The 288,358-nt window shown below is 33.9% G+C and overlaps 13 protein-coding genes across 19 annotated transcripts in view; 6 read left to right on the plus strand and 7 right to left on the minus strand.

The window, feature by feature from the left end:
• Positions 1–2,774: 2,774 nt before the first annotated feature.
• Positions 2,775–100,557, minus strand: LOC123719483. Its single transcript, XM_045676184.1, has 14 exons — positions 100,140–100,557; positions 71,448–71,825; positions 13,470–13,604; positions 13,073–13,250; positions 12,292–12,543; positions 11,249–11,497; positions 10,163–10,422; positions 9,654–9,795; positions 8,703–8,843; positions 8,385–8,542; positions 7,709–7,779; positions 4,927–7,610; positions 4,343–4,495; positions 2,775–4,016 (listed from the first exon to the last, which is right to left on the minus strand). The coding sequence occupies exons 2-14, from the start codon at positions 71,789–71,791 to the stop codon at positions 3,762–3,764; spliced, it is 5,022 nt and encodes a 1,673-aa protein (XP_045532140.1). The 5' UTR covers positions 71,792–71,825; positions 100,140–100,557; the 3' UTR covers positions 2,775–3,761.
• Positions 100,558–101,390: 833 nt separating this feature from the next.
• On the minus strand, positions 101,391–103,696 carry LOC123720781 (THAP domain-containing protein 1-like). Of its 2 annotated transcripts, none has more exons than XM_045677543.1 (4): positions 103,417–103,696; positions 103,214–103,323; positions 102,607–102,799; positions 101,391–102,243 (listed from the first exon to the last, which is right to left on the minus strand). In XM_045677543.1, the coding sequence occupies exons 1-4, from the start codon at positions 103,441–103,443 to the stop codon at positions 101,503–101,505; spliced, it is 1,071 nt and encodes a 356-aa protein (XP_045533499.1). In that variant the 5' UTR covers positions 103,444–103,696; the 3' UTR covers positions 101,391–101,502. The 2 variants fall into 2 exon arrangements, with proteins under 2 accessions (XP_045533499.1, XP_045533497.1); XM_045677541.1 differs by having other exon boundaries at positions 103,214–103,328.
• A 1,077-nt stretch (positions 103,697–104,773) lies between these two features.
• Positions 104,774–107,325, plus strand: LOC123718634 (ras-related protein Rab-39B). The gene is made up of 3 exons (XM_045675316.1): positions 104,774–104,996; positions 105,065–105,416; positions 105,922–107,325. The coding sequence occupies exons 1-3, from the start codon at positions 104,889–104,891 to the stop codon at positions 106,128–106,130; spliced, it is 669 nt and encodes a 222-aa protein (XP_045531272.1). The 5' UTR covers positions 104,774–104,888; the 3' UTR covers positions 106,131–107,325.
• A 688-nt stretch (positions 107,326–108,013) lies between these two features.
• LOC123718641 (trafficking protein particle complex subunit 5) lies at positions 108,014–110,350 on the plus strand. The gene is made up of 5 exons (XM_045675329.1): positions 108,014–108,312; positions 108,563–108,689; positions 108,959–109,042; positions 109,315–109,413; positions 109,515–110,350. Exons 1-5 carry the CDS (start codon positions 108,161–108,163, stop codon positions 109,611–109,613), a joined length of 561 nt encoding a protein of 186 aa, XP_045531285.1. The 5' UTR covers positions 108,014–108,160; the 3' UTR covers positions 109,614–110,350.
• Positions 110,351–113,393: 3,043 nt separating this feature from the next.
• Positions 113,394–114,396, plus strand: LOC123720035 (40S ribosomal protein S13). Its single transcript, XM_045676465.1, has 3 exons — positions 113,394–113,523; positions 113,674–113,801; positions 114,069–114,396. The coding sequence occupies exons 1-3, from the start codon at positions 113,501–113,503 to the stop codon at positions 114,371–114,373; spliced, it is 456 nt and encodes a 151-aa protein (XP_045532421.1). The 5' UTR covers positions 113,394–113,500; the 3' UTR covers positions 114,374–114,396.
• Positions 114,397–115,201: 805 nt separating this feature from the next.
• On the minus strand, positions 115,202–115,975 carry LOC123720124 (TM2 domain-containing protein CG11103). Its single transcript, XM_045676619.1, has one exon. The coding sequence runs from the start codon at positions 115,853–115,855 to the stop codon at positions 115,316–115,318; it is 540 nt and encodes a 179-aa protein (XP_045532575.1). The 5' UTR covers positions 115,856–115,975; the 3' UTR covers positions 115,202–115,315.
• A 1,326-nt stretch (positions 115,976–117,301) lies between these two features.
• On the plus strand, positions 117,302–124,613 carry LOC123718733 (SCY1-like protein 2). 4 transcript variants are annotated; one of them, XM_045675498.1, is made up of 7 exons: positions 117,302–117,642; positions 119,309–119,460; positions 119,543–120,378; positions 120,559–121,231; positions 121,386–121,605; positions 122,261–122,443; positions 123,026–124,613. In XM_045675498.1, the coding sequence occupies exons 2-7, from the start codon at positions 119,334–119,336 to the stop codon at positions 123,750–123,752; spliced, it is 2,766 nt and encodes a 921-aa protein (XP_045531454.1). In that variant the 5' UTR covers positions 117,302–117,642; positions 119,309–119,333; the 3' UTR covers positions 123,753–124,613. The 4 variants fall into 4 exon arrangements, with proteins under 4 accessions (XP_045531454.1, XP_045531461.1, XP_045531445.1 ...); XM_045675505.1 differs by lacking the exon at positions 117,302–117,642 and adding an exon at positions 119,028–119,067; XM_045675489.1 differs by lacking the exon at positions 117,302–117,642 and having other exon boundaries at positions 119,177–119,460.
• On the minus strand, positions 124,588–128,414 carry LOC123718753. Its single transcript, XM_045675525.1, has 4 exons — positions 127,863–128,414; positions 126,518–127,368; positions 126,279–126,414; positions 124,588–125,821 (listed from the first exon to the last, which is right to left on the minus strand). Exons 1-4 carry the CDS (start codon positions 128,320–128,322, stop codon positions 125,538–125,540), a joined length of 1,731 nt encoding a protein of 576 aa, XP_045531481.1. The 5' UTR covers positions 128,323–128,414; the 3' UTR covers positions 124,588–125,537.
• Positions 128,415–129,058: 644 nt separating this feature from the next.
• LOC123720142 (vang-like protein 1) lies at positions 129,059–138,146 on the plus strand. Of its 2 annotated transcripts, none has more exons than XM_045676654.1 (6): positions 129,059–129,132; positions 129,310–129,445; positions 129,880–130,851; positions 131,403–131,584; positions 133,790–133,902; positions 136,039–138,146. In XM_045676654.1, the coding sequence occupies exons 2-6, from the start codon at positions 129,360–129,362 to the stop codon at positions 136,345–136,347; spliced, it is 1,662 nt and encodes a 553-aa protein (XP_045532610.1). In that variant the 5' UTR covers positions 129,059–129,132; positions 129,310–129,359; the 3' UTR covers positions 136,348–138,146. The 2 variants fall into 2 exon arrangements, with proteins under 2 accessions (XP_045532610.1, XP_045532609.1); XM_045676653.1 differs by having other exon boundaries at positions 129,067–129,192.
• Positions 138,147–140,059: 1,913 nt separating this feature from the next.
• On the minus strand, positions 140,060–142,287 carry LOC123719996 (leucine-rich repeat neuronal protein 3-like). Its single transcript, XM_045676374.1, has 2 exons — positions 140,855–142,287; positions 140,060–140,594 (listed from the first exon to the last, which is right to left on the minus strand). Exons 1-2 carry the CDS (start codon positions 141,961–141,963, stop codon positions 140,336–140,338), a joined length of 1,368 nt encoding a protein of 455 aa, XP_045532330.1. The 5' UTR covers positions 141,964–142,287; the 3' UTR covers positions 140,060–140,335.
• A 1,364-nt stretch (positions 142,288–143,651) lies between these two features.
• On the minus strand, positions 143,652–157,994 carry LOC123719995 (integrator complex subunit 7). The gene is made up of 17 exons (XM_045676373.1): positions 157,836–157,994; positions 157,353–157,767; positions 157,139–157,251; positions 156,609–156,742; positions 155,944–156,132; positions 155,482–155,636; positions 153,909–154,032; positions 153,023–153,216; positions 152,103–152,291; positions 151,274–151,404; positions 149,827–150,065; positions 149,229–149,377; positions 148,302–148,503; positions 147,619–147,827; positions 146,666–146,747; positions 145,236–145,430; positions 143,652–143,798 (listed from the first exon to the last, which is right to left on the minus strand). The coding sequence occupies exons 1-17, from the start codon at positions 157,921–157,923 to the stop codon at positions 143,742–143,744; spliced, it is 2,865 nt and encodes a 954-aa protein (XP_045532329.1). The 5' UTR covers positions 157,924–157,994; the 3' UTR covers positions 143,652–143,741.
• Positions 157,995–182,618: 24,624 nt separating this feature from the next.
• On the plus strand, positions 182,619–184,113 carry LOC123720800 (homeobox protein SIX6-like). The gene has a single exon (XM_045677562.1). The coding sequence runs from the start codon at positions 182,628–182,630 to the stop codon at positions 183,444–183,446; it is 819 nt and encodes a 272-aa protein (XP_045533518.1). The 5' UTR covers positions 182,619–182,627; the 3' UTR covers positions 183,447–184,113.
• Positions 184,114–281,435: 97,322 nt separating this feature from the next.
• LOC123720774 (cytochrome P450 6j1-like) overlaps positions 281,436–288,358 on the minus strand; it is a 6,997-nt gene continuing 74 nt past the window's right edge. Inside the window, exons 1-8 of one of the 2 annotated variants that reach the window (XM_045677536.1) lie at positions 288,034–288,358; positions 287,698–287,853; positions 285,632–285,816; positions 284,180–284,331; positions 283,894–284,012; positions 283,099–283,198; positions 282,098–282,310; positions 281,436–281,640 (exon numbers count right to left, since the gene is read on the minus strand). The exon at positions 288,034–288,358 is cut by the window's right edge and continues 74 nt beyond it. In XM_045677536.1, the coding sequence (XP_045533492.1) occupies positions 281,483–281,640; positions 282,098–282,310; positions 283,099–283,198; positions 283,894–284,012; positions 284,180–284,331; positions 285,632–285,816; positions 287,698–287,853; positions 288,034–288,358 (1,408 nt within the window). In that variant the 3' untranslated portion in view covers positions 281,436–281,482. Of the gene's footprint in view, positions 281,641–282,097; positions 282,347–283,098; positions 283,199–283,893; positions 284,013–284,179; positions 284,332–285,631; positions 285,817–287,697; positions 287,854–288,033 lie in introns of both variants that reach the window. The other variant, XM_045677535.1, reaches the window with a different exon arrangement.

The following is a 288,358-nucleotide window of genomic DNA, read 5'->3' on the forward strand; positions in this document are numbered from 1 at the left end:
GTTGCACTCCGGCCGCTGCCGCCTAACCTATCAATGACTTATTGCAAGCCATGGTATTGCTGGTTGTTTAACAATTTAAAGGATATAACCTTTTAATACTTTAAATAGTTTTTTTTATTCACATATTCGTTATCAATTGATTGAATATTATAGTTTGATTCTAAAATAAAACTAAGCGAGGGACGAAGAATGTATTAAGATAATTTTACAAGTATTTTTAGAAGGGTTTTTGCACTATCAGATTTCCGAACAAAGCCGATTTTTTATATTTATTTATAGGTAACTTATAGTAAGAATTATACTAACTTTTGATTGTAGATAGTAGTAGATATTCATCAAGCCACTACAAGTGTTTGTAATTGACGTTAAATTATTAATTATACGTTAACAATTTAATACTTCTCGATATTTTTCAGTCACATTCATTTCTAATTGACGTTTTTGTTTGTCATCAAAGGTCATCGATCGATCGCAGTTCGAGTCCCGTTCGTGGCATTTGAAAAGTTTAATTAATTAAAGCGCTCGCTGACCTTTTCACAATGAGAAGGTAATTTGTACAGAGTAATTAATTATTAGAGGAATTTGAAAGCAGATTCAATAAGGGCTTCGAAAATGTAATAGTTTTCATAATGCATTTTGATTTACATTCTACGACTTTTGTATTACTATCATCATTCTATATAATGATCTAAATTCCGCTAAATGTAAAAATAAAAATTTACCCTACATTCCCTACGATGTTAGTGCTAAGCGGTGTTGTATAATTTTCAGTAAATTTTAGTGTTTCAGTAACTGTCAAACTATAAACATGTAAATACTCTATACATATCATTGCTCTGTATACAATTGTGAATTAAATATGACGGACCAGTGACACACAAATGGCATGCCATCACCTTATTGTATCGATGACTTTAAGACTTTTTGTAACAATTACAACAATTGTATTACAAAAAATTACTACTATTACTAGAACAACATTCGTTCGTATCTTCTTAAACTTTCAGTAAATTTGTGCAATTATTCACATTATAGCCGTTTCAACGTCAGTCTGATGAATAAAAACAAAATAGTCTGTAATCTATTAATTTCGATTTTCGAATCCCATTGCTACCGCTACTAACCTAGTCACTAGCGTTCACACGTGTTTGATAAAAATGTTACAATTAAACTATATATTATCATGAAACTTCAGTATTTCATAGACGGCATCTACAAATGTAGTAGCAATGGGCGAAGCTCTCATATTAGTAATGGATGGTGTCATGATGTATAATTGAATACTTTGTGTCATGTTATTGACAGCAAACTGGTTTTAAGATATATTATGAGTTCAGCAAACTTTACGCCTTATTTGTAAACATTATTATGATTGTGTATATCATCAGATAAGCTGTGAAAAAATTCTTTGTCAACGAACTATCAGCTCCATATCATCAGCATCCGGTCTACAACCTTAAACCTCTAAGAGTGCATCCCATATCGGATGAAGAGGTTCCTGGGATCGCATTTGCCTTATGCTGCGACAAAAGCATGAATAAGCCATCCTATGGTTAAACTGTTGAGATGTTATTTGAGACTTTTTGCAACATCAACAAAAACAGCAAGCGTCGTCTTTCTTTATCACATATAACGTGAAACATTATATTTATTTGTTGTCACTAATCAGTGACTGTGTAACTTGTGTAAGTATGTGTATTATTGAGGCTAGAGAAGCATATAGATAAACTTTAATTCTAGCCTGGGCTATGATTGCATCATATAATATCTTGAAGTGGAAAATAGCTGAATAACTGAACTATTTCTGATCATCTAGTTATCTTGTAGCGAGTCAGATCCCTTGCAACTTGTTTAGAGTTCTCTGTGAGTAATAAAAAAAATAAAGAGCAAAATGGAAAATTGGCACTTCGTTCGAACGTAAAACGTGAAATCTGTTATAAGTTGTAAAGGTGTCATTTTCATGCATAGGCTTGAGCGTCAAAGTTTAAGAATTTCAACATTTTCAATGTAATGAAATGAGTGTACATAAATTAAAAATTATTTTTTGTTACTAACTTCGAGTTCGCTTTTTAAGAAATTGACACTGGCTGGATTTGTATGACTAATTCAATATAGGTCTGCATCCAAATCTTCGCTTTATTTTTGAATAGTTAGAGCATAGTAGATACATAACTTGTACAGAACCGCATATCTCATGATTAGAGCTAGTTCTATTTTTCTATTTGTGCTAAGACCGGTCCGCGAGCAGGATCGTGTGAATATCCACTCCCGCGCATCCTGATGACAAACGCAATGCAACGTAATAAACTTAGTTTTTATTGCGAGTACAATGTACCGCGCTTGCCTGATTATTCTACATTAATTAAGGATTACGCGTATATGCTGTAGGTAGATTCCTTTTTAGCATTTTTTGTAATTTAGCCGATTTAAAAGTGATGAATTATGATTATTTATATATCGCCTTTTTTAGAAAATATATTTTCGGTATCTCTTGTGCAAGATTAAAATTAGAGGTAAATCTACTAAACTAGAGGACTGAATACTGATCCTAAAAAGATTTTAATAGAATTTCGATGCATCGAAATATACATATAAACAAGGTTTCAAGTTCAACACGGATTTATGGTTATAGGAGTCACCATCTCAATGGAGCGACATGGGACGGACATTTTCGCGGGTCTTAAAGAGGTGAATAAAACTCTAGCATTTTTATTAATTTTTATTACATCAAATGCATAGCATTATGACATTAAACAATAAATAAATTGGTGTATTATATTACGTTACCTTGTAAACTTTACTTAACTGTTATATTATTTAACCTTTATTTTGCGTTAAATACCATTTTTAAAATACAATCAAATAATTATATTTTGAAAAGATTTCGCCCCTAGATGGCGTTGCATTAAAGTAGAGAACTTTAAAATAAACACAAACGTATCGTAAAGAAACCTAATTAAATCAGGTTCTAATTAATTCTATAATACTTAGGTATATTTAACGCAAAATATAATATATAAACCATTGATGTTATTGCATTTTTATAAGGAATACATTAGTACTATTATCATTAACACGATATTCTTATTCGATATTATGTAATCATTGTAATAATACTTTTAATGATAATTAACGAATAAGGAATGAACAAGAAATACATAAAGGTACTCGTAAGGTCTTTGGCTAACTAGTGGTAAAATAAATGTTGCAAGCGTAAAAAAATGTACTTGACAGGTGACCATAAAAAAGATCGGTGAATTCACTGCCAATAACAAAATCTTAAAATAGCACCAATACTTAAACACATCGCATGATGTTATTTCAAAGCAAATGGGATTCAAATAATACGATATAGTCAGAATGATAGTTTGTCACCGTTCGGCGCTAAAAGTTTAGAAAATATACATCATAGATTATATTTAGATATGTTATACAGGTCATAATTCACTATGGTAACACATCTACGATAAATACCGGTGGATCGACGTAATGATGATCGCGGAAGACAGCGTTACTCTACATATTTTACTAAAAACATTTAAACACGTATTGCTGTATCCATTAGGCCAAACAAATTAACGTAAACAATATTAACACATGTTAAAATTTACAATACAACTTAACGAAAATAATGCTTACAATAATACTAATAAACCTATATTATTTGGTCTCATTTTAGTAACGGTAATAAAAAATCTAAATTAATGTTACACGAAGGTATTAATATCTGTGGTCGCAAAATGACGTTTGACAGCTGTCATTTACGGTGAAAATACCCGTAGACTTCTGAGCAATGTGGCCAGGACATTAGCGAGGCATTCGGCGCGTAAGGCCAACTGTCCTTCTAAGGTGGAACTGTTTTCTTGACCGTGACCCTGCGAGGCTTTAGCATTGTGCTCGTGTATTATTTGTGCCATTTCAGCTCCTGCCAGGTCTTTGAAAGCCGCCGTCACATCGTGAACTCGGAGAACTAAGTTACGTGTCTGCAGCGGTGATGATGTATGTCTACCAAGTGCCTAAAATATATCGTAACAAATCAATATATCACTCGAATTTAAAGCTTATTTTCGTATTTAATAATCATTTATACATAACAAAATATGATTGGGACAAAATTAATCTATAGCTAGTAACACACTAAGGAATTCTTCTATAGTTCTTCTGTGGTAAAATTAAGTAAAACATAATAATTTTTGTTATTTGATATATATCATTATATATTTATTTATGACGTTACTGCAAAGATCCATTTTATTTTAATATATTTTTCTTATTCAAACACATACTTTAAATCACTTTCATGACACATAATATATTATATGGTTGTGTATCGTTATCGTACCTGAGCAAGATCAGCCAATCTCCTCAGAGGTGCTAAACAATCCGCCAAGGAAGCAGCTGCAGTGGGTCCGCTGGCAGAACCTAACGCGCCTACTAGTGTACGGGACGTACCGACCAGAGACACAGCGCACGACGTCAGCTCGCTACGAGCACGCTGCCAAAATATTATGATATATATATTACATTTAAGAATTAATTTATATATACCTATACACCTAGTTCTTATAACAAATTTTAATATTATGTTATTAACAAGCTGCTCTTGTGAACTCAGGCAGTGTACAAATAAGTAGGTCCACCTCGATAGAAATTTAAAGAAATTATTATTTTATATAACTATACTTGTTGTGGTCTATTTGCCTTGAACAAATATTTGTATATTTATACAGGCACCAAATTAAAACGGAGTATCCACAATACTGACGGTCTGTTATAGCTATAAAACAATATATCATGAACATATTTTAAATAGAAAACGTTTCCTACTTTATAGTCATAAATAAATCGTAAAACGTATTCAGCACCCAAAAAAGTTATGGTTTACATTTTATTTGGAATAATAAATTATTTAAGTGAATATATTACCTGAAATTTAACTTCATCTATATCCTCGCCGCCACCATGAGCGTGTTGGTGGGAACATTTCTGCGCCACCTGATGCAGCCGTTGCAACAACCCGTCCACTGCAACCTCTGTTTTACACAAGAGATTTTCGATAGACACGTGCCCGTTATTGCCACCGTTGAAGTCCGGAAACTTGACCGTGGGTGGCGATGGAGGGGTCGGAATGTCGTCGGTTACTTCATCTTTAAACCTCACATGATTCTGGGTTTTTGGGGTCGGAGTGGCGCTGTCTTTTCTAAAGGTTTTTCGTTCCGTCAGAGGTGGACTGAACAGTCGCTGATCGCTGCACGGTGCGCCGTTTAGGAGGTCAGGGCGGTTGCTGAATCGCCTATTCAGTTGAGGAGAACAAAGTGATAGCGCCGTCATTTCCTTCTTTTTTAGAATCGTGTTTTTAGTTTCAGAGTTTGAGCGCACGTGACGGTTCTGGAGTGTCAACGAGCTGTAGTTTTGGGTTGACCGGATCGCGGATTCATCGTCTGTCAATCTACTTTCCATTTCGAGGGTTCTGTAAGTGCTGAGGTTCCTTTGAAAGTGCGGCGAGCCGATGCTCGCGTGCCGTTCCACGTTTCGAACCGGCGATAGTTTCTGGGAAGTTTTCATTCGTAAAACTTCTATACTAGGCACGGGGGGTAACGGGGGCTTTTTGGGCGGTAACATTATTGGAGGGGGTGGGGACAACACTTTGTTTTCTAATCTAGGTGGTATTTGGGGCGGACTTTGATGGGGCGCGTTCATATCGCAAACCACTTTATAGTTTAACTTTCTATTATTCAAAGTATTAAAGTGGTTGTTCGGTATCTCTACCGCTGTTAACTCGTTGTTGACACACGTCAAGGAATTGGATCTAGGTCGGGGAGCAGGCGTCGGAGGGGTTTTCGGTGGTCTTTCGGGAGCCTTTTTGATTTCGGTGCTTTTTCTTCTGGGAGGTGGTCTCACTTCACAAACATCAGGCATAGAATCAGAATTAGGGATTTGGCCATCAATTTGTTCAGTTTCATCGCTATCTTCGTTTCTATTTTTATCTTTACTGCAACATGAAAACATACCTTTCCTTTCGACTGTGGGATATTCAATAATGTGTGCGTTCCCATTGGCTTGCTTATCTCCTGAAATACTTTTCCTTTTTCCCTTCGGTGAATCCGACTTCGACTGCTTGCTCTTCTCCTTTAACAATAAACTATTTCTTGCGTCGCTTAATGTTTTTACTGAAAACATACTCCTAATCTCACTAACGCTCAGGGCTCCCTTTGTGACATCACCATTTGACGGTTTGACATCTTTCGGAATTTTATGTTCATTCTTCTCTTCTTTTAGTTCAGTCTGATTAACATAGCTGGCACGCTCCGAAACATTCGTCGGCGGTGGTGGAATGATATACGACATAATTTCTTCAGGAGTTAGTTCTATAGCTGGTGTTATTTTAACAGTCGGCGGCTGAACTGTGACCGTTGCAATAAATTCCTCTAACTCATTTGTCTTTGAAGTACCACCGTCTATACAATCCTTATCGTCAGCAAACGACGCCGGGACTACCGGCAATATTTGAGGCACTTGTGAAGCACAGTCTAATTCGTCGGGAGTTTGGGGTGGAGGTATCAACGTTAAATCTATAAGCTCGGCATCGTTGTCAATTGATTCTTGGTAGAAAAATGGAAGTTGTGAAGCGTTGTCTTCTCTATTGCTTTTTTCTCTAAGCTGTTTTAAATATTCCTTTAAATTAGGTTCTTTATTGTCTTGGGTGCCGCTTACGTCGGGACTCATCAAACCGAAACTAGTTCGTACTGCCTTATTGGTTGGTTTATTGAGATGCTTTCGTACGGGACTACTAGTGGGGGTATACGATGAGTCATTATCGCTTTCTGAATAAGTCATGTCATTATTCAGAGCTAACAAAGCATCAGTTAGACCACAATTATTCAATATGGCGCTGAGACCTTGCGACTGTCTTCTAGTTAAATCGTCAGCATTGTCTTTACTATCGGGTACACTCAGTACGCTTAGCCCCTGATTAATCGTTTCAGTGAGTAACAATAAGGAATCACTATGTTTCAGAATACCGGGAGCGTCCTCGGCAGTGGACATTCTACTATTACACGACTCAGTATCGCTTTCAATTTGATCCACGCTCGTTTCCCTACCTACTAATTCATCTCTTAACGTACCGTTTTCATTATAAACATCACAGTTTTCAGTCAAATACTGTTCTGAATTTTCAACTAGTTTCTGCATTTCTGCTACTCGCCGTAGCACTTCTTCGTTTTTCGCTTCGACCAGTCGAGGGTTGTTGGCGTTTTCCAACAGTTCCATAGACAATACGCTTTGGAGATCGAATCCCATTCCGTCGTCTAGGAAGCAAGTATCGTTCGGATCGAATAATCTAAAACTGTCGCTCGGTTTACACTTTTCGAAATGTAGATCGTTAGGTTTATTACCCATAAGGGGGCTGGAGTTATTGCTACTGTTTCTGTTCGTGATGTTTGTATTCATGTTTGTGTCGAGTGATTTCGATTGGTCCGGAGTGGAATGGTACGGCGGAGGCATTGTGAATATAGCGAAGTGCTTCTTCGTAAGAATAAGAGGATCGTCATGATTGAGGTAATTCCATTTTGTGGGAACAACATTGTGCTGCGATAAATATGGAGGAGCTGAAAAGAAAATAAACCTCGTAAATTGAGATTTAAAAAAATTGTAGCGTGATTAATATTATAATTAAGTTCCCTGTTCTATAAAAAAAAACACTTACCTATATCTTCATTAATTAGTTCTCTTTCCAGTTCTACATTTAGTTCTTTACCAGTTGCAAGTTTGTAGTACCTGTAATGTATTACATACTTATTACCGAGTAACTATGGTGTTTTCTATTATTTTTAATCAAAAATCTTAAGTTTTTTATAAAGATGTTAGATATTGACAAGCACTTTGGATAATTATCGTTTTGAGGTTTCCACAAAACAAAAAAAATGATTTTACCTTAAAAAAATATAACATAAATCAGGTTCAGCAAACGGGCAGGAGGCTCACCTGATGTTAAGTGATACCGCCGCCCATGGACACTCTCAATGCCAGAGGGCTCGCGAGTGCGTTGCCGGCCTTTTAAGAATTTGTACGCTCTTTTCTTGAAGGAGCCTAAGTCGAATTGGTTCGGAAATACTTCAGTGGGCAGCTGGTTCCACATAGCGGTGGTGCGCGGCAAAATTTTTGTATTTTGCCTCGACGTCCGATGATGAAACTCAGCTGCAGGTATTAATCCGAACAACTCCTCTGAACACTCCCCATGGTAAATGCGGTAGAAGATGCAGAGTGACCCCACATCTCTACGCAACGCCAAAGGATCGAGCCGCTCGGAGAGGGATTGGTCAGGGGAAGTGTTAAAACCTAATTACGACCTACCCAAGTTAACAAAGGTACACGACACTTACCCAGCTATAACAAGAGGCATCTCCTCAGCGTCCCTCTCATCCATGAGAAGCGCCAAGACACGGTCCCTTTGCAAGAAGATGCCCACTTCGGCACTTCCAGAATATTCGCTCCTCACCCGGATGCTCTCCACTTCTGGCAGAGACGCTATTGATTGTGGCTGAAATTTTAATTGGAACCCATTCACTTAATTGAACCCTTATTTCATATAAAAATTCTTCCAAAATCCATAGACAATTTTTCATAAAATTTTTCATAGGATTTTTGATAAAACACGTGACGCCATTTATTTTTCTGTGATAGTTTCAACAAATATTTACCACAGAGTTTCCTCTCCCGACAATTTGGCTGAGCCCAAATCTCGGCGAGACCAAGAGCACTCGTTCAGGTCGACTGCTGCTAAAGCATTTGGCGCCGTAACTTGGAAGCCCACCCACTATGTCCAGGTAATGCAATTTCGCCTGGAAACAGACAAAACATTATTTGCAAAACTGTGTCATAGTGAATTATGTAACCATAGAATATATTAACTGTTTTGCTTCTATATTTTTTAAGTCTATTGGGATAGCTCGGCCTTATATGTGTTGTTTTGACTGATTAAGCTGCCACGTGATGTAGTGATTTAGTACGGTACGAGTCTGAACTTATTGATATAATAAATTTTCTATGAATTCAAATTCATAGGCTTTTTTTGAATAAAATAAATTTATTGGTGTATCTAAGTATTGGATTTCATGTTAAAAATAAAGCAATATTGTGTTTTGTTAACATAGCTTTTACACATTAAGAAAACACTTTTTAAACGGATTGAAGCCATGTATTATTATTAAAAACTTATAATTATTTACATAATTTTAATTTTTTTTTCGACGTTTCGCGTGCTTTACAGCGTGCGTGGTCACGGTGACTGAAGACAAAAGGTGTTGAATGTCAAAAGTATCACAGCTTAAGTTTATAATAATAATACATAGCTTCAATCCGTTTAAAAAGTGTCTTATTCATAAAGCAATATTTTATTATTATAGTTTAGTACACATTTCAGATGATAACGTCAACAGTAATTATTAAATTATTTACAAATATTGTCTATGCTTGAAAACGAAATGTATTTTCGAGGATTCCTACAAGAAATTCAAACGTTTATGTACTCTTCTTTTTGAGAGCTTTGTCCGGGGGGGGGGGGGGGGGATTAAATGTAGTAAATCTGCTTACGTAATACTTTAATACTTGTATATATATAATAAAGTTCGTGGCCATAGAAAGGGACATACCTGTAACTGGGTAAGTTGTCTCTGACCACCAGTCATCTGTGAGTTCAGCTTAAGGAAGTGAGCGAGAAGTCGTCGCAACTCCTTCCTTTTCATACTCTCCAAGAGGCTGCACGCCACGAAGCGTTCCAATCCAAATTCCCTTCTGGAAAATAAGTATGTGACGAAATTTGCTTTATTTCATGTTTCATCAATAGAAGTAATATTATTATGGTTTTATATGTCGATTACTAGATGGCGCTTTACTAAAAAAAAAGGATTACAATGAAATAAAGTTTATTTCATTTTATAGTGATTCTCTTGTTTATTTACACTAAAATTGAAAAGAATGAATATTGATATAAAGGAAATCTTGAAGTATTTTCAATATCTTAGTAAATGGATAAATAAATAGATTATAATCTTAAGTTTGATACATTTTATCCCCACATTATAAATCATAAGCAGAATTAAACCATAAATATATTACGCTATTTAAGCAGTGTCTGAAATATATAATAAAATATACGTACTCGACACTCTTCACAGTGAGCTTAGCCGGCGAGAGGTTATGCGCCAGCGCATGTTGATGTATATGTAAAGCCGCCAACCGCAACGCGACTTCAGGCTGTAATTCTGGTGCAAATCTGTCCTGGGCTACGTCGTTGCAGCTCTGCATGTATAGATAGTCAAGTGCTGCAAGATCTTTTTGGGCTAATTCCGCTGCTGAAGTCGGCATAAAGACGATACGGTAGAGGCAACGCATCTTGTGGGAGCCGGGCCGAGCCGCAATCTGAAATTATTGGAAGTAATAATATTATTGAAGTGAAACTTCCTTATAGGCATTGGAAAAAAAATTACGATTTAATATTTATTAAGTCACATTTTTCGGTTACACGCCATCTTTTTCTTATCCCTACCACGGTTGATCCGAAGAGATTCGAAGCCATTAATAACAAAAATATACAATTACGATAACAATGATAGTAATAATTAATGAAATTCTGTAATAATCTTAGTAGTAATAAGGTAAAATGAAATAATTGTATTATTTGTATTCGTGTCTACGATAATAAAAGCCTTTTGTTAAACTTTATCTAATTTTATTTTATTTAACCAATTTCTGTAAAGTTGCACAAAGTAGAAGTTTCCCTTTACACTAGTACACGCACACATTGTTTATATTGTGTTTTAGAGAAGTAAGTGTAAATTTTTGAACAAGTTTTATGTCATTTCTGCACGGCTATGTTAAAATTTATGAATAATTAAAAGTAATACAAAATTATTATACAATTTAAAGCAGACGCATGTTCAAACAGACATTTTTGAATGCTAAGCTCCGTCTTTATGTGAGTCAGTCTAATTATTAAAACTCGTTTATGGGTTAATATTCCATTTAAAATAATTTACATCTTGGAGTCATTTAAACACACTTTTATTTACAGATCGGGCAGCGATATTGGTATTAATTCAATATTTGGTTGTATACTTGTCAAACTGATACGAATAGCATTATTAAAAATAAACATTTGGTTCATATTTTTATTCTAAATACAAAGTTTTATAAGCTTTATACGAGATGGCGCTGATCTTAACAAATCAGCATTTTTAAAATTTACCCTTGCCAACGATTCCTTCGGATCCAACAACGTCAGCTTGTTCCGTCTTAGACTCTTCACGTGTTCCACAACGAGGCTAAAATGTTCTTCGGCGGTGATGCAGAGCTTATCCTTCAAGCTCGTTACCACGTCAGCCACTGAAGTGGTAGCGTCGTACTTAAAGGATTTGGTTTGACCATTCTCTAGGAACACCTTTAGGACATTCGCCATCGGTGGCAAACATAGGTCGCCTAGCGAGAATGCAGATGGCTGAAAAATACATTTGGCTAATTAGTATCGGAACTTTGTTACACAAGATATTCGTTTTATTTGTGAATTGATTTAAAGAAAACACTTTTTTACCGGATCGAAGCTATGTATATAGTTATTATAGTTATTTTACATAATTTTTAATTTTTCCGACGTATCGCGTGCTTTACAGCGTGCGTGGTCACGGTGTCTGAAGACAAAAGGTGTTGAATATCAAAACGTATCACAGCTGTAGAGAAAGGTCCGGTAAAAAATTGTTTTTTTACCAAAAGTATAGTATGTTAAGAAAAGACAATACTTTGTGAATTGATGTTGTCTTTGTGAACAGTGTCAAGTACTTAATAGAAAAATAAGGAACATATTGTTCCCCTTAAAAGAGTCGTACTGTTATTTTAGTTACTTATGGTAAATATTCTTACAAGTAAATTTGGATAGATTGTAATGTCCAATTTAGAAAAATATATTTAGAGATCCATAAATAATATAATATGAGATCACTTAAATGTCTCACGTAAATGTTTTGTTTATATACACATCACTGTTAACTCGACTGGAGTCGACAAATGTTTGGACGAAATATTTTCAAGGCGTTAAGTTAATTAATATAAGTTTGTGTCTTATTTTCATAGTTGATTCAGTGTGTACAGGTGACCGTATACCTTAAAACTATAAATGATGTATTTCATCGATAAATCTTACTACTGCAAAAGATATAGCCCATGACTATTGGTAGGTTAGCCGGCGTCCTACAACCTTTTTGTTTGTCCAGATGGTAAAATTTCTCAGTTACTTACTGGATACATCGGCGCTCCATTTAGTTGTACTGAATCAGCAAAGCGAACTCTCGGTGGCCGGGCTCTTAGTCTGGCTCGTTTAGCTGCTGAAAGAAAAGCTGATCTCCGTGCTGGGTTTCCGCTCCTAGCTGGTTGGCACACCCGTAAAGTGACTTTGTCTGTGCAGGCTCGTACGGCGGATATGACATGCTCTCGGGCAGCCAAGCTGACATCTTCGCCGTTGACGCACAGGATTTGGTCTCCGGGTTCCAACTGAAAAATGTAAAATTCGGAAGATTTATGTTTAACTTAAAAATGTATGACACACAACCACAATGCAGACATAGTCAGAATGTAAAAGCTTCATAGCTTACATCGTTATGGACTGCTTTGTTACTGCTCTATGATTTGACCTTTTAAACTTAGGGAAGCAATGTTTACATTAATAATGTGTACTCTACTTGTTTATTAAGAAAATCGAACAGTTATGGAGGCAGCGCCTGTCCTATACTTACGTGACTACGGTAGGGAGCTTACGTTTTTCTATCTTTCGCCATTTCCAATTACGTTTACCTTTTTATTTTCTAAGACTATAAATACAGGACATACATTAATTGGTAGCAAGGGAATCATCAGCCGATTAACAGGGGTAAACTATGATTTGTACAAAGCAAGTGAAAACTTCCACTAGTCGTAACTTACGACCTACTTATTATTAAAATAAAGCTTATATAGGCTTCAAAAAAACAATAGATTCATGTCTTGTGTGTACGTGTAGTGAACGCCAAGGAGCATAGCTTACCTTTCCAACACTAGGAGAGTGATCAGTAACGAATCTAACAAGCACAGGACGTTCAGACCCAGCAACGAACCCGAAACCAAGATCAGGATCCCTCTCCAGTACCACATCACGTGGAGCAGGTGGTGTTTCATTGGATCTGCTCTCGGGCGCGACATAGGTTGTCGTTTTATTGATGTGACTGCAATGTACAATCATACAATTAACGTATACAAATACGTATACAATTCAAAGCAAGAAAAGACAACTCTTTAATATAACTTTCATTATATATATTCAAGCGAGATAGTTATGTAACAAGTACAAATAAATATGGTTCATTATTGTTACGACTTCTATGTGATTTGGCGAGGCGTGTACGACCTTTATAAAAATGAATTACCCAAATTAATTTACTAACTTTATATAATACGGCTTCCCTCTACTGTCCAAAGCCTGCTCCCATCCGTACGGAAGCTCATCTTCATCGCCACGACTATCTCCGGTGGACCAGCTCTCCAATGGTGGCAGCCAACTCGCTGTTCTTGTGATATGACTGAAAAATAATAGAATGTGTTAGTGACATAAATTCAAGATTTTTTTTTATTTGTATGAATGGTGAAACCTAGCATCTATGTGATAATTTTTATTTTATAGACAAGTAGTCGATCAGCCTTATGTGTCTGGCACATGCTTTTGATTTTTTTTAAATTAATTTATAGACCCGAACATAGTAGTATATTAGGGAGGTGATCAGGCCGATTCGTGACCGAGAAGCTTTGCAGCAGGGGAGTGTAAAATCACCCCTTTCCTAAAACGGCGAGTGAAGAGTCGGACCGCCATAGCTGTTCGGCGTGACCCTCGTTAATCCTTGTGCTATTCATCTTACTATACATATTTGACTATTTTATGCCAGAACTTTTCAGCTGCAATCATCAACATGTGGAATAGCCCATCCCGGGATACCCTCATGCCAATGTCGAGCTCCAGATCCTGGATCTTTCGAAAGTCGGACAGGCGACAAGTAAATGTTTGTTGGTTATTTCGTCATAGTACGTAGTAGTAGTAGAATTTATGTACATAGATGTAACATTACATATTCGCTCTTTGATAATGTCACCATAGGAAGCATTTGATTTAAATTTTAATAAATTCTCAATTAAGATTGATTAAAAAAAATAAGACCATATGTACAATAATATGACAAAAATTATGTAATATACAGAATCGGTCAGGAGTAGTTCCTTGTAATGACTGCAGTTTTTGGCAATATAGGGATTACATATAAGACCTACAAATGACCTACTTTTTATATATCGAATCAAACACGAATTGTTCTTTAGAAAGACGGTTGTAACAAAACTCATCTGTTTTTTTTTTATAGAAGGGTACAAACACGAATTGCACAACGTTTGACCAGTCTAAGTTCTTTAAATATGGACACTTTATCTACTAATTAGTAACTTATAGCAGTAATATCGGATTGTTCGCGGCAGGGGTGTGAGTGGAGCACAAATTTGTTTAGCGAGTTATTATTGTCCGTTCTCTTTCTCTCTCAGCACTAACCGCTAGCGTTTGAAATCTTACTTTACCAAAAAAATTATTTAGGCCCTTTGTAAGGAGCGATATGAAGCTAAATAAAGGACATGACAAAGTTTAAAAATGCTGTTACTTCTAGTAAAAGATTGAAATGGAAATGGACGCATTATGAGAGAAGATAAATGGACGAAGAGAGTGACGGAATGGCTTCCCCGCTATAACAAAAGAAAACGAGGAAGACAAATAACAAGATGGAAAGATGATGTGCGAAAAGTAGCTGGTCCTATGTGGATGCGTAAAGCTAGAATCAGAGAAGAGTGGAAGCCCTTATAGGAGGCCTATGTCCAAGCCAAAGCTGTGTAACAAAAATCAAACGGCTTGCCGATTAATTATTGTATTTTTTTAGTATTTCACATTTTTTAATGTAGTATAAAAATTACAGCAATAAAGGCTTTTATTATTATTAAGGAGCGATATATGTATATGTATAACAACTATCTTTGTTGGTTTAACTGATGAATTCGTTAAAAAGTATAAATTAAGGCTGACAACTAGTAACCGCTTTAATAAATATAAATCACGACATTATTAAAGAATAAAATAAACAATTTGCAGTTACGTAAAACATTTTAATTTAAACGTTAATCTGAATACTCGTTCGTCTCCTTTAAAAAGGTATCAAAGTAAGAAACATAAATGTTAAGAGCCGGTTTAGACCCTTGTTGTCAAGCTTTAGGACACCGAAAATAAATATCAAATTTTATGTTCCGTTATTAAGGGCTAAGGGAGGTAGAGGAACATTTATATATTTTATAGGACTTGTTCAAAACAATGTAGATGTTTCTCGAAAATTATACAGCTGAACAGTGATTACAATTTGGGAGCTCTCGATTAAAAACTTTTTTACAATCCGTAATTATAAATGTAAATCTAAAACAAAACATTTTTTAACCGGATTAAAGCTATTTGTATTATTATAAACTTATAATTATTTACGTAATTTTCACGGTCACGGTGACCACGCACGCTGTAAAGCACGCGAAACGTCGGAAAATTTTAAATTATGTAAATAATTATAAGTTTATAATAATACAAATAGCTTTAATCCGATTAAAAATTTGTTTACTTTCAATGTGTAAAAGCTATGTTAACCAAAGACAATACTAAATGTAAATTTTATTTAATTACGATACTGTTTTGGCAGACTGGTAAGACTATCGGGATTTATTGATATATTTTAAGTACACAAATACCGTCGTACGTCGCAATGTGACCCTTACAAATTTATCAAAATCGAATTACCTCAATGTTAGCACAAATAGAATCGATACAATTGAATAGAGCGCAAATTGATCAGGAAGGGTGTACGTGAAGATTTTCCTTAAGTATTACTCACTTGCGAATATGTTCCAAATAAGGTTCGTATCTATAAAACCTTTTTGGGATCCTAATATAACTAAATCTCTCTCTATTTTATATGAAATCGTTTACTCACATATTTTATTTATTTAATAAGGTATAATTTAATTCAAAGTTTGTATTGTTTATATAATTAAGCGTTTTACTTAAGGTATAGACAATATAGAATTTTATGAAGTAGATAAAAAGTATACAATTTCATCAAATAGATTTTTTGAAATTCGAAGCACGTCACGCTACAATTTTTGTCACCGGTCAGCCTTCTGTGCCCGACATACGGCGAACTTTTAGGGTCTCATTGTGTTTTACGGGAAATGCGTACACAGAAAGTACATTGTTAGACAGGCTTCGAACCTACGACCTCAGTAATAAGGATCACACACTCAAACCAATAGTTGTTAGTTAACATTGCTCAACATAATTATCAACATTAATATTGCACCACCATTATTCCAAACAAACATGTTCGTTGACGTTTTTACAATACTAGCCAAGACTACAAGAAGGCATTTTTTTGTATATGCGTCACAATAATCCATAATAAATTTTGCCATATTGTGGTTTCCAATATAATAGATATAAACGAACCTAAACTGCAGTTTAATGCCCCAAAAACAATTATCGAAGTTAGCGCAACCGCATTGGTCACAATATAACCAAAATCTGTTATTACGGAACTAATTGCCTGCAAATGCTTTTACTATCATTTCAACTGTACCAAAGGGTAAAAAGATAAAATGTCCCAGCTAATAATTTGGTTTAAGATATTAAATACATAATGCACTGAAGAGACAAGTGATATAAAAAATAATAATTTTATTAAAATTCTTATTAAATACAAAAATTGGTTTATGTTTACTCAAAAAAATTATCTTCTCTTTAGAGATTTTCTTTTTTTTATCCGAGGTGGAAATTCATTTGCGCATACGGTATGAGGGACTCGACCCTCGAAAAACGCCTGAATTTCTGCTATTCAGAAACTGGATGAGCAATACTCACTAAAACCACCTTGAGTAGTTCCTACAAAACTGCGTTACAATGGCCGGTGTCGCTCTCGCATTCTACCGGGACCGATATTTTCTGTTTGTCCATCCATCGTCTCTGTAGAGGCTTGAAGAAATATCTTGGAGATACCACATATAAATAATAAATGAATAAAGTCAATGGTACTACAATCTTTTTACGTCTGGGCCTCATGATCATGGTCATGATACAGAAAGATATCATTTGTTAATCTAATAGGCAGGTAGGTGATCAGCCTTCTGTGCCTGACGCACGCCGTCGACATTGTGGGTCTAAGGCAAGCCGGGATTCCTCACGATGTTTTCCATCACCGTTCGAGCGAATGTTAAATGCGCACATAGAAAGAAAGTCCATTGCTGCACAGCCACGTTTTGAACCTACGACCTCAGGGGTGAAAGTCGCACGCTGAAGCCACTACGACAACACTGCTAACCACATAATAACATATATAATATGAATACTGTCATAAATAAACAACAAATATAGGTAAAAATGTTATTTCTAACTCCAAAAGCTTAGTGCGGATTAAATTCAAGCAACAGAAGTGGCAATTACTTAGGAATCCCTTGAAATCTTAAAACCAATTGAAGACCTCTCAGGAGTCCTTAAATTAAATTCAGTCCTTTTCAATTGCCCAGCAGAGAGACTTTTAATATTGCGAAATATTTCCGCATTTTATTTCATACTAGACTTTTAGCAGAAACGCTAAGACTACTTAGGAGAGTGCCGCCTTTTTTTCTCTTTCAACTGTCATACTTTATAAGTCAGTTTCGAAGGAAAACCCTATAAAAATATCGAAAACTGTTGTCTGTGGATTAGTAAACGTGATGAAAAAAACTGAATCTCCATTTTTCAAGAAAACATAATTTTTAAAATAATTATAAGTTTTTAATAATAATACATAGCTTCAATCTGTTTGTTTTTCTTAATTTTTAAATCTGTTATAATGTCGCACATAATATGCTTATGAAACAACTTTTAAAAGCCAAGATTTCAAGAGATTCGGCGCGTTTTTTTTTTTCAATGCATCTAAGAGATTTAAGTGCTGTTAAGAAATGCCCCAGAGAAGGTAATGTCAACATGTACTATGTTAACAAAATGTCTTAACAAATATATTTAAAAAAAAATACTGATTCGAAGTGCAATACGTGAATTAATACGTTGCTTCTAACTAATTATTACTATGAAGGTAATTCAGTAATCCTAAACCTTGTAAACTTACTAGAATCTGTTTTACGTACCATAATACATTACAATGGGTTGATGTTATAATTGAAGATGATATGAATTTTTGTGGTACTTATTATAAAAACAATACAATCATATAACTTGAACGTATCAAAGCTTTATAATTAAAAGTTTTCTTATAAGCTTTACACTAAAATAATATTTAAATTTTCAGTCTTTTAAAGCTACAAAGATTATATAATAATAATCATTTTTAACAATGCTGCTGGGTCAGCCCATTATTAAGTTGGGATAATTCTGCCATTGTTCACGGCGCCCCCGCAAAAGTTGCCAATATAATGGGCCATTGGGCAATATTACGCCTCGAAATTAACTTAAATGATAATTCCGGAAGTGAAACACTACATTGGAATAATTGTGAAATTGGAAAGAATTTTCTAAAGAAACCACAAAATTATAGATGGTTTATATTTCTATCACTCTAAAGTATTAATCATTAATTATGTTGTTTTACAGCTCTTATAAAGAATGAAATGGAGGCATGATAATTGATTAGGTCATTTATTACTATCAAATACAATGGCGTCTCATCGCAGATACTAAAAGAAAATTCATATCATCCTTGTAATCCCAAGTAAACAAGCAACATGGTACGACCCACAATGGTGTATTAAGGTCAGCCCAGACCGTGATCATTTAGCCTGATTTAGCCATTGTTTTGCTACTCGTTCAAGATGAAAACGCTATGTAGGCCAATGGTTAATGTTTCATAAAACCATTCGGGACGGCTGTAATGAAACTGCTGGATTTTATAATACCCTACTTGAGCAGAAAGCTTCAATTCGAAGTCGCATTTCTTATGCATTTTTTTCTTACGTAGGCTATGGAAAAGTGAATATTGAAACACGCGATAATTTTATACTGGTTCGCTTCACAAGACGCTTGATTTTACGAATTAGCGAGCTGTTGAATCGACTCCCAGCGGAGTCTCTGTCCTGGAAGATACGACCTCCAATTATTTAAAGAATGAGGTGGGTTGGGTGTCCCGTAGGCTAATTTGACCCCCTGAAAAATACTGGTATGTATTATGAAATATAAATAATTTTATATCCTATCCTAAAGCAATAAACGTTTGGCGGCGAATCATGTCCTGGATCTCGCGATCTACGCCATGTCCCTTCGAAATCACAGCGTTAGTCAGATAAAAGAAGTACAAACGCCTCGACAGACAATTATGGATGAGGTTTTAAAACTGAGGTTTGTTATTGTATAATAATAAACTAAATTTCAAATATTCAATCTAGATAAATAACAGCGACCTTAATAAATTTTAATATAATTTTAACGTAGAAAGTTTTTTTAATAGAGAACCATCAATAAGCTAGATAATAATTAAGCTAGAAGGAAAGAGGTCATAGGAGAAATAGTGGCAGATAGTTATGAAACGCTGATCTTCCTGATGTTACACCCATATGTATATTTAGCCTGTGCTATCCAGTGGTTGGTCAACAGTCAGAGCCTGCAGATAAATTAATAGCGAACATCCGCTGAGCGGCGACACGGAACGATCCGCTCCATTAAACACGTTAAACTATCAGCTAATACTTATCATTTAACAGATTTATCTACTAGACAGGCGGTCTAGTTGAAACCTAGTCTTCTCTATAAACCGACGATTAAAAATTGAAAAATTATAAAGTTTCACCAATAAATCTATTACAGATTTGATTAATGTAAAGTATTACGTTAAGCGTCCACGAAGCCTTTAACACGATTTGTTATACAGAAACATTAATACATAAATAATAATAATTTATTTAGTACAATCACACAAGGCTAAGTCTATATCTTCATTTTTCAGTCTTAAATAGTGTTTAATATCTGGGATACATTAAGGCTCCATTATTCAATTGATAATCCTGTTTGTTCCTTCTTAAAAGTTTGAACACAATACGACTATTCAAACAGAAATAACTGAAACTAATTACATCTATACCATTTATAAAGATAATGGTACATAGGTCCATATAGGTACATAGGATTCCTTTACATACGATTTCCACAAAGTACAGGTTTTTTACATACAATTCAATTAAAAGCATCATCTACTCTAAGTTAAATACCTGGGCTAACCTACTTTGAGTTACTACCGAGTACTGGCCCGAGGAATGAGGTTAGCACTCCTTATTTGTATTCCACTGGATTTTATGGAAGAGTTAGTGTTTTAAACGATTCTTTTTTTTGCCACTAGATGGCGGTAGTTGTACAGAACATGCAAGTTAGAGACTTTGTCAGGACAATTGTAGCTTAAAGTTATTAGTATTGTTATAACATTTTTATACACTGTCAGTGCCAATAAAACAATTATTGTTTGTAAAAAAAATTACAAAAATTCGAAAGACTATTACAATATAATTATATCTTTGGTTTTATAATTTAAATGTAAATTATTTAAGACACGATTTTAAGATAATAATAAAACTTAATTCAAAAAAAATTTCAATATTAACATTACAATAGAATGGATTTCTAGTAACGTACACATTGTTACGAAAAACTCAAAAATAATAATTATAATATCCTGCCGCGGCGCAACGAAAAAAAATCCATCCACGCGAAAGGATAGACTGTTGGTAAATTTTAAGTGTTCCAATTGTACGTTTACTTGACGGATCACAGTCAACATATCACGATCTTATCAGACGGAACTGTTTCTTGTACGTATTATAACAATCTTACTGATTTCGTCATAGTTCCGATTACGATTAAAACTTTTTCGCTTCAGATCAGATAAAGTATCGGAACTTTCAATTGAATTATTATTCCAAGTTCGATTAATAGTTGAAACGAATACGTGATACTTGGCACAAACATAGGTTCCGATCTGATATAGATAATATATATTAAGTATCTTAGTTCAATGCGGTAATAACTCAGCGTGAATTTCAGTTATTTCCATAACTGTTACAAAGTTTTAAACTAACGTATAGTAACGTTAACGTATTAGTAACTTTGTAGTTTTTAACTATACGCGTTAAATCTGTACAATCTAACATTTTAAAAATGATTTTTTTTCTACAGGTAGGTCTGGGTATATTTTTTTACCCCGTGTGACCCCCCTTTTACCCCCAAAAATGAATATTATTTATAAATTTGAACGTTTTTTTTATGATTCATAAAAAAATAATTTTCAATAGCGCTATTCGTATTTTAATTATCTTCAACTGTATGGCAAAAGAAACTTGCCGGGTCAGTTCATATTTATACAAAATTATTAGTGAAAATATTAGTTTTTAATTACTTTCGTCTAATTTGACGTAAATGTATTTATCGCGCTATACTTTGCCAAATTAATAGATTAACTTTAGCTAGAATCAGAATTAACTTCCTATAAATTCCCAAACAATTCAATAAAATCTTAACCAATTTCTTAAGAAAACCTATCCGATTCCAAACTGTGGTCTAGAAATAAATCGTCTCGCACTCAATTCATTTACCATTCAGCCTCTTTACTCTGTTGATTCGGGGATAAGGTCTGGGCGTGTCCCTAATGTTTGATACCCTTATGTTATCGATAAGATGTCAAAAGACCTTTTAAATTATAGAGGACTAGCTTTTATTGACAGTTTGTGCAGGCCTGATTCAGTTAAAAAAAATATATAAACTTTAGAAGTAAATTGTCAAAATGACAAGTTGTCATACGACACTGACATTTTAAAAGCTTTTTGCCACACGTGCGAAGAGTATCTATAAATTTATAGCAATTGTGCGAAACTGGGTTACAGTTTACCACTTTCGTCGACATTATATTTTAATTTATCTGTAGAAGGAGTTAAGAATAGATGCATGTAGTAAAAAAACTTGGCGATTAATGACAGTGACGGAGATTTCTTGCATTGGTGATAGAATTTGTTTATTACGTCCTAAGTATATTATCTATTTGAATATTTAGATTTGAATTCTACTGATATAACATAGAGTTTAGTAAACATTAAGGTTCGTTTTCCTCCGTTTAAACGATTTTTTTCGTCACAGCTTTGATCAAATTTTACAGTATTGCTACATTTCGAAATGCGAATGCGAAACAATCATGCTTCCATAGCCAATAATAAATAACAGTCTTTCTACAACTAGCCTCCCGCTCCCCTACTGGACATTGTATGTTAAGTGTACTTTTGTTACCATTTAATGCGTAATATAATTTATAGTAATTAACGTCAAACCTATGCAGCTCCATCATATTACCGGTAACGCGGCCGAACATTGAAAATCCATTAACTGACGTCAAAGAGGAGGCCTTATCAAATATTTTACACTCGCCTCCACAACGTAGCCAACTATTTCACAGCTATTTTGTCAACAATGCCACTTCTGATTAAGATTTATTGAATCTGTTGAAAACCGTTTGGAATTTCTACGAATGTTAAAATTTAACTTTGACAATTCCGATATTGTATTTAAATGTGAAACCGAACAGTTGTATACCGTAATGAAGAAACTTAATAACAAAATCTTTATAAAAAAAACAGGGGTGATGCAACCTTTTAAGGTCTGGGCCTCAAAACCGTATTTATTTCCTGACTATTTGTCTTTTGTAAAATGCGTTTTGTAATAAGGTGATCAGCCTTCTGTGTCTGACACACGCCTTAGATTTTTTGGGTCTAAGCCATGCCGGTTTTCTCACGATATTTTCCTCCACAATACGAGAGTGTCGATACAAAAGTCCATTAGTGCACTAATTGGGGTTCAAACCTAACGATTCAGAGATTGAGAGTCACACGAAGAAGCCAATATCTATATGATATTATATAATAAGTTTATAAGTTTATGCGTAAAACCATTTTGCGTGAAACACTAGGTTTACATGATTACTTCCATTTTGTTCACTTTTGCATCGAAAAAACTTATAATATTAGTAACATAGTTTGCTTTATTCAGAAAGTACTCGAAATAAGACAATGGACGCCAACAAACTCATAAAACACCCTAACCAAGCCCACATAGAATTTGTACCTTCAATTCGCTTTGAAAAATAAAGACAATGTCATATAAGTGCCATAGACATAATCAACTCTTCACTATAAGTTCTCAATGAAGTGTCGCGTCGTGCCCCTCCGGGTACAGACTGATTTAACAACGCCTTAGGGACTACGACACCCTGCGAACCTAGTGAAGGAATTAGAAAGATTTAAGCACATAAAAAACATATAATACGGCTATTCTAATTTTCAATCCCTGATGTTTATATACGATTCTTTGAATGGATTGTTCAATATTTTGTCTAATGTCAAATTAGATTTAATGTACTTTCTGCTTCTGCTTGTAAAAAATATGAAATATTCTTTTATTTGTTTACCGTTCATAAGTGTACATTGTGTTACCAATATGAATAGTATTTTTGACTTTGTATTAAGACTTTCGTCACAATTACTTGCTCACTTTTCACGTTTTAGTTTATTTTTTAGCTTGTCCTAGTAATGAACACGAAAATATATCCAATTTGGTTCACAAGTTAGTATTCCCGTCGGCCGCACATAAATAAATTGACTTTCAGTCTACTGACTAAAATATCAGTCACATTCTCAATATTTTTTATAATACGTTGTTATTATTATAACTTGATTCTGGTATTGATGGCTTTCGATTGCGATATGTTATAATATTTTATGTTTAGCGTTCAATTAGGTTATTACAAAAATACAAATAAAGATTGTATTCGTGAGTAGTATCATAGTAACATTTACATATTTTTTACAAGCAGAAGCAGAAAGTATATACATCGCTCATTTCAACTAAAATTTAGCTATTATTACGCCTATAAATAGAAAATAACACTTTTCACATATTTTTAACTTAATAATATCCTATTATTCCGCAAATCTATATCTATATCCGCAAAAACACTGCGGTGTTCCAAATTCTTCATAATACATATACAGTACATAGTAAGTAAATGGGCAAATGCTAGGACTTTTCAGCTGTAATTAAACAACGCCATAGCGAGAATATATATTATACTGTTTTGTTAGACTAGATACTTTTATTATAACCTTAGATATGTTAGAAAAACATGCAGAATATTTTATAAATGACAGGTTTCAAGTAATTACGTACGAAGGCTCAGATTTTCTAGCAACCATTCACAATGCACAACTGAGAATTTAATTCTACCCTCTTTGCTAGTGCCATTGTGTAGGGCCTGGAGACACTGAAAGCAACTTTTGTTTACTATTGACATACCTACTTTTTATTTTTTATTTGTTATGTAATAGAAGGCAAACGGGCAAGAGGCTCACCTGATGTGAAGCGATACCGCCGCCCATAACCACTCACATTGCCAGAAGGCTCGCAAGTGCGTTACCGGCCTTTCAAGAATTGGTACGCTCTTTTCTTGAAGGATGGGGCTGAATTTGCGCTTTATATAGTTGCAAGCGGTGGCCCGGACTGAAGTATCGTCTCGCCTTGCTGAGCACACCAAGCTTTTTGGAGGCTAATTTAGCCTTACCTTCCAAATGACCGCGAAACTGGACGTTATTCGATATGTCAACGCCCAATATTCCGATGTTAGCTGAGGCTTAAAGGAGAGTGCCTTCAAAGAGGGGAGTAGCGACAAAGGGAGTTTTTTTTTTGCGGAAATCGCGCAGACTTGTGTCTTCTTGGGGTTAAATTCCGAGAGGTTAGAGTCCGAGACTCGTAAAAGAGTTTCGACTTCAGACACAAGTTTGTTCCGGCACTCATCGACAACTGCCCGAGAAATACCTGCCCGGCCCGTGTAAAAAGTATCCCCAGTGCTGTCGTCGTCCGCATAGCAATAATGTTGCTAAGTTGCAACATATCATTAATATGCAGAATAAACAGGGTCGGGGATAGGACACAGCCTTGTGGAACACCAGCATTGACGGGTTTAAGGTTATTATTATACGATACGATATACTATTACGATATTTCATAAAACGACCGTTTTAATATGACTTTTTAATAGCCTTCGACAATTTAAGTAATTATGTGTACGTAAATTTCTTTGTGTTTCCGCAGTGTTTAGCTAAAATAATTTTGACTGCGCTATGTTTTACGTGGTTCTAAACACTAAGAATATTTTCACAACATCTACGGGACCTATAGACAGTAGGTAGCCAGTTTTGGATACGTCAACAGCAGAATGAAACGCCTACCACAAAACACTGAGCAATATCAAACTATATACAGATTTATCCTTAAGAACGTGCAAGTTGCAAGTATGTTTGAAAGCTTCACTCTGTGAAATGTCTTTGTGAATGTTATGTTTTCCGCGTAATTTAATGGGATTTTGTCAGACGCGTTGTCAGCGCTCGTTATGTTGCGTTGTGACCTGTTTCAAGTCCTTTGGAGTTCCAAAAAACGGGGTAATAGCGAAATGGGGTAGTTATCTAATTTACATTCTTTGTATAGAGAATTTCTTTTATCCTCGTTTACTTCTTAAAAGAAATTGCGAAAATTTAGATTCATATTAAAGTAGAACAGCACGTATCTAATGGAAATGCCAAACATACGGGTTTTGGTTCTGTTAAAATTTACGATAACTCTAAAAGCCTAATTGCAGTATTGAAGAGATAGAAAATTCTATATATTCCTGTATAAAAATCATTCACATTCGCTGAAATATAACCAAACATGATAACACTACATGGAAGAAGTATATTATAAATATATAAAATGACCCATAACAAACGAGTATGTATGGTGAATGTCATGAAAGCGAAAGAGGTTTGTCAGAACTGTAGGAAGTCTGTGATCCGTGATTTCTTCGGAAAAATGCCGTAAGTGTAGAAATATATTTAAAAAGAACAGATTTTTATGCATTTTAAAGGGTACGGAAACTACCGGCTTAACTTCACTGTCTACATTTTCTATTTTATCTATTCAGAATATAATTTGTCTCTATGGCCATAATATGTACTGTGAACAATAACACAAAGACAAAGCCTTATTGTGGTCTAAGCGTAATAACACGTTGATTGATGCCTTTGGAGATCTATTATTGGGGAAAAGAAACAAAATGTTTGTACCCTAGTATAGTCTTTTTGAAGCAACAAAGGGCGTTACAGTGGATAAGCGGTAAGTCGACTCGGAAATTAAATGTCAATTTGATGACACGCGAGCATGGTCTGGATGGTACAAGGCGGAGGAGCGTAATAAAAATAGGCTCGTTAAAACAACTTATACATATAGGTATGTTAAAATATTCTACATTTGCAATAGCGCAATCAAGTGCATCATAGATTACTAATAAGTAATTTGTAATACATATTTTTTTCATCCTATCATGTACGATAAAGAATTAGAAAAAATACCTGAGGTCGGGGATTCAAAGACAAGGCTGTATATGAGTCTATTTGCTATTGCTGTTGTAATGTTTTTACCTATTAGGTTTTAGTTATAATAAGGCATTAGTTCAAGCGGATGTAATTTAAATACAAACTCAATATAAATACAGACTACAGATTAGTTTATTAAAGGAATGAATAATTATAGTGTAGTGTCATAAAACTAAGTATAAATGTAATAAATATCTTGTTTCACTGAACTTTTTGACATTTTCGTGGGTCGCATATAAATGGTTGACAAACGATGTAATAAGGAATCCGTTTATGAAGAATGTAAGTATTTAATTTTGAAGAATTTGTAAAAAAAACATTAACAATGGAAAAAGACCAATAATATTATAAGCATATTCTCTACTCGCTTATAACTTAACCCGATCCACGCATTTACATCCCCGCGTTATCTAATGACTGCGTCTATTCACAGGAAATAAATTATTTCCGGAACATACGTTTCTTAAAATAAAACGTTATAGTACATAACCATAATAATGCGATATGACTAAGTGTTTTAATGAAGAAAAATTGTCGGTTAAAAAGTGCTTATCTCAGAGGTTACAATATCGTGACGCAGCGTTTTTTGTATAGAACACGTTGCAAATGGGCAGGAGGCTCACCTGATTTTAAGGGATACCCGCCGCTCATGGACACTCTCAATGCCAAAATACGCGGGAGTGCGTTGCGGGCCTTTTAAAAATTAGCACGCTCTTTTCTTGAAGTTCTTGAGGTGGTACGGGTTGAATTATGTATTCTGCCTCGACGTCCGATGATGAATTTCAGCTGCAGGTATTAATCCGAACAAGACCTCTGAACACTCTCCGTCACAGTAAATGCAGTAGACGATGCGGAGTTACTCCACATTTCAACGCAACGCCAAGGGATCAAGCCGCTCGGAGCCGCACGGTCAAGTGGAAGGAACTGGTACTGGGGAGCTCCCGCCCAGAGATGAGAACAAGGGAAGCGTTTAATACATTGACCAATAACTATTAAACCTATATAATCTATGAAACACAACCTAAAGTTACTTACGGAAATATTCTACCTTTACTCTACGAAAAATTCTGGTTCCAATCACACTTTTCACCTGATTCTTGTACGAAAATATCACAAATGTGAAATATTTTTATTATAAATAAGTGATACAGAATGTAATATACACTGGCGCGTTCCTAATATAATTTACTCTTATTGGTGATACGATTTTGTTAAAGGAGGTCAGAGCCAAGATATGTATTGAAGAGGAGATTTTGCCAGCCAAGAATTCTGTCTATATGTTAACTTAAGTTCATAAAAATATTTTCAGTTTGAAAATGTTATTCAAGTTTTATATGGATTTATAATTATGTACGACAATTAAAGAGCAGAATTAAGAACTAATTTTGTGTGACTCCATTGGAGAATATAAAACTCCAGAATGACGCTTCTATTGGTAAGAACAACCAGCTTTTGCTATCAATGATGGTAACGCAGTCACATGACTTTAACAGAGAGAGTTAGTATGCAGTTTTTTGTCGTTTGAGTCTAAGTAATAATAATTTTTATATGGACTTTTCAGGTAGGTCAACTTAAAAAACGATATGAAAAGTACGCGTGAGGTAGTCATATAATAAGTATATGTGAAAATAAATAATATAATAATAACTACAATATAAAAAAATATTGAACATAATTAAATGAAAAGGACTGGCGGTCTTATCGCTTTCGAGCGATCTTTTCCAGGCAACCACTGGGAGTACAGAAAAAAATAAATAAAAATGTAATAAATTACATAAGATAGGCAAGTAGTGCAAAAATACATGTTATACACATACAGTTATTAAGTCAAAACTAAACTAAAAAGATGATACATTAAAAATAGAAAGTAAAAAGACACATAAATCACGATAATTTAAGATAAGTCTCACGTCAATTAGTTAGTAGTAGTTAGTAAGAAAGTTAGGGATACGATGTACACAGGTAATGTTTGTACAGAAGAAATTTAATTCTACCGTCTATTACTTGAGTAAGAGACCAATGCTACAACATTTTAGGTCTTAGCCTTAGATTTGTGTATCTGTTTCGTGTTCATTTGTTTTTTCTAATAGGAAAGTCAGCTCAGCGAGTACGAAATCCGAAAAGTATATTGCAGTATATTCTAAACTACGAACTTAGGGATGAATGTCTCTAGGTCAACACTGCTAATAAAATATTATCTAACAAATTAAAAAATATAAAATCATACCAGTTTAAGACGTTTAAGTTATATACGTCCAGAGTAACTATCCAGTTTTTGAATATCATAAATCGAGTACAGTCTTCGAGTGATTTCGTCAGCAAATTCAAGGGCAAATTCACCAATACCAAGAACCTAAGCAATGCTCCGATAAATATTTGAATGGCTAAACCAAATTCCAAATATGGCGATGTCCAAAAATGGAATGTCAATTTGCTGTCCATAATTGGGATACTTCTTATAAGAATCACTTCTTTTTGCTCACGAATAAGCTTGATGTACTAAGCTAATTGCAACATCGTGCGGTTCAACTTCATTGCTAACGTCTTTCACAGAGTCGTTCTATAAAAAATTAAAACGTTTTATAAATCCGCTGCAATATGCTGGCCCGCAGGTTCTACCGTTGTACCGCACATGTTAAGGTAACCTTGTTCATGGCGTTATATATGCTCTCCGAGTGCAATATAATAATGCTTTCAGGATGTTGTTGGGGCTCCCGTGGTATTCTTGCAGATGCACACGTGGGTGACTTTTCATCAATCATCCGCAAACGCCAGCCTCACTGATGCGTAGGGTTCGAGCGAATACTAACAATTTCCTTATGGTTATAGATAATAAACACGAATGTACTGTTTTGAGACATTGGGTTCATATACATGCCCGTGTACCTGGTGCCTCAAAAGAACGCAGATTTATGAATAAAATAATTTTAAGTTTACTAACATAGTTATAAGTACTCTACTAACAATATATGGACTTATAATAGTCTGAATTAAATGTTTTTATTTTATTTATTTAAATAAGTTCACTAAAATCCAATTAAATTTTGCTGGTCGAACATTAAATTACGCTGCACATTGCCACCGTTCTTCAGATACCAGATATATAACATATAAATAGATAACATATACATGCAAATAGACATATGTAAAATAATAATTCTATTTCATAGAATACAGTCGCAGTTTCAGGATTTAATCATATAAATGGTTTATTTAAATACTTCCACAAACAGTTTACCAAAAGCCTTTCCCGTAAAAGAATTTTTTAATAAAATGTCGCTGCGAATTCCTGAAGCGGTATAAGACGTGCGTGAAAAGACTACCTATAAACGGGACTGCTCCAGTTTTCTGGAACAACGCTTAGTATTTTCCAGGAATAATGTGTTATTTTAATAAACCTTTATTAACAGATTGTGTCTTGCCGAGTACGAAATGGTGTGAAAAGTACCCGATATGTTAAGCATACATGAAATAAAATAATAAAAAGGTATATTTTACTCGTAAGAAATTAACTAGAGGCACTTTAACCCTTTAACTCTGGGCCTCAGGATTCTGTATGTTTCATCATATATTTTTCTTAATCGGCGTGTTGTTGAGCAGTTACACACGCCGTTGAATTTTGGGCGTATGGCATACGGGTTTTCTCACGATGTTTTCCTTCATCGTACCTTTCGTTTAATGCGGAAATACAATCCATTGGTGCAGACCCGTGAAATTACCACCATTTGAAAGTACCACCTGAGGATAGACGCGCACGCTCATCAACACAGCAATTATCACTCAAACCAAAGACATAAACATTATATATATACACAGTCAATACCGTTTACGACATCGTTTAGAACAACATACCGGCTATATTGACCAAAATCAATGGTCAGCCTGTACCATTTATATTGTATTAGGTGGTTACTTAATTACAATAACAACGTCTTCGGCTGTTACGACTATCGGCTTTTACGACCAAATATGAGTAGTCCTTTCGATCTCGACTGTAATTCTTTGATACAAAAAAAAACTTTAACGTTGAGAAAGTCATACAAATTTTCCGCAGGTTTAGTTACATTATGTTGTTTGCGCTTCAGTCCAAGACCTCGGAATGAGACATGGAGCAGGGATGGTTCTACATCGGTTTCATTATATTTCTAAAGAAAACCAGGATTAAGTAATGTCCCTTCAGACCATGTCACCGCAATTAAAGAACTAATAAACATAGTAAAACCTTCGTTAATAAACTGTATATGAACTAGAACTTATTGACAAAATAACATCCATAGATCTCTGGTTACGCTGCCTGTATAAATATTTTGTTAAAGATTTCATTAATAATTCTATCCAGTGTATACCAGTTCGAGGCGGTTATATCCGTGAGTGAATAAAATAGATTTTATAAAGTGCAAAAGTTCAATCGAAACTCGTTGAGTAAGAACTTTTATGCAGTCTATAGAACTTGTTTTTAAGTGAAATATTATTTTTGTATAGAAAACGACGTTACAGTGCATTTTATCTGAACATGCACTGCGTCAATAGTTCCATTATTTATATATTTTATTGAAAACAAACGAAGGAAATTCATAGAAAACCTCATCGTGGTTTCTCTCTAGGTCCCGAATTAACATTTGCGATGAAGAATTATTGACTAGTCTTAGATTCAAAAATCAAACGACCGATTATTTACTATAAACAAAAATGATTATTAAAAACTTAAGTAATGTTATTTTGTCTTAATCACATTGAATAACTGGTATACTTTAGGCAGTACAGTAGTTAAACGAAGCGAATTTCATGAAGTTTACTTCTCCCTCGGGTATCGTTAAGCGTATTTGGAACGAAAGTATTTTATACGACTTTTGAATGTGAATTCTGGAATAATCTTTTAATTCAAACTTCTAATGTACGAAGGTGGATGGAAATTTATGATAACAGACTGAAAAGTCTATATATAGCGTTGGTGGTCGAAAATAGTATTAGTAAATACAGAAACTTCCTTTTTCTTATAAAACGGGGCAAACTGACAGGAGGCTCACATGATGTTCAGTGACGCCACCGCCCATGGACACTCTCAATGCCAGAGGGCTCGCGAGTGCGTTGACGGCGTTTTAACAATTAGTACGCTCTTTTCTTGAAGGACAATATATATAAATAATTATAGACAAATAACTTCGTATTTTATACACCAGGATATACTAAGTTATGAGAGAAAGTTAAGGTTGACTTCATTACTCATCAATAATTATTAGTAATAATAAAAGCCTTTTATTTAAGATGCCTTACTTTTAAATACATTTATATTCCAACATCTAATTCTTTCTAGATACCTTTGTGCCCTTTTTGGCAAATGTCTCCTATAAATAATGATAAAGAAATATAAATGTGCTTAAGTATATAAGTATCTGAAATAAAAGGCTATTATTGTTATTATTAGTATCACCGAAAAAAAAATTACGAAAAAAAGAACATTTTAACTCGATAGACCAAATAAATGAAACAACATGTGGTACATGGCAGAGAGTGGCATAATGCAGACAGAAATGGTGGGATTTCTGTCTGCATTATGCCACTCTCTGCCACGTACCTGCTGTTCCCTTAATCTGGTCTGGTCTATCCACCTTACTATACCATCCAAGTACTAGACACCAGTTAGATAATAATAACTTAGCTGTTAATAATTAACATATAATTTCCAGTAATAAAGATTTTCCCTTTCTTTTGCCTATTTCTCGGATACCTAAACAAATTTACCGTCTAGACGAAATCCCTGCAAACCCTAAACCCAAATATAACCCGCAAAACTAACTGAGAAAGTGTTTACACCTGACACAGATTTTGCAGACCACTACGATATCTAACTTCTATTAATTTAGCGAAAATTGAACTCTAGTTAACAATGATAAAGTTGAAATTTGCTTACCACGTCAAGGGTTAAACGTAATTAAGTTGGGTCTCTAATTACTAGAGGGGAAACGAATTTTCCGTCACGTGAACTTTGGTCCATTACTGAAAGTGATATTTTTTCTGTGTGCGTGATACTTTATATACCTTTATGCACGATCAAAAAGAATATATTATTACATAGTATAAATTAATAAGAGTTTTTAATAAGCATAATGATATTGTTGCTAATATAAGATTGGATTTTAATTGGGAGTCATAGTTTGACGCGAAAGAATCTTTTTCCATCAAAAAATTTTAACCGGCTTCAAAATTCAAAATATATTTTTTTTTAATAAATAACATTTCTGGGTACAGGTGAATTGTTTGTCAGCATCATCAGGGTGAAAGTCACATCGGTCCACAGAAGGCGAATGTAATTATCGAAAACACGTGTCGAATTGTTAGCTTCAGGTTGCGAAAGCGTGAAAAACGTTATAAAATGTCAGCAACGCACTCGCAAGCCAACTGACATGACGATTACCAGGCAGTGTCATCTTTTTCGTCTTTCCTCGTTCAAAACTATAATCTAAATAAATCTAGTAATGTTGCTTTGATTATATTATACTCACCAACTTTTACTGGTTAATAATTATGGTAGTGTTATTGTATCAACTAATTTGCGTTGTTACAAATAAATTATTCACTTTCATCGTTTTTTGCACGAGATTCACATATTGAATTACCAGTTTGCAAATGCAAATATACGCGATTTGTAAATGTGCTGCCAAAATTCACACGCAAAAGTAAATCAAATTTCGATATTATTTGAGTTAAATTTCGCAATTACAATGCGGTTACTTCATTGTAGTTTACCATGCCCATCTCGATGTCAAGTATAAAGTTTTATCAATTTTATGCACAGCTATACGTAGCTTTATTTATTTATCGAATAATCTCAAAAGATACGACATACGGTGTTAACGTCGTTTACACCGTACGTAATTTAAAGTAACTGTAATAGTCTGTGCAAAGAGATTAATTATAGATATACAAATGTTCTGTGTCAAAAAAAAAGTTGTAACAGAAATAAAGATTCTATAGCTATATAATTTATCTTTTGTTATACTTTGTAATTAAAGTTTATTTAAGTATTTTTTTTTGTAATTCTTCATTATATTTATATATGTAAACATATAAATTGCATAATTATGTTTGTACACGCCGTCTTTTGATTCTTTTTTCTTATGTGTGGAGTGCCTCTTATATAAATAAATTGAAATAAAAAAATATTATATTTTTAGTTGATTTATTCTAAATTTAAATTTCTAATCAATTTTATTGTTATCTTTAAAATCATTAATAAAGATAACTCAATAATAATAACGTAATTAACGAGACCAACTTATTGCTTATTTTTGTAATTGCATAGATTGTCATATGATATATATCATAATTAGTGGATATGATGAATGTGTACTCGCTGAAGCGAAGTTTATTAATCGTTTTAATTTACGTTAATAATATCTCACAATACAAATAGAGCAGTTGACACACTGTATACGTGACAGGAGACGGCAATGCGGATCATGATAGGACTGACTGTATGATGAAGTACAAGATGGTAAAGAATTAGACAGAAAACATTGGAAGGAACTGGAACTTGTTAAACTCATCATATACATATCATAAACATCTAACAAAATTATTTAGAAATATGACGATTTATATGGAATACTTAAATGATGTAGTTTTGTTTTCTTAAATCCTTGCATATATACATATAACTCATACATTCCAACTCACCATACCACCAAACGAAACTGCTCAGTTCATTCTACAACCGTCTACAAATAATTAGGGCGGATTGCAGTCGAGTGCACAATATTGACATTATTATAGTCAGACACGCGATTCTAAATTGATTTTACCAGTATTTTTCCATTTTATGAAATGTAGGTTATTGTTTTAATGTCTAAAATTCGTGTGGACTGGACATAGTTTGCAAAATCACATAATAATTGTAAAAACTTTTGAACATATTTATTTTATTTTACGGGTAGGGTTATCGTCACTTATTAGTATAGTTATTATGACAAAAACATCAACGCTAGGTGATTTTTATTATTTAGAAATCGGTATACGGAAAAAATATATGTAATTTAATTCATCAAAACACGATTTAAATACATATATCCCGACCAATGCAATACTAAAACTATTGAGTGTGTGGAGTGGTGGAGTGGGGGGAGGTAGTAGTTTTGAAGATTTAATGGAGTGATGAGTGTCGTTAAAGTCTATACACTATTGACTGTACACCAGTGTTTCCTAGCGTGGGACCCACGCCCGAAAGGGGACAATCCTATTGTTAAGGGGAGCTATTCAAAAATATATTTAGAATTTCAATTTCACTTTTGCATTATGTTTGGAAAATTTACTTACTGTTTTTCATTAACAATTTCCTAGGTTGGGAATCACTGCTACACTATGGACTATATAAATACTAAATCGGTCTTAATCAACTGTTTTAACTAAAACGGTCTTATATATATTTTCATCACAGCGTTATTACGACGACATAGAAACAAATGAAAACTGCGGTTATCAATATAAAATAGTGTTAGTATTCACATAAGTGAAATGGTTGCGGTTAAGTTTCAAGAATAGGTTTTACACACCAAACTCCCGGTTGAAGCTGCACAGTTCCTCACTCGTTATCTATCCTAGGAGTTTCACTTGTCTGTTAGTCTGTTACCTAACACTCTTGAAAGGCGAGCTGAGAAACAATAAACTCCGTAATTAGTGCACTGTCTTCGTTATTTGCTGTTGGTAGTTAGTAATAATTGAACATTTCCCTTTTAGAATTGTTTGGGCTGGGTGTTTTATATATTCAAGCGTTGCGACTGAACTTTTTTGATTTTTTTTTTGTCGCTGATAGTGTATTGTAAACTAAAAGATATGTTTTATATCTCACCTTAATGTATTTAGATGAAATCTGGAGTATATTTATCAAGTGACTCAGCAGTACCTCACTCAACGTCTGTCGATCTAATGTATCATGTATGCCCATCTATCTCCATGAAATCTTATATTGGCAATATACCGCTAGATGGCTGTAAGTACCGAAATACAAAGGATTTTTCATCTCGAGAAAAGCGATCAGCCAAGTATACCTGTAGGTGGCTGGTTCTTAGTGAAAATTTTGTATTATCTTTTGTTCATTGATTAAACATTGAAATACAATCGATAACGTTAATATAAGGCTTCTGTCTGGTTCCATTTTCATAAATGACGGCTAAATAATCTTCCCACTCCAGTGAGGAAAATCGTGATATTTAAATTGTAATAACCGTGACAGGTTTTATAAAAGTAGTCTACGCACTCGAGAGCCTGGTGTTGTCAATGTTCATGTCTGGCTGGTATCACACGACAATATAAACCTATGTTTATATTTGATGAGCAGTGTTGGCCTAGTGGCTTCAGCATGAGACTCTAACATTAGCTCGAACGGTGAAGGAAAACATCGTGAGAAAACCGGCTTGTCTTAGACCAAAAAAGTCGACAGCGTGCATCAGGCACTGAAGGCTGATCACCTACTTGCCTATTAGATTAACAAATGATCATGAAACAGATACACAATCTGAAGCCCAGACCTAAAAAGGTTGTAGCGCCATTGATGTTTATATTTGATCTGAATTTCGAAAAGTCTTGTGTGCCTTTATATAGTTATTTCCTACATAAAACAATAAAGGCGACGAGGGTGCCTAAATTTTACTGGAGAGCATTTTTTCATGAACTCTTAATTAATTAGTAGCAGTCAATTAATCTTGTGTTAATTAAGGCCCAAGTTTCCTTCATGAAAAACATATTAATTACCCCCTTATATTCCCCTTAATATGTATAACAATTTTGTAAAGTAATCCAAATTTGAAATTGCTATCTATATATATATATATAAATGAATCCCTATTTCCCTTGGTCACGGCACGGATTTTGCTAATTCTTTTATTTTGTGTTTGTTATTTTTACTTCATAAGATAAAGAAAAAATTAAGACAATTGAGGGGAAAATTAGAAAATTTAAGAATACTTTTGTTACGATACGATGTTTGTTTCATTTCATTCAAACTCTTTTGATGTAACCTTTACGGCGTTTGACATAACAATAACAGAATGCATGCTGCAAATATCGTCAAAGAGAATGTAAGAAAAATGGATGTCGTGAAACATTATGCTTCAATTGGAGTTATTATATTGATAAAATACATAGAAAATAATTACAGTCGCTAATTGCTTGTGGCATTAATCTTGAAAATCAGTTATATGTCGTCTGTTCCCATGTTGTAACACCAACAGAACTATTCATATACGAGCCAGAAAAACAAACAAATAATGCCGTATATTTTAAAGCATTTTTTATTAATTATACCAATTCGAAATCAATATTCATAGTTAAGACAGGACAACGTGTGTCGGGTCCGCTAATTTTAGATAAATACATATCACTGAAATGCCACTGAAACTAAATTACTATATGTATACACTGATATACAATAGAAAAATAATCAATTTCCTTTACAAACGCCTAAAACAACATGCGATAAAACTCAATAGATTATCGAGTTGTGGAGGTTGCTGCTGTTGACAGCACGGATTTGTGAACGCGAGTGTTAGGTAAAAATTTGATTGGATTAATTCATGCGCCTGGTCAAAACTGGCTTTAAAATGATAATATTTTCATCCGTCATTTATTTAGATAGCTAACAGCTTATATCTCTCTCTTGTGGTGCTTCTCCAATTACTAAAGATCGGCAGTCATTCCCCGAAATTTGTGCTCATTCATTGCCAATCTAAATCTGTTCAACTGACTTGATCCTCGATATACACTCTTAGATATTCGATATACAGGATATATTGCGCCTACCATAGCATAATGTAAAATAGTGTAGTAATAATAAGAATAACGCTAATTATGCGTATTGTAAAACAATATCTTGGAAACCAGGTGTTTTTATTTTTCTCAAACGCATTAAGTAAATAATATGTATCCTTTTTTTAAATTAAGTATAAAAAAAAATTTTAGATCTCAAAGATTTCATATGTATATTTAACCAATTTTAATTATTGTGTAGGTTACACTCTTAACCTACACAATAATTAAAATTGGTTAACGCTAATTAACATCACGTAGGTACTTGAGGTTTCGAGTGCTTTACAGATAGTACAAAGAAACTTTATATCCGTAAAAGATCATTAAGTATGTAATATTTTATGAACTAAAGTTCTATGTTCTACATTTTTGGAAATAAATAACTAACAAAAAACACAATTAGTTAATGTTTTACTTACTGACGTGCTCAATCGATTTTTACTGGATACTTACCTGAAAAATAAAATATATGTTTTAGATTTCCTATAGGGGTTTTAAACACGACTGTAATTGCAAGATAAATTCTGATATAAGTTCACAGTAGGTATGTGTTGTTTACTATATAAATAAATAAATCAATGGCGCTACAACCTTTTTAAGTCTTGGCCTCAGATTTCTGTATCTGTTTCATGATCATTTGTTAAACTAATCGGCAAGTAGGTGATCAGCCTTCTGCCGTCGACTTTTTGGGTCTAAGGCAAGCCGGTTTCCTCACGATGCTTTCCTTCACCGTTCGAGCGAATGTTAAATGCGCACATAGAAAGAAAATCCATTGGTGCACAGCCCGGGATCGAACCTACGTCCTCAGGGATGAGAGTCACACGCTGAAGCCACTAGGCCAACACTGCTCACTACTACTGTTTACTATATATTCGTAAAAAAAATATTGAAAAAGATTCACAGGTTTATCTCTCATTTATTATATTAATATTATTTACAACATTCAGGAGTGACTCCTGGCCTAAGTGCTCATTATTGACATAAGTCCTACTTTGAGTGGTTTGCCAACACCTTTCTTTACGCGAGCCTTTGCTGACAGCATTAGCAGTTAAGCAGCGACGACTGGAATTTATTACTAAAGAAATACATAAGTTTTTACGTATCGATTAAGTTCTAAGCGCATCATCTATTTGCATACATTTAGCTAAGGGACCTATTTTACAATAATTATAAATATATAATCTATAAAACAAAGACTATCCAAACACTACTTTAGTCGGGATAACCTAGTAGAATAAGAGTAGTCACTTATGGTATTACATTAATTACTATGAAACATCAAATGCATTGATTATAACAGATAACAGATGGCGGTATATCTATCAAGGCTAATATATATCTTGCTGGTGGCAGAAACTTAAAGCTCAGTTCCGCCAAGTTTTTGAAGTGAACACATTTTTTTATTCAGTTTGTAAATCATTTTGTGTATATGCTTTAATAAACACAAAAATATTTTTCCATGTTAAGGATGCGAACGTTAATACAATAAAATTTAGATTAAATTTAAAACGTTCGGTAGAAATTAAACTTAATTTTCTGTAAGTTTACGTAAATACCATTTGTTCTACATATTATCATTTATAATCGCTCCCGCTAAAACTTCCGTGCTCGCTTATGACACACAATAATGTAGTTTTCCCGTACGTACTGTTTTAGAGTTACCGTACTGAGTTTAGAGGTTTTGAGATAAAACCAGTTTCAACAGTTTTTTTTTCATTTTGTAGTTTCAGACGTATGATCAAATATGTACACCTAGACAGAGGTTTTGGTCGACTGAATCAGACTTGTTGATTTTTTCCTTTGCTAACTAACAAATATACCTACAGAAGTTCAGCGTCGAGACTTACGGGGAACTTTTGGGACTTAGCGCAAAATTTCGACTGTGAATTATAAAGAATATTATTATTTTAGAATTACATTAAAAAGGTACCTTTTATAACTTCTGAATGTATTGCTTGGACATCTAGTTTAGTTTTTAAACCCTAACACGATATTAACTGTACACCTAGTTTTACGATAAAGCCTAAAGCAGTCCTCGCTAGTACATAATTATTATTCTCAACATATATGGTTAAACCAACTATGAAGGTTTTATGTATTGTTTTAATCGATATCTACAACGAAAATCTTTAGCGATTAATCACGTTACATTTATTAAGTTAAGCTTGAAATGAAATTGGCTATCTGACCGGGATTTACCCGTATTACCGTAGTCGAAGTGGGGCGATAAATTTTTGGCATCTCAACCATTCGTTGGGGCCGATCGCGCGGCGTAATGTGACTTGTAGATTTCAGAGATAACTATGGTAAGTTGGTTTTCGCTATCTATTTTCAACATCGGTTTAGGATTGTGGAAGAATCTGTCTGTAAACTAGTTTTGGACCTCAGCCATGTTCAAAATAATATCTTACGAAACCAAATAATGACAAAGATTAAAAAGGGTTTATGGCAGTTTGAACTTAGGTTATTACTTAAAACACATTTATATGCAAACGTCAATGAATAATAATGATAAATGAATATCACCCCTATTTATGAAGACTTTTTTCTTGGGCTCCACAAACAACGAATAAAAAAGACAAATAAAAACTATAGTTATTTAATTCTATCGATTCTAAGTACTGAAACACATCCACAATATAAAAAAAAAAAAATCAGTTCAATTGCGCCGATGTTACTAAAATACTCTTTCATCACAGCGTTGCCGAAAAGAGAAAGAGTACTTAAGTTAAGAGTGAAATTAGATTTCTTAAGCTTTAGGGGTAAAATTATAACTAAGCAATATACATTAAAAACAGCTGTCCTGATAATCCTTTCATTACGTAAGTATATACTTAAAAAACAAAATTATACATTTCAAAATAACATAAGAAAATAGACAAACAAATGAACCTAATAATACATTCGAGTCAGGCGAGGAGGCTCAACGGAATACGTAAATAACAATTAACAGGTCAAGACCTTCCGGTTTCAGGATGTACGGAGATGACATGGGTATCTATTAATGACGACAGCGGCAAGATTAAAGATTTTCTTTCACTTTGAAAATAAAAACTACTGAATGAAAATCTTTGTCTAAACTTGTGTGAGTCGTATACGTCTTGTATGTCGCCGCATCACCGTGCAACGAACCCATTGTGTAAAACCTGTGCACGCAAACACTTCAGCGAGGGAACAGGGGTTAATGCGTACAAAAGCTGCTGCACATGATGACGCATCCTTGTCAGCTCTACAAATCAGAACGAGGCCCTTGCTTTCCATTCCAGATCATACATGGCCATAGAGGGCCGTGATGTCAACGCCTGATCGCCCAGCGGAGGCTACGCTACTACAGTATCCTGCCTCCAGCTACCGGATTGCTGGTGGCGCCGTGGTTGCTTTTAAGGTTGCATAACCCTCTACCAGAAGGCAGTTGTGCTGCGGAAGGGTATGCGTAGGCGCATCTCCACACGAAAAAAAAGTCTTATACGTGTTGTTCTAGAGATAAGAAGTTAGTAAAAGTTTTCCCCTCGTCTGAGAGCACGTGTCTAATACTGTCGATACGCGATGAACTGGTTCTATTATTCAGAAATTTTGTTGTTTTGCTATTCAAAGTAAGATTAAAGACGATAAAAGAATGTAAAAGATTGATGTGGCAATGTGGATTGATGTGGTTCTCCAATGGCATTTCGAAGAATGAGCTGCCAACATACAAAACTTGGTTAGAGCACTTTAAGACGTTGTCATTGGAGTATAGTAGAAAATTAAAATATTTGTGAATAATATTGATTTCCCCAACCTTTTCACTAAACTTCAATTTCGTGTATAACCTACCCACTTTCAGAAGAACGCATTTTGACCAAAATTCGCCAAGGTCCATTCTAATTAACGAGGTTACTATGGATTAGCTCCCCTTACACTTTGATTGTTTTTTTTTTTCAATTTTCCTTTAGTTTTTATAATTTTATCGTCTATAAATCTCACATTAAATCTTGTATTTCTAGTTCTCTATCTACCAATGTATCCAGTGCGCTGATCGTGAATCGTGAGAGTCAAAAAATCTGACTCCATTTCTTAGTTAATAAACCCTTACGTTTGTTATATAACAACTCTCGGTAACGGATATCGGTTAACCATTAATTACGTATTCGCATCCAAACAGTGATAATTAAAAAATGGAAATTCGCGTCATAAAATGAACGACGCGAATGATCTGATAGTTGGCACGTCATAAATGTGAATGGCGATGGAAATGATTATCGTCGAATGAAGCCACTCCGCGCAATAAGCACTTGAGCGAATGCATGAGTCTCTAGTGCAAGTTGCAAGTTATAAGCTGAAAGTTGGGTAAATGTGGAGCTTATTTTATTAAAATTTAGGAAGTAAAATCTTACTTCCTTCCTCGACTCTGTAGTGTAATTACCATGAGGGCATTTTGAGGTATCTATGCATAATTGTATACGGTATAAATAAATGAATAATCTATGAAAAATACACCTAATAAGTAAGAATTTTCATCGTATCCACGAGTGATCTGCGTTGTATGCAATTTTTGATGTATTCTGAATTCCTAAAGATAAGAGAAAAATAAAACATAAAAACAGTGGTATTGTAACTATATTGAACTATATAAACATGACAAAGGGGAAAAATATTAAATATGTAAGGTAACATAACTATAATCAAATATTTTAATTTGTACTATACGTTTCTAAAAAATATTTAAACTCGCAGCTTAGTCATTGTTGAAAATATTAAAACGCGACCTCCTATAACTTGTAGTATAGAGAAAGTGTTGTATTATGTCAGTATACCTTTGGGAAGAGTCCTTTTCATAACGCGGTTAAAAGGCTTTGCGCCTTATAATGAATGCTTTTCCAACTCTTAGCTAACAACCAATTTTTATAAAAACCATCAAGTGAGTCAGATATTTTTAGTACAATCTGAAGCTAACGCTGTAGCTACAGTGGGTAAAGAGACACAGTGGATCTCTGGGCAATGATGATGCCGAGGAGTGTCTCCGAAATGATGTCAGCTGCCCATATCCGCTTCATACCCTTCTCGCAACTGCTAACCTGGATTCGCCAATGATCTGCAGAACTCCAACATCAACGGTGATCGCGAAGCGCGCATTGCAGACAGTCCAAAATGTCTCTGCCAGCAGTTAACCAGCAACTTATAAACTTAAACAGATCTCAAAACAATTTTAAGGACAATTACGGGCGCCATTGTAATAAACATATATTTATCCTAGCCTCGACAGACAGCCCCATGTACAGATGCTGTTCCAGCGCAGAGGAATTAGTCACCCACGTAGTCCTGGAATGCGAGGCTGTGGCTAACCGACGTGCAGAAATCCTCGGGACAGTGAGGTCACTCCGTTATGCCTGCGAAGTGCCCAGAAGGCTTCTGCGCTTTTGGAAGGAGTTACGCTGGCTTAGTTCGCCAGGACTTAAAGCATAACGAACCTAGTAAGAGTCTAAGTTAACAAACCAATAACCAATAAAAGTAGCGGAGTGTGTACTGCCAGTTTCCTTGTCTAATATACGCCCTTGGTTTTGACAAGCGGCAAAAAAAGCAAAAAAAATACAATTTCTTTGAAGTTTATAAATGATAAACCTCAATGAATAATACATTTTGTTTTTCTTTGTTCTAATTTAATCTTATCTTTTTCCGAATTGTCAACAATCAAATTGTTACTTTTGAACTAAACCTTGTACGCTGATTATTCAATTACATAATATTGATTCTGATTGTAATTATCAAACGAATTAACAATTTGTTTTTACCTATACCAACAGAACTTCTGGGATGCCACAAACTTAGCATATAGAATAAGGGTAACATATGTAAAAATCGTATTGCATTATAGTAATCAAACATTGGCCCAAGTCACGACTCTAAATCTAACCGGAGGCATAGAAAATCATCTCAATATTTTATACAACCTACAACAGTTGTTTTCATATCTTTATGCTTATAGTTTATAGAACTTGGAAAGTTTATGTGTATACTTAAGATAAAAGTTCAGCTTGTTCCTAAAGTCGATATTTCTAAAGTTTCACGAAGGAAAGTTCAAGCCAGATAACAGTTATTAATATTTAAAAGCTTTCTTATGTAATACTTATATATACCAATCTCGATAGCTTTAATATATTCAGGACATAAAGTTTTATTAACACGTTGCCACGAACGCATAGGATGCAGACACAAACTGCGCAAAGGGTGTTCATGGGCTAAACACCTCAGCGTTCAAAACATGCAAAAAATCCCCTTCAACATTTCATTTAAAAATAATTAACGTCCGACGCTTGAGTTAAAAATATAATTAAGATTTTTTATTTAACTCGAGCTTATGCAAAAATGTTGGGTAAAAGCTAGGAGTACGTGAAATTCCAGAAAAACGCCTTTTCTTTTTGCCATTTCCTTTTAATTGTTTCTTCGATACTTATAATCGCTTAAAATAGAGTTTTATTACAAAAAATCATTGATTTTTGTTTATTTTGAACGTTTTCTGATATTTAAGTATTAATTCATTCTGTAATTTAACATACAAAATATTATTCTTATACTATAATTTATATAACTCCTTTGTAACGTCATTATTATTGTTATGGAGTTTCATCATGAGACGTCAGACAGAATACAAAATACCATTCGTATCACCTCGGCGTCTGTCGAGCGTTTCATAAGGCAGTTTTTGCCACGCACCACCACTATGTGGAACCAGCTATCCAATGAACTATTTCCGAATCAATTCGACTTAAGGTCCTTCAAGAAAACGGCGTACCAATTCTTAAAACACGCATGCACGCATGCACGCATGCACGCATGCACGCATGCACGCATGCACTTGCGAGCTTTCAACATCAGGTGAGCCTTCCGCCCGTTTTCCCCGTTATATAAAAAAAAACTATATAGAGTGGCCGGATCGTAAAATTGATTCATGAAATTATATGAACACCGATAGCCGATTACTTTAATCTTAATATTTAATATTTACACATTCCGATTACTGTACAGCCTACGCATATAAAAAAGAAAAATAACATTAAGTGTTTCTAAGAGACAGTGAACAAGACCAATTAGCAGTTGAGAAGTGTAGGGCGCCCTTTGAATTTCTTTGTGAGATATTTCTGGATAACACTCAGCTTCAAAGGGTTGTGCCTATTTATAGATTGTTATTTTTAGTGAATTATGTCACATGTTTGAACTTTGTAAAAGTCATTTTGACAGATTTGAGGTGTAAACACCTCCCACGTAAACGCAATGTTTTAACTAAAACTTAACACATAAGTTAAGAGCAGTGTTGTCCTAGTGGCGTCAGCCTGCGACAGTCATCCGTGATCGTAGGTTCTATCCCCAGGTGTGTACCAATGGATTTCTTTGTAAGTTCACATTTAACATTCGCTCAAATGAAGCATGAAGGTAAATATGGTGAGGAAACCGGCTTTCCTTAGGTCTACAATGTGTCAGCCTAATCGTCTACTTGCCTATTAAATTAACAAATGATCATGAAACAAATACAGAAATCAGAGGCCCAGATCTAAAAGGTTTAGGTTTTTTTCAGTAAATCACTCAAATGACATTAAAACATCACGTGCTGATCTGTGATGTATATATCTAGTATAATCTGTATACAAATTTTCCATTTTAAACTGATTTTATCTTATAATCTTTGACATAATTTGGCAAAATATTACGTCAATAACAAATTTTCCATTTTAAACTGATTTTATCTTATAATCTTTGACATAATTTGGCAAAATATTACGTCAATAACAAATTTTCCATTTTAAACTGATTTTATCTTATAATCTTTGACATAATTTGGCTAAATATTACGTCAATGTGTTTAGGTCAAACGGCATCAGCAAAAGTGATGCCGGCCAGACATTCGCGTGTTCAAGGCACCCGATCTTTGGCAATAAGTATTTGTGTGTGTTTTTTTAATGAAGGTTTTGTGACAGAACTTCATATCATTACACCCGAGTTAGAATTTGCATAGGATTGCAAATTAGAGTAGGTGTATAGAGTTGAGGTTTCTCTAGTTAGTTCAACACATATCGGGTAACATGTTGACATACTTGTGGTTGACGGTTGATTATTTAGACATATTGTTACAGCTCTATTTGTATCGTCATATTAAGTGGTCGATTCCAGGGTCTTATTATGTTTAAGTACCTTGAGTTTGCCTTGACCGAAAAAAAATTTCTTGATGCGAAATTACTTCAATTCTTTAACAATTTATTTAATGAAATAGAGTGATTGGAGGTGAAGTTTTTTCTTACTTCTAGGGTTAGAAAGCAAACCTACAAAATCGTTTTAAACATTCAGTAACATAAACATTTACATTGATCATCGTCATCCAATACAAAAATTAATAGTAGATGGAGTTACTTACAGAGCTACAAAACTTCATATTAAAGCTTTTATGGTTTCTTTTCTATTATAATATACAAAAAAAAGATTTGCATTTAAGTTTTAACAAATAAACTCAAATATCATTTCAGAAGCAAAATATAACTTAATAGCAAAACTGGGTTAACAAGTAACACATTGATTTAATATGACGGCTTCGGTCCATACCAATTTGTTCGTTACGGTTTTGTGAAAATACACGCCGGATTGAATTGAAAACACTTTTAATTGGCTCTCATATTAAAAATAGAATAAAATTCCGATAACCTGGCTCAATAGTAATTATCAACATTTTCACTATATGTAAAAATATTCCATCGTAGTGATATCGTTTAATCAGATAAAACGAATTTACTAAAAGTTTAACCAAATATTCAATCTACCTTCTTCATCAACTTCAAATATATCCCGTATCCCCAATCATTCCGTAGCTTTTTATTATTGAAATCGAAATGTTTTAGCAGAGGTTTAAGTATACCTCAGTCTGAAATACTACTAATAATACAAACGTGTAGTTTAAAAGCTATTTAAAAGCATTTAGGAATTTATAAAATCTAAAATATAATAATAATAATAAATATTTAATATAATAATAAAAATAATATAATAAATAATCTAAAACATATAAATATACAGAACTGTATTGGATATAGACTATATTGAATAAAGTGAAAGCCTTTTATAACATCAGCCACAACCGAATTAAAGCTGGTATAATATCAATGGCGTACTTACTATACGTATATACTAGCATCGTGAGTATAAATATCTGTTAAAAATGTAGTCAAAGCTCAATTTTGTATGGCCAACATCCTAATCACTCACTGTATTTGTTTATTGACTGAGCCCCCAAATGACGTGTTACAAAATGGTGCCAAGGCTTCGGGAAAGGTTGTTTTAAAAAGTTCCGAGCAATTTGCGCTTATAAACGCCCGCTCAGAGGACCCTTGAATATTTTAACGAAGTGTCTTTTGTCCTGGGACAATGTGAGAATTGCTTTGACGTACGACCGAGAAATTCTTAATATACGCTCTAAGCTTTTGATCTTGACGATGGCTCTGTCTTGGGGAATGTTGCTCGGTTTTTGCGGGGTTATTAGGTTGTATCGAATATTTTACTTTGAAAGACTTCAGGTATGTCATGACAATATTCATATGCAATTTTAACTTATATAAGCGCGCAAAATAAATTATCCAGATGTTTAGGTTTCTGTATATATATATATATATATATATGTGTGTGAGTATATATGACTTAATCTTTATATCTCTTAGAATTATGCAGGTAGTAGTAGTAGGTATTATTTTAATAATTTTGTAGAAACATAATAAATAAATTTTAAACCGATTTTTTTCCTTTTTTTCACAAAGCCGGGACTGCTCCCGTTATTGCGGCAGAACTCTCTAAAACGCTCTCCGATATCCTTTGATACTAAATATTATAATCTAACCAATTAGCCGGGAATTAACTTTGGCATATTACACCCTCCATTAAGATAAGTGAACGTGGGAAGGATCTGGGATTCAGTTCCCGACATAATCGACAAATATACAGCTATATAAGTTACAATTATAAAGAAATAAAAATAAATCAAGAGATAAACACAATAAGGAACAAATTTTAATATTATTTAGTGTAGTTAAGTGAATAAATGTAGCGTCGTCGTCATAGAATGTGACGACTGACGTAGCTTAGATGCAGTTGTGTTGTACCGTCAACACACCGAAACAAAGAATTTAAATAATACAAGAATTCCTGCTTCCTTTTGGAAAGGTTTTCTAAAGGTAAGACCAATAGAGCGATGGGCCGACGGGATCGAGAGGTTAGCTGGAAGAAATTGGATGACGATGGCACAAAATAAATTAGGGTGGAAAATATTGGAGGAGGCCTTCTCCCTGATCGGGGCTGCTTCTTAGAGTAGTTAAAATTGTATTTCTATCTACTTTTGTAAAATGTATTTCTAGAAGAGGCGGATGAATAAAGGAACAGACAAAATATATAAATAGAAAACTAAAAAAAGTCGCTATATTGCAATAGTTATTCGTAAAAGAAAGGATGTTTTACATCCATTACAATAGATAACTGATAGAAAGATTATTAAACACGCTTAACTAGAGATAAAATATAAACCAAAATCAATAATTTTAATTTTCTATTTACAGATATTACCAAGATTAATTTAATATTGACACATGCTAACGAACTTCCGCTAGCAATAAACATAACCTCTCATTTAATAGGATTAATTTCTTTATAAACTAATCTAAAATGTTAGGATTACACCAATATGCAAGTCATGATTTCTATTATAACCATTTTAAAATCACTTCCAATTTACTTTAAGTTTTTGTTTACTGACGGTACACAGACTAGCGACAAGTTCCTAGATAACACTATTCAAAAGGAAGTTTAGTTGCTTTCTAGGCTAAACTCGTCCGATAGCAACTATTCAATTTGCAGCGTAATCTTTGTCGCTTGTTTGTGGAAAAGCGAACGAGTTATTGGAATCAGGAAATGAGTTTCTATACGAGCTTGCACTGAAAATTTTATAAGTTCAGGCAGACTAGACTATCGATGTATATATTTATTAATAGCAACGCTATACTCTTTCAAGCCGTTTCATCCGTACAACGCTTTATAACTGAGCTAAAATTACATTATATATAGGTATAAAAATTCGAGTCGCTAGTGCGATATGTTTTCACTCATGAAATTTGTCAAACACAACAAAATTATATGAATTAAATACTAATCTCTCATTAATTAACTCCCTGTGAACCTCGAATTGAATGTTGTAATGTCACTTTGCAAATAAACGTATCTTTCGTCTAATTAAAATTTAATTATGCAAAGAGTTCCTACGAGTATATGACAAGTGTCAAAAATAAAATAGAACATATGAATACTTAGTTAGCACCTGTGGTCACGTGGAGTGAACCCTTGGCCTAGTGCCAGCGGCTTCTTTGATACATCCTTAATGAAGTCAGATAAGTCATCGCTGTCTAGACTTTCTTTTAGTACAAAGCTAAATTATATGTATGATGCGGGAATGTTTTCTAACACCATTTATTTAAACACAAATATTCACACCTGAACATTTACAAGAATTGGGCAAAATATTTTGAAAAATCCAATTGCAATTTTTACGTAATAAAGACTCTATCTTTCACACACAAACTTTCCCTAGGAAATACCCTTCCACACACAGAAGTGATGGCAATCAAAGTTATAAATTACATTTCATTAGATTAAATATTCTAATTATCATTCATATAAGTTATTACGTGTTTTAACAATTTTTCTTCAATAAATCTAAATTTGATTTAAAAATCTATAAACCGATAATATTTGTGAATACGATTTTCTGAAGTGTATTGTCAGCGGAAGCATTGAATTATAGAACAGGTAGGAACAGCCTTTGCTTTCTAGTACTATTAAATTTGCATACGGTCAGGGATTTAGACGAGCCAAAACTGCTGCTACGTGATCGATTGAGGTATAATACAGGGTTGTCGTCTTTTTAACCCCATTTTTTCGATTCATCAGGGAACTGACTTTTTATAAAATCATCAATTAGTTTGTCAGCCTACAAACAACTGATTTTAAGGCTATGTTTGTTTAAATTGTTTTGTCACTAAGTAACTATATGTCTTATGTAGTTTTTCACTTATTGCGTTCTCTTATCTAATTTAGATTTGATTTTTGACAGAGATCGCACGAAAGCGCTAATTGCACTGTACCTCAACCTGCAACGAAGTGTTATTAAAACAAACAATAAATAATTATTATTTTATTATTACTGGTCTAAGCGGCCATAATAATAACGGCTATATAAAATTATTAATCGGCTAAACAATAATGATATAATTGTTTCCCTCAAACAAAAATCGATAACATAAACGATATGAACTAATTTTTACTCATGTTTCGACATCCCTATTGTGCAATGTGACGCGGAAGATTTCTATGTTTCATATTGGTTTCGCAATACCGATTCAAACGTCTAGTTCTAAAACTCAATAAATCTACAGCTTTCCACGATACTGGACTTTAAATTAAGCATAGGAATTGGGTCGATGAAGGAGAAACGAAATTCTTACATTCTACTAAATAAAATCTCCGTATCTGCCGACTGTATGAACGCGATAAACTCCAAAACTATACTAGTATACAAAATACATAACTGTGATTCCCGACGAAGCTTTAGGTAAAAAACTGTTTTACCAGAGAGATTGCCTGTCCTGTTTTCTGTTATTGTGATGTAAATAACGTGTTGTTATTATTATTATGGCTAACTGTTTACCCATAATAATAATAACTCAGGATCCAATCATGATCCACCCAAGCGCACGGGCCATGTAAACAATTTTTAAATAGGTTATTATGTTGTAGAAATTTGAGGTTATTCTTGCCCTATATATATAAATGGCTTCCGAGAGGTCTACCTATTTAATAGATTCGAGTTCTTCGGATGTTTTGGGATTATTCTGGTGGTGATTCTTTTAATGCCATTTTTAAGATCTGTATATTTCGTGATTTTATGAGCTATTGTTTTTTGTTGTGGTTTAAGTGTGGTTAAGTTGTGGGTGTTGGGTATGACGATAAATAATTTATGTGCTGTTAGTTATAATTATATAATTCTTTAATGTAAATTGACTGAAATATAACGATTTTTTATTAAGAGGTCGCAAAAAACCTAGCCACCAAATACACGTAAACCACGCGGGCGACGCTCCAAAAGCTATAGACAATAGAACTAAGCAATTTTGAGCCTTGTCTAATTCATGAAAATGTTACAAATATTACATTATATTGAAGTTATACGCGTAAAAAAAAAATTATTTGAAATTTGTAATATTTTACAACAAAAAAATATTTATGAAGACTCCCATATATATTTTTCACGTTTCAAAGACTATACAATTTATATTCATTAGTCATTTGCTATTTCACATGCGTTGTCAATTGTTTGGTCTAACACGATTCCTGGTTATTATAACAGTACAAGTGTTAATAGAGCACATATCCAGTGGTGAGCCATCGGTCGTCGCTCGACGCAGCTTGTCCCATAAAAATCCCTACAACTTTTATCGTCTTTACAATGAGTAACAGCCCGAAAGCCAGAAACGGCGTTTTAACTTAAACATAGGTGTTAAAGTGAGTAGTTGTCAAAGTGTATAAGCTAGTAGTCGGGCTCAGCGCTGGAAGCGAGCCAAACCCGATATTAATACAATAACTTGCAGATACACTGTTCGTGACTGGTAATATTATTTACGAGTTTATTTGTTATGAACCAAGTATTTTCAGTTTATCTTGGAAAAAAACAAAAGACATCTTAACAAGTTCAAGATAAAAGTTTGGTAAGCTTCTGTAAGAAGAAAAAAAGTATATACGAAGTTGCACTGTGTTACAAATTATCTTCCAGAATATCAGGTAGAGTTATTATTACGATATAGAATTAATCTGCAATTGGAAACATCTTTTTTATGAGCCTTACTACATTACTTTCTTTCTTTTGAGTCCTTCATACACGTCACACTCACTTATTCACTCAAGCATTTGCACGATAATGGGTAAAAAATTTGTTGTAAACATTAAAAAAAAATTATAATTAAATATACATTTCTTTGTTGCGGAAAAGTTGGAAACTTTTACCCAAAAGGGTTCTCAAATCTTACACATTACTTATAATAAATAAACACATTTACATTTACGGTGACGAAAACAATTGTCGGTCGACGGGAAACACAAAAAAATAATTGTCAAAACTTCCTTTAGGTTTTTCAATTCAATAAAAAATGGCCCTTTGAATTTAGTCACACCGTCCAAGATTTATAGAAATCTATCAAGTTTTTAAGTTGGGTATCCACGTATATCTTAAGGGCACATGCATGTATTACGATGCCTTCTGAATAACATTGTAACATCGATTCTGATCTACATATTCGATCCAAGAGTGAATTAGAATTATGAACACGCTAGCAGAACTAATTACTTAACTGAACTCCTCATATTTAATTGGCAATACGGTAAACACATTCGCTTAATTGATCTCAACTGAGCAGCGATACGATTACACTATGTGCAATTCATTAATTATGCAATGAATACTAGATGAATTAATATCGCTAGTACAAAGCTTGTTAGAGATTTTACTGTGAAATAATCAATATCAATGATAAAATATGTATGGCTTTTGTCTACGTTCATCATTGTGTGCATAATCCAAGAAGCTCCCAGCTGTTCATATTATATTAGGTCAATAATAATAATTTAGTGGAGCTTTAATCCTAAATGGATAATTCGTAGATAATTTTTATTTTATAGACGAGTAAGTGCCTTATGTATCTGACATATGCCGATATTTGACATTGAGACTGTAGGTTTAGATAGGATTATTATACATTAGGATTAGCCTTCACCATAGAATAAACTGCTAATTGCGAGCTTAGAAAGACAATTATTTTGGTACACAGCCGTTATTCGAATTTCGCAAGCTTATGCCACTAAGCCAACACTGCAATATATAAATCTAAAATATTGTTACACATATATTTGAGATCATAGAGTATATTTTCATAGAAAGCAACATACATTTTAGTTTATTTAACGTGCGTCGCAATAATTGTTACAATAAACTTTGACCGTGCATAAACATTGCACTATAATCTCAATAAAAAAACCATAGTATAATAATACAAAACAGTATTTTATTATAGAAAGACATCCTTCGTAGCTTACGTGGCAACACTCATATAAATGATTTCGTCATTTAACATAAACAATGTAACCCGTAAATCGGTACAAATAAACAACAAGGGTCTCTTGGAACACAAACAGAGCTGGTTCAGCGGGTGAAGTTTAATATAGATGTCAATTACAACAATATGTCGCGAAGGTTTCTTAATTAAACGTTTGTGAATCGTGAAACAAGCAAAGCTGGCAACACTTTGTTTTACTGCTTTGTACCAAAGTTCGTTTAATTCGTACATATTTAATGCTTTATGCATCAAACATGCATGACACATGGACAATGAATTTCAATTATAAATTCGAAGCAAGTAGACGATTTGCGATAGTGTCAACATATTTACAAAGGTAATTGTTAAATGAAAGTTGTTATATATGATTTTAATAGTGAGGTTTCTGTTACGTCAAAACTATAACATATTTGAAGAGTTTCGGTAGAAACGCATCGAAAAAACATTTCTGAAATCAGAAATCTAACGAGGTTGTTATTTAAAAGATATTTATATAGCTAACTTTGCACAAGTGTAAGGATAATTCAGAATCAGAGTGGCGAAGTCTTGATTATGAGTTTTACCTAAAGATCCGACTCTCTACATCTATCAGCATCCTAGAATGGCAGTAGCATCAGTTCATACGCGGAAAAACTTATATTGCGTTCAGGGTTTCTCATCTATATGTTACATTGAAAAAAAATAATCGTACCATAGAGTAAATCTACAGAGGATTGTCTTTACATTTTAAAGTTATATTAAATACCATAAACAAAACAACATTATACTAATACTACTGCTACTGAAACACTTAGTGAGACACTTATGAAAATTTCGTGGCTGATTTGTGACACATGGCGAGATGGGTGATCAAGACTGAGCTTAAAAAGTAAGATTGTCTTGTTTATACAATACATCATTTAGTACAACTGTTTATTATTATTTTTAATGAACGAATAAGTTCCGTTTGAAGCATAAAAACTATGCTTTTTAAATTCTTATTAAAATTAAATTGATAATGTTTATAGCGGTTTAATCTTAATAAAATATATTCGTGATAAGATATCTTTCTTATTGGCAGTAGCATTTATATAACAAAATGATTAAACTTTTAATAAAATTAAAAGTTGTATAAAAGCGTTTATTATGATTAAAATTTTAAAAGACTGGCGCAATCTAATCTAAAGATATTAAAGAGATCTACAATATTTTATCGGATATTTTTGTCGAGACTATTAAAAGCAACATGGCGATTTTAGTAAGTAAAACTAGTAGTATAATATAAATTATAAATAAATATCGCGTATTTATAATTGTTCTTAATTACATTATTCAATGTTGTTCTGTGGCTTTAGCGTGCGACTCTCATCCCTTAAGTTCGATCTCCGACTGTGCATTAATGGACTTTCTGCCTATGTTTGCTTCTAACACTTGCTTGTACCGTGAAAACTAAACATCTAAGGAACTCAAATTCGAAACTCAATGTCAGACAGAAGGCTGATCACTTACATGTCTGTGAAATAAAAATGACCAGAGAAACGGATACAATCTAAGGCCAAGAGCCATATAGGACTATAGCGCCATGGATTATTATTATATTCAAGTAAACATGATTAAAGTAATTCTTTCAAGGCATTGTTAGCCTAGCTGAATGTGCCAGTCTCAACTACAAATGAACACTATGAGACGAGAGATTAACAAAATAGAAGCAATTATACAAATATGAAGAACAATTTGAGGCAAAGCTCACATTCTACAATAAGTGGAGGCAGCTTGACGGATGGGGCGAACTTTGCACGATTACTAACCAAATCAGACGCTTATTTTAACGCCAAATTGAAGAATTAATCCCGCATTTGCATTTACCGAAGCAACTAGCAAAGTTTGTATGGTTTTTAGGCTCATACTATCTAATATCGCTTTACCCAGGTGCGATTAATTGTATAAGAATATATCGTTAATTAAATTTTACATTTGTACCTATTTATTAGTTAAAAGTTGAGTTAAATATTCCCAGTAAATGTTGGGCTAAATGTTCAATGTCGTCGCACGTTGATTCCCTACGGAATTTACTACCTTCTAATAGAAAAACCAATTATATTAACATCGCTTATATCACCCAGTTATTAACTGCGTAATTATTCAAAGGCCGAGATCCAACGTAATTGTGCAATACAGCGAGGAAATGCCGCTAGCGTTAAAGGTACACACTGCCACAGGGACGAAACTTTTTAAATTTATTTTTTCTTTTTGACTTTTAATTATTTTTTTATTACTATGTAGGTTAAGGAAATTGTAAATACTATATTTGATTGTTATTACAGTCAAAATCTGTTATAATGACATCGAAAGGACTAACTCATATTTGGTCGTAACAGCCGATGACTTTGTTATTCAGTACCTAATTCATAGAATTCAACGGGGACCTTTGATTTTAGTCAATATAAGTGGTATGTTGTTCTAAACGATGTCGTGTTAATCGGTTTTGATTGTATTAGGTTTTAATAAGCAAAATAAACGTCTTATCAAGAGTTTAATTAAAATCAATGAATTATAATTGTTAATTCATATGATTTTAACTTATTACCGAAATCAACCTTATGTATCTATTTTGAAGGCTCGAGTTTTCACAGTAAATAATTATTCCAACTTATCTTCTACATTCTACGCGATAACAACCTTTGTTTAGATTGTATATAATAAATAAGTGTAGTTAATTATCAGCTTTAAAAACCCATACGCTTTTCTTTTTATATAAGCAAATTTCAAGTAACATATGTACAAAGTTTAAACATACTATATAATACAAACCGAAAAATGTTATAGAATATTACTAGATATAATGTTAATAGTTTTGAAACTTTTCAAGTTTTTCTCTTGGCGAATATAAATAGGGAAAGAAAAAGACATTTGTAAGTGGAAACAAAACCAGCAAGTTTTGTCATTTGACCCTTAAAATGAAGTTATCACAATTCTATGTTTCACTAATCGTTTATTTCTTGCCAAATACATTACCAGGTATCTATTTCTTTCTTATTATTTTACGCCTATGACTATGTCTTCCTTATTAGGTCGGACTATTTTTAGTGGGTAGTATCTCGCTACACCTGTGAATACCAGAGGGCTTTGAGTATAGACTTAGCCCCACAATCCCCACTTCAAGCTCGATATCCACTGCGTAAGCGCATTTCCCCCCTTTTTTTTAGAACATTGGGCAAACGGTCTAAAGGCTCTGTTGTTATACCGCCGCCAATGGACACAACGCCGACGGGCTCACGAGTGCGTTGCCTGCCTTTTAATAATTGGTACGCTCTTTTCTTGAAGGACGTTAAGTCGAATTGCTTCGGAAACATACAATCGGCAGCTGGTGCTAGTGCGCAGCAAAAGCCACCTTGCAAAACGCTCAGTTGTGGAACGGCAAACGTCGACGAAGAGGCATTTTTCACTTCACAAACAGGAGTTGCAAATGCTTACAGCATTACACACCCATATTATAACTTCAACTACAAAAACACCTTAGAAAAGGTAACTTACCCTTATATAAAACATAACATAAGCGTGAATTACTTCTCGGTACGACATGGTACATCATATATAAATAGATCTGTTTTACTGGATATTTTCTATAAACAGCTTTTAATTCGAAAAACATATTGTAACACAGTCACGACTAAAACGCACTTAAAACATAAGCCTCGCAATTCATTTATTAAACAGTCCATCCCCTAGTCAGCTCAGCATCCCACAATCGGATTCGTTCGGACCGTTCCAGCGCCACGGCATGAAATTCAATTGATTTCAAACATGAAAACTAGTTAGAGGCTTCAGAGCAGATGCGTATGGTGTATATAGCAGGCGCTTGATATTTAACATGCCTTGTTTGGTTCAAATCTAGTAATTGATTTTTCATCATCTTTCAGAATATGTAGTTCTGATGACAAAATATATTTAATACATTCGGTATTGTAATCTCTATCTTGTAAATCCAAAATGGCCGCACCTACAAAATGGCGGATTACATTTTACCATTACTTTCTCAATATGGAAACTTTTCACAACCCCTTTAATAAGGGTTTCGAATGCATGTCTTGACTAAGTAGAATAGATTACAATAAAAAAAACCAATATGGCCGCCAACGAACTGAATATATATTATAATTGAAAAAACCTTGTAATGAGGCCCTGAGGCCTAATTAAAAACAATGAAAAATATGTAAAAAAGTCAAGAAATTAAATTAAACGATTTTATCAAAAATAAAGAATAAAATAACGTAGGCAATAAAATCCTAAAATAATTCGGTCATATAACACTTACCTTTTTTATTTCCAAATGAATAAATGACGCTTGGATTCCATATATGATAGATAGATAGATAGATATATATATAGCAGTAGCAAAGCCTTCCAAATTGTATAGAACTATACTGAAATTATTAGCAATAATAAATACAATCACAACTGTTAGGATTTCTAATTACAAAGTGCAAATTTTTATCCATATACGAGAGAAGATCTGTAGTCTAGTATTAACCTATTTATACATAAACACTTTCCAAATACAATACTACCAACGGCAAACCCATTTAAATTCCTTCTAAGCTGGTTAAAACTGCATATAAACGAAGAAAATCCTAAGAATAATTCACTCATAAATATTCAAACGCCATCCTCCCATATCATAGACTATTCAAATTACGTTTATTCTAAACTTTGTACAATTTATCCAGTGTTTCACTTGAATAATAATTTTACGAAATATAATAAAATTATTAACCCGCATAGGCTTTGAGACGCAAAAACAATATTCTATTGTAGGTATTTAGGTCGAAAGAACAGCAACTAATATTTTTATTTTTTATATCTTATTTTCTTTCTCTAAATTTCCTAAGTGACTGTATAGTCTAAGTATAGTATAGTATAAGAAATAAAGTGTCTTTGAACCGAAAGAATAATAGTATTATTTTAAATACAAAATAAGATTTTAGTAAACAATATGAATTGTCTAAACTTTAGTCCCTTATACTAATTAGAGTTTAGACTCTTTATATTCTGGTCTGGAGCTTTATATTAATAATAGGTCCAGACCAGAATATAAAGGTCAATATATACAGACCTTTATATTCTGTATTTTAATCAATTTATTGTCTAAGGACCAATACTTTAAGATATTAATTAAAAATTGTTTGTCCTTTCGATTATAACTATACAGTCTTGTTAAAAAAATGTACAAACGTCCTACATGAAGGTATTTAAAGCCGTATACCAAAATGCGTTTATTTATCAAAACCCTACAATGATTTATTTCGAATTGAGCTAAAGCAGTGATGATGCTTATTACTGTGCTATCGCCACGTCATGTGTAACTTTAAAGTACATAGATTTATCTTGAGAAAATATTTTCTTCCATTAATATTGATGAGCATAAGCATTCAAAAACAGAACACTAAAAATATATAAACATTTTCAATTACCTGTTCGTATTAAATTACGAGGCTAAAGAAATTCGCATATAAATTTAAATAAAGTTGTGCGAAAGAAATAAATTAATTAAGTCGGCTTATCCTCAACAAAAAGGACAATTTAAGGCTTAAGATAAATACTTTATCTTGGATCGCATTTTCTTTGTTTTTTCTTTTGCTTTATCAAATGAAATGTAAAAGATACAAACAGTTTTTTTTACCATAGACCAATATAGCCTTTAAACAGAAAACAAAGAAATTACTACAAATTTAAAGTTATTAAATAATGTAAAAAGATGGTTTTATTTGGTGTTTAATGTATGTGTTCTGAGACAGAGAAAAGTCACGGGCTCCGCTTTGTTATCGTAAAATTTACAACTCTCAGCTCCCTTCTGAATATTTATTTTTAATTTTGCATAATACCTTCATAATGAAGGTAAATCGCAATGATCTGCTTAGAATAAACTGATTCAATTTAAAATCAGCAAAGGCAGATGTCGTAATTGAGCAGAGAGCGGATAAGTTCGTTACATCAAGATGGACGGATCTCTTTAAACCTAGAGGTAATTTGTAAGAGAGGGTGCCAACTGATACACACTGCCAACTAGAATAACAAGCATATATTATGGAATTTATTTTCACTTTTTTAGAAATACACAGGTTTTTTATTCAGCTCAATGCTTAAGAATGCATCAAAACAGCAGTCCAAAATGATTGACGCAGAGTAACCGCGTGGAATATCACTCCATGATCTCAACAACAACAAACTACGCCAAGGACAGTGTGGTACTGGATTGGTTGGGTAATCAATACAATCGTATCATATCGAACGATACGACTTGTTACAATAAGTTTATTCAAGAATTGTTAAAATTATATTTACAAAAATATGTTGATAGCAAATATAGATTATTTCCAACATATTAACAGCCATAATAATAATTAAAAATGGATAAATGGAAATCTAAAAGAAAATTCAAAAGTTTAGTCGCTATGTTACTGTACTTTTAATGCTGGTTGTATAGCGATACGGCCCAAGAGTCTACTCCAAAGAAACAAAATCAAAGTCGTAAGACAGATGTACACCGTCTATTATTTTCCGCCTGATCAGCGGCTGCGCCAGCTTTTGTGCGAGTCCGATATAACTAAAATAATAATAACATTATTGAAAAATCAGAATTTTCCTTTAAAGAAAACTAGACTAGGCATTCTTTTAGGCAGTAAATCAGATCTCTCCAGGCGATTTGGTCACTCACTAATGAATACAAACCGCTGTGTACGGCACACGAAACAGATGTAAGTACGGATTAGGATTTAACTTCCAAAAAGTTAAACTAGACATTCGGTTAATTTATTGGATAGTTTTACTTGGCCTGCCTTTTTGATTACTGTTTGAAACAAGATATATGTTTTAACCATACTTAACTAAGCTTTTAATCCAATTAATAAATATAATAAAAGGAGCCACCAACGCGTAATATGGCTAATTATATTTTTCTTACACAACCGAATTTGGGAATTACACTTAATAATTGACTACATTTCTTCTAGAGAATTATATATTTTTTTAAATTCATACAATCGCAGTAAAAGCGCAAGGTTTAGGGCAAATTTGTTTAGATTTTAATGCTATAACCCGACAATTTTGAAACATATCATTTATATAAGATACGAAGTAAGGGTAATTTATCCTAAGTTTACGCTCTTACCAAAAAATAAAGTTTGACAATAAAACATTAATATCGTGAGGTAAAAAGTTCATATGAAAAAAAAACTACAAAAATATACGTCCATATTTTAGCTTCGGGTGTAAATTGGTAAAAAGCTTCCATCGTTGGTACACACCTTTGTTATAAAAATTTAATACTTTTCAAGTTGATTGATTTTAAAAATAAATACCAAACTCCTCCTAATTTCATCGTGGTTATTGAGAACCTAAAAGCTTGCCCCTAAGCTATTGAAGAAAGCTATTTCTTTATTACTGACGAAGAAACCTCTGACATTTATTCTGCCAACTGATTACGCGTACCATCTCATTGTCTGACCTGAACCTAAACGTCAGCAGTCCGTAATTAAAACAGTCATTTGTCCACTTCAGGAAGTAATTAGGAACTTATTTCAATTTACCTATCAAGTTGATTAAAATCTTCATTAGTCACAGAAATAGATCGATAATGATTCATGACTGTTTACTGCATCTCTGATAGCTTGAAGATTGTTGAGATCATTGTTTAAGTTTTTTCTCCCTTTTCAGTTGGTAGCTGATGTCTGAGCGTCGTGGTCAGCAACATCTGGAGCGGACAATCTGTTTCCAGCGCCTCTCCCATAACAGTGTATAGTTTTGAGAACGATGTGTTCGTCACTTGATCGGTCCATCTGGTCACGTGATCTTTTGCCTTCTGTGTTAACAACCACGATCAGTTTCTCCAGTTCTTATCGCCTCGGTATGGGCGAAATAAGATATAATGCAACGTGATGCTCGGTTCACATTATTCCAGTCCAGTAATCCAGTGAGTCATTCCAGTCCAGCACTGGACTGGAATGGAACGTCCACATTATTCCAGTCATTCAAAAGCTGTTAGATCGGTAACACTACAGTGACAATGCTTTCAAGAAAGAAGTTAAGAAATTGTTTTAAAACTGTTCAATTATTATTGTTAGAAGAAGTAGTTGATGAAGTGGAAGTAGAACTCAAAAGAAAAAAACTAATTTGGGTGAGAAATTGGATAAGCGAAAGAAATGAAAAAGGAGGCTCAGCAATGCTTTTGCAACAGCTAAAATCAGAAGATCCCTTGGAATACTGATTTTGATTACATTTTTTACATCCTCTACTGTAAAACCTTCTATTTGCATACCATCACAAATTTTGTGCAGGGCGGATTGGCGCATGCCTTTGTGTTTATAAAATTCCGAAGTGATATCCCACAAACACACATGTTCTCTGTACAAAGAAACAAATTGAAGAGTATGGTTTTCAGTTAACTTCATTGTTCGGAATTACCTAGAAAATTTCATCAAATAACAACAATGTTTGTTCACTGTTAAACGTGTATTCAAGCACTGGATTGGCCGTTCACACTATTCCAGTGGCGCTGGATTGGGTTAGCTGAAATGAAAAATAGACCGTCAATCCAGTTAACTGGACTGGATTGATCACTGGAATGGTACATTCCAGTGCTGGTTCACATTATTCCAGTAGCATTCCAGCGCTAGACTGGAATGCTGGACTGGAATAATGTGAACGGGGCATGAGGCGAGAGTGATTACGACTAATTTACAAGAAGTATTTAAGATTTGTAATAAATTGATTCAATGATTTATAAAATCGTAAATGAACACGCAAACATTTTGCTTTTGACTTTAAGTAGCTTTAAAAAGAGATGTCGTCAGTAATTTCGCGGGGCAACACTTTTATGAGGGCAATTTTAATTTGCAAAGGAAATTCATTTAATGGCATAACGAAGGTTTTATGGGCTGCGGTTAAATCTTTACGAGAGGGGGTTTGTCTCTGTAAGCTGTAAGTCTCTGTAAGTAATGATTATACTTGCTATTTAGTATCGCACACGTAAAGGATAAATAATTATCTATTAAAAAACTTATTTAAAATCTAAATGTGTATTTATTTATACAAAACTGACGTTTCGAGTGATTTAGTACTCTTTTCGTTAGTTTCTTAAGGAAGTTTTTGCCGCGCACCACCCCTCTGTGAAGCCAGCTGCCCACTGAAGTTTTTCCGAACAAATTAGACTTAGGGTCCTTCACGATAAAAGTACCAATTATCAACATGCCGTCAAACTACTTGCGAGCCTTCTGGCATTGAGATTGTCACTAAACATCATAATATGAGCCTTTTTTTCCGGCCTCCAGCCTGTTTGCTTTGCCGTTCTTAAAAAAGACTTTCTTTTTTATAAAACTTATATACTGTTATACTTGGACGTGGACTACATAATAAGCTGTAGATGAGTATAATTATATATATATAATTATAATTCTATTCTAAGGTCCAGCTTACATTATAAACCTATTTATACTCAACGGGTCAGTAGTTGAAGCGTGAAGGCGGTTATCGTAGCTTTTTTATTAATATTGGAATCATTTTCTATGCAGGCTTTATGTTGTAAGTCGTTTTTGACATACGTCATGCTCGGCCCTATCAATACTCTAAACCTGGTATACAATTCGTAAACTTTTTTCTTATGGTATTTTAAAAACCTTGTAATTCAAAGATTATTTGTCTGTAAATATATTGCGACAACAGCATCCTATATCATCGTTATAAGTAAAGTCTAGTGATAATAATAGTCTGCAATCTACCATTAAAGTGTCAAATATTAATGCATATGTCGCAGTAAAGTAGTTAAATCAGAGAGATAATTGAATCTCTAGACAGTCTTTTTTCTTCTTTTCTGTAATTGGTAAAAGAATTTTCAAAATCGTTCCAATAGATACGTAGATTACCTACAAACAACTTTACCTCTTTATAATATTAGTTTGGATAATATTATACTAATACAGCGGCGTTACAAGCCCTATTATCATGTCTATTTATTGGCAAGTAATTGATCATTTTGCACCAATTTCGCGTCTAAAGCATTCCAGCTCACAATATTACAGCGGACGTGTTAATTGCTCACTTAGAAAATTCCATTGATGCACAAAATACACTTTAGGGTTGACAATCGCCTAACCAGTAAGCTTTCACAGCCTCTTCCATAAACTTAAACATGATTAATTTTTAATGCATTTTTGTCGAATAAATTTATCATAGTTTATAAACGTTTAACCAAGATCCATTCACACAGCCCAAAGACAATTCTAGATTCCACAAATTCAATTAATCCTAACTATAGATTACACAAACAGTCCGCGTTAAGTGGGGACATTGATCGATATTCCAGCGTTATGCAGAGGATCCCCAGACTATATACTTGAGACAGGTCCTAAGGGTATTTAAACAAAGACCATTGGGCGAACAATTGTGATGACGAACAAATAATGTAACATTTAGAGATATTTTTTAATGTAAAACTATAGTTTATTGAGGCCATCTCGGAAACGTTTGAGTCTGTAATATAACGGTAGTTAAACTATATAAAACAATATATTAAGATAAGGTAAATAGTAAAAAAAATATATATTTACAACTTCGAACACAAAACAATAATATCGCCAGGATTCGAACCGGCCTGGATGAATTCCGGAAATTCCGTTTCTTGGCACTTCTATTGAATTTGTTATCACTTCAGTCTTTGAGACTTCATTAAAGATAAATAAAAAGTGATAAATAGAAAATTCAAACAAATTTGAAAAGTTTGGTCACTGTGACGGTGTACCTTTAATGCTGGCGGAATTTCCTAGCTGTATTGCGATACTATATCCTATATTAATACAAAACTTTACATCTCCAAGCACCTTTAAAAGGCCTCCAACCGGCTCCACCACTCTCTATGAGTATGTCATCACTTCCACTATATTTTAATATAGTGTGAATTTAATACAAAGTACAAAATAAAGAGGAATGATTTGTATACGTGAGCTGCGAACTCGGAACAAAAGAAGTGAATAGACTTACGTCACTCCATCTACTGTATCCGTTACGACACGCCATATGCGCAACTCCATAGTTACACGGCACGATTTTAAAATCCGTAGATTATTTTAAAATCACTTTATTTACTTTTAAGTAAAACCAGGAAGTGGCCGCACAAATTAAAAATAGACTTGGTGAGGTTTTTTATGGGGTAGACACAAATATTTACAAACCATGTCCTCTACCATTATAATAACTACCTGTTACAATATATTTATGACCTAAAACTATTATTTTGTTCTAAATTCAAAATTTATTCAGAAATAGTAATAAATTAAGTCTCACAAATAGTCCTATAGAGAAGTACTTATACATTTATAAACAAATAATATCATCCAAATATGACGATTTTTACATAATCTATAATTGAGTAGTAAACATTACGGCTGTATTTATAATTGTAATTGCTAATCAATCAATCAATATGATTCTTTTAATACAATATTACATATAAAAATGTATGGTAACAAGTTGTTTTGTATAATATGACAAGGTTTTTATTATTCACACGGTATGGAGACAACTGTGTCCCACTTCTTATTTGATAACAATTTTTGTCCTACAGTCTTCGTTATTTGTGCATAATACTACAAAAGAATAACTATAATATGTTTTTATTAATAACTTGATAATAAATGTCCTATGTACGTTAGGCCTAATGTAAAAAAAGTGTTAAAATTTTAGTATATAGATAAGTTATACAAGTTATACACTGTACTAAAAAAAAAATGATGTAATATACAAAATTTAAATTATTTATATTGGGAATGGAAACAAATCCGCACAAGTAGTAGGATATTTGAATTACGTCGCGCCGTTACTTATATGTTGTTTTAATGCGTAGCGTAGCTCAATAAAGTAATATTTTTAGTATAATGTTTATATACAACAAACCTATTTTTAAAAGATTATATTTCAGCGATATGTAGATAACGTCTAATTAGATTTGCCTATGGCGAAGGCAGTATTGGATGAAAAGATTTTATAGGCTAGGCTTTAAAGTATCGCGTTTGAATATTGTCAGATGATGTGTCGGCCTTTTAAAGATATTTATCCAAAAAAGGTCTTCGGTAAACAGAAATTTGACTATGACTACCATATAACAAATTGAAATACACTTTTGACGTATGGGAGGGGGAGTAAGACTCGGTAAGTCTCGTTTCTGAATCTTACCCTAAGAAAAAATAATTTATTTATTTTTTAAGGAATTTAAATCCGTTCGCCCACACGGTTGAAGACGTTAGCTGAGGCATCGGTTATTGGAATTGTTACCACTGTCTTGGTTTTATGAATGTAGCATCTTTTAAAATTATTTTGGCATTTAAAACTGACCAAAGCAAGCTTCATTAAAATGTGTGAATTATAAAATATACTTTAATTCCAAGCAATAGAGACACCATTACATTACGCGTTTATTTTGTGTATAAAATATAATCCCTATGTATGGATCTCGTACTAATTGACTCAAGAGACGACATTAGTTGTAAAAAAAAATATTATCTATATATAGATATTGTATCGTATTACAAGAGATAGTTTTCCATATCATGAGTGAAATAATTGAACCCAACATACAAATTTGGATTAAACATATTGGACAAAAGAGATAATTTATTGGTGTTTTGGTTGCCAGGTTACTTAGTCGTGAATCTCAATACAAACTGGTATTATTCCATGAACACCCGTTGAACTAGTTAGTAGTTTGCAAGTAAATGAGTAATTGTTCCATAGTTCGGGCAGTATTATGAGCCGACGCAACCTTGCTATTAATATTCTTAACGTGAGGCAGCATGTAGGTGGAAAGCCAAGCATAGCAAAACTTTCATATATCCTAGTATATTAATATAAAAACAGAAGTAATAAAGGACAAAAAGATAAGAAAATATAATTACAATACTATTATTAAATGCGGGCCGCGTTTTTTACGTAAGATATGGTAACCATTATGATGTTTTGTCACTGTTTTATTATTATTATAAAGCAAACACAGTTGTAATACTGATAAAGATACCTTCAATAAATCCTTTAAAAATTATTTATATTTTTAATGTACCAATTATTAGGTTTTAATTCAATTGTATTGATTTTAAACAAAAAAAATATAACTAAATTAAAAATTCACAAAAAGTTATGAAATTTATTATTATTTTATTATTTATTGGCCTTACATAAATAAGATGAGAGTATGAAGAACATATTGGGCCGTGTAAGTCAATATAATAATACTTTAGACAATCCTTGTTCGGTATCAAGCCAGTTTTTATGAAAAGATTTTTTTGAAGTCGAACAAAATCCATTTTTTTTATAGGAACATATTGTTACGAAGACGGGTCGACCACAATGTTTCTAGATTTTTCCACTAGTTAGAGAACTTTTCAGCAGGCTGAAATATGATTTCTGACCGTTTCAGGAGAGGCTCAATCACATATTAGTTAATTGTAATTTCTATAATGTTACCCTAGTTTTCAGGAAGCTGAAACATTTTTTCAGTCAGTTTCAGAACATGTGTAGTCGAGTGGTGCAGTTTTCAGGAGACCCGTTTTCAGGCGTTTTCAGGCCTAGTTATACCCCTTTGATGAAGGAATATTCTAGACCGAACTTTCTAGGTGTGAGACAAGGACGAAATGATACGAGAGAGAGAGAGAGAGAGAAGATCAGAACTTTCTCGAAACTAGACGAGCACTCTAGAACGCCGTACGACAAGGACGGAGCAACGTGCGAAAGAGACAAAGAGTGCGAACGTTCTAGAATTGTGCAATCGCTACTCAGTAGCAAGCGCGCCTAGAAAGTTCTCGAATATTGTTTAGAATTATTCCCAGGGATATATAAGCGAGCCGAAACGCGACTAGTGACTTAGTTTGGAATGCGATAACAAGAGCAAAACACCGAAGCGATAAAGTGCGAACAAAGTGAATACAAGTGATAAATTACAGTGTAAAGTGTGCATAAGTGAAGTAATTAGTGATTGTTTTGTGTGTGTAATTAGTGCATCTCTGCGGTTAATTTGTGCCCATAAATTCCTCATTGATTTACCAAGAAATAAACCCTTGAATAAATCTACGGCATTTTCTATCCGATCCCCTAGCTCGTAACATTTTGGTGTCAGAAGTGGGATAGAAACATGTCAATTACTCCAAGGGAGTATCGTGAGGAGTTTGTGGCAGGGTCTGCAGCAGATGTGGAGATGCAGACTATGAAAACTGAGGCATTGAAAGATAAGTTTAATAACCTGGACAGTAGGTTATCTAAACAGGAGAAACGCTTACTTGAGTTGGAAAAGGAGGTTCAGTGCCTTAAGATGTCAGGTTTTGTGGAATCATCTGGAACGCTGGAAACACCTACCTTTAATGGTTCTTCTTCTTGGGGGGCCTATAAGGTACAGTTTGACGCTCTGTGCAAGATGAACGGTTGGAAAAATGATCAGGCTGTAGCTGCTCTTATGTTGGGACTGCGAGGCGATGCCTTGACCGTTTTAGAAGCCATGAAAGGTGATGTGACACTAACGCGACTGCTGGATGCCCTTGAGTCACGTTATGGGGACTCACATTTGGAGCCAGTCTATAAGGCTCAATTACGGGAGAGAGTGCAGCAACCAAATGAGAGCTTACAAGAATGGGGCCTGGAAATAGAGAAGCTGGTAAGGAAAGCCTTCGCATCCTTACCAGATGTAGCAGACAAGATATTAGTACAAACCTTCATTGATGGAATAAGAGATCGTGAAGTCAGGATAAGTGTAAATCTTGGTCACCCCAAGAACCTGAAGGATGCTCTAGCCCATGCGTTGGAGGTGGAGGCGATTCGGAAAGATCCTCAACCTTACCGCATTAGGGCTGTCACGGAAAAAGCTAAGTGTCAACGAGGGCCAACCTGTTACACCTGTGGGGAAGTAGGGCACATGAGGTTTTCATGCCCTAAGAAAGACTTCCGAGGTGATGTGAAGGTTAGACGTGGGAATACCTTAGTTATCGAAGGAGAAGTCAATGGCACTAAGTGTGATCTGACACTTGATACTGGAGCTTCACGAACAGTGATCAGATACCAGCTTTTGAAGACATTTTATAAAAGCCCTTCTAGAGGAATTGTACAGCTGGCAACAGGTCAGCGCATAACCGATCGGGGAGAAGGTATCGCAACCTTCAAGATTGGTGGAAGTTTATTCAGACACAAGGTTGTTCTTGCCGACATAGTAGATGACTGCATAATCGGATTAGACTTCATGAAGTATTATAAGTGTAAGATAGATCTGGAAAAGGGAATGTTCAAGTGTGGAGAGCAGGAAGTTTGTTTTAAAGGCAACTCTTCAAAAAGTGGTTATGACGCCTGTAGAGTAATCAATGTGGACGGACAGGCTAGTAATCAACAAGAGTGGAACGCAGTTCGAACAGTTCTGGATAACTATAAGGAAGCCCTGTCAATACTTCTATCAAACGCAGAGGTACAATTAAAGAAATTTTCTGACATGTTATCTACTCATGAAAGAGAGCTAAGGAGTTCAGATGATGTGTCTCAAGGACCGTGCGATAAAGTTAACGAAGAGGATGGAAGGGATAATGAACCAGTGAGGATACTAAGAACGGATACGATTAGTCCAGATTGGTGTGGTAAATCAATTCAGGAAGAGCAACATCAAGATTCTGACATTAAACCAATTCTGGACTGGATGAAATCTTTAGCTGTCAAGCCACAATGGTGTAAAGTTGCATCAACAAGTACCACTACTAAGAGTTACTGGGCTCAATGGGATAGTTTGGTTCTACATAATGGAGTGTTATGTCGCAAATTGAAAAATGCTCAAGGCGATCACTTGCAGTTTGTTGTGCCAAGATTCAAGGTTCGCGACATATTAGAAATGTGTCATAGTGACTTGTCTAGTGGACATTTAGGAGTAAAACGGACTCTTATGAAGGTTAAGGAAATGTTTTATTGGATACATTATCGTGAAGATGTAGAAGACTGGATCAAGAAATGTAGAGCTTGTGCAGCTGTTAAGGATCCGCAGACTCGATGGGAAAAGATAATGGCCACCTATAAAGGGAGTAATGATGCTCGGGACGAGCATGTCTAAGGAGGGGGTAGTGTTACGAAGACGGGTCGACCACAATGTTTCTAGATTTTTCCACTAGTTAGAGAACTTTTCAGCAGGCTGAAATATGATTTCTGACCGTTTCAGGAGAGGCTCAATCACATATTAGTTAATTGTAATTTCTATAATGTTACCCTAGTTTTCAGGAAGCTGAAACATTTTTTCAGTCAGTTTCAGAACATGTGTAGTCGAGTGGTGCAGTTTTCAGGAGACCCGTTTTCAGGCGTTTTCAGGCCTAGTTATACCCCTTTGATGAAGGAATATTCTAGACCGAACTTTCTAGGTGTGAGACAAGGACGAAATGATACGAGAGAGAGAGAGAGAGAGAAGATCAGAACTTTCTCGAAACTAGACGAGCACTCTAGAACGCCGTACGACAAGGACGGAGCAACGTGCGAAAGAGACAAAGAGTGCGAACGTTCTAGAATTGTGCAATCGCTACTCAGTAGCAAGCGCGCCTAGAAAGTTCTCGAATATTGTTTAGAATTATTCCCAGGGATATATAAGCGAGCCGAAACGCGACTAGTGACTTAGTTTGGAATGCGATAACAAGAGCAAAACACCGAAGCGATAAAGTGCGAACAAAGTGAATACAAGTGATAAATTACAGTGTAAAGTGTGCATAAGTGAAGTAATTAGTGATTGTTTTGTGTGTGTAATTAGTGCATCTCTGCGGTTAATTTGTGCCCATAAATTCCTCATTGATTTACCAAGAAATAAACCCTTGAATAAATCTACGGCATTTTCTATCCGATCCCCTAGCTCGTAACAATATATCTACTTACATAGTGAACTATGTAAGTAGATATATGTTCCGAAGATGTTTTTTTTTTCTTTAATTTACTTCAAAGGATATTTTTTCCTTTATCTTTTGTGTGATTAAAACGCTTCGCTATTTCCTGTAGTCATTACACCGTATTCTTTAATCTGTGATTACACCCCCAGTGTCTAGTCTGTATCGTTTTTCAAACGCACAAAGGCGTCGTACAATACAGGTTTAACGTTTCAGTCGGCGTAATAAAAGAGCCTTTATTCACAATAGTTCTGCGACTCTTATAACACTAGTATGAAGTCCTGTTATGTTGATACGAAATACATGTATTTTTAAAGGTATTTTTTTTATACGAAGAACCCCTACATAACACACGGGAGTGTCGATTCCCCCCTTTCCTAAAAAGGGACTTTATTTGCTTTTTTCTTAGGTCCGGTGAGTTTGACATCTGCCATCATAGTCATATCCAGAAATATCCTCATGATATTTATGGGCGAGTCAGACGTTACCTAACGGACATATTTGACAGTTCTATAGCTGGACTTTTACATCTGCGACCTGTGCTCGAGCAACATTTCGGATAGCCCATCCCGGGCCACCCTCGTACCACTCTTGAGCTCCTGGTCCCACCTGGCTCTTTCGAAAGTTGGACAGGAAATAAGTAGATGAACCACCGGATCAAACCAACCAATGCGATTGGTTAGGTTTTCACTGATATGCTGATAGATAGGAAGTCCATAGATGTATCTATAGCCAGGATTCGAAAGCACTATTACAGGATCGTCATTTCACAGTGTTACGGTGCATATTATTAATCATATATAACGTCGTAAGCATGGAAAATTAAATCAATTTTAAATCTCAAGAGGAGCTTCAGACAAATCACTTTGCATAAATATATGCTTACTGAGGCACATTTATCAAACCACACTTGAGGCCCGAACTAAACCCAGATTCGCTAACTTTAGCTTTACTTTAACACTTCATAATACCAAAGAATATATATACAGTACGGCGGCAAACGCGTAAGAGGCTCACTTGACGATGAGCATGCATGATTCATGGGCTTTCGGATATATGTATTTAAAATTTAATGGATTTAAACATAAGTTGCTCATTACTTTAAGTTACTGGTTTTCATATTCAACCAACCTTATGTAAGGGTTTAGATATAATACGAAATTCCACCTCGACTTCCGTTTAAAAACTGCCTTAAAAGCGCTCAGTTGTGGAACGGCAGACATTTAGATGATATGGGTGGATATATCTAAACAATGAGAAAAATTAAATAACTAAAAACGTAACAGCTTTGATTGCTAACAGGCACTTCACAATTGCTTTCAGGTAACTCTTTTATCTTATTCAACGGGTAATGTATTGATATACACGAAAACTTAAATATGGGTATATATATATATTTTTTAAACTATTTCATAAGCTGATTGTATACTTTAACACAGTGTTGAAAGTTACACAACAAGTACCGTTGTGAAAACAAAGAGCCGCGCTATCTAAAGTTTTAACACGAACTTCAAGAATTCCGAAATTTTTAAATGAAAAAAAAAACCTCTTAATAAACCACTATAACAGCAATGAACTCTAGTGAAATAAGTTGGTTATGGCCAAATATTATAACACTTCCATTATTACGCATTAAGCTGTATAATGCTAAACAATGGCGGGAAACACACTGGAGCTGTATTGTGTTGCAAGCCTTTGATAAAGCTCTTATTATTGAAAAATTTAATCCACTACAGCGACCTACTTTAACTTATAATTTTCCTGTTTCAAGTTGTCAAATTTCTATAAATTTCGTCATGTAAATAGATATATAAGATGACGTTTTCATAATTTCATGAATATTTTATATAAAATTGAAAAAAGTGTATTTAACCTTAATATTAATTAAATTTTCAGTAACACTTGAACGGTTGACATCTGATAGAACACGCTTGGGCAAGACAAATAACCTAGTCAAAACCTTGAATAAAACAAACACACAAATAATAATATAATATATTTATTAACTTACTTGCAATAATAAAGTCTTCCATCCCTGCCAGTGTGCACAGTCCATCCTTCCTTGAGAACCGTTTGAAGACTCTCTAGCGCCGCCTCGTCTTCCAAAGCCTTTGGACTTCCTCCCAATTTTGGGCTTCCATACTTCGGGCTAGCACCCAAATTAGGGCTGTCTCCCAAATAACCAAACTTTGGACTACTGGTGCCAATACTTGGACTGTTGGAACCCAATCTGAGGCTATCTTTACCATCACTTAGTACTGGACTGTTTAATCGGGGAAAGTTTGGGTTGTGTCTGGTTTTAGGACTCGCCGTGCCGCTGGGACCAGGCGAGGGGGTCGCCTGCTGCAGCAGCATTGCTTTCACATCATTGAACCATGTTTATTGTGATCTGAAACACAAAGTGATTGTTAACAGCTGGTTGGAATGTTACGCTTAAAACTATTAAGAATCTAATATTTAACTATGCCGAAAATATGTCTCATTTATATTCATGTCATGTACAAATTCATCCCAACATTATCCCATAAAAGGCCAGGCTATAAAAGTCCTTGTTTTAGAGACAAAAATGGCAACACAGATTAAAACTGGCCGCATACGTCGAAACAGCGGTGAAATTGCTATAAAAAGAAAACTCTTCCCTCGCAAACCTTAATCGCCACGAGCGTGGAAATATGAATAAAAATGGCCAACAATTTTCGGATAACATTTGTTTGGACAGACACCACTAGGATAGAGTAATCTTATATAATAATTTCAATTATTTTGCTCATAACGAACAAAGTTTTAAGAGTTACGAGAGCGTTATAGTATTAATTTTTTTATAATATAGATAGTTATAATAATTAACATTTATAGTCTGGATTTTCAGAGTTAATTTAATGGACTAGACAAAAGTATTGCGTTTGAACAAGTAATTTTTCGATGATTGGTTATGGGCTTGAAATAGCGCTGCTGAAAAACAGGACGTACAACAAAGAACAGACAATCTTCGGTGTCCTATATTAGTTGTCCAATCTGGAACGTGAAGATGATGACAACTAAGGAATGTTTGTTTAGGCCTGTCGTGTCACAACAGAAGACGGATGTTTTTGAATGATATAAAATATTCATTCAACGTCAATTCATAATACGAGTCTATACCAGAGTACTCATAATTTTTAAATATTATTTATGACATTTTATTTTTTAATTCAATAAATACGAATTCGAAACAATTACATTTATCAACATTAAAATTTTCACAAAATCTTACTTTCAGTTGGAAAAACAGGATAAATCATGAATAATTTAGATATCGACAACAACTCTACGGGAACAATGCGCCCTGAAAAAATATGAGGTTTTTATCGCCCCATATAACAAAGTGCTCGTGGCACCCTTTAATGGGTAGCGATGTTTCTAAAATAAGCTAAAACTCCGTAGGGAACGCGAAATCGATTAACAACAATGTATTAAGTATTATTTTTATTACTATTTATACTGAATTTGATACAACATGAAACCTGTGTTAAAACTTACGGTTAGATAACTTTATTAACAGACTTTTTTTAATATTTATTATGGAAATAGTTTTAACTCTATGCCAATTAACAGACTTATTAACTTTCTTCTGTTATTCAGAGTTCTGTTACACGTCGTAAGGGCGGACCTAACACTCGCTCGTATTGTGAAAGAAAACATCGTGGGGAAACCGGCATGTCTAAAATTCAATCTGAGCAGGCCAAGACCCATATATGATTGTAGCGATTTAATATTATTTTTTAGTAGGAAGATTATGTAACGAAAGTGTTTTTTTTTAAATTTACAGTTTCTGGTTTAGTATAGACGAACTAATAGAATGAGGATTATTATATTTACAAAAAACGTTGTTTTGGTTAAAATCAATATTAAATTCTATTTTCCTAAACAATGGTTTCGCCAACCTATAAATCGTAGCAAATCCACGTCCATTTGTAAATTAAACAGAGATGGTAATACTCAGATTCAGCATTTCGAAAAAGGACAGAAATAGTTATGACAGGTGGGTTGTTGACCTCATTTGTTATTTCGGCGGTAAGACGACGTGCAATCATCGAATGTATGAATTTGTACAACAATGGGAACATTTGGGAAAATTCTTGAGGTCGTTAGAGGAAAACAGCTCTAATATTATTTCTTCAGAACGCGTAATTTTTACGTGCGTATTTCGAAAGGTGAGTAATTGTAATGTTATTTAACCTATGTTTTGATTAATGTGCTATTATATATGATATTTGCTAAATGATCATTTTTCTGAGTGACAATTACGGGCGATTTCCTTCCGTAAAAATGACCACTAAAGCTATTCAATAAACTACAATTTATAAACATTTAACATTAATATCATGGATGAGATTAGATAAGATTTTTTTGTATTTAATAAAAAAAATGCTTTGCAACAAAAATGTTTTCATAAATTTGACTTAAAATATACCCGCAGTTTATACCTATAACATATGTGTATATCGAAACCTTTACTATACACGCAAACTACTTTGTAGATATTTAATATAGAAACATAATAAACAAAGACGTCTTAAAAGAGAAATAAAATAAGCAACTCCAAAATCCTTTAATAAATGTCAGGTTAAATCCACAACAGCACTCGACGACCAAACATAAATTTGAATAATAAGCAGACAGACTGCTGAAATTCAATTTGTTTTATAACAATCCAAATATTTTAATTAAATTTCTAAAATTAGTTATATAATTTTACAAACCGACGAAGGTTTCATAACGTTTTAAATTATACCTAACAATATATTATATTATATAAAGCCGGTGTTTAACTAATCATAATGTTAAATGTTCCAAATATAAATTGTAAATTCAAACAATTATACATAGATACAATGCAGTAGTTAGTAAAAATGCAACTTATGTCATGTGAAGGCTAAAACCTCATAATAATTACAATATTCTTTCACATGACTGGCATCGAACTGTATGCGTCCATACATGAATTAACTTCCTAAAACATCGAATAATACAACATATACAACTATTACTTTACTATACACTTACACACTAATTTGATTATTCATCAAGCATGGAAAAGTAGCTGGAATATAACTGTTTATTATGACATACCTCAAACCACTACACTGCCACTATACCTTTAAATATCCATCCAAGAGTTAAATCTGGTAAAGATAAGCTTTAATTCGATTCGCTATGTCTATTAATCTACATATACATGTATACTATAGCTAGATATACTATCTTCTATGTAATCAGATTACTTATCAAGGCGTGTTTGTCAAACTTGGACCATCATTGTCGGGTCTCGGGATGTTGGGATCACCAGCGGTCTTATAAATAAATAGTTTCTGTAGGGTTGTAAAGTGTGATATTTAATAACACAACCTTATGGGGTATAACTTTGTACTTGTTCAAGATTTGGGCTGTATGTGGCAGCTTATACATAAAGTATATAATGATTTACATAATATATCTTGCATTGCACCTTAACTAAAGCTAAATAATACTCAAATTAAATTAAACAAAACATATAAAAGAGTTAAAAAAACAGTGACGCTGAACTTACGCTAAAACTTTTTAGATCATAGCCTCACATTTCTGTACCTGTATCGTGATCATTTGTCTTTTCTAATGGCCATGTAGGTAAGCTTTTTGTGCCTGAAACACTGGCGTCTTTTTGAGTCTAAAACACGCTGGTCGTCACTATGATTTCCATTATCATACGAGCGAGTGTTAAATGCGTACATAGAAAAAAAATAGTTTTTTGGTGCACAGTCGTGGATCGTAATACCTCTAGGATGATTATCGTACGCTGGAGCCACTAGGTCAAAACAGTTCTACATAAATCAAAGTTATTGCTAAATAAAATAATAGAAAATTATTTATTTATAATAATAATTTTAGTATTTTAGGCTCTGGTTGTGATGTTCTGATTTTTATGTACTACCTGTCGCAGCGAACTTCGTTTCACCCTAATTTAATTGTTTTCTTATCCTTTTTAGTAGCTACATACCAGCATATGGAATTACTAAATATAAATACTATGCTATTCCAAAGTTCGCTTTCATAATTATAGAAAAATACAACTGGTTCTCGGGTTATTCCGGGCCTTTTCTCATACTTTTGTCTCCATAAAAACCTACCTCAAGAGTTAAAATGAATAAAAATTTCTACCCGTCCACAAGATTTGCGTTTACACATTTTGCGATACATTTTATTTATATAGATTTGGAGCATCTATAATTATACTAGAAAATAGCCTTGAGCGTTGAAAATGCTAGTAAACGTTAAAAGAATTTATACCTCAGGGAGTGTGAGCCTCCACACACAGTGAGAGGTGATTTCTAGTTTTTTCTCTAGATCGTTTCAAAAACAAGATCTATAAAGAGAAAAGGTCAAAATACAGATTGAGTAATCACACAACACAAATGTATAAAACTCTAAAGCGTTTATAGCTGAATATTAATGCTTGCTAAAGAACGCTTTAAAACAAAAACTAGTATTGTCAGCACTTGTTTAATTAATTTACGGCGAACTATTTCGAAACTCAATTATGACTGAGCTTTGTCTAACGCCCTGTAATGTACCCATCTACTTAGTAAATTTGATTATCTCTCAAATCCCTTTACTGCCTACAAAATTTACTTTACCGTGAGCTTTAGCACCCAATTTGCCTTTACCGCTATCATTTTACTTTTGTAGGATTTACAATATACGTCAGCGTATAAAAAATCTGTATGTACAATTCTTTCCCTCACATTTGACTGGCTATTTATTAGTATTAAAATTAAAAAAAGTATAATAAAAATACTGATTTTAACACATAAGTCACATGTCAGTTTGTAGAAGATAAAATGAATGCTTGTAAATAAGGTCTGCACCTGTCTAATCCTGACATTTTGGAGTTTAATTACGGACATGTATTTGTAATCTAAATATAATATATGTGCATTTTTGTAATTGTACATAAATCGCAGAAAGAAAATTAACACGTAAAAATCTTGACGTTTGTTTACAAGTGTGGTACCATCTTGCCTGAAGGATACTGGTAGGTTATTTAAAAATTAAACAGAATCAAAAATAACAAATTATCTGGGTTCTATAGTAAGTATACATAATCTGAAATGGTTTTTAAAATCTTGTCAAATAACCTTTTCCTAATATGTATCACGTGTACGAAAGACAAATACAGAGAAAGATCTCAGTTCAAAGAAATATCTTGTCATTAACAAATACAGTTTTATATGCAACGCTGTTTATTTATACATACCGTATAAAGTCATTAAGATTCTTTATAAATGTGTAAAAAGCTTTATTTTTAACTTATTCAATTCACTATTGCTGTCTAAACATATTGAACGTTTCTAAAATGATTGATCTATAAAATTTATTAATTGAATTAAAATGTAAATAAAATATACATATTCATATATATACAATAAAAGCACTTAATCCTAGTGAACCCTCAGACTTACGGACTTCTTAACCATCCGTCTATCAAAAATTAGCATTATGGATTATACTATACATTTAATTAATCCATTTATTACAATAATTTAAGAGTAACCTATAACAGTTATATCATTGATATATTATTACCACATCTAGAAAGTGGAGTCTAGAAAGTGAAAGTTACCAGACCACTGCAGTTGTGGTCTGCATTAAAAGAGCAGTAAAAGGACTATTTAGTATTTATGTATTCCAAGTTTAACTTGTTTGCATAGATTATGTAATTTAAGTAACTAAAATATTTATGTACAAGTATTTTTTCGAAATCTGTATCATCTTATGTGTTGGGCATATATATATATATAAATAAATCCCTATTTCCCTTGGTCATGGCATCTCGCGTGAAAGGCTTGACCGATTTCAATAAAAAAAAATTGTTGTATTTGTTGTCAGAAGGTTTTGTATGAAAGAAAAAATTAAGAAATAAGAAAATTTAAGAATACTTAACCATTACTTTACTTTTTTTTTTCATTTGATTCAATTTTTTTGTTGTAACCTTATGGCGTTGACATAAAATTTACAGAATGCGTGCTGCAAATATCGTCAAAAATAATGTAAGAAAAATGGATATCGTTTAAAACAAATGCTTCGATCGGAGTTATTATATTGATAAAATACATATAAAATAATCAATTTATGATTTCTAACAAAAAATTAATTTCTCAGTGCACATCACCGTTAGTTCCGAGGTATCACTCCTCATATTAAAAGTTCAATTAAATATGGATTTTTGGTAAGTTTGAAATATTTTTTAGTTCGAAATTAATATTCATAGTTAAGACAGGGCAACGTCTGTTGGGTCCGCTAGTTTTAATATAATACCAATTTTACGATATCCGTACGGACCGAAACGTAAAAGAACCGTATTTATTCTTCTAAATTTTATAAAGAGTTGCAAGAGCACGAGGCCTGCGTCAGCCTGCGGCTCTCATCCCTGTCGTAGGTTCGAACCCCCGTGCACCAATGAACTTTCTGTCTTTGTGCACATTTAACACTCCCTCGTACGACAAAGAAAAACATACCGCCACGCCATAGACCAAAAAATCCACGGTGTGCTTCCGGCACAGACTGCTGACCTACTGCAAATGACAAGTGATCACGAAACCGATAAAGAAATCTGAAATGTTGTAGCGCCACTGTTTCTTCCTTATTTGTGTCAATCATGGAGATTAAGTTTCTATTAAAGATGTATTTTTCTTACCGAAATATCATTTAAAAAATCTTACGTCAAGCGTTTTACAAAAACAAAATTGTTTAATACCACAATTTATTGTCTCAATCAAAACATAATAAAATAATCAAGTCGCTTTTCTATTGATATAGAACGTATTATTATAACGTCCCAAAGAAAAGCCGCCCAAATTGAGTAATAAAACACATTTTACTACAGAGAGACATATTTTACTTAAGTGTCGTGTCTACGTCTCGCTTCAAGACAATAAAACTGTTTACGAGGGGCGCGTGGCATTACCCACATACACACCGCGTACATCTCTCATATAACGACAGCACAGATTCTTTACAATATAAATAACGCCGTATTTAAACGAAGAATGTTATAAAAAAGAACTTAGCGAACATCGCTATGCCGTCAAGAAAACTGCGCCAGTACTCTGCTCCCAATTATATGGCGTTCCATACTTCAATGTTGAGGGTTTGTAGCCTGCAATATCAAGGCTACATTTGCAGTTGGAAAAAACTAGATCGAATTTTATCTTTAGAGGACTGGTATTAAATTAATTTTATTATGTCATTAAATATTAACAAAAATCGAAATTGGAATGAAAATGTCTCATGAGGCGACAAATACAACTCCAATTTAAAATACTGAGAAGACAATTAACTCTGACCTGTAGGGCGATTTTATTAATTTAATTAAGCAGCAATTAATGTGCAATGGCGATGCGCTGTAAGCTTTTTTGGTATTATCATTTATTCCGTTTGTATTTACAATTTTAAGAGGATAGCACATCAAACGTTTGTCATAAAATACATTTATCATTAAAAAATAGGTTTTATTAGATTTGGATTTTGGTTACTCCTGTGCTTTTTTTCCCAGTAAAATCGTTTTCGTAGCCGTTATGAGCTTTCAAAACCGTATAACTGTCGTTGTGTTTTTGTTATTCCGGTATTCGAAGCAAATTTATAAGAACTAAACTAGAATTTTTTAATAATTAAATTTAAAAAATATGTCTTTCGTATTTCATATATATAATTGATATCAGAACTGCCTCCTGAAATAAACATATATTGATGTAACATATCCGTTTCAAAGCAAGGAAGGCACGTGAATGAGATTTGAGGTCATTTCGTACAATGAACCCCATTAAAGGTTCACTTGACCCCTCAACCTTGTCGGGTTTCTTAATTCTATGAGTATTAGACGATTAATGTCTGAATTCCCGTGAATGATTAAGTATTCTTTTCGTACTTATCTAAGGTAAGATGATGACGCCCATCACATTGTTGCTTTAACTTACCGTAAGAAGTATCTGTATTTTTTTGCTGCTAAAATTCATATACTGATATGGTTTGTTAAATGTATATATTCGTATTAACAGGCAAATGCGATATATAACATTTTTAATTTTATATTGTATCCAATCAAGCAATTAAACAATTTATTTAATATATAATAAATTTATAAAACATTAGCCAAAGGGGGCAGTGTTTTCAAAATATCTGCCAGTTAGTTATATATATAAATATTATACAGTCGCCTTCGTTACTTAAATTGAATAATTTAGTATAAAATTTTATTGTCCTTTTCTCGTGTTAGTCTCTATGTCACCATTTTTCCGGTCGACAATAAAGTCGCTAGATTTGTGGAATAACGGCCCCACCAAAAAAAAGGCTCAAAATGTTTTCTATATATTTTTTTCATACGGCAATGGTGTACTATGCTATAATTCGGTGGTGCATGGTTTTTAACATCATAGATATTAATTAAAACATCATGATATGTGAAATGAATAAAAGAAGGTACAAATTTTTGGCTTTAACCTAAGTTCTTTACGACTTGTATGTAGTACCCCAAGTAATATTAAGGACACGTAATTGACCACATAAATTACATAACCAAATCTAATGCACAGGAACCATTTTATCTGAGGCAATATCATTTACATCATACATGTAATCTATCAGTTTTTTGGACAAATTTACCGTGAAGTCTTTTTTACGATAAAAGGCAAAAATTCAGCGATGTAAACATACAATATGTAAATATTTCCAAAAACAAAAAGCACACCTAACTTTCGGATCCCACTTGTTAGCAAAAAAGCATTAGTTTCAAACTAAAAAAGGGAACGCAGAAGTTTTTAATTACATTTGTACAAGTTTTCTAGTTGCCACTTCCCACTCCCCTAGCAGTAATTACAGTTTATTTAAACTGGAACATCGTCTGCCTTGGGGACGTTGGACATTTTGTTGCAGTCCGTTTTAAATAAGATATGTTCGAGCAAAGTAATGACTACTGGTCATTAAATGGCAAAATAAAGTAAAAACTTGCCGAAGTATAAATCTCCTGCTTCGGGGTTTATTTGAAGTCGAGTGTTGTGCGGGTAATCCATAAACGTTTTGTATTTATTGTATAAATAGCGATCTGGATTTTAAAAACTAAAATTATTTCTTTGTTACTCATAAATTCTTTAGGTTTTAAAGACAGTTTAAAAATTTATAATTTATTTACAAATTAATAAAAAAAACGTTTATTTACGTCACTAACAAATATTAAAGAGAAATAAAATAAAAGATGGGCGGTCATTCTACTATCAGGAGTTTTGTCCAGACAACCAAAGCGTACAATTTTAAATGATTCCTAACAGAAAATCAAGCCTGTGAAGTCTTTATGGCAACAGGCAGAGCATTTTATAACCAGGCAATGCAAATACTTAACATTAGAAATAAAATTATATTAAGACCAAGCGTACCAGCCACCATCACATGGTTGTCCCATCCACATCTATTATTTATAACACTAGAGTAATAATTTGGACATTTAAGAGCATATAATAAATTAGCTATTTAAAAAATAAGGAAAAGCACCAAAGGATTTTCAAAAAACACACCTTATCCTCCACCTTTCAGCTCAGAAACGAGAGGACCAAAATTTCAAAAACATTAACAGTTCAAACACTCAAAACCCAATCAAAAATAAAATATTTTATATCGCCACGCAAAAATCTTTGAGAACAATGGAAAAAGGAAAAGAGGATTATAGGAGACACACTTGGACAAGAAGAGCTGACATTAGAAAATAATGGAAGCAGCTGGAAGAGGCTTATAAGTCTCAGGACACACTGAACACCAAAACGCGCCCATGTGATGTTATGTATTTAAAACAATGTTTATATTTATTAGAATGGGTGTCAGCAATTAAGGCTTAATAATAATAATTAATTAGCTCAATAACTTTACCGCCAGGCAACGCATTCGCTACTAAAATTATATTATTCGTAATCTTATATTTATAATCCGTTATATACTTACTACGTTTTTACCGAGTGTAAGCAATAAAGCAGAGGTCAATTACAAGCAGGTTTCATGCCGAAAACAATTATTAAACTCCGGCACTTACTTTCAATTAACTGTTTACGGCTTACTGGCAACTCTGGTTAACTGGGTTACTCTATTTCGTTAACTGCGGTCGGGGTAACTGTTGCTCACTATTGACCTATTTTATATAATCTAGTTTTAGCTAAGCGCCTGATTTAATATGCCCTGAACGGAGTCCGAAGCGGTGTTGTTTAAGACAAAGCTATCCTATGCCAATATTATTAAGCTTCTATTTTCTCTTGTTGATCCACAAGACATCTACTTACAATATGCGAGGTGCGATCTCGAGCGAAAAATCTATATAAAGGTAACAACCGAGCATTTACCCAAAGTATTAAGAAGCTTCAGATCGCAACTGGAAGATTTCTGCAGTAAGGTAGTGAGATGTGTCACACACTGCAACAAGAGCGTAGCAAAGGTGAGACGGGCCCCCACTAGCCCATGAATATAAACTAGAAATATGTAGTAAGATACATATTTGTATATATGGATATATATATTAGGAAATTTCTTAATGTATATATATATGGTTGTACAAAATATATGTCTAAAATAATGTCCCGCACCACAAGAGTCGGGGATATTGGGAAATATGTATAATAAAAAAAATGTGTGCGTGTACTAGTGTACACACGTAAGTGAAACTTTTATATAACCTTATTTTTTGATTTTTTTATCATAGACATGAATACAAATAATACAATTATTTCATTTTACATAGCCATAGACATAACATTTATTTCTAACAAAACACACACACAGAAACACATAAAATAACAATAATCAAAAAAAAAATTAAAAAATAATAATATTTTTAAGAAAAAGGTTTAATTGTGTAATGCGTGTGTGCTGTGGTTGTAATTGGCCCTGGCTTAGCATTATGCTGAGGAGCAGAGTTGTTCCACAGCGCTGGTCATTCTGCCAGAGACCACAGCAGCTAGTTTGCGACCTCAGTCGCAAAAAAACAAATAAGAATCTAATAATCAGTAGAAACAAATAACAATAGTAAAAGTTAGCAGTGTAAGCAATGAAGAAAAAAAAACTTTTACCTTATTACTAAGTACTAAGATTACAGAATTTCATTAATTGAAATAGAATTATTACTATCATTGTTATCGTTATTATATATTTTTGTTATTAATGGCTTCGAATCCCTTTGAACCAACTGTGGTAGGGACAAGAAAAAGATAGCGCGTTACGGAAAAATGTGACGCGTAACCGAAAAATGTGACGGTAATTTTTTTTCCAACGACGATAAAGAAGTTTCACTTCAAAAAAAAACATTATGCCAGGTAGTATTAAGTAGGTACAAAGAATTAAATCCATTATCCTAAACTAAGAATTCTACGATACGTTTGGTACGAAAACGTGAACGCCTTAAGTTGGTCGAGGTTTAAACTTAAAAAACCACTATGATAATACGAGGGCTGCTCTTCACATACAAGTACTTCATAATATAGTAAGTATGAATAAATATATCATCTTCACCTAGTGCCGGAAATTATGAGCCTCCTGAATATGGAGCGAGGGTTGCTGACAGATCCCATATATTACCACAACTATCTAAAGTAGGGCTGTGTTCACGATCAACATTAGGGAGTTCTTAGAGGGAAATGGATTTGGTGCAATCCTATTTTAGAAAAGCTTTAGGGAGTTTTGACTTTGAATAACTGTTTTGAAATAATTGCTAACATTTATGTTTAGGATAAGTCATACTAGTGAACAGGTTGAAATAGTAAATTTAAGGCGTATTTAATTACTTTAATTATACAAATACATACACTACCCTTAAAGTTATAAGCCAATACGATAATCCTAGCTTTTTAGTTTTTGTTAATATATTTTTTAATAAACTTTACATTAAGGTTCTATATTTTGTTTTTAGTTTTTCTCTTACTAGGGTTGCCTGGAAGAGATCACTTGTTAGCGATAAGGCCGCCTGCATAAGGCGCATAACCCCTTATAATTTTATATGTCTTGTGTTATTGGTGTATTTTTTTAATGCAACGACGTATGAATAAATAAGTCAATAAAATAATGTCAAAAATAATATACACAATATTAAATACATATGATACACAATGTCAGTATTGTAAACTCACTCTACGAACATATAAAGATGTCGATATTGTCGGAGACAGCATTCAGTAGGCGCGACTTCTTTGTTAAAGTATCTGTGTAACAGACTGGTTCTGACCCTTGGTATCGCTAAAAACCTTGGCCATCGTCGTCGCACACTACCCCTTGGTACAATGAAACCGAGGTCTTGTAGAACACTTGGGTTGCTCACTACCCCCTCAAAACCTTAAAGCCCTATCCCAGCACGAATGTCAGTGTCACGGGGTGGACTGCGCTACGCAACGGAGACCTGGAACACTGAGGCGCGCCGGCCCGTAATAACAATTGCTTATCTAAAACATTAAATTAATATAATTTTATCATTTTTTTTCTGATATGGATTTATTATAAATTATAATATTGTACATTTCAAAATCACTCTACATACAATTTCGTCATAAAATGAATTCAAAGAGTCAAAAATTGGCTATGTTTGGTTTTTTTTTCAATGGAGCGAAGTTATTTAAATCGTGTATCGATCTTTCAAAATGAACACATAAACTACTCAACTCCACCATATATGTTTTCCATTCGCTATACTTCAAGAAACGATAACAAAAAAATGGAAAGAAACAATGTGCTTTTTTGGAGTTTGGCGACCATATAGCCCTCAAGTAGATAGTAAGCCAACTACAAGTCTTGTTCATCACTTATTCTACCCCACCATCCGTAAGAAAAAAATGGTTAAATGTATAATGTGTAATAATAATAAAATCGTGACACGTATCGCGTGCTTTAAGAGTTTCCTACTAGTTCCGTAAATTTAAATTGAATTAATTCAAACTACAAATACGTTTAATTTTTTATAGCATAGTAAATACTGTATCCTGTACTATACTTTTGTAAGGTAAAAAAAATTGTTTTACGCTGTAACTAGAATCAGGGACGGCCGTCTTAAGACAGTGGCCTACCTGCCTACGGAACGTAATTACAATAGCAACTTTAGTATGCGTGCATCGATTTAATTGAAAGGTAAAAATACTGTTCATATAAAGACGTTTAAAATCAGGGATTTCGTAAAACCAATTTGTAGGTTGACATTTCCTGAGTTCACCGAAGTAGATTTATGCAAATAGCGATCGATTAGAACACGGCGTGTAACTTTTAATTCTCTTTGACCTATATTCTTCTTTACTAACGGCTTACCTTCCTTAATATTAGATATAAATTAGTAAATTTAATTTAAGCTTCGGCGAAGATCGTTACGTTCCCAAACAATTGAACATTAGTTGTTTCCGTTGAGAGGCAGTTATCTAGAAAAGACGCAAATGTCTGCCCCGTTCTCTATTAATATTAAAGATTAGTTTTTTGGACAAATTCTAATAGCACGCGTTCAAGAAGGACATGAGTCTTACAGCAAAAATCAATTAGAGCGCTACTGAAACTCGTAAAAACAATTAAACAGTAAAATCTACACAAAGAAATTCGTTCAAACTTTCTAATGCAATTATTCGCACCAAAAAGGTCCTCGCCAAGAACAAATTTTTAATATCTAACGACGGCCGAAAGTAAAACGAAAGTTGCCGCGATCAACATTGAGCTGTTCTTATGAACAAACAAATATTATTTAAAGTTAGGATAACTTTTAGAGAATTTATTTATAATTGTTTTATCTATACATATTGTTACGAAGACGGGTCGACTACAACGTTTCTAGATTTTTCCACTACTTGGAGAACTTTTCAGCAGGCTGAAATATGATTTCTGACCGTTTCAGGAGAGGCTCAATCACATATTAGTTATTTGTAAATTCCATAATGTTACCCTAGTTTTCAGGGAGCTGAAACATTTTTTCAGTCAGTTTCAGAACATGCGTAGTTGAGTGGTGCAGTTTCCAGGAGACCCGTTTTCAGGCGTTTCCAGGCTTAGTTATACCCCTTTGATGAAGGAATATTCTATAACGAATCGACAAGGACGAAATGATACGAGAGAGAGAGAGATCGGAACCTTGTTGAAGCTTTACTGAGCACTCTAGAACGCCGTACGACAAGGACGGAGCAATGTGCGAAAGAGACAAAGAGTGCGGATGTTCTAGAATTGTACAATAGCTACTCAGTAGCTATCCCGCCTAGAGAGTTCTCGAATATTGTTTAGAATTATTCCCAGGGATATATAAGCGAGCCGAAACGCGACTAGTCATCTTTAGTTTTGAATGCGATAACAAGAGAGAAACACCGAAGCGATAAAGTGAATACAAGTGATAAAGTACTGTGTGAAGTGTGCATAAGTGAAGTAATTAGTGACTGTGTTTTTGTGTGTTATTAGTGCATCTCTGCAATTAATTTGTGCCCATAAATTCCTCATTGATTTTTCAAGAAATAAACCCTTGAATAAATCCACGGCATTTTCTATCCGATCCCCTAGCTCGTAACAATATGTTAATGTAAAGGGAATTATCAAATTTTATTATTATGAAAATGAATTCAATAAATAGTTCAAGTTCCCATTAACAAAAGTAGAAAGTGATTTTAAGTGAAGTGATCCCGAATTTGGTCCGGTCTTTGATTTGAGGCAGAATATGAAATTACACCAGTATCACTTTGACATCCGTCGTTCCACAACTTAGCGTTTTTAAGGCACATCTTGTCGTGGACCAGCAGTTCGTGGAGCCAGTATTTCCGAACCAATTCAACTAGGAGTCAGGACAATAGCGTACCTAAAGGCCGGTAACACACTTTCGAGGATGTTACTAACCATGGGCCCATTTGCCCCTGTTTTATAAAAAACACTATTGCTGTATTGCCTTTAAAAGTGATTGTGAAGGCTGTGATTGTATAACTTATCTACGTCTAGGAGGTAAACCTTCGGAACAAGTTAAGCCCGGATTATGAGGGCCAATTCTTGAAGGGATAAAGATTAGAAACTGAGAAATCGGTCACTCCGTAAATACTTTATAGAGCCTTTACGTCTGTTTTGATAAAGGTAGGTGAACTACCCGTATATTTGGTTGTCAACAAAAGACGCTTGGTAACGAAAGACTGGTTTGGTCAGTTGTGGATTGGTTTTATCAAATTTAATTTTAAAACGTTATGTGTATTGCAAGATACGGTCTCTGGATAAGACTTGTACTATTAGTTACACGGGACAAGATACGTCTCCCGCTGACCACTGCTGTAAGACATTCGCGACGCGCGAAGCTCGGAAAACTGGACACAGAGAAAAATAGTATTCGTTATCAGTTGTTTCATACAAGACTTTTCCAAACATATGACAAATTGATTTTCCCATTTAACATTAAAATACACTTTCTTGCAGCGTTAAAAATAAATTCAAGACGTTTGTGAAGAGATAGTAGTGAGTCGTTTAATTATAAACAGACTGGGCCAAGGGTAAAGCATGTACTTATATTCTATGAAACGTGCGAGAAAGTTTCGCTTGGAATCACAAATTGGATATATTCAGAAAAATTATAGCATATTTCATAGCAGACAACTTGCTTTTATATAAATATAAACTAGAACGGAAAATTGTTATGTTAATATTTGTTTTCAGAACAACTGAGATAATTTCAATATATTTTAGATACCATTTTTGGGTTAAGTTATAAACAGTTTGTCAGAACTAAACTGCATTGCAGTGCCATAAATGTACTCTAAAGTATTGCAATAAAAACTCAAGTCAAAGCCTAATGCTTTTACTCCCGCAACTCAGCAAACTTCAATATCAGGAGCAGACAAAAGGAAATATCGACTCCATTTTACGAACTGCAATCACCACAATCATTTCGCGATATTTATGGTAGCAATACAATCGTTTATGAATAGACACGCGTGCGGCGCGTTCTATTCTATAGTCGATAGTTTATTCCACCCAAGGCGAGAATAAAACCTTAGCATTTCTCAACGTATCTACGCGTTCTAACGCGCGTTTCAAAAAGGAACGTGACCTGATTACTGAGGGAAGCTTTACTGTCTATGGTTCTTAAATGTCACAGGTGGAAAATGGGATTAAATCTATATATTAATTTACGCTATTTATTCCGCTATAGAAATTCATCGTGTATTGTCCAAGTAAGGAATACCTTAGAAATTGAAAAGATTGTTTCAGGGCAATTAAAATATTTTATGAAAACTTTTGGATCCACCAGTGTACAAGCGTCCAATTATTATCGCCTAGTGATTCTTGCCGCTTTGAGGAAGCTTTTAAATTACTTGAGAGCTTGAATTTCTTGTTTAGACGGTTGACATCTTACGTAAATTGTTTTGTTGCGGTTTTGTGTAAGCGGAGATAATATTGCGGTTATGATTTTTAATATAATAAAAAAATATTAAAAAATATATTGGTATAACGGATTATAGGACATCACACCAATTGCATATCGACAAACGGCTCGTAAACGCGTTTCTATATTCAAATCGAAGAAATTAAAAGCTTCGAATAGATAGACTAACCAAATATAGTATCGACTAAATTGACTATATTGTATGAAAATGACAATTTCGGTTTCCTCTATGATAATTAGCAACGCGAAAAACAAAATTTATAACAATCTGTTTAACTGTCTACCCGCTGTCATTTATACTTTTTGGAGATGTGAACATTGGTAGTCTGTGGGCGGGTCACTGACACAAATGGAATTGAGAAATAATATTTTAAAAGTACAAACTTAATAACATTGTATATCGGCTAAAATATATTACAAAACAAATATTTTTACCTCTGCATAATTTTATGCTGTTAATGAGTAATTATGACTATTGAGCCATCTCAAGTGAATTTTCAAAGTATTTAGAACTAGAGATAAAAATAGATAAGCTATACACGTAATATGCACCGGGCAATCCGTGTCACGCATCTGAAACGTGACGTGACTGCAATAGCGTCATAGATTATAGAGTTATAGCAACTGCACTAAAGAAAAATTACGTATTTATTTTGTGTAAAGCTTACATACTCACTTACATGAGAACCTAAGTAATACATAATTGTACTCGTTACTTTCGTGTTCATATTTTAACAATCTGTTTAAGATACGTTACCAGTACATACAGTTACATGGCTTAAAACCAGAGTTTGAACCTAATTCAACAGCACTATGTACCTTCCATCGTGTTTCCTTTACTTTGACAAACACAACTAAATCGTTCATTCATAGTAATCGTAATAAAAATCTATTATTTTTTAAAAACGGTAATGTTAAGTAATGGAAATAATTTGGAACAAAACTAAAATTGTTTTGATATATTGCTTTATATTCCTTACGACGCGAATTAGTTAATATATTTTTTTTTATTATTCATATGATCTAATCATTATAATAGTTTGTTATACTTTAGATTAACATGTGACCCGACAGAAGTTGTCCTGTCTTAACTATGAATATTGATTTCGAATTGGTATAATTAATAAAAAATGCTTTAAAAATTATTATATACGGCATTATTTGTTTGTTTTTCTGGCTCGTATATGAATAGTTCTGTTGGTGTTACAACATGGGAACAGACGACATATAACTGATTTTCAAGATTAATGCCACAAACAATTAGCGACTGTAATTATTTGATATGTATTTTATCAATAGAATAACTCCATTAAGCATTTGTTTTAAACGATTTTTTTTCTTGTTTATGGCTTTTATTTAAGCCAACTGGGCACAAAGTACTTCGCACAAAGTACTTCGCCAGTGTCGTGTAGATGGAGAAAACACGAAGGAGATCGGTTAAAATAATAATTAAGTTAATTTTGAATATGCACAAAAAAAAAGTTGAAATTGGATTGTTAGTTTTGAGACAGCACAGACAACACAAATATGAGTAAAAGCATTAATAAATACATTTTACTATTTATGAATGTTTTAAACGATATTCATTTTTCTTACATTCTCGTTGACAATGTTTGCAGCACGCATTCTGTCAATATTATGTCAAACGTCATAAGGTTACATGAAAAAAGTTTGAATTGTAAAACCGCTGTGCACTGAAAAAAATTGCTATCGTAAAGTCATGATTACTTAATATGGTGATTAAGTATTCTTAAATTTTCAAATTTTCCGCGTTATTTTCTTATTTTTTTTTTCATAAGAACCTTCTCCTGACAATAACAAACACAACAAAAAAAAAAGAATTAGCGAAATCCGTCCAGCCGTTCGTGATGCGTGATCAAGGGAAATAGGGTTTCATTTTTATATATATAATGTTTGTATTGCATGCGTTTTGGGATTGTTTGAACAGACTATCTTCTTCCTTAAATTAACATTATGACAGACGATATTCTATGTACTTGTAAAGGTAAAGAAACAGATGTTTTATAGCTTCTCATGTTGGTGGGATGGAGTTGTCACGAACCTCAAAACAATAGGGGTTCAAAGGACGCAAGGAGCGCGAAATAGATTGCCATATCGAAATATAGTTGTGGGCCTCACCACAAGGGGCTGTATAGCCATGGATGATTAGTTTATCAACCCTTAACAAATTAACGATAAACGTAGTACGTATACAAACTCCTATATACATATTGTCGAATATAGGTACCAAATATGACTTAGGGTTACCATACACAAAATAATATTTATTAAATATACTCTAAACCAACGAAATCGCGATTGTGTAATTACAGTATAAAATAGCATGCACTTTAGCCCAACCCTTAACTAGATTACAAAACAATGCTATTCCCACGAACTAATATCGTGAAATGCCACAATAATTATTTCCTACAAGAATAATAAATGGAGGGCGAAGTGCGGTCAGATTGTATCGCAATCGATTTCATTATTTCAATATTTACATGTTAAGTGAGTTTTCTAAATAGCAACACCGATTTCGTTAACCCTTTTGCAATTGAGCTTCATTAAACAGTGCATCCATAATACATACGTATTCCACATAAAACTTACTCTAGTCTAGATAGGATATGGGGAGAACTGTTACCATTATTTAAATCTACATCTATATGAAAAAGCGGATTTGTACTTTTGAAATGAATTAACTGTACGAGCCAAGGCTGTACTCACTCAGGCCCTCTTAGTTTTATAAGCGTAGCGATTTCCTAAATGGTCGGAGTTACGCCCCGAGAGTATAGCCAGACGTAGGCGCTTCGACTTCTTCGACTGTTGCATTGCATTCATTCGTTACATAGCAATTAAATTTTCATTATTTCGCTTATATTCTATTGTTGTACGCGAGTGGTAAGTATAGAGAAAAACTAAAAAAGCTGCTAACTTTGTTTCGCCTTAATGTTTTATTTTTTTACTTAACATTTTTAGCCGCTACCATACCAATATATGGACATTTTGTTATTTTGAATTTTTCTATCCATAAAAATTCCCTTAAAGTTCCAGGAAGGAAGAAAACGAGCCAGCCGTCTTCGAATTAGCTCTTAACTACATATTCTGCGATTCATTTTTAATTTCTATAGATAACATAGGCGTTATTAAGTCTAAGCTATTTTAATATAAAAATGGACACACATATATAGTCTAATTTAATGCCTTATAAACAAACAATTAACTACACATAAAATTGCTACTACACCTGCTTAATTACAGATAGTGTAATTATATGATGATAATTAATAGTTTAATGCACGTGGATTTCGTTTAGTTATATCTCTCAAGAGGTTGTTTGCTTTATTAGACACATTAATTTTAAATCATTAAAATCTTCGTAAAATTCCTAATTTGAATCATATAATATTCTTCGGAGTCAGACTGTCATTGACAAGCGAAAAATAATATAAATTAAAATATCTATGGATCTGATTAAACTAACTTATGAAACGATTTTGTACGGAGTCTACGTTCCTACGTACTACTATACTTACCGATTTTTTATTTTATTTATTTATTGAATAACCACAGATAAGAAAAAAACCGAAGAAAAGAAACAAGTCTTACAAATTAGTTAAGTCTTATAATGCTTATAATTAATGAGTGTTGACAAAGATAAAATTTACGAAAGAATTACAACAAAACACCTTGAATTACAAAATATAACAAACAACTATTAACATATATTGGAAACTTAAATTTAATAAAATCAAAATAACTTGAGATAAAAATGTATAAAGAAGCTAGGAGCCAATACGACGACAATAGTTTTTACATTCACTTACACAACCAAGGTCCAGCTCATTTTCATAAATTACAATAAAGATGTACTTTATATAACTCGAGTTTTTTAGAAAGTCGAAACCTAACGATTTAAGGAAATAAAAAGTACAAACAATGCCGTAACGAATTACATAAATAGGAAGTTGCATTTGCATTGCAACGGTCATTGAGCAGCGTTACAAAAACAACAACAAAATCAGCAATCTAGATTTTAAGAAACCTAGGCAAGGTTGTCTAGTCACGTTACTTGGGTGGTTTCTGGTTTAGAATTCCAAACACGAAAATATAGATGGAGAGTTACATGCAACATCTTCACTCACAGCGATGACGTCATAGCCCGAAATGCGCTAACAAAGTTATTGCGAACGCTAAGGATATCTGAAACTTCTCGACCTAAGGAGGGGGCCTTCGAGCCGGCTAGTCAGTCTGGATCTGGTCAAGGATCCTCTTTTTAGGTCAGAGCAAACGTCTTCCCTCCACCACGCTTTTTACCTGCAATAATTTTCACATTTTTCCAACTACATACAATCGAAAAGCAAATAAGAGAAATTTTAATAAATAACAATGCATATTTCCGTGCTGTTTATCGTAGTCAAACATAAAAATATGAAAGACTGCAATTCCGGGACATACGTTCAAATAAAACTTGGAAAACACTACCACTACAAACACAGTCTGTTTTCAATTCGCTTTCTTTGCTCAGGAAATATTTGAGTTTTCTTTACTCGTACTTGACTTGCGACGTTAAGGCACCTCAAACAGGATGTCGCTTCCTTGAGTGGAGAACAATGTATGACAATGAGAATATGTATGTACATTTTCTTAACGCTAATTAGTTTATATTCTTAAAGAATGAGCCGGCCTTTATTGCTATTAAAGGGTTTTATTTCTGTTATTAAAAATAAATGTCTACTTTTGTTATTTAAGTTATTCAATTGAATATTGTATCTATATTCTTCGACATATAACATACATAAATGTATTTGATAAGATAGTCTTAATATAGATAGTCAAAATCTTAAGAAAATCACTTTTTGAACGGATTAAAGCTATGTATTATTATTAAAACTTATAGTTATTTACATAATTCTAAATTTTAATTTTCTTCCGACGTTTCGCGTACTTTTCAGCGTGCGTCACCGTGACCAACTAACTATAAGTTTTAATAATAATACATAGCTTTAATCCGTTCAAAAAGTGATTTTCTTAAGATTTTGACTATCTTATCAAATACATTTATGTATGTTATATGTCGAAGAATATAGATACAATGGTCAATTGAATATGAATTGGTTTTTCTTAATGTGTAACAGCTATTTTAACAAAAGACAATACTATAGTCATTTGTTATAACGACATCGAAGGGACTACTCATAATTGGTCTTAAAAACCGATTGTAGTAACTGATGGTTGCTGATGACGATGTTATTACATACATTGAATTCAGCCGGGACTTTTGATTTTCGCCAATATAACCTGTATTTTGTCCTAAACGATGTCGTAGACTGTTTTGACTCTGTGTACTTTGTTTTGTTTATACACTACATATTTTTGATTTAGTAGTTGCAACAGCAAACATCCTATTAGGTACTTTATCACTTTTATTTCACAATTCTTTTGTTCTCGGTAATCCTTTGCCCCAGGCAAATAGTTTTCTTAAACGTCTCAAAGTTACCTGTTATAGTTTGCTAATTACAGTTTTGTTGATGTTGTCTGTAAATTTTTATTTTAACGCCCGCTAACTCGTAGTAAATGCAAATTTATAAGTGATAAATCCTAATTTGACATCCCTGAAAAAGAATTCTTCAAGTATGTGAAACATTATCTTAAAAACAATATTCGTGTCTGAAATGTGCTGTACAAAGTAGGAAAATTATAAAAGTTATAAAATAACATGTGGCAATTATTGAACACTGCTCACCTGGAAATCGATTTTGTGTGGAACTGAAACGTATTGCCATGCTACAAGAATGCAATCCATTAATGGCAAATAACCCTAATTTAAAATGGTACTTCAGTGTGTTAAAGAATATCGCTAATATCTGGAAGTGAATGAATTAAATTCCAGCCGTAAAATAACTTAGAAAATATTGCGTCTTAAAAATTGCTAACATTTTTCTTTTTTCGGAAAAAATATCAAGAAGACAAAATCATTGAATTGATGCATAGTTACTTAACGATATTATTCATACTGTGCGTACAAAGAACACATGTCAGAAGTGAAGCTTAGGTAAAAGCCCTAATACATGTTCATGTACCAGTATATGATCACTTCATGTATTTGTATATCATTATTCACACTGTATACGTGCTAATGATAATATAAATAAATAAAAAATCTGCGTTTACTGCACAAGCCATTATGCGACAGAATTGTCATCTCAAGTTAATATTGAACTACTAAAAGAATACATCAACCAATAGCGTGTATTTTTTCTCGATATTCCTTACTCTCTCTCTCGTTCTTTCTCACTTGCTTACTCTCACTCCATGGCTATTGCTTCATGCTACGTTCGCCATCTCACTCTCTCTTAATCGCTCTCTCCCTTTTCTTCGACAAAAACGCTGCACATATTCATGATGATAATATTATAATTTTTGCTATTCATCTGTAAAAAAAATGCACCCTAAATACCCTCATGCACCTAAAGAAATTTTAGTTAAAAAATGAATTGTATATGGTATATAGATTAATAATAATCATGCCAAATTTATTTCGCTACAAAACGTCAACATCTGTGCCCCATAGAGACAACTCATCGTTAGTGTTGCATAAAATAAGAAGGAAATGGCACGGCAAACTGTCATGGCGGCGTGATTTACTTCCTTATTGAATTGTACCCAGGTTTAAAAAAGTATCCAGCTTAAGATAGATACGATTAAATCAACTAAAAAGTATTTACAAAAGGATATTAAGAATTGGCTGTCATTACACACGTTATTGTGCTGCAAAAGTTGATAAATATAACAAAGTTAAATTTAGCTATATGATAGTGCCTCAAGTTCCAATATTCGAAAAAAAATCATTTAAAGCATGCAACGCTTGCCACAACTCCACTCACCATTAATCTTTCAGTAACTCTCATTTATATAAATATAAATAAACATCGGGAGTATCTGTCAATCTGTTGTATCGATTGAGAAAAATATTTTTTCATTGGTTCATTTAAAATGGAATGCTGAATCGAGATTTAATGCAGTTTAACGATGTACATTTTTCAATTATAACCAATGTGTTTGTATAATACAACATCCTACACAAACTTGCACGCTGACTGCTACGAAAAATCTGTTTATGTATTTGTAAAGTATATTTGAATCTAAAAGAAGTCTTATTTCTCGCTCAAGTATGTAAACGATAGTTAGCCGATGTCACGATTTCGTTAAGATAATATCAACGAGACGAGGTCACAGGCTAAACATAAATAAAGCTAGAAATAATGAAAGTGGCAACAAAAACATTTGCCATTTTAATCACAGATAAAACAAAAGCGCTGTGTAGATACCATAGTTGTAGTATACCTATAGCAGTCTACCGTAATTACGTAGCCCGCAAATCTCTGTAATGACTTTATATGAATTTAAATTTCAAAATGTCTGTTGCATTCTCTCGACAGTCTGTGGTACGTTAATATAATAAATTCCGCGAATAAGTTAGACCTGTCTTTGGGTTTTAGCTACAATTCTCCTGTTAAGCCGAGCAAAAAATTTCTACACATAGTCAGCCATTTTGAATGTGCACTACATTCTTCTTGTGTGTAGTTACATTCAAAAATATCGTATACCTAATGATTAATTTAAAAAATTAAGTAAATGAAAAGTCAATCTTACGATTTAGATATATTAGTACCATTATTAAGAAATAAAACTTAGTAGTATTCAGGATAATTTAATGGTAGATAAACGAAACTGTACGAACATGAACCAGAAGTCTCTCAAGGCAATATATATACGATGGTGAAATATAATAATGTCTGCAACGAAACTGCAGGGAGACCATTTATAACGAGTTATTATCCATTCACAATTTAACGCCGGAAAGCATTTAGTACTGTTCCGCAAATGCGTAAAATTACAGCAATTATTAATTAAATTTGTTTCTGGGTGTGTTTTTACTCGTGTTTAAACATAATACCATCCATATAAAATACTTTAAGTAACTTCAGTTTCAGGTCAATAAAACTATGTATATGATTTCATATATAGGTATATAAAATTCAAACCAGTGTCGCTACACCCTTTTTAGGTCTGGACCTCAGATTTCTGTATCTGTTTCATGATCACTTGTCAATCTGCCTTGGTAGGTGATACAACTCGCGAGAGCGAATATTAAATGTGCACATATAATGAAAGTCCATTCGTGCACAGCCGGGGATACAAACCTACGATCTCGAAGGAAGAGAGTCGCACAGTTATGCCACTAGGCCAGCACAGTTCATGCAATATCATACAAATTATGTATATATTACTTTATTCACGTACGTGTGCAGATTTCTAGATGTTATCTTTTCGGTCAATAAAAAGGCAATTATTAGACCCAAATTTCACCCAAACGAATATTTTTAATAGGTTTATGATCAAACAAATCAATCAATACATAAATACTGTACATATTACAATATACAAAACCTATACAAAATATGGATCGTTAGGCGAAGCAGCGTTGTGAGAAATTGATATGATCCGGTGGGACCGAAGGCTATTTATAACAATCGATCTTGCCCGCAAACATCTATCGGAAAATACCTAGATTGGAATTTTTTTCATCGAGGCGTCACTTGGTTTACTTTAGTAGGTTTTCATTGTATACCTTTTGCTGTAAACGTGACGGACGTTTTTCAATCAAAGTTTTGATCCGTTGTTTTAAAACAAACACCGCTAAGCCTTTATGCTTAATAATAATCATTCACTGGCTGTACAACCCCAAACTGGTCTTGGCCTCAAATTACTTCCATTTCTTTGATCACTTTCATTTTATATGATATACATTATGTTTATACGTCTAATAAAAATAAGAAATTAAATGTTACCAGGTAATTTCTTTAATCAAATAGAAAAGGTTTTGTTAAATTATTTTAGATTTTCAGTATAGTACTGATTAAGTAACTTTAAAGCTATATAATTTTAGAGGCAATTAAAAGAACAAACTGCAAAACAACACAAAAGCATTTGGCAATCTGGCTTGGAAAGCTACACAATCTTAATATTATTACACATTTGGCTACAGTATTGTAGCAGTTGAGTTAACAGTACCAAGGACAGGATACAATCATTGGAAAAAATATCATTAATTAATATTGCCAAGATTGTAAGACTTTCAATCTTTATGTATGCAAACAAGCCTTCTTTATGCTGAATAAAGCTGGGAATCAAAACCAACACGACTAAACCACTAAGACACGGAGGTTTTCCACAAAATTATCCAACCTGAAACACGTATCCATACCAAATTATCTTATAAGCACAGGTTTCATCGTCCGTTTATCGTAAATATATTCTATAATAATTCATGTCCATATACCATACTAATAATAACTTGTACTACGGAGACCACGCCAACACACTGTTCTTACAACTTCTATCTGTTAGGTACATAAAAATCATAATAGACAAGTTATGAACCCTATATCAGCAACACATCTGAAACAATTTCCGTATCGTATAGTCGATTCTCTAAGGAACTATGAGCTTTAGTATGGCGTAAGAAGTTTCAGTTTTGCTAACCGTCTCTATGGGTAAATTTAACCTAAGGCGGCAGATAAAATATTTTTGGATTTTACAGAGTTTAAAATTAGAATTCCCGCCATACTCTTTCACAATAGGGTCAAACACTTTCATAACAGAAGCGTTCCAAATATTTTTACTAGTTTTCGTTCGAATAATTTTAGCCATCGATCACTATATTTCAATTTCAGCAAAATTAATGTTATCCCTGTCAATTTTACTGATATGCATAAACAATTTTCAGTACTTCAATGAACTGAAATAAAAACTTCAACAATCTTTAGCCTTAAACTTCACTATATATTTTATATTTGCTTAGTTTGTAGTAAAGTAATAGTAGTGAGTATACTCACTCAAAACATATACATTCCTGTTGTTTGATTTTATAACGCTGCATTTCGTGTTAAATTATTGTTTACATAATGGGAAGGTCGTTTTTTATACAATGAAAATAAATGTTTGAGAATAGATTAAACAAAGGTAATTTAGAGAAAATAATAAAAAAGTGATTCATACGAAAGATGCTCTTAATGTACCACTGTCTTGTGTCATTCGGGTGTCATCCTTAATCGCCAATACTACTTAGTGAATTATATAAAGCGTGCGAATTCATTAAGTTATGCCAGTCTCACGACTTTTCAAGAATACAATAGATGTAATTATAGTGGTGCTTCTCCTATTTTGGACTCTGTTACTTTTTACATAAAGTTTAATATAGTTAAAACATTTGCATATCACCTGACCCATAACGGTTGTGGTTATTGCATAATAAAATATTATAGACGACATAAACTTATCATGGCTGTAAAAATGAAATATAATATATGGAAAGACGGCTTTGAAACACATGATTTGTTAAAAAAAAATTATAAAATCTTGCTTACAAAAAAATACATCGATTATAAAACTAAAGGAAAATGTATTTCAAAGTGTGAGGGAAGCAACTATAGATATTTAGACCTAGCTCGTTTATCAGAATGCTCAGTTTGAATTCCGGTGAGTTTTGGCCTAAACGCGTTCTTCTGAAAGTAGGGCCAAATGGGATGCCTGCCCACACGAAATTTATATTTAGTTGTATGTTACAATATCTTTTTCGAGATAAAATGCTAATTCTTATAACACAAAATCATAAAGGTAATTCTAATCTGGCCGTCATAAACTAAAAGTCAACTTGACAGGTATCAGTAGCCATTTTATTAAAGTATCAACTAAGTAGTAGTAGTAAGTACTAGTAATTGAATTAAATAAAAAAAGCCTTATTATTTCATGTAAAAGAACAAAACGTAATACTATTTATTACATATATATTTTTAAGAAAATAAATAAATCAAGCAATTGAATTATAAGCTAAAATCCGGAACTGTTTTTTTCAACGTAAAAAAATTAAACTTTAACTAAACGTTTTACAGTTGCAATACATGGAAATAATTAGCACATTGCTTGTATAGCCCAGTATTATGTATTACAAAGATGTTGAGGACTTTTTATTCTTTAGGATTTATAAATATGTACTGCTGTTGTGAAGTCTTAAGTCGGCCTAAGCCATAGAGTGACAACAATAGACAAAAGCAATGTATTTATCAATACTAAAACAAAGATTAAAGAATATATTTTAATGAACTAACGATATAATTAAGACTAAGACTAAGACTCATCGGTTACTTGTAGAAGTCAAATACATCCATTGGAATTTAATAAATATTTTTTATAAGAACTATAAATTTTAAGAAATTCCCGCAGGAGAAATACAATTGAAATCCAACCAAGATGTTACAAAGAATACCACATCTGATGACGAATATTTCCTAAACCAATTACTGTTTCTGCAAAGCTCTGTTATCATTTCGATCTTAACCGGGACGAATTTAAATGGCATAAGCTCACACCGTTATATTTAAGGAGTTGTAAAAAACAAGCTTAAAGATAATTGTTTAATGGTTACAATCGATAAAATATTCTCGCCAAGTCTTCTACGTCGATACGATAATGACAGTTTTTTACAGCCTTGCATTTTTATATAATTTACGTCTGTTGGCGGTTATTGATAAGAATGATATGTTTATCACCGTTTTTTACAATATTTAGGACAGGTTTATGTCTTTATTGTTTGTGTGTAACGTATTAGGTCTCGTCTAGTAAAAATAGGTGGCATCAATGGACACGTTACGCATCGGTGTGTTAGGAAGCCCGATAAACGGCTAATTGCAGCAGTATTATGGACGTTGAGCAGAGGAATTGGATTTCTAATGTGTTCTCACATACGTAATTAAATTTTGTGAATTGAGTTAATCATAACCATACCAAAACATTGATCTTTGTTACTTTACAATACTTTGCAAATTCTAGTTCGTACTCAAGCACATAAAGTCGTATGATATAATGATAAAATCATATGGAAGTAGGATAGCAATTTTAAAATATTGTATATACATTTTAAAAGCAAAACCTAGACCTATAAAGAGTAGAAATTATATCCTTTAGGCTTCAATGTCAGAAGAGAAATTAATCGGTCATGTCGCGAATAACAATACACTGTTTAAGACCTCGGTAGTATAAAACTTAACACGTACCAGCAACTGATCGACTATTAAGGTCCGTGGCTTACTTTTTAGGAATGCATTACGCTTTAGGAATCACGAATGCGAAAGTCCAGTTAGCGGCGACAGTCGCGTTTTAATCGCTGGGTGAAATCTAAGGTTTCACACAATACAGGCAATAAATAAAATATGCGAGATTACGTACCTATTGCGAGGCGCACGCCTTCATAATCGCGTTACAACAAATCCATTCACAACACTGGTTTAAAAACAAAAAACACAACACAGGCACAAAATTAAATAACAAAGAAAAATAATTCAGTCATTAATATTTGGATGCGAAAGGTAATGCTTTTAAGACGATTTCTTGTTCAAAACTTACACAATATTTGAACAGATGGTAGATGGATAAATTATTTTCGTCAACAAGACGAGCGCTAAGTGGTGTAGACCGACACCCATGAGAGAAAAAGCGGCACTAACTAAAATTTAAAACCATTCTCTGACAGACTACAATTGACAAACAAACACGACGGCCACAGACTATAACTACGTGGTGTCAATTGTCCCAGCGAATTGTCATATTTTAATGCTTGGTATTGGATTCAACGCCATCTATATAATAAACATTTTAGATTGGCAAACAACGACGGGGAGAATGCAATTGCTAAAGCAATAAAAATCCACGGCTCGTGACAAAATGATAATCTTGAAATTGCGCTATTCCCAGTAAGCATTGACTATATAGTATATTGATTGACATAGTAGGTATATAAAGTAAACTCTAGAGGTACGATTCAAATATAAAGCTTAGCGGTAAATCTCACTTTCGTAAATCAACATTACTATTTTGACATAGGGGTCTAAGAGAGAACCGTTAGAACCATGCCTGATGCCAACTTGGGGGTTTCCTTCCAAATCTTTGGGGGTATCAAGATGTCCAGGGGCATTATTGAACACTGGAGGTACTTTTCTTCTTAAAAAACGCACGATTGTATACTATTTATATTAAGCTTCGAACTGACCCTTCACACCTATTACTACTAACTACTGAAGCCGATATAAGATGCAATAACAATTATTTTATTCTACTTGAATGCATTTTTAATGCATATTTGAAATTACCACTTAAACCGAGTGTACAACTTTAGGGGTATTATTCGATATTTAAAGTTGGTCCATTCTATAGGAGTTCACGCCGTCTCGTTTTTAAATCTCACTCTAAGCATATATCATAATGTACTTCACAAACAGACCCAGCTTAACTTCTTTAGTATAACAGAAATACTTGTTTGTCAATAGACTAAAGAAAAATAGTTAACAATAATTATTTAAAATATAATCAAGTCATAAACATGACTCAAATTTGTCATACAACAATATATATTTTTTAAGTTCAACAAATGGTGTGAACCTTTTTTTCGCCATTTGATTCAGTAAAGAAAAAGAATACCTGTGACATATGTACATTGTGTATTTGATTTATTTTATTCTTGAATTAAAGTAAACTTGACACAAATAAAAATTGAAGATATCTTAATATTTAGAAATCATACTATACTGTTAAACTAACGTAATGTAATCTTACAATTCATTTCTGTTTCATTTAAATCTGTTGTAATTTTTATAAGGTTACTGTTAGTAAGAACATTTCTTGGCTCATAGCCCGAATTTATCCATGAATCCAGTGTTTCAATGCCTGGTAAAAGAGTTCTAAGAGCATTTCTGATATATATGTAGGCCTGTGGAGAATATCTATAAATACTCAGAGCAAAATTTTTCAAGTCATCTGTGTGTCTGGTTGGCATAGCTAAAACAAGACCACTTGTATCTTCTTTAATTTTGTCTTGCAATGATAGAAGAATTCGTGACTTCTTTTTCTTCTTTTGTTCTAAAATTTTCTTCTTCATTTCTATTACTTCACGAAGTCTTGTTAAAAAACGTGTTTGACGTTTATATGAGCGCAAAGCATATTTATATTTATTTTTTGTTTCAATAGACTCACGTTGCATTCTTTGTACTTCAGTAAAAAGTTTTAATACTTTAAAATTTTGTTTAATCTGCATGTCGCTGAAGGGTTTTTCCATTTCAGAATGTTCTTTTATGTCTACATTTGAATTACTATTGGAATGTGTTGGTCCATTTATTAAAGATATTTCTTTAGAGTAATCATTTGATTTCTGTACAGTTGTATCATTTGTTCCTGATATCTCAAAAGCTGAATCATCAACATCCATTTCATAATCATTTTCCAAGTAGTCTTCATCTTCGGCTTCATTGTCCAAAGAATCTTCTTCAATATATTCAACCTAAAACATTTTTACAAAAGGATCATAAATGCTTGAGATAAAGGTGTGTAATTTTTGTATAGGATAGTTAATCAATCAATAAGTTACGAGCTAAATTGTAACTACAGTTGTTGTTACATAGCTTGCAATATAGTAAACTGTGAAGAATTATGATCTATTATGGTAGGTTTCGTTACATCATAATTTACAATTTGATGAATTGTCATCCTTTGTTTCTTTCAAAGCATCTGCTATTGATGTTTTTAATAAAGTTACTTTACATTTTGAAAAAGACACTGACTTTTGTAACAGAACTGTATTTAGATTTTCTTAATAACCCATTCTTTCTTATTAACTTAGTGAAATACCTCACTTTTAACTCACCTCTAAAACATGTTTAGGTAGTTTTAATGAGGGTACTGCCTTATTAACAAGAACTACAGCGTTATTAGAGTCACATTCAAAACAATCTACTGAAAAGTGTTGAACACAAATATAAGAGTAATCTGTTGGTGTCCAATTGTTCCTGCCAGTAAGATCTGTCCATATCTGTCTGAGATGTTCATCTTCAGGAAAACTAAAATACAGTGTAAATCAGCTTATAGAAAGACACAAATTAGACTGAATTAACATAGTTCAGGCCTAACACATGCAATATTTTTTTTTAATTAGCTAGTTTAGGTAGATGTTTATTGCTATTCTACTATATTCTAAAATATATATATATTATAGGAAATTGAAAAAAAGCAGTGATCCATTCCATTAGTCCATTTAAAATCATTAGTAAAATATTTTTCAAATAATGGCAGTATAAACAAGAATCAGTATCAGTACAAGTTTCAAAATAAAACTACCAAAATATTTTTATTAGTTATAGTTTGAATGGATCACCCAAATTTCAAAGAGATACTATATGTTCATAAAGATTATTTAATGTAAGACATCAACAAATTAATACAATATCGCAAATATAATTTTGAAGTTTACTTACGGGAAAAATGAGTCGGCATTAAAATTTTTTGATTCCTCACAACCTAGAACAGCGCAAGTCTTTGATATTTGTGTATCAACGTCATTATTCTGTTTGAGTTCAGGTGCCACCTTCGCTATAAAGAATTAGATGATAGAGGTTATGTTAAGACTTAACAAACTCTAATGGTAACTCTATATATTTTATTGTTAGAAAGAACTTACCGATAGGAGTTGTTTTATGTTTATCATCGTTTTCTTTGATCTTCGCTAATCCTTGTGTAAAACTCATTGTTTGGTACTTATCATCAGTTGTAATAAAGATATCGGCGGGATTGTAACCTTTGGAAAAACAGTCTTAACAAATTCCTATCTCAGAGTTACTAAAAAGCATTTATATCCTCAAAAAAAACAATATATAATAAATAATAATATTCTATGTTATAATTAGGATTATAACGTTTTTAATAATATTCCTGAATGCTAATTGTTGTCTAATGTCTGGGAAAACGATCATAAAACGATCTCTATCACAGATAATATTTAAAGCACAGCATCGCTTTCTGTTTTTAATAATTTCAGCTATGGTTCCTAAGAAGTACTTATTAGGTACTTCTAGGTACTACCTAAGTAAGACCCCTTAGAATAGAACTGCAACTCACATTTAGAAACGAAACTTAGCGCGATCGTGTAAAAATATTAACCTAAATCTGACTTTCAGAATAGTCTGTAGATATAAAAAATATAAGATAGTTTTCTCGGCTGAATTTTGACTGAATTCTACAAATTTAAAACCTACCTGTAACTCTAATAAGGCTCCTCAGCTCATATAATCGTCACATCACATCACATTACTTAATGTGCGCGAAATACAATACACAAAAACATTTTGTATTTGAAATAGTAAATCGAGAAAGTATAAGTAGTAAAAGTATTAAGTGTTACTAAATCATTTGTCTATTATGTTGGCGACGCTTAATAAGCATAGGATGGAATCAATCAAATGGAAATTGATAGATTTATTTATTTCGGAAAAATGACGCCCACAAGCAAAATATATAAAAAAACAGTGGCGCTACAATAATTTTGGTCTTGGTCTCATATTTCAAGTAGGAGATCAGTCTTCAGTCACAGTCTCCGACCACTTGGGTCTTAGGCATCGCGGTTTCTTCACGATGCCCATTTCGGTACGAGTAAAAGTAAAATATGTACATAGTCAGAATAGCCATTGGTGATGGGGTTCGAACCTACGACCATAGAAATGAAAGTCACTAGGCCCATACTGCTAGTGTTCATATATATCTCACGTTATAACTTTTTGAAAGAAAATATTTTTATAGTTCTATGAGATAGTGAGTTCGAAGTTTTGTTCACTTTAAAAAAAAATTGCGCTCTCTCTTTGATAATCTAGAAAATAGACCCGTTCTCACATGAAATAAGAATAAATATCAATTTATTATCGTTGACGACCACCAAGCAAAAAAGGTAACTCAGGCGGATGTTACACAGTTTCAGCATCTTAATTTACTTTACTGACTGTCAAAGTCAAGTGGTCAAAGTATTCAAAGTAAGAGTAACTAAAAGGTACATATTAACTACATCTGTGGTAAAGTGTGTGTTCAATTTCGTAGGATTAATATATTTTTTGCGTTAATACGTAAAAAAATTAAGGAATCCCTATTATTACATGTTAGAAAATGGTTGATCCCATATTCGATTACCAATTTAGACTTATTTTAATCGGAGACAGCACCGTCGGCAAAAGTTCGCTTCTGAAATACTTTACAGATGGAAAATTTGCTGAGGTATATTCCTTTGTTATGTTATAATATTTTTGTATTGGGTGTTATATAAATTACGCATTATGTTTCAGTTGTCGGATCCCACCGTTGGAGTAGATTTCTTTGCGCGTATTATTGAAGTACAGGATGGTACGCGAATCAAATTACAATTGTGGGATACTGCTGGTCAAGAAAGATTTAGATCAATAACAAAATCATATTATAGAAATTCAGTGGGCGCTCTTCTAGTTTACGATGTTTGTAATAGATCAAGCTTTGAGCATATTCCCCTATGGATGATGGAAGCCAAACGTCACATAGAACCACATAGACCTGTATTTGCTCTTGTTGGGTGTAAAGTAGATCTTGTTGGAACAGATTCTAAAAATGGTGCACGGAGAGAGGTTTCCTGTGAAGAGGCTAGGATGTTTGCAGAAGAAAATGGTATATATTCACTGTCTATTGGATTTACTTATACTAATTTATAAATCCTTTATCATTAATCTAGCTATTGTAAGAGATTTTAATGAAAGGTATATTAAAAAAATCTTTTAGAATAACTTGATTGATATTTGAACCTAACAGCTTCTTTTTTGTGTTCCCCTTTTTTTACATTTATATGTGATAGTGGTTTTCTAAATAGTTGCATGTACAACAGTGTGTATATGTAATAGGATTTAGAATATACTGTCCATTGTTTTGCAACAAAATTAAAATATTTTATGACTCAAATGTAATCAACCTTGTAAAAATATTTGAAATTTAAAGACCTTGTTATACTAATAAAATGTATGAAGGTCATTTAATTTGTTACTAGGAACTTCCAACTATTTGTATAAAAAATAATAAAGAATGTTGTTCTATGATATTTAAAAAAACATGATTATCAGTTATAAATATGTTTTTTTAAGAGTAAGTGACTAATTGTTTATTTAATATTATTTTATAGGCTTACATCATGTTGAGACTTCAGCAAAGACAGGGGTAAATGTTGAACAAGCATTTATCCTTGTTGCTCAAGAAGTTTATAACCGGATTCAAACAGGCGAATATAAAGTTGAGGATGGTTGGGATGGTATAAAATCTGGTTTCAATCGACCAAATGGTATGGACTTTAACCTTCTTGAAGCTGAAACTGTACAATCTACATGCTGCTAATTGTTGTATATAATTGGATTATAAACCTTAGTCACTTAAAACTTTGGTTTTGTCTTATCCACTGTTTTAAGAGAATTTGGTGTTAAGTGATATAATGGCAAATATGTAGATATTATGCACAGTAAATTAAGTATAGTGTACATTCTAGTATATCTGTACTAACTAGATGTTCTTATAATCTATTAATACTATTACATTATCTCAAATACAATAAGGTTTTCAATAGGCATTTGATATAGTCTGCTTTTTACAAATTGCACAAATGTTTTTACTACTAATTATATTTTGCTTTTTTCTGTAGTATATTATATACAGTTCATAGTGTGCTAGAAACATGACTTCCACTCATTAAAATATAGCAGAGATTGTGCTATGTATATTTATTAAAATTAAAAATACATAGATTATAAAAATTTGGCAGAAATTTAAAAAAAATAACAAATTAAATGCAAAATCTTCTTGTAAATATTTTATTAGCACTTACCACAATCCCACAAAACAACCAAAGAGTTGGATCTTTTGTTATTTATTTTTACTTCACAATTAAATTTAAGTCTAACATTTACTAACAAAACCTACATTATGTAGTAGAATTTTGTACCTGCAGTCTAACATTGTCATATTATTATTGTTAAATTAATAAGAAAGAAAATTGTTAAATTATTCAAGTCAAAACTATCCTTAAAGGACAACCATTTCTGTATGTTTTAAATTTATTGAAAAGGAACAAAAATAATTACAGATTTAAAAGCCTCATTAAAATAAAAAAAAACTTGCTTTATTGTATAAAACAATGAGAATTAATTTTGGCAACCATTTTGCAGTCCTTTTTATTTCAATAGTTAAGTAAAAGCTTTGTGCTTGTAATTAATCTTTATTTTTACTATTGACTTTATTAAATTACAATCCCCCCCCAGACCCCAGAGCAGGTTTTTTTTTATTTTATTGGTTGGGCTTTCATTTGTTTTCCTATAATCACTGTATTATTTATATAATACTGCAAGATGTGAATTTGTATTTCTTCTTACTCTTACAATAAAAATAATTTTTAACTAAATATAGCTCACAGAAGTTGTACAATGTACAGTTTGAAAATCCAAATACATAATTGATTAGGTGTTAATTAATTATACATTGTGTAACAAAAAGGTGCAGGTCTTTATAAATAATTATTAAATAAAAGTGTTTTACATTACAATTGTTTTATTGATGCAATTGTAAAATATATATATATAAGTATGTTCTGACACCGTCCCATGTATGGACATATTCTATTTTATAATGAAAAACGAAATGATGTTATTATTAAATAGATAAGCCGTTTTAGTGTTTCATTTAAATTCTCTAACCATATAATAGCTAAAACTAAAGACTCCCGTGTTTAGAAATATTACTTCTATAATAAACTTGACTAATAAGAAAGTATTATGAACTTAAATTTTATAGCACTTTAAATCAATTACATAACGTGCCTCTTTTTTAGCATAATCTACTTCTGTTAAAGCTTAGATTTTCTTGTCTGAGGACCAATTTAATGATTCTATAAGATTCAGAAACAAGAAACCTAGTCTGAATCCGTAGCGGATTTTGACACTCGAAAGTTAGACTGCGCTCAGTGTCGTTTCTGAATCTAACCTTCTCTTAGATCTCAATACGAGACGGCATTTTCAATATGCAGAGTGGACATTTTTATTTACAACATTTCTTCTGACTTTACCTCTAAACATAATGATAAGACATTGCTTATATTTTTTAATCTACTACCTATATATTCTTAGTCTTTCAAGATCGGATCGAACTTAAAAATCCGTAAAACGACGCGCTTTATACTAGTCTGTGGATCTATTAGTCAGTCGAGTTAGAGTAATTTACTGATCTGTGTTTCAAGTGTCATATTATTTTGATAATTGAGCCAATGGTTTAACTTTTAACAATATAGAAATATTAATATCTGTTTAAAATTGACACTGTAGCGGTCTGCTGCTGTAATCAAGTTTCGAATTCTTCCTATTCCAGTTCAGGCAAATAAAATGTCATCTAGTCGTTCAAAATCATCAATTCTTGACAAGCCTCTCAGTAAAGGAAAAGGCGAAGTTTCTCTAGCTATTTACGCTCTGCTGTTTTCAGAAATAGTACAGTATAGTCAAAATCGTTCGCATTCCATACAGGAATTACAAAATAAGTAAGTTCTTACAACATTTTAAATAATTAAATCCAAACCACTAGGAGTTGCAAAAGGCCTTATGACATAAAAGACGTATATAGCAGTAACATATAATATAGAGCAATTGTTTAGACATAGAAATTAGCAAAAAGTAGATAAATTAAATAAAAAATGTGGCCATGCTTACTAAACTAGCAACTAGCTATAAAGTATTAGGAGTTACTTTAGTTTGGTATGCTGTGTATATATTACAAGTTTAAATTTTCAGACTCTCTGAAATGGGACAAGATGTTGGCAGCAGATTGTTAGATTTATACTTTGTCAGAGAAAGAAATAGTAAACGAGAAATAAAACTTCTTAACATGCTATTATTCGTTAAATCAACTTTGTGGAAGGTATGTTAAATGCAGCAATAAAATTAAACCATGAACATCAGTCAATTCTTAATCATTATAATTCTTAAACATAATTAATTCTTAATTTATTTTAATGATTGCCACAATATTTGATAGATTATTTAATTAAATTCTCTTATCATAACCAACATTCTACTATAGGCATTTTAATTATTTAAGTTGTTTTATAACAGATAACTGTAGGGAAAGAAATATATATTTCAAGAATTTAACTTTTTATTAACTTGTGCTTAATACAATTTTTTTAGGTATTATTTGGTAAAGAAGCAGATAAGTTAGAGCATGCAAATGATGATGAAAGGACTTACTATATCATTGAAAAGGATGCTCTGGTAACTTATTTACATAATATACTGCTATTGCTTAATACAATTTTATGCAGCTTCACAAGGCTCAAGTACAATTTATATTGAATCACATTCACAAATACCACCAATTTCCTATTGGCTTTGTGTTACTTTATTGTTAGAGTTTATAAAGTTTAGTGTGAAATGCAGATAAAGTATTTGGGTTCATAGACTTGCACAATGATTAAAGCTGAAAATTCTCTAGCATCAGCTTCTATCACAGTCTGAAAATCTATATTAATATTGAAATGTTTCAGGTAAATAAATTTATAAGTGTACCTAAAGACAAAGGGTCTCTTAACTGTGCATCTTTCAACGCTGGAATTATTGAAGCAGTTTTAACTAGGAGTGGCTTTGTAAGTTTCTATAAAAAAATTTTTTTTAAATTTTCTTAAGCAAATATTTCAACATTTAACATACTGATTTGTACACACTTGTTTTTTTTTTTCGATTTCAGGCTGCAAAAGTGACTGCTCATTGGCATAAAGGCACAACATACATGGTTAAATTTGATGATGCTGTGATCTTGAGGGACAAGTCATTGGATGATCGATAAATTATTATTCTTTTCAAAAAAGTCCACTTTGTTATGCATTGTAAATACTAATTTTCATATCCAAAAAATGTTGACAGCACCACTAAATAGGTGTTCATAGTCTGTCATAGTTAGAACTGACTTTATGCAGATAATGTGCATTATATTTTGCAATACATATATTCTATGTTATTATAAAATTTCAAATGCAACTATTTTGCATACTTATAAATTTAAAATATTTTTAACAAATCTTATATTCTCTACCAATATTTAAATTTCCATGTTTTTCTATTCAGATACATATGTAATCAATAATATGCAGATAACTTTAGCATTTCCTGCTGTTTCCACAAATCTTTTTAGCTTAAATGAAGGTGAAATATTGATGTTTATGATTAAGCTGTAAATTGGTTGAGTCTCTAGTGTTGAACATCCATTGATGGAAAATTATAATATAGATCTACTATGGACTGAAATTTTTCTAGATATATAATATGAATTCTAAGAAATTTTAATTTTCAAGAAGTTTAAGATAATTTACAATAACCAAAATAGCAAAAAACATATCATTCAAATATAAATAGAGAACAAATAGGCTTTTATAATTGAAGGAAAAGTAGAATAATATTTTCTAGTATAGAATTTGTTCTTTTATTTAGTTTTTTCTACTCTATAACTTTTAGTCAGTATATAACAAACTTAGGACAGCTTAAATAGTCTGTCTTTGTAACGAAGCTCACCAGATCTGCACTTTGCTTCGCGAGTTGATCTCTCTTTATTAATAAGAAATCCATACAGAAACATAGGTATAACAACAAATCCAATACCAAACAATGCAGTCTGCATGCTTGGTTTAAAGAATTCATATTGTGTTACTTTCATCGAGATAAATCTCTGATGGGCTTCATCAAACTGAAAAAAACATACAAATTCTTTACACTCTGATAAGTTAAACAGTAACAAAATGATAGTGGCACAGACAGTAATTGTAACTGATGACCCTCTCAGGGCTAATGCCATCCAATATAGATGAATATAACACTACACTATTTCAAGAAACAGTATTGCTATGCACCACACACTTAGAAAATCCAACATTTGATGTCAAAATGTTTAATGATTCCTTTTATTCTTACCAAAACAAGAGCAACATGCTAAATACTTACAACAAATCCTGACTCAAGAGAATGTTTACATGGATCAGTTCTCAATCTCAAAAATTCCTGCCTATATTTAGCTCTTCTTTCAATCTGGGCTTTAATGATTTTACATTCAATTTCAGAAAAAGCATAGTCACACATTTTATCTTTGAAATATTAAGCAACTTGCTTTCATTAATTATAATTGAAATTATTTGACAATAATAAAATGCAATCATTTTCATGTCAATCAAATTTAAACATAGAACAATTAGATGTTACTTTTCAAAACTTAGTACAGAACTTGAATTAAAAGAAATAGAGAATATGTTATTTTCTTCTACAGATTTTATTTACATACATTAATTTGAACTACTTTAATTAGTTATTTTTCTGAATCACAGCACCAACTTAAGACAGCTTAAATAGTCTGTCCCTGTACCGAAGTTCTCCAGATCGGCACTTTGCTTCGCGAGTTGATCGTTCTTTATGAATAAGAAAGCCATACAAAAACATAGGTATAACAACAGTTCCAATTCCAAATATAGTAGCTCTTCGATTTGGTTTGAAATATTCATATTGCGTTACTTTCATAGAGATAAATCTCTGATGGGCTTCGTCGAACTAAAACAAAAATATGATATAGGTACCAATTATCGCTAATGCAAGTACATATTATATATATAAATTAAATACTAATTACGTAATTAAACTTACGACAAAGCCAGCTTCAGCGGCATGTTTAAATGGGTTGGTCCGCTGTTTTATGAATTCACGACGCATTTCAGCTCGCCTAGCAGCTTGTTTTTTAATAAGTTCATATTCAGTTTGAGATATTCCGTATTGTTCAGCCATTATTTTATACACAAAACGACATCCATAAAATCTATATTATGTGGTTATAGTTATTCCATGAAGTGCGGAACAGGTCACAGACACGGAAAGTAAAACAATTGTTAGGCATAGATTACCCAATACGATATTCGGTTGGCAAAAACGATCGAATAGATAGCTTATAAGAAAAACAATACATTTCAAATTATTTATTAGTGACTCTAAAACCAATTCAGTTACTTAATTATTGCTTAAAATACTCATAATTTTATGAACCCACCAAAACACTTCTCTAGGTACCAGTCCGTTGGTAAATTCGTAAACAGACTTTAATATTATTACGTGACAGTGATTTCTGTATAAAATGCGTTAATTGTTTTTAAATAGTATTTATACGTATGTTACAGTTCATATTATATAATTAAATATCTATAGATTTTTTTGCTGATTTGCAAATGTTAAAAAATGACTCTTAACACGGTATCTTCTCAAAACTATCATTTAACATTGTCGTTATAATTACTTATTTGTCTATATCAATAAAAATAGTGTTAATAATATTAGACAATCAAATAACCACTAATTAATCATGTGTTTGTTTTAGTGGAGAAAAGACGACTTTCGATCTGGTTTTCTCTTACTATAATATATATATCTTAACAATTTACGTGCTTCGTTATTTGACCAGAGCATGACTCATTATGTAAGGTTTTATCAAAGAACAAGGTTAAAACCGTAGAGCACTCTTATTTTTATAAGGTTTTTAATAATGATCAAATAAATATAATGTAGTTCTATCTCTAGTAGAATCTCATGAAACATAGGCAAATAAAAAATGTTCTGGGCAATACTGGGGAAATTAGATTGAATGACCCTGTTGCCGTTAATAACAAAAATATATAATAACGATAACAATGAATAATGATAGTAATAATTCTATTACAATTAATGAAATTCTGTAGTAGTAATAAGGTAAAATGAAATAATTGTATTATTTATGTTCATATCTATGATAATAAAAGCTTTTTGTTAAACTTTGTCTAATTTGACGTTATTTAACAAATTTCTGTAAAGTGGCATATTGTAGATAATTTTTCGAAAAATAAGGTCAAAAAGAAGTTTTACTTCTTACGTGTGTACACGCACACATTTTTTTTAGTAAAACTTCTTTAGCGGCGTTGGAAAAAAATTTTGCGTCACATTTTTTTCGGTTACACGTCATCTTTTTCTTGTCCCTACCACGGTTGATTCGAAGCCATTAATAACAAAAATATATAATAACGATAACAATGGTAGGAATAAATCTATTACAATTAATGAAATTATATAATAATAAGGTAAAATGAATTAATTGTATAATTTGTATTCGTCTAGGATAATAAAAGCCTTTTGTTAAACTTTATCTATTTTAACTTTATTTAACTAATTTCTGTAGATAAAGTTGCATATAGTAGATAATTTTTTGAAAAATAAGGTCATAAAGAAGTTTCAAATCTTAAGTGTACACTAGTACACGCACACATTATTTTTATACATATATTGTGGCAATAGTTTTAACTTTTACTAGTTTCAAGTCAAAGGCTGGGAAACAATACGCGCGTGAAAAAATAAACAAAGACATCAAAAAGAAACAAAGAGATAAGCTAGTTTAAAACAAAAGGTGTACATAAATATATTACATCTTAATAGAATGATTCTTAATTCTATGATCGCGTACTTTAATTTGACGAAAGACACTTGACATTGCCTATGAAAATCTATTTTTTTATGCTGTATATAAACTTTATTTGCTTTTCTTGAGTCTGTGCCGTTGGCTGCCCAAAGACTATAGAAGGTTTAATAGTTTCCGGTCGTCAACTCGTCAACGAAACCTTCTTTTTGATTTCCCTTGTTGTAGTTGTCAGAACGGCAATTTTTTAAAAAGCCGCAATCATGGGTCGTATGCACGCACCTGGGTAATTTTGTATTTATTATACCTAGCTAATTGTTTGCCTTTAATTCTGATATATTTTTTTTAATATTATGATTGGTATTAAGCTTTACAAAAACATAACCTATGCTATCAACACATGGCGTACTTGATTAATAGTTAATTTGCATTTCAGCAAGGGTATCTCGCAGTCAGCGTTGCCTTACCGTCGCAGCGTTCCAACTTGGTTAAAATCCACCGCTGATGATGTTAAGGAACACATTTTCAAGTTTGGCAAGAAGGGTCTGACTCCATCCCAAATTGGTGAGTGCTATCTTACAATTTTTTTTTCAAGTTTCTTTTAAATACCTTCAAAGATGATATGTTTTAAAGCATATATTGTATACTAATTGCAAATAAGGTTAAATTAGGATGTGTATTGTGATTGTTGTTGAATATTGGGATATAAATCCAGATTTAATTTTAGTTATGTATGGTGTTTTAGATGATACAATTTATCCCCTATAGTCTAATTTAATTTGATTCTTTAATATGGTATAAATTTTCAACATTTAATTTGAAAAATTTCAGGTGTTATGCTTCGTGATTCCCATGGAGTTGCTCAAGTCAGATTTGTCACTGGTAAAAAGATTCTTCGTATTATGAAGGCTATGGGACTTGCCCCAGATCTACCAGAAGACCTTTACTACTTGATCAAAAAAGCTGTTGCCATGAGGAAGCACTTGGAACGTAACAGGAAAGACAAGGACAGTAAATTCAGGCTCATTCTTGTTGAATCTAGAATCCACAGGCTTGCTCGTTATTATAAGACCAAGAGTGTCCTTCCCCCCAACTGGAAGTACGAATCGAGCACAGCATCAGCTTTAGTGGCTTAAGTATAATAAAAGATTAATTTACAGAGGTTGTTTTAATTATCTCATAATAGAAAACCTGACTGACTGTCTAGTCTATCAAAGGTTTTCTTAAATACTTGATATACCTAATATTGCTGTATCTGTAACATAAGTCCAAATGGTCAGTGGAATCTCTATAACTCAAACCTTGTTAAGTTGAAACAAATTGCCTTTCCCCTCCGCTGAACACCTAAATACATGGCATCCAAATTATTTGGATTTCGTAACGCAAACAATGTTATTTCTCTACAAAGTATTCATAATATTTATTTATACTCCACAACTTGAATTTCAGAAATGTGACTGTAAGTTGTTATATTTACTTGGAATTCCCTGAAATACTAACAATCAAATCCAAAATTAATGTTCAGGATTGGGGCTTCATTTGTTTTTGTCTTGTAGATGTGCAATTTATGAATACATTCATAAAACTTTCTATGTAACAGGCTGTGAACATTATGTTTACATAAAATCTGCAAATACTTAAAATCCAAAGGAGGTAACAGAAGGTTTTAGTGTACAGTTTACTTCATTAATATGTAATTCATATTCGGCAGTTAAATCCAATGTATCTCAAAGTTTTTGTTTTTTTTATTTCCCTTGACATTTGAGTTTAAGAGATTCCACTGTATTTCTGATATTTACTGACAATCTCATAATTCATGAAATAATTTTATATATTAAGATAGTAGCTTTTAAATAGAGAAAAGACTATAATTTATATATATTAAAATAAGTACATTTCTACACTTTTATCAATATCATTTGACATGTGCCTCAGTCATCTTAGGAATATAGTGAAAAAATATGCAAATTGTAAAATTATTTATTGAAGTCATCTGAGTAAATCTTATTAACAAGAGATTTATTGTTTATTATACTTATATCTAAGGTAGTAGGTAGGTAGGTAGGTATAATATAATTTTAAACATATGGGTTCCAGTTACTACCATCCTCTGGATGCAGATTATTAGTTATTAATAATACAACATCTACAATCCACCAAATACCAAGTCCACCCAATGTTAAAAGCTTGCCTACAGCTGTACCTGTTTGACCCAAACAAAATCTGTCCATTCCAAGAAATCCTAATAATATACTGTAAATTAAGGTTGTTGTGAAGTAATGTCCTGAATATCGTATACAAGGAAATCCATCCCTAAGAAAACTCCTGCTTCCATAGCACTCAATTCCATCTAGTGCTTTACATTGCACCTTTGTTTTCTCCACGTCTTCATATCTAACACCTCCGAATTTTACACAGCCATGCTTTACTGCCTTCTTTGCAGTTTCGTTACCTTTGTGATCTACAGGCTCATCACAATCTAGAAATTCTATAGGCAAAAAACTACATTTAACGAGTGGACTTAGTGGGCGGTAAGGGTCCTTAAGGTACGGCTCACTTTCCGCTATAGTTAGAGTAAGAAATGAGATAAGAACTGTTATGATTCTGTGTAGAATCATACTTCAGTGTTACATACAAACATGTTTTATATTAATTATTAATAATACTGAAACTTAATTTCGTACAAAACTTTTTTTATTTGATAGACAGAGTACATAATACTGATCTACACAATGTGACCATTTTACAAAATGGCGATCTACTAAAACTACAAGGTGCCAGTACTAAATAATACCAAAGCATACTGAATTATACTAAAAATATACTAAATTAAGAATAAAAAGTAGAAGAGGTAAAATTGAATTGAAACACTTATTATCAGTTACTTATTTTAATTTCACTAATTACATAATTTAATTAAACAGACATATTAGAATAATAATAAAAGTTTTATTTAAAAATTTACAAATAGTTAGTATTCGACGAATTATTTTTACCATATCTTTCGACGGGTCAAATTAGACACAACCCATACTCCTTACACTTAGACCTTGCTTCACATGCATGCATGCATGCATGGCATGCAATATATTTGACTAGAAACCTGTTTTTGTATTTAGTTTTTATATGATTAACTTTTGTAAAAATTAATTCGCATTCAGCGTTTGAAATGGGTATGCACATTAGACATTTCACACAATTAGTAAAAATTTTGTACTTAGGAACATTGTTACTGTTAACAATACAACTTAATTTGCTCCAAAAACTGTTCTACATTAACAGCACTAGCACTCCTACTAGAACCACACATCAGGTTTCGTATATACATCTGAGTAATACTTAATTTGACGATATTCCTCGACAAAGAATTGTCTATTTTGTAGTAATGTTCGGAAACCTGTCCATAACGCTGATAAGAGATGTAGAATTTTCATACGCCGCTACTGAAACGTAAATATTTTCTTATGAATGGGAAATCGACATTTAAGTTGAGTATGTAACTGAATCAAAAAGGTTTGACACCTTTTTTAAAAGTCTCTAATTACGATACTACTGCTACTTGGTTGATTTCTTAACAGCTATTTAATTAGATACTTTTATACCTAAGTATATCTCATGTAATTCTACAAAATGTATATTACTCTCAGGATCGACGTTGTCCATAGCAGTGGCACGAATGTAGCTGCTTTTCATCTAGCAACTTAATATTGTTTTAAACATGTCAGTCAAATCCCGATAAAAAGTATGAGCAACAAATGCATTACCTTGAAGAATTAGGTTAAACTTGTTGACTATATGCAAAATGTAATCTTAAAACAAACCTTCACTTGTTTATTTTCGAAACTTTCATGTAAAAAATCACCGAATGGCAAGGGTTATATTCTCAAGTTATTTTTCTGTCGTAATGTCAGTGCTTTCATCGATAAATAATGAAAATGTAGCATCCTTATCTGACAAACTTGACGTATTTTTATATCGGTATCGGTTAATAACTGCTTTTCAAATGATGGCATCATTACGTCGTAAAGTAACTGACTAGATTTAGTGCGTTGGCAGGAAAAACCTTTTGAAATTTTCGAATGATAAATTTTTTTGCTGAATAAATCGCTGAGATGGTCCATGGGCCGAACTGGTATGTTATTTTCTGCCAACTCTGCACAAAATATAAGCTCTGTTTTTCTTACTTCTTCAGATTTGGGTCCTTTACTTTGAAAATTTTTATCGATATGAAAATAAACAGTATTTAACTAATTTTCCTATATTTATTATATAACAACTGAAAATGTATCATTTTATTTGCAAAATAATTTGGTGCTCCTATACTTGTTGCCCCAAGATCTCCAGACCCATCGGTGATGGCTAATATTTGATGATTACATTTAGCTCAGAGTCTGACAGCATTTCTGTAAGTTCGTACATATTATTGTATATTTCTTTATGCACTAAATTATTACGCTTAGTCAAAACAATATCCCAATGGGAAGATATGTACGTCTGTTGTAACTGTTCCCATTGTTGTTGGAAAAACCATAGGATCAAGACTTTATATCCAAAATAGCATACTTATGATTTTCTCTTAACTATTCTCTCTTAAAATATTAATAATGCAGTACTCTAACGTGTCTCGGCCTCGGATTGCATACGTTATTAATATGATAACAATTATTTTCTTACAAGTAGGTGATCAGCCCTCTGTGTTTGACATATGTCGTCGTTTTGAAACACGACGGTTTCCTCAAAATGTTTTCCTTCAATGTCAGGTATATATAGATATATCACCAATACTTATAAATGAGTAAAATAACAACTTATTTCTTATCTTGTAAAACTAGCATCTCATTCAGTTGAAAATTAATATTCTTAGTAAAAACATTAAATATGTTTGAACCCTGCAAAACTATCCCACAGAACCAGTTTGGCTTGTATGTATATTGTAGGTACATTTTCGTTAATGAAAATTCAAAATTGAGCTTTTTGAAATAACGTCATAATAAAACATTGATACAAATTGCACACATTTGTGAATTGAACTGAATTATTATCCATAAATTAAAGTTATAAAGTAGTATATTATAAAGAAACATTAACTGAAAACGAGTTTATTGTTAACTTATATTTTTTTCGATAATTAACATTTATTTGCACACATAAATTTTTAAGAATTTGAAATTATATCGTAGATTGAAAACAAACATGTATTCATATATATATTTAATTTGAGTTAATAGCCGTAATGTCTCTCAAATTAGCGAGTCTGTCAGGTTTAAGTGGTAAGGAAAATAGAATATGTATTTATAATAAATGATTTTCGAGTTATAAGTTGATTTGTAATATCTTCTGAAAAGGGTATTATATCAGAAATTCAGTTTGATATAGGTGTTTATTTTTAGAAAACAAATTTGTTTCCTAATTATATGTGGTACATAAACAATTTGTAAAATTGAATTTATTAAACAGAAAAATTGTAAACACCAAAATCCTGATAAATTTTGTGCAGCAAGACGTAATTTTTTTTAAATTTATGTGTGTGTACACTTTTCATTTTATTCGTATGCGATTTATCAAGGAAACAGGATATTTTTTTTCTGAAAATAATAACTGACCATTTCATATCGATTCAAAGCCTAATGAAATACATTTTAACCTCTATTTCACCCAAAAATAAAAACACGAGTTTTGTTTGTCATGATTTCTATTATCTTGACAATCAATTAAAACCGGCCGCGGCAACAATGACAGAAATTATGTATGGTCCTGGTTTTTTAAGTGGATTTTGCTAAATACCTATCTCTTTCTGTCAAATAAGGATATTTCATGGATTCATATCTAGGTAATCTGAACTCTCTTTACTCTTTACTCATCAACAATCTTCCTAGCCTGTGATCACTAGTCTGTGGCAAGTTTAATATTTTTGATTTAATTTACTTGTCTTGTCTTAAAGGTCTCGCTACCAGGCCATAAAATTAATAATATAACACTTGTCTTGTTATTTGTGATCGTGTTTCGTATTGGGTTTTATCCTGTAAGCACTGGTAGCAATATTTTTTATTGGAATGTCTTTAAATTCATAGGTAAATTGAGAAGTTATTATCTACAATGGAGGTGTTTAATAAGTTCTATTCATCTGTTACGAGTACGGTTTCTCAATTGTCTGGTGTACTCCCTGGAAATCCAGTGACTAGAGAATTTGAAGCTACCCAATACATCGCAAGTGCTGGGCCAGGTACATTGTAAAGAATAGAGTAAGAATACATACAATAGACATAGTTGGTAAATGCAAATTGAATTCCTTTTTTTATTTCTAGGTCTGTTGTGGAAGGTTTATAAAGGCTACAAAAAATCAACTAAGCAGGAGGCTTCGATTTTTGTATTTGAAAAGAAACAATTAGACAGATGGTCAAAAGCAGACAGGGATATCATGTTAGACATATTAAAACGGGGTATTGTACAGCTAACTAAACTCCGCCATCCTCAAATACTTACAGTTCAGCATAGTTTAGAAGAAAGCAGAGAAAGCTTAGCATTTGCTTCAGAGCCGGTTTTTGCTAGCTTAGCAAACATTCTTGGTTACACAGATAACATGCCACAGCCGACACCTAGTCACCTTGTAAACTATAAACTGTATGAAGTTGAGATTAAGTATGGTCTTATGCAAATAGCTGAAGGTTTAGCATTTTTACATAATGATGTAAAATTGTTACATCACAATATTAGTCCTGAATCTATTGTAGTTAATCAACAAGGAGCTTGGAAAATATTTGGATTTGATTTTTGTATTGCAAACCAGAGTACTACAGGACAAGCACCATTTTGGCCTTTTAGTGAGTACTGCCAGGCTATGCCAGCATTGACACAATCATCTTTGGACTATCTAGCTCCTGAATATATACTTTCTGCGACTCATTCTCCAGCCAGTGATATATTTTCTTTGGGTATGCTTGTCTATACTATTCATAGCACTGGGCATCAACCGCTTGGAAATATTAGTGGGGATTATTCTAAATTCAGAAGGTTTGTAAATGAATTGAGAAATCTGCCTACATCAAAGCTTCTATGTGTAGCAGAAGGGTTAAGAGAATATGTAAAACTTATGTTAAATGTTACACCAGAGTTGAGGCCTGATCCTCATCAATTGTTAAAGGTATGCGAGAATTAAATAAATATATTATTTAATATCATACATAACATCTATATAATTAATCTAATTAACAAAAAATATTTTCAACTCAATTTTTTAAGAAAAAAAATTATAGCATATTTAATGCATTGATATGTGGTTGTGGAAATTGGGCATTTAGTTAATATTCTTTTATGATTTCAGATATCTTATTTTGAAGATGTTGGTGTGAAAACTCTAAACTATTTAGACTCTCTCTTTCAATGGGATAACCTTCAAAAGTCTCAATTCTATAAAGGTTTACCACAGATTATTCAAAAAATGCCCCACAGAATATGCATTTATAGAATTTTGCCATGTCTATCAAAAGAATTTGTCAATCCACCAATGGTACCTTTTATACTACCTAATGTTTTATTGATAGCAGAAAATTCAACAAAAGAGGAATTTATCAAATACATACTGCCTGTTTTAAAACCTGTTATGTTAATACAAGAACCAATACAAATATTACTTATTTTTATGCAAAAAATGGAGCTATTGCTGAAACTTACTCCAGGTGAGGAAGTAAAAACAGATATTCTTCCAATGTTGTATCGAGCATTAGAATCTGATGCACAGCAAATACAAGAATTATGTTTGTCAGTGTTACCAACATTTGCATCTTTAATCGATTATCCAGCTATGAAAAATGCTTTGTTGCCAAGAATAAAAAAGTTATGTCTACATACAAATTATTTATCTGTTAGAGTAAACTGTTTGTTATGTCTGGGAAAATTATTGGAACATTTAGATAAATGGCTTGTCCTGGATGAAATTATACCATTCTTGCCTCAAATACCTTCACGGGAACCAGCTGTACTAATGGGAATTCTTGGTAAGTTGTTTCGATCATAAATCTAATAAATAATATTTTTTTAATAATAAAAAATAATCGTTGTATAATGGTGTATTCCAAAGTGTTAAAGTTTACTTAACTTGATGACGTTCTTCTTCTTAATTAATTAATAATTTTCTTTCTTATATTTCAGGTATATACAAATTAACTCTAAGTCACAAAAAATTAGGTATTACTAAGGAAGTGATGGCCACAAAGGTTTTACCTTTCTTAATACCACTTTGTGTAGAAAATGGTTTAACATTGAATCAATTTAATGCCCTCATGTCCTTGGTAAAGCAAATGATATCGAAAGTGGAGGCTGAGCATAGAACTAAGCTGGAACAACTTAATTCCATACAGAATGAATCTAAGTAAGTTGTTTTGTCATTATTTTACGTAGGTTTTTTTATATAATAGGAGGAAAAACGAGCCTGCAGGACGCCGAAAAAGGGTAGTCATCGCAGCCCATAGACAACCATTATTAGTGGGTGCGTTGCCGGCCTTTGGGGGGGACACTCCAATTTTGAAGAGTTAGAGGTCGTATCTCGCAGATACGGGAGTCGATTCCACAGATCGCTAGTTCTCAAAGAAAATGCCTTGTGAAACGGGCGTTGGAAGACTTCCAGCCATCAAGGTGATGTCGATGAACTTTTAAATTCATACGGCTCGTACGGTGTTGAAACGAAGCAGGAGGTATCAACCCAAACAATGCTTCAAAACACTCACCATAGTACACTTTATAGAAAATGCCAAGAGACGCAATGTCTCTGCGTAGAGGGAGAATCAGGTTTAAAGAAATGTCCATCTGAAATTTTTCTTAAGCTATTTGGCTTAAGAGGATTTGTTGTTATAATCATATTCTTCTTACTTCTCTTTCTTGCATATTATCAGCTAACCACTATTGTGGGTCTCCCAAAAGGCCATCCATTCTTTGTTTACTATTTTATTAATTTCCGGCGAAATTAAGCAAGATATGAAAGAACTAATTATAAAAAATATTTTATTGGTTGGGAAATATTTTTTTAGAGTAATGGAGCATGCGCTGACACCTACATCAGACAACTTAGTACCAACACCACAAACAGACATTGACAAGATGTTTTCGGGTCTTGGAATTGATCCATTCGCATTAAGTTCTAAACCACAGGAGAAGGAAGCATTGCCACCTCTTAAAGACGCAATGTCTCTTAGTATGGAAGATAAGCAAAGGTATGAAAAGACTTATAACAAACATCAAGTGTCAAAATTATATATTACAAAGTAACCATTACACATTGAAACGTAACGTACCATATAAGTGATCAATGAATGAGGGAGCGTTCAAGTATTACGTCACGCAATTTTTGGAGATTCTTGACCCCCCCCCCCATGAAACGCACCGTAACGTTTTCCGTATCCGTTTCGTGACCACCCCCAGTAACTATTTATACCTAAAACTTACCATTATGTGGTATTAAGTACTGGAAAGTGGAAAATAAAATGCGTAATTCAATCCACGCCCCGCATCGTAACGTTTTACAAGAGAGCCCCCTCATCCCCCCAAATTCGTTACGTAATACTTGAACGCTCCCTAAGCCAAAAACAATTATTTATATACCTACAAATTAAACAAAAGAAAGTATCATCTTTGTTGTCATAGTTACCTTTTTTGTACAAACACGAAAAAGACATCGTGACCATAATAGCAAACCTGAGTACCTATAATAAGGAGTGTGTATGACTTATATATAAATCTCATAATTAGGAGGCGTTTTTTTTTGTGATTATAAGTATTTTTTTTATATTTTTTAGGTTAGCGCAGCAACAAGAAACTCAACGGAAGATGTCACGGCAAGCACCAACGATGCCCACGGCCAAAGTTGTACCTCCCCCACAACTTCCTAAAGCTGTAGATTTAACCAGTTCGTTACTTCAATCTAATCTTACACAATTGTCGAAACCACAATCTAGTTTAAACCCAAATTTTACTCACAATAACAATTCAATGACCTATCAAATGAGTACTAATAATTTTATGAGCTCATCTCCAATAGGAAAAGTGGGAAACGCTATTGGAAAACCTGTTGGGAGTCCGGTTGGGGATACAATTACTAGTCCAATTGGTAATACAATAACTAGCCCAATTGGTAATACAATGACTAGTCCAATTGGTAATACAATAACTAGCCCAATTGGTAATACAATGACTAGTCCAATTGGTAATACAATAACTAGCCCAATTGGTAATACAATGACTAACCCAATTGGTAATACAATTAATAGTCCAGTTAGTAATACAATGGGTGCAATTGGAAATTTAAATTCCCCAATGAGTAGTATGACTTATGGTTTTCAAAATCACTTAGCTCTAACATCCTCTCCACCACCAATTGGTAATTTTAATAATAAATGGACTAATCAAACAAATGTTAAACAAGATTGGTCCGCCTTTGAATCTCTTTTACCGAATTCTAATGAAACTAAAAATAGTAATGAGAAAAAATTTAGTAATAATGAAATGATGGATTTATTGGGTTAATGAAATACAGATAATAATTTATTTAATATGAAGACGTTATCGTTTGTAACGAAAATTTGCAGATTATTTTTTTAATGGTACTTACTGGTAAATTTTTACTTTAAGTCTTATTTGATTAATTTATAGATGATTTATTCTAATTTTAGCACATCTAATGACTGATATGTAATAAATAAAAGTTTGACATTCCTCGTACAATCTAAAAAAATTGATAGTTTTTCAGTAGTGAGATTATAGTAATGTTTTGTTTATTGTGGTATTATTAGTAGATTATTATTAAAGATGAATTTGTTATGGCTGGGGTAAAAACATCTAGCTGTGACAGGAATATAATGAATCAAATTATGGTAATGTTCCTAAGAGATTGGATTGGAGACGAGGACTGCGTTCGCGTTTGTACATATCAAGTCTTAAACGTTTCGAATATTTTAAGTTTTTCTTATATATATATATATATATATGACGGATAAGAACAAGACATTCAAACGCTATTTTTGTGGTTTTTAGTTGGTTGGAAAAAATACTATCCACTGCTGGACAACTAGATATAATTTAATAAAAATGTCAGGTATAAAAATCTAGACAAACGTATTAAAAATACGTAATTGTACAAAAAATATTTATTTCGATTAAAAAAGTATTATAATTATTTAGTCGCCTAAATATATATATTAAATTCCGTAATTGGGTTGCTTTGTATTACTTTATAACTATAAAATACAATTATATACTTTACTTCCTGCTTGCTATGTTATAACTAATTGAAACAATAATTACGTACTACGACATCGCATATTATGTTTTATCAAAATTTTGTTTTGTAAGTCATCCTTAGAATTAAGTATTTAATATTATATTATAATTGATGGTAATTGTTTATAAAAAAAATATATTATGATCTCTTAACAAATATTATTTTCTGAATATGAAATACAATTTATATCTAATACAAAATAGCAATAGACAAGGAAAAGCTACTATAGTCTGCGCATTATGAACTGAGGGTTCGGGTCAATAATCATTTTTATCTGTTTGTCTCGCTCGCACTTATAATCTTATAGTGTGTGCGTAATAATTGTAGAAGTGCATATCGATAATAGGATAGGTACAATCGATATGTTAATTATTAATAGGAATAATTTTTCGCTATCTGAAAAAAAAACATTGAAAAATAAACCCTTACTCGTAACGACCAATCAGGAGTCAGTGCAAATGCAGGTCACTATGACGCATCGACCCCGCGTGCGCAGGTAGCTTAGTATCGATAACGGGTTGCATTGCGTGCATATTCCTACTGTCAGTGACACTTATTGCCAGACGACTCGGTTTAAAATGCGTCGACTATAGAAGAATAGCTATAATGATCCGTTATTTTCTAATTTAGTAATACGGTAATCAATAAATATAGAGAAAATATACTACACATCAATCTTCAGTTAAGATTCAAAGATAAATCGTTTGTTGATTACGCTCTTTGGTATGCAAAACATTTATATTCCCTCAATATACTGCGCAGTTTCTTGACTGAATAACTTTTATCATTTTAAAAAACTATATTTACAGAGCTAAACTCTTGTATGTGGTGGATCTTCTTATCTGTCAACTCATTGACCATAGAGACCATAGATTTATCATATCTCTTAAAAAGTAATAATTTTCAGCAAGCTTACTTAAAATTAAACGGCCTTGTTATAAAACGTGTATTAAATATAGAACTTTACGATGTCACGGTACTATCTTTAATCCACGTTTAATTATAAAGACCAAGAGGTGTATGGAGGAAGTCTATCTCCTCCGTCTAAAGGAGGCGACCAAAAACACGCAGGCCGCGCCACTTTGCAATAAGCTAGCTATAAAGAAACAAGTTCTATACGTATAACTATAGGCGACGGCCCAAATCATGATCACAATCGCAACTAGAGTATTTGCTGTGGTCACAGTCGCTGTTGTGTCAAACTTATTGAAACTATTGTATAAAGATTGTTGTAGAATCCCACTGGTTGCGGTGGCAATACTCGAAAACATGCACCATATGACAAGGTAGTTTTTGTTTGTTGATAGGGTAACACCTGAAAGGTGAAAAGTATCGATCAATAAGTAGGGAGATGATTTCCAATATCCTGTTTCCAATTTCCTAGTTTGGAAAAGAGAGAACGTTTTTGTAATGTTTAAGTTAGTATTTAAAAAGTAATTAGGTATGGCAGGTTATGTAAACGCGTTTCGAATTTACAGGCCGATTAATCAATAAGTCAGTAACAATTATCTATCTTTAGCAAAAATAAGTATACTATATATAGCTGTTGTAAATAATATTTAAAATACCGCGGAGAATTACTTTGACGAAATACGTCACAAAATTGCGGAATTAAAAAATGTAATGAAATTCGTTCTAGTTTACTTTGTTTGCGTAATTTCTTTCAAGGCCTGTAAAACTATATGAATAACTAATTAGACGTTTACAAAGTAACGAAGATAACAATTTTAAGGAATAAAAACTTTTTAAAAAATATATAAGCAGGTACTCACCATAAAATCCTATTGCACCACAAACACAAAAAATTGTGCATAATTTTGCTTTATCATTTAAATTGTTTGGCATAAATATACATAAAAAGACGAAGCACAATGCCGCAGCGTGACCAATTGCAGTCAGTGAAGATATCTGCAAAAAGAACTTGTTGAAAAACCTATAGTCGAAATGAATATTGATATCTGATAGTACATTTGACTGTATTTCGATCGAAGAAAATGAAAAATGAACTCACCGACCAAATATTCATAGTAGGGTTTTCTTCCCACATAAGAAGTGGGAAGAAGACACTTAGTATAAGAACGCTGTACGTTGTGCATAAATGCAACAAAGTGTACAAATAGAAGTTTAGATCCTGAACCATATTAATCACGGTTATGAAATTCTTCTTTAATGACGCAGTACGTCGAGCTGATCCAGGAGATATTTCAGCGGCAAAAACGAGACTATTTGAAGGAGCATTCACGGTGGTTTCGCGGTATAACGGCTGAGGATTATTCCTGTCAATACTATCCAACTCCTGATATCCAATGATTCTGCTGTAATTGCTGACGTCAACAGCGCCGAAGTCGGATGAGAAACGATTAGAAGTTGAACCGTCAAACATCACGCCGAAATCTGATGAAAATCTCTGCTGACCACTTTCGCGGGTTTCTACGTCGGGGTCCATGATTTCTCTAGCGTTTCTATTTGATTTAAAGACAACCACGTCATTTGCGTCTTCATCTTGTATGGATACTGGATTTGATGCTGCTCTGGGTTCATTCTGGTTTGAGAAGATAACTTCGTCATCGTCTTCAACGGCGTCTCGTAACATATTGTACGTGCTTCGTATCACTCTTTCAATGTAAATAGGTCGTGTATATGAGGCGAGGAACACACAGTTCTGCATGAGAATCGCTCCAGTGATCATGACAACTACATCACTGGAGTAGATTGTACAAAGATAGCCAATCATCAAAGGCATTAGCACATTTCCTACAGATGGTGCAACTTTTACAATACGCTGGACGATTGTAAGTTTGTCTTGAAAGTAGTGGGTTATGATTAGATCCGTTTGTTGTCCTGTTAAGGCACAACCGATACCTGGAATAAATATTCATAATAAAGATATAAAAAATCATCAAGAATTGTATATTATTTTAAGAATTTTATCAAAATTGGTTTAGTCATTGCAGAAGCATTCTACAAACAAACTGTGACACATTATATCCAGTGTAGATAAAATCATTAGATATCTATTACGTAGGAAATATTGACATTTGCAAAGTAAATAAAATTTGTTATATTGTGTTGCATGACCTTCAGCCACAATGTCGTAAATTACAGCATTCAATGCTTTTCCGTAATATTTCACACCTTGAACTGATTCATTATCATTCTTATTAATTTATATTTTATTTAAAATTGCTTTTTCATGCTAGTTTAGTTTCTTGTATTATATAGTTGTGTGTAGTTCTATGAATAAATTGGTGGTAGCGTGGCTAAAGTATTTTAATGTCAAAAATCATCTCAGGTGCATCTCGGTGGAACATCTAAAATTCAGTCAACAATACGTAAAAGTCAAAACATAATCTTACCGATGGAAATCCCCGCAAATATGTTTACAATATGATCGTTACTGTACACACTTGTTGCATAGCTCGATAGTAGAACACCAGCGACAGTCATACAGAGTCCTGCCAGCGCTGTAAACCGTGGCATGTTGAATATTTTCGCGACTTCCCAACACCACGACTCTAACAATAAACGGATCACAGTCATTATAACAGGCACTAAGGCTACATCTACGTCCCAAACGCGCATTCTTTCTCCTTCTTCATGATCCTCCTCTCGTAAAGACTTCAAAATAATAAATCCATAAAGCATTAAAATACTTGGCACAGTCACATTGTAGATTACTGCTGAGACTACTATTAGCCATCCATAGCCACCATCTGGAGGAGTCGGTCCTATTTCAGGTTGAGATGCAACCACTCTATCCAGATGGAGGTCTTCAATCCTCTCTTGCCTCACTGGTCGGGTCCCAGGATCTTCCATTTTCACAAAAATAGCTTCATTTCTAGAATCGTAAATCCGAACAAATAATCTATGAGTACGCGTTGTTATCTTATCATTATCTTCGCTGTAATCAACCTGTGTGCTATTTTTTTTTTGAATTGCCGCCAATGTGGTATTGCCAACAGTCAAATATTGTAGTATAAGATTCACACATTTTATAGTATTTTGTGTGTAATAATTAATATACCGATAAAAACCAAATATACTATTATCGATTCAGAAACTGTTAGTTAGTTGATAAGAGTGGATCCAAATAAATTAGTAATAAACAGTACTTGTAACATGATTATTTTAGTTTCTATTTAGTTTACATAGCATTGTTAACGATGTACATATTTTCAAAACATTGAAATACTTACGAGGTCAGCCAAATTGAATGACTGTTAAAATATGATTACAAGTAATACTAATAAATGAAACAACTTATATTTTATGAAATGTGTATTAGTGCCAGTAAAATAGGTTTTGTTTTTATAACAATATCTAAAATAATAAAATTACCAAATCACTAAATTAAAAATTAATTTATATTTACCAATTTAATTTCCGAACGAAAATAATACGATTAATTTAGGAAGATTTTAGAAATTCATTTAATTGCATGGCAAAAAAGGAACGACATGCGGTTTAAGGTAAGTTAGAGTGAGTAAGCCGATAATATCCAAAGTTGACGTTAATATTTCACGTCCATTTGCACTTAAACGGATAATGTCAATATGATTTCGTCTGGACGACGGGTGTAAACGACGCTCTCAACAGAAAAATTCAATAAATATCAATAATGAAATGGTAAATTAGACGTTACCCTAAATAATGTGCTGATTATCGTCGTTTTCCCAATCATAATGTGTATGTAAATGTTTTTCATTGTGAGAAGACTGAAAACGATCACGCTTCCACGAAGTTACAAGTAGTTATTTTAATTGCTCCGATTTCGTGATGCGATTACACGGTAAATTATTGCAGGTCATAAAGAAATTAGCTGATGGATGAGACTCGACTGACTGGCCTGTATAATGGAGACAGAATCTGTAAGATCAGAATTGAGCAGCCGCTCTAGGCGGAGTTCAAGACATAGGCAGCATACACATAGAAGCACAAGGTTTGTTTATTTAACGGTGTAATCGTGTGTGAAATGTAAATTATTCTTGTTGCTTCTGAATAATATAAAGTAATAATAAACGTGGGAAGAGCATTTAACAGGAAATTCTTGGTTAATTCTATTTAGGTTCATTTTCATTAAGAACCAATCGAAATAATCTAAAATTAACAATTATTTCGGTATGTTCAGCCTCGGCATATACATATAAGACTCTACAAAAACAATATCATATTAAAATACATCCTCTAAATACGTCTTAGTGTGATGTAATAATGTAGCCAAAACAACTGTTACTAAATTAAATGACTTATATTTGTTGCTTTCTGAAAGTCTTATAGGTTGCAATTATCATTTTTATCATTTGATATGCAAAGTTACTGATCTGATTTGTATCATAGAGGCTATAATTGAAGTGTAATATTTATTAATTACAGAAGTTCTAAGTCACAAAGAAAAGACTGTATAGATAGTAGTATGGCACCATTCCAAACCAGTGTGAATATAAACCCTGAAATTGGCCGGGATGGTCAAGAAGTAATAGAAGTTCAGATACTGCCCCAAGATGAGAATTGGGGAGAGACCACTACAGCAGTAACTGGCAATACATCTGAAGGCTCAGGATCAATGGAGGATGTTAGCAATTGGCCTATAGAATCAGATAATGGACTTGGATTTGTCTGCTCTAGATATTTTACTGCTACAGTAGGGCTAGGGCTTTCATTTGTTTCTTTTGTAAGCCCATTAGCTATGGTAGTGTTGCCAAAAATAGGATTTTTTCCTGGATTATCAGACAACATTGCTATTCAGCCAAGTCAAAGGATACAATTATTATCATGTACTGGGGAATGTAAAGGAATTCTTCTTTCTATAGCATTTAAATTAGTTTTGTTAGCGATTGGGGTGTGGGCAGTGTTTTTACGTCCTAGAAATGCAGTATTACCAAGAATATTCGTATTTAGAGCTATGATGTTTGTTATATTATCTGTGTGCACATTTTCCTACTGGTTGTTCTATATTGTTCAAATCACAGAGGCAACAAAGGCACTAGCTGTAGGTGAAGAAGCCGTTGACTACAAATCACTTGTGTCATATGTTTCTAGTTTTGCTGATACACTGCTTTTCATACATTATACAGCTGTAGTTTTAATGGAAATTAGACACCTAGAACCAGTGTACTATATAAAGATAGTAAGAAGTCCTGACGGTGAAAGTAGGTCCTATTCAATTGGACAGTTAAGTATTCAAAGAGCTGCAGTATGGGTATTACAGAAATATTATACAGAGTTTCCGATTTACAACCCATATTTAGAGAAAATACCAATATCAAAGTCACAGAGAAAAGCAGCTTCAAGTATTAAGTTTTATGAAGTAGATTCAACTACTAATGCTTCTACTGGACAACCAAGGTAAGAAATGAAAATGTGATAGAAATTTATAATAATTATGGTTCTTTATATTATTAATTTAAAATTATATCCTTTAAATTTTCATTTTCATATGATAATTCGTATGATCATGAATGCTGGTTTGTAATATTTTGTGCTGCATTACATGGCAGTAACTTTCATATTGCCTCTGCATTAATATTGGTTTTGATTTGGTGGCCTACCACTTTAAAAAATTCTAACATGTGTGTTTGATGCTCCATGGAGGTGTTAGGCGGTTTGGTTCAAACAAATATTTACCATTACTGCAAATTCAGTATTACCAAAACCTTTTTTACTGAGAGATTTCTAGTATAATGTGTGCGTAATGTTAGCTTACAAACTAACATTCTTATTTAACTCTCCTTAGAAGCTTTAACTCTCAGTTGCATTTTCTCTGCATTTGTTTTATAGACTTTAACTTAAGTAAACGAAGATTTAACAATCCTGAACCATTTGCGAATCTCATCCATCAATTGCACAAACAGACTACCTGGTTTTCTTATTATTGATACACATAATCAATGTTTCAGAAGTGGGGCAGGCTCTTGTACTGGTAGTGCTGGACGTCGTAGAGATTCGGGTTCTGCCCACAACGAGCGCTATTATGAAGAGGCAGAAAGAGAAAGAAGAGTGCGCAAGAGACGTGCTCGCTTGCACACTGCAGCTGAAGATGCCTTTGCCCATGTGAGGAGGGTGCGGTTGTCAGCTAATGGTGAGTGGCAGTTTTTTCTTTTGCTTGGGAAAGAGTTCACACGCTAAACTTAGGTCTGCTTTCTAGAACATTAATCATACTTAAATGTTTCAAGAGCTGACAATGTATGAATGTATGAATTTCTGTATGAAGTTTGATGTCATTGACAGCGCTCAAGACGAGAGTATGACTTAGTATACTAATTAGAATATGGACCTTAATCTTAGTTTTTTACTAACAAAAGTAAATTGTGTTAAAACGAGAACGAATTATGGTAAATGAGTGGCGATTTCGGGATAAGGGTGGTGGGGATGAAGTCAGCTCGTAGTTGGAATCGGCAGTAGCAGTAGAGTTGATAATAAAATTAGGATACGTTTTGCCTACACACGAGGCGCTCTAGGGAGCGATCTAGTGGGCTTACCACCACATCCCCGACATTGCCTCTGATTTTAGCTTACGCTCTACCGAAAACTATATCGTTAAAGTCTCATCTCATAAGTCTTCTTGGCGATTCCTTTAAGGTCTCTGCAGTTAGGTTATGGAATTCACTTCCCGTCCCTATTCGCTTAGCTCCTCTATCTTCCTTAAATTTCTTCTGTACAAACATTACCTGTCCACATCGTATCCCTAACTTTCGTACTAACTACTAACTGACGTCAGACTGATCTTAAACTATGAAGTGATTCATGTGCACTTTCTATTTTTCATGCATCATTGTTTAGTTTAGTTTGTTTTTGTCTTAATAACTATATGTATTGTGTATTATTGCACTCGTTGCCTACCTTATCTAAATTATTACATTTTCGTCTCACAGAGGTTGCCTGGAAGAGATCGCCCGAAAGCGATAAGGCCATCCTTTCATTTAATTATGTTCAATTTTTATATTGTAATGCAACGAAGTGGTAAAATTATTATTATTCGATATTTCTGGTAATTAAATTTAGTTGAGAGTTTATTCAAATTTGTAAGTCACTAATCCTATCTCGAGCATTATCAAATATTTCTGACTTTATACAGATAACGTCTTTTAGAACGATTTAAGTTTCGTTGAATGAGCCCAGTTGTAATATTTATTTATTTGTTTCCACATCATTATTCTACCTTAACAGTTACAACTAATTCTATACAAGGCTAGAATAATACCTACACCGATTATATATACCGAATATCCTACAAAAAAAAACATTAAAAAATTTTTTTGAATCTTCCCAGACCAGATTTAACTTGCCAACATACATGTAATAGCAGTATTAGATGTTTTATATTAATCTAGCAGTTATAGATGTTTTTATAGATACCGCATTGAAGGGCTGTTTTTTTTATGAATATCAACTACTCATAGCAATAACTGGTATTTTAGTCGTGAGCAGTATTGCCCTTTTTATTTAATCATTTCAAGGATCGTCCCGCTCGTTTAAATGTTATTGTTTGCTGCGGCTCACTCGCTAAATGTAGAATTAGAAGCATTTAATATGAATTTCTTTATTGAGGTTCATAAGTGTCCATTGCGTTACCTAAATGAATAAATGAATTTGAATTGGCCTAGTGGACAAAGCGTGCGAATATCGTGGGTTCGGTTCCTGTGTGTGTACTAATGGACTTTCCGTCTATGCACGAATTTAACACTCGCTTGTCTCAATTACAAAAATCAACAACATGTATCAGACTGATCACCATGTCTGTGAAATAATAATGATAAAAAAGGATCTTTAAGAAAATAAAGATCTGTTACTTCCAATATTATTTGATATTGTTTCACTCTTTTCATTATTATACCTTATTATGGTTGTCAAAACAACGTCGCTTCTTGGTGCAAGAATCCCAGCTTATGTATATGGCCTTGAAATTATCTAGACATTCTTGATTGTTTTGCATTACTATGAACGTAAGAGCAGTGTTGCCTGGTGGCTTCAGCGTGCGACTTCCATCCCTGAGGTCGTAGGTTCGATTCCCGGCTGTGCACCAATGGATTTTCTTTTTATGTGCGCATTAAACTAGCTCGAACGGTGAAGTAAACATCGTGAGGAAACCGGCTTGCCTTAGACTCAAAAAGTCGACGGTGTGCGTCAGGCACAGAAGGCTGATCACCTACTTGCCTATTCGTTAAAAAAATGATCATGAAACAGATACAGAAATCTGAGGCCCAGACCTAAAACGGTTGTAGCGCCATTGATTTATTTATTTTATACAGGAACGTATAAATGATTACAATAATTTTCTATCCAGGTGGCGCTTTGGGACCCCGTGAAGCAGCGCAGGCAGTGTTCCCATCTCTTGCGCGTGCGCTGCAAAAGTACCTCCGAGCTACAAGACAACAACCGAGACATTCAGCTGACTCAGTAAGTTTAGAAAACAACATATTATTTAAATAAAATATTTACAAATTTCTCCGAATACATGATTGTGTTTCATAAATATATAATAATTTACAGTAAAACGTAAAATATTTTTTGTCTGGATTTGAAGCTTGGTGATGAGCCTTTCGATCAATAATTCTTTTTTAAGGCCGATTCACATAAATCACTAAAACCACAGTTTCGTCAACGTGTCCGCTCAGTTCAGTATCAGTGATACACTATTCTTTCTCTCTAGTACTCAGTTTACGAAGCTTCAGTGAAAACCCAATTTTCACGAACCAATTCTATCATTCGCTCGACCTCCATTTTGTTTTCAATAAGGCGACAAAAAATATCGTTGTCAACGAATCCGTCCGTGATTGTCGGCACTGACACTGATAAGTGGAGATGCGTTCATAGAGAATGGTATGGAAGTATATTTCGCACCGTGTCGGAACTGTGGCTTCTCTGATGTGTGCATCGGCCTTGTAGGCTTATTAAATATTCCAAGTGCTATATTGACAAGACAGTTTATACAACAAATTCTTCTAAATTATTATAATATTTATTTAATTAAAGATACTGTCTTACGGTTGCATAAGAAAGATATAACTATTGTCTATGTGGGTACCCTCAAATAAAAGGACTACTAGTAACGAAATAGCAGACAAAGCTGCATATTAAGGGATTAACACTCTTAATGTCAGAAATGTGGTACATTGAAGAGTTGTTCGGTCTAATACCCGCAGCTGTTTTTCATTATCGGACGTCAAGGCAAAATACAAAATACCATCCGTATCACCTCGACGTCCGTCGTTCCACAACTGACCGTTTTTAAGCAAGTTTTTGCCGCACACCACCACTGTGTGGAACCAGCTGCCCGCTGAAGTATTTCCGAACCAATTCGACTCAGGGTCCTTCAAGAAAAGAGCGTACCAATTCTTGAAAGGCTGCCGGCCTTGCGAGCCTTCTGGCGATGTGAGTTTCCATGGGCGGCGGTATCGCTTCACATCAGGTGAGCCTCTTGCCCGTTTGCCTGCTATTACATAAAAAAAACATGTTCCTATTCCTTTTTGAAGATCAAAAATTTAAAGGAAAATGGTATGGAAGTATACAGGAAAATTTACTGATAAGACCCTGGTATGATGAGTTGGATAGCTGTGTCGTGAGTCGTGAATTCGTTACCACAATCAACAGATTGCGCTTTGGGCATAACACTGCACCCGTGCACCTCGCTAAACTTAATATTATAACAATGTTTGCTCTTTCTGTAATAACAAGATCGCAGATATCAACCATATCTCTCTTAAATGCCAAAACCAAATATTAATTTTTTAATAGAAAAAATGTTATAGTGCATTATATAAATATTTAAGAAAACAAATGGAACGTTAGAATAACATGTGAATTAGTGATCGTAAATAAGATTTGGCTTAAAGGTCTCGTTACCAGGCCATAAAATTATTAAAAAAAAAAAATTCTTGTTCTAACATTGTTGAAGTTTAATACCGCTAAGCTAAAAACAGTTAAGTAAAGTGTTATTCAAATTGGTAGTGAATTAATTCGCGGTTGTTGTATGGATATGCACTATGGAGATATATGGTTAATGAAACACTTTGTTTGAAGCTGGCTAACAACTGACTTTAATCCTTTAAAATATGATATTATAACTAACTACATTAGTAAGGTTGCGAAAACGGTAACAAAAACTAACTTTGCTTATCTAAGTGTTCATGTGACATTTCAATACAAGGTCCACACCTTTATGGATATTATCGGAAACAAGCATGTTGTATTATAATATATGAGCGTGGAAAAAACTAAAGGGCTCATTTTGGCTTCAATTGTTTACGCTTTTAGTTATTAACTAATATATGTATATATATATATATGTTTCTAGTGTTTAGTGTTATTTGCGTGACACTCCTGTCCTGTGCACTATGGATTTTTGTATCTATGTGCGTAATGAATATTTGATCAAACATGCAAACAGCATCATTTGGACTTAAAAAGGCGAAAGACTAAGACCAAAAACAACGGTTGTAGCTCAATAGAGCTAACAGCAATAGCTGTTTATAATTGTCTTTTAATATATATTTTAGTTTTTTGTATTAAAGGTCTATATATATTGTCCGACAGGTACTAGCACACCTCGCTCGTTGTTTGTCTCAAGACGCATCTCCGCGTGCATTTCTGGAACCATTTTTAGTCGAAGGACCGGTTTTGGCCGCGGAACAAGAAGCACGCACAATACAGCGCTGGTCGCTGATTTCTGACGAGCTGCTGGCCCGTCCTTTAGCTGATAACATCGAATTTCAGCTTCGTCAAGGCGATATTTCTCTCATTTGTTCCATAAAACAGCTGCCCAAATTTAATTTGAGCGAGGAAGTGGTCGACCCGAAGAGCAACAGGTTTGTATTACGGCTGAATAGCGAGACGTCCGTTTGACAGGAGGAGATTTGCGTTAGAGATGACATGAGACTTGTATGACAGTGATGACGTCACGTATTGATGACGTCATTTTTCCTTAATGCGAACTTTGTTTTATGGTAAAATGACTATATTCCCATAGGTATTGAATAAACACAATATTTAAGATTAAAATAGCTTTAGTAATGCTTAGACACGACGAGATTGGAACAGGATATACCGAACCCTTGTATTTGTAATTCGGTGTTGCCAGTTTCTTTTTAGAATCTTATTTATTTTTTATTAAATCTCTGATTTTTAAATATAAAGTGAAACGATAATTTTTTAATACTCATAAAACAATTGAAATTATTAGGAATCTCAGTGAGTGAAAATTGTGTGACTTTTTACGTTTTAATTTATGTTTTATTGCCATTCTTAAGACGTCTGGATAGCATGTATACTCAATGTATATTTTGTGTCATATTTTATTTATAGGCTTTAGACTTCAAGCACAAATTAGGAAAAGAGATTAGACTTAATTTCCTTAGTTATTAAATAATAAAACTACCTGATTCGTTAAAAGGTATATCAATCTAATTGCACTCTTTAGACTAAAGTGCTCTTTCATCTCTTTCTGTCAATATTGTATTTACGCTGTAGTGAAAAGAGACGGATGAGTATAGTTGAATCTGTGCAATTAGACACTTTACTTTTTGAATAAGGGAGATAGCCTTTAAGCGTAATTTCATATCTTTATAAAGACTTGGACATAGAGAATAGACTAGGCAATTTTAATTATAAGATATTAATTTAATTTAAATTGCAAAAAGTCCATTTAATTTATTAAATTAAAATCAATTATTATGTATTCTTTTCTTCGTACTGAAACTTGTTAGTCTTATTTGACAGCGATCACTTTGTCTATTCTTTATGTCTATGGAACTAAATTCTGAGAAAGACTGTCTGGCAAGTGAAATCTGCTGTTTCTGGAAATATTAAATTCCTAACCTCTTTTCTATTACAGTAAATTTTAAAATTCCAGACAGTGGTTAAATAAAACTTGCAGAACTTTTAAGATATACAATATATTGTGTATATTTTATTTCTATAATTTACAACAAAAAATTACCGCCATGTTACATAGATTATAAGTTCATATCTTAGTACATAATTATATTTATTATAGCTAAGTATATATAGGTCGATAGTTAATGTGTAATTAAAGCAAAGGGATTGAAATACAATAGAGCGGGAAACGTCATTTTTTTTAATTAGGCGCCCGGCAATCAGATATTTTGGCAGAGCAGTGTTAGCCTAGTGGCTTTAGCGTGCAACTCTCATCACTAAGGTCGTAAGTTCGATCCCCAGCCGTTCACCAATAGGCTTTCTCTTCATGTTCGTATTTAACATCCGCACGAACGGTGAAGGAAAACATCGTGAGGAAACCGGCTTGCCTTAGACCCAAAAAGTCGACGGCGTGTGTCAGGCACAGGACTGATCATGTACTTTACAAATGATAATGAAACATATTCAGAAATCTGAGGTTCAGACCTAAAAAGTTAGCGTCAAATTTTTTTTCAGTCCGCTATGTATTTTAATCTCTTTGATTTGCAGTAATTTGAGATTTTGTTCTATCGAACAATATTAAAATATAAAATCATGGAAGCATATCCATAGTGCAACAGAGTTTTTAGTGGTTTGTGTAAAGGGTTGTGGAATAGTAGGTAGATATTAAAAAAAAAACCAGTTTCTCTGTTTAAAGAAAGCTCAAATGACCAAAGAACGCAAAATAGACATCCGTATCAATAGATACTAAATATAATTTTTTTAATTTGGGAATTAATTAACATTCAAAGGTATGTTACATATCAGTGATTACCATAAATTCATAAAGCACTTTTGTCTTAGCGATATCAATTTGGCGGCTGTACACACTCGGTGAGAACCAAAAACCTCTCGAAAAAACATGCTACAAGTTGCCATTTTAATTGCGGATTTAATTGGAGCTCGTAATTTATGTCGTATTTTTTGGACTGGTCCCAAGTGAGAAGTTCTAGTTTATACCGCTTTCGGCCTGCTTCCTGAAGGCTCAACAATTATGGACAGCCGCCATAATGTAAGAAAATAAGCCGTTTTTCATTAATTTTAAATATTCTAATTGCAACGTGTCTGTTCTCATCAAAGTAAGCCCAATTAATTGGCAGAAATCGGACTGATTTATGTTTTAGGACATAGAGGGTTAAACTTCAGACTTCAGACACCTTTTCTCATATGACTCTTGGATTTGATAAATACTACGTTTAGGTTTTATGGTATATCACGAGGCCTTTGGCTTTATCGACTGATTGTAAACAAACGCTCAATTGCAGCCTTTTGTAAAACGCTTGTGCCTGCTTATATAGATGTAAGATTTAGGTAAATAAATTTTTGTATTTGTGTGTTTCCAGAGTATAAATGTATCAAGGCTTGTATTACTTGTATTATTTGTATTATTGATACTAGCTCTACCATGAGTTTGACTATTTGTCAAATTGACTATTGACTATTATGCCCGGAGCTAACTTTTATAAAATTTCGTCGTATTTTTACTTAGCCTTTGATACTTTAACTCTTGGTAGAGTTATAGTATCTACACTTAACTAGAACAACACGAAAATTTACTAATAAACATAATATAATGACAGATTTTTGTAACTTAAACAGCATCCCGTGGGTTATATTTGCAACTAAACGGATGCACCAACTAAATGTAATTCGGAGAATTTGGAAAATCGACATTATCTATACTAAATTATAAAATTTAAGTAAGTAGATCTTTTTTAAAGCTTGGATTAATAAACTTCGAAGTGATTTAATTGTCGGCATTAAAAATAATTTAATTTCTTTGTAATAAAGTCTAAATTGTATTGTCTTTTGTTAAAATTGCTTTACACATTAAGAAAAACACTTTTTTAACGGATTAAAGCTATGAATTATTATTAAAAACTTATAATTATTTTACATGATTCTAAATTTTAATTTTTTTCCGACGTTTCGCGTGCTTTTCAGCGTGCGTGGTCACGGTGACTGAATACAAAAGGTGTTAAATGTCAAAAGTATCACAGCTGCAGAGAAAGTTGTGTTATCTGTATTTATTGCCCCGAAGTTGATATTGGCTAAAAGATGACGGGTTTTTGCAGAAATGACTCACGGTGTCCTCTATTTTCGCGGATTGTTTATCTTGGGGTTTTAATTTGGATTTAAAATTTAGAATTATGTAAATAATTATAAGTTTTAATAATAATACATAGCTTTAATCCGTTCAAAAAGTGTTTTTCTTAAAGTCTAAATTATAATGTATTTTTGATTAGACCCGCTTTGAAAGATATGGTAAACGAATATTAAGTGTATTAACATAGGGCCAAATGTATTTCATAAGCACAAATCTTTGCCTTCAATGTAGCACAAATTTTTATACAATTATTGTAAACTTTGTACACTTTTGTATTTTATAAGTATATAAAGTGAATTTAAACTTTGTTTTATTTACCGTATATACTAAAGAAATATTATGCTTAGACATAAAATTTTCATTAATCTAGTTAGAAATATATTCTTACGAATTTATGCATATTATACCAATAAATGGGGGTTTTTATAATACTGTGTTCTATCTGGTAGATATTTATTTTATCATACCGCAAATAGTAACTTATACTTGCCATTCAATGAAGTGAATAAAAAATAATAGTAATGGTAATCCCAAACCTGTGATTATCAAAAATATTTTTTATTATGTCATTACCCAAGTAACAATGTGTACAAGCTGGTCCAAAAACTAGACAAAGCGATTCACAATTTAAAAACGTTTGAAAGACAATATAAATATCACAGACTAGAATTTCACGTAATGTCAATGATATATTGTTCTGGCTCCCCATGTATAATGCTCTACTCTTAAATAATCCTAAGACTTCTAAATTTTCTTAGAGGTAACCTGTTCCACATAGTTTGCATGGCAAAAATGCATAAAAACAAATATACGCTATGGTCCATCGCTGAGGTTCACATGAACAGGTAATAACGAGTACCCTGGAGAAGAGTACATATTTTTGATGAAATTACTTCTTGATTGGTGTTTGGGCACCATCAAATAGATCCACGCAGCCATAAAGGCTAGCAACACACAGGCGGAAATAGTGCCAATTGCTATTCCGGTCAAATGCCTCTCCACAGTACACACGAAATACTTTTGTTCTAAATCCATTACTTTACTATTAAAGTAGGGCCGCGGTGTGTAGCATCTGAAAAAATTAAATGTATAATTTAGAAAACTAGCATATTTAAATCCCTACAAATTACATGTATAAAATATTGAGGTAACAATAAGCCTTAGTAATAATTTTTAAGTGAATTGAATACATGAGTTGAACTGATAATTTTTCAATGCCTTCCTAGCCGATACACATATCGTTTTTCAGGAAATCAAACATGAGATCCATGTGTAACCATGTGTTACAAAAGTGGTAAGTAGTATATTATACACATTACTTAAATCACGTACCGTAAATGCTCTGAATATTTATCATTAATCTGCAGCGTCTTTATCCATTTAAAACTACAGTCACAATTCCACAAGTTTCCCTGTAAATCCAAATGTACGAGTTGTCCAAAGGGTACCTTTAGTTTATTAGAAAGAGTCGTCAGTCTCGAGCCCTTTAGCGATAAGTTTTCTAACGTAAAATCATCTGCATCTTCTAAGACATCTTGACCGAAAGCAAGTACGTTAAAATCAGTTAAATTTTTATTTCTCTCGAGTTGCAGGTTTACAAGACCTCGTAATGACGTAAACGCAAATTCTGGTACTTCGTTGATTGACAAATTATTCAGTAGCAAAACTTTCAGAGCCGGGACATCAGAAAAATCTTCCCCCGAAATCTCACGTATTGGATTATCCGACAAATCCAGGTATTCTAGTGTTATGGGCAGTTCAAATACTGCGCTTATGTTATTATTAGAAATGATTAATTTCCTTATATCGTATGCGTCGACAAAGAAATTATCGTAGACTGTATTTAGGCCGATTCCACTTATTGATAATGATCGAATTTTATGAGTCAGGCCGTATCCACTTCTATCGAATAAGTTTTTATTTTTCAGGCTCATTCCTAAATCATTGTTGTCGAGAATAATTTCCGATAGACCTCCGAGATGATGAAATGATAATGAGGACACGGTGTGAAATTTATTATTGGCAAGGTTCAAATACTCTAATTGGTTTATGTTTTTAAAAGTTTCCTTATCAATAATATTTAAATTGTTGTTGCTTAAATCGAGTTTCTTCAACTTAGGTAATTGTAGGGCAGTGCTTTCAATTTCCGTAATTCTATTGTTATCTAATAGTAATTCAATTAAGGTATTTGATTTGAAGATTTTCGTTGAGTTTATAATAGTTAAATTATTCCACGATAAATCTAAAGAATATACTGTATCAGGGAGGTCGTAGTTGTCTTTTAAAATTCTAGGATTGTACGAGCAATCTATTGTTTCACCAAAATCCTCATTTTCACTATGATTTACACGGCACACACAAAAATCACTGTCACACAACGTTGCACTTTGGACTCTACGGCTATACACAATAAAAACTAGTGCAAAAGTAAATAAATGCATTGTATTTGGGTCGTCATTCGTCAATGCCCGACTATGTTATGATATTGTAAGGTAAATTGCTTATCAGCGCACCTCTGATAGCCGTTATCAGCGATATTTTGCGTATATTACTCTATATGTTAACAAAGAGACGCGATTCTTGGATTAAAGTTTATTGATTGATAGTATTGCGGTTAAGCAGCTGAACATTTAAAAATATGCAACATTTGTCTTAGAACATCGAGGAAATGCTAGAATTAAAGCAACCTTGAGCGATTCTTTGTTCACAAAGCGATAAATGCACAAAAAACGTGCAAATATTTTTCATTACTTACGACGATAAAATGATGTTATTTTATTTTAAATAACATGGTTGTATATTGTTGTGTAAATGGAGGTAGGATCTTTGATATTACTACTCCTCAAATATCTATTGAATTTTGGAGAAAGGATGGTAAACAGTTCCTCCAACCTAAATGTCCTCGATCAGTCTAACCACTAACGACAAAGTCGGTTGTTGCTGCGTAGTTCGCAGGGTCGGATCTGTGTGCGATCAGCGACTATACTGCATGTGTCTAGTGAGTCGGAGTGATGCAGTGTGTTGTGCTGAATAGCCGTATCAACTGTTTTTAAATTCGTGGAGGATTCGTGATCCTATTTGTTACATGCCCAATATTCCTATGTTTTCTTGTCCAAGGTCCCATTAATAGCAATTTAGTGCAAGTGATCAGCTTAATGTTTCTGACACATGAGCCTCCATTGGTTGGATTAACATAAGCACTGTGAGTTCGTGCAAGTTAAGTACTGTATCATGCTATGAATAACCAATCAATAAATACATAAAAATAAAATAAAAACGTCAAAATATGAGTAGATAATAATTTCAAAATGCTGCCATTTCTCAAAACAAAGACGTAAAACGGACCAGTAGACTTTGCTACTTCTTTTTCATGAATATCCTGCTAAAATAGCTGTTATATTTTTGACGTGCTCATAAAGTAGCTATAGACAATCAAGATTGCATTTAGTAATTATTACGTAATGATAATCCTTTAAATCTATGATCTCATACGTTCACGGTCATAGCTGTCTATTAATATTCATGGCTGATTTAAAAAATCAGATTTAATTAGGAGGGAATTACCGGCTTTTTGTTTTAGTTGATTTATAACCTAGTAAGTGATTGCGAATTAGCATGAAATTCAGTTATATTGTTATTATTGTGATTATTTCAACATCCTACTTATAGCTTATCTTGAAAAGTCGATACATTTTTTTCCAATGAATATTTAAAATGCCGCGACACAACAATTCAGTTATGACACTGAGCGCGTTCTATGACTTCCGTATGTCAATATCAATTGACAAACAGAAAGTAGTCATTTTGTTTCAAGATATTAAAAAAAAAAAACGTTTTTCTGTTACTTTTTTAATTGCCGATACGTTTTGGTTTGTCTTTGTTGGGTGAAACTTGTCAAAGTGGAATGTAGTGAAGATTCACTAAATATAAAGATACAGGACTAAAACTATGGGCTAACGACAATATAAATATCTGGAGTGAAATAACTAACCTAGACTATGTATGAAATAAGAAAACACACCCATATTATACATATAAATAGAATTTAATAAATGTGATTTAAATAAATTTTAGTTTGAGTTGCCAGAATTTTTCCGCTGGGTATATAGGTATACATTACAAACGCATACTGTGTTAATTGTTTAATAAGACTTCAATTTCTTGTAATACATAAAAAACACGATTAAAAATATTTATTATACACAAGACTATCTTATATCTAAAACCGACTTCTAGTCGTTTGTGCGTTGCCCTTAGTACTTGGATCTTCATGAGCCTGCGAAATGAAAATAGTATATATTACAACGCTTATTCTTATATTGACATCATCAAAAACATTTCACGGATAAACAAGAATTATTCAGATGCAATTTTGTTCTTGTAGACCCGTTTTGATGTTTAATAGTTATTTCTCATCCTCCATAAAAAAGCATACAATGTTAGCCACATATTGGCTAACATTGTATGCTTACCCAATATTATACATTAAACCCGATTAGCTATAGGGAGCTCTATCATATTCCCAAGCAAACAGTGGAGCCCGCAAGGAAAGCGGAAGCGTGGCCGGTCCAGGCAAACCTGGCCTCGTACAGTTGCAGATGAGGCAAAGAGAGCCAGAAAAAGATTTGGAGCGAGATTAAATAATAGGCTCATGACCGACCGCGAGGGAAAACTCACTGTGGACGTCCTCTATTATAGGACGTTAAGTATAATAGTCATTATACTATAACTAAAATATATTATTATTTAAAAATATATATATACAGTATCCTTAATTATGACTGTATGAAAATTACCGAAAGTACGGAATGACACACCATCAACTCGCATTAATTATAATTAATCAACGTGAAAAAGAGGTGTACGGTTCCTGGGTCACCGGGATGCTTTAAATAATAGAGATTTATTGATTTACTCTATATTAACCACTCGCGTGTTACAATAGAATATGAGCGAAATAATGACGTACTAATTGCTAAGTACCGAATGAATACAATTTAACAATCAAAGAGAGTGCCTACGTCTGGCTATGCTCTCGGGGTGTAACTCCCATGATTTAGTTAATCGCTATGAGCGAATAACTGTATGTAGAAGAGAGTGCCTGCGTCGGGCTATACTCTCGGGACGTAACTCGTCACGCTTATAAGTGATCGAAATGTACATCCATGGCAACTACAAACATAGGAAGTTGTCACGATTGTAAAAGAGCAAGAAGGTTACCTTGGGACGTACATAGGGATCATCACGCTTATAAACTAAGAAAGCCTGAGTGAGCAAAATGTACAGCCTTGGCTCGTACAAGAGGAATACTTTTTTATTAAAATAAAATTATATTAAGATTTTTCGATATATTTTAATATAAAAACGCAGTCTCAATATTTATATATACATAACTATCTCTTCCAACATCTACTAACCAAACAATAATTTTTCTGGCTTTTTTGATCTCATATTTTTGGTTTATTATTTATACTGCTATGTATAAATAGTTTAAAGCATTCTGTGTTCTCTCGTTAAACGTGTACAATTACTTTTTATTGTTATTTTTAATTGTTTTATTATACTTTTAAAGAACAGGGGGCAAACGGGCAGGAGGCTCACCTGACGTTAAATGATACCGCCGAACATGGACACTATCAATGTCAGATCCCTCGCGAGTGCGTTGCCGGCCTTTTAAAAATTAGTAGATATAAATAAATTACACGGTATCTACCTTAATGACAATAGACGACCTGGGTCCCGTATTCCACAACTCCCCTTTATCGTCGACGAAAGCGGCTTCCACTGCCACCGTATACAGCCCGGCCGCGTTTACACTGACCAATTGCTGGGCGGAGAAAAAATCTCGTATCGGGGTTACTGTCTGAACGGCGGTCAATACTGGTGGGATGTTCGTTAATTCCACTGTCTGGAGTGACAAATAGAACAACCATGAATATATTGTAGTTTTAGAAGCATTCTTGAGGGCAACATTGTCAACCATGACGTAACCAATAGATAAATAGATAATTTTTTATAGGAAGTTGAAGTGTAGAATTGTCAGTCTTCAACGCAGCGCTGTTGAAGGCCCCCAAGGCGTCACGGTTTGGAGATGCCTGTAGTGCGCGGCAACATGCCGTGGAACTCCAGACGTCATGTGAGCCATTAATACTGACACAGTAAGGAAACCGGAATATCTTAGAACCAAAAAACACTGTGCCTACATGATTAATACAAATGTATTGATGTTTTAATATAGATTAGTATTGTACCAACATTCGTATTAAATAGTTGTGTCTTGAAGAGCCTTTCATTACAATACTCCTTATAAAGACACGAATACCAAATAAGGTACATTGGTGACCCAGAATGATATGATGATATGATGTGGTAATGAAGTGTTATAGAAATTATTCTATATATATATAATTTCTATAAAAAATATTCTATTATAATAACTATTATGCTAAATCTATATAGAAAAATCGTCAATTCATACAAATATCTCGTATTAACTTTCATATATAATATTTGGTCAAACCAAAATGACTGAACATAAATGGGCCCAATTCAGCTTTACTAAATTTATGCCACTGGTTTCAACAACACATCCATTGTTGAAACCAGTGGCACTACAACCTTTTTAGGTCTAGGCCTCAGATTTCTGTATATATTTCATGATCATCTGTCAAGTAGGTGATCAGCCTCCTATGTCTGAGACACGCCGTCGACTTCTTGGGTCTAAGGCGAGCCGATTTCCTCACGATTTTTTCTTTCACCGTGCAAGCGAATGTTAAATGCGCACGTAGAAAGAAAGTGCAGTGGTGCACAGATGGGATCGAACCTACGACCTCAAGGATGAGGGTTGCACGCTGAAGCCAACACTGTTCTTGCTCTGACTCTGCGCTGATAACCTTGTTTAAGATTGCCACTCAGTGTCAAAATATGGTATAAATTATTAATATATAAAAAATCTGGGAAGATGGAATAGAAGGGAAAACGGCGAGGGGTTGGAAAATTTTGGCGACGATGAGAAGAATGGAAATTTGGAAATTCACTCCATCGGATGTCGTGTACATCGTACATCGTACATCGGAGACATGGACACATGGACTTAATCTAATCCTAGTTAGTACTCGTATACAGACTATTTTTATTTTAAACCTTTTCATTGGTCCGCGGATGCGGTGTCGCTGTCACAGTTATCTGTACGCCTTTGACTTGTCTTATTGGTTTCTTCTTGTTGCTAGAATAAATACAATATATAGCTCAGTTATTTGGTTTATCTGGAATCAAATATGTTAAATCCAACGTCAAATCTGTGTTGCTCTATGGTTCTGAAACGGGGAAGGTCACCTAAGACTACATGTCTTCGTCATCCACTGTCTTTTTCGTATTCTGGGCATCTACTGGCCCGAAAAGATCTCTAAGAAACAACTTCGAAGCGCAGCTGAGAAACCCCGATTAGCTATAGGGAGCTCTATCATATTCCCAAGCAAACAGTGGAGCCCGCAAGGAAAGCGGAAGCGTGGCCGGTCCAGGCAAACCTGGCCTCGTACAGTTGCAGATGAGGCAAAGAGAGCCAGAAAAAGTTTTGGAGCGAGATTAAATAATAGGCTCATGACCGACCGCGAGGGAAAACTCACTGTGGACGTCCTCTATTATTAGACGTTACGTTAAGTTAGTCAAATACGTTAAATAAAAATTTAATATTTATATATTTTGCGTCATTGAAGGTAGTTTGATATTATTATTAGTTATATATTAATTAAATTACCTATGTAATCATAAAGTATGCAATCAAATAAGCTACATAAAAACGCACTTTCTTCGCCCAACGCGTTTTCTCTGTTGCGATGTTGGCGCATTTAAAAAATGAGGCACGGCAAAACGTTTCGTATGTAAGGACCTAATTTTAGACTTAATTTTACATAGGTACATAAATTAACAGATTAAAATGAAAAAGTACAATTGATATATTTATATGGTCAAAAATGAAAATCAATCAATACACACAAAAAATCTCCAGTGCTGACTAGGCTTCAACACTGAGCAATAGTGGACTATCACCATGAACTCATGCATGAGCAGACATCAAACTCATTTTAAAGGATTACCTATGCGGTGGCAATATGACTCCTTCTAAATTCAGAGCCAGCCTGTGCGACAGAGGCAGAGCGGCAGCGTGATCCGCCGGTGGAGGCCTCCAAGGGGGAGACAGGGAGACGCGACAAAGAGCTGCCGCGCCTCCGCCTGCGCACACGCAGCGTGGCCACACTGCACCCACTGCACATGCGCGTACCGCCGCTATCACTGCTTCTAGATGCTGCCAGTAAACTTGATTATTAATTATCATAGATTCCGACAGACGTTTCTATTATTAAGCATCTTCTTTTGTTTTCTTTTCTTACAGGAGTTCACTGACCTGTAGTGCTGATTAATTTTAATTTTAAAAAAATAAAGGTAATTTCTTGCTGTTTTTTATTATCATTGTTTATATCTTGACAATAAAATTGAGTGTTTATACCATACACTATAACAAAAGTATTTTTATTTATTTAGAAATACATTATAATTGATATAATTTAATGAAAAGGAAGGCAACTGGCTTTTCGCTTTTGATCGATTTCTTCCAGGCAACCACTATTATTATAACACAAAACAATTGTTATTTTATTAAAAAAATAATTCAGATGTGTAATTTTTTTTCAATTTAATAGGAAACAAAGAAAGCCAACCTAGCTATTAAAAAAGACCCTTTCAGAACTTAACTCTAAAATAAAATGTATAATATATATACCCTATGCGAAATTCCGGATCCAGTGGTAGGGTTGTCAAAAAGTTTGGCAGATATTTCCGCCAGAGCAACCGATGGAGACAGAGCTATCGACTCTTCGAGACTGGTCGGCTTCAGCTCTTTGTTAGTGAGTTCCGGTCTTTCCACTTGGCTCATGGTTATCCGTTCTAGGAATTGAGCCAACTGGCTGTACGTGTACTGAGAACTGGGTTGGATAAGGAAACATACCATAAAGAAGATACGGTCGAGAAGTATTTATTGTTTGGTGGTTCGTTTGGTAAGTGTGAACAAATTGAGTTATTATTAATAAGTTATAATAAATTAATAAATATTGAGTGCAGTGTTGGCCTAGTGACTTCAGCGTGCAACTCTCATCACTGAGGTGGTATCAATCCCTGGCTATGCAATAATGCACTTTCATACATGTGCGTATTTAACATTCGAACGGTGAAGGAAAACATCGTGAGGTAACCGGCTTGCGTCAGATACGTTATTTTATAATTCTGGTTGTATTTTGTTCTTACGTATCTTGTGTAACTAGAGATGAAACGGATAGATGATGTACGGGTTACCGAATACTCGGCCAACTTTAAAGCCGGATAGCCGAATATCCTGCCGAACACAGTCAAGTGTTGGTCAGTTTGGGTACAATACCCAAACTTAATACTTACGTAGATGAATTCGTATCTATGCATTATAATTTTCCTTTACTGCAGTTTGAGTAGCTCTATGTTAAACAAATGTGCCTTCAATCTTTACCTCGCAATTAGTTGAAATCCGGTATCCAGCAGGGTAGTAGTTTTGTATCTGGTACCGGATAGTTACCGAAAATCCGTTTCATTTCTACTTATAACATCAAAATATAACTCAGTACGTTGGCCATGGGCCCGTGAATAATAAAATTCCTCAATCCGAATGTAAAAAGGATACATATTGAACAGTCTGTGCGTAGAATGATGAGCGTGGAAGGCGGTCCGGGAAATGGCGCCGTATCGTTGCGCTAAAGAGTTGAGCGCTCGTGCCGCTCGACGTAACGCTGTAACGCACGCGCCTGCACGTGAGGCGGGATCGCGGGCTGCCTGTTAAAGTTATCGAAGAATATGCTTGGATACTTTTAATACTCCTTGCAACAAGATTATCCATAGCGCTAAATAACCTGCATCATGAGCACACCCCACATACACGTCCTCACAGTTGAGTTAACTGCATTTAATAATTTTTATTGCTTTTTCTTTTCGTAAATATTTGAGCCATTTTGTATATATTAAGTACGCATTTTTGGCTTTATTTTAAGTATAATTGTTTTTGTCATATATATAATATATGCTAGCTGTAGGATTACAAAATAGATAAGTATTATTTTAAAAAGAATTTATTCCTTGTAGTAACATAAATAGAAATTACTATTTGCAGTTATCTTTCTAGTACATCAATCAGTAACTATGGGTAGTAAAGATGCGAGGAATAAGATTTTTGTATTAAATCGACAAAAAATAACATTTGTCAATTGAAATGTTAAGTTTCTTACCTGCGCATGCGCAAGCGCAATAGCCGGTGGAGGTTGCGTGTAAACTGCCCTTGCGGCCGCAGCGGTTCTAGCTAAGGCCATTAAAGCTGTTGCCCTCGCACTGGCCCAGGCTGCAGCTAGAGGAGAACAAGCGGCACAACCCCCGCAGCCCGCAGAGCAAACCCCCCCTCGCCCAGTGGAAAGGCCGGCGTCGCCGAATGCCTCCCATCCAGCACTTGCTTCTTCTAGCCCACTGATGCCTACAAATTATACCACATATACAATACTTATTCATTATAAAACAGTACCAATATACGCTGATACTGTGTTACTTTTCTATCAAGTTGAATGTTGCATACCTGGGCAACGTGTTCTGCCTTGACATGAAATGAATTATGTGTTGGTAGAAAGATAATATCTAAGTATTGAAACTGCGACAAAATTTCTGCATCTGGCACAGAACAAGACACGCTTCAATAATGAAGATGCACCAAACTCAACATTGAATTAGGGTCTTCACTGTTCTCATAGCACAAGATTTACGATAGTTTTTTCCCATACAAATGTTTATAGTTTCTATTATATTATCATAATTATTTTAGTTTAAGTTTAGCTTTTAGTAAGCCACTTATGGAACCATTCCGTTTCGAAGGACCGCCAAAAAATACTAATTTAAATGCGTCTATATAAACTGGTAGCTGTAGAAGAGATTTCTTGTAAGTTGGTATTGTCTTTGGTTAACATAGCTTTTACACATTGAAAGAAAACATTTTTTTTAAACGCATTAAAGCTATTTGTATTATTATTAATTTATAATTATTTACATAATTTTAAATTTTAATTTTTCCGACGTTTCGCGTGCTTTACAGCGTGCGTGGTCACGGTGACTGAAGACAAAAGGTGTTGAATGCAAAAGTATCACAGCTGTAGAGAAAGTTGTGTTATCTGTATTTATTTCCCCGGAGTTGGTATCGACTAAAAGATGACGGGTTTTTGCAGAAATGAGTCACGGTGTCCTCTATTGTATTGTGTAATTTAAAATTATGTAAATAATTATAAGTTTATAATAATACAAATAGCTTTAATCCGGTAAAAAAAAATGTTTACTTTCACTTGGTATAATTTTATTCAAACTACTACAAATACTACGTACGTACAAAAACAATTTCAATAACCGGCTTTTAAAATTTGACAAAATCAAACTTACTAACATATTAAGAACATAGGTTAATTCAATGCAAAATCATGGAAAGTTCAGAATACTTATCTTGGCTAGTAAGCCCGCGTAAACATTGAAAAAATGTTCGACTATTGTCCCTTGGACTGCCATGAATAAAAATACTCGAAAGACTATAATGCCCGCCTTCCACTGCGAGCGGAACGGACTCCGCTACACTCGTTACGATGATTTTCATACATACCGTCTCCGCTTTGGTGGCAGCACATGTTCAAATAAAGCAATACTCACCATCCTCCAAAAGTTTAGCATCAGCAGCGGCAGCCCTATAGAGCGCTATGAGCCAGCGTTGGGCCGACTCGCTTGGGGCTTCCTCGGAGAGACGTTTCAATATGTCCGCCGCTAGATTATGGTGCCCATATCTGTATAATAATTACAATTTCATTATATATATAGGCCAAATTAATTTAAATATGATAAGTGAACAGAAGTTTCTAGATACATATAAGGAAATACTAATACAATATATATATATATGTCGCGGTAAAGTAAAAATCAGAGAGTTAATTGAATCTCTAGACTGTTAATTAAATGTCGATATTCAATCAAGTCGCTAGCAATTTGATTTAAATAAAGCAGCGTCAAAAGCACGAAAGCCAGCGTGTTGATTAATAATGTAAACAAGATATTAAAAAAAGACTTCGCCATGATTACTTCATTTGTATTGTTATTTCGGCGCGATCGTGAAGAACTGAGAGCTTGGATATTCCGTGTTTTGCTTTATTGTAAATGTTTAGGTTAGGTTAGTCTTTTTGCCGTAACGTTTAGGAAACTCGTTAAACGTTTCGTTCACTCACTTGTCGACATTTAATTTACTGTCTAGAGATTCAATTAACTCTCTAATTGAACTACTTTACTGCGACATATATACCACCATGTATGTCTAATGCCGTATCCATGGCAACCGATACAGTAATAACTTTAATCTACCTATTATAAAGCGGAGTATAAGTTATATATATGAACGTTTCCTTTCTTAATTGTTTGCCTTTACAGAGGTACCGTCTTATTTTATTATTTAATTCAATATAATATGTACATAAACAAGAAACTTGATTACCTTAAAGCCGCTTTAGCAACCCTATATCTGGTCCAGCCATCGGCTCCGGTAATAGCATCGTGGATCCTCTTCATCCAAGAAGAATTTAGCTTCATAGCGAGGGCAGCTCTGGATCTCTCTTGGAGTAAGACAGTGCAGATCAGCACTAGGGTTGTGCCATCGTATGAAGGGTCAGTTAGTGATGCTTCCCTTTAAAATACACGGTAAGGTAAAGAAAAAGCAATATTTTAGAACTAAAAATAAAAAAAAAATCTTTGAGAAATACTAATCTTACGCTTACCTCTATGGAGGACTGGTATTAAAAACCAGGCGAATGAGTTCTCCGATTTACATACTCATCAATACTAATAATATGAATAAACTCAAAAAAAAAAACGATTGCAACATATTTCATCATTAGATTGCTTTTTTTCCTTAATGAGGTGGAAATTAGATGTCAGCTTGACGCTGGGACTGTGGGGCTGGATCTACCCTCAAAGCTCTGCTATTTAGAGATATGGGCTCTCGAGGTTCGCCAAGGCATTCATCCTGAACGCCATGAGAAAGCTAGATTATCCCAGAATAACATAGGCTATATTTATATTGAAAATTTGACAGATATAACATTTATACGGTAAAGAAGCACACACACAGAAACACACAAACTAATATTATAATAAAAAAATTAGAAAAAGGAATTAAACATTTTAAGTGTGTAATGTGTGTGTGTTGTGGTTGTAACCGGCACTGGCTCAGCATAATGCGGTGGAGCAGTCCTGATTACATAATAACAATTGATAAGTAATGTCCATTATTTGTGTTTTTCTTTCCTTTTTTGATATTATAAAATCCGTCTTGTTACTCGAATATGATGCAAACAAGAGTTATCTATTTTAATAATCGACAATAATGTAAAGCAAATATGTTATATACATTCTTACTTAGTGGCCTCCAAAGCTGGTAGCAAGAACTGAAGCGCAGGCGCACAGTGCGATCCAGCCAAAGCTGCCAGAGCCTCGAGCAGCGCCACCTGTCGTTTGCCCCCGGCCTCTTCTCTTGTCGTTGACAATTGAGCTCCCACTACTGCGGCAGTTCGCTCTGCGTACAACATTGGTTCCGCCGTACTTAATTGAACCTATGATTTTTAAACATCCTTGTTTGAAAAAATAGGTAATAAAATTTGATTGGCAATTTTACAAATCATTATAAGTTTTTTAAATGCTCAAAATTCCTTGATATCAGATTTCAATGAGTACCTATGTACTGAAGTATATAATACTGTAAGTATATGTACCTAACGATAGGATCATCGACTAGTCGAAGCACTGACTGGTCTAAAGTCGCCACAGGCTAAGTTCGAGAAGTTGAATATAACCTTAGCGGCCGGAATAACTTTGATGGCGTTTTTCAGAATTATTGAAGTGATTATGCGTATCATTGGATTTGAAAATACAATGCTTAATTTCCTTAATTATTATGTTGATACGTGTTTCGTCATTATAGTTCGACGGTAATATGAAAAAACTTAAAGATCTTAAAAATATTCGCATAGCCGCCATGTCACTTCTCTTAAGAATTAAACTATATTTATTTGTTTCGTGAAGACTTTTTTTTACTATACGTAGACAGTTAAAAAAATCTAGTTACATCTAATCACTAAGCCAGCGAAATGGTCTAAGTAAGTTTAGACTCTGAACCCATTAAAACTAAATTTAGTTTTTTGCACAGTTGTGTCTCTTTTCATCGCACCATCAACAAAATATTACAGAAAAAAAAATGAATTTATTTATTGTATGGTAAGTTGGTATAAGAATGTTGACCACTTACCAAACATCGCAAGGCAATCCTCAGTGGCCTTATGTTCTGTTGTGGAGCATTTCCCGTAGATATGACCAGAGATTCTAGAGCCAACATTAAATCTGCGCCGTCTACTGGTAAAGTTTCTTGGTAACTGTTCATAGACAAATTTATATAACTTAGTATGATGAAACATTTATATCAATCTAGTCTAATACTTCTAAGCTTGATTTGCTCCAGGTCACCTTTCAATTCAGACTGACATGTTTGCGTCGTATACCACTGAAGAGATGGTGCTACATGTCCTGAAAGACTGTCCAATGTATGGGTACGACACTGAACAAGCTATGGTAATAAAAATAACAAAGAGGGACTTAAAATAAATAATGTTCAACGATAGGTGTAACAGATACTTTTCTGGCAATTGCTGTACATAGTATATAAAAAGTTTTTAAAATAAATAGTTAGAAATGCTTTATCATTCGAGTCACATGTACTTATGTTCTACTAAGTTATTTAGTACCTCCGACGACAACATAAACGACAATTAGCGAGAACATATACAAATATATAAAAACAAAACTAAGCTTAATTTTTTATTTATATTTCAATCTAATTTATAGCGTAGTGTGTTAGTTTTTATTTGTACTTTATTCCTTAAAAAATTTTATACAGGATTTTTACGTATGTTAATATATAAGCAGTTATTAATAAATAAATAATTAATTTGTTGCTGCAATCAACAAATTAACAATTAAATTTGAAGTATTGTACTCGTGAACCCATTGAAGCATGATCATAAAAATACCTATCTATAATAATAAGTAATTTAAGTCTTATATAATTTACTAATAAGAATATTTAACATAAGAAAGTGTACAATAACATTAATTCTCTAGTTAAAATGGTTTTGTCCTTTTCAGTTTTCGCAACGTGGGTGTTCGTGGGCTCCAGCTGTCTTTTTAAAGTGACACTTTTTAGGTGCATACATTTTTAAGGGTAATACGCAATAATAACAATATTAGCGTCACGAAGATGTGCAGGGTTTTTTTGAAGAAAAGGGAGAGAGCGTTTGACACCGATTGAGAGAGAGTGAGTGGTAGAGAGCTATACTGAGAAAGATTGAGAGAGAGAAAGGGCGAACGGGCGAGCATGAAACAAAGCCATGGAGCGAGAGAGTGAGATAGAGCGAACGTCGCATCTCGCACAGCGCCATGCAGCGAGAGGTGGGAGAGAGCTATAGTGAGAAAGATTGAGAGAGAGAGAGAGGGTAAGAACAAGAAAAAATACACGCTATTGGTTGATGTATTCGTTTAGTAGTTACATATTAGAACTTTAGATGGCAATTCTCTCGCATAACGTCTTGTGCAGTAAACGCAGATTTTTTATTTATTCATATTATCATTAACATGATTATCTATTGGGGCTTTTACCTTAATAATAAGTAAGTAATTTACAATGAAGTTTCACTTTTGACATGTGTACTTTGTACGCACGCACTTTTTTATTATTGTGGCGACGTTCGTTCGTTTTTGGAGAGCGTAAAGTAATACGTTGATATTATTAGTTTTTCTACTATAACATTGCCTGAAGTAATTCATACCAATGAACGACGATCCTGGTCAACACATCAGCGGCGATGGCAGCGTGTCGCGTGTCAAGACTGAGTGTGGCGTCTGCGCAGTACTGGCGTAAGGCACTAGATCCGGCACGGGGACATCCCGCTGCCGTACACACCGCCGGACAACGGACCAAAATCTATATAGACCATAATAAATAATAATTGTACGACGATTCACGTGATAGACTTTAGGTACAGCTTTGTTTGGCCAACAACAAGAAATCGAGACATTTTTAGTTTTGTTTTGAAACATTTTTATATTGCAATAATTGCTGCCATAAATGTAATACTGTTGGTAGCTGATATCTGCTGGCACCATGATTTCCATTAGATATGATTCTATATTGTCTTTGGAAGCATAAAAAAATGTTAACTCTAAAAAAAGTAAATTTATCTAAATATAATTCAATTCAATATAATAATAAAAATAATTTAAGCAAATACCTGCATAACTTGTAAGCATAACATAGTATGATCTGTATCCTTTGTCTCCGTAGCAGCTCGTACTAGATCCTGTATAGATTCCGCTGACCATAGAGCTGCGTGTTCGGCCAATTTTAGAAGACCCACCAATGCCGCTCGACGTACTCCCGAACGGGGGTCATTCATGGCTAGGCTTAATAAAAGCTCGACCTGGGTAATAATTTTATTAGTTAAATACACATATATAATGTAAAGTCAATTACAAGACCTGTGGAAACATTTGGGTAAGTCAGTAACTTTCTATGTCCTTATAACGACTAGAGGGCATCCACAGTGAGATGGGTTAAATGAACAACAGAAAATGTATGTTTCAAGTTCAAATTGTTTAATGAGTGGTCACTTGACCGACACATTGAATATTACAATCTAGTCCAATAACTGATTGTGATAGTTAAACGTCTGAATCTGGTAAAAATATTGTTGTTCAAGTGATGTGGTAAAAATATAATCATTTGTTTAAGTGACGTGAAATAATTTATTTTGTTGGTTATATTGTTATTTTATGTACACAGCTGGCTGATTAATCAACTCTATTTAGTGAAATATAAATACTAAAAATTTAAATCAAAACTCTTTTTGATCTCCAAATTTTTGTATTACAAATGTTTGTAAGAACTCAAATGTACCTGGTCTGGTACATGAACTACAGTGTCAGCTGCTATAGCAGTGAGAGCTGTGATAGCCGCTCTAACAGAACTTGAGGATGGAAATCTTTCTAATAAGGATCTCAGAAGTTTCAGCACGCCTTGAGCTCTAACAGCTGGAAAAAATATTAATTGTTTAGTAGCACAGTATTCTTACCTTATTTAATAGTAATTTTTTATTTATGTATTGTTTAAAAAAATACAGTGGACTCTAATGTAAATAATTCATTATTGAAAACGGTCACTAAATCCAATTACATCCACAGTCACTATATTAAGTATTTTCAGTTTATCATAAATCAGGGAACCAAATATTGTGTTATTCTTTCACCATATAGATTGTTATTTGTTGGGTGCGGTGTGTACAATGTATGGTTAATTAATATATATTGATTTGATCAAAACGATTTACTTTAGAATACCACTTCAGCTTTACTTATAGTTAATTTGGGAGAATAGCTAAACTATTTAATAATAGTCTTTTAGAACTTGTTACAATAAATTTAAGTTACCTCCTCCATGTACAGTCCTTAGTGCTCTCACCAGCTTAGCACGCCTTTCAGCACCTGTGCTCTCACATTCTACCATGTCTGAGAGCTTATTGCACATTGCTACTGCAAAAGTACTGAAAAAAAGAGGACAAGGTGAGGTGAAAGGAGTTTACATGCTTATTAAAAACTTATTGATTAGATACCGCTTAATAATCATAATTTTATGTCAGCTTACTTAGAGTGTGCTGCAAACTTTGTTGTTGCATAAATAGCAGCATCCACTTCAACATTATCATGACTCTCCAAGCCTCTCCTTATAGCGTGATGTACGTTTTGCCGTTCTGGTATAATTCCTGCGACAGCGCCCAAAGTCCTAAGTGCTAATGCCCTAGCAACTGGGTCATTAGAATGTAGCACACCAAATACTCTCCTTAGAAACTCATCTACGTTCAATATTTTATCCAAATGCTTTTCACTTTGTTCACAAACTCGCAGTACCCATAACCTTAAGAAGTTATTGCCCATACGAAATACGTCAGACAGTTTTAGGAATGATGAATTGATAAGTATTGGAAATGGGTATTTTTCAAACAACCGGGGGAAACGAACGATTGCTTCGCATTGTTCACCAACTTTTCCAGACCTAAGTCCTGTAAATAAATGTTATAAAAAGTGAAGTTTAAGCCGGGTATTTTATAACATATAAGGTTATTCGGACCTTTGTCTAACTCTGTTAAAGCTGAGTTAGCGTCTTGTTCTGGTTCCCCAGCATTATCATTAAATGTATTCATTTTAACACCAATCATACCACTAAAGACTTTTCGAAATTCTAATAAATATTAAAATATTTGTGTACAAAACAAATTAACAATAAGCGAATCTGTCCCAATTTCTAAACTATCAAACAGTTACACTTTTTAAAGTCATACTTGACATTGATATTTGAAAGACGAAGAATACAATTGGCACAGGAATATTGAGAATACATGTTTCAATTAATGATCATAATGATCAAATTAATTTATAAAATAACGCAATTATAGTTTAATAAAACCACAATATTTATTCAATTAAATAATACAATAATAAAATCCTTTCAAGAGCCATCTAGATAAAGTTTTCACGATTGTATTTCTATTTACAAGCTAGATGGCGCTACCATACTCGAAAACTATTTAATGTAACGGTAAATATATTTAACTTAAGATTGAAAAACACTTAAACATGATATACCTATAACCATTTTATTTATTAAATTACAAAAATAAAGAAGATTAACAAAGGTAAAAATCAATCTCATCTTAATATGTTACTTACCTAAACGGTGTTAATGTAAGAATTATAAAGTGAGGTATTTATATAAATAAAATGGTTATATTTATTATTATCATGTTGCATGAAATCGAACAAAATAAAATAGGTAATATTTTACTGAAAGAGTTTCACTAGATAACTTATAAAAGCAGATATGGCCATCTGTATTTCACTGTTTTTGGCACATTAGATATATCTTGTCAATCAGATCTTTGGATAGGTGTAGGTGGCTAAAAAAACATTTAACACATTCAAGCGAAGTGGCACTCATACATATTTATTTTATATTCAGGTAGCACATAATTAACAACAAACAATCAAGCGCATAGTGTAGGTGGAAGCCTGAAATTAGTTGGTATCGGGTATTTAGTCGCAGTCGTAATTACAGCTGTCTGTGTCACCGGAGCTGTATGCCGCCATTACGGAAATTACACCCGGCCCCGCACTGAGCTAATCTTTGACATCGCTCTGAATTCTCTCTAGGATTATCATTATTATCTACAAAGTAAATACTATGTACATTTTTCAAATTCGTAAAGATTATTTATTTACTGTCAGCTTAAGGCAATATTAAACTACGCAGTCTCCCTTATACGAAGGCTTTAATCAAATCTCTACAACATAGACTTTAGAAATAGACATAGATTATTAATTTATCTAGACTTAAGTGCCTAGGTAAAATTTGGCTAAGCCTAGCCTAGCCCTATAATAGAAACTGTTGAAATAATTTCCTCTTCTTCTATCTATGTATATTATTAAACAAGCCTATAATCTTTCATTTGCGCAAGAAACACTACCAAAACTAAAATGTTATCATTAAATGCGACCTTTGTTTAACATAATCTTGGTATAATCTTCCTAAAGCTGTAAATCCTTCCGGGTAAGAACAAAAGAGTGTTGTCACTATTATAATTGTGTGAAAAAGGCAAGTTATGGACTCAGAACCATCCGGCCATGATGATAATAGTCTGGCAACATTTGACAATAACCATTTCATAAATGCAAATGAGTACAAAAAATACAACAATAAAATAAGGTTTAAATTCGCTTCTTTTCTCACTAAAAGCTTCTGGTTTTGAAAGTACAATGGTGAATGGGTGGATTAGTTTTGGGTGTTACCTTTTAAAGATTTGTGGTGTGATGATAAGATTCATGGGTATTTTGGTTATTAGTCACGGGTTATCTGAGATTTGATAAAGCCTTTTGTTAACCGGGGTAAAGACAAGATTCACGAGCATATATTGAATCGTTACATTTGTAAATTATTTATGTATTTTGTAACCACATTTAAATAAATATACAATCGATTATGCTATAACAAAAAGATAGTAATAATCATAAGGTGTATAAAGATAGAAAATAAAGATCCGACACATTCGTTTAAAAGAAAAAAACACGGTCAGTTTAACATAGACAAATTTAAATAAGTATATTTAGCCTACGTATAATGTTACTAAATAAAGAATGTTGGCTATTCAGGACACCTTCTAATTTAAATAAATATAACTACAAAATATGAAAGCTTGAATTGATAAAGTTTATCTTTTTTAATTCTATTGTCCATGTCAATATTATTTTTAGGCTATAATAGGTGTGATCATGTGCTGTGCCGATTATGATGCGCCCAAGTGTCAGGCAAATATTTGTTCGACACTGCGAGCCGATTTTATACTAATCCCGATACGAGGACACAATTTGTTTACACAAAAAATAGATAGTTATACATTCGTGGTTCCGCATACAAATTCATTTAATGATTTTTTTACTTTTAATCTTTCCACAGTCCAACTAAAACCTTACGAGTGCTGGACATTTTTTTTACTTTACATAACGTTGATTTATCGACTGGATTTCATAAGTTACGATAGGAAAGCAAATATAATTTATATATTTTATTCCTACGCAAATTATAACTAGTTCGTATAAAAATAATCGGTATTTTCCGGTTTCTTAATTCGTTAGTCATGGAAACCGATTAGACGAAGCTACTCGAATAAAATAGTTTCTCGAACTACGAAACCCAAAAGCATTAGTGAAGTTAGCACATAACATGAGTGACAATGACACGGGTACAATGGCATTCGGGACCCCTGCTATTTATTTGCACTGAATTATCCCGCCATAATACCTATACACAATAAATGGTGTTACTTTTTATTTGGCCACTGGTGTCAACGTTGACGCTATGCCTCACGACAGAATTGCGGTTCAGCTGTGTTGGAGTTTAATGTGTGTACCTCATCAACCTATTTTGTTAACATAAGTAAAGCCAACCTAATACGTGGTCAAACAATAGATTATAAACATTAATATTTAATTGTGGTATGGATTATGTTACAAAAAAAAGGGATTTGAAATACGGTATTTTGAACTAATTTCTTAAAGAATACGGAACGGAGAAATCAGTGTCAATCAATCAAAACTTGATGTTATTTAGTTTAAACTTAAATAAAATTCATTGTGCATGTTATCCAAATAATAGAATATGGATATGTTGAATGGCTTTTAATTAATGATTAAGTGCGGTAGTTAGAATAAATAATAATAATAATTAAGGTACCATTTATTACTTGAAACATTCATCCATCTTTAAAAAACACCGTTTTATACAAAAATATTTTTCTTTTTTTTCTTTTAATATAGGAAATCATACCTTCAACTGGCTGAATTAGGATAAAATGCTCAAGATAGATAACTTCTTTAAGCTCGGCATCCCACCTTGCAAGACGACGATCTCTCTTTCGGTCTGGTGGCTCTTTTTATAATTGTTATAAAGGAGTAGAATGAATTCAATATCAATCGGACATTTTACACACAAATTATTATTGTAGCGATTTTAATATCTCATTAGAAAAGACAGAAGTGCATAAATGCTGATTCTAGAGTAAAAAGGGTCCTTATGTCACGTCTATATAAACTTGTACATAGCCATTAAGCAGTAACAAATTGTACAATCGCAGAGGGAAGTCATTTGATCGTAATGGCTGCCAGCACAAGGGGTGCCTAATAAATCAAATTACTAATATGCACGTTACGTTGTAACTGTCGCTTCGGTTCGTGACTATTGTTAATATTTTGTCTTATAGTTATTCTATTATATGTATAACAGTTTCTACCGAATTGCCATTACCCGTATTAATTAGCTGTTATAACTAAAGGAGACGAAAGAGTTGTTTAGTTATTAATGCAAATTGACTTTTTATTTTATTATTGTCAGGGTATTATTATGTTTATACGAACATTAATTAGTCGTTTTATATACACTTACAAAGTTTATAAATTCAAATAAAAAATAAATCAATGGCGCTACAACCTTTTAGGTCTGGGCCTCAGATTTCTGTATCTGTTTCATGATCGTTTGGGAATTGAATAGGCAAGTAGGTGATCAGCCTTTTGTACCTGACACACGCCGTCGACTTTTTGGGTCTAAGGCAAGCTGGTTTCCTCACGATGTTTTCCTTCACCGTTCGAGCTAATGTTAAATGCGCACATAGAAAGAAAATCCATTGGTGCACAGCCGGGGATCGAACCTACGAACTCGTGGATGAGAGTCGCACGCTGAAGCCACTAGGCCAACACTGCGCAAATTCTAATATACCGATTTGTTTTCCCTCACTTCTACACTCACGGAGTAACGTTCCAGTATATTTAATGGATACAAATAGTTGCAAACATTACACGAACTTTACATCGCAAATACGGCTTTTTTGAAATACAATATATATGATTGAATAATATGTGTTTTAATTGATACATATATTAGAAGTGGTTCGACTCAAAAAAAAAATGTTCTATATTTATTTTTCACAAAAACATAGTACAGAAACAATTACAGTTATTTATTATTATAAATAAATAATTGTATTTCCTCTATTGAGGGAAATGCTTGTTTGTGTGATACTGATGCAGGCTAAACGTAAGATTACCTGTGTTATAGATTCGATTTAAACTAGAGTTTTATTCCCGTATTAATGTTATAAATAAGTTATGTATGTAGGCATAAAATATGTTTTATTTTTGTAATCATATGTTGCATTAATTGATTTGTATCTTTCAAATTATATGCAATTAAGTGAAATATTTATTTACACGTTACACATATTCAAATATCCCTACCAAAGAAGGTTCTATGACCATTATACGTTTAGAAATTTTGAAAAGATTATTATCCCAAACAATTATCCTATTACTAACAATTAGTTAAGAGTAATATGAAACTATTTGTGGTCACAATAATGATAATTCCGTAAATTATACTACAGAGAGATTGAAAACCTTTATTTCGTTGTGGTAAGGGTGACTTTTGTACGAAATAGTTTTGGGTTGGCATCGTCTCCGATGTCGTAACTTGATGCTGTGGGTAGGTTTTGATACTTCATGATTCTTTAACAATACGAAATGTCTGTTTGAATTAAGGGGAATGCTTGAAATACAATCAAAGAAATTCCATAGATAAAATCTTTTATAAATTACGATTACATATTTAAACTTTTTAGAAATATTTGGACTTATTGAGATAATTTGTAGGTTTTGACATCTCTTATTATAATGGCATATTTATTTATTAGTAATCTGACAGCTAACATAATATAAAACAAAACACTTAGACAATATACAAAGCCAAAACACATTACATTTATAAACAATATGTATGAACCAGAAAACATAAGTACATTATGAGACAAAAAAATAAAAGAAAACTAAAATTGTATACGAGAATCAATACTTAATATTTCAAATAAAAAACTAAATTGTTTATTCTAAACAAAGTAAAAGTCTTCCCGCTTGTTCAAATATTTCCCCACAACCTCTTTGGTGAGGTGAATATGAAATACAGTTCCACAACTGCTTCATGTATTGTAGTGTAAGTTATAATAAAACTATATTTGAAATATTTTTAAGAAATAGATAATAGAAGATTAACCCATCCAGCATTCCGATACGAACAGCAAATACCGTTATGTATTGGCTAGACGCAAAAATAAATATCAACGTTGTCTAAGTAAATCTTATTATCTATAAAAACAAAAATTATAGGTTTTTATGTGCTCAACGACATAATAAGCCGCCATATCTCTTACTTCCGTCAATGTTCCTCGATTTTGTTTCCTTTGGAGTAGAGACTACCCCACCCCACGAGGGTTCAGTGCACATGCGCTAATTAAAGATTTAAGTTGGCGTCTGGTATATAGTACCGGTGACCTCAGAGCTGGTGCCTCCCTCAACGAATAAGTATGGCAATACAACGAGGAAATGCTGCCAGCGTTAAAGATAGTGTACAGATAGTGGCACAGGGACCAAACTTTTTAAATTTGTTTTATTTTCTATTTATTAATTTTTTAAGTGTTATTATTATTACTATGTAGGATAAGAAATTTATATTTATTTATTAGTTAAAATTATACTATAAGGCATTAATTACCGTTAAATATCGTTAGTAGAAATGAATTATCAAATAAATAACTATGGTATAAATAAAACAGACACAGTTAGAGACACATTTTTTAATGATTTTGGTGTTTTTGAATTTGTCTTAAAAAAATATTTATGAATAAAAAAGTAGTCAGGCTTTTAGATGTACCGGGGAGGAATCATGCTCATAAACCAGATAAAACAAAGCAACGGAATGCGTTTCGTATTAAAGAAATTAACTTAACTTTAGAATTAATATAAAATCATAAATCTGCTCAACAAAAGATGTCGCAGAGCGGAAAATAATGAACGACAAAAATATATGTGTCCTACAACACCTATTTGGTGATTTCTTTAGATTTGTGGCGTCTTTCGGGCCATGCGGTAGTTACTAATATTAATTATTTCATCATGTTATAGATCACTGCCGCGTAATTCTTTCAAGGGTTCCGGTCATTAAATTTTTAAAGACAGGGTGCCTTTATAGCGTGGGCGAGTATTCAGACCATATATGTTTTTATTTTATGACATTGTTATAATTGATATGACATTTGCATGCCTATTTATATATGGCTGATTATGCGGATATTTGTAGTTGATCGATCTAATTGTACCTACCACTGTCTTGGCAAAGAAACGATTTGTTATTTATTATGATAACAGATTTAAACACTGTTGTCCGCAACGCCGTGCATTCACAGCATTCCTTCCAAAGTTCATTTAAAACCAAATGAAGATCGCACAACGTACAAGACTATGTATTATTTTTTTAGTGATTTTAAGATATAAACGCTCTTATAACACAGCTTAGATGTTACAACTCTGAGAGCAGCAGTTACTATGTATTTTCTGTGGATATGCGATACGGAGAATAATCTGTATATATACTATTTCGAGGTTTGATTATTTAGAATTGTATAATAATTAAATCTCAAGGGTCTTGTAGGGTTCATGAAAATCGTACCAATTCAAAAACCGGCCTTCCGAGCCTTCCGGCAGAGCGAGTGTCCATGGGCCATGGGTATTATAAAATACTTCTACCCTTTTTCATAGTTTATGCCAGTTTTTATCATTAGAATAAAAAGTATATACCTATTTTTTATTAGTTTGTGTTGTTAGATAAGTTTATACAAAGAATAGTTTACGGGTTCTTAAGCTATGAGTTACACGATCTGAATTAGTTCTCTCTTCCATTATACATAAATTAATATCTTGAGAATTAACAATTTAAGTCGGTGTGAATGCTGATTTCTTTTACGATAACGGATAGTTACGTACCTTAAGTGCATTATAATGAATTCGCTATCAACGAAATCTCGTACATTGTTTGTTTTGTTACGAATATGCGTAAGCGCAGTTTAAAAGCATTTAATTTAGAACTATTTGTTTTACTAGTGCAGCTGAACTAGCTGAAAGTTTTTATACGCAGCTTAGGTTGTTAAAAAGAGCTAGATGTTGGTCTGTATGAATGTATAAATATATATAGTTCGAAGTTTTAAGAAATATTATTTCTTGTAAAATTTATGTTCAACATAATTGTCATGTATTTAAGAATAGATTAATTGTAACTATTTAACATACGCTCGAACGGTGAAGGAAAACATCGTGATGAAACCGACTTGCCTAAGACCCTAAAAGGCGACGGCGTGTGTCAGGCACTGGAGGCTGATCTTACTCAATCGATAGACAAATGATCATGAAAGAGATACAGAAATCTGAGACCCGGACACATAGATTGTAACATACCTATACTATAGAAAATGCATTATATATGTAGTGTACATAAATAAATAAATAAAAAAGCTAACATAACATGTAAAAAACGTAAGGACTAAATGTTACTGACTCCCGTATGTCAAAAATGTATTAGATTTTGTCAAAGTTCGGGAGTCATTGTTCACCCTAAGTCTCGATTTTGAATTGAAACCGGAGTATTTTTACGTAGAAAGGGTTAACGTTATTTATAAATACACAAAAATAATTTTACAATGATATGAAATGGAATACACAGCCTATGTAACAAATTCTATCACTTTCTTATCCCACCCTTCAGGAACAGACCTTTAAATATTAATAACAATAGTCAATACGTATCTAGCTGTGTTCAAAATGGCGTCCCCTCAGCGCGACATAATTGCGTTTTACAATGAAGTTGACATAATAACGTAGCGATACGCGCACCGCGGGGCGCATCCGTTACGAATATGGCCGAGTGATTTTTATATTCTATTTAATATTCGTATGAAAACTTCCGTTGTGAACTTAACATTTATAGATTATACAAGTTAATCTAAAGTTGGCTTTTTCTCGTCTTCAAAAGTTTATCTTACACCGAATAATAAACGCTTAAATGTGTCAAAGAGGAGGAGATAGTTATTATAAAGAATATAGATCTTATCTCTTTTACACCTTGATGGGATATGAGACAGACATTGCTGTTTTTGTTCATTCAGGATACCAGATTTCGGTGTAAAACACAATTCGCGAGCACTTAAACCAAGTCCTTATGATCAAATTAATGAAGCCAAAACTGAAAACATTGGAATAGATAATTTAATAGTCATTATGGAATATTTATGAGTAAAATACTTTGACGGAGTGTAGTGTTTATTTATATATTTTATCACGCCTTTTTCTTGAAGATACCACGCATGTCCACTTGCTACATAAACCTTCCTCTCTCGCTTCAACCACTTTCATGACATTCACCATGCATGCTCGGTTATTTTAAACGTGTCTAGTACCTCCTAGATTCGGTACTACAAGGCCTAATCAACCAGATTTCAAAATCCACGGTTAGCTTATATATCCTACTGGTAAATCGCTTCTCCTTCAACCGTTCTACATAGCCAACTAAGCATTTCCTTTTGTACCCTTGTCCTCTTTTAACCCACACTGCCCACGTATCTCACTACTATTTATCCTGCCACGCAATGTTCACCTCACATACTTCTAACCGCTCTCATTTTCACTATGATTGTTTCTCTGCAACATCCAACATAACTAGAGTATAATAGATATCTCATAAAGGGTAGGTAGGGTTTATTTGACTCGCATCCAATGAATTAAACTTATTATTAGTACTTACATAAAACTGGAATAATAAATAACTATTTTTGCTACTAAATATGTACATAATAATTAAAACAAATATTTTTGCTTGGGATAACAAAATTTTATTAACGACACGCTTAAGCTTCCATTCACTCTCAACCCTGAGGTCGTGCGTTCAGATTACGGCTGTGCAACAATGGAATTCTCTATCTAGTCCGCAATTAATACTTGGTGTTGGTTGTATGGTGATGGAAAACATCGATATACATTAGGCCTACCGTATTGTCTGCTTACTGGATATATAAGCGTCACTGGATTATTTTATACTAACTTCCCCCGCGTGATTTCGTCTTCTGTAAAATTTAATTCTAACATGTAAACATCGTTAAACGATACAAATCGATTGTAACATTGTAATGGAATTGAACGGGATAATTTATTTAGTTAGTAACGCGAGGCTATTGTCTCAGGTTTCAGTTGGTGGTAGAGGGTTTATGTAGTTATTCCGACCAATTAAACATTGATAATTTTGTAAGCTTTATTTATATGGTTTAACATAAAAAGTGTAATATGGAGACTGGTTTTACTGGATTCACACTGAGCTTTTATTTATAGGCCTTCGTATCTGAAAATAGATCCATTGTCATGGAATAGGTCTTTGACAAATTGACGCACATGTCAAAGTGACATTTGAAATGTTAGGCCACAAAGTAATTTGTGTGGCATAAAGTCAAAACTATTGCCATAATATATACAAAAAAGTAATTTGTGTTTAATAATCAAAATATTATAGAAATGATTACGTATTTAAATGAATATAATTACAATTATATTTATTTATTTATTTACAAAAGATTGCCAACGCTTGGCACACTGATATATTGTTACTTTAAAAAAATAAAAGACAAGATTTAATGTGACAAGCACTTATAGGCAGACTTAAACACGAAGACAAAAAAAAACATCGTTTCATAAATTTATTAAGAAAAATTATTCAAAGTGTGATGGGAGTTTATTAGAATTGTGCATTCTGGATATCGATGAGTTTTGGCGAAAACGCGTTCTTCTGAAACGAGGGACAAATGGGATGACGGGATGTCTGGAGTATCTAGAGGATACACGAAATTTGGTTAAATGGTTAGGGAAGTCCACCTGATTGTGAAATATCTTAAACGCAAATGATATGTCAATGAATTTTCTACAATTCTCGCATGACAACATCTTAAAGTGGTAACCGGGTTTCGTATGGTGGCAACTCTTTTTTTTAAAATGACACTGGATGCCTATTGATAGATGATTTGTTGTAGACTTTGGAATCATGTCGTCCGAGAATACTTCTAAAACTTTTTAGATAAAAAGAAGGTTAAAACTGACACAGTTTTTATGCCACGTTAACAATGTGGTATGAAGATTACGTAGAGGCGTCTAATCTGACGGCTTAGTGGATTCACAATGGGCTGTCGATCGTGGAGGCGTCCGGCCGAGCTAATGCCTCGCAATCCGCTTACTGCGTGGACACGCGTGCGGCTCAAGCAAGAGCTAGAAGCGTTATAATATTTAACCTGAAAATAATTATAGTATCAAAATAGTGTCTATGTATCAAAATTGTCTTTGGTTCTTGTCTATGTCGAATTAAAAGTGTTCCGAATATAATTATTATTTGCCTAGATTATTAAACAATTTAAAAACACAGTTCTAGCGTACTTCCGACCTTAGCGACCTTGAGGTCGTAGGTACTGGCTGGGCACCAATGCACTTTCTGACTATGTGCGTATTTAACACTCGGTCGTACGATAAAGGAATATAGTGAGGAAACTGGCATGCTTTAGACCCAAGCGGACGGCCTGTGTTAGGCACAAGGCTGATCACCAACTTACCCATAAGTAAAAAGAAATATCATGACATAGAAGTTTTAGTGTAAAAGGTTGTGGCGCCATTGGTTTTTGGGAGCGCATGTTATTATTTAATTGAGCAATGTATTAGACAAATATAAAATACCTTAAAACGCTTCTGCCAGTAGTCTGTACCACAACATGTGGAGCGTACAATTTTAAGAAGTGTCTCAACTTTCAATAGTGATTTCCCACTAAACGATGTATTGATGTGCTTTGTGTACCAGATAATATAGACATGGATCTGTGGCCACGGTCTATGTCCAGTCTTAAAAGCGATCACTGGTCTGTGCTCAATTATCTTTGTATCACTTTGTCTATGGTATTTGGTATACACCTGGATTGTGTTGACAATTTACGTGCAAAAGGTGGCATTCATAGATTTACTATGATAGTTGTGTTTTTATGTTTAGGTATATCATTACCGATCTCAATACAATATATATATATTAATTTTTTTTTATGTCAAGGATTGTTCATTTACATTTTAATTTAATACATTTGCTAAAGAATTGACAATTGTTCGTGACAGTTCCGGGTTTTATTTATTTAAAAAAATATCCAATATTCTAAAGCGTTAGTTACAATCAGTTCTATAATATAAGTATGACAGTTACGAACACAAAATGTACAAACATATAAATACTAATAGTTTTTAGTTATTAAAATATTGTTGATTAGGAATTATTACAATATACACATTTTTTTAAATTCATTAGCTCACTATAACATGCTGTTTGGTGCGTGTATCGTAAATTAAATTTAAATGTACTTTTTCCATTATTCCATACAGTACACCCTAATCTATGGTCTTAATACTGACCCTATGCCGTAAATAAGCTTAAAGTAAACATAAACATTATTTCAGTAAACCGATGAGCTTACTAAAGCTCCCACAAGTGATTAGTTCACCCTCTAACATATTAAAACAACATTATAGTGCATCAAATATTGACAAAATAAAACTTTGATTTTTAGTAAGATTGAAACTGTTATAACTGTAACATGGTATACCTATAGGTTGTGAATGTTATAACCGGCGAATTATTATTTATTACAGTAACACATACATTATCCTAACATACTATAATACGATTGTGTCGAGATAAAATAAAATAAAGTATATAAAATAAAAATATTAAACACATAATATACAACGCTACTGTGAATTCACTCTACGAACATATAAATATGTCGATAGTGTCGGAGACAGCAAGCAGCCGTCTTTGATAACGGGGATCTGTGCAACAGACTGGTTTTAGCTTTTGGTTTAGTATGTTCCTAAGCTCAAAAGTTGAAGACGGTTTAAAATTTACTCTGAGGAAGGTTTTTATAGAGAAAATTGGAGATAGTAAAAATAGTTTTTAGTACTTAAGTTTTTATTTCGGAAAAATAACTCGGGCCGCTAATGTTCCACAAAATATATGAAAATCGTGTCGATTATCTCAGGAATTTTATAAATATACATCTAAGTATAGATATATTTTAATTATAGGCGTATCATATATATAAAAAAAATGTATAGTGGACATAATATGTAAAAACTATCGGTCTAACCCCAACAAGTCTATTAAATTCGCTTTCCAATGCTCACTGATTTTTAAATCTGTTTCAATAACATAAACAACACTACATTGCTCCTTTTCTATCGCATTATGGAAGAAGAAGACACGTTATATGGGGTTCGCAAATCCTGTCAGTGATTGACAGTTGACAGCTGACAGGGGCTGCCATTGGGAATAATGTGGTGAAAATGTTAATCCTTTCAACCGACTAAATGAGGGATTGTTTTAGGGAAATTGTTAATACCGTGCTTATATTAATTAATTATTAATGGACTGATAGATTTAACTTAGAAATAACTTGGAAATTTTAGTTTTTGTGGTCGGAAAGTAAATTATGAAAAAATAAATATAGAAAATAATTAATTCGTTTATTTTTATAACATCACACTTTTGTTCGACAACTGAGTGTTTTAAGGCAGTTTTTGCCACGCACCACCGGCAACGCACTTGCGAGCCTTCTGGTAATGTACTGGCCATGGGCGGCGGTATCACTTAACAGATGAGCATTTTCCCGGCATAAAAATTCCAAATTCGTCTTTTATTTTCGACCCCGGTTACTAAGTATTAAAAAAACTAACAATTGGGAACGCAACTTGTCATAGATTCAGTGTTTATGTTCGTAAGATATGATTTAAAACCATATTCCGTAACTACGTATTTCACGCATTGAACCATCTCCATCATATGATCAGAAAATATGAATGTCCCCGAGTTAACCCGTAACCGCAGCGCAACAAAAGGTGCTTGTGGCCGCCGCGACCGGGGCCATTAGGGCGCGTCGCCGTTCATCAACCGCTGATTAGTTTATGTGACACAGTTTTTACTGTGCGGTTTCCTTTGCGAGTTAAGAAAGGTTACATTGGCGGTAATGTAGGGTTTTGACATACCACCTGAGTTTATTAAGATTGCCTTTTTCTTTTGAAAATACATGTTTACGGGTTTTAGAAGTGTTTTGCCTATTAATCATTGATTGAAGTTATACTAGTGAATTTTGTTACATCTTATATATTGACGAATGCAGGACGCAGGACCTCCACCTTGGGAATCACAGGAAGAAAAACAACGAAACAGGACTAAAGGTTCATGCGCGACCAGGCCAAGACCTGATGTACGGCTCGATGATGAATATTGTTAATATTACAAGGAGAATAATGAAAATGTAATTATTAAGCGAGTATGTGGTATTAATTTCAGATGTATTTATATCCGTTCAGCATATTAATATTTTCGCGTATTATATATCTATTCCAGCGTAACATATGAATAAGCAAGACGGAAGTATCAATCATTACTCGTTTAGCATGTGTAACTTGGAACACATGAATCACTGTAAGTTGTGGTAAGTCAGCTTAGCAACAGCATTTTACGGTAAATATACTTAAAAATATGAGCAGTATTGGCCTATTGGCTTCCTTTAGGTCATAGGTTCGATCCGCGACTGTGCACCAATGGACTTTCTACGTGCGCATTTAACATTCGCTCGAACGGTAAAGGAAAAAAATGTGTGTGCGTGTGTAATGTACGTAAGAAGTGAAACTTCTTTATGACCTTATTTTTCAAAAAAATGATCTACTATATGCAACTTTATAGAAATTAGTTAAATAAAGTTTAATTAGATAAAGTTTAACAAAAGGCTTTTATTATCATAGACATGAATACAAATAAAACAATTATTTCATTTTACCTCATTACTACTAAGACTATTACAGAATTTCATTAATTGTAATAGAATTATTACTATCATTGTTATCGTTATTATATGGTTTGTTATTAATGGCTTCGAATCTCTTCGAATCAACCATGGTAGGGACAAGAAACGCACTGGGAAAATGTGATGCGCAATCAACTTTTAACGTAATTACTGGTAATTTTTTCTAACGCCTATAAAGAAGTTTCGCGAGGAAACCAGCTCGTCATCGACACATAAAGTCGATGGCGTGCCAGGAACAGTAGGCTGATCACCTACATGCCCATTTAGATAGACAAACAGATGCAGAAATATGAGGCCCAGACCTAAAAAGGTTGTAGCGCCACAGGTTTCTTTCATTTTACTTAAAAAGATACATTTGTTCTTTAACCTGTAAGTCATTTATATAATTTCATAATAAAACTTTTATTCATAACTGGCTTAGTGATAAAGAATATCTCAACTTTGGTACTCTAGCTGTTTATCTGTGTTTTATTATTGCAAATAAAACGTTGTATTCAAGCAGGTATGTCGTCACTCACAGGATTTTTGATCCTAAATTCTTTAGAGTCTAATAGAGTCGCGACTTAGCGCTGATGTATGTCAAAAACCATAGATTTGATGTTATATATACAGAATCTTACTAAAGGGTAAAAGTGTGATGGAATGTGTCTCATTTTTTTTATAGAACAGGGAGCAAACCGGTTCACTTGATGTTAAATAATACCGACACCCTCAATATACGTAATATGGACATAATGCCAGAGAATATAAATGAGACAAAGTAGCTGTATATATGTATAATGGACAAAAAATGAGATAAAATCAGAGATGAAAAATGCTGGTGCAAAGTTTGAAACGCTATGCAAAGTTTGAAAGGTAATTTCATTTTAAATAATATTTGTAATTATTAAAAATGAAAGCACATTAGGCGCCGTCAAAATTATTTTTTACTTAGTCAAAAGTTTGTTTTTTGTACTTTAGCGGCCATTTGCTTCCACTTAGCCACTCGTCTTATTTTAAATATAATGAATTTACATACATCAGTCTAGCGGAAAGGACTGCTGAATAACGAAAAAAAAAACACTAAATTAGAACGTCATCTAAAAAAAAATCAAGCCAATCTTTGGATGGTAGTTCTGTATTTTAAATGCATTTTTGATATTCGTTCATTTTGTCAAAATCGTCTTGGTACACAAACAACATTGGGCCTATTTCATACGACCTCAAAAAAGGTTTAATTCAAAAGAAAAACCAAATATTTATTCCACTGGCACATAAATAAGTGTTTGAAGTTTAACTGACTCTTGCAGAGAAAGATGCTTTCAGCTATGACTCCATTATCACCATTCGAAGAGACTCCGGTCTACAGTGCCCGTATAATATTACAATGTTAGAGAAACAAAAAGGAACAAATTAAAAAGAAAGAAAGAAGAAAACTTCTTAAATGTCTACTGGAGCTAAGAAAAATCACTAAATAACATTACATTACATTACATGCATGCTCGTTATAGCAGATTTTGTTTTTTTATTCTACATTTAAGGCAAATAAAGAATTTATTTATTTGTCTGTGTAAAGAAATATCTTCAATTCCGTTTAAATATAAAAATCGTTGTGGTTTAAGTATTCGTGTCGACTCATATCTACGCACGTAAAACACCAAATTGCTTTCGCTAAACTGCTGCCGAACAAAGCATGTCTGCGATTGTATGATTTTGTATGGTACAAGATATCAAAGATAGTTTTTAAATAATTTAATAACCTTCTGGTTAATATTTGTATTAATTGTCGAGCTATAATAGGTATATGTTTTACTATGTCTAGGAAACAATAAGAATTATATTAATAACACTTTGAATTCTTTGAAATACAGGCTGGATAATTTCTCCTAAGTTCCAGACATGCGCGCGTCAGTTTATTGTGTGTACCTACATAATAAGAATAATTTTTAAAATTTTATTTGCGTTTCAGTTTACGCAAAGGATGTTTTTTTAACATTTTAAGACAGTAGATTTATTTTTGGTTACTTTTGAATGTAATTACATATAAATATATCTTAGTAGTAAATTTAAATATACATATCCTCACTTTTACACTATCACACAACACCGCCGATTTAGGCATGACGTATTTAATATTTTTTATTGATATTTTCCTTTCGTAAATGTTTGTACCATATTGTATATATTATGTATTGTATCTTTAGCTATATGTTTGGTATAATTGTTTTTGTTGTAAATTTAAGTTGTAATTTTGAGATTTGATGATTGAATTGCTTCCACAGGACAGATTTGAAATATTCTTTCACAATTAGAACCCTACGTAATAACGTAAGATTGACGCCACAGAATATTTTCAAACAAGTTAGTGTTTTGCACCAGAATACGATAGTGTAACTCAATGTGTACACAGTAAAGTGGTTGCCTGGAAGAGATCGCTCGAAGGCGATAAGGCCGCCAGTTACCCTCCTTTTGATTTAATTATGTTCCATTTTTTTTATACTGTAATGTTACGAATTGTTAATAAATAAATAAACATTCCTAAATCAGGTGGACTGCGTACACTATTGATAAAAGAGCAAAGTGATGTACTTTCTACAGTTTGAAGAAAGATATCAATATCTACAAAAATGACCGTAATATCTAGCAAAAACATTATTTTTGGATTTAAAAGTCTATTTATCGGGAAAAGCTTTATGCTAGAACAACGTGCTACGAACAAATGAATGCGAGTACAACCGCAGAGCACAGCTTACTAGCTTAATAGCGTTATAATATGAAAACGTCTTATCGCTTATGTCATATACCCCAAGTTGTAAGTAGAGGTGATAGCAAAACGCGTAACTGCGGAAGGCTTGGTGCTTGTCCCCGTAGGTGTTCCCTTACAATGGCACATTGCCACTCAACTGTACCATTTGAATATGTACTGTCGGGTGGTTATTGTAAAATGATCATTGTTGTGTAAATTGTACATTCGGCAAGAAAATGAAATAGCTTTGAGGTATGTCACTGAAGTTAACTACTCTATAGTCTGTGTGAGGTAAATTGTTGATGTAGGTACGTACGAATATTTTCTTTTTTTATTATAATCCATATAATTTATTACCATCACACAAATATACAGTATTTACTTTTAACTTCCATAGTAATGATAATAAAATAAAAAAAATATTTATTAATACAAAATATGTCTTTATTAATTCCCTGTGGCAGTGTAGTGCTAGCATTTCATCGCTGTATTGCTATACTAATTCGTAAAACGAAAAAATAAAAACCTATATATAATAAACACTATATCCAGAGCTTGATATGTTTGGTACTGGGCTGATCAATTAAAGAAAAAACGTTCTTAAGCACCTTTCTAGTACTTAATTTTTTGATTAATTTTTGTAACATTTAAGTTCATAATTGTCATACACACATATTGCCAGAGGGCTAACTAGAACAAGTATATTGCAACTTATACTATAGAAAATGTATTAGATATAGTACTTTAATTAATAAATATCAAGAGAATTGCACGTTTCAAAAAGTTTTAGTAAACATTTTAAATTTTCTAATTCAATACAGAATGAAATGCGTATCACAAAGCTCATATAACTTTGATGTCCCGGAATGTCCCATGGCCATTTGGGTGCATTGCGGTAATTTCACGGACCATTACAACGGACCGACCCGCCCGAAGCCGCGTAACTAACCGTGATGCAAGGGTTAGTTTGTGTCCACTAATAGAGCTGCTTATAGCGATAAGCTGAAGCGATAGTGATATTTACAGTGCTCCCTATAATATTAGCTATTTAGTCTAACTATTACTAACACACTTAATCAATTACACTGTTCTAACTAAATCAATCGTCTCTTTCAAATTGTTTAAAAATTAAAATTATAATACAATTACAGTATTTGAGAAATGATTCACCTAAAATGTTGTACTAATCGAGTTTGTATGAAGTATGAATGGCGAATGGAATAACGCTTGCGAATCATAAAGTGACTTCATTAGTATAGATAATTCGATTTAATGGCTCCACATTAATCCTCTCCGATGATTTGGCTTTCATTTTTGGTATTCTTATGATGCAGTCGAGCGGTAGAATGCCAATTGATGCTGGATACGTTATACAGGAGCTTTTAATGATACTTTAAAGTACTTTTTTCAGTAATCAATCGATTTTCTACATTAATACGTAATATAGGATTTTGGATGTATACAGTAAACATGTTCATCATAATTTATTCAGCAGTTTAAGCATGATTGTAACTATATGCTTTTATAGGGGGGCAAATGAGCCTACGAGACGCCCGAAAAGGGCAGCCCATGTACACCATTTACTGGGCGAGTTTCTGGCCTTAAAATAATAATAAGGCCAGCAGTAGCTATTTGCTGAACCATATAGGGGCGTATAGTAATGAAAAAAAGCGTCTAAGCGTCGTGGTTACCAAGGAAACATTTGGAGCAGACAATCTGTTTCCACCTCCGTCATGTGCCTTTCTATATAATACTGTATAGTTTTGAGGAGGATGAATAGATATTTCACTAGATCGATCTTTTTATGTTACTTATTGATACTGACCGGTTAATCTATTTATTAGCCGCAAATAACTCAACGTTCTTTCGTCTCTTTTCTCGCCGTAGACGTTAATTGCTCTCGAAGTACAGAGTCGTTCTCTTCTGTTCGGGTCTGTACGTCATGCACAACAATTTTTTTATATAATTTCATACATTTTTCGAGATCTTTTTTCCCTACTGGGAGCAAACGGACAGTCGGCTCACCTGATCTTAATTCCGTTAGCGTGTTGACGGCCTTTTAGGAATTGATACGCTCTTTTCATCAACGAGTCGAATTGGTTCAGAAATATTGCAGACATATTTCAGAGTTCGCAGTTGGAGGTTATTAGGAATAGCACGAGGTGGACAGGACACAAATCATAAGCCCTAACTCCGATACGATACATCGTAAAGCGCTTGGAACATATTGCGTATTGTTTTCCCTACAATATACCTTAAGGTCCTTCAAATACCATTACACGATTCTGAATTCTCAGACTCAGGTAATAAAAGCGACTTTCCCATGAAATTATGTTTATAGCCAGCAATAATTCTCAACTATGTTGCAATACAGTAGCATCTCCATTTTACTTTCAAATCGCCTTATGGCGTATTGTTAGATTTGAGCTTCGACGAATTTTAACCGAAATAGGCCTTTGTTAGGTATATTTTTGTTGGGAAAAAGCAATTTTGATTATAATTTGATATTTTACGATAATCTTTGGATTGAATCAAAATCTAATTGCATCATCTAAGCGAAAAACGAAAATATTAAAAATACATTAAGGTACTGCCAGTTCCCAGAATTGCCAGAATACGGGGCTTAGAGCGAATTGGCGAGAACCTCTCAGCTACACTTTTTAATCTCCAAGTTTTGATTACCAAGGAAACTGTAAGGAACTGCAACTACTAAGCCATACTTCACATGACATATTGAATGTTACAGAACGTTTAGCGTCAGCGGAAAAGAAGGCAGACACTCTCGCGAGCCCTCTATCATTGAGAGTGTCCATGGGCGGCGGTAAACATCAGATAAGCCTCCTGTCCGTTTGGCCCCTGTTCTATATAAAAAGGTTGCAATTGAAGTAAGAAGTAACACTTCACACACACAAACAGCACAAAACACAGCACAGCGTGATGGACGCTGACGAGGTTAACGTTTAAAGCGACTTCTTGAATTGATTTAGGCAGTGATTACCGCGCACCACCACTAAGTGGCAGCCCACTGAAGTCTTCCGAACCAATTTGACTTGGGTTCTTCAAAAATTTGACTTGGGCCAACGGAGCGTACCAATTGTAAAATGACCGGCAATGCAAATAGGAGCCTTGTGGAAGTGTGGGTGTCAATGGCCGGTATTATTTAACATACGATTTTAAAGAATGAAATATAAATAATATCAACGAGTCACAAGTAGCACCCGTTTAGGAGCAGGATGCATGGCCACCAATCGCCCTGCACATATTGCAGTGAGACGGAAAACCCGTTGCATGGTCGCCACTATAAACGCGAAATTTTAGTGCGCATGAGGAACATTGAACTGTGCTCGCAACAGCAGAAAAAATAAATAATTGAATTAAATTTTATTGATATGACTGTATCCGAAACAAATTTCGTGGTAGTCTGTGCCTATGGAGAAATCTGTGACAGATGGGGGGTCCCATACACATATCTTAAAGTATACAGCCACCTCGGGGGTTGAATCGATACAGGGTGGCATTGTTTGATATAAAACCTACAGGGTGTGGTCTATGATTTATGACTAGTCCTCGACAACAATGCTTGAATAGTGTTCGTGATGTGAAAGGAAACTAATTTTGAGTTGTTTGTCATTTTCATCATATATCCAATTACGACGAAAAGCGAGAAAAGCGTAATTTCTTACGCTTATTGAATAGTGAGGTTATAGGTTAAGTACTTTATGATGGAAATCAATAATGGATCTTAAAACTTAATGATAAATTAAGTGTATTATTATTTGAGTTATATGTTTTTGTCTTAACATTTGCATAGCTATAGTGGATATGGCTGACTGGTAGGTACATTTTTATTAAATATAATATAGTAGGTTTCCTTAAAATCTTAGGTAATAAAAATAAAAACAAAAACAATGCTTAAATCAAGCATTAAGAGTATTTTATTAAAACTTTGTAACATTACAAATAAAAACATTATATTTTTATCATGCAAAGGGCGGCTTTATTGCCAACAAGCTATGTCTTACAAAAAAGTCCAAGAAAGTACTCAAAATTAAGAAAAAAAAAAGTTACTAAGTTTGATAATATTTTTTCTGTTTGGGTCTAACAAATGTTTAAAGAACTTTATTTGTCATTACAAAAAATGTATCGTTATACACATCACCATCAGCCGTCTCCTAATTCTACTACCAACACCAGTTGCTTTAATGAAGGAAAAAAACTTGACATAATTAAAAGGATATTTACTTAAAAGGAAAGCGCAATAGCCTATCTAACACACTAGGATTCGATTTGTCGTGTCCATTGGTCACATTAACGGTACCTATGTACTTGAGATAATTACATTAAACTTACATTTTAATATTAAATGCTTGATAATCTTCTTTATAAGAAAAGAACGTACCAATTTTTTAAAGGTGCCCTTACGAGCCCTTTAGTAATGTAAGTGTCTATGGGAGATGTCACTTAACATTAAGATAGCCTCCTTTTTCCGCGTTAAATAAATAATATGTCGTAAAATAAACAATTAAACAATTGCCGGTCGGTAAACACTTAAACCTTTGATCGAAGTTCACCCGAAAATTATATTGCCTTGTAACCCACGTGTATGTAAAACCCACATCCGAAACTAAGCCAAAGAAAACACTCAATTAGCATTTTTCACCCTCCGCCCCACACAAATCAGCTTACGGCTTAAGATTAATTCGCTTTTGTTTATCTTAGAATGTTCAATCTGAAAACTTTGACAATTCTATTTGTTAACCTACTACAGGTTCGCGAGCAAAATTATTGGATTTTCAGTTATATTTATTTATAATATCACAGCTACTGTGATAGTGTTAGCCTAGGCTTCAGCGTGTGACTCTCATCCCTGAGGTCGTACGTTCGATCCCCGGCTGTGCACGAATAGACTTTCTTTCTTAAACATTCGCTCGAACGGTGAAGAAATCTCAGTGGATCCGGCTTGTCTTAGACCCAAAAAAGGCGTGTGCTGTATTGCCTGTGCTGACCACAGGAAGCTGAGGAAGTAGGTGACTACTAGCCTATTACATTGACAAATGTTCATGGCTTAGAACTAAAAAGGTTGTAGCTTCATTGATTTATTTTTTAATGTTTCAGCTACGCAAACATATTACAGCCAAAACATATTACATTATTGTGTAAAATACACGAAACAGAAAATATAAGTTAATTAAGTATCTATATTAATAGATAAGCAAACTACAACTTTAAATAAAAACTTTCACACTTCTAAATCAATTTTTCTTTATTGAAGTTATATTTATTTTGGCGCGTAAGGGAAAAATTATAACAGTATTTTTTAGGTTGCGCGCGAACTTCGTCACATAAATCCGACTCCCGCATAACGTTACAAAAAACCGACACCCTGAAGTTAGCATAGCATAGTGAAATAAAAAAGGTCACATTTCTTTCATTATGTGGAAATATTTTTTGTGATATCCATATAAACTTTATTTAACTAGATAATGCGTTATAATAAAACTTTCAATGTATTAAATACCTTTTTTCTATTGGTAGTGTGAATAACGCGAAAGATAAAAAAAATATGAAGATTTTAATCTTGTTACGCCAAAGAAGTATAACTTCTAACGTGTGTACCCGACACATATGATTTTTTCTTCAGTTTTTATAAAGATTCTTTTCCCTTCGCGTTTGTTAGGTTTGCATATACGTGCTCGTCACATATATAATGTCTTATTTTTCTTATGTATGAAGCTATATATTAAGCTTCCGTAATTAAATAAATAAATAGATGTCCACTTGGTACGGCCTGACCTCGCTCACTCCACTTTCATGACATTCATCACGCATGCTCGTCGGTTATGGGCACTTTTATCTTGTATTTGTTAGAAAATATCTAAAGATGATTATTGCTGTTGCCATGGTTACTAGTTTACCCACTTTAACCGCATCCCGGGAGATCAATAGTGATTTTGGGTATGCCAGAAACAGATCAATGTATTGGGTTGCATAATTGCACCTATAGAGATCTGTCAATCGACAAAACATATTCCGTGGCGTACGCCTTAGAAATCTGACAGAAATATATTACACCCGCGAATAGTTGTTAATTTCTAATGTAAAATATGCGTCATTAGACGTACATTAGACGTTCGTTACGTTTTAACCTAAACAAAGCCAGTCACAAGAGCACCATTTGCAATATTTTACCTATAGAATGGTATTCCGTCTATTAAAATAAATATATATAGTCTGTATTTTCTTAATAACAGCTGCTATGACCACCCTTTAATTCGCTATAAATTTTACGACAATTTTATCATCTGTAGCAAGTTAATAACATAAAAATATAACATTTAAAAAATGACTTATAAACACATAATTAATACATTAGGTATTTCAATCAAATCAATGTTTTATTCATAATGATACTTATATTAGTATATTAAATATTTATAATAAATGGCAGGAATATCGTTCGGACCGCATTTTCTAAATAAGGTGTACCCACAGGGGGAACTTAAAAATGAAATAAGTATAAAACAAAATACTCCGAAAGACAAATCGCGAATGTCACGGAAAAGCGTCAACGGATTACGAGAAGATTTGTTATTTTCAAATCCTTTGCTTTCTGCTCCGACAATAACGCTCAAGTTAATAAAAATCCATTATAACAAAATACATGTAATCCGTGCGCGAGTAACGCGAGCCCCCGGGGTGCCCCATACCCCGGAACGGGGGGTGGGGGCCACCTGTGCCTGGGTGTGGTTTGCCGTTCAATAACTTAATACTCTGGAAAGGCTTTCACGGTGAAATCTCGCTCGATGTACAGCGACGGAATCTATTTGATACTAGAGTTTTACTTCAAAATGTTTATAGTGTAACCAAGATTCGGACGATTAATTTATTATTTCGGTAAAATTAATCTATGGTTATAAAATAAATACTGTAGAAGAACGGTTAAAGTAATTTTTTATTGAAAAAAGAGAGGCAGTGTGTTGTTGCCAGTTCTTCTCTTCCGTTCTACGCCCTTTTGAGAACTGGCAGTAAATGTAAAATTAGAAGCATTTAATGCATTTTTTTTTGACGTTCATTACGTGTACTTACATTGTGTTACCTATAGGAATTTAATGATTTTTGACTTTTAATTAACATTATAAATTACTTAGTGTTACTTAACTGGCTTTATAAATTATATCCTTCCTACTTACCTGGTGTAAATCACAAAATAACTAAACTATTATTACAGCGTTTGAGAACTGGTAGTAGTTACCTAAATGTACGATAATATACAGATACATATATAATTTATATGTTAGACTTTGACGTTGGCTAAGTGCCTTATAAACTTTAATGTTACCGCTTAATTTTACATCGACAACATTTGCATCAGTTGTAAAGTTTATTTTGAGAAACAGCTATGTCAATCTCTCGCTCAGATTCCGTTAGGACAACCACCGATGTTAATCATTAACCGGCGAGTTTTATTAATATCGATCAGTACATCGCGCAAATAAAAGCGCGTAATCCACCCGGATGAGTACATGGCGGCTATTAATTGCAGGTTTGCAGGTAATCTATCGAAGCGAGGCGTCGGGGATCACGGCGCGCCGGGCGGGAGGTGTGCGTGACGGATCATGGCGGCGCGGGGGGCCTCGCCCCGCCGCCCTCGTTAAACGCGCCCGCCGGATACGTAGTGCGCCGCGGTTGAAAGCTATACGGCCCCCGGGCGGTCGCGCAGGCGATTGGCCCGCCACGGTAACCGATAGCCAATCGCGAGCGAGCCCGGAACGCCTACCGAACGGTCGCCCGACGGCGGTGGCTCACACGGCGCGCGACTCGGCGCTCACTCGCACCGATGCGCGGCTCCTGGGACGAGTCCACGACGGCGGCGCTCCACGCGCGCATCCTGGAGGCGCATCGCGGGCCCGCGGCGCCCGAGCGAGCCGCCGCCGAGCCCGCTTGCACTGAGCCGCCGCTCTCTATCTCCGCGCTCGAGCTGGCCGCTCCGACTCCTCTGCTGCCGCTGCCTACGCTCTCCTTCAGCGCCGCTCAAGTGGCGACCGTCTGTGAGACCCTGGAAGAGAGTGGAGATGTGGAACGACTGGCGCGTTTCCTGTGGTCGTTACCCGTCGCACATCCTAATGTCGCGGAGTTGGAACGCTGCGAAGCCGTCCTCAGAGCGCGAGCGGTTGTCGCATTTCACGCCGGCCGTCACAGAGAACTCTACTCGATACTGGAGCGGCATAGATTTCAGCGTTCAAGCCACGCAAAGCTACAGGCTCTTTGGCTGGAAGCGCATTACCAAGAAGCGGAACGTTTGCGCGGTCGCCCTCTCGGTCCCGTCGACAAGTATAGAGTCAGGAAGAAGTTTCCACTGCCCAGAACGATTTGGGATGGCGAGCAAAAAACGCACTGTTTTAAAGAGAGGACGAGGTCTCTGTTGAGAGAGTGGTACCTGCAGGATCCTTATCCGAATCCAACGAAGAAAAGGGAATTGGCCGCGGCGACGGGGTTGACACCGACGCAAGTCGGCAACTGGTTCAAGAACCGGCGGCAAAGAGACCGCGCGGCCGCCGCAAAGAATAGATCCGCAGTTCTGGGCAGAGGTTTTGCGTCTTCCTCGACTTACGACGAAGATTCAGCCGACTCGGAGATCAACGTGGACGAAGAGTGACCTGCGGTCAGACTGATAGTGTGAATACAGTGATAATGTCGCCACTTGTCTCGTGAAGTGACGATGCAATAGATGATTCTTGTGATGTGAGTTGTATAGTTACTATAGGTTTTAATTGTTGAAGTGTTGTGCTTGAGGCTCCCGCGTCAGGTACGTACTGTATTATAATGATGAAACGTGATTATACAAACGGAATTGCTGACTTTGTCTCAACGATTACAAATTTAAATTCTTGATTTATTTATCCTAAGGCCCTTCATCTTTCCAGACGCATTTATTTGTGTTTTACCGAGTTGTACTAATAAGTGAAGAATTTATTTATCATATCAAATTTTAGTTGTAAATTTAGCTGTAGATATATTTTATCATTCGCATGGACGTTACGGTCAGCAACTATTGTAGAAAAAGTGAATTTTTAAGTAATTATTTATTTGTAGAGAATTTCTTAGAAATTTTTCGTATATAGAAATGCTGTGATATGTTGTAAAATAATATGAAACTTTTGAATACATTGTTTCTTAATTCTATCTAAATTGTAGGCCTATTATTTTCTAAGCGATTTAAGTTAAAAACCTAGATCTAGACTTCAACAAAGAAACACATTTAAAACGACTTTATTATTTGGTTATAAATGTAGTACTGAGGGTACTAAGTTATGATTGTTAAATAAAAAAAACAAAAATATATAACATCAAATATATTATTTTCATAAAGAGTAAAATATTTATTTATCGATTTAAAATATAAAACCTTTTTACTTATCATATTGCCAAGTTTTTATTTTGACTTAAAATGATTTATTCACACATGGTTAAATAACGTGACTTAATTAATCAATACAAGTGAAACTTTCGCATTTATATTAAAGTAGATAAATATGCGTCTATGTTCATAGTTTACGCACGACAACACTTTTATAAATAAGCGGTTATAGGTTCAACTCCCAGTGAAACAAAGGTTTCGCTAATTAATACATTTGATCTGGTCAGTGCAGCGCCTGATTCGTAATCTAATCTTCACACGCGTATATATTATTTCTGATATATTTCATCATTGTCTTGTCCACGTTTTGTGTTATGTTTGAGAACATAAATAAAATACAGATTTATTCCGATTAGGTCTACTCGGGGTCTTTAAAGACGTTAGGAACCCTAATACACCCTACAAACACAGAATCACTTATAAATGTGTGTCAACTAAACCCCTAACATTCTTTTTACGTGATTTATTTAGCGATTACTGGTTATTATCTATTTTTACATTAATTTTCTAATTCGATAAATGTTAAACGCGTCTTTTCCGTCATAGTAGTATTTTTTGTAGTGTTTTTAACATTATTGAACAATTTCTTTTGTTATAAAAATCTCACTCAAAACCTGTATTTTACAGCCACATGCGGTTTTTTCTTTTCTCAAAAGCAATAGGTTACTAATAAAAAAAAGGATTTTTATTGTTTATTTTAGGATTTTCTTTAATTTTTCATTAAAACTTTGCGGGCGAAATCTTTGAAAATCAACCACTTAAAACATGATTTATACATTACTAAGTCTATCTCATGGCAAGATCTATATTAGGTATATTAAAAATAATATGTGTTTAATTTTTATTTTCAATAAATGCTTAGGGTACGATTCAGAAGCGGGAAACTAATATGACGTATGTCAAAATTGTATTTCATTTTGACATATGGGTTAACTTCGCGCCACTTTTCGCCCTTAATGTTTAGTAACTTTGTCGCACTAAGATTAAATCTACACTGGTGTTATATCTTCCAATAGTTTTGACTTTCATATTGAGAGCTTGATCGGAATCGCAAAAATAGCGCTATAACTTTAAAAAAAACTCAGTTCGAACGACTCTTACTCGAATTCTAGTGACTTCGTTCGTGAGCAGACCATTTAAAAAGGCGTTGTTTAACACTTAAAAAAGGCGTTGTTTAGAACTATGCAAGTATTTATTAAATGCATATTCATACTTTTTGAAAAAAAAAAAACGAATAAAGGCAATAAAACATTACATTTATTAGATATCGCCATACCCAACACCCACAACTTAATCACCGAATTACCCGCAAATTTCTATATTAATCAAAAACTGTGTTCACTTGGCTTAGGTTCGTATGCAAGTCTACCGGGATCATGAATCGATCCTGAGTAAAATTAACAATTACTAAACATAATAATAATAACAATTTGGTTATTTAAGCAGAAAATTATTAGTTTAAATGTTATTGTTGTGTTAGTATTTAGTAACAATCAATTAGAAATATGTGATTAAGACAACTTTCCAGAGACCCCTCCTGGATCCTTTACACATCTTTACGTGTCCATACGTTTCCATACAAAAATGTAGTATTTATTTTCTTAACAATGTGTTTGGGTTAATAAGGGATTGTATATTGCCTAGATAGAAAAATCTAGATTTTAGCAGACGTTCTTCCTTTTTTAGGAAACAGTCCATATGTATAATTACCAAGTCATTCATAGTGTTTTTGTCTGTATGATGTTATTTTACGGCGAAATAGCTTACATACATGGAAATAATTGTATAAAGCTATGTGTATCTATGAATGTAGTCGATACCTTATATGGGAGTGACGTTTGTCGGGAACCGAGAGTGTAATCTTGAATTATTTAAAATGAAGCTTTATGAGAACAAAACGTTATTATTCTTTATGACATATATTACTATATGTCATATGTAGAAAGGATTTTAATAACTTAATTACATTTTATAATTATTAATGCCTAAATTATGAAAGCAAAGCAATGCATAATACGGAATGAAAATCTTTAAATTAATTTTTCCCCAAATGGATAGATTTTGTTTTAATGTTTTTGTACTAAAATATTATTAAAAGTAACGTTATTTTATGTCGGAAACATTACTTTACAAAGGTCGCATTTGAAGTCACAATCTCGTCTTGAGTCAAATATATCATCATACAGAAAAAATATTGACAGCTCTTGAAATTAGATAGATATTCTAGTACCTACATATATACAAATGTTAGTTCTAACGCGTTTTTTAGCAAAAGACGCCAAATGGTTTTTAAAAATGTTTGAAATTATAAAAAAATAATTAAAATCAATGTAAACTGTTCATCAGACTATAAAACAATTAGAATTTCATATCAAATTGATTATCAACCCTTAACAAAATACTAATAAGTTACTAGCGTGAAATAACTTACACCACAGTTTATAAATAAATACACTACCAATTTATAGTTCGATTCAGTATCCAATTATATATATTGTATCTGTTTCTACGTTTCGCGCGCTTTTGCGTTGTCATTGGTAAATTGCCATTTGTCATAATGTGTGAGTACATTTATATTAAATATTGATTGTATACTGTTTGAATGTGATATATTATGTCATTTTGTATATATAATCAGGTACTAATAATAAATCAGTTTCATTCTCCTTTGTAAACCTTTAATTGTTTTACCATATCAGTATTGTGTAGAAATGTTTTAAAATATTTTTTTAATAAGTAATACAGGTTTAAAGAACGTTGATGAATTATCGTTCATTTATGTTGCGTGTAGTTCAATTTAATCTATGGAACACATTTTGCAATACCACGACTTAGGGTTAAAAGCTTATTAAAGACTTATTTCGGTATTAACAAACCAACCACGAAAATGAGCAATAGACAATGTTTATGTTTACCATAAATAAACAGTTATGTTGGCTCTAAGTTGACGTATTGTATGTATTTTCAAGTTGTCTGAAAATGACAATCAAGACAAGATCATATATTAATGCGAAAGTTTCTGTAGTGATTTAAATTAACTCAAAAAGGTTTTTCCTGCTAGAGTGCGCTAGCTATAGGTCTTAGCCATGTACCTATTTCTAAATTTATTTCACATACGCCACAGATTAGGTGATATTCCAGTATTGACAAACAACAATATTTTTATCACTGTTTTACTTGCGTCAATACAGTCTGTGTCAACACAGACTATACCTTAGAAACAACCGGAAGTGTAGGTCATAGATATTTTCTCCCTGGTTGCAAATCGCGTAACAACACTCCAATATTTGCATTATACATATGCAACATGTCATGACTTTTAATTACCTTACAATTATCTCTCCTAATTTGGTATTAATCAATATTAATGAGAGTCGCATATTAAATTAATTTATGACTGGATCATAACGTTTTTAATAAATCGGCGCCACAAGTAATTATGTCGCTTTTTCTTTGTCTAATTCAACGGTAAGTGCTTCATAAGAAGGCATTAATAATTGAATACATTGTCTAGGAAGTAATAGAAAAATTCTTGTCTAGAAAACATATACAAATTGATTGCGCATCTGTGACTAAGCGGTTGAGAACTTGGCTTCTTATTGAAGGAAAATACCTACCTGTTTTATAAAGAAAAATACACGTTTAACTTTAATATAAATTTATTACTATTAAAGATTATTTAAATGTTTCTCCAATCACAGCATTTCTATATTTATATCGAATTTACAACAGATTTTTTTAGCAGTGTTTAAAATGTGGTTCAATCTTGCCCGAATACCTTAAACTGGAGGTTTACAAATACTATGTATATATAAAATTTATGATTTTGGGAGATCTGTTTTTGCTCGCTTTTTACCTTGTGATAAAATAGATTTACCTACGCGCAAATGAAGTTGTGAATTTATTTGTTATGATAAACGAAACATTTTATATAATATTTATGAAACTATGCATTACATTTGAATATAGCACAGATTAGATATAGGAGAGATTTGTAAAAATGTATTATATAAATTGTAAATATCGACTTCAGTACAGTCATTAAAGTAACATTGTTAATAAAATTATATTCGTAAACATATAACTTGTTTTTCTTATGTGAAAAGATTCACAAATATTCCTTATATTATTTACCACTGAATATTAGAATTTTGATTTCGAAAATCTACCTTAGTAAAATAACATTGATGTGATTGTTACAGTGATGCCAAAAATGGGAAAAACGCACTAAGAAAATGTTTATATTTGTTGCTAAAAAAAATCTTCATATTTTTTACCACTGAATTAATGCAGATAAGAATCTGTAATTATCAGTTTGAAGTGAAAATCCTTACCTAACCTTTATACACTTTATTATTCTGATTATGTAAACAATTGAGGAAAAGCGTTAACAAAACTAACAGATTTTATATTTGATTCTTAATATTATTTATCACTGAATGTATAAAGAAAAGAATCTGTAATTATCGGTTTGAAGCCAAAATCATTAACCTTCCTTAACACTTTATAATAATGATTTTGCCAAAAAAATTGGACCGGGCGTTAAGGAAACTAACATTTTTATATTTGATACTAACTTTAAAATAAATAAGAAACATTTATATTACTTAAGATAGTTAAGCTTATGTACTTAGAACTTTAAGCGAAATTTCTTGGCAAATATATAACGAATATTCTTAGTTCCCTAAACAGATCGCAAAACGAAGTTCTAACAAAACTGAATTTACCAACATACAATCACATGAATAAAAGTTTTCCCAAGTAAACTTATTATTTTCCGTATGCGTCGATAACTTCTCTAGTATTTAAATGTCAACTAATTAAACTACTTAACAAACAAGTTATGAATGCAAGATTTCAATTCACCCTTCCGACGTGATCGGAAAGTAGATTGATTCTGTAAAAAAACTTGACGCTTCATCGATCATACAGTTTTGTAAGTATTTAACTGTAACTATTATTAAGTTAATTAAAGTATTAATCCCTATTTAATAATTATGACTCGTTTTTTGGATGTTTTTATAGCGGTTATAGTCAAGTTCTTTGACAAACCACAGGGCGAGCCATCTAGAACTATGTATTCATGGGCAGTGGTTGACATGTATCGTCCATAATTTCCAGAACAATCTAATACTGATTTTTTTTTAAATTTTATGCCCTGGTAACGAGACCTTTAAGCCAATCTAATACTGAATAAATCTGAATCTAATATAGATATTCCTACTTGAATATTAAGTTTTAAACAATGAAGTAGTAATCTTTCTTCTGAAGGTGTCTGTTGAGCGTGAATGCTGGGATTGCTGAGTGAAGAAAACTGCGTTCTCCAAACCACCAGAAGAAGAACCTCTAGAAGACCCGAACATAACGCCATAAATAAAATAAAAGAAAAAAAAAGTATTTTAGATTACTATGCCTATGCTATAACTCGCTACAAGTCTAGACTGTAATTTCAATAAGTTTTATTCATAACTACATTTTCAAACCAAGTTCACAGATCACAGTTCAAATAAAATAAAACCTTTTTAATGTCCTACGACAATTTCCTAATGAAGACTAAAAATACCTAAACAGGCAGCTCGGCCAGTACTTAGTCATGATGACTTACATGGTCCAGTTGCTTTCAAGGATTCCTCGAATTGTTGAATAATCAGGTTCTTACAACGTAGAGTACTATAATGCATGGAAGTGTATCGTCTGTCAATTTGTATGTACGGCGTTTGCACAGACGCGATTGCTGTTTTTCTGATTTTTTTTCTGTGAATTATATCTGTGAAAAAATAAAGGTTAAGTCCATAGATATGAGACATTTACCTGATCATTGAAAAATAAATAATTGAAAAGTAGTATGTCGTTTGTATTATTAGATATTAGACCGTTAAGAATTGATTTTTACTTCGAGTTCTTATGAATTCTTGCTTTCAAAATTTAAATTAAAATAACTTATGCTTTGACTTTGACAACTGACATTTGGATTATAATCTGGCATAAAACTATCCACATAATCTTAGTGCCTCTACTGTCTATGGCTCCGCGTCCATAACAGCCAGTAGCATTAGAAAAAAAAACGATATTCGCCACAGTATCACCAAGCTCTTGTGTCAGTCTATTCTATTATGTAAATAAGGTTTTATCCTCATTTCCAGCAACTAAATTTATCTCGACTTAGCAGGACCACAGCTTAATTTTGTGTTGATATATACAGACGAAACCAGTAGCAAATTAATGTTTATGTTAATCACGGGTACGTAAAGTTTTTTGCTCTGCCGTCGGTCCACTTGTAGAATTGCTTTCTTATTTCTTCATTATACAACATTTGCATATATTCAATCTAACGGATTAGTGTTAATTAGGACCGGTTCGTTAATTAGTTATACCTATATATATACCTATAACCCTAGTTATATGTAAGGTGTGTATAGCCATGTAGTAAACTTGAATTAGGTATCCACGGTGCGGATTTCTACCGTGCCTTGGATGGAAGAAAAGGAAGATGCGGTAACTTTAATCTTTGATTATTCAGTAATAAAGCCTATTTCAGTTAATAACAATTACCAGTAGCGCTACAACCCTCTTAGGTATTGGATCAGATAAATTTATCTGTCAAGAGCCTCCAGTGCCTGTCGCCCGCCAATGATATTTCGGGTCTAGCGCAAGGTTTCCTCAGGATTTTCTTCACCGTTCGAACGAATGTTAAATGCGCACATAGTAGAAAATCCATTAGTGCACAGCCGGGGAACGAACCTACGACCACATGTGAGTCGTACGCTGATACTACTAGGCCAACTAATAATAAAAAAATTAACTAACATAAAATAACTGTTTTTTACTTAATTTAAAGAGCACTAGGCCTTTTAAGAACTCTTATAAACCTAAACACTTCTTCTTATTTGGTAACTACAATAAAATATTTTTTCACTGCAAGTCGAAGCGCACACTGCAGTCATACACAAAGTATTTGACCCTGATACAATCTATTACCGCACTGGAAATGAATCTCCATAATATTAGTCTTTGTTAATAGTAAATACAGAAGTTAATCTCCTCCTTACTAAAATGTCAATTCAACAGACATATAAATGTTCCATTGGGGTATTTCGGAATTTTCAAATTAATATTCAATATTTAAATGAACATTAGATACTTTGCAAATTGTATCAAATCAACGTGGATTAAGCCGTTAATTTTATATCAAGTGCGGTAAATTAACCGTTGAATCGTCTGTTAATGAGACCTAATTTAATGTTTACATATTGTTTAAACTCTCTAATAAACCTCTTGATAACCCGTATTTTATCAACCATAAAGTGTAATAAAAACTAGGTATTTGTTATTATGTATATGTAGTTCCAAAGCGTCTCAAAGTATTTAAAAAATAAATGTTCAGTCTGCATTGATGCGTCACTAAGTCTTAGACAAAATATATACGCGAATCTTTGAACAGAATTTAGTGATTCAGTTTATTTTAATAATCAAATATTACTATTTACGGCAATGAACCAAAAACATATGTATTACTGTGTACCTATTTGAGACGTATTTGTAAAGTATTAAAAAATTGTTTTCTGTTTTTTTCATCATAAGAGCAAGGTAACACTACCTACAGATACATTCTGACCGTGTAAAAATAAATAAAACAAATATTTTTTTTTAATTATCACAATATATACGGCGCTTTTCAGCTATAACAGTAGTGTAGATTCACGAATAATCACGTTACAATTCACATTCATCTCAATTTGTCAGAGTTCTCATGATTTAAATCCTGTTCAGAAGCGATACATTATTTCACCAAATTTTTTTTATGTAGGCCTATTGCCGGTGATTTGTATCGAGTTCCCGTCGCGCGCTATCACGCAATTTGACAGCTCGTAACTTTTTCTTTTTTCCTTTTCTCTGTGTGCTCAGCCATAATTCTATTCAGCCAGCCTTTTATTTTTATTAGTTGACAACATTTTATATACGATTATGTTTGTTTTTATCTATCGTGTTAAAACTAATTGGCGCCAGTGTCCAGTGACGTGGATAGGATTTATTTGAATGGAATTTATTATGGTTATTATTATTCGTTTGATACCAGTTTGATTATAACACGAATGAAATAGTCGTAAAGAATTGTGCATAATAGTTACATATTGGTTGACGACATTTTCATCAAGAGCTTTTGATATTATACAACATTTTTGACTGACTTTTGGTTTATATTGATATTATTTGGCTTAGGTAAAAATAGGAACGTTAAAACAACTAACTTTGAAATATTACATTAGAAAACAACGCAAAACCCTGTAATTTCATGTTTACCTGTTTCATAAAATTTCCTAAGCCCAGTAGTTAATAATAAGTTGCGCCCGAGGCGTGGTTATGATTAATCGGTGTCATTCCGGCCATCCATCAAACGAACACGCAAAAATGTTATCTATTTTTTACCGAAATTACGCTGACGTCTCATAATCACTGGGGCATTTTATTATTTCATGGTAGTTTTTAGGTCTACTTTTTCAAGTGAAGATAAACGAGCTGTGGCAAGAACGACCGATCAAAATATCGGCTTTTCACAAAATTTAATAAATAAACTATAATATTGAAATAGTTTTTTTTTATTTCGATGACAAATCAAAGGCGTATGTTGTCATTGTGGCGACGTTTGTAGACATGACGGCAATATCATAACTAGCTCAAAACGACGTAGGTCCAGGCGAAATTTTCCAAGGCAAGCAGCAAATTTGATATACGTATCTGTGATTCCAAAGCCATAACAGTAAGTATGACTTATTCAATGAGTACCTACACTAGAAATAATACTTAGCTGTACACTACTTGTCAATTGTCAATTCTTTCACTATTTATATGTTAAGAAAAATTATAAATGAGTATTTAGTCTTGCAAAATAGATGTTCCGCAATTATTATAAGCACACAGGTAATTTTTGGATAATTATTCCTTCCTAGTGCTTTCTAAACGAAATAACGCACTTTTATTATTGGCATATAGCAGTTCATTACACTGGAATCGACATGTTTTGACTAAAAACTACTTTAAAGGGGCGAATTAGACAAACATTTAGTAGGAATTAAGGGCTTTAACTCCTACAAGTGAAGTTTTTAGGTAGGGGTGGAGTGAAAAGTAACACTTAGGACCCCAATTCTTGAAGTTCGGGAATGGTCCAAAGTATAAGAGATAGTACGAACAAAATAATGAAATTTAAGAGTATGAAGTGTGCTCCTTTTTATCTATATTAATACATAAATGAATTGCTGTTTTCGTCTCGCTAAAACTCCGGAATGGCTGACATATTTTGGAAATATTTGTGATAGTTCCGGTAAGATTTAAACGGTGAGAAACATGGATAATATATATTAAAAAAATATAATAAAACGTTTGGCTGTCAAATATAATATAGATAGAAGATTGATTTATAAATATCTTTAAATTGTCGTAAAAAATCTAAACAGATTTTGATTTTGATTGAATTTTACTGTGTATGTTCAATCAAGTGGATTTACGAATTGTGTAAATTTACTATTATTACCTGTTTTACATTTAATTTCCGTATCCAGGACATCGTCTGTCAGGTCCATTAGTATTATTTGTATTTCGGCTACAGCAGTAAGAACAAGCGTGATAAGATAGTACCAAATAAATAAGAGGAATTTAACTTAAAATCTTATCTCATTAAAATATGTAATAATATTAATAAACGTTATAGAATAATAATAATACTATATTCGTATACATAAGTAGTTAGCGCCAATTTTTTAAATATATAATTTCAGAGGAATTCAAATGCCATTTTAGTTGTAAATGTAAATAAATTAATAACAAGTTCATATTCTTTTAAACCATACAATACACAATTATCAATTAACGAGAATGTCATGGCGTCTACAGGTTTTCCGATTTCCCCAGAGAGGGCTCTCGTGTTACAGTTTACAATTACAAGGGTAGAAGAGTACACCTTAATAGCTTATAATAGTTGTTTTGTTAGGGTCTTTAAAATAATAGTTGTATGTTTTTGAGATAGATAACCACATCACGAAATAAATACTTTAATTTAACAATAGAAAAAGATTTCTATGACTCATCCTCGACCATAAAGCTTTCTTTCTTAATACTTATAGATTATATTACTTCTACAGTGTATCCTAGGGTCATCTAAGGTATGTTCCGGGTACCTTTATGCCACACAGTACCGGGGCTTTTCTGGTAAGTTACAGTAACGCGAAGTAGTTTTATTTTTTGAATATTGTTATTTTCAACACACAAATATACAATATTCTTAACATAGTAATAAAAATAATAATTAAAAATGGATAAATAGAAAATTAAAACATTTTTTTAAGTTTTGACCCTGTGACAGTGTACCATAATACTGGCAGCATTTCCTCACTATATTATTAGTTGAGCGAGAAAAGCACCACCTCTGGGGTTACAAGTAGTGTCTACCAACTTAAATCTTTAATTAGCGGCTGTGCACTATTAGACGTTTATTTTTTTTCGTCTGCTCTCTGTTGGCCTGGTGTCCAAGGCCAAACATGGCCTTATCGTCACTTCTGAGAAGTACATATGGGCAGTCTTAAGCGTAGGCAGGTGACAATTTGAAGTAATCCAGGGTCCAAAAGGGAGGTGGATTGTTTATTTTTTCGATTTTATTTATACATTATTTATATTTGGAAATTTCTAAATGAGATTTCATACATTTTCGATATCGTGTCCCAATATCCATGTTTGTTATAGCTGTATTATATAAAAATAATGACACCGTACATTACTTGTAATGTGTGAAGAAATGAGAGGTTTGTAAGTTATTAATAAGTATAAAATATTACATATAAAAATCCGAAAACCTACAGCAAGATAATTGGTGAGGGTCCGTCTGTCTGCCGAGAAAACTCAATAACCGCGAGCCCATTGAGGGAAAGATCAATCTTCCTCGAGTGCAGACCCTACTTTACTCACAATTTGATTTAGTTCAAATTGTCCTCCAAGTAAGTTTTTTTGTGAGAAGGTTATGTGAACCAACAACAACCTGAAGGAATGGAGCAAATCTCTGGATTTGTTTGAGTTCGACTTTTTTTTTCAAAAATAATAAAGGTTAAATAATTTTATTATTATAATTTAAAGTTCAATACAGAGTAAAAACTTTATTCATGAACTGAAATAGGTTGTGACAAAATTCGTCAATCGCTAGTCCCTACATTAGGGAGTTGTGGGTGACTAGAAAACAATTATTTCGTGGTACATATTTAAAACTGTTTTTATTAAAGTAATTTATTGTTGTGAGCAGTGTTGGCCTAGTTGGCGTGCGACTGTCATCCCAGAGGTCGTAGGTTCGATCCGCGGCTGTGCACCAATGGACTTTCTTTCTGTGTGCGCATTTAACATTAGCTCGAACGGTGAAGGAAAACATCGGGAGGAAACCGGCTTGCCTTAGACCCAAAAGTCGACGGCGTGCGTCAGGCACAGAAAGCTGATCACCTACTTGTCTATTAGATTAACAAAAGATTATGAAACAGATACTGAAATCTGAGGCCCAGTCCTAAAATGGTTGTAGCGCTATTGATTTAATTTTGTATTTATTGTTACAACTTATCATACACAAGCCGTATAAAAGATTGAGTATGTGTGAATGTAGGTGTGTATAAGAGTGTAGCTGAGTATTATCTTCTCTTAACCTGCTATGTGCAGTGCTGCTGAAAATGCAGTGAAATTTCTTGTATTCATATCCAGTGTAAATTTAATAATAATCTTAAGAAACATACTTTAAACTTGTAACAATAGTCTAATTTTTACGTCATACCTAAATCATTATAATGTCAAATGGAAGATACTAGCTGACAAAGGGAATCCTGGTGCACTAGTGCACTTTTTCTTTTAACTATAGATCCTTTTTTGGTAATGTGTAATTAAGTTTTTCTTCCTTTATTTCTTCAGTTTTTTTTCACTTCAGTTACTGCCTGAAGAAGATCTTTAAAATCCCTAAAAATAATATACATTGTATGTTAGTTGTTATAACCCTGGTTATTTATGATCCAATTTGAAATCATTAAAATGATTTAGCCTAGATATTTAAAAAGTGTCAAAATTGAATTTTTTACTATTCACAGAGTAACATGTAGCCGACAACATTTATTGACTAGAAACTTACAGTAAACAAAATCGTACGGTTGTGTTTTTTTATTAATACTCGGCTCATTATTTTATATGTCGATTGACTACAGATTACAGAAGAGGGTGGCGTTGGCGGCACGTTAGCCTACAGCCCTACAGCCGGCGGGCACAGGATATTACACACTTATTGCGACATTTATACTCTATACAACAAATATTACACAGATTGAATATTTATTGAGAGAATAGACTACTTACTTACTCGTAGGCTGGTGTAAAATATGTAATATCTGATTTGCCGTGTGGTTTTCGTTCAATGAAAATAAATATATGTCATGATGATTGAGAAAATTAACAAATATAATAAAGATGTTTCTAGTTAAGTAATACACCTTTCAATAAAGTCCTTCATTAAAAAAGGACTTGCAAGCAGCTCATTTTATTATGTAAATGCAATTCCTAAAAAACTCTGAGGAAAATAAATAAACTAGAACAGTTATAGAAAGGCGTTAATGTCGTTAGAAAGCAGCTGGATACCAATTATATATTACAATAAAAACAATCGTCACGTCCCAACTATAAGCATGTCGAGTAAAATTATTGACGTACTAAAATGGATTTAATAAGTTTTTATTGAACTAGACAGAACAAATTATGTGTAAAATAGACGTTATTTTGATCGACGATCTAATCATGCGTGTGATCAATAAAATTTATGGCTTCGTGACTTATTTACGAGAATAGGGTCGAAAAGGCGCGAAACTGCAGTACAGATAAGAAATACTCTCATAGAAAAGTCAGATGACAGGTGTCTATGGCTACTAGTTACAGATAATTTATAATGTGAGAACTTGAAATTATTTCATCAATTTATCCATTATAACAACATTTTACACAGAAATGGGAAATAATTTATTTCTTATACGCGTATTAGTCTAGGTGCAATAATTAAATTGGCAACAGCTTCGACGTGCATTTCCATACACATTCTCTAAGTATGGTAATACTTCAGTATATTTTTTGTCATAAGAACCATATTCAGAGATTATTAACTCTTACACGTAATAATTTAATAACATAATTGCTTCAACGCTACAGAATAACACCTTGTGCCTAATAGCAAAGATCTGAGTACGTAATTTATGTGTAAGTTTTCGTATAATATTTATTTAACTAACGTAACATAATAATATAATAACGTTAAAAGCATTATATATAATATAAAAGTATTATAATAAAGTGTTAAGTATTAGTATTAACATGCTGAATGCGAGTAATACAATTAATTATAATTTAATAAAAAGGATTTGAAAACATATAAATACAAAGTTTTAGTTTTCTATATTTTTTCTAATGCAGATTATTAATATTTTAGAAACTCACAAACCTGTCCCGCTTTGCATTCAAGTTTTCCATTGATAGATAACAAAAACCTCAACTCGATAAGACCTTTAAATTATCAGAAACAATGTTTGAATAATGTGTATCGTTTTTATAACACCTATAATGATGCTTTATTACAAAATTATGCTCAGAAAGGTCGCAAATGCCTCCACACTCTGTATCGCATAACGATTTGAATTTAATCGTGCGATTTTTTTGTCATACCACTCTTATAACTTAATACTTGAATGACCTCTCGAGTTTATTTTTATTAAATGTCAGTTATAAATATCTATTAAGATAATTGGTTATTAATTGTAGTCTATGACTGGTTGTAGATTTGAGATAAGGGTCGCTTGTGTTGTGTCTATATCTAGTTGGCTAAGTTGAAACATAGTTTTTTTATGTAATAGGAGGCAAACGGGCAGGAGGCTCATCTGATGTTAAATGATACCACCCCACCCATGAACACTCACATTGCCAGAAGGCTCACAAGTGTGGTGCCGGCTTTTTAAGAATTGGTACGTTCTTTTCTTGAAGAACCTTAAGCCGAATTGCTTCGGAAATACTTCAGTGGGCAGCTGGCTCCACAATGGTGGTGCGCGGCAAAAACTGCTTTAAAATTCGTAGACTGTACAAGTCCAAGATTGTTTTAACTAATGCATTTGGTGAATGTTGAATCTGTTACGAAATTTATGAAATATTTTGTGTATCCTTCAATTAGCGTCTTATCTTAGTCGTAAAAATCGATAGTCGTAAAAGCTGCTGACGTTGTTAATCAGTACCTAATACAGTAGAATTCCTCCTTTGATTTTGGTCAATATAACCGGTATGTTGATCTACTTTATACTATTTTCAGCTTGTTTTTCTAGTTTCTACCTGCATAGCATATACAGGAAGATGCTTTACGGAGAGTCGAAATACAACTACAAAGCTATCGTGGCGTAAACTTAATTATAGTTATGCTATATAATGTGTAATTACTGATCGTATTTTACTGTTTAAAGACTCTTTTTAGTACCAACAAAGTAATTATTGTCAATTATGTTTACTTAATAATTTAAAAGTGAAATTTTTAAAGTAAGATTTATTATTACACTTAACCTTTGTAAATATCACTTTTTACACAAATTTTATCGCATATATTATCTGGAGGCAAGGTATGCTTATAGAGGCTTGTTATCTGCACAAATTCGAAAGGAAAAAGTCTGGTAAAGTTTATTTAAAAAGCTTTTGGATTCATTCAATATCTATTCATTCATAATTAAATTGTATTACTTTAAAAAAGTGTATTTAACCGGACATTGTTAAATATACTTTACAGTATATTACTTCTATATAGTAGCAACAAACAACATGTGTACAAAAAATGTATACGAAATCTCGCACTTATTGAATCAAATACATTAGCGAGACTTAATTACATTTTTATGTTTTAATGCTCTCAATATATCAATACAACCATACAATTTCATAAACATTACAAACTGTACGAGGTTAGGAGGTTCATAACGTATTACTGCAAAGAGGTGAGTAAAATCGATGAGTGAGTTAGCGAGAGCGCGCGGCTTCTGACGTTTAGTTTCCGGCGACCGGAAGCTGAGCCGGCGCCGGAAATCCATGAGATTGGACAAAAATTGTCACTAGTTCGTCATTTGATCACTTTTTTGGCATGTTGACATACATATACAACTATATAGTATTTATTTATTTCAACCAAACTTCAAACGTTATAAATGCTGTTATAGGTACAAAGTAAACAATATGACACATCGTATTTGCTCCTTTCATTTCACATAAAATGAGAGAGAAAGCCTTACTTATTTAAACCATAGATTATATTCTGTATACAATGACAGGTGTTGTCGTATTTAGGTATACAAACATTAAAACTAGTAGAATACAAGTAAATACATAAGGTATGCTGAAACAAAACCTGCAAGGCTGTATCGCTGGGAATGAACTGCGCAAGAAGTTGATAACCAAATAACCATCAATTCGTATCCAATACGAAGACCGAGATTTATGTCATGAGCTTTAGCGATAGCGGAAGCGATTACCCTTATTGCTGTTTATATCCGTCGCATAATTCTACTACTAAGAGATTGTTGTAAACAGTTATAAAAAATTGTATAAAAAAAATAAAAAAGTTATAATGGAAGTATTAAGTTTGTTATAACTCTGACATACGTTTTTTACTTAAAAGGTTTGCCAATCTTACACATTGTTACGCATACATATAGTGAATGAATACATTTGTTTCTCTTAATAGGTAAGTAGATATTTCATATATCCCTGACACACGCCGCTGACTTTTTGGGCGTGCAGATTTCCTTACAACGACGGAAACATTTTAGAGAAAAAAGGAGTTATAGTGTAAATAAATCAGTTGTGTGTAAATGAATACGTTAATTACAGTGTAATTTACTTTTCATTTTATTAAATGAATTATAGTTTCTCTTAACTCACAGTGGCCTCCGGATAAACAAAGCCGTTTAGCTCACCTGATTTCTATTATATAAGTATCGCGAGATCGCGAAAAGGTGGACTTTAAAGACAACTTTAGCGAATATAGACAGAACCCCATGGACAGACATATTGGAAAATGTCCAGTTTTGGGAGTTCCGATCAACGATACTGAAGGAAGCTAGGATGATATAACGATGATAATTAAACGGGCTTTTTTATTATTCTTCTGAATCGCGAGCGCTCGTCACAAATACCCTGCCCTGTGCACCGCAAATCGAATCAATAGACGGCGGGCGTAGTCTCCGAGGATTTCGCTTTTCATCCCCTGTTATTGTTTCAATCTCTTCGCGAATCGAAAAACTTACTTATACAGGTGTATTGTTTTATAAATTTCGCCGATAAAGTTTACATTGAATTTATTCACTTTTAAGTTATGTGTATTTTAAGATGCTGTGTGGTCCTGACGGGAAATGATTCGCTACATTGTAGTTGGTTTTTCGTTGTTTGGGTTGGTCCCGGTTTCCGCATCACCTTGATGGCTGGCCACGGTCCGCTTCACAAGACATTTTCTTTTGCGAACTAGCGAACTTTGAATCCATTCCCGGTGGGGGTCTACCTTGGGAGATACGATCCCAGAGAAAAAGAGTATACTCCTCCCTCAAAAGCCGGCAACCCACAAAGTCGGCTTGGCATAGCGTTGGCTCGTTTTTCATTAAAAAAAGTATTATTTTAAATGAACCCGTTCATTTCGATTGTCAAATGCACGCTTAGGTCACCCGTCACGAACTTGTGGAGTGAAGTAAGTATGACTCGATATTGAGTGATAAAAATTTGTGTAGTTTATAAATAAATATTTTGTTTCCATGGGATGATGAGCAGATAAACAATGATGGCTTAGTGGTTTAACGTATCTCATTACTGGTATCGTCGGTTCACAATTGACTTTTCTGTGCATTGAACAGTCGCTCGTGCGGTGAAGAACTAGTCCTAGACTTAGTAACTAACTAGAAAAGTTGTCGGCGTTTGTCAGGAATAGACCGATGCTATTTCGGTGTTAAGGCTTTTAAGGTAAGTAGGTGTTAGTACGTACTCCTACCAACCCGACAAAATTATTTCGTAGATAATAAAATGCCTTCGCGAGTACGAATGCGCGCACACCACTAGATTCCTGAGGCTGCTATTATTTAGTTACAACACTTCTAATTATGCTTTAGTAAGCGAAGTACCTTTATTTTTAAAAGCTTATTAAGCTTGTCTTAATCAAGGCCATTGCATTACGACTATTAAATTAAATTGATATGATTTTATTGAAGTAATGACTGTATCTATAATTCAAGGTTTAAACAGAAACGGTATCGTAATTTGTACTCAAGTATTTTTTACGATTGATTCTCGTAATCTGTACTAATATTATATAGTATATTTGTATGTTTGTAACGCATAAAATAATCGGCCTTCAAAAATATTTTAATCATTGGAATGTAGCAAACGAGTAGCAGATTTCCAAAATATTATTTAAAAAAATCGCTATAGGTCGCTATAATATCTGACCGAGGACACTTAATCAACATTTGGTTTATGTATTTATTATAGTTTTTGCAGACAAGTAAATGATAATATTAACTAAAAAAACATGGCGCAAAGGGCGACCTTAGTTAATGAAAGCAGTAAAAAACTCATGAAGCAGTATAGTAGTGTGAAACATATAATAAAACAAAAGATTTTTACATATTAACGAAGACTTATTAAAAAACTAAATACTATATAAAAGAATAAACTTTGAAGTCCCATATATAATGATTATGTGGTACTAATACCGACAATACCTATGACATAACTTATTTTAAAACGCATCTCTAGCCGAACAAAAAAGCCTTGGCTATTATTCGGAAGCACTCGGGAAGGCTGTTATTATGTTGTTGAGGCGACGAGGCGCCTGCAACATCGTTTTTTATTAACTACTTAAAATACCAGACATTTTTCATATGTTAAATTGATTGTTTGGGCTCTGGAATTATTTAATATGGATTTATTGAATAGTTTAGATAATATCTTGTGGATTATTTTTTTTTATTTGTATGCATTTTGTTACATAAAATTGTCATTTCTGAATTCCTCTTTCGTTTCGGGTTGTGATCACCCTCTAATCATAGGAAATATGAGTTTATGGACGCATACGTTCCAGAATTTATTTCTATTTCTAATAAGCTTTTTATTCACCCTAATATTAATTTTTTTATGTTTCACAATTTATTAGTTGTCTAAGAAAGTAAATTGATTAGGTTAACTGTATTAATAATTGTTTTTAATTTTCTTTATTATTATTTTTCTGCCGTGTATCATACTTTTATAGAAAAAATCTTATCTGTGAAACACTTATTTAATTATAACTTGTTATATACGTTTTTTTCTACATATCTTGTATTTGTGATCATCTGTCATGTTTGTTTCAATAAAGTAAATCCCATCTTTAGTGCCCCCATTTTCTTTTAATATGGTCTGTCATTGGTAGTATGCATACATGCATACCTTAACATTTAATATCATGAAAATGTAACATCAACATTATACACTATATTTCGAAGATATATGTCATGCCATTAAAAATTTAACTTGCAAAAAAACAAGTTTTGCAACGCTTATCTTCTGCCGTAAAAAGTTGTGTGATCCATGTTATCCACCGACTTGCGTGAATTTATTCAATCCCTTCTTACGGGCCCCTCTGTCTTAAGTTATTACGTATTTAGCTAACATCTTATACTAACAATATCAATATTACACAATTTATGTTTAAAATAAATACATTGACTTGGCGGGCGCACTGCCGTGCTCCCAGATAGTCATAACATATGTATAGGTTATAGAACCCAAGGCTATATATTATATAGAAAGCCATTCAAATACTGGTGTTTATCGGAACACAAATGTATCGTTCATCGAAAAATGACTGCAACAACATTCATATCGCTATATTGAGTGAGAATCTAAAGAGACATACAGGTATCTTGTACCGGCTCATCGTATTATCTGCAATGCTATGTTTTGTATGTTTAAACATTCGATAACAGTTGGAATGTGTTAAACTATATAGACACGGAAGCGTGGCCGTCCCAATGAACCGTGGCGACGTAGATGCAGATAAGTCGAAGAGAACCAGAAAGACGAAACCGAAGCTGAACGCGATAAAGCATCATTGAGCGAAGTTAAAACACGTTAATTTTCAGAGTGATACAGTAGCAATTAGGAATCTTTAATTACATAAAGAAAATTAATAATTTGGATATTTGTAAACTCGTAAAATAATTGAAATAAACAAATAATATTAATAATTGTTTATTTGGCATATAATTTAATAAATGAACTATAAGTTTAAATTGTTAACAGATAACGATTGCATGACGCACTTGTTAAGTTCTGACATTTTCAGTTTGTAGTTAGTTTAGTACTGTACTGGTAGTGTCTGTATTTTTGTGAATTAAATAAATATATATTTTTTTATTCTATAAGGTCTATATTGTATCTTCTTCATATTCTTCATTCCTCATTCCATTCTTTTCAAACCTAAATCTCCCTCATACTCTTACTAGAAAAATATATGTTTTAGTTTGTTGGGTTATAATATTTAGACTGCTGAGAGAATTTAGCTCTCTTTTAGCTCGGGCTGTCTGGAACAGATCCATTATTTAAAGCGAATACATTTTAAATTGTTGAATTTTTATTGCTTCCTAGTTATTTATTCACATTTCATTGAGTATATTAGTCATTGTTGTTGCCTGTATGTTCGACACACGTTATACTAAACTGCCTCCGTATCATTAATCAAGTTTCTTTTTTGTGTAAATGCGATTTTTATTGTCGAGTCGCGTCGTGACTCCATTTCTGTTAATGAGAGCCGCAAGGTGGCATTATGGATTAATTCAATGTCACTTTATAATACTTTGTCCTTTTTAATGTTTTTATTTTGAAGTTTTAAATTAGTGTCGAGGTTTTTTTGATGTCGGCAATGGATATGAATCATATCATTACCTATTGAAAGAAACCAATTGTGAAGATCAATACCCTGTAAAGATCGAGAGAATGAACCAATGCATAAGTGACATGTACGTTCATTACGCATGTTAATGGTCTTTCACGAATTTGATTGCCCGGAGCATAGTCATAGCGAAAATTAAGGGGATCATATGTCTTCTTTTATAAGAAACCCACAGAAGGACCCTATAGATAAGAAAGACACAAGCAAGTAGGTAGTCCTTCAGAAGGAGTTTGTAGAAATTGAGAGATGACATAGCGACGTGTCTTGCTCCTTGCAAGACTTGAGAGCTAAAAAGGGAGAAACAGTAGTAATCTTCTCCTGTCACTAATGTTGAACACACTATGATGAAGCAACGTTGCTATACTCCCTCTAATCCCTGTACAATGCTAAAGCGACCTCATGGGACCCGATGGTAGGAAGGTCGTAGAACAACATGAGGTTGTGTTGGAAGTAACCAATTTTCAGAGTAACTCGTGGGACTGGGATGTACTGGGATCGTTTCCTACATATAACAACTACTTCTGCTCGGATATAGGAAACACATATTTTTTATAGGGGTAAAACGGGCAGGAGACTCGTCTGGTGTGATGTCTAAGTGATGTCACGCCCATGGACACTCTCAATGCCAGAGGGTGTTTGCGAGTGCGAACCGTTCTCTTAAGAATTCGTGCACCGTTTTCATGAACCTTAATCGAATTGGTTCGGAAACACTTCAGTGGGCAGTTGGTTCCTTGTAGTGGTGGTTCACGCATAAATTGGCTTAAGGACGCTCAGTTGTAGTATGCTGTTATTTGCTTAGCTGTAGGATACATATATACCTACGTTTATTTAATTTACCTTTGAAGCTGTTAGAAAACACTTGGCGAAGGAGGGCGGGGCGAGGTTAACTAATCCTCAAACAATCTAGGCAACAAAGCTTATTTGAAAATCAATTACTAAATGCTAACGCGATGTTTTACGAAACTCGTACATAATTATATTGGGAATATCTAAGATAATGGTGAGGGACTATAGGGCTGTTGCTTTAAGATAAATAAAGAATTTAAAAGGAAATTATGTAAATTACATTGACACAACGTTAAAGAGGAAAGTTATAGCGGTTAAGTGTTATTAAAATTGGTAATTTTAAGGCAATGTGTATCAACTAAGCTACAAACAAAAGACTATTATTCTAGCGAGGTCTTTAGGTTATGCTCGCTAGATTAAAGTATTAATAGATGTCACACGACACCGGTTTTAATGTAGTTTTGAATTGAATGGTAACAACTGCACAAATCACTATGTGGTTTTCGTTTTACGTTTTCTACAACAAGATACTTTTTGTATGATAAAGCGCTAAACTAGCCACCGTAATAGGCAGCAAACACAACCCATTTTTTATTTAACCGGGCAAAAGGGCAGGGCTTACTTGATGTTATCTAATGGATTCTCACATTGCCAGAAATCTCTGAAGTGCGTCGCCAGCCTTTAATTACTGGCACGGTCTTTTCTTGAAGACTCTAAGTCGACTTGGTTCTGAAATATTTTAGTATGCAGTTGATTCCACGTAGTGGTGGTGCGTGGTAAAAACTGCCTTAAAAACGCTCAACGGAACGACAGACGTCGAGGTGATACGGATGGTATTTTGTATTCTGCCTCGACGTCCGATGATGAAAACTAAGCTGGAGATATTAATCCGAACAACTCATCTGGAAATCTTCCATGGGAAGTGAGGTGGTGGTGAGAAGAGAGACTCCACGTGCCCATGTTAGTGGGAGCGTTATCGGCCTTTATTGCTCTTCCGTAAGTACGGACTATAATAAATAATAATAATAAAGCATTTGTATTATGTTCATAAATCTAATTTTAGTTGCTGTGTTTGTTACTTTTTTCAAAAACGTCCATTTACAAGACATAAGAAATAGGTATATTGTTTGCTGGTGGTAACCCTGCACAGGATGACATTGCAAGATAGATGGCGCCTGCTCGCCGCCGGTCTATGGGAATATTCGTAACGATTTTGACAATCCTAATTGTTTATTTTGTCTACAACTTAATTTGAAAGTTTGAGAACTTGATAGCTTTGATGACGTAATTTGGGTTCAGGATTCTTTTCGGTTAAATTTTATTTTATTTTACACCTACAGATATACATATAATAAGACGACATACAAAACACAAACTATAAGTCAACAAAGTAGAAGAAAACTGAAATTAAACATTATACGAACGACAACTTAATATAAAAAAAAACTAAATTAAAACTCCTAAATAAAGTCAAAGTCTTCACGCTTCCTAAAATTCATACAAAGATTTCTCCTCAAAGAGAGTTTTTGGTGAGGTGGAAAATGTCAACGTCATAAATTGTATTTTAGTTAGCTAAAGATAATTCGTTCGTTCGTACGAGTCACACGGAATAATTGTCAATATCTTGTTGCATACATGAGAGGGATACTTAGAGAAATTAGCGATAGCAAATAGAGGCTATCTATCGGCCCATTAAGAATAACATGCAAAAATTATAATATTGTCCAAAAATGGCAAGCAACCGCAAGCTCCAGAGCAAATATATTTCTGTATAACTTTTCGTAGGAAAGTAATTCAAAGAGTCAGAAATATCCTTTAATAATAAGAAATAGTGTTCGATTTTGAGTAGAGACTCTTGGGCCGTGGAGTTCTACTGCACGGGCGCTAATAAGAGAATTAAGTTGGCTCCTTAGGGCGCCTACGGTGACCCCAGAGCTGGTGCTTTTCCTTCCTTTAAGAATAAGTATCGTAATACCGCGAGAAAATGGTGCTAGCGTTAAAGGTTGGCAACAGGGATGAAACTTTTAAAATTTGTTTTGATGTCCTATTTATTTATAATTATAAATATTTTGTAGCCAAATTTAAATTATATTTTTATCCATTGCGAAGATTATTACAAGAATTGCTTTGGCGTAATGACTTATTACGCCAAAACCCACTGAAGTGTTTCCGAACCGATTCGACTTAGTCTTCAAGAAAAGAGCGTACCAATTCTTGAAAGCCGGCAACGCACTTGCGAGCCTTCTGGCAATGTGTCTATGGGCGGCGGTATCGCTTAACTTCAGATGAGCCACTTGCCCGTTTGCCTCCTATTACATTAAAAAAACTGTTTGGAAAACGACCTCATAAATTCCAGATTACACAAGCATTCGTGGCAAAAATGAACTCAATCAAAGACTCATAAGATTTACTTCTACTGAATGTACCCTGTTTATTTTTTATTTCCTGATTTGAACTTTTGACCGTGAAACAAATATAAAGTGTATTAGGGATAACTTGTTTAATACACTTGTAAGAATTTGATGAAGGTCTAATAAATTGACACGGAGCGAATCATATCGGCGCGGGCGCACGCTGTGGCCGATTGACGGGTATGGACTGCTAGGGCTGATAAAATCTCAATACTCAATACGACGAAATAAAATATTATTTTCGTATATTGATTTTGTTTGTAATATTATCTATATTGATAAAATAATAGTAAACTAGAGTCACGGCAATCTTTTACACTGTACTTAGGTACATCTTTGATTAATTTTGTGTGATCAGCCTATGTACGTCATCGATTTTTGGGTCTAAAACATACCGGTTTCCGTCCGGTGTTTAGCAAATGTTGAACTACGAAAATATTAGTAAAACGCTGCTTTGAGCGGTACACTCGTTGTGAAGTCTCGCACGCAGAAAGAACTAGGCCAACAGAGCTCTATTCTATTGATTACTAGCTGCTTCCCAGAATTGTACGCAGGGATTTCCTATATTTTTGAAGTTACGAAATACTGCGTTAATAACAAATGTATTGTAGCGGCCAATTTCCACTTCTTTACGCCACATAATTGTAACTTTTAGGTATATAGTGTTACTTGGCATACTTTTATTAGAGGGTTACAGAAAAACGTTACGACTAGTATTGTCCTTGTTAAAATAGCTTTTACACATTAACAAAAACACTTTCTGAACGGATTTAAGCTATGTATTATTTTTAAAACTTATAGTTATTTACATAATTCTAAATTTTATATTTCACCGTGACCACGCACACTGAAATGTACAACTCATTAATGGGGTATAAATATAAATATTCTGTACGTAATACTTGAAAACTTACGTTAGTCAGGAACCACACTGTCTTACATTGAGAGTGTCTATGGTAGCAAGGTTCTGCTAAATAAACTTCTGGAATTAAATAATAATAATATTATTTTCCTTTTTTTGTAAACCTACAGTTACTAGAAGTAAATGTCTTCTATACGTACATACGGCTCACTTTTAATGGCCCAGTGAAGCTATCTCGCTCTTACAACTTTATTACTAACATTAATGAAATATTGATATATTTTCCAACAATGTTTGTACCTACTTAACGTAATTTTGTGTATCATGCGCTTAGTTATTTTCTCTGTTTAATTTTTTGCTTGGTAGTTTGAAACTTTGTGTTCTAATATAGTTGATGTGTATGTATGTAACTGTATGCATACACGTTGTTTTAGAACTATATTAAGACATATCTATAAAAAAACTGAGCAATTTAGTTGAGTGTAGGCAACCCTTGCTCCATTGATGTTATCAGGGTTGTACATCAGAACATTATTTGTATTGGGCACAAGTTCTGACATTACTCAGATATCGTGCTGAGAGGCGCCAGAGGTCGGTGGAAAATGTGGAAATACTTTCCAATTCTACTTTCATTATAATGAAAGCTACCACTCCGAAATATTGTTATAATTATTGATTGCATAACAGTTATAGCCAAAGATGAAAAACATAATATACACAAAAAGGTTCGTATAGACAAAAATATTAAATATACGTACGTATTTCGGCTTTGTGACGCGAGGGTCTGTATTCGGGGTGTGGTCACGATGCAGTTAATAATGACCTAATTAAAAATTAAACAGCCGTAATACTCGTTATTTAAGCGATAATACGACTTTCGTGTGCCAAACTCGGACTTTGACTATAGACAAACTTATATATATATATTATATAAATATTAATTAAATTTATCGCTAAATATAATGACTAATCGGGCATTTATTTATTTCGTTTGTATTACGTTATTTATATACCGAGTATAAGGTAATTTAATAAACGTCTCTAAGTGCAAACGAGACAAACATATAATTGAAACCTTTGACAAAGGGGTATGCAAAACGCGAACTTCTTTTCGCCTTAATATGATTTTTTCTTAGCCTACCTTTTTACATACCAACCAACAAATGGAACAATATGCAACCTCGTAAACACTGTTCACTTTTCCGGAATAAAAACCTAAGTGTACGACCCAAGGCTGTAATTCCTTAATCAGGAGTTACTCTTCGAGAGTATTGCCAGACGTAAGCAATATCTTCAACAGTTACATTACAATGACAAAAGTTAATTGTAAGGGCTTATAGAAGTCAGTCTCTTTATATCGTCTGCTCATCTCTTGAGATGGTATGAAGAGCATAGGAGGCACAACGTGGACAAGAATAGCTAACATCAGGAAATAATGGGAGCAGGTGGAAGAGTCCTGTGTCACAGGACACGCTGATTACCTAAAACGGGTCATATTATGTATTAGATTAAATTCTATTTACGTATTAGAATTAAGTTTTATTACGTATCTTAGATAAGTGTTAATATATTTTACTGGGTGTCAGCAATAAAAAGAAGTCAGTAAATTTTTGGTAATTTTAATTTTCCTAGTTAATTTCTTATGTTTGTATTTGTTTCGTCTGTAAATTTTATTCACTTGTTGTGCACTGTTGCCAATTTATTTTAAAAATAAATAAATAACAATTAATTTAGTATTCATTTCATAGCGAAATAAGCGAATATTGTTGTACGCAAGTATATATATAGGAAAAATAAAATCCTTTAATATTTAAAACTGGAACAAGAGCCGTGCACTTAGTAATAAATAAAACTAAATTATAAAAGTCTTATTTCTCCATAAAAATCTTCGTCAGAGTTCGAGGAATAAATAAAAATATTCAAATTGAGCCGTCTTTGAGTTTTGCGTTTGGCAACACATTTTGCAAAAAAAATTATATATATACTTGTATAATATCCGTTATTGAGTTATACTTATTAGTTATACTTAGTCTTACTATATTCTAGGCGTTAAGTGACATTATTTATGTGGTGTGCTGACGTAATCATTGTAATTTATCGGCGGCTCTTCTACCTCCATTAAAAACACGGCCAAGCCATATGCAGAATTCAACCTGCGCTTGCGGTGTTCTGTATATTCAACCTTTATTTAATTCAATCTGAAGCTCATTAGAGCAGTGTTGGCCTAGTGGTCAGCGTGCGACTATCATTCCTGAGGTCATAGGTTCGATCCCCAGCTCAGCAATGGACTTTTCTATGTGTGCATTTAAAATTCGCTCGAACGGTTAAGGAAAACATCATGAGGAACATCGGCTTGCCTAAGACTTAAAAAGGCGACGGCGTCACAGGCACAGGAGGCTGATCACCTACTTGTCTATTAGATCAACTAACGATTATGAAACAGCTACAAAAATCCAGACCTAAAAAGGTTATAACACCACTGATTTATTTATTTTATTTTTTATCTGAAGCTCAAAAGCTCTGAAAATTTCAAGAAATAATTATTTATTGAAAAATACAAGAGTTGCATTAATATAATTGGTGACAAGATTAGCCTCCCTTGACTAACGTCGTTCCACAACTGAGCGTTATTTAAAGCATGTGAAACCAGCTACCCACTGAAGTATTTCTAAACCAATTCGACGTTAGGTCCTTCAAGAAAAGTGCGTATCAATTTTAACGGCAGCTAACGCACTCGCGAGTTCACTGGCATTGATTATACGCGGTGGTATCATTGAGATCAGGTGAGCCTCCTGCCCCATAGCCCCCTTAACTTTGAAGATGATTCATGTGTTTACTACTGTTTTCTTAAATTTTTGTAGCCGGAACGAGATCGCTTGGTAGCGATAAGACAGCCAGTTTCAGGACCATGATTTTTACCCGACCTCAAAGGAGGTTTCTCAATTCGACCGTATATTTCGTTTGTGTGATATCTGTGCAGTGAACCGATTTTAATTTTTTCGTTGTTCTAAAGGACATATTCTATACTTGGTATCATAAGCGGTGGTTAGAAAACCATGATGGCATCCCAGAGAAATTGAGTGGAACCATCCAAAATTTGTTTAAATTACAAAAAAATGAGTGGGTTTGTTGTTAAAAACTTATTATTAATAATTAAAAATATGTTTTCTTAAATATTTGTCTGTTTAAAATAAGGTCGAGTATATATAATTTTACAAAATAGGCACCGCTCTGTGCCCCTTAAGGAACAGCTTACGAGCCGCTAAAAAACCATGCTAAGCTTGATACTCAGTTCCGGCTGTTTTTCTACTCTCAACTTGGCAACTCTAATTCACTGAGAAATTGTATAATTGGACCCCTTACCATTATTGATGGACCGGGTCTCTGGGCTATTAATCTTTGCTTAGGAGATATACATTCCGTAAATACGCTAAAATGTATTTAAAATATTCCAGTATGTTATCTAAATTTATCGATGACTAATAATTAAATTAAAATTTCTGTACCGATTTTTTTTTAACTTTACACTTTCGTGTCCTTCTGTCAAATTATGTCTCTCCTTTGACGGAAGAGACACATAATGTTTAGACATGTCACTCGGTCAGAATTTGGAATTTCATGTACACTGGCCGTATTGCTGGATGCAATAATTAAAAAAATATTTTTATTACATAAACGCGTTTTTTGTTTTAATTATGGCTATTTTCTAACAATAGTAATAAAACTTTATTCATAGAAATATGGTTGTGACAAAATTGATCCAACGCTAGACCTCTGTGTTGTGGGATTAGATTACAATTATTCCTTGGTACATGGTACATGTTATACAATTTTTGTAAAGAAAAAAGTAATCGTGTAAGACCTTAAGTAGGCGTCAATGTATTAGTACGTGAATGTGTGTGTATGCGTAATACACTCTGTCTTTGAGAGTGTGTTGATAGTTGATGACAGAGCTTCATGAAAAAGTAAGGAAGCAACAAGAAGAGCCTACTTCATGTTATTTCTTTTTATTTGAGGAAAAAATAGCTTCAATGACATCATTAAGTAATAAAAACTATAACAATGAGTGCGTATATTTATTGCAGTGCGTAATGGATTATTTGTAGTGTTAATTGCTTTTTTATCGAGTGCAATGTATCGGTGTTACGCACACTGACTCTTTAGTTATTCAAATAATTCTATAAATGCTTTAGTATATGTTATTCTGTAAAAAAATCCTATAAAAAAATCAATAGCTCCACCACCACCACCTCTTTAGATCTGCGCTTCAGGGTTTTGAATCTGTTTCATGATCACTTGTCAATCTAATAGGCAGGCATCTGACGTTACTTTTACGTTTATACTCATGAATGTAGTCCTCTATAAACTCAATAGTTTAAACTCTTGTGTGTATATCATCTTTGTTAATCAGTTCCACGAAAACCCGTCTTAACTCAAACAGACTATGCGATGTAAGAACAGATAAAACTTATTAAACACTCGTTCTCAATCCACAACAAAACAATTCAAATTTCGAATCCTAAAGATCGATCTTATAAAATGTATACGTCATGGCAACGTATATCTGTAACACGATCTAAGAATATTAAACACACAATACAAACAATAGTACGTTGATTGAAACGTCAGCGATGGACAGCCGATTCAATCAGCCAGGGTAAGTATTAGCTCGTAATTACACCGTGAGGAGTAAGGGATCTTCCAAAGATTTTTGACAGGGCATTTTAAAAATCGAAAAGAACTTTTTCCTTTTTCAAATAGTGAGTCCAAATAGAAATTGTTTCATTATACGTTAATTGAGGATTTTTTCAGTGATGTTCTTGCGGTTTTTTAGTTAATTATAAATTATTAATCTTATTAGAAAATGGTGATAAAATTGACTAAGTGTCTATTATTACTTGATTTTTTACTTCTCTGAATTATACAGTCTTATTTTTATTAACATTTAAACACAGGAAACCCTGTTTATCAAAGATGGTAAAAATTCCCGGGTCCCTTTGAAATCCCCTTACCGTGTGGCGTCATAGAATTTTTTCAATGATGATTCAGTATTTTATCTCAGTGTCTTAATATCGATTTCCATATAAAGTCGTCTCGATAAAAAGTTGTTTGTTTTTTGTTTGTCAGTCCAAATTGTTTTGTTTCGATAGTCATGGCCCTGTCAGTTTGACGTAGGATTATGAATCTATTTCATATTACCTATTGAACATTTGAAACAGAACAATTAGAACAGTAGGATTTCGTTTCACGTCTTCCTTCTTAAGATTTCAGGTCACATATATAGGTAAATAATGTGTATTTTAGTAAATAAAACATCAATATTAATTGATTAAATTTATTTGTTATAATAAAGAAGTAGCATTTGAACATAATTACATCTTACTTACTTAGATTAGAATTTTTTTACAATTAGAAAAATTATTACTATTTACGTAATCACATGAGTTTGTTCTCATTAAAATATTGCGTATTTTGTACAATTCCTACTGATAAGAATGTACTGTTGCGTGTTAAATAAACAGCGATTAAAACTAATAGAGGTATTGAAGTGGTTTACAGATGTTTTTTAAATTGAAATACATAATTAGACAGGCCAACGACTAGATATTTAGGACTTATCGATCAAGTTCACTTGTCAATAATTAAAACCCGCAATTGTTTTTTTTTCATAGCGAGGCATAACGTTTTCATATAGAACCTGCTTAGAGGTGTTTAAAATTAAGAAAGTACCGGATGCTTTATTTAAAAACAAATAAAAAATATAGAAAAATATTTAAAATTAGAATGTTAGGTACATAGAATAAAAAGGCATAGAGAAAAGTTGCGTTTACTCTTAGACATTAAGTCATAAATTTATTTCGATGTTTTTAAATTTAAATAGCTTTATTGAAGTAAATTTTTAATATTCAACATTTACATATTCAAGCTTTGCTCTAGCTGTTTTCGTAAGTTTTTAGAAAGTTAGCTAGGTATCTATCTTCGTGTCAGTTCAAGCAATGCCTTTACCAGATCTGGCCAAACACACTACAAAATTCTGAGTAAACAGAATTGAGACTCAGCAATAGGTATAAAACGCGTACGTCAAAAATTATTGTATTAAGAAATACATTATCACTTGGCGTCACTCGTCTGTAAATCTAACCCTCAGAATCGAGAATTAGCCAAACTATGACTCCCGTATGTTAAAATATGTATATAACTTCTTCCTTGTTTTATATATATGATATTTAATTTTTGCATTTTGTGGGTTTACGCTGCAGGATGGCAACCCTAATTAAGATCGACTGTCCGCGTCTTAATCGATTTTTAATCTGTATTTGCGATTATTTACGATTTCGCTGCTAATGAGTATGCTTTTTGCACTTGTCTTATCGAAAAACGTATTAAGTAGCACCTGACGTTTACGTATAAAAACTACTGACCGTTATGCATTATAACTGAAGTAGTTCCGATGTTTCTTGTAATTATAGACTAGGAACAGCCCATAACTATATAAAACTAATATTATGGTTAAAGAAAATCGGACAATTCGTTGATATTTTGTATTTGTTTTTATAATTGGCACTTAAGTGTTTTACTCAGAACTAAAACTCATTCGAAATTATAGTTAAGTAATTGCAACAAATTTCATAAAATAATGTTTTGGTGGCACGAGCGGGGCGCTGGGCGGAACTTCGGATCATTCTACTTAACTTCATAGACAGTGTTCGCATTAATACCTGCAGCTGTGTTTCGAGGCAGATTACAAACATCCTTACGTATCAACTCGTCGTCCGTCGTTCCATAAGTGAGCGTTTTAAGGCAGTTTTTGTTTATGGGAACTTAAATCAAGGTTGGCTCCCTTCACTTAACACCTTAATAAATAAAAACATCAGAATTTGGGTCACTTAAGGTCCTCTAGGTGGGCGTCTAGCCGGATTAATTTGGGGCAGCTCTTTTAACTTCACTCCACGTTATTCCAGCTTCCATCACCTCTGCAATGATGCTTCATTGCCAGGTCTGTATTATGTGGCCACATTTCCTTTTGTCGGGATTCCAGTTGAGAGCTTGCTTGGCGATGTGACTTACATCCCTCCGGAGAGGATGGCCCACCCTTGTACACCCAGTAGTTTGTTGGTTTGTCTTTAGTTTTTAGTTGTTCCTATTTTTAAAAAGGCCGGCAACGCAATCGCGAGCTTTCTGGCATTGACAATATAAATTTTTATAGAAAAAATATAAGTATTAATTATGTATATATCTACCAAAAGGGTGGGTTGAATTATCATTCTGTATCAGTCATGTTATCCATAAATTGTAGGATTATGTTATCATATCTAAAATAAATACTTTACATTGTAAAGTATTGGCGTGTTTTAGCCTTTTCAGTGTTATTTAACATTTTATTAATGTTAAGGTCTGATAACATTCGTTATTAAAACATATAAAATTAATTATGTCTAAGATTTATAACTAATAAATACAATTATTTCGTCTTAATTACGGAGTTAACGATCAGCAGGTTGAACGTTATAATAATATTAGGTTTTTTATAAAAATGAATCCATTTCAATTTTGACGGGCACATGTCCATGACTTGCAACTTGAAGTCATAATTATAATCAAACAAAATTAATGCAACCTTTGTGCTTAAGTGTCGGCCTAGTGTAGTCGTAGGTTCGAGCCCTGGCTGTGTGTGCGCATTTAATATTCGCTTGAACGTGAAGGAAAACTTCGCGAGGAAACTGGCGTCCCATAGACCCAAAAAGTTGACGGCACATAGGAGTTTGATCACCTACTTGCCTATTTGATTGACAAATGATGATGAAACACAGACCCAAGAAGGTTGTAACGCCACTGTTTTGTTTATTTTCTATCAGCCACGTGGACTTCATTATTATTATTTGCAACAATATTAAGATAAATTTATGTGAGTATTATATATTTTGTAAGAATTAAATGCTTTTAAATCTATTAATATAAAGAGGTTTATATAAGAAGAGAGGACGCCCACCAGAGACCTGGGATTATGAAACGAAAAAGACAGTGGGTAAAGAGTAGCAAAGATAAAAGACATACTGAAGAATTTGTAGGTCTTCATTCCGTCGGGGGTCGTGTATGTTAAACATAATGAAATGGACTTAATGTGATCCTAATTATATAGTAATCGCATACTAGCAATTTCTATTTATTGTAGTGGTTCTAGACAGTTAACATCCAACGTGGCTGATAGATGATAAAATCGTAATAAAAGCAAGTCTTTTTTGCTATAAATATAAAATCGGCAAATAAAAGTAATTAAAAAATACATTCCCACGCAAACATTCATTCAACGAGTGGATACAAATAGCGATTATGCCTTTGTATTTGAAGAGGTCCTCCAAAGGGTTGAAGATACAAGTAGCATTTTCTATCTTTGTCAATATTTAATATGTTTTGCCACAACGTTCGGAGGTTTTCAAGTGGTCATTCATAATGTCTTGTTATAAATCATTGTGCTTTGTTGCGTGTTTTTACTGGTGGAATAGCTATTATTGTAAGATAAAGACGGTACGAAATAATAAAAGTTTTATATTTTATATACGAATCGATATGTAATGATTAATAATATTTATTATTAGATACTGTTTTGGGCTAGTGGCTACAGCGTGCGACTCACATCCCTGAGGTAGTAGGTTCGATACTGTGCAATGGACTTTCTTTGTGCGCATTTAATATTCGCTCGAACGGTGAAGGAAACCGGCTTGCTTTAGACCCAAACAGTTGACGGCGTGTGTCAGGCACAGGATTGTATATTATAAAATTTCTATATAAAACACTTTAAAAAAAGTCTGTTAGTAGTACCGGGTAGAGGGCATTGTTGCCTATCGGCGCTTTCTTGCTACGTTGGTAGTGTGTCTCGAGCTTTACAGTCTTAAAATAATAAAAGCTTCCAAAATTGCTTAACAGTAATTGAATTAACTTTAATCTCATCACCAAAATTTACATCATACGTATTGCACGTCAAAAAATAAAGGGACAAAACATCTTCAGGGGTATACCTGTGATGTAGTAAGCGTATCAATCACACGGTGTTGGATTATTAGACAACATATTTGGGTTAGTGATGGTGGTGATGGTGATCCGTAAATTTGTAAACTGATTAATTAATAATTAATCAGTTTACAATACAAAAAATACTTCAGCTTAATAGAGACTGTAAGTAATGTTAATGGATACTTTATGTTACTTATTATTTTTAGTAAATTAAGCTTAAATCAGTTATTAGTCTTAATGATGTTGACGACGAGCTTGCAATGAGAAATTCCCGCTTCTTCCCTTGCCATTCCCGCAAGTGCGAAAGTGGATTCTCCAAAGATTCACAGAACTCCAACATCACCGATGGTTGCATAACGTTCACTGCAGACAGTCCAAAATGGCACTGCCAGCAGTATCTAAATTCCCTAATGACACAGCCATAGGGATAATTACGGTACACTGTCTACCTAATAAACATCTCTTTGTTCTGGGCGCGACAGACAGACTGGTTATTGTTTCAGCGTAAATAAATCACTCACGTAGTCCTGGAATGCATGGCAGTGGTTTCCCAACGAACAGAAAGTAGTGAGGTCGCTTCGTGAAGCCTTTTTCTTCTGAACTCCTGAGCTTCTAGAAGGAGCTATGTTGGCTTTGATGGCCAGCTTTACGCACAACGGACCAAATGGGCACCTATGTGCGGATGTTGAGTCCACTACTCGTAATGTAAAAAATAAGTTTTAGTAGTTTTAATTACCTTTTTTGATGGACTTTTAACTAAAGTCAAATCTGGTCGTCATTACAAGTTACTGGCATTGCGTTTATTAAAAGGCCGGCAACGCACTTCTGTCAATGTGAGTGTCCATGGGCGCTAAATAGAAGATGAGTCTTCGGTCTGTTTGCCTCCTTTAAAAAAACTAAGTTGAGGTGCTTGAACTTTCAGTAGGTACCTAGCTGCAGACGTACAGTTAATATAAGCTTTAGTAATGTCTTTGTTACTTCAGACTTCTTTACATGACTATACTCTCTCTCTGTAAGAATTTTTGAAGCATTATCTGAAAATAGGTATTTGATTTTAATATTTTAATGATAGAACCCGCTTTCAGTGTTGCAGTAAAAACTCTTTTAATTTTAAAGAAAAAAATCATAAAAGTGAGCAAGTAAGCGGCATGTTTATTTAAAAACTGCTCAATTTACAGACTCCGTTAACCCCAGCGAAGTTGTTGCAGCCGCGCGTTAATAATTCACACAGAGAAAACGCACCGCGCTAACGTGCTACCCGCTTTCTGCTTAATAGTTGTGGCCACACTGACAGCGACACTGAAAATACATTATTATTAAGCATATATAAACAAACACGAAGCAGTGGCGCTACAACCCTTAGGCTTGGGCCTCAGATTGATGTATGTTTCATGATCGTTTGACAATCTAATAGGCAAGTAGGTCTAGCCTCTTGTGCTTGCCGTCAACGACCTTTTTATAGAACAAAACAATTGTTGATATTGTTAAAATTAAAGACCAGTATGAGCCTGATAAGCATTGAAAACTTTTGCTATACAATCCCAGCTATGCGTAAATGGACAATTAATCAGCACTTTTACGGTAATCAGAGAATAAGAATTGAGAAAAAAAATTGTAATTTTGGTGCACTATGCACTATCTTAGACCAAAATTACAAAGATGTGTAACAGTAAAGACATATATAGCGATTTAATGTCAAAGATATAGCGACACGGGATGGATATAAATAGTTTCATATATATCCATCCCGTGTTTCATATCATTCAGATGACTGCATAAGGTTATTCTTTACAGTATGTAGATGAGTGGAACAATGATGATGAATATAATAAACATGTATAAGAGAAATAGTTGTACTGTTTAGGTTATTTTAAGAACATTATAATGAAAATATATTTGATCACTGGCGGCAGTTTGAGCCTTAAAATTAGGTTTCATTAATTTACAAATATAATCGTCATATTAATTAATTAATATTGTATCAAGAAACTATATAATCCTTATTTATCTAAATATTTAAATTGATTGTTCAATTTCGCTTATTTTAGCAGTTTAAAATTATTAGTTTCTTCTCTGTTAAAACGTTAAAATCCGCTGTAAGACGGGTCACGCCCAATCCAAGCAAACGGGGATTGAAACATCAGCTCTTGATATTTCACGCGATTTTAATCCGCAATAGGATCGTGTTTCCCTCCACTAAGCCTTCTGCCGCTTTTTCGGTTTTTATCAAATTTCCTTTCATATTTCTCAATGTGAACAACAAATAAAAGCCGTATTTTGAGTGTCTACAACAATTTGATTTATTTATTTATAAATGCTTGCCAACGCTCGGCACATTGGTACAAAAAAAGTATGTTCTGGCTTTTCCTTCCTACTTTCATTACATGGGCAATGAAAGGGTCTGCTCTCAGGCCTTCGCGCCGTTTTAAAGCACGAACTACCATCTTCGACTGGTGGACTTCGACTTTAATGCTAGTCGAGTGCATACCCGTGTATGTTTCGGAAAACGCCGCGAGAGTGTTTTGTATTGCGTGTGTTAAAAGACAAATGAACGGGACCTTAGCGAATTTCCAAGGTGGCAATACTAGTACGCTTTTCTAATCATGATTCTAAAAATTGTTTACCATTTGTGGTAGGGATTGTTAAGCATTCCATCTCCCAACGGAGATATCATTTTTTTGCACCATAGATAATAAAATATAAAATAACAATATTTGGTTTCGAACAAAAAAGCCTTGAATTGTTTTTAAATAAATTTACATAAAGTATATTGTGTTGAATGCTATATTGCTTACGTTTAAGTTAAGTGAGAGAAGTGTCAAATAACTGGCGGAGCGTAAGATTTATCTCAAAGGGTCGTCTGAACACAATCACCGAATTAAAATAGATGACACGCCCCAACATAAGTGTTGTCAGTTTAAAAATTAAAACGCAATTTGTGGGGAGATGTTGCCACTGGTGCCGGCGTCAATCTGTTAGAATAAACATCACTGTTTACATTTGAGCTTCCGAACAACTTAATTAGTTGGACGCGATTGGTGTTGAGTAAAAAGATTAGTACCTAGAGTAAAAATATCCAGAGATTATGAACAAATATATTATATTCTGAAAAAAAAAAGTTACCGTTTAACGTACGTTTTAACAGTATTAGTGTTATAACACTTATATCATTTGTCAAACAGATATAATGTGTTATAACACTAATGAAGTCTAATTCAACTACTCAAACGTACTCTACCGTTTCTATCAGTCAAATTAGGTATATGGTATGATGAAAAGAGATAAAAGAGATGAGGTGGAATTATGATAGTGAAATTGGACTGTTTTTTTAAACTAATCAATATTTATTATAGAACAGGCACTTTACTCAATGCCAGTTGGGCTCGCGAATGCGTTGCCGGCGTTTTGAGAAATGGTACGCTCTTTTCTTGAAGGACCCTAAGTTGAATTGGTTCGGAATTACTTCAGTATACTTATGTATTTTAAGTAAGGTTAAAATGATGGAAAAGGAAACAACTTTTAATACTAACGTAAAAAACGTTTTTAATTACATTTTATAATTCTTTTTTTTACGTAGACACAAATGTCAAGACCGCTTTACCAAACTATTTATTACTCTGTGGTCTAAAAGTACTTAAAATAATTGTCACTCGTCAGTATTGCCTTAAATAGGATTGAAGTGAACAGTTCACGTTTATTGAGCATAATTGTTTTGTTGTACACTTGTTAGACCTCTTACTTAAATCAAAATGTCTCTGATTGTTAAAACAAAACAGAAACATTGTATATCTATTAGTTTAGTATCAAGTTTTTGAAGATAATTATAATATTAGATTACCTTATGTTTAAACTATGTCAATGGATTTGTTGATACGCGGTAACAAGTACTTAAAGCTTAGAAAAATAATTGAAGCTTATACCTTATGTTTTTGCAAGGCTTTAGGCATTACTCATTCGTCAAACAGATATAATAATTATTATTTTTATGTCTTTATAGCTGATGTCCAGTATATTATAAAAAATATATAACTTAAGCCAATACTGCAAAAAAAGCGACTAAAAAGAGTGGCGGAGAGTATATTGCCAGTTCTTCTCTTCCGTTCTACGCCCTTGATTTAAGAACTGGCAGTAAATTTAAAATAAGAAGCATTTAATGTATATTTCTTTTTTATTGACGTTCATAAGTGTGGGTACATACCTATGTGAATAAATGATTTTTGACTTCTGTGACATAGAGGCCTCGTCCAGCTGCTTCCATTATTTTCTAATCTTAGCTACTCTTGTCCAAGTTGTGCCCCATATTCTCTTTGTATCGCCTGCCCAACTTTTTCTCTGTCATGATCTTTTCCTTTTTCCATCTCGTGGTTGTCATTCTGTAATAATTTTTGTCTTAAATCTCTAGGCATGTGTCAAATAGATATCTATATTATTCTAAGCCAGTGTGAAATTGTGAATAACACATACGAGACGGTCGTATAGATAAAAATAAATTTGATTCGTAGATTATTTGTAGGTTTCATAGGTGAAATGCGCGCGCAAACTTTCGACGCTTTTGCTAGGCACGAGACAGTCTTTTAAATGCAAATAGATGTAATTTTTCTCCTTTTGAAAGGTAAAATACACGAGCAGGCTTTTTCCTCCACCGGGCAGATGGCCTTCATGTTTATATCTTATCTATATATGTAGACATCTTTAATTTAGTTACACAATTATTATTTAAAGCGATCAATGTAAAATGTTCATGTTTTTACTTTCCTCCGAGTGTTGGCATTGTTTATTATTAATTATAGGTATGTACTTCTAGTGAAAGGCAACAAAAAAAATTAGTTTTATAAAAACCGATTTTCTACATTTACTCAAACTCACGAATTATACGCCAATATGAACAATATATTCATTATTTTTTAAGATTTGTTGTTGGATGCATTATGCCGGTGGTCAAGTGTGGTTAACGGATCATTAGGCTCAATGTTGCCAGGGTAATGCGATACTGCTGCAAGTATCGAGTACGCGATTTGGGATTTTTTTGCACTGGTAAACCTGTACACGTCCCGGTGAAATTTATGGCAACATTTCTGATTATTAAAAATTAATTAAACAGGTTTTGCCGCGCACAACCACTATGTGGAACAAACTGCCCACTGAAGCATTTTCAAACCAACTCGACTTAGGGTCCTTCAAGAAGAAGAACCATTAAAAGGCCGTCAACACACTCACGAACCCTTTGGCATTGAACTGGCCTTTAAAGTGTCCATGGGTGGTACCACTTACCATCAGATGAGCCTTTGCCACTTCGCACCTTGCTCTATAAAAAAAGGGATATCTGCCTACACATTCTTGCTTCAACTTAACTTATACTTTTTCGTTGTAGATATCTTTAAAACTAAACCAAAAAGCACAAGTGCTTGATCGGCGTATAATCCGTAGCCATGTGCTGTGTTTGATTCCCAGCGATACAAGATTGTTTTACAGAGTTGTCATCTACTCAATTCCATTAAAAATATCAAACAGACGCAGTTATGCGTTTGGACCACGCCCCATTGTCTCCCGTGGTTATGGGACTTCAAACACAGCGCTTATTATGAAGTAAATTAATGAGAAAATCGCCTAATTAATATATCAACAGCCATGAGTACCGTCCCTTCCTCAAAGATCCCGAGATTGGCTATAACCCGAGATTTTAATATCAAAATCATGATTTTCCGGATAAAGTGTCGCTTTGGCTCCATTTAATTAGTCCAGTAGCCGCTCTCCGGAATTTCACACTTTATCTCCAACAGAAGCCGACATTCTTATAACTCAATGGTTTGTTTAACATACACATGCATACAATTGCTGTGAAAGTAAGAGAATATTTTTGCACTAACATAAATAAATAAGTATGTATTTCTTGTATGTTGATCAGATTTTTTGCAAACTCTTCATATCTATCAATAATAGTTGAAGTTGTATCAATTAATGTAAACGATACAAAGACCTGTTCGGTAGTTAGACGCTCCTATGAGCTGATGGACATCGTATTATAGTAGTCGAAATTTGAAAAAAAATGAAAAAATATTAATTTGATTAATGTTGCTTACACAAAAAAACCATACTTCCTTAACCAATAATGTGCCCAGCTTGGTATTAAGTTTCCGGCACTAGAAACAATTCAATTCAAACAACTATGTTTGGATTGCATTTTGAAAACGATCAGATAATATAATTGTTTGATTAATGTTGCATTCACAAATAAATAAATACAAAATTACTTCCATAACCAAAAATGAGTTCAACACGCCTCACAATAATTTCGATGGGCACATGCCTCATGAAGTTGGTTGTTTTATAAGTAAATCATTGTAATAATGAAACTATTTTAAAATTAAAGACTTGAGCATCGAAAGTGGATTGCGGATCTATTCTTGTATAAAGTTGTCAATAATCGTCTGCAAATTCTACAGAACACCTGTGCGTTCCCAGAGCTAAAATGCCAAATATTTGTTACGAGTTCTAGAACTAATTTGGGCTATAAAAAGCTTCTAGACTATGTCAAGAGTACAACAGCCCTCGTGATCTACGGGGCGGACTACACCGTGCAAGGCCTGGATGCATACAGACGTATCCAGGCTTATAAAAAGCTGTCCGCAGAAAGAGTTAATACGGTTTATTAAACGCAAGCTGTGTCAGTCTACAATGGGTGTGCCTTTGAGGTCCATGGAAAATAAAATCAAATAATTATATCTGTATACAATTTTAAGGGTATCTGTATCTTTTGTAAAGGTGGATTAATAAATGAGGCTTAGTTATTATTATTATTCCTTATAGTGCAAATTACCAATCATATATGTAAGTTATAGTGTAAATCTGATAGCTGGAGTATTTCAAATCAATAAAAGTTCAATCAAAATACTCAAGGTTTGGAAAATGTCTGATCTTAACGTAAAAAACTACACAATATATTTCGTACCGACATAATTTGCATACTGTTACAATTTCCTTTCCAGTACGTGTACCGTGTAAAGTATCATGTGTCCGTATTATCCAATATCTTGCTTTCGTGCTTCGTTGGTTCCGGCTACCACACACCTGGGCGTTATGCAGGCCAGTGGAACAGTGGATGCGTTGAAAAATAGGATTTGTGATTAATATTTACCTATATATAAAAATGAATTGCTGTTCACTTGTCTCGCTAAAAGATTCGACTCGAGGCTCGAGATTGCCTAATTTTGATATATTAATATAATGTTTGGCTGTTAAATGTATTATAGATAGAAGACTGATTTGTAAAACGATTTACTCTATCGGTATATCTTCAATTTGAAATTAAAGTCTAAAACGATTTAGATGATTTTTTATGTGTTCAAGTTGATTCGAGAATCGTTTAGATGATGATTAGATTAATCTAATCGTTAATCTAATTGTTAACAATTAGATGTTTTTTTATTAACATGATTTTGCTTTGTTCAAATTGTCGTAAAACAATTGAATGTTATAATATCTGTGGTAATTTATTAACACCTAACACACAAATATACCTACAATATTTACAATACTCTTAACTTAGTAATAATAATTGATAAATAGAATATAAAATAAATTTAAAGTTTGGTCTCTGTGGCAGTGGTAAGTAGTACTTACATTTGTCATAATATTATACGTATACACACATGATCAAAAAAGACACATTTTTCCGATAAGATAAATAATACCTATTTTTACCAGTTATGGGCCTGGATCCAATAAATCCTAGACCTCTCTTTAGACAGTAACGTATAGAATGTTTTGTATAATGAAAATGCGTTAACCTCAAGCAATGTGAACCGATTTTCGTTATTAGTTCGACATTACCAATCCTGATGGAATCGTTATAATGGCGGCGCGTCACACTTTTTCTGTAAACTGCGCGGTAATTGAACACAAAAATGTTAACGAGCTCTTTGAGCGGCCGACTCAATGCGATCCTGTGAAAAAATCAATGATTTTATACGTAAATTGTCTCATAGTGACAATACTACGTGATTTTAATGTGTATGTGCTTGAAAATTTTTGATATCGATTTTAATAAATTACTATTACATTTGTGTACTGTAAACAATACACATGTATACTTATTTCTTTTTTGTACACTTTTTAAAAAGTTAACGTTAACAAATAACACGAGATATTTAGGATTTTACATTATATATTAATTTACAGTATATCAAAATACATATTGCTATATTTTACAATACATTTCCTACTTAGGTATCGTAATTTTATGTATCGGGCTTATAAATGCTTCAGTTATGTTTTTTCTTACTAGTTTGATTATTTTGTGTTCTTATTGTATGTGTATAAAATATACACATACAATAAGAACACAAAATAAGACTAAAAAAAAATAAAAAGTAAAATGAGACGTCATATTTTCTTGTATATATTAAGCATACGCCAAGCATATTCTAAAATACATGACAAGTTCGGCGAACATACATTTTACAAAAAGTAATTAAAAAAAACATTTCCAATTTTAGCTTTTACTTGTAAGTTTTTGCATAACAATGCGGCTTACGCGTGCATATACGCGCTTAAGAGTGCTTATTTTGAGATGAGCCTGAACTCCTAGTTTGGTTTTTGCAGACGGAATTTGGAAAATTCTACAGATTTTGAACCTTGCGATTAAATAAGGGACGACAATGGTAATTTTCTGTACGAGCTTACCGTTCTGTATTTATTTATTTATTGAAGCTTACCACATTATACATAGTATAAATCTATTTATGTTACAAAGTACAATTAAAATATAGTCAAGCCTGTGTAAGTGACAACTTGGTAAGCGAGAAAACTCTATTAATGAAAGTATTTACTCTGTCCCGTCATTTTCCCTCCTAAAACCTCTATAATCGTGAGAAACATGAAACCTATGACAGTCATTTTTCACGGGTGAACCTCTATTAGTGAGATTGATACTTGCATATACCCCTATAAGGGATAGTTAGACGCATTTAACTTTTAAGACTTCGCCAAAAAATTAGGAATCCAGAGCTTTGCAGTTAGTAACGTTGTTAGAGGATTTTATAAATACATATTTGACAGACCCCTACTGTAACAGTGTAAGCTATAGGCTTGAGTTAGAGAGAAACCTCTATAAGAGAGAATGAGGTCGCGGTCCCTTGTTTTCTCCCATATCCAAGTTTGACTACAAGATAAAAAAAAATCAATTAAAATACCAGGCACTTAACAATTATTTGTGTTAGCCATACAACGTAAAACATTAACATGTAGACAGTGATAACAAAAACAATATTACAATAGTTACATGATATTTTAGTAAAGTTAACGAAGCGTTAACCGTAATATAATAATTATGGTAAGCGATATGCCAGTTCACGGTAGAGGTGGCTACAATAAGACGATCTTAGTATCGCTTTTGCAAAAAGATTGCTTAATGAGGTGAGAAATTAGGGTGTAGAAAATTCGCCTACTATCAAATTACAGGCATAAGTTAAAAGATTAAGCGGGTGCATTTACAAATAATGTATTAAAACTTCTCACACATTTATTTATTCATATAAATACATAGCAACAACATTATTATGCAATACAATAATGTCGAAAAAAAATTTATAATATTAAATAGATAAGATCGCTACTATGAACTCAGTCTGCGAACCTATAAAGATTTAAGTCATTCGACTATCGGCATCTATTCAGTAACTAATAACTATTCAGTTAGCGCAACGTCATGAAAATACGCATTGGCCTTCGCGATCATCATATATCACTGCCGTAATATCCTGAAACACGTTATTCTGTCCGTTAAAGATATATACAACTTATAATAATTCACTAATCCTAACCTACTGGAGCGTTAGGAACTGTGATGGTTTGACAGGTCGAGGATCTTACGGTAGTGCGGAGGAAGCGCATAACATCCACGTACAGCCTCTTGCCCGTTTGTCCTTTCTTAAATACATAAATACCTTTCCTCCACACACGTTTTGTCGCATGAGAAAAGACTACAAAAAAAATGTACTAGCGATGAATAATGTTTTCACGGATTAAACTGTTAAGATCTAAGAAGTTTCAGTTTAAATAAACTGGAAAAAAGTGTAGAATATTATTTAAAAGTTTACTATGAATTTTCTAGGGCTAACAATCAAAAGTATAGAATAAGAAAAGCGCAAGCTTATAACATCGACCGCACGGAGGCTGCATTTCATAAATAACATGTTTTACCGCGAATCGGCCGCAGCTCGAATACTTTTTTGTACGGATCAGTAACTCGACACCATTAAATAAACTCGTCCTATGAATGGATTGATTTTTTACAAGAATTTACATCGCTTTCTTTGGCACAATTAAATCAAGGACGCCCGCCGTCAGCTGTTTAGTTTAAGGACGATTTTTATATGTGGAGATCAATTGATTGTTACTGTATGACAACTATTTGGTGACAATTTGGTCTGTGCTATGAAAACTTTTTTTAAATTTTTTTTTATGTAATAGCAGGCAAACGGGCAAGAGGCTCACCTGATGTGAAGCGATACCGCCGCCCATGGACACTCACATTGCCAGAAGGCTCGCAAGTGCGTTGCCGGCCTTTCAAGAATTGGTACGCTCTTTTCTTGAAGGACCCTAAGTCGAATTGGTTCGGAAATACTTCACTGGGCAGCTGGTTCCACATAGTGATGGTGCGCGGCAAAAACTGCCTTAGAAAACACTCAGTTGTGGAACGACGGACGTCGAGGTGATACGGATGGTATTTTGTATTTTGCCTTGACGTCCGATAATGAAACTCAGCTGCGGGTATTAGACCGAACAACTCTTCTGAACACTCCCTATGGTAAATGCGGTAGAAGATGCAGAGGGACCCAACAACGGCCGCACGGAAAGTGATTGGTCGTTGACGATTCGAACCGCTCTTCGTTGAATACGGTCTAGTGGAAGGAGCTGGTACTGGGGAGCTCCCGCCCAGAGGTGAGAACAGTATTGCATGTGGGGCCGAATTTGCGCTTTATAGAGTTGCAAGCGGTGGCCCGGAGTGAAGTACCGTCTCGCCTTGCTGAGCACTCCAAGCTTTTTGGAGGCTAATTTAGCCTTCCATTCCAAATAACCGCGAAACTGGACGTTATTCGATATGTCAACGCCCAATATTCCGATGTTAGCTGAGGCTTTAAGGAGAGTGCCTTCAAAGAGGGGAGTAGCGACAAAGGGAGTTTTTTTAGCGGAAAACGCGCATACTTGTGTCTTCTTGGGGTTAAATTGGACTAGATTTAGTCTACCCCAGTCCGAGACTTCACGTAAAAGAGTTTCGACTTCAGACACAAGTTTGTTCCGGCACTCATCAACAACAGCCCGAGAAATACCTGCCCGGCCCGTGTAAAAAGTATCCCCAGTGCTGTCGTCCGCATAGCAATGAAGGTTGCTAAGTTGCAACATATCATTAATATGCAGAATAAACAGGGTCGGGGATAGGACACACCCTTGTGGGACACCAGCATTTATGGGTTTAAGGTCGGAGCATGCTCCGTCGATGACGACCTTAATGCTCCGATCAGCGAGAAAGCTGGAAATCCAGTTGCATAATTTCTCGGGGAGCCCATAGGCTGGAAGCTTCGAGAGCAGTGCTCTATGCCACACCCGATCGAAGGCTTTCGCTATGTCCAAACTTACCGCCAGCGCCTCCCCCTTGGACTCAATTCCCTCTGCCCACCTATGTGTAAGGTATACAAGGAGGTCACCAGCTGAGCGACCACGACGAAAGCCGTACTGAGAATCGCTAATCAGCTGGCTGCCCTCTAGATACCTCAAGAGCTGGCCGTTAATAATGGTTGCCATTATTTTGGAGAACAAGGAGGTTATTGCGATTGGGCGATAGTTGGACGGATCAGAGCGATCGCCTTTTTTAGGGATCGGATGTATCAAAGCTGTCTTCCAGCACTTCGGAACAGTGTTGAGGGAGTACAGGTACCGGAAAAGGCGCGTTAGGACCGGAGCCAACTCAGTACGCAGCACAATTGGGGGGATACCATCAGGCCCGCTCGACTTATGGATGTCCAGGGAAAATAAATGTTTACGGATAGCACGTTGCCGGAATGTAACTTCAGGCATCGTAGTATCTCACCGCAATAATGTCGGTGGTTCCTTCCCCTGATCATCCAATGTTGAGTTCGACGCAAAGAGACAGCCTAGAAGATCGGCCTTCTCTTTTGCAGTATGGGACAGTGAGTCATCCTCCCTATGCAGTGGTGGAAAAGAAGGCTGACAGAAATTCCCTTGGACAGCTTTGTCAAGAGACCAGAAGGCTCGAGTCCCGAAGGAAGGTGGGCCAATTTCTCACCAAACCTGGCAATATGCTCTGACTTTGCCTTAGCGATTTCCCGTTTGAAGGACCTAGAGGTTGAATTGTATGCTTTTTTACGTTTGCCGATAGCCGCATCACAGGATGTCGCCGCTTCTGCCCAGGCTTTAAAGCATTCACGCTTACGGCGCAAAGCCTCTTTGCACGAACGCCTAAACCTAGGCTGGGACTTGCCACCGACCGGCACCGCAGAGAATGGAATAAAAAGTTCCATGCCCTGCAGGACCACATCAGCGACAGAGTCAGCGACGGCATCCGGAGTACTCAACGAAAAGCAAATGGGCCCCCAAGGGTAGGACGCAAAAAAAGACCGCATCCCGTCCCAATCTGCTGACTTATAGTGCCACACACGGCGACAGCCCGCAAAGCTAGGCCGTAAAGGGCGCGTGAGCGGCACAATGCTCCGTACCACGCAATGATCTGATGAACCCAATGGCGGGTCAACAGACTTGGTAGGTCTCCGGATGTGAAGTCAGCAGAAGGTTCAACAAAGTAGGTTTATGACCATCCACATCTGGTATTCGCGTAATCGCAGGGACCATTTGCGTCAAGTCGTAGGCTAAAGCAAAGTCGTGAAAGGATCTTCCCGCGTGATCGGTGGTTTCAGAGCCGAGCCAATCGGCATGGTGGGCGTTAAAATCGCCAAGTATCACGATTTCAGCGGTAGGAATCCTTTCGAGCAGGGAGTCTGTAGCCATTTGGATGTGCTCAATGAGTCGGTCAGTTTCGGTATTTCCGCTATGGGACCTATACAGGCATGCGTAGAATCGCGGATGGTCATCGCAGTCTACGCGCAGCCAGAGGCTAGATAGGTCCCTTCCTTCAAGCGTCCCGAGGCGACGAGAACAGATATCCTCTCGGACGTACGCGAAAACTCCAGCCCGCGGCACAAATAAATGTTCCAATTTGTACCCCGGGTAGGAGAGGTAAGAAGTATCAGCCGGGGAGGAAATCTGAGTCTCGGTAAGAAAGAGCAAGGCCGGCTTCGCAGTCTTTAAATGATAGTGGACAGCGTGGATGTTGGAGTTGAGCCCCCTAATATTTGTGAAGTCCACGGCGAGTGTGGATGGGGGTGCCTTTGTTGGATTGCTCCGTTTGCCCCGAGACCGATATTTTTTTTTTAAAGATCGCAGAATTGCCTATTGCCTAAACTATTCTGTAACATGTATGTCAGCAGATTAGCTCTAAAATATGAAAAATTAAAATCATTTCTTATTTCTTATTAAGTAATAATAAAAAGAAAGGATTAAAAAAATGTTTCCTTTTTATATATTAAATTACGTAATTTGGCATAAAAATCCTTCATACATATTGTTACGAGCTAGGGGATCGGATAGAAAATGCCGTGAATTTATTCAAGGGTTTATTTCTTGATAAATCAATGAGGAATTTATGGGCACAAATTAATTGCAGAGATGCACTAATTGCACGCAAAAACACAGTCACTAATTACTTCACTTATGCACACTTCACACAGTACTTTATCACTTATATTCACTTTATTCGCACTTTATCGCTTCGGTGTTTCTCTCGTGTAATCGCATTCAAAACTAACTGACTAGTCGCGTTTCGGCTCGCTTATATATCCCTGGGAATAATTCTAAACAATATTCGAGAACTTTCTAGGCGGGCTTGCTACTGAGTAGCGATTGCACAATTCTAGAACGTTTTCACTCTTTGTCTCTTTCGCACGTTGCTCCGTCCTTGTCGTACGGCGTTCTAGAGTGCTCGTCTAGTTTCCAGAAAGTTCTGATCTTCTCTCTCTCTCTCTCGTATCATTTCGTCCTTGTCTCACACCTAGAAAGTTCGGTCTAGAATATTCCTTCATCAAAGGGGTATAACTAGGCCTGAAAACGCCTGAAAACGGGTCTCCTGAAAACTGCACCACTCGACTACACATGTTCTGAAACCGACTGAAAAAAGGTTTCAGCTTCCTGAAAACTAGGGTAACATTATGAAAATTACAATTTTCTAATATGTGATTGAGCCTCTCCTGAAACGGTCAGAAATCACTTTCAGCCTGCTGAAAAGTTCTCTAACTAGTGGAAAAATCTAGAAACATGCAGTCGACCCGTCTTCGTAACACTACCCCCTCCTTAGACATGCTCGTCCCGAGCATCATTACATCCTTTATAGGGAGCCAATCGATTTATGTGAACGACTTTCGGTTTGCTCCTTAAACCACCCACTTTCTTTATGCGATAGGTAACGTCATTTATCTTCGTGACTATCGTGTATGGACCGTCCCAGTCAGCTTGAAGCTTTGGTGATTTGCCTTTTCGTTTTGTTGGGTTATGGAGCCATACTTGCGAGCCTTCTTTAAATTCTATGTGATTCGTCTTTCTGTCATACCTAATCTTCGTAGTCTCACTTATTTTACTTTGTGATGCTCGTACGTGTTCATGGATTTCGTCCAGTTTATTACGCAGATCCGCAGCATATTCTGTAACACTCTCCGGTGTGTCAGGTGGTCGCCCAGTTACAATATCCGCTGGTAATCTAAGTTGTCTCCCAAACATGGCTAAAGCAGGAGTAACATTTGTGGTTTCATGAACCGCAGACCGGTATGACATTAGAAATAATGGAATATACTTGTCCCAGTCTTTTTGATGGTTGTCCACCAGTTTTGCCAAGTGCCTTTCCAAAGTTTGATTGAAGCGTTCCACCATTCCATCTGACTGTGGGTGATATGGAGTAGTCCGCGTCTTATGAATTCCCATTAATCGGCACAATTCTTGAAATAGTAAAGACTCAAAATTTCTTCCCTGATCACTGTGCATTTCCAAAGGTACTCCAAATCTAGAGAATACGTCATTTACAAGTATCTCAGCTACTGTAACTGCCTCTTGATTGGGAATAGGGAATACTTCGGGCCACTTCGTAAAATAATCCATAACAACCATGATGTACTTATTTCCTTTTTCTGTTAACGGAAATGGTCCAGCTATGTCAACTGCTATCCTCTCCCATGGAGCTCCGACATTGTATTTCTTCATACTCGCTCTAGTTCTCGACTGTGGGCCTTTAACAGCTGCACAAGCTTTACATTTCCGAATCCAATCTTCTACATCTTCGCGGCAATGTATCCAATAAAATCTCTCTTTAATTTTCAAAAGAGTCCTTTTTACACCTAAGTGTCCGCCTGATGAGCCGTCATGAAACATTTCCAATATGTTGCGAATCTTGGCTCTTGGCACAACTAACTGTAGATGAGATGCATCCCCACGAGCGTTTTCCCATTTACGACATAACACCCCATTATGGAGAACTAAGCTATCCCATTGAGCCCAGTAACTCTTGGTCGTGGTGCTAGTAGATGCAACATCATTCCATCGCGGCTTTATAGCTGAAGATTTCATCCAGTCCAGAATTGGTTTAATGTCAGAATCTTGTTGTTGCTCTTCCTGAATTAATTTACCACACCAATCTGGACTAATGGTATCCGTTCTGAGTATCCTCACATGGGCAACCTCTCTACCTTCGTGTCTTGTACAATGTTTACAGTCTTCCTCACATGGCCTACGAGACAATGCATCTGCGTTCCCGTGCGCTCTACCCTTGCGATGTTCAGTAGCAAAGTCATACTCTTGCAATTGTTCGATCCATCGAGCCACTTGTCCTTCTGGGTTCTTGAACTGAAGTAGCCATTTTAATGCAGCATGATCTGTTCTAAGACGGAACTTGCGACCTAGTAAGTATTTACTGAAATGCTGCAGCGTCTTCACAACAGCCAGTAGTTCCCTCCGAGTGACACAGTAGTTTCGTTCTGGTTTCGATAACGACTTGCTGAAGTAGGCTATTACTTCCTCGCGCTCACCTTTTACCTGTGATAGTACACCTCCGATGCCAATTCCACTGGCATCTGTATCTACCACATATTCGCCATCATGGTCCGGGTAGCCTAGTATCGGAGTCTCACATAGTTGGTTCTTGAGCTCATTAAATGCAACTTCACACTCTCCATCCCATGTGAATTTTCTCTTCTCTTCGGTGAGTCTGTGAAGAGGTTTTGCAATATCCGCGAAATTTTTCACGAATCTTCGGTAGTAAGAACATAAGCCTAAGAAAGCACGGACTTCAGTTTTATCTTTAGGTACTGGCCATTCCTTCACCGCAACTATCTTCTCGGGATCTGTTCGAACTCCGTCCTGCGATATAATGTGACCCAAGTAGCTCACTTCTCTTTTAAAAAATAAACATTTCTTTGGACTTAATTTCAGGTTGGCTTTATGGAGTCTGGTGAGCACCCGTTGCAGATTCCGTATATGATCTTCAAAATTTCTCCCAATGATGACTACATCATCCAAGTATACTAAGCAGGCTTGTCCTATCAGTCCTGACAGTACTTTCTCCATTAGTCTTTCAAAGGTAGCAGGCGCATTGCAAAGCCCAAACGGCATAACTTTAAACTGCCATAGTCCTTTTCCAGTTGAGAACGCTGTCTTCTCTTTATGACTTGGGTCTATCTCCACCTGCCAGTACCCACTTTTCAAGTCTAAAGTTGTAAACCATTTTGCCCCACTTAAGGTATCCAAGGTGTCATCTATTCTAGGTAAGGGATAACTGTCCTTCTTTGTGATATCGTTAAGACGACGGTAGTCGACGCAGAACCTTAAACTGTTATCCTTTTTCTTGACTAAAACTACTGGAGAGCACCAAGGGCTGGAAGATGATTCAATGACATTATGATTTGACATTTCCGCAATCATCTTGTCCATATTTTTTTCATATGCGACAGGTACTCGTCGCGGTCGCAAACGTATCGGTCTTTCGGTTCCAGTCTCAATTCGATGTTTAACGACACCTGTCCTTCCTAGATCTCCATCGTGTGTAGCAAACATGTCTGAAAATGACTTCAATAGTTCCTTTGCTTTCAACATTTCTCCTTTCGACAAGGATTCCTTACAGCCCTCTAATACTTCTTCAACTAGATCTCGTTGTTTACTGACTGTACTATTTTCAGTGATGGATCTATAGACGTCATACCCACCCTGCAATGTATTACCTTTTAGAGAAACTACCTCATCTCTACACTTGAACGTACCGTTCTCCAAGTCAATCTTACAGTTGTAATGCTTCATGAAGTCTAAACCGATAATACAGTCATCCACGATGTCAGCAATAACCACCTTATGTCTGTATGATCTTCCCCCAATCTTGAAGGTAGCGATACCTTCCCCTCGAACGGTTATGTGCTGACCAGTAGCTGTAAGGAGCTGTACATTTCCACCAGAAAGGCTTTTGTAAAATGACTTCAGAAGTTGGTATCTAATTACTGTCCGGGAAGCTCCAGTATCAAGGGTTAACTCACACCTACATCCGTTAACTTCTCCATCGATAACAATGGTATTCCCATCCTGAGTTTGAGTGATCATAACTTTTCGGTCCTTCCTTACAGAACCGGCCAGCACCCGCCCCGTGGTCCTGGCTTCTACTCGTTTCCCTGCCGCTGTTCAGCGGCAGTCACACCCGCTGCTTCCGGTTCCCCACGTCTAGTCTTTATTTCGCCTCTGAGATCTTTTTTAGGGCATGAAAACCTCATATGTCCTATTTCCCCACAGAGGTAACAGGTGGGTCCACGTTGGGTACTTGGTTTTTCCGTGACAGCCCTGATGCGGTTAGGTCGATGATCCTTGCAAAATGCTTCCACCTCCAACGCATGGGCAAGAGCATCCTTAAGGTCCTTATTGTGACCAAGGTTCACAGCCATTCGAATTTCACGGTCTCGAATACCGTCGACAAAAGCTTGAACCAACATCTTGTCTGCAACATCTGGTGAGGATGCGTAGGCCTTCCTTACCAGCTTCTCTATTTCAAGTCCCCATTTTTGCAAACTTTCATTTGTCTGTTGTATTCTATCTTTCAATTGAGCCCTGTAAACGTGCTCTAAATGTGCGTCTCCATACCGTGATTCCAGGGCATCTAACAGTTGCTTCAACGTCACCTTACCTTTCTTGGTATCTAATATGGAGAGGGCTTCGTCTCGCAATCCCAGAATAAGGGCGGTAACTGCTTGATCGTCAGTCCACCCGTTTGACTGTGCTACAGTCTCAAATTGAAGCTTGTACGCGCCCCAAGAAGATGTACCATCAAAGGGAGGCACTTTCACATTTCCAGGTGGTGCTACAGTCGTGACAACACCAGAGGTCTTCAGGCATTGGATTTCATTTTCTAATCCAAGGATACGTTTATCCTGCTTGGATAGCTTACAATCCATATTAGATTCCAAATTCTCGATTTTTTTATCTACCTGTACTTTCAGGTCACAAAGTTTTTCTCCGATACGGCGAGCCTGTTCCTCCATCATCTGATGAGCCTGCTCCTCTTGACGTCGTGCCTGCTCCTCTATCATGCGACGTGTCTGAGCCTGTTCTTCCATTACTTGGCGTGTATGTTCTTCTTGACGGCGTGCCTGGTCTTCCATTATTTGTCGTGCCTGTTCTTCTTGACGGCGTGCCTGTTCTTCTTGCCAGCGTGTCTGTTCTTCAATCATTTGGCGTGTCTGTTCTTCTTGACGGCGTGCCTGGTCTTCCATTATTTGTCGTGCCTGTTCTTCTTGACGGCGTGCCTGTTCTTCTTGACGGCGTGCCTGTTCTTCTTGCCGGCGTGTCTGTTCTTCAATCATTTGGCGTGTCTGTTCTTCTTGACGGCGTGCCTGTTCTTCCTGACGGCGTGCCTGGTCTTCCATCATTTGCTGCAGAGCAAGGAGGATGTTGCCATCGTTACTTTCACCCATCCCGCGGTTTGCATCGAAACTTTGTCGCCGGGCGGCGTCGCGTGCTGATTGCGCCCTTGTCTGCACTCCCTCCGCAGCTGGAGACTCTGCCACAGACTCCTCTTGATTCTCCCTTGGAGTAATTGGCATGTTTCTATCCCACTTCTGACACCAAAATGTTACGAGCTAGGGGATCGGATAGAAAATGCCGTGAATTTATTCAAGGGTTTATTTCTTGATAAATCAATGAGGAATTTATGGGCACAAATTAATTGCAGAGATGCACTAATTGCACGCAAAAACACAGTCACTAATTACTTCACTTATGCACACTTCACACAGTACTTTATCACTTATATTCACTTTATTCGCACTTTATCGCTTCGGTGTTTCTCTCGTGTAATCGCATTCAAAACTAACTGACTAGTCGCGTTTCGGCTCGCTTATATATCCCTGGGAATAATTCTAAACAATATTCGAGAACTTTCTAGGCGGGCTTGCTACTGAGTAGCGATTGCACAATTCTAGAACGTTTTCACTCTTTGTCTCTTTCGCACGTTGCTCCGTCCTTGTCGTACGGCGTTCTAGAGTGCTCGTCTAGTTTCCAGAAAGTTCTGATCTTCTCTCTCTCTCTCTCGTATCATTTCGTCCTTGTCTCACACCTAGAAAGTTCGGTCTAGAATATTCCTTCATCAAAGGGGTATAACTAGGCCTGAAAACGCCTGAAAACGGGTCTCCTGAAAACTGCACCACTCGACTACACATGTTCTGAAACCGACTGAAAAAAGGTTTCAGCTTCCTGAAAACTAGGGTAACATTATGAAAATTACAATTTTCTAATATGTGATTGAGCCTCTCCTGAAACGGTCAGAAATCACTTTTCAGCCTGCTGAAAAGTTCTCTAACTAGTGGAAAAATCTAGAAACATGCAGTCGACCCGTCTTCGTAACAATATAAAGATTTATCGATTAAGACAATTTCTTTAATACAATAACTCCAAACAGAAACCAAATCGTAACGTAATGTAACACGCGACAGAACGCTCAACTGATGTAGTACTTGCTATAAAAATTACCCTTTCCGCGTAAATGGGTAAATAAATCTCTGTAAGCGATTGGTCCAGGTGGTCGCACGTTGTTGTGTTCGTCGGGCCGAAAGTATCAAATTACGGTGCACTACTTGCGTCTGCGCATGAGTTGACCACCACCCGTTAATGAAACGGAGGGAAAATTTTAAATACAATATTCACTAACCTACCGTACAATTTCTTAATATTTCATATCGAGGGTTTTATTTCATTCATACGTTAAAAATGTTTTTTTTTAAATGAAAATTGGTTTCTCTTGGATCTAGCTACAAAGAAACACTGAGGTTGTTGAGTTGCAGTTGCTGATTTCCGTTTAATAAATCTCACTTTGTATTTGATAGCTACTTATTAAATAAATCTTTAACAACGTAAACAATACATAAGAAATTAAGCGTTATTTTAAAATATGACTATCGTTATTGTCAAATAGTTATATTGTCTCTGACAAGCTGTACAATATATTTGCTTGCTGTAAAAACACTATTGTCAACAGTTGTCTTATTAACCTATAAATTAATTGTATTTAATGACTTCATTAGTTCATCTCTACGATAAATATGTGTTAAAGTAAAATTTTACATTCCGGTGAGTTTACAGGTTAAAAATGTAGATAATAAATTTAATTACACAGATAATAAGTTGCAGCTGCTTTAGCAGGGGCTAGCAATTATTTCAGCAGGAATGACAGCGTAAATGCCGCGAATGTGGATTAGATGACATTTTACTTTCGTGAAATTAAAAGAAAACTGGATAGCTAATATTATTTTAATTAGATAAGAATCCGTAGTGTATATTAATTATGTATTTACATGTGTAATTGTAGGTAATTGTGCGTGAACTTAAATAATTTATGCACAGCATTGTGGGAAAAATATAAATCTACGAATGTGATGAATGTGTACTTTACGATAGGACGACTCTGTGTCATGAAAGGACTTATTTTTTTTCAATACATCAAAGGGGCAGGCTAAAAACTTTTCGCCATATCACCTATTTACTTTTGACTATAACTTTAATTCGACTCCCTTATTCAGAAAGATTTATTTGTTTAATTTCTTTCGGAATAATAATCGCTGATTTCCTTTAATATTTAAAGGATTAAAACACAATGTTTATTATTTCGATCGCTTTCCATAACACGACTTATGTCATACTATTTTAACTAAGACAGACAAGATAAGGCATATTTATTGTAACCAGGGGCATTGCATTCGTGCATTGCATTTCGTTACACGAGTTTTAAACTTCAATGAGATGTTATCGTTATATCCACTACAACTAATTGATCAGTTGCATCACTTGAATAGTTGCACGGCATACATAAATTGATTGGTATAGCAATGTAATGCAATTATCTTTTGGAACATATACATGCCACAGAGTATAAATAGAAATATCAAAAGAGACTTTTTACTAACTAACTAATATAAAAATTGTAAAAAATTGGTTCAAGTTAAAGAATATTGTAAATATTGTATGTTTGTGTGTTGGACATAAAAAAACTTTGAAAATAAATTCTGAAATAATAATATTTTAATTTTTCACCTCGCGTCACGACAGGGTTTTCCACCGGCTCTATATTCATTTATTTACCGTTTTTTTGATATAAATTATGAATTAAATATTAACAATAAACTTGAAAAAACAGATGAACATGGTGCAGTGGGCGGGTCTATCGCCACTAAGCGGTGTCCAGGCAACCCTGTAACAGTAAAAAATGTACGAACTCAAATACTATACTATACGATACAAACATACCATAGAGTTAAAAAAATAATTTTTCCATACACGATAAATGGCAATAGTTGTGAGGTCTGATCAAAGACATCTTGACCTCCACTTGTAAGACGGTACGTTCAATACAGTCTAATTCGGGAGGGCGTATTGTGTTACGCGACGGGTGACCGGCGGCGATTCAAAGGCAAGACTGATTAATGTTATTTTATTGGAACAAAGGACGATGCAGTAATCTATACTTATTAAGAATAAATCATTTTTTTATGCACAGACTATGTTACATAGTAGTTTGTAAGTCTCACATTTTATCTATGGAAACGAATTTGCGCGCGGGTGACGGGTTGCTTTAAATAGCGAATGTACTTTAAAAAGATGCCTTTTGAATAGAGAATTGTAGTTTCAAATGACGTATGTGTAATGAGTTATAAATTGTGAGAACCGGACCTCACAGTACGAACAATTAGTGGTCAGTTTAGTAAATCATCACTAAATACTTTTCTAATTGTTATCGCGTTCATTGACCCATAGAAGGACACTTAGGTATAAAAGCCAAGAATTACAAGAGTTACATAATACAATTGATTGATTTCTTTGTTCATAGTGATCAAAGACTAATCAGAATAGACACAACCAAACTCTAAGATAACCTTTTTTCTTTTTCTCATTATTCGTTTTTTTTAATAAAAAGTAATTTCTTAACAAATATTTTTTTAGATATTCAATGATTTGTTTTGACACTTGGAAGTTAGATAATCACCTGTATTCATTCTCAGCATTCCTTGGTATAAAATATGATATCATTGATAGCGGTTGATAATGATCATCACTTCTTAGTGTGACGAATCTCACCACAACTAAACGCTTTTCCCAAACTTGTCATTAGTTGTGGTTGGCGCAATTCAAAAGATTTAACGGGAAGCCTTAAGCCTTAAGCCGGGAAGATTTAACAGTGTTCAGTATCCTGTGCCTGACCCACGCCGTCAACTTCGCCGTTTGAGCGAATGCTAAATGCGCACATAGAAAGTCCTTTGGTGCACAGCCTGGGATTGAAGCTACAACCTTAGAGATGAGAGTTGCATGCTGAAACCACTAGATAACACAACAGCCTTTTTAAAATAGTTCCTCTTAATTATTAAAACGCTTCTAAACTGATATAAAGTAAATAATGCAAATAATACCCATTTTAGCTAGGTGGTAACCATTAAGAAACTCGACGCCTTGGAAATGTGGTGTTCCTGAAGAATGCTGAGGATAAGCTGGGTCGATAGAGTGAGTTGAGTAGAGAAGTTCTACGGCGCGCCAAACGATCCCGAGAACTCAGTTTGAGCATTAAAAAGAAGAAGATAGGTTACTTGGGACATGTGTTTCGACACAAACGGTACCGACTTCTTCAAGTCATCATGATGGGCAAGACCGAGGAGAAAAGACCGCAGGTTTCCTCCTTCTGGAGGAAGTCGTGGCTCCGCAATATCAGAGAATGGACTGGAGTGGCCAGCGTAGAACAGCGTAGTAGTTTCGAGAAGCTGACTGCCAACCTCCAGTAGAGGAGGCATTAGAAGAAGAAGAACACTCATTTGTATTCCATAACATTCTTTTTCCTCGTCTAATATAATATGCATAAGCAAAATGACAATGTTATTTTTATGAGAGCTTAATTATAATGCCAATTGCCTCGCCATTGGACAACAGCTTTAATTTTCTAATTTTGCCTTCTAATGATGTGTGATTTTAAAGCTTTAAGTTATTAAAAAAAATCTTTAAATAATTCGTGCGCGGCTTCATGATAAGCAAACACGCTTGTCGAGTTGTGCTTGTATTGGTATCTTAGTGAGAAAGATACATAATAAACAATAAATAACATACAGAATAACAAAATCTTCTTTAATTTTTTTTAACCCGCTATTCGCTTATAATATACACAATCCTTTACGCGCGCCATAACAAGAGTGTGAAATTCAAGTCCTTACATTCCGCGGTACGAACAGACGAGACAAACGACCGAATATAATTATTATAGATGATATCTTCGGCTCTGATTGATGTCCGACTGCGGACAGCTGGTATTGCCAATTTATTTCTCTCACAGGCTAATTACACTAACTCTTAAACCATTTATTCATGTAGGTCTAATTTGAAGTTAAAACGTTATAATTTGTGAACTTAACTTCAAAATTGTACAATGAAATTTGGACAACTATCTCTCTTTGTCTTCTGTCGGCAGCTCATGTATGAACGTGGTGGTCAGCAAGGAAACATCTTATGACAGTGTACAGTTTTGAGGACGATGAGTCATTCACTTGATCGGACGAGCTGGTTAGTGAACAGCCTCGTGATATTTTGCCTTCTGTGTTACCAACCACGATCAGTTTCTTCAACTTCTCATCGCCTCTGCGCATTATATATCCGAAATAAGGTACAATTCTCTGTACGATCGTAGACAAGCCAGTCCGTATACGAAGTTGGGTCAGGTCAGAACATCGATGTATTGGTGAGCATGGCCTTCCACGATAAGCACGCTAAGAATAGCATTCGCTTCCAGCACTCACTTCCACTAAATAATCATGGAATACACAGAAATCTGATGTCAAACGCCACTGACGTACAGTCAATATCTTTTGTCTGATACAACATTATCTAAACGTGAACTAAGCTCGCTGTAAATGAAATAATTACAACCTGTAACCGTACTTCAAATGGTATGTTTTCACTTTCTCTAAGCTAACGTATCAATCGAGGCCCTAATTACGGCCGGTGCGACACTAAGTATTATTGATGTACCCACCCCGGGGCAAATTAAACTTGCTATCATGCAGGTGTCAAAAGCTTTACCGATGTGGAGCAAAAAAGGTCATCAGGCATAAAACGTGCACGAAGATGCGCTCCAAAGACTAAACCACAGATGTGAACAGAGAGCAGAAATACAGAATATGGAGAAAATTATACAAAATCTGGCTTCACTAAATACATAAAACATAATTAAGAAATTAATTTTGTATCAATTTCAGGCTTTGTGATTAATTTAAGTGCTATAATGAGGCAATTAAAAAAGGTTTGTACCAAAGTTAAAGTCAAAAACAAATTATTCATATTAGATATATTGATAGTAAATTCTTAGAATGAATATTTATTTTAATTTTTCATATTTAATATAGAAGAATTCAATTAATTTTTCGTAGTGCTTCTCGAAAAATTTAAGTGGCGCTGGGCAGGCCACATGGTATAGACGGATGGACCCACTGACTCCTTGCATGGAGACGTCGGCAAAAGACTCTCCCACCGACTAGGTGGACTGACGACATCGTCTAGAAGGTTGGCTCCCAGTAGATAGAGAGAACACGTCCAGAAATGGACCAAAAAAGAGGATGATGATGATGAGGAGTCATTTTAAAGGCATAGTCTAATTAGAGTTCTTAATAATAAATTTCTCAATTAAGACTTATGTTTGTATATACTTATAGTAAATAAATAAATTAGTATTCTTGATAATTATATTTTAATATTTTGTAATTGTGCAATTCTTCTTAATTCTATAATCCAGCGATCATATTACCATATCTACTGTATTTTGTTTGACCGAGATGCGTTAACGCACGTTTTTATTATTATGACAATATTAAATCAGGGGGCGGGTTGCGCCGGCGCAGATGATTTATTGGCAGCTCGTTGTACACCGCCCGACGTTTGACTTCACATTAAGCTGTATGAAATTTAAACCGCAGCTTATATTACGAATACAATGATATAACCTTAAGAAATATAGGGCAACATGAAAATTTATAACGCCAAATTTGGTTTATATCTCAAATACATAGTAAAAGTCTTCTTAACAAAGAAACTTCGTCATTCGTATTTCCAGCACATTTTTCTTAAAGTTGTATAGAACAGAGTCGACCGAAGTCGAAAACAGTCGACCAACAACAACAGTGATTTACATTACAAAAGCATAGTTTAAAAATAGTTAGTGTTCAAAAACAACAGTAAAAAACACAAAAGTATTAAAAAAAATAAAAAAAGTTAAGAGAACAGGCGTGAAAATAGATGTTTAATGAGGTTGCGGGGATAAAAAATTCTAGAACAAGATCAGGGGGCAGGAGGCTCATCTGATGTTTAGTGCCCATAGACACTCTTAATGCCAGATGACTCGCGAGTGCGTTGACGGCCTTTTAGGAATTGGTACGCTCTTTTCTTGAAAGACCCGAAGTCGAAAATGCTTGAGCTGGTTCCACATAGTGGTGCACGTCATAAATTGCCTCAAAACACTCAGGTGTGGAACCACGTCGGGGTGATACGGGTGGAATTATGTATTCGTTTTTCGACGTCCGCTGATGAAACTCAGCTGCAGGTATGCGAACGACTCTGAACACTCCCCATGGTAACTCCTTTCCTAATAATGTTTCTAATATATATGATGTATAACTTATCTCAATTGGTCCGCTGTGTGTATTAAAACATATGTAACAAATAAATAGGTATAGTTTATGAATAGTATCAATTCAAACTATTGTATCTAATTGTTTGGGAATTACGCTATAAAAAATAAAATTATTCCTTTTTCAAACTACTCAACCGAGGGCTTGGGTGCCATAGATTTTAAGGTACTAAAGTATGCCATTCTGGGTTTGTTTATGGTAAATGGACCATTGTCAGTATCGCTCGCCAGCAAATCGACAAAGGCAATTTGCTACCGAACATTGATGGACATAATTATTAATTTTGTAGCTTTTAGCGGTATAAGGCATAAGCTCAGGCATGTTTTGTGTCACTGTTTCCTTTTATACATATTTGTCTCGACATTTCGTATCTTTAAGGTAAATGTTTACAGGTTTTGAATCTGGAATATCGTTTTCTAGCGAAAAAAAGTTTTTAGTTAATATATGTGAAATAATTTGAGCGGTAAACAAGAAGATTTATTTATGAAAGCTCGGCACACTAATTCATGAAAAATGAAATAAAATATTTAATGTAACAAACACTTATAGACAAACATAACACACACGAACAGCTAAAAAATAATTACAAAAACTAAAGTAAAAGGAAAATCAAGTTCAAATAAGATTTATCAAATAATATACATTTTAAGAGTAGATAGTTAAAGAGAGATAATCGTAGGCAATAAGAACAGAGAAAATGAAGAATGCAATAAAAGTTTCCCGTCATTGTTGTAACTGAGACTTACACCGACAAAAATGCGGACCTTCTTCAAAATACCTAAGTTCCCGAACTCACAATTTAAATTCACACCTGCGAACCTCTGGAATATGTGCTATTTCTTAGAACACGGTGCAAATGGATCACGTTATGTTAAGTAATACCAACCATGGACACTCATACTATCAGGAAGCTCGTTCCGTTGATGATCGAAGGAATCGGTTCGCTTTTGTGCAAACGATTGTTTCCGCAGCAATGCTTTAAAGTCAACTTATCAATTATTTAGAAAACAGTCGGTAACTTAGACCATTCTCCTTGCGGTTATTGTAAAGACTGTTGCAAATAAACCCGTGTCCTTTTGACTTATGTGAGCGGCTTCTAATAACACTGCGAACTTACTGACGCAACCAACTCAAGGTTGGACACTTCGTTACACCATACTGTTACTAAAACTTACATTATACTAAGCTTTGCCTTATGGCCAACGTATTCTACAGTTTGATATATTTTTGAAAGGACGCGGACGCTGCAACCGTTATGGTTTATCGGTTCTATGCGATATTTTCCTTCACCGTGCCAGCAAGTAAACTAGATACGTAAATTTCATAGCACAGCCAGGCTTCAAGCTAGTCTAGATTACTACAGGAGACGTAATTATTCTTAAAAATATTCAAATCCAAATATTAAGCTGTTTCCTAAGTAAGGATAACATTTCTGGATATCCTACACTGATAATTTATTTAAAAAAGACTTGATGAACCTTGTATGATACACGCCGATTTCGGTAGCTAAAGCGTCCCGATTTTCCGACAAAGTTATCCTTCACGGCACGCGAAGAATTGCACAGCTAAGGGTCGAACCCAAGTCGAAGGAGAGACAAGCATAACCTTCAAAAATCCAAATCTTTTAGGTCTGAGTCTCAGATTTCTGTATCCGTTTCATGATCATTTGTCAATCTAATAGGGAAGTAGGTGATCAGTCTGCTGTGCCTGACACATGCCGTCGGCTTTTTGGGTTTAAGGCAGGCCGGTTTCCTCACGATTTTTTTCCTTCACCGTTCGAGCGAATGTTAAATGCGCACATAGACAGAAAGTCCATTGGTGGACCAAAAGTCGAGAAGGGTCCAGAAGAGGATCGAACCTACGACCTAAGGTATGAAAGTCGCACGTTGAAGCCGCTAGGCCAACACTGCTCTCAACAAATAATGAGATATTTGTTGTGAGTGTATAAACAATAAAGACGCCAAATATATGGTACTGTACTAAAACAAAATACAATCTCGAATGATTTCTCACCCAATTAGTAAGAAAAACAGCGGGTGATACCGCTGAACAATGGACATAGATGCATTGTAACAATAAAAACCTATTAATCAGTTTTATTAGTATAAGCCAATATTTACCTTATAACTATAGCAATACAGAGGAAGATTGTGCGTTTCGTTCGTGATTTACGTCGTATTTTTCATTTAGATTGACCAGTAGGAAGCTTATTACAACAATTGGTTTGTGTGAAAGAAAATGTGTGTATGACAATTGTTGATAGAGCCTGACGGAATGATTCACCGATGAATGAAGAATAAATGTGAATGAACGGTATGTTATTGTTGTGAATGAGGCAATTATTTGGAAGAGATTAGAAGGTCTCTGGGAGACACGGATTGACTATTTTAGGATTTAAGTGTTTTCTTAATAAATTGAAACTGTAGTGAAATGTAGTAATGGGTTTATAGAAAAAAGATTACAGTATACTCAGATTTTAATTAATGTAGTACAAACAATTATAATATACCTCTACAGTCCAGTTGATAATGCTCCATTTCAATGTGATGTTTTTTCATCATCGGACGTCAAGGCAGAATGCAAAATACCAAACGTATCAACTCGACGTCCGTCGTTCCACAACTGAGCGTTTCTTAAGGCAGTTTTTACTGCACAGCACCACTATGTGGAACCAGCTGCCCACTTAAGTATTTCCGAACCAATTCGCCTTAGGTTTCTTCAAGAAAAGAGCGTACCAATTCTTAAAAAGCCGGCAACGCACTTGTGGACATTCAAGTGAGTGTTCATTTAACATCAGGTAAATCCTGGTCATTTGTGATTAACTCGAAGATCTGGTTTTGCCTGTAGACAAAAAAACATTACGGTTTCACGAACACTAAAACGCTGTTATGATAAAACAAAAGATCAATTAATGTCCCATGCCCCAATTTGGGTACAACCCGACATTACCTTTATAAATCTCACAATAGAATACTTAAAACATCAGATTTCAGTCTTAAATTTCGCACATTAGCTCGTCTTATCCCAATATCGTGTTTCAATCGTTCACAAAACCATTCGTTCTTAGTGAATGGTTGAATGAGGAGTCCATTCATTGAAAACAAAAACGCGGGAGATGGATAAATAAAATAATTAGTATGCGTGTTGAATCGTTTAACGTTACACCCAATAATTGATATTTGAATGGCATCATTCTCATTTTATTTTGTAAACCTAAAGTGGAAGGTGGTATGGTGTTTCAACGAGTTTCTTTCCTTACATAGCCTAATTGAACCATTTGTATAGGTCATGCTTTATATAAAAAGATTTTAATTATGAATTAAGCCGTACATACTTCAATTATTCTTCTGTAACTTACCGAAACAAAACTTAACTTTGTTTCTAACTCCTATATATAACGTATTGATTTTCAACATACGTAAGAATTAACTAAAGTTGTCATAGAAAATCTTAGAAATTATTTATATACACCATTTCATATATATGCATTTGGTACAAGGTAAAAGTGGCGTGGAGTAAGCGGAAAATAAGAAACGGCTCAAATTTTGTTCCCTTTGGAGTAGAGACTCTTGGGCCGTGGTGTTCTAGTGCACAGGCGCTAATTAAAGATTTAAGTTGGCGTCTGGTAGATACTAACGGTGTCCCCAGAGCTGGAGCTTTCCTTTCTCAATGAATACATATCGCAATAAAGCGAGTAAATGCTGCCAGCGTTAAAGTTACTTCCTAACTAACTTTTTAAATTCGTTTTAATTTTCTATTAATCAATTTCAATTATTGTTATTGCTATGTAGGTTAAAAAATAGTAAATACTGTAAATAAAAAAATGTAAAATTAAAAAGTATTTTATATTACTTACAAAATGATCAAAAATAGATAGATTAGAGATTAAAAACCTCAATAAGAGTATTATTTTCAAAATATCACTCAATTACGGAAAAATAATTTATTTAAATACAGTTACCTTCCGTTTTTACACTTTACCTTGTATAACTAAACCAGTACAGTAGATATATAATTAATAGTTTCGAAAAATTGATTTCATCATTTAAAATAATTAAGACATTACCATATGTCATTAAATGATATATTAGTAAATTAAAATTAAATGAGGTGTAAACAAAAAGTGACTTTCTCTGTTTACAAAGTCTTAATTAAGCCTTGCTTTAATGATTGAGGCCACAATTAAATATATAGTCATCACCTGTGTCCGACTGTTTGTGATTAATCAACGATTCTTGCGAATGACAGTTAATATCGCTCCGTGGATGGTGCAAGTGTTGAGAGCTGTCAAACACGATTTTCCGAATAAATTACGTACACGAATACTATAAAGTGTTACTTAAACGTGCGTATCAATAGTATTCGTGTAGTAAACTATACGAATTTTATGGTGATGACTATTAAAATTAAATAAGCTTAAAATGTATGAACCATTGAACAGCAGATAATTTTTCTGAAACTTTCTAAATTAATCCCAATAAATTATTTGAATTTGAATCATTTAAAGTCAAATTGATTTGAAGCTTTAGGCTTCTACAATATTATACTATAAACATTTTTTTTACCGCGCACTACCACAATGTTGAACCAGCTGCCCACTGAAGTATGTCCGAACCAATTGGATTTAGGATCCTACAAGAGAAGAGGGTACTTAAAAGGGTGGCAACGCACTCGCGAGCCCTCTGGCATTGAGATTGTACATGGCCAATTTTACACCAACTTAACTAATTGTTTTGTTTAGTAATTGTAATGTTTCATATTTGTTTTGTTTAACATTTTAATATTTTATTTTAATTATCTCTTCGTGTATGTCATGTTCAATGACATTTTTATAAATTCTTGTCACACTAAAGATTGTATATAGTGGAATGTATCAGTGTGCCGAGCATTGGTAAGCTTCTAACATCAGAATAAAAAATCAAATCTAGTTAAACAACTACTTGTTATGTATATTATCTACATACTTTGAGTAATATTAATTGTTCTCCAAATCCTTTTCCAGTTTTTGCCTATGCGCAACAATAAACAGCTAGTCTTGTAAGGCTATAACTTGTACGTGTCTGGGAACATGATTATTGCGGATTGAATACATTGACGAACTTCTCAGCAGCAACTCTGACATCACCATAGAACCATAGATTCTTTATGTCTAGATTATTGCTAGAGGTCTTTTATATCGTAGATTAATTCCAATATGTTTGTATTGATGTTATAATAGGTTGAGGGTAGTGGAAAACGAAAGCCACGGACCGTGATTGCCGTGTATTGGACGCTTTTGAGTTATATATTGTTCCTTGTGTTATATGAAATTTTGGATTTTTGTTATAAGTTTGTGACGGTTTTTATATTTTTTCGTGAAGTTATTTGAAATATTTGTCTTTTAAGCTTTATAAATGCCCTCAAACTGTTTAAGTGGATAATTAAAATATCAATTTGTTTATGTGGTGAACATTAAGTACCACATAAAGATCGGTTTTAGTAGCATTGATAGATCTTCCTGGCGCTCGTATTATTTATTTACGACATAGAACGTTTTTACTTTTGTATAAAAGTTCGATGTAGCTCTCTCAATATTTATTTTTTTATATTAACACTTCGTTGCTGAAATTTAATACAATCGACTTAATTAGATGACAAGGAGGGTGACTAGCAGTCTTATCGCTTTCGAGCAATCTCTAAAAAAATTAGATAAGCTAAGCAAAAAGTGCAATAATACATAATTATTTAAACAAAACCAAAACTGGAACGCATGAAAAAGAAAAGTAAACATGAATCACGATAATTTTCGTTAGTTATTTATTTAGTTTAGTGTATTTTTGTTATTGTATTGCGGTAGATAATTTGATTGTGGTTCCATTTATACATATCCTGCTAATTTTACCAGTACAACCCATTTTTGCATCTCGTAGCTAATAAGTTTAAGGGAATTCGGTGTAAATATTTTCATAGATTGTAGTAGAGCATCTTTCAATTCGCTTTGATGTAGGTACCTTATATTTACATATATGTCTTATAATTCTACTGTACGTGTGCATGTCACTGAACACTTCTTAAACGGTGGGACCGATTTGAATGATTTTTTTTGTGTTCAAGTGCAGTCGAGAATAATATACATTATTAGATTTTTTTATACAAGACAAAGGACAAAGTCTGTCATATACTGTCATGTCAGTAATGTACTATACAACTACACTACGGTAGGTGTTAAAGTTCTTCGTCTCAGAACCGTTGACCGTTACAAAATTATTAATACATTGTTAAATATTTATTGTGTTTGCTTTCTTTATAAAGATGTATTTAGTGTAGTTTTTTGAATAAATATAGATATGATAAGATAAGAAACTTTTCTTTAACATCCAATAGCGACGGAGATACCGATCCCAACGTTGTTGCATGCAAGTTCAATGTAGTTCTCTCAATATGCATTGGGATCAAAATCAGTATCAGTATAGTTATTGGAAGTTACGTTTACCGTACAATATGAATATTTATTAACCAACAAAAAAGAAATATTTCTATAAAGACCTTCATATGCAGCTTTTACTATTAAAATGATTGAATCGTTAATTATTCACACGGCCTACTCTTTCAATTTATTGATGACAGGCGCGCATTATTAATGTGCGATCTATTTGTGTCAGATAATGTCGAATGATATTATCAATATTGTATGTTGAATAGAAAATACAGTACATTCTTTAAAGCACATGTTTTAAACGAAAAGCAGACCTAAAAAGTCTTGCACCTTAGTGGTTAAGTGATTTACAGTGGACTTCAGAGACAAAAAATATATTCGGTCAGAAGTTACAGAAAGTTAATAAAATTGTTAAAGAACAAGGCAACAAATGTGTGTGATTTTGACGTTTAAATTGACAATTAAATTTATAAGGATTATATTAATAGGGGGAATAGGTTTCCAAACTAGTCATTCTAGCTTAATTCTAGCAGAGTAATTAAAGGCCCGATTAGTTAACGACTAAAAAAAGGCAGCCACCTCACTGCTCCGAGGATTTCTGTAAGTTGGTTAGACATAGCCACGCATTCCAGGACTACGTGGAGGGCTGTTTATTATATACAGTGAACTAATGTTTAATGTATATTTTAAGCTTAAGATAGACTTCTCATTGAGACTTACCGAAAACGCAAATACAAATTTAGTGTGCATGTAAGCATATTTACCAATATAAACTTACATTATCAGTAAGTGATTTAAGCTAGCTAACGGAAAAAGTGATTTTCATTTGAGAACTTCCCACTGTTCGAACGCGCTCGAAACGAGAGCGAGACATTTTGAGATAAGAACTTAGAGTCATTAGCACCTGTAAAAGCTGGAGGCTTGTTCTTTAAGGTTCTGTTCAGTTCAGTCAGCCCTTAATTATCGGTTCGGGTTCGATTTTTAAAATCATTTTTGCACCATTTATTGATGAAGGCTATTAACATGACGCTATGAACGAATTCATGTGACTCTGCAGGGTAAACTAAGTGTTTTTACGACTGCAACACAGTTAATAAGCAGCGAACTTGAATTGCAAAACAGTAAAAAAATGCTTACAACATTATTAAATATTTTTGCCCTTTTACAGTGAGTACGTCATTCCACCACCTGCTTCGAAATCGAATTCGTGACCCATCATAAGATATAATATGGCCTATTAAGTTTAGTTTAGATTATGATGACAATTATGTCATACTATAAGGAGAGTGATCAGCTGGTTTTGTGATAAATAATGATATTTATCTCAACTAAGAATTAGAATGTTTGTCAATTTTTATGGGATGCTTTGGGATTAAATTTTAGGAAGCTGTCTCAATGATACCCGATACAAGGGTGGGCATATATTCTTCAGTTATATAATAATATTATATATATGATAAAAACATTGTATTAGAACGATTACATCCATAACTACTAGATATATTTAAAAAATCTTCGATTAAAATTCCACATTCTCCTATATTACCGGTAGATTATTTATTTGCAAAATATTGTAAGAAATATATCTTGACTTGCGAAGCCGGGCGGGCTGCTAATTTGTAATTTAATGTTGATATAAATCCTTCGATTTATCTTTGACTGCCCATTAAGTAATAAAAAAAATACTTAGTTTATAAGGTTCCTTTAACAGTATTAACCTTTTTAACTCCGTCTCCATTTAGAAGACAAAGATAACGTAAATACCGAATTTAATGTGCTAACAATAAAATCATTGAACGATAGTGACCCGTAAAAATCAGACTAGTATTTACCGCAAGTGCTCACAAATCGATTAAGCCTCTGCCCTCTGTTGAGCGCCCTCGGCCTCTCTACCACGTTGCACAAACAAAATTCGTGTGATCGCAAAGCTATGGAAAATAAAGATTAAAGGAAGGAATTAATGTAGGCGATACTAAAGTGGACTAGAGTGGTGCATTCAATAAATTTTGATGGGCAGTTAATCCGGCGAAATTTATAGTACTAAATTAAACGAAAAGTCTATTCAAACTAGGCAATGATGCGTTGATATATCTGGCATACACCAATTACAGAGTAAAGCTATATGTTAATTCAATTAGGTTATAAAACAATTAATTACTATCCAACATATTTCTCATATACGACAAGTTTTATCGACAAATCGAGCGACGTTTTAGCGACAGTGTTTCGTGGTAGCGGTCGGCCCTCTGTTTGGTGCGCTGCGAATCGCTGGCACTTGCCAGGGATTAGAGAATGTCGGAAGTGTTTCCGTGATTGACTTGTAGTAGCAGAGTAAACACAATATGCGCTAATACAAGTATATTTGACAAATATTACAATACAAGTCGGAAATACAAATACAATCACAAAGCTACATTGAAGCATTTAAGCACTAGGTTTACCATTAGTAGGCTCTACTAGATGTTATAGCAGGGTTACTTTAGTGGCTTGTGGAGTGACTCTTAAACATTAAGTTGAGCGTTTGGACGCCGATTGTACCTAAATCCAGGTGCGCAATTTGATCATACGGTTTATGAATATACCGGAGTCGCGCGTCTGTGATCCAAAAAACACTTGCTAATAGGGCAACAACCAATACATAGATCCTGACCCAACTCCACATACGGACTCGCCTGTCTACCATATGCCTACAGCGAATTGTATCTTATTTCATATCTGGTCGTGGTTGGTAACACAGTAGGCTGTTCGCCAACCAGATGGACCGATAAAGTGAAGGCCTCAGGACAGGAACAGAAACAGATAGTTCGCAGATGCTTCCTTGCTGACCACGACGCAGGCATGAGCTGCCGATAAAAGACAGAGAGTGTAAGACAAAGATCTTATTCTTAATATATTACAGAAGGCAAACGGCGCCCATCTGATGTAAAGTGATATCGCTGCCTATGGACACATTGCCTGTAGGCTCGCAAGTGCGTTGCCGGTCTTGTAAGAATAGATACGCTCTTTTCTTAAAGAACCATATGTCAAATCGGTTTGGAAATACTTCAATGAATCGATCATATTCTCGCCTATATAAAAGGAATCGAGGAGAAAAGTATAGGTCTTGACCAATGATAAAGCGCCACCTTGTTTCATTATTGTAAACTAAAAATTAAGGAGGAAGTGATGATGTCCGAGCAAAATCATAATTCAGATTCCAATAACGATTAGTTTCTCAATGATAGAGATAGAGGTTCCGGAAAATATTGGCATCGGTCGCGACATCATGGTAAATGGCCTTTTTTGATTCGACAAAAATAAACTCTCAACACATTGGTCTCCTCGATTGTGAGGAAGTTACATTAAGACATGCTTATGGTTAGCGCTGCGCCTTCTTAAAATCTCATGTAATTTTCACAAGTGTCTTTTTTTATAAAATAAATTCATTTTAAATGATAATGGGCTCAAATATCTTAGTCTTTCCTTCAACTTTGATTTTGTTCCCTTTGGAGTATAGACTCTTGGGCCGTGGTGTTCAAGTTCACAGGCGCTAATTAAAGATTTAAGTTGGCGCCTGGTAGATAGTACTGGTGACCCCAGAGCTGGTGCTTTCCTAGCTCAACTAATAATACAGCCGGCGTTAGAGGTACACAAGGACAAAACATTTGTTTTTAATCTTCTTTATTAATTTATATTATTACTATGTAGGTTAAGAATATTGATAGTTATGTTTATGTTTTAATAAACGATTATTTTAAAATTGTTTCTTATGTCATAAGTTTTTAATTGTCCTCATTTTAACATCTGTAGTGTTTGAGAGCATAAATAAAATAAAACAATTGCCTGTGTCATCCTAAAGTATTTTTTGTTTTTTATTTGACCAAAAAAATAATTAATTGTAATTATAATCAAGTATTTACAATTTTCTTAAATAATTAAAAATTATTAAAAAGAAAATCAAAACAAATTTAAAACGTATGGTCCCTGTGGCAGTGTTCTTGACACTTGACAATTATTAATATTTGAAAAAAGAAGTTTATTTGTTTGACGTAGATATTTTTGGATTTTTTTTTAATTTTATGACCTGGTAACGAGACCTTTAAGCCAAGATATTTTTGGAATTTGATTGATATTTAAGTGTAATGCTATAGTGTGCTAAATTTTGTGCTATAGATAAAAAATAAAAAAAAAATAAACAGTTATATAGTTATTTTTTACATTTCAAATGGCAAGTATTGAGGTCAATATACTTTTTTAAAGTTATAGTTTATAAAAATAGGCTGGACAATTTCTCCAAATTCACCAAATCATTCATTCATCAGCTTATTTAGCTGGTAGTGTATACATCTACATAATGATAATAATCCTATTAAATTAAAAGAATTCCCTAAGGATAGAAAGATATTGTTCGAAATACGGTTGTTTTAGCGACAATGGGTGAGTCAACGAGGGTTGTTAAGTGTCGTTTACGCACTTTCATAATGGAGGTGTTCTTTTCAAGTCCTATTAATTCTGTTTAAGTTAAGTAATTGAAATAAGACCTTTTACAACATCAAAACTATTACAATTAAAATAAACTCAAAACGTTCGTTGTGTATATCAGTTAATGAAGTCTTTGAAATTAGTTAAATGTATTGAAATAATTGCTTTATTAAAATTTCTTACGTCAATTTCAAATTTTTTTTATTTATTTATTTACACTTCGTTACACCACAATATAAGAAATATAAAAAAATAACATAATTAAATCAAAAGGAGGGCAACTGGCGGCCTTATCGCTTTGGAGCGATCTCTTCCAGGCAACCACTGTGACTAAAGGAAAAAAATATATTTATACCTTTTATTCCGCTAATATGAAATAGTTTTGATTAAAACAGTTAACTTGTTTTTGTGTTTGTGTTTAGCTACATATTGTGTATGACGAGCAGTTTTGGCTTAGTGTCATCAGCGTTCGTCTCTCATCTCTGTAGACGTAGGTTCGATCCCCGGCTGTGCACATAGACTTTCTTTCTATGTGCGCATTTAACATTCGCTCGAACGGGGAAGGAAAACATCGTGAGAAAACCGGCTTGCCTTAGACCCAAAAACTCGGCGTGTGTCAGGCACAGAAGGCTGATCACCTTACTTACCTCTTAGATTGACAAACGATTATGAAACAAATACAGAAATCTGAGGCCTAGATCTAAAAATGTTGGAGCGGCAATAATTTATTTTATTTTGAATATTTTGATATATATTAAATGTTGACAAAGAGGTTGCGCCTAATGAATGCTGTCTTCGAGAATATCGACATCTGTGTATGTTCGTAGAGCGATGTAGTGTATTTAAGATTAATTTCAAACACACAAACACATATACAGTATCTACTATTTTCTTAATCTACATAGTAATAATAATAATTAAAACAAATTTCAAAAGTTTGGTCCCTATGGCAATGTACCTTTATGGCAGCATTTCCTCCCTGTACTGCGATACTTATCCGTTGAGCGAGGAAAGCACCAGCTCTGAGGTCACCGGTACTATCTACCAGGCGTCAACTTAAATCTTTAATTAGCGCCTGTGCATTGGACGGCCCAAGAGAGTCAACTACATATGTATTTTATTTTTATCGACATTAGTAAGGATAATTTATGTATTTTTGTGGTATTTATGTCTGATATATGCAAGAGGAAACCTCTATAACAAAAAGCGAACAATCTTCTATCGTATTCACCTACCCCGAAGAGTGTTCATAGGAATTGTTAGAATTAATAACAGCATCAAGTTTCATCATCGGACGTCGAGGCAGGACAGAAAATTTCACCCGTATCACAACAGAGCGTTTTTTAAAGCAGTTTCTGCCACGCACCACCACTATCTGGAACCAGATGCCCACGTAAGTAACTTACAAACCAATTAGACTTAGGGTCTTTAATGAAAAGAGCGTTCCAATTCTTAAAAGGCCGACAACTCGGTCGCCCCTTTAAGAGTGTCCATGGGCGGCGGTATCACTTAACATCAGATGGGCCTCCTGTTTGTTCACTGTTCTAGAAAAAAAACTATCCACGAGTTAATCATCAAGGATTTTATAGAATTGTTTCACTTACTTGACGCCTACCCCCCAGAGACCTTACAAAACGTAGTGGCCCCTAAAAGGTAGAACGAGGGTCGTTGAGGGCTATTGTCTTATATCAAGTATAATGGAGTTGTCCTTTTCAAGTTGACATCCAAGTGCTCAAGAGAATTATACCGTTTTGTCGTGAATGCGAGGTGTAAGTAATCGTCTTTCGTAAATTTTATGCCCTGCTAACGTGGGTAACAAGTGGGTGTTAGAATAAACTTGTATCTAGTATTGTCTTTTGTTAAAATAGCTTTTACACATTAAGAAAACTCTTTTTTAAACGGATTGAAGCTATGTATTATTATTAAAAACCCATAATTATTTACATAATATTAAATTTTAATTTTTTTCACCATGACCACGCACGCTGTAAAGCACGCGTAACGTCGGAACAAAAAATAAAATTATGTAAATAATTATAAATTTTTAATAATAATACATATCTTCAATCCGTTTAAAAAAAAAATGTTTTTTTAAATACGTATCTAGTTTAAAAATATTTTGTTACATTAAAAGTTATAATTAATTTTATTTTTATCGTAAGGATTGCGTATGGGAATAGTGAGTTGGCATAGTCACTAGTCACATAAGCGTCTGACTCCCATCCCTGGTGGGATCGATCGGCTGTGCTCCAATAGACTTTCTTTCTATGTGCGCATTTAACATTCGCTCGTACGTTGAAGGAATCGTGAGGAAACTGGCTTGCCTTAGGTGACCGGTACACGAGGCTGGTCACCTACTTCGTTATTAAATTGACAAATTATCATGAAACAGATACAGACATCTGAAGCCCAGACCTAAAAAGGGTTGTAGCGCCACCGAATTATTTTAAAGATTGTGTATAAAATATTAATTTTTAATAAAACTGCATAAGGTCACGTATACAAAGCTTACCCCCTCCCCTTGTAAATCCTTCCCCCCCCTCCTAAACAAGTAAGAAAGCCTCAGTGAAACTAATCAGCAGCACCCTTATGAAATCACAAAGAATATCAAGTCCGAGTCTATTAAAATTTCAACAATCGTCCACTTTGATGCCTCTCCCGTCTCTATCTTCCATTCTGAAGTAAAAAGGGATGGATTTAAATGAAAACTGGGAAGGTTTAGCGGTCTTTTGTAGGGAAAATTGAATATTCAGAACGGCGTTACAGAAATCACGGTTTGACTTGACGGTCCGGGGTAAAATGGATTACGCTAAAGCCGAACGTTGGAAATATTAGTTTTCGTTGGATTTTAGAAGTACGGGAATACAAAATTCTTTAAATAGTAGAATTACATCGGTTATAAAATGAAACTATTCCTGGGGAACTTGTAACTCGAAGGACAAAGCACGACGTATATCGTTAAATGTCATTGGCGTGTTAAATGTCATGTACGAGACGTTAACCAATCACAATCAAGCGAGAGGCGCTATCGTTTCCTCAAATTTCCAACCTTACATAGCTGTCCAAATGGAAGTTTCTTAAGTAACAGACCTGTTCGAGCACCTAAAAACTCATAACTATTGCTATTCAGTCCTGGTTAGAATAAGTGGGGTCAAACCCTTATTTAATAGAATTCAATTTACTTCAGCCTCAGAGTGATTGTGACAGGCCATTAGTAACGCGGTCAATATTGTATATAAGATCATAAATTATGAGAAACTTTTACTTGCACAAAAAAAAATCTAAAAATTAAAGTTATATAAATAAAAAAATAAAAAAAGCCTTCAGAAATGTTAACTGTTACAAACACTGACAATGCCAGATGGCTCGCGAGTGCTTTGCCGGCATTTTAAGAATTTCATTAAAAATTATTTACTTTCTTACAAAACTTAATTCGTTTACGAGATATAAAGGTACAGTACTTCATAAATAGAGGTCCCGCTGAGTTTGGGTCGTGTTTAAAAGATCGAAGGCTCAGATGAGTTAAATTCTTTTTATGATTCAAGTACCGTGTTCGGTTCCAGTCCGTATTTCAGCATTATTAAATATTATCTATATTTTTTACACTCATGACTAGGTTAACTATGAATGCAAAATATTCTCTCCTGTACAGATTGTCGAGAACTTTGCTTCTGTTCCCTTTAAAGTAGAGACTTGCTGCCAGCATTAATGGATGGCCCCGGGGATTTAACTTAATTTAATTACCTTTCCATTTATCAGTTTCTAATAAGTATTATTACTATGTAGGTTAAGAATATTGGAAGTAAACTTGTAATGATATCGAACAAAGGTCTGCAGGTATGATTAAGCACTCGGGTAAAACGTAAGTGTAGAACACAAGTGAGAAATACGCAGGATTATTGTGCAAACATTTCTCGGTTTAATTAGAGGCAGGTGCCGCAAATACTTAAGATTAGGATCGGTGAGGTTGCTAGGTTGTTAAAATAGCGTAAGGATATGTAGTAGTTCAATGTGATTCCCCATGGGCTAGATATTGGCAACACAAAATTTTTTTGGAATACGCAATTGACTGCATTGAATACGTAGTTTTATAATGACGTTAAAGGCACGACTAATATATTCGCTTTATCTGGACAGCGATACAGCGATTTTTTTTGTACTGTCAGCAGGCTCACCTGATGGTTAGTGATACCGCCGTCCATGGACACTCACATTGCCAGAAAGGTCACAAGTGCGTTGCCGGTATTTTAAAACAAAAAGTAAGTTTGTATATATATACAGACATGAGTTGTTACATAGAATATCACTCTGTAATTCTACTATAAATTTAACTCCTAAACGTACACGCTTACGTACCAAATGTGTGATCGTTAAGAAAGATTGGAATGTGTCTTTCCCGGCCGATTCTAGACCTCCTCCCAGGTGATGCATGAGATTTATAGGAATTTGTTACAAATGATTCATGAAAAATATTCGTTATAGCCTATTTGTACTAATTTTAGCTTAAAATTCTAGGGAATTAGATGTAACGACGCTACAGGTAAATACAGCTACAGGTCGCTTCAAAAATGAAGTAATTTCTTTCAGTGTGTAAAAGCTATGTTAACACAAGACAATACTATGTAATTAACATTTTAGTTTATTTTTCAAGGTTAATAATTATCGTTAAAATGTATCCGAAAACCGAATTATATTCAGTTAATCTGTTTTGATGAGAAGATTTAGAATCTATCCCGATTCTGAATTGGGCATTTATGAAAACCACTGTGTATGCACTGTGGTTAATCCATAATCTCACTAAAATATAGCTCTAACAACAAACACTAAATCGTACATAGTAAAACATATTCGCTATCTTCATTATACATCTTTTAGCATAGCAGAGGCTTACTAAATGAATTAGTTATTAAATTTGTCTATTGAGCAGTTACTTATTCAGTAGCCGCCACAAAACAAAGCCTGTCTAACTTCCAATAGCTACCTACCACGTCTCAATAATGAGTTTTTGTTCCGATCCTAAGTCGACTTCGACGCTACGGTCGTAAAGAGAATTACACCGAACTTGCATACAAATGTCGCTACCGTATAACGGTCACTATTGGAATCTTCCAATTCTACAGTGCCTAGAATGTTAAGGGTGGATGTAGGCACTGCAAGCGAGCGTGATTAAAGAATACTACCTGATTTTCAGATTTAATTAAAAGATTCAAATGTTAGTACTTACTACATATTCCGTGGAGCTTTCGTTGTGTCTAGAGGTTATAATTGTTATGAAACTAAGACGTTTTTCTAAACGCGTAGATATATTTATTGAATTACTCATTAAGATTAGTTTTAAATATGCCAAAATGTATGACTATGGCAAATAAAACCTATATTATAAACTAATTATTATTACTTGCTTCCGTCGGTGACTTCTATCAAGAATATAATATTAAAACTTTAGAAAACATTACTTCCAGTAATTGTCCGTCCAGCGTGCTACTCTTGTCGCTAGTCCCCGACGTCGTAGTTTTGAACCCTGGTAATAATAGTATTTCTGTCAATGTCAAAATGTCGATGTATGTATAGAAGGCTCACTAATATGCATTAGAAAAATCACAAAACAAATACGTCAATTTATAGACAAAACTATAACCTCTTTGCCTGTTTTAATATTCAAATTATGAAGTGCAATACTAGTCCAAAAGCCACTTAGTTATACTTATATTTGTAATCGTCCTATCTTAGATTTGAAATGAATAGGCCTGTCACTCAGGGATAGCGCTTTTTTAAATCTTCAGTAGTTTGTGAATTTTGTTACAAACAAATACAAATATATCCTTTATCACATATCACATTGAAACTTACACATATTTCCGCAGATTTTCTCGTGTAAATCCAAAGAAAGCTGTCACATACACTCATTGTTACAAACAATAGACACAAAGGAAACGATACAAATTGCAATCAATTATCGACATATGGAGACATGGACTACGTCGTTTGTAATTAGTTCAATGCAATTAATAAACGTACGATTATACCCTCTCAGTTTACGTTAGTAAAAAAAATAAACTTTAGTTCTGCTTGTAAATAAAACAATTTATATGAAAGCAGTTATTTTAAGGGTCTGTTTCGCAATGTATGGATAAAGTAGCAAATAGCTATGCAACATATAAATTATTTGGAAGATAAATAAGAAACTTCACGTTTCATCGGACTCATAACTTATGATCGACTTTATGTGACGAATAGCGCTATGTGACAGTCGTGAAACGCAACTATTGTTGATATAAACACTATTGTGTTACTAATAAGTAATGCTTATTTGGAATTTATGTAGAACTTATCCATACATTGTGAAACAGACTATAAACCTGTTAAACCACGGTTGATGGATAACGTCATCATGTATTTTCAAAAATATTTAAAATATTATAATAAGTTTTAAAAGTTTGGTCCCTGTGGAAGTGTAACCTTTAATTCTAGGCAGCATTTCCTCACTGTATTACTTGAACGAGGAAATACCAGCTCTGGAGTCACCGGTACTATCTACCAGGCAACGACCGAAACCTTTAATTACCGCCTGTGCACTTGAACCCCACGGCCCAAGGGTCTCTTCTCCAAAGGGAACAAAATCAAAGTCGGAGGAAAGACTCTTATATTTGAGAAATTTATTATTTTCCGCCTGCTTACGTAATCAGTAATAAATATAACGTGTTTATTTAGTCCAATCAACCTACATTTCGTATTTCTAGACTAATTTTGTCTGTAACAAAACTGTTTTCGACTGTTTTAAAATATAAAAGTTAGTCAGTTTTAGTGAGCCTAACGTTAACCAATAAAAAAGTAAATTGAAATATGTTTTAGTGTATTTGTCGCGTTCCTTAACAAGACTGCTATTCTTACATTTATACAAACAACATCGGTTATCTGACGTAACATACTATGTTATTATATTATGCTGTAAGATAAATAAACAAAAAAATAATAATTATCTGTTATCGCGTTTTAAATAAACTAAATTATTCGTATAACAAGGTGTATAAACAAAGCGTTCAAATTCATAATAGTTGCGTGGCTTATCGTCTATAAGCCTTTGAGGTGTAAGCCGACCGCTATATCTGATACGCCCTTGCACGTTAACATGAATATACATACGGGCTTAAAGGTCGTTGTAATAAAGTATAAATTTTACATAATACATAATAACCACTAGTATACACTTGGATTCCCAATGGCAGCTAATCTCTTTTCTCTTCAGCTTTTTTTTCTTCCTTTTGACGTATTAACGGTACTTAACATAATGATTTTTACATAACACTTACATTTTATAAATTAATTATTGCAACAATATTTTCCGTTTCAAGATAGGACAGGAAGATGTAGTTTAAGATTGTGATTGAATGTATAAAGTATTAAATTGTTAAGCAAAATTTTGTTCTTAAGAAAGTGGCCATATATGTCTCTTTTTATTACATAAACACTATGACAAATACAATTAAGTAACTTAGTACCTAATTTTAAGTTTAAAATAATAACATGGTAGGAATTTTGTAACTAGCGTATAATAATAAATAAATAGTAATATTCTGCATAATTTGACAGATGTCAATACACAATACACCCGTTGTTATTATAGGTCTACAACTATTCCTAGGTATATATCATCATATATCGATGATTTTAGAATGGGCTCATTGTAAGTTTTGTTTATATATTTCTTCAACTTCAGAAAATTGTTGTTCAGTATTTCAGCCTGCTGTATTGAGCCGTTACGCACGCAGTAATATTTTACAGATCTATGCACTTATATGGATGAAACACTTAATTAGCGGCACCTTTCTGTAACTTTAAGGCTCTTGCGTCGTACATTTATCTTTTGTTTAGTGCAAAGAACAGCCTATTATAGCAAGTACCTAGTATATATAGCTATGTCCAACTCAGTTTTGATTTTACGATTATAAGACTGTTCTAGGGTCAATTGTATTAAATGGCTATGGCTCATGTACTTAAGGCTTGTAAGTGTGTTGCGGGTAAGAATTGGTACCTTTTGTTGCAGGAGCCTAAGTCGAATTAGTTCGGAAATACTTCAATGGACAACTGGTTCCACATAGTGGTGGTGCGTGGCAAAAAATGCCTTAAGAAACGCTCAGTTGTGGAACCGCAACAAATTTCATTCGAACATTCGAACAATTCCTCTGAACACTCTCCAGGGTAACATGGAGAGTTGTACATGAAGCAGAGACTCCACATCTCTACGCATCGCCATCTTTTGGTAGCTACATCACTAAATAATATATAAAAGTAGATTACAAAAGTAATTTGATAATATGAATGGAAATTTTTTGACATATAAAGTAAAGTGAAATTAATAATCACAAATTTGGCATGATTTTACGGCTCCTTACTTTTTATTTTATATTAGCTTAGGGCTACAAAATACAACAAATGTGTCAAACTTGAGATTTTGTAGGTAATAGAACAATCGTTTGTGGGTCTAGCGATTCATCTTTTATTCGGAGTTACCATCACAAGGAACCTAGACTTTTAAATTAATAAACTCGAATTTTATTTAATTAATTATCGCATTTTAATCAGATTTATCAGTACATTTATTTGTCATGATATCTACCAGTTAAATAATCCTTGAAATTGTTTTTAAAACTGAATAAAAAATAAATGTTGTGACATTTGGAGTGTTTTTAAAATGTTAATAGTTAATACCTATGTAATGCTCGAAAGTGAGAAATGTCAATTAAGCGATAAAAACTAAAGGTTAAAAATTCATAAATAATAGCGATAGTCCAAGGACAATCGTAATAAATAAAACTAAATAGTTAATAATTTAAGGTAAACTGATGAACTATACAAATTGTGTATCAATGTTGTACTCTAATTCCTAAGTCTATGATCTCTAATGTCAGATTATCTATGTAGACACTATACATTGATAATCGTTCATCAGAAAAGCATAAAGCTTAGTTAGTTCTATACCATAGCCCATAGAAATTTGTCTTTGGTTAGAGATATGTAGTTATTTTATTTAATTACACTTCGTTACGTTTATAGAAAAAAATAACATAATACATAAACATTTGTTGTCGCTTGTTAGCGATATACAACAACTGTTGTATATCGCTAACAAGCGGATCTCTTCTAGTACGGAAAAAAATAAAAAAGGGTAGAGTGCAAAAAGCGCATAACCAAATCTTATAAAAACCAAACTTAATTAAAATAATACAAAAAAAATAATAATAAACTAAAAAGCTAATCTCACGTATTCATGAATTTCGATGCAATACAAAATAAGCAATATGACAATTACAAAAGTCACGATTGAGCAGGTTAGGATAAACGAAAATATTTTATGTAAGAATATAATATTTTAATTTATTAATATTATATTATTTAAATAATATTATACGGGCATCTGGTATTAAGTGATAGGTACCCATGAGCACTCGCAATGCGTTTTAAGAATTGTTACGCACTTTTCTTGAAGGACCCGAAGTAGAGCTAAAACTGCCTTAAATAACGCTCAGTTGTGATACGGGTGGTATTCTCTGGAAACTCGACGTCTGATGATTAAACTCAGCTGCAGATATCCGAACAACCCATCTGCTAACTCTCCATGGTAAATGCGGTAAAAGATGCGGGACGATGATAACTCTCCATGGTAGTCGCCGCTTCTCTATGCGAACCCAAAGGATCAAGCCGCTCGGAAAAATAACATGCTTAATGTGTGTCACAACATCATATTGGACAACTTCGACGTCACGAAAATTACAATAAAATTCATTAGCTTTTTAACGTCCTTGCCAAATTGTCCACCTTTGCTCGGACCTTCAGACCTAGTCACTAATTCGACTGATCCTTTGAAATTGAAGGAGCATCCTCCGCAAATATTTATTTAATTAATAAATGTAAAAATCGAAACGACTAACTTCTCCGATCTCTTTTGTAATGTGAAAAATTACTATGTTACTTAACCACGGTTTCATAATCAAGTTATAAGCCACTAAAGTCGGCCAGCGGTATTGATTCGATACAAAAACAAACAAATGAACTCGTACAATGGAAGCGTTGCAGATTAAGTTGTATTTTAAAGGATGCACTCCAAGTTACAAGAGTAACGTTATATTATCCCAGAGCGATAACTTGACGTGTTTGCATATGAAGAATATATATATATATTTCGTATGGAATCTAGCTGTTGGCCTTAAGGCCTTTTACAGCTCAGATGTTTTTTTAACGTTTTTGCCTTTGTTTGTTTTTTTTATAGAACAGGCGCCGAAGGGGCGGGAGGCTGATCTGATGTTAACCGGGCCGCACCGGGCTTTTAAAAATTATTAAGCTCTTTTTCTAAGGACCCTAAGTCGGTAGCTGGTTCCACATAGTGGTGGTGCGCGGCAAAAACTGCCTTAAATGAGGTGAAACAGGTGGAATTTCGGGTTCCGGGCCTCGACGTCCGATGTTGTTTAATGTTTTGTATTAACTGTTTAACAAAGCTTAAATTTTATTTGTCTCTTCACAATATTTCACGAAATGTAAATCCGTGCCGTGCCTCTGTGTGAGGCTGGTGCCTATAATAAGAATATAGAAGGCCTGTCGTAACATCGTGTTACTTTAAGGTAGATTTTTCTCTGTTGGTTGTAAGGAATTAAAATTAATATGTTTGTGGTGTAGCCCTTCCCAAGGTGGGTTACCTTGCGGATTTTCGGTGTTTTTGTACTTTGAGTTTATTTATAATGTTTAAGCAACCATAAAAATAAAATCTGTCTATATATATATAGATATCTACATTGCCTACATAGTCAGAGTAACAGAAAATTGAGAACATTGAATTAATGTAACATTTTAAAAAAATCACATGAATGAAACAAAACTGGAAAGAATAGAAGTTTCGTAAATAACTATTCCTTTGCGTTTCTGTTGTCTGTAGCAATATATACAAAGTCACAATATATATTGCTGGTGGGCAACGATATCAAGGAATGGTAAACATTTATTTAAAGTGTTTAGACACAATTTTGTACAAAGCATTATATATTAAACGTCCACCGGCACTTGTTCCAGGAGAGTGCTTAAATTATGGATATAATCACGGCTTTTTTTCCCGAAGGAGTAGAAAGAAATCACAGATCTATACTTGCTACGATCCTGACATGCCTCTCTCGCTTCATCCACTTTCATACAATTCACCGTGCATGTTCGTCGGTTATGGATATTTCTAACTTGTACCTTCTGTACCTCCTAGTCCAGGTATGTACGAAAAGGCCTACCCAATCCGACTTCACTGTTCACGACTGCCTTGTATATCCTACATGTTAACAGTTCTATATGGCCAAACCACCCAAGCATACCTACCCTGACGTATCCGTGATACGTCCTTAAACCCACAATCTTCCCAAATGGGTAATGTGAATTAAATACTATGGGTATTTAATTCACATTACTTAATTCAATACAAATCTAAGTCTAACTAAACAATACTACAATTTTAAATATATGTAAGCGTTTATGACGGAGCCCCTATAGAATGGCTTACATCACTGAATTTCCAGTGTTGATATCTATAATTAGACGCTCTATATCCCGCTCTCGCGGCATCTTATATCTTGTACCCAGTCTATATCGAATAGGTGTGTCCATCGATACATCAGAGACGCGTAACAGCGGCGCCTGCGACGCTCGATTTATGGCGCACTAACGTTTAATTTTCGACATAATTTAATTTTAACACGCCGCAACGGAGTTGATTATGATACCTCGATGTGATCACTTGTAGTTTTTATGCGATACGAACGATCAGTATTATTGACCGGGTCGACGGTATTAATATCGTAGAAACGAAGAATATTATAATCGGTTTGGTAATTGTTATTACAATGTTTGCAACATTAAAATGGATAATTTTAGAGTTGTATTTATAAATGTATTTCTGAAAAGAGGTTTTTAATGCAATTACAATCAGGCCTATTATAATGGCACTTTGGAAAGTCAAAATTCTATGTTAACAATAAAAAAAGACTAGTTGCCCCTTCCAAAATTTCATATGTAGATTGACACTCTTACAACTCTTTTAAAATAGATTTTACTGTATTGTGTATACATTGATTTGATAATTATGTGAAGTCCATGATGAATTATAAAACGAATGCATCCTTTCAATACTTTTGATAACCTTTTCCATTATCATATAGGGATTTCAAGAAATGTTGTTGTACCAATTTGTTATGACAAATTTATTTTGTATATTTGAATGTTTGATAAGTTTTTAAATCTATTTTGATCCTTAATTGTCAGCTTCAATTCAGTCAGCCTTAATTCAATGATAACCTTAACCTTTACTACTTGTTAGTTTATTAAATTGTTTATTGAATCTAAAGGCAGAAGTTTCTCGTTTACTGACCGTAAACCGATTTGAGTCGCAGAGCCAGCGAAGTGAGTGACTGTTTTCTTGATGCACTTACCTTTTCTTTTATACCAAAACCCGATTCATTTTTAAACAGTATTTTTTTATATCTGCTTTATTGATTTATGTTAGTGGGCAATCAGTTTTCTGTACCAAATACTAATTGTCTTCGAATAAAACGAATCTTATAGGCCACGCCGGTAACTCGGTAATTAAACTTAATTCCCAAGAAAAAATTGCACGCAATAAATGCGTTATAACCTGCTATAATAGTACTATTTTATCACACATGTTATACAACTTAGCAGTAAAATATTTAATTATACTTTATTGCTTGACAATTTTGTCCACTTGAAAACCGGAACCGTCGCGTGCGCAACGCCATATTAATTTGTCTCTTGTAATAATTGCTGATAGTAAACTGACAGAAAATATATCACATAATAAAATACATTGTTCTTAATTGTTTTTTGTGAATGTTGTAAATGAGTTTCCGCCCGTTTAAAAACATAAACTTGTTTTGAAGTTCAAAATTGCCGTTCCGTATACATTTCTGCTTCAAAAGCCAAGACGCACGCGCATACAGAAAAAATTTCAGTTAATTTTTTTAAGTTTTCTTTATGTACCTTCAACTAGTTAGTCGATATTGCCGTGGAGCTATGTTCATCATGAATATGTCTTAAATCAAAAAATTAAATATTCTTAACCTGCATGGTAATAATAATAATGTGACTAAAGGATGCTTAAAAAAACATTTAAAAAACTCTGGTATCTTTTATTAATAATGGCTTCGTTATTCTTAATTTATATTAAAACTTAGAACTTATAATCTAGAATTTAGTATGAATTTGTACTCTGTTATATTTTTTGTATAAATAGGTAAAACTGTGCTTTATGTTTATGTTTGTTACATTTTTGGCTTTTGTGTATAATGTAATTATTTGAATACTGTTTAATGAGTAGCTGTACTTTAATAAAAAATAAAAAAAAATTAATAAATATAAAATTAAAACAAGTTTAAAAGGTTTCGTCCCTGTGGCCCCCTTGCTGGCACCATTTCATCCTTATATCGCGATACTTTTTCGTTGAGCGAAGCACCAGCTCTGGGGTCGCTACTATCTACCAAGCGCCAACTCTCTCTCCAATCGCCAATAGTCTCTACTTGGAAAGAAAAGGAAAGACTTGAATACTTGAGCCACATATTATTTTCCTCCTACTCTGCGGCCGCGCCAGCTTTTGTACTTGCTTAATTTTACATATGATATGAAATATTAAAAGCCATACAAACGTGGTCTTAACCAATAATTATCGTAAGTTATTGAGTTTCCGAGATTCAAAGCACGGAGAACCAGATAGTCATAAACAAATTAACGAAAGAAATAAACAAACGTACGGTGCATTGAAATATGTCCCATAATTAAACCCTACCGTATTCATGCTTACTCGTTTTGTGGCCTCTAAACTAGCGATAGATCGTATTCCCATATTAAATTTTCACAGCTGCAGTGCCTTTTAAATAGTGCGCTTCTTCATCAGCGTAACATTTCTTCCACTAGATTGATACGTGCTTAAGACATATTACTATTATATTACGATTCCTTCTAAAAAAAGTCGTAAAACGGTATTTAAAAAAATTAATGGCGTTTAACCTTTTTCGGTCTGGACCTCAAATTTCAGTTTCGTAATCATTTGTCAATCTAAAAGGTAAGTCAGCGTCCTGTCCCTGTCACGCCGTCGACTTTTGGGTCTAAGGCGAGCCGGTTTCCTCACGATATTTTCTTTCACCGTGCGAAAGATTGTTAAATGCGCACATAAAAAGAAAGTCCATATTAATGGACATTAGCTCAGCCGGGGATCGAAACTACGCACGCTTAAGCCACTAGGCTAACACTGCTCAGTATATGAATAAGTATAAATACTTCATGGTATAGACCATATGGAATTAATACATATTTCCGTTACGCTTGATTCCTGGCCGCATAATACCGTGTTAAATAACTCCATTTGGTTCGATACACGATAACCGTTCGATTTGGACATGGATAATTATTTACTCGTAAATTGGGAACTACAATTATTGCCGTAAGGTCAATGACATGATAATATTCCAATTAAATGTCACTATTTAATTTTTAGAGCGTTAATAACTGGACTTTGTTAAGAGAAAGCGCGTTTTTGCGTATGATTGTGACACTCTCTTGAAATCTATTCTTTGTCGAATTCTGATCAGTCTATCACTGATGCCCCGGGTAAACTAAGAACGTTACAAATCACTCGATGTAGGAGATATTCCCTATTCAGGGCCTGAGAGGACTACAAATGCCTGAAGAGACACAACTCTCTCTAGTCACTGCCATATATTTTTTTGAATTATCTGTGTTACGATTAGATCTCGTTTAGTACGAGTTGCCCAGTAGGGATTATATTGATTATGATGACAAGGCGCAGGTGGTAAGGATTGGTTAAACTTCACGATTACAAATCTAAATGTACTATTAGGTATACTGTTTTCAGTATCTTTTTATTAATTGAGACAAATAATTTTACTATTAAGAAATAATAAATTGTAATTGTTTAGATTGTTATGTTTCAGTTTTAATAATTGATAATTTAATCAAACTCCGTGTATATTAAATGAAATGAGGGATGCAAACAGTTTCTACTTCGGTCAAAAAAAGGATAACGTGACTTTAAAAGTGTTTGAATACTTTTTTTTATTTTAATGAAGTATTTGTAATAAAAAATTGTTTATAAAATTGTTCATTTGATATTTGGACCTTGGTTTGCGCCGTTAAAAATAAAAATATAGTTGTTAAAAGGCGTTTAAATTCATGTATACATTGCGTGGTCAATATTCCAATTATTTTATATTCGTTATACAGAGTATTACGAACGTAACTCAAGTTTAAGTAATTAACATAACATTTAAGTAGATTTAATGTTAGATACGCAACACTTATAGCTTGCCTACGAGCTCATTTCACTCGCAGGGTCTGAAGATAGCCATCGAAAAAAAAGCCAACTTCAAGCGGAACCCGCGCACACAATTCTGCACATTAATTAATTAACAACACATTATCACGTTTCTTATTATCTCTTTAGAATTTCGCATCCCACTTCTTAACACGGCTTATTGTTATCATTTGCCATCGCAAAAAGTGGTATCGCGCCGACAAAAGCTGATACAGTAACATAGCTGAGAATCCGACGAAGACTGGGCTCATTAACGCTTCTCAAGACCAACTTTTTATTAATGAATAAACATCCTAGCTGCACACAAAACTTCGAGCAATTTTTTATCGTACTACATCCTAATAGGGTTCAAATCCCCGTGGGTATTTAACCAGAGTTTACCAAAGAAAATTGTTGCAAGCACCAGAAGTACTAAGTTATTTAAAGGTATACTAAAATGTCTAAGTTATACTTCTGAAATTGCCTCACAACTGCACTGTAAACTTAGGTTGCTTCATAGTTGTTTTGATTTGAATTGAAGATACAAAACGTTGTATGTACAAAAAACTTTAATGGAAAACACGACTGTTTGTATTGTGGTAGAGTACACTTTTCATTGATTATGAAAGAAGTTTCGCCGTTTTGTTTTAATAATAAAGCTGTCCGATTAGTGTTTTTGTGTGTTGGCGTAATTAGGGGTTATCGGCGGTCCGTATGAAGACATAAAATAAAGGGGGCAAGAGTCGGGCGTACGTGAAATTTCGATCGATTGAATCTCAGTTATTTCTCGTCCATTGTGGTGGCGGAAAAAGCTCACAGAACGTGCTTTAAATAAGTAATTAATGCCTTTTATATGAATTTTAAAACTTCATAGAACTTTCTACATAATGCAGATTTCTTTGTCTATCCGCTTTGCATTATAGAGCTTACATAATTTTTAATTACGTCGACTGTTATATGAACTGATAAGTGATTGACAGTAAGACATTACCGTACACAAAAAAATATGCAGTGGTGCTACAACCTTTTTTTATTAAGGCTCAAATTTCTGTTTCGTCATATGTCAATCTAATAGGCAAGGATGTGATCAGCAGCCTGGGCCTGACACCCACCGTTGACTTTTTGGATCTAAGGCAAGTCAGTTTCCTCACGATATTTTCCTTCACCGTTCGAGCAAATGTTAAATGCGCACATAGATAGAAAGTCGAATCGGGGATCGAACGTACGACCTCTGAGATGGGAATCGCATGCTAGGCCAAAACTGCTTTTTCCGTATAACAGACACACAAGATTTAATTACGCTCACAAAAGTTATGGACAAAGTTATAAAAAAATACATATTCATCAATTTGCAAATAATCTTTGAAAATTGTCACAGTTCTAATACGAAACAATGATTAGACGATTGTTACGTGTATGCAAAGTGGATTTATACAATAAAACAGTTGCTCAATGATCAATTATTGCTTAGCGCTAAGTGAATGCGCCTATCAAAGTAAGGTGACTATCAAATATAATGTTAGTAGGACTTTTTAGTGAACATCCAAGGAGTGTGTGAGGCTATCAGAAATGGTAAATAATGTTATTGACTGTGATTCTAATTGGAATGCGTAAAATGTAACAAAGTGAAGCTTCTATACACACATCAAGATAAGATTAGATTTTCTTTATTTTCTTAGGCACCTTATATTTTACGATCGCAATCTTTTCGTGTTATATCTCTGAACCCCTATTGTTTCGAGATCGTTAACAACTCCATCCCACCATCACAGCCTTGGCCTACCAGCTGTTATCCACTAGATTATGAGTTCAGTAAGGAGTTTGGAGTTTTTTCAACTGCCATTCGGCGCACATGTCCCAACCACTTGAGCACTTTATGTACTGGACCATGTTGGCATTTGTCGATGTTATACTATATACACAAAAGACTAAACAATTACATCAAGTTATTCAATAAATATTGGTACAATAAACGTAAAGGAGGAAGACAATTGAGAAGGAGGATAGAGCAAATTAAGGAAGCAGCATGAGGGCAGAGAGGGGTAGGGTGCAGACGGGAATGACGGGTTTTGAAGAAAGAAGAAGAAAGAAGATTTAAATAGAAACGTGTTTAAATGTAAAATGTATCTGAATTTAAAGCTATTATTATTGATATTAGTTTTATTTAATAATGATGTTCAATTGTATTAGGGACAGCCCTATTTAGAAATGCGACACGTAGTTTAAAGTAGTTGGAGTTGTTTAAAAACACGGGGACAAACATACGGACATGACAGCCTGTTACTTCCCTACACACCTACAAAGACACCTAAAAAAATATATAGTAGTATAAATGTGCTTAAATGTAATTAATTAATGAATGGCGCTACAACCTTTTTTAGTTCTGAGCTTCAGATTTCTGTATCTGTTTCATGATCACTTGTTAATCTAATAGGCAAGTAGGTGATCAGCCATCTGTGCCTGACACTCGCCATAACTTTTTGGGTCTGAGGCAAGTCGGTTTCACCACTATGTTTTTCTTCACCGTTCGAGCGAATGTTTAACACGCACATAGAAAAAAAGTCCATTGGTGCACAGCCGGGGATCGAACCTCAGGGATGTGAGTCGCACGCTGAAGCCACTAGGCCAACACTGCTTAAATGTAATTTGTATCTGAAAAAAATGCATATTATTATTATGAAATTAACATGTTCAAGTTTTAATATATAGTTAATAGGTTTCATTTGGCGCACTAAGCTTGATGCAGGAACATTGCCAGGGTACAACACTTCGAGCCATCTATTTTTCCCATAGTTGCCTAATACACTATATACCAAAATCATGGTGAACCTACAAGTCGTATATTGACATGCAAATAGCGCGGCTAGCGTGACGATCGGGATTTCAAGTAACCCAGATTTATTGCAACGTCTACAGAATATCATCGGTCACGGCAATTTGCGCCTACATCGACCGGTGACCATGCGTCACATTTTTAGTGAATAACTTACAAATTATCTATATAACGTTGGGTATAAATAAATTATGCTTATTGTGTAGACACATTCTCTTTGATTATTATTATTATTAGAGGTTTATTAATGAATGCATACAATAATTGGCTAGTTAACATTTCTTAATATAAGTATTAAAAAATTAGGTTTTTGTTTTTCCTCTTTGATACGATTACATAAAGTTAGTAAATAATAAAACTTATATACGATCAATGGCCTACGCAATAACACGATAGTTAAAAAAATAGTATTCGTTGGGCGATTAGGTTCAGATAACGCCCAAAACACCAAACATGCTCTGACAATATTTGGACTAATTGAAATTTGAGGGTCACCCACCCACCCTTTTGAGTCACCCAGAACTGGTCGAATCGCCTCTACTATTTAAATGCCAGCTGATAGAAAAACCAGATCTTCTAACTTGTCCACTGATAAGAATTATCAGTGTATGGCCTTAGATGTGGGGCGAATGCTGAATGCCGTTTCATCCGAAATAAATTCACAGCTGCAAGGCCTTCTGCCACCCACTCACAAAGAGGAGTGCCAAATTGACACTGTTCACAGAGTAATGTCTAGGAACCTCGTAGGGTATGTCTTAGTGAACATAATAGAACATTAATAGAACTGGGGCAAATGGGCTTATCTCATGTTAAGTGTTACACATGGACACTCCTAATGCCAGAAGTCTCGCGAGTGCGTTGCCACCCTATTGAGAATTGAGTGAATATATTATAAGGAAAAATATTAAATTAATAAGACCTAGAAATCATAAAACAAGTGAAACACATTTGAATACACCTGCAGATTCTAGTATTGCAGATGTTTGAACAAAAAAACAATATCACAATCTATTTCCTGCAAACTAATAAGTTTTTTAATATATTTCTTAATAAATTACGTTTTTACAACCCACCCTTACCGTGTTCGTCATGTGAATAAAATTTATTTATTGTAGTTAATGTCAGTTGTAATAGATTTTACATTTGCTATTCTATTTATTGCATTGTACACTCGCTCTTATAATGAACAAAATACGACCACAGCAGTTGGTTGAGCAGTGTTGGCCTAGTGGCTTCATGAGATGAGATGAGAGTCGCACGTCTCATCACTGAGGTCGTAGGTTCGATCCCCGGCTGTGCACCAATGGACTTTCATCATTCAAGCATCGTAAGGAAACCGGGCTGCCTTAGAACCCAAAAGTCGACGTCGTGCGTCAGGCACAGATGGCTAATCACCTCCTTGCCTATTAGATTAACAAATGATACTGAAACAGATACAGAAATCTGAGGCCCAGAGCTAAAAAGATTGTGGCGCCATTGATAAAAAAATGACCACTATTTAAGCCTTAACTTGTTTAAGCTATGTCGGAATGTGCTTCAAACAAGTATTAAGAACCTGCATCACACCACACCTCACATACACATCATCACACAATACAGCCGAATTAGTTATTACTTAGGTAAATGTAATTAGTCATTTTTATTGATGTCCTTTCGTAAATATGTGTACCTTTTTGTATATATTAAGTATTTCATCTTTGGCTTTAATGTTAAGTATAATTTATATATTTTTTGTAATATTAGGTCCTTACATATGAAATTGGCGTTTTGTATGGGAGGAACAAAAAGTCGAATATTTTTAAATATAATATATTTAATTAATCAAAGTATGAACCATTGTTTTCTATGCACTTTTGCCATTATTAGGTAGTTCATTGATCCCTTTACTAAAAAAACCAGTCGGACGGGAATCAATAAAATCTGTGAAGGCGATTTGGACTGCCCCATCAGAGTTAAATTTTTTCCCTTCCACAATAGCCTTCAATACTTCATTATCAACTTGGGTCTCAGGCCGTCCACGGGGCAGAACATGCAGGTCGAAATTTCCAGAACGAAAACGTTGGAACCAAAAACGAACTGTGTTTTCTTTTGCAACATGACCGCCATGCACATCATTCACCCTTCGAGTCGTTTCCGCAGCACTAGTGCCACGGCGGAACTCGTATTCGTAAATAATGCGATACTTTAAGTTTTCCATTTTGTAAAATAAGTGTGTCGAGACTGTTTTAATTAATTGACAGGTGTAAGAAAGAGAAATGCACAATGCATTCCTCTTAACAAATGGCTAAACGATTTCGTGTACTTACAGTAAAAAATGGTAATGCAATCCGTGATATAGTAGGCGCTTCTCAGTTTGATTTTAAAAACCGACTTCATAAACCAACGAATGATATTTATAATAAGTGTTTTTTATACAGTATGAGTAAACCGGTTTAAGATACTTTGCGTGTACAAACATAAGTAATTATTTGTAATTTAACCAACAACAAAAAACAATTTCACACACAAATGCAATTTAATAGGTCGCTTAGTATTAGTAATGTCAAACAAACCTATAATCTCATGACATATCATACGTTGCAGTATCTGTAATTATTGACAGTTACTTAATTATGACTAGAGAAACGGCGGGAAACTCATTTGAAAAGACAATACATTATTATAGTATACCAAGTACTTTGTGGCTTGTCTCAAGTGTCAAATATCCGAGTATTTTTTGTTTAGATACCGTTAAAATTAAAAAAAATACCTTTAATACATATTGTATTAAACTTCAGATTCCTTTACGTCGAAACTGTATTGAATTTTGACATAGGACTCATATTAGCGCCAAGTCTCGTTTCTGAAGCTCACCCTATCTTTAACTGTAGTTTTTCAAAGGCAATTACAATGCCTTATTTAAAACATAAAAAATACGATTAAATCAGTCAATTTCAATTCATATTTTTTAAAATAATTTTTCAACTTAAGACCTATAGAGTATTACCGTTTACAGCGTACTTTACTAAGCTTTTTGTGTTGCCAATAGCGGCTTTTGAAAATAAATAATTACAGAATTAATTTGCTTATTATCTCTAAATGGAATTGCCGGCATTATGAGAGCTAAGTCAAATGTTACTTATTCATAACACATACTTCACGCTTCATCTGCTACTCAGCACCGTTGAGAAAAAGCGAACGTAAATAGTTGATAATATGACTTGTAAACTAAAAACCAAAACTAAAAACGAATTTAGTATTATTTACTATTTTGTTAATAATATAGTATGTATAATTAAGTAATAATTGGAAAAATTCAATTCAACCTCCTTGGTATTGGTTTTTTTTACAATAAATAGAAATAATTATGAGGTTAACTAATGCTTAACATAGATGGCGCAGAAATTAATATGTATAATTATATAATTAATAAATATATAGATTGTCCTGCAAAAGCTCGAGAATGGCTGGACTGATTTGGCTAATTTTGACCTTGATATTTATAGAACTTCAGGAAAAGTGTAAAATGTGAGATAAAACAAATAAATCAATGCAGCTACAACCTTTTTAGTTCTGGGCCTTAGATTTATATATCTGTTTCATGAACATTTGTTAATCTAATACTCAAGTAGGTGATCAGCCTTCTGTACCTGACGCACGACTGACGTTTTGCTATCAAATAAAGTATACATAAAAGATTGAATTTTTAATGTCGTTGAGGTTTTTAGCGACTGTTACTGTTTGAGTATTATGTATATCTTTAAGTTGTTATTACGAGTAAAGTTCTTAATTTGATTAATTCTTCGTGGGTTTAAGTGGATTCAAATATCGTTTAGATCTACAATTTTTTTTTATTTGAGACTATCTATGGTACAGGACGTTTGTCAGATTGACAAATTATAATTTTTTTTTATTTGTCCTGTCGAAACTTTATATAATTACTAACAAACTTAAACAACATGTTCTCAACCTGTCCTATGCTGAAATAGAAAAAAAAATCGTGATTTTTTTAATGTAATAGGAGGCAAATGGGCAGGAGGCTCACCCGATGTGGAGTGATACTGCCGCCCATGGACACTCACAGTGCGAGAAGGCTCCCAAGTGCGTGGCGGGCGTTTCAAGAATTGGTACGCTCTTTTCTTGAAGGACTCTAAGACAAATTGGTTCGGAAATACTTCAGTGGGCAGCTGGTACAATAGTTTTATTATAAAATGTATGTAGAAATTATTGTCAAGTATGTACCTACAGTTACACTAAACCATACATTATTATTTTATTATTGTATAGTAAAGTTTTTTCTTTGTCTTTTATTTTCCATAAATGCTAAACAGGGCGATATATGTTTAATTATACTGTCTCCTGCATGTGTGTAACCCTCTTTCTGGAAAGTATAGTCAACTCGTGCGCAACGCGTAGCCGGTGTAATCTCTAATTAACACTCATAACTCATCAATAAAGCAATTAATACGCGCTTATTTGAGTAATTGCCAGTGATTTCATTAAAAATTCACAACCTTGGTGAAATGCATATAGAAAATGCACTTAAAACCTGATTAAAAGGGGTATAATAGTTGCTTTATTAAGACAGGGTAGTTAGATAGTAGACATTAACACATTGTTTTTATTTTTGCCTCTTTCAGTGTTTACAAATATTTTAATTGTTTCCTTTGTTTCATTTTGTCCATTAGTTTAGTCTATATAACATATGTAGTTATGCACTTATTACACTCACTTTATCTAATTTAATTTTAATTTTTGTTCACACAATGGTTGCCTGTAAGCGATAACTCAAAGACGATAAGGCTTGTACTGTATTTCTATATTACTGCAACGAAATGTTTATTTAAAATACTTAGTTTAGTAATTGTATTAATCAAAATTATATAATAGATAACAAAATAGTTAGTATTTATGTATTTGTGTTTGAATAATAAATACTAATTTTATAGGACAGTATACAAGTGTTAACTTCAACGGAAATTTGGAACGATGAACACGCAAGGAAGTAGTGTTAGTTGATTTTAAAAACTGTTAAATACGCATAGTGAACAGCACCGGAGTTAGGAGAAGGAAACCTGGGCCTCGAAAAAGGATCGACCCCCACCATAGACACTTTAATAATAAAAGAATCAACGAATCAAGTATATGTGTTCGTTAAACGACGTTTAAACGAATCGTTTCACAATACATTGTTTATTGGAATTCGACTGAAAAATATTGAACATTTTATTTGGAATAATTTATTAATATTAATTAGGTCCAATCTTTAATTCCTCCGACACTTTCAGGTCTCTGCCTCTATCTGGCATTGATAGTGAAACTGCATATAAGAACACTACAAACTACGTAACATTTGTAATGTTGGCCAAACATTCTAAATATTAAATTAAAACATTGACTTGAAAACACGAAATTAAATAATATGTATAGAAATGCGCCGTCGATTAAGAAATATCTTTATAGAGCTGTGACGTAGTCGGTTCGTAGCGGGCGATGCGCCCACGCCGAGCCGGCCGTTACGGCCAGTCCTTCCAGTTTTTGTCGTCTAGATGGCGTGTGGTATAAGTTGAAAGAAAAACGATCATAGCCTTAACGCAGAATATTCAATCCTTACCAAAGGTTTCATCTCTTATTTTAAATACAACCGCGTACAACCTTAACACAATATCTGGCCCAATAACGAAGGCCAGTCTTAAGAAATAACACAATTAATACCTAAAAATGTTACAATTTTTTTTAGCATAATCTTAATAGATATTTGGTTACGAAACATTTGTTCCTTGTTACGTCACCGAATAGACGTAAATTATACATATAATCAAATTAATAAGACTAATACAAGATAATACTGCTACAATGTTTTATTGCAGTATGTTATTTCTGATGGGCCTTCCGTACTTGACACACGCCGTCGACTTTTTGGCTCTAGGTCGGTGTCCTTTTGACCCTTTCCTTCACCGTTTTAGCGAGTGTTAAATGCACTCATAGACAAAGTTTAATGGTGCAGGGTATCGAACCTACGAAGTCAGAGATGTGAGTCGTACACTGAAGCTTCTAGACTAATGAAATGAATCTTGAATTGCATATATTTCTATCTAAATATATCCCTGGCTATTCGAGTTGGTATTATTGGACGTTAGTGGTTTATTTTTCTTTCATTAATTAAGCTACTGCAACCGATGGGGCTTTAACCTGCCCGACCAAGAACCAGTCTTGTTTTGGTGTGGGGCGCTGGGCTATTACGGGGAAGTCCCCGTAATAGACGCACTCGCGAAAAAACCACCGCACCACGCACCGACACAATAACATACAACGGGGATTACCCTGTTTAGTTTCGATAGACGCGCATCGTACATGAGTTGATTGATCTCAGGGACCTTATGACTGTATTTTTTTTAATTTCAGATATTTTGTTTAAAATATCGCCTATTGCTTTCAGTGGGGACTGGGGGCCCCTTGTATCCGGGGCTCTGGAATGCAGCTCGTAATTTTGAACATGAATCGACTTCACAAGCCTACGGGGCTTCTATCCAGGAGCCTTCGTGATACCATTCCATTCAATAGGTGGTTCATTATTTTATGGAGTTACTTTTCGTATATATTATAGGGTTTATCTTCGACTAAGAGAGCTGATAGCTACATAATCTGTGTATACGTTTTTAATTTAGTTTTAGGAGACTAGCTGCCCACGACATAGGGAATTCTAGTGTGGTGGAGCTAGTAACTGTCTTTTTAAACTAAACATTCTTTGTTATTATGTAGAATAAAGTTTTTTTTAAATGTTGAAAATGGTTTTAAAATAGATTATAAATTGATCATCGCATTATGTTTACACTTTGCACCAAGCGCATAGTTTTTGTTTATTAACATTTAATTAGAAGACAAAGTGGAATGATTCGTTAAGTATTCTGTGACGTCTCATTTATTACGTGCATATACTTAAATTATAATTGTTACTACCGGCTTCGTACTGTAATAACCTTATGTAAGCTATAATGCTAACCTCTGCCTATCTGATACGCTAAGTAATCAAAGTGAAGGCTTATGAACAACAAGTGGGAGCAGAGGCAGTTGATTCTCGGTCCTTAACAAAGATAGAAACTAAGAGAGGTTGTTTTCTAAATGTTTGTTCCCTTTGGAGTAGACTCTTGGGCCGTGGGGTTCAAGTGCACAGGCGGTAATTAAAGATTTAAGTTGGCGCCTGGTATATAGTATAGCTGACCGCAGAGCTGGTGCTTTCCTAGCTCAATGAATAAGTATCGCAGTACAGCGAGGAAATGCTGCCAGCGTTAAAGATACAATACCATATACTTTGTAGGTTAAGAAAATTGTAAATGCTGTATATTTGTGTGTGGAAATAAACGTCGAAATATATAAAACAAATTAAGAGTATTTTATGTTCCCATATTTTTTATAAGTTGAATTGTAAAACTTCATAATGAAAACACTTTTTTACCGGATTGAATCTATGTATGTATGTTTTTATAAACCGTCGGAAACGTAGGCAAAATTTAAAATTATGTAACATAATTATAAGTTTATAATGATACATAGCTTCAATCCTGTAAAAAAGTGTTTTCTTTTAATGTAGAAAAGCTATGTTAACAAAAGATAATACTAACTTCATAATTAATTCAACTAGGTTTTGCCATACGAAAGTGACACTTAAAGCGCTAAGTCTCGCTCGTTCAGCGCGAAAAAACACAAATTACTTTAATAAACATATGAATATCTATTTGTTTCAAGACAAAGGACAATAGGTTACAGCTTCCTAATGTGGCGGAGTGGCAAAGAGTTTCTTGCCCATTTCTCTCGTGTAATCCACGCCCTTACTTTGGGGTAAATTAGTAAATTTATAATTTAAATGAATTTTATTGACGTCCATAAGTTCACATAAAAAAATGCAAACATTTTATTGAGTCAATTGTCAGTTGGAGTGGTTTCTGAACCGTAACCCAATGGCATAGGTTATAATTTTAAGTCCCGTGACATCTTCGCATTTGAGACGAGTGGAAAAAACAAGGGGAGACCTTCGTCGGAAGACAACCTGACCAACTGGCTGCTGATAACCAGTCTTTATAAAATGCTATGCTAAAAAATATATATTATCGCTTAGATTAAAATTTACATTTGGTTAGTAAAGGCTCGTATTATTTTTATTGACATATTTGCCTATTCGATTATCGTTCCAAATTACGATGTTAAACATAAAAATACTTATATACATACTTATATACTTATATTAAATACTTATACTTATAGATCTTGACATTTAAGTTTCCTGGTAATTCATAAACTATCTATTATTTTTTCAATAATTACCGAAGCAACTATGTTGCAATAATTGCAGTGTTTGTATTGTACTAATGTATTGGAGCCTTGTTAACTGACATTATCTTGTTTATACGTAAATAATAGGCGGGTTTTACGAGCCAAGGCTGTACATTTTGCTCACACAGGCTTTATCAGTTTTATAAGCGTGGCGATTTCCTAAATGGTCGGAGTTACGCCCCGAGAGTATAGCCAGACGTAGGCACTCTCTTCAACTGTTACATTGCATTCAATCGTTACATAGCAATTAACATTTAATTATTTCGCTTATATTCTATTGTTGTACGTATGTTAATATAGACTAAATACCGGCCGTATACCATATGGCCGTACCGTATAAAATATGCGGGTAGTTCTAGCACTATATTGGTGGGTATTAGGACAGGTTTGCAATATAATTGATAGAAATATTTCGATTATCATGTAGTTATATTGTTTCTATTTAGTTAATAGGTATTGAAGTTGGTTTAATTTTTATAAATTACTTTTTGCTAGATCAAAAATAATAAATAATCCATTTATTTAAAAAAAATATGTTTAAACAATTACAGTGGTATGAATTTAACACTTCCACCACTTTTGGGGGCCAAAACAATGCTGTACGGGTCCGATTCTTGTATGTAGGGCACATCTGGCTCAAGTCTGTATTTCTGAATGACATGAGCCAACGCTATCTTCATCTGGAGCATGCCGAAACGTTTTCCTAAAAAATAATAGCAGATACCTAGTATCGTAATATTTTAATTACGGGATTAAAAAGAAAGAAATTTCATTGCTAACAGGAAACGGATGATTCATGAAGTTTGTATTACCAAAAAACGTTAATTTTTCCGCCTTAGAACAGCTTGAAATTTTTCTCTAACACCTTTTATGTAGGATATTAATAATATCAAGGCGCATAGCTTTGGACCCCTTAAATATTTTAAAAACAGATAATATGACATGTTCCCAGTTAATTACTATTAGGCTTTTTATGTTTTTATTTTTTTTATTCTAAGGTTAGGTTATAGCAAAAAATTTGTACGTTCTTTCATGAATTTCACAATTCATGATGTTTTAATTAATTTCTATGGCTTTAAAGAGCATACGCCACCACATTATTGCTGAGTGTACATATATAATATATATGGAATTACGTTATTATTGTACTTTATACTTACCCATACATGACCGAGGTCCATCTCCGAACGGCAAATAAGAATAGTCGCGATTGTCAAATGTATTGGCGCCCAGAAATCTATCTGGACACCACTTCATGGGTTCAGGGAACAGCGTCTCATCATGATGAAGTGCAGGGAGATTTACAAACACAGGCGTACCTTCATCTAGACTAAGGTTTTCCTTTAGTGTATACTTTCTTGTAGTTATCCTGTCTAGAAAGGATACAGTCGGATATTTCCGCAAGGTTTCTAAAATATATGTTTTTCTAAATTATAACAAATATATCAAATATATAAAGCAACTCGGTAAATTATTCCTTCTGGATGCGAATTTGATTTTAGACTTCTGTGAGTCATCCTCAGTTGTTACACCCTTAACTGACCCAAAAGGATACAGGCTTACTAACACGACTGCTAAATTTTATAAGTGTATGTATTTGCACAAACTTATTCAGAACTAAGAGTCATATCGAGATGAGCAACCATAAAAGGTTGATGAATCCATCAAAATCACCACATTAGTTTCTGAAAGTGTGAATTTACGCAGTTCTGTGGTCCCTACAGAAGAACTCTTTGTTCGTTTAACACTCGCTCATAAACACATCGCGAGGAAACCGGCCTGCCTTAGACCCAAGTTGACGTCGTGTTTAGCCACATTGCGTCTTTTAAAAAAAATCACAAAACTGATACAGAAATTTGAGAACCTAAATAGTTGTAATGCCACTGGCATAAATTAACTTTACTAAGTATAATTGACAACTTTTTCCTGTTAGCCTATATATTGTTTAACAATTTCCGTACTATATGTCTTATCACACTTATAAATAAATAGAAATTACAAAATATAAAAACCGTTTCCATTCCTTTAAAAACCAAATCAATCTACTCCGTCTATTTTTATCACACGTTAAACACAATTTTGATAGATATTTTAGTTTATATTATAAGACTGAATTAGTTTTAACGAAGGCGTTTCTCTTGGCATATGAACAAAGAGTTACCAGTTAAAATTGCGTTGAGAAGCTTCATATCATTAATGCTGTCATAGTCTAGAATCTCTTTTTCTCGAAAGCCTCGTTTTACTTCCTTTCGGAGTCTTTCCTGGAAGAGAAGGGTTTCAAATTTATTTATTTACAAATGCATACATTATACTTATAAACTATGCCAATACGATAAAGTCGAGAAAAATATAGTATATAATATTAAACACATAACATACCAAGACTAGCTACTGTGAAGTTACTCTTCGAACAAACGCTTTAAAGATTTTTGCTTGTTTGACTCATAAAATAATTACAGATATTAATAACAGTGAAAAGAACAAGCCAAGAAACACACTCTGATCCTAAAATTAAGGAACTTTCAAGAACGACCGAAAATAATAGAATCGAAGTTAATACTAGTTTTTCAATTGTTTTTTTTTATCGTGAAGGCGTTACACACATCCTCCCCCAGCGCGAGTGCCGGTGGAGGGTTATGTGGGACTCTTTTGGCATACACACTATAAGCCCACGGCGCCACCAGCAATCGCCCGAAGCAAGACACGGTAACAGCGCAGCCTTGTCCGCATCCCACCACGGGATCAACAGTTGAAGTCCATCAACGTCTATTAATGATGTAGGATGGACCTTGGCACAGCAAGGACCATACTCACATCGCCATGGTTAGAGCTGGGGGAGGTCTTATTACTATAATAAGCACTAATAAATATATTAAATAAATATAATAAATATATGACATAAAATATTCTTCTGTGAATACAAAGCTTGAATACCCAAGGAATGTCGGATTAATACCTGCACTGCTGTATGATAAGCCAGCTCGTGCAAGCAATGACAAAGTGTAACTGGTCCATTCAACATGGCTGCTTGAATGAGGGTACCCAGTTGAGATGTCATTAGCTCCTCAAAACGTACTGAAACAGTGTTTAAAGTTCGACTTCTAGTTATTATATTATACAGCTAACGCAAAAGCAGTTCCCACTCAAATATAACTGTCTTTCTTAACAGCGAGCAACATACCTTTATAGTTAAATTCAAATTAAATTAGTAATAGTTTAGCTAAACATAAAGTATTAATTACTAGGATCTTTGGTTGACTCCTCATTCTTTTGTAACTTCATAAAATGGCTTATAACATCTCTATCTATCATGCCTCTATCTTTACGGTTCTGAAATAATTTTTTATAAAGATTCTTCAGGTAACTCGTCCCAATTGCAGAAAAGAACTTAAGCCTGAAATTATAAATAATAGTTATAATTCTTTAATTCAAAATTCTTTATTTGTTCAGATATATGTACAATACAATTCAGATAGAGGCCTCCCTAGTAAGTCAGAGACCTGTGACAGGGAAGCTTCGCTCTTCTTTAAATTTACAAAGTTTTATCAAGGGTAACCAACACAATTTGTTAAAAAAATATATATATATATATGAATATATTATGATGACTATGTAATGTGTTTGTGAAAGACGAAACAAATGTGTGCGCGTGTTGCATGAAAAGATGGATTAAGGAAAAAATTATATTAGATGATTTAACAATGCTTCTGTTTTGTTGTAGTTAAGTGTCGGTTGGCCAATGGTTTAAAGTTATTTTACATTTATGGTATGTAAGATTATGAAAGCTAAGGGTTTTATTTAAACTATTATAGAGATAAGCTGAGCGATTGTTATATTGATTACGTGCAAAGATAGTCTTGCAAATTGTGTAGCTGATTATATTATGTTGGGTCCTTTTTTGAGGTGTGTCTGTTTTATGTGGAGAGGTTGCGTGTCTCCTAAGGACACAACGGAGAATATAGAGCTGGCGTATGGTCAGTAGTTTGCAAGACTTGTACAACTCTTCAGTTGGAAAACTTTTATTTTTTAGTAACATTATTTTTATAATTGCTAATAAAATGGAAGTACTCTAAAAGCATTTCGAACTTCATTGTTACGTTTTTGTAGCACGCGATCTCCAGGCTACGACAATAGTGTAACATATATATTAAAACGATAATGTGAATTATGCTAAATTCTTTTACAGCATGTGTTGCAGAAGAATTCATTAAGTTAAAAAAATGTGAAAATGTGATGAGAAAAAACCATGATGATCGACTTTAAAAGGAGATGGCACTATAAGAAGAAAAAAATAATTGGTGACGGCACTGGTAATTTTTTGCCATAAAATTGTCAAATATGTCAAGAAGTTAAATAGCAGAGGCAACGCGTGTCGCACCGACCAGCGGGCTTCCACTGGCTCATAAATGTCCTGTGGATATTTCCAGAGTAGTTGTGTGAGATGACAAGCATTTTAAGCAAATAAAGTCGTTTTTAGGAATTGTGTGATTTGACACTCCCCTGCTGTCTAGCTTCTCAGCCAGAGATGTGCCTGATCGTGTGCCTGTTAGGCTAATATATAAGGGTCCTTATATATTAGCCAATAATTAATAGCCATAAATTAATAAAAGTCCACCAATATCCCGAACGAAAGTAGAAAAATAATTTGCTTTATACATTTTTAATACATTATACCAAAATAATGTTTCACGAACCTTAAGAAATCAGCCCATGCAGGCAAAAACTGTATTATCAACAGTTCAAGTGCGCGTGGGCCACTCCAATATGTCATTTCGTCTATGACAAACTGCAAGGGTGTACTTTCACCCCGTAATGCACTTACTTTTAAACCAAGAAAGGTGTTTACAATCGTATCAGATGCGAACAAGACGAACATTTTCTAAAAGTAATATAGTTTCAGTTCTTTTAGCTACTAAACTATTCTTAATTATTATCATTATTACTATGTTATTTTAGGTCGTTTGTTTCATATTTTTGATCGACTGTTGACAACGAATAATAATACTAGGAAAGTCAAAATATTATACTGGTATGCAAAAAAAACTATAAAATCTTGGAATCAAGTAGGTAACTATGAACCTATTTTTTAAAGAATTATGAATAAAGTAAAAAAAACTTTTAAAATTTTATGGAGACGGCTGTGGTTGAGGTGCTTAATTTTTTGCTAGGCTTTAGATTTCTGGCATTGACCAGTATAATGAAATATTGTATTAATATTTTCAGGCCTTACACAATTTTTGAGTGTTGGCCTAGTGGTTTCAACGTGCGACTTATCCCTGAAGTCGTAGGTTCAGCTATACAAATGACCAATTATAATAATAATTTATTAATTTCGGACAATCTAAACTCCGCATATTCTGCCACACAAAATGGCGTGCAAATTTGTCTTACATAATTAAAAGGTAGACTCTTACAAATTACATTTCATGATATGATTATCATCATAGTCAATTCTTATATTATTTTATCTACATCATCACATTATTATGTATAAATTTCATTTAGTTAAGTTATATTTTAATTAATATTACGTTTTTATATTCTGATAACTATTTTTAACTTTAAACAAGATCAGGTGGTGTCGATTCCCAGCCTTGTACCAATGAACTTTCTATGTGCATTTAATATGCGTTCGAACGGTGAAGGAAAACATCGCGAGGCAACCGGCTTGACTTAGATCCAAAAAGTCGACGGCGTGTGACTTGTGTGTGGCACAGGAGGCTGATCACCTAGATTATATGATTTCAAAATTCAAAATCATTTAATCATAGTCAAAAAAAGAAATGTATATAAAGTGCTTCTAATTTTACATTTACTGCCAGTTCTCAAATCAAGGTCGTAGACTGGAAGAGAAGAACTGGCAATAAACTCTCCGCCACTCTTTTTAATCGCCAATTTTTTGTTTTTCACAACGTTTGTAAGGAGCAACCATTACACCATGTTCCACCTGACATCTTAAGTAATTAATAATAATAAAATAAATTAAAAACAAAGATTTGTCATCTATCAGCCTGCCTCCTGCATGGTGAAATAGGAGCACGCACTTACATTCTCGTGGGAACAACTCGCAAATACATAGTCGAAATAACTAGCATCACCACAAGTAGCACCCGTTCACGAGTATGACGCATGGCCAGCTATCGGCCCTCTCGCCATATTTTAGGGAGAGAGACAACCCGACACATGGACGTTGCCACAAGCAATGACATTTAAGCGAGCATGACGATCCTTCAAATGTGAACTTGGCTACATAAGAAAAAAAATACTAATAATACTGAAATAATTCGATACCACATGGATCACGATTTGTTCCCACATTACACTAAAACAGTCGTGGATGTTGACGATCGCCCCCGAGTCTGGAATGCAGCCGAAAGATTCAGTCGCGTCACCTACTTATATTAGAGCAATTCATATAAGTAGGTGATATTATGTATTATAATTATAATAATTTACTAATGATCATGAAACAGATACAGAAATTATTCGTAGCCTAGACCAAAGTTAGCCCAGATAAAAAAATTGTAGCGCCGTTGGTTTATTTTTTTAAAATATAATTTAGGAATATTTTTGCATGATAAATGGAAGGAATTAGAAAAAATAATATTTTTGTCTATTGTTTGGGTTACATATAATGATTATATTAGTTGTTGAACTAAGCTTATAGAACAACTATTGGCGGTCTATAAAATTGACATCTACGTAAATAAATTTAAAGAATCTCACAGGCATTGGTAACACTGTTGTAAAAACAACACACCTTTAATAGAAATCTCTTCTTTTGATCAACGCACTCGCGATGTATTCTCTTATTAAGTTCTATTGCATTTTCATTCATCACGTCACAGAACCCCTTCAAACGAGCGGTTGTTAGCAAAGGGCTTATAATCTTCTGCAAATGTTTTTTTAGTGGGCCCTGTAAATTTCAATAATTAAACTTTATAAACTCATTGTTAAGTCTTTCCAATATAGTAATGTCCTTGGTATAGAAAGGTCGTTTGAAAATTAAACGACACTTGCCAAATTGACGAAATTGCCAGACATGGCAAGGGTATGAATAAATATATATTATTATTTAAAATTTTAGTACACTTACCTTGGCCAACATAACACTGTTTGCACCAATCGGGTCCTGGTGGCTACCTGTGTGAGCAGATCTATGTTGGAAGCAGTCAGCATCTTCAACCAGTACTTTTCTAGCAAGCTCAGGGGACTGCACCACGATCGCTGGTTGCCAACCCAAGAAAATGCCCACGCAAACAGACTGATACCGCTTAAGACCATAAAAATAATCCCAGCTGGCCTTCCTCAAAAAGAATGTCAGGTTTCCGAGGAATAAAATCGGCTTGTCAGTGAACACATCACGGTTTTTCCAATAATCATAATGCTTTTTTAATTTCCAATAAATTATGACGATTAAT

Source organism: Pieris brassicae, chromosome 2, assembly GCF_905147105.1.
Source record: "Pieris brassicae chromosome 2, ilPieBrab1.1, whole genome shotgun sequence".
NCBI classification, from domain to species: Eukaryota; Metazoa; Arthropoda; class Insecta; order Lepidoptera; family Pieridae; genus Pieris; species Pieris brassicae.

Coding starts and splice junctions, on each gene's coding strand:
- LOC123718733 (XM_045675498.1), top strand. CDS start 119,334: ATGGAGGTGTTTAATAAGTTCTATTCATCTGTTACGAGTACGGTTTCT. Junction 120,379..120,558: donor ATCCTCATCAATTGTTAAAG/GTATGCGAGAAT, acceptor TTATGATTTCAG/ATATCTTATTTTGAAGATGT. Junction 121,606..122,260: donor TCCATACAGAATGAATCTAA/GTAAGTTGTTTT, acceptor ATATTTTTTTAG/AGTAATGGAGCATGCGCTGA.
- LOC123720124 (XM_045676619.1), bottom strand. CDS start 115,855: ATGATTCTACACAGAATCATAACAGTTCTTATCTCATTTCTTACTCTA.
- LOC123718634 (XM_045675316.1), top strand. CDS start 104,889: ATGGTTGATCCCATATTCGATTACCAATTTAGACTTATTTTAATCGGA. Junction 104,997..105,064: donor CAGATGGAAAATTTGCTGAG/GTATATTCCTTT, acceptor ATTATGTTTCAG/TTGTCGGATCCCACCGTTGG. Junction 105,417..105,921: donor GATGTTTGCAGAAGAAAATG/GTATATATTCAC, acceptor ATTATTTTATAG/GCTTACATCATGTTGAGACT.
- LOC123720800 (XM_045677562.1), top strand. CDS start 182,628: ATGCGCGGCTCCTGGGACGAGTCCACGACGGCGGCGCTCCACGCGCGC.
- LOC123718753 (XM_045675525.1), bottom strand. CDS start 128,322: ATGGAAGATCCTGGGACCCGACCAGTGAGGCAAGAGAGGATTGAAGAC. Junction 126,415..126,517: donor CTACTATGAATATTTGGTCG/GTGAGTTCATTT, acceptor TTCTTTTTGCAG/ATATCTTCACTGACTGCAAT. Junction 125,822..126,278: donor TGGTGCAATAGGATTTTATG/GTGAGTACCTGC, acceptor TTCACCTTTCAG/GTGTTACCCTATCAACAAAC.
- LOC123719995 (XM_045676373.1), bottom strand. CDS start 157,923: ATGATTGGTGTTAAAATGAATACATTTAATGATAATGCTGGGGAACCA. Junction 151,405..152,102: donor GTTGCTAAAGCGGCTTTAAG/GTAATCAAGTTT, acceptor ATTATTATACAG/ATATGGGCACCATAATCTAG. Junction 143,799..145,235: donor GGTCGTCTATTGTCATTAAG/GTAGATACCGTG, acceptor TTCATTTCGCAG/GCTCATGAAGATCCAAGTAC.
- LOC123720781 (XM_045677541.1), bottom strand. CDS start 103,483: ATGAGTTTTACACAAGGATTAGCGAAGATCAAAGAAAACGATGATAAA. Junction 102,800..103,213: donor AATGCCGACTCATTTTTCCC/GTAAGTAAACTT, acceptor ACTGTATTTTAG/TTTTCCTGAAGATGAACATC. Junction 102,244..102,606: donor TACCTAAACATGTTTTAGAG/GTGAGTTAAAAG, acceptor AAAATGTTTTAG/GTTGAATATATTGAAGAAGA.
- LOC123718641 (XM_045675329.1), top strand. CDS start 108,161: ATGTCATCTAGTCGTTCAAAATCATCAATTCTTGACAAGCCTCTCAGT. Junction 108,690..108,958: donor TTAAATCAACTTTGTGGAAG/GTATGTTAAATG, acceptor CAATTTTTTTAG/GTATTATTTGGTAAAGAAGC. Junction 109,043..109,314: donor TCATTGAAAAGGATGCTCTG/GTAACTTATTTA, acceptor GAAATGTTTCAG/GTAAATAAATTTATAAGTGT.
- LOC123719996 (XM_045676374.1), bottom strand. CDS start 141,963: ATGCATTTATTTACTTTTGCACTAGTTTTTATTGTGTATAGCCGTAGA. Junction 140,595..140,854: donor AAATATTCAGAGCATTTACG/GTACGTGATTTA, acceptor TAATTTTTTCAG/ATGCTACACACCGCGGCCCT.
- LOC123720142 (XM_045676654.1), top strand. CDS start 129,360: ATGGAGACAGAATCTGTAAGATCAGAATTGAGCAGCCGCTCTAGGCGG. Junction 129,446..129,879: donor CATACACATAGAAGCACAAG/GTTTGTTTATTT, acceptor TATTAATTACAG/AAGTTCTAAGTCACAAAGAA. Junction 131,585..133,789: donor GGTGCGGTTGTCAGCTAATG/GTGAGTGGCAGT, acceptor TTTTCTATCCAG/GTGGCGCTTTGGGACCCCGT.
- LOC123720035 (XM_045676465.1), top strand. CDS start 113,501: ATGGGTCGTATGCACGCACCTGG. Junction 113,524..113,673: donor GGTCGTATGCACGCACCTGG/GTAATTTTGTAT, acceptor TTTGCATTTCAG/CAAGGGTATCTCGCAGTCAG. Junction 113,802..114,068: donor TCTGACTCCATCCCAAATTG/GTGAGTGCTATC, acceptor GAAAAATTTCAG/GTGTTATGCTTCGTGATTCC.
- LOC123719483 (XM_045676184.1), bottom strand. CDS start 71,791: ATGCTGCTGCAGCAGGCGACCCCCTCGCCTGGTCCCAGCGGCACGGCG. Junction 12,544..13,072: donor ACTCTCCTAGTGTTGGAAAG/GTAAGCTATGCT, acceptor TACATTTTTCAG/TTGGAACCCGGAGACCAAAT. Junction 9,796..10,162: donor CTCACTGTGAAGAGTGTCGA/GTACGTATATTT, acceptor CTTATTTTCCAG/AAGGGAATTTGGATTGGAAC.